Source organism: Dipodomys merriami, unplaced genomic scaffold (genome assembly GCF_024711535.1).
Source record: "Dipodomys merriami isolate MVZ:Mamm:240054 unplaced genomic scaffold, mDipMer1.0.p SCAF_137, whole genome shotgun sequence".
Taxonomy (NCBI): domain Eukaryota; kingdom Metazoa; phylum Chordata; class Mammalia; order Rodentia; family Heteromyidae; genus Dipodomys; species Dipodomys merriami.
In genome coordinates, this window is record NW_027202682.1 from 2,969,843 (window position 1) to 3,184,391 (window position 214,549).

At 47.5% G+C, this 214,549-nt stretch overlaps 3 protein-coding genes and 1 pseudogene across 3 annotated transcripts; 2 read left to right on the forward strand and 2 right to left on the reverse strand.

The window, feature by feature from the left end:
• The first annotated feature begins 5,147 nt into the window (after positions 1 to 5,147).
• On the forward strand, positions 5,148 to 10,138 carry LOC138825498 (deoxyribonuclease-1-like). Its single transcript, XM_070020142.1, has 10 exons — positions 5,148 to 7,165; positions 7,702 to 7,894; positions 8,087 to 8,234; positions 8,493 to 8,581; positions 8,669 to 8,752; positions 8,887 to 9,002; positions 9,075 to 9,187; positions 9,265 to 9,419; positions 9,813 to 9,909; positions 10,001 to 10,138. Exons 3-10 carry the CDS (start codon positions 8,088 to 8,090, stop codon positions 10,046 to 10,048), a joined length of 849 nt encoding a protein of 282 aa, XP_069876243.1. The 5' UTR covers positions 5,148 to 7,165; positions 7,702 to 7,894; position 8,087; the 3' UTR covers positions 10,049 to 10,138.
• Positions 10,084 to 34,260, reverse strand: LOC138825495 (heat shock protein 75 kDa, mitochondrial-like). The gene is made up of 18 exons (XM_070020137.1): positions 34,170 to 34,260; positions 29,129 to 29,293; positions 27,859 to 27,941; positions 26,155 to 26,295; positions 23,131 to 23,202; positions 21,517 to 21,677; positions 20,390 to 20,499; positions 19,798 to 19,871; positions 19,101 to 19,256; positions 17,352 to 17,472; positions 15,951 to 16,020; positions 14,253 to 14,400; positions 12,724 to 12,909; positions 12,329 to 12,467; positions 12,002 to 12,087; positions 10,958 to 11,103; positions 10,372 to 10,444; positions 10,084 to 10,289 (listed from the first exon to the last, which is right to left on the reverse strand). The coding sequence occupies exons 1-18, from the start codon at positions 34,243 to 34,245 to the stop codon at positions 10,188 to 10,190; spliced, it is 2,109 nt and encodes a 702-aa protein (XP_069876238.1). The 5' UTR covers positions 34,246 to 34,260; the 3' UTR covers positions 10,084 to 10,187.
• A 5,504-nt stretch (positions 34,261 to 39,764) lies between these two features.
• Positions 39,765 to 170,554, reverse strand: LOC138825499 (histone lysine acetyltransferase CREBBP-like). The gene is made up of 31 exons (XM_070020143.1): positions 170,269 to 170,554; positions 140,320 to 141,032; positions 114,333 to 114,509; positions 107,000 to 107,240; positions 105,640 to 105,753; positions 96,642 to 96,884; positions 91,967 to 92,069; positions 90,690 to 90,836; positions 89,331 to 89,448; positions 88,240 to 88,411; positions 87,873 to 87,917; positions 85,584 to 85,708; positions 84,135 to 84,323; positions 83,171 to 83,587; positions 80,547 to 80,726; positions 78,698 to 78,887; positions 76,050 to 76,168; positions 73,096 to 73,335; positions 72,578 to 72,666; positions 64,762 to 64,842; positions 61,562 to 61,618; positions 57,920 to 57,997; positions 57,081 to 57,148; positions 53,457 to 53,607; positions 53,058 to 53,204; positions 52,085 to 52,198; positions 50,255 to 50,420; positions 49,607 to 49,774; positions 46,275 to 46,436; positions 45,701 to 45,982; positions 39,765 to 44,460 (listed from the first exon to the last, which is right to left on the reverse strand). Exons 1-31 carry the CDS (start codon positions 170,351 to 170,353, stop codon positions 42,310 to 42,312), a joined length of 7,332 nt encoding a protein of 2,443 aa, XP_069876244.1. The 5' UTR covers positions 170,354 to 170,554; the 3' UTR covers positions 39,765 to 42,309.
• Positions 92,720 to 93,640, forward strand: LOC138825261 (ubiquitin-conjugating enzyme E2 D3 pseudogene; annotated as a pseudogene).
• Positions 170,555 to 214,549: the final 43,995 nt, after the last annotated feature.

Here is a 214,549-nt window from a genome sequence, read left to right on the forward strand (position 1 = left end):
TATGGAATCTGGTTAACTTTTTGTCCTGGCTAACCTTGAACTTAAATCCTTTGGATCTCCTCCTGGGCAGCTGGATTATAGATAATAGCCACCATGCCTGGCCTCTACTTGTACTATTACTTTATTTATTGGTAGGTATTGTTTTACAATGAATAATGCTGCACTGAAAATTCTTGATATACTTTAATCCATGATTGAGCATATTATAAGTCTTTAATTGTTTGAGGAATAGAAATTGGACTTGTAGCTTTGATTCACATTTTTTGAGGAAGTGATTCTCTTTATGACTGGTAATGTGACGTCTGCTTTATTTGTGGACCTTGTATCAGTGGGTTTATAGTTTTTATCATATTTGGTAAATTTTTATTTTTGATATATTTTGTTTCCTTTTTTGTTTTGTTCGTCGTGGGGCTTGAACTCTGGGCCTGGGCGCTGTCCCTCAGCTCTTCAGCTCAAGGCTAGCTCTCTACCACTTGAGCCACAGCGCCACTTCCGGCTTTTTCTGTTTATGTGGTGCTGAGGAATCGAACCCAGGGCTTCATGCATGCAAGGCAAGCGCTCTATCACTGAGCCACCTTCCCAGCCCCGTTTCCTTTTTTTGAGACTGCCAATTGTGTATAGCTTGCTGTTAGTGTGTGGCAATTGACATAGGTCAGTTACATTGGTCAGTTTGCAGAACTCTCTTACTGTTTATCTGATGTTAATGCCATTGATCTATTTTTCTTTTACTTCAGATATTTTTACTGTCTCTAGGAATTGCATTTGGATCTTTTTTTTTTTTTTTTTTTGCCTTGCATGTTCTCATGCAGGCTATATTGTTGTGGGCTAGTTGTTTTGTCTGTCGTTTCTAGGTCACATTGAGGTTTTGTGGTTTATGGTTCTCGGCCTGGACCCTCTGCACATCTCTGAGCCGATGATCCCTGTGTGTTGCTTCTGTACCCTGGATGCCCAGCATTGCCGTGTCTCCCCTGCTGCTCTGGAAGGCGCTGGAGGAGAAAGGCCTCGGGTGCGGTGTGCTGTGCTTAGGACACTGTGTGACTCAGTGGCACATGGGACATGGGCAGGTGTGGGACAGCTGGCCGTGTGCTGGTGAGATCAGCGGTATTTCAGAAGAACGCGGCTCCTCCGTGAGCACTGGCTGTGCAGGTGAAAGGGGCTGTGAGCAGAGAAAGAGGTGGCAGGTGCGGGGCACAGGCAGGCTGCCCCAGGGAGGACACCGACAGCACCCGCGCCCGGCTCACCGCTAAGCTAAGCACAGGTGGGCTCCAGCTAACCAGATGTATTTGGCTTTTCTCAAAAACAGCTGATATGTTTGAACTTGGTTTAAGAAGCAATCTGGCATTGCCGGGCGCTGGTGGCTCACGCCTGTCATCCTAGCTACTCAGGAGGCTGAGATCTGAGGATCACGATTCAAAGCCAGCCCGGGCAGGAAAGACTGTGAGACTTCTATCTCCAATAAACCACCAGAAAACCAGAAGTGGCGTTGTATCAAGTGGTAGAGCGCTCGCCTTGAGCTGAAGAGCTGAGGAATATCGTCCAGGCCCAGAGTTCAAGCCCCACAACCGACAAAAAAAAAAAAATCCATCTGGGCATCAGTGGCTAGAACAACATAGCTATCTGTTAATGATCTTGCTTATCTTGGGGGAGGGTATGGGTACAAAGGGGATTTGTCAAGATAGCTGTAGCCAGGCCAAGCTAGATCTCTAAGGTCAGAGAAAACCCTCTACTTGCACTAGTGTCTTCTCAGCACTGTTACAAATAGCCTTGGAGATCATTTTATTAGCATCCTCCCAGGTGGCACTGCGCCCCACCTCTAGCCCAGGACAGTCCATGAACCTCAGCGTCCATTGGACAGGTGTAAGGTCTGAATTATTCCATTGATATGTGTCCACCCTGAGATGTGCTAGGCCATTCTCTTTTGGTCCCCTCTTAGTAAATTGCCTGCATATAGTTAATAGTGCGCTGTTTCCTTTGCTTAAAACACTGTATAAGCCACAAATCGGTGGCTCATTCCTATAATCCTAGCTACTGTAGAGGCTGAGATCAGAGGATTGTATTTTGAAGCCTGTTTTGGGCAGGAAAGTCTGTGGGACTCTCCAGTTAACCACTAAAAAGCTACGAAACAGTGCCCAGGCCCTGGGTTCAAGCTGCAGAGCTGGCTTGCGCTTGCGTGCACATGTGTAAACACATGCACGCATGCCCGTGTGCACAGCAGCAACAACAGCATTGCTCATGTGACCCAGAGGGCAAAATCCCCAGCAGGGACCCTCCTGAGCTGCCCGGCCACGCCTCGGGAGTGCGGCGGCAGCCGAGGCAGGACAGGCCGCGCTTCAGGGGCTGACGAGCAGCGCTGCTGAAAGGCGCCCCATGCCGGTGCGCCGGCGCCTGCTTCCACCGTTACCTGGCTGATAACGCCCCCTGGCCGTGACCCTGAGGCCGCACAAGGCGGCCGAAGCCTCTGCCGAGTGCCCAAAGCTGTCCAGGCTGGCACTCCCTTATTGTTTGGCCCCCGGTGGCTGAATGTCCGTATGGCAGTGTGCATGGACGAGCCTGGCGTGGCACTAACTCACGTCCCCCACCTTCCTGTTTCAGTGATGTCGGTGACCAGGACTGCAAGCGGACCCAGCAGGAAGCCCTGCCCAAAGGCCTGGAGCCGGCCAGCTGCCATGATAGAGACGGAGCTGGCGGAGGTGGGCCCCTTCTGCCCTGTGTGGGGCCCGCCCCGGGGGCCCTGGCAACCCGGTAAGAAATCCAGAGGCTGCAGCACCCCTGTCCCAGAACAGGGGTCCTCAGATCAAAGTCCAGGAAAGAAGGGAGGCTAGAGAAAAGGGAGAGTTGGGCCAGTTTCTCTAATCATTCGTTGCTGGAGCGGGGAAGGGAAGCGAAGCGGGACATGGCAGTTTCCGGAAGAGGTCAGGGCCTGTCAGGAGGAAGGGCCCTACGTCATCACCCGAGCTTTCCACAGACTGTAGGGTCGGCTGGGTGCTGAGGAGCCGAGTGCTCTGCGTGGAGCGGGCGTGTGGCGATCCCACCGTATTTCGAAGTGTGCTTGAGGCAGCCAGGCTCACTGAGAAGCAGCAGCAGCAGAGGACGGGTGCAGGCAGAGCAAGACTGTTGTTTAGACACAGACCTTGAACTAGTTTGGCTAACATGGCCAAGAAAATCGGCATGATGGGGAGTTCCACAGGGAACGAATTCATGAAAAATGAAATGAGCCAATGCAGCGATTCGCACCTGTAATCCCAGCCGTGTGGGGGGTAGAGATTGGGAAGATCGTGGTTCCAAGTCCCCCATCTCATTTAACTGCTGAGCCCGGTGGTTTGCATCTGTGCGGCGCCAGGCAGGCAGCACTGGTGAGCGTGAGGTCGGGCGGGCCTGGGCATGCAGCCAGAAAGGCGAGACCCTGAAAGAAACCGGGCAATCGCGCTAGAGGGGCGATGCACCTGCGTGATGGAGCGCCCTGCGCTGAGCCCGAGATCATAGAGATGAGGCGGCTCGAGCCGGCGCCGTGGCTCACGCCTGCCCGCCGTCCCAGCTGCTCAGGAGGCTGAGATCTGGGGACTGCAGTTCAAAGCCAGCCTGGGCAGAAACATCTCCGAGACTCTTCCAAAGTCGGAAATGGCGCTGTGGTTCAAGTGGTTGAGCACTAGCCTTGAACACAGGCTCAGGGACAGTGCCCAGGCCCTGAGTTCAAGCCCCAGGACTGGCAAGAAAGAAAGATTAGGTAACTAAAATGCAAATAGAAAAATACATGAAGGCAGAAGTGTTGTAACTGAAATTTAAAATTCAGTCGGTAATGTCCCCGCTGAGCAGCGCCAGCCCGAAGCCTAGCGAACCCTAAGACCGGCGCTGGAAAGCCCCCCCATGCCTGCGGGCCCGCTCACCCCCTGCGCACCTTCACCCTGAGGCAGGTTAGGGCACTGCCAGAGGCTGTTCTGGAGGGGATAGAGGCGGCTTTGGAACTCGGGTTCTGGGGAACACTTCATTGTGGCCCCCGCTGGGAACATGGCTGCCCATGGCATGCCGCCATGGCTGGCCGCCACGGGGGTGCTGACCCCCCCATGCATTGCGTTCCGCTTGCATCTCCCCTAAAGCAGCGTGCAGAAAAGCGGGAGGTGGTGGTTGTGGGTGGCGGGGGCACGGTCGCTGGCAGGGCTGGCCTCCTGGCCTCGTGGTTCATGTCACTGGGTGCCAAGCGTTCTTCCGGCACGCCGGGCTTGGCATGACCGGCCAAGCGCAGCGGGCAGCGCATGCGTGCCGTCCCGAGGAATTTTCCATGCCCCTGAGGCCAGCCAGCCAGGCTGGGTCCCGGGCCAAAGGCAGCGGTGGCTCGGGATGCCCTTGTCCTGGCCGGGACGTGGCTCTTGCCTTCATTTCCCAAGATGCTGTGCCCAGGGGCAGCGCGCCGCATCCCATGTGGGCGGCGTGGCTGCAGCAGTGCGGTACAGGGGCTGCTTGAGCGCGTGGCGTGGTCTGCGGGTTGTGAGTTTCGGGCGGGGGAGAGGCGGCAGCTCTGGAGGAGCTTGTCCCGCCTGGCGGCCGCAGTGCAGTGCGCCCTGCGGTCCAGCCTGGGGGCGGGGCTTTGACAGACGGGCGACACGGCCTTTGCTTCCGCGGGCTGGGGTTCCGGGGAGAAGCTGGCGTGAGTGTGTATAAACAAGGAAGTAAGTGAGTACACGCATCAGAGCAACACGGGCCCGCTGTGGTAGGTCGGGATTGGGTGCGTGAGGTGTGGTTGGGAGTGGTGGTGTTGACCTTGGAGAAGGCGCTGCTCTCGGGGTGGAAGACAAGGTGCTCCGCTGGGGCTGCAGACGGGGGTCACTGGGTTTCATGTTCAGGGCAATGAGAAACTGCTGACAGGTCTTGAGCAGCGGAGACAGGTGATCTTATCACAGGTGTGACCTGTTCTGGGCACGTTTGCACATGGGGACGGTCTCAGAGGCCGCAGGCAGGGCAGTGGTGACTGGGCCGGTTCAGAGTCCGCCAGCTGCAGGGGCAGGCAGAGTGGAGCCTGGCTGAGGGCCAGCAGGGACCCTAGGGTGTCAGGAATGAAGGGATGGAAGACAGGGTTGCCGCCCGGGTTCAGAAGGACTTGGGGCCGTTGCTGTTGGAGTGGAAGCATCGCACCCCCGCAGCAGCGCGAGTCTGGACAGAGCCCCTGCCACAGAGCTCGCAGGAGCGCAGCCGGAACTGCAAAAGGCTGCCTGGAAGGCGGGCGCTGGGGGCTTGCGCCTGTCAGCTACTCAGGAAGCTGAGATCTGAGGATGGAGCTTCAAAGCCACCCTGGGCAGCAAAGTCCATGAGTTTGTTTTTTTGTTTTTGTTTTTTTTTTCAGTCGGTCATGGGGCTTCAACTCTGGGCCTGGGCGCTGTCCCTCAGCTCTTCAGCTCAAGGCGAGCACTCTTGAGCCACAGCACCACTTATTTTCTGGTGGTTCATTGGAGATAAGAGTCTCATGGACTTTCTTGCCTGGGCTGGCTTTGAACCGTGATCCTCAGATCTCAGCCTCCTGAGTAGCTAGGATGACAGGCGTGAGCCACCAGCACCCGGCTAGTCCATGAGTCTTATCTCCAAAGAGCCAGAAATAGAAATGTAGCTCAAGTGGCAGTGTACTAGCCTTGAGGGGAAAGAAAGCAGCTCAGGACAGCACCCAAGTTCCAGCCTAGGACCAGCGCACACACGCAAGAAGGCTCCACGAGCCCTGACCTGCGAGCTCATCTCTGCTGTGACACCGACTGCAGGAAACCTCTTCCTCACACTGCTCATCCAGCTTGCCTAGGACCGTCCCCTCCGCCTGGAGCCAGCCTCAGCCTGCTCCTCAGCCTCTCAAGCCGGCTTCCACCGCGCCACACTCCACAGCTTCCCACATGCAAATGTTGATGATTTTTTTGGGTAGTTTTCATGTGTTTGTGTGTGTGCGTACATGTGTGCACGTGTGTTGCATGCACGTGTGTGCCAGTCCTAGGGCTTGACCTCAGCCTAGTGCTGTCCTTGAGCTTTTGTGCACTCATAAGCAAAAGCCACGGTTCTACTCTAGTTTTTTGGTGTTTAATCAGATAAGAGTCACATAAACTTTCCTACCTGGGCTGGCTTTGAACTAAGATCCTCAGACCTGTCACCAGCAGCTCTATCCGTATAGCCAAGAGCTGCCTGGCACAGAGGAAAGAGTTGGAGGAGAGGTTCGAGCCTCGGGGATGGTGGCCTGAGTGGAAGTGTTGTTTGTTGACCGTTGCCCTTCAGGGTTAACGAAGGCCTTACCTACCTTCCAGTGAGGGTTCCACGGCAAGTCCTGACTCAGCCCTGCTCTGGGGGCCGCCCTGCGCCTAGGTAGACCGGGCTCAGCCATTTGCTCCAGGCCTGAGTCCTGACCTTCCTGCTGGATAGGGGGAAGAGGACAGGGGTGCCTGGCGGCTCCCAGGAGCGCAGAGGGGTGACAGCACTGGACAGCCTAGACCCCACACCACGAGCCACACAGTGCCAGCTGTGGTTGGTGTTGCTGTGTCTGGTGGGGTGTTGAACCAGGCCACCTCTGGATGGTGGCTGCTCACAGAGCGCCTCGTCACAGGACTGACAATGTCAGAATCAGGAGAGCCACCGGGTATAGATGTGCTTGAGCCTGTCCTGGCCTTAGATAACTGGAAAGGGCAAGGCTGGCGCCCACCTTAGCTGGAAAGGCAGCCCACCCCCCCGATGCTCCCTTCCTGCCTGCCCTTGGCTTCCAGGCCAAGCTGCTGACCTTGGCCTTGCTTTGCTTACTCCTGCCTTGAGCTGGCTACCCCATCCCCCACCCCGCAGCCTTCTGCAGCCCGCTCGCTCCAAGGCTCTCGAGCCTCAGTCCTGCCTCCACGCTGTCTGGCCCCCACCCCTTCCTTCGCACACGGCGCGCTGTCCTCCTAGAGCCGACACAGCCACTTGAAGTGGTGGAAAGACAGTTCCATAGTCCTGGAACTAGGTGTGAGTAAGAGTGCGACCCTCCATGCAGTCACGTTGATTTTGTAGAGAAAGGCAGACATCAAAGAGGCCACAAGACCATGGGGACAGAGACTGGACTGGAAGCAGCTGCGTGTCGGAGAGGCCACCGGAAGCTGGAAGGGACAAGAACCCGCCCAGAGCTTAGGGAGCTCAGTCCTGTTGGCATTTGGGCTTCCAGCTTCTCTCTGGAACGGTAAGAGGATCTTCAGCCTGAGTTAGTGGTAATGTGTTCTAGCACCGCAGGACATGAACGGGAACGGGAAGGTCGGGATTCTGCAGAAAAGTGACCGAGCCAAAGCCGGGCCCTGGGCTGCTGCAGTCCCCCTGGGGCTGGAATTCCAGCCTTCCATCAGCCCTGGTGTTATGTCCACACTTCCTGTCCAGAGCCTCCAAATTCTTGCCCAGTTGCCCACCTCACAGTTGGCAAATGAGGGGTTGGAGTGGTCACAGTCTCGGGCCCCCTTGCAGTAGTCAGCCTGGGTGTGGCTCAAGGTCAGACCAGAGACACGGATGAGCAGTCCAGCTCTCTGGCGCACACCTCCTGCCATCCCCGGTTGAGCGCACAGGCTGGGCAAAGGACACTTTGGCACTTGACAATAATGTTTGCATAGGGGTGTAAAGTGTTTTTACAACAGCAAGGAGCTGTGTCTGTTGAAGTTAAAACATGCCAGCGGCCCGCCCACGACCCAGGGGAAGCGCACAGGCAGCGCCTTTGTTCTGTGTTCTCAGGTGGAGGGTGCACACAAGGCCCGGGAGGTCAGATGCCTGAACCTTTAAAGCTGGCCAAGGGCACGCATGCCTGGCATTGCCTGTGTAGACACGGAGCCCTGCAGCTCTGCAAGCGCTCTGCTCGTCTTTAGACTCGGCTTTGTAAAGGACATCAAAGAGTATTCTAGACTCTTCTCTGTGGACATCACTTCAGGTGAGCGCCAGGTTTGTCCCTGGGGGCCAGGGAAGCAGGCCCCCTTCCCACAGACAGCACTGCTCCCAGGGCCGGACTGCTCTGGATCCCAGGCCTGAGCACCTGGGGCTCCCAGATCACTAGGCGAGCCTCGGGCAGAAGGCTGCAGGGGTGCCTCACTGCTTGTCTTCCCGTGGCTCACCCTCCACCCAGGATGAGGGGCACCGCGCTGTTGGGGACACTGGTTGCCCTGGCCAGCCTACAGCAGGTGGCTGTGTCTTTGAGGATCGCAGCCTTCAACATCCAGACTTTCGGGGAGACCAAGATGTCCAATGCCACCCTCTCCAGGTACATTGTAGAGGTAAGCACAGGAGGACCTGTCCTGGGGACAGCCAGCTGCATGCAGGGTTGAGTGCCTCCAGCCTTGTCAACTGGGGGAGACAGCAGACACCTGTCACATGCCATGTCACGTAACAGTGTAGCTGTGAAAATGCCCCAAGGAACAGAAGCTGTAACGCTAGTTGTAGCCTGTGTGTGTCCGGGAGTGGAGAGGGCCGTGACCTGGCTTGGAGAGAAGAAGGTCCCCACAACACCTGGCTGCCCTGGCCTTGCCCCTTAGATCCTGAGTCGCTATGACATCGCCCTTGTCCAGGAAGTCAGAGACACTTATCTGGTAGCCGTGGGGAAGCTGCTGGATGAACTCAACCGGTAGGTGACCATTCATCTGGGTGGCAGTGAGCAGGTCTCTTGTGTCAGTAGCCGGCCCCAATGAGACCCTTGGTTCATTCCATTCAGGGACGCACCGGACACCTATCGCTACGTGGTCAGTGAGCCACTGGGTCGCAGCAGCTACAAGGAGCAGTACCTCTTCTTGTACAGGTGAGGCCCAGGGCCACGGCTGTGCCCCAGCATGGACGGGGCTGAGGTGGTCTGGGTCTAGCAGAATGCAGGGTCCCTGTGGGCACGCTTGCAGGCATGGGGAGGGGCGGCTCTGAGCTCACCTTCTCCCACAGGCCTGACCAGGTGACCGTGCTGGACAGCTACCACTACGACGACGGCTGTGAGCCCTGTGGGAACGACACGTTTAGCCGAGAGCCAGCCATTGTCAAGTTCTACTCCCCGTTCACAAGTGAGTGCCTGTCACGCTCCGTCTCTGCTCTGCACAGAGGCAGTGCTTATTAGCGTGTCTGCTTTTTCTCAGGTGTCAGGGAGTTTGCCATCGTGCCCCTACACTCAGCCCCCGCTGACGCTGTAACCGAGATCGACGCCCTCTATGATGTCTACTTGGACATCCGGGAGAAGTGGGGCCTGGAGGTGAGGCGGGGGCCAGGGCCTGGCCTGGCCTGGGGAGATCCTGCGTCCCTGGGCCAACAGGTGCTGTCTCCTTTCAGGACGTCATGTTGATGGGTGATTTCAATGCGGGCTGCAGCTACGTGACGACCTCGCAGTGGTCCTCTATCCGCCTGCGCACAATCCCTGCCTTCCAGTGGCTGATTCCTGACACTGCGGACACCACAGTCTCGTCTACGCACTGTGCCTACGATAGGTGAGTGCGGCCCTCACCCTCACTGGTGCCTGGCGGCCACTGTCCCACCTCAGGCTGCTTCTGTATGTGGTACTGAGGAATCGAACCCAGGGCCTCATGCTTGCGAGGCAAGCGCTCTACCACTGAGCCACCTGCCCAGCCTGAACTCAAGGCCTGGGCACTCCCTGAGCTTCTTATTGGCTCAGGGCTAGCATTATACACCACTTGAGCCACACAGCGCCACTTCCGGCTCTTTCTGTGTATATGTGGTGCTGAGGAATCGAACCTAGGGCCTCATGCTTGCTAGGCAAGCGCTCTACCACTAGGCCATCTTCCCAGCACTGTAGTCTGGTGTTTTGTCAGTGGTCTTGGCTCAACCGCCTGAGGAAACCTTGTCTCCCGGCTTGACTGCAGGATTGTGGTTGTCGGGAAGCTGCTCCAGGAGGCCGTTGTTCCTGGCTCAGCTGCTCCCTTTGACTTCCAGACCGCGTACCACCTGAGCGTCCCACTTGTAAGTGCCCCACTTGTAAGTGCCCTTGACCGGCACACAGCGGGGGGAGGTGGGGGTGGCGGGTAATAGCGAGCATGGCTCCCTCCTACAGGCCAAAGCCATCAGTGACCACTACCCCGTGGAGGTGACGCTCCAGTGAGCAGCATCGTTCCTCAGCACATCTGGACAGACATGTGGATTAAGAAATAACTTTTTAATGGAGATAAATAAAGCGGTGGTGGTCTCACTACTTTCAGTGTCCAGGCCTCTTTTGTGCCTCTGAGACAGATGGACTCCTGTCAGTGTTTCTCCAGGGCCTTAACAAGAAGGTCATTCAGACGGCTAACCATGGGCCTGGGGTCATCCACGAGACCTGCGGCTATCATGGCGTTGTCATAGATCTGTAAGGCAGGGAGGAAAATGCATTAGAGGGAGGACAGGGACTTCCCCCCCTTCTAAGCCAAACCCAGTAGCTCCCCTTACCTGGTCCACAAGCAGCTGGGCCAGCTCTGGCTCGCCTTCTCTCAGCTGGTTGAGCTTCCTGATCAGCGTGTGCCTGCAATGATGGGAAACACCAGAAAAGTCAGCTCAGATTGAGCACTGGGTCCCATCCTCAGTACCACATGAACAGAACAGGCTGGAAGTCAGGTGCTATGGCTCAAGGAGTAGAGTGCTAACCTTGAGCTTCGGGATAGCAGTTCAAAGCCCCAGGATTGGGGGGGGGGGAGAATTTCAGGACAGAGGGGCCCAGGGCCAGTAATCTTGATGCCTGACCAGCTCAGGAGATAGTGACTGCATCTCTGGTGTCTACCTATATCTTTACAGAAGCAGACCCTGTACTAGAGGCAAACAGAAAATGGGTGTGCATGCTGTAAGGTGGATATGTACATTCACCTTGGGTTGTAGTGATGACGGAGGCTGCTAGGGGTTGGCAACAAGGTTCATTTTAAACTTCACATAGGTACAGTCTCAACTGTCCTCTAACTGCACACAGGTCTGTGCTCTTCCCTGGTCCATATGCTGCACAGTAGAACGCCCACACATGCAATTTGTAAGAGCAAAGTGGCACCTGGGGTTGATCTCCAGCGTGGGCTGCAGCAGCTGGGCGCGCTCCTCCTGGGTCTTGGCCAGCTGCTGCATGCGCAGGAAGTGCCGGGCAGCTCCCATCTCCAGCACTGTCACCATGGCAGGGTGGGTGTCCAGGCGGAAAGTGACCTGCAAACAAGGCAAAGGTGGGGTGGAAGGGTTGGCTGTCCAGCCAGGGAGAAGGCACTTCCGGAAGCTTACACAGAGTCCCGCCTCCTCCCCCCAAGACCAGAAGGTCGAAGATGTCCACATGGTACTGTTTTCACCTTAATCCTCCAGCTTACAAGCTAAGGCCGTCAGTACCTGGATCCTGTGGCACCTTGAGTCCCAACACAGGCCAGACTTTCTGTGTGTCAGCCTGGCCAATGGGGGGAGAATTTGGGCTTATTTGAGCCCCAACTCCCTGACATGTGCCGTGACCTTGTCTGCTAATCAGCCTGGGGACAAGCTACTCAAAGCCGACTGTGTGTGGGGGGGTGGGGGGGTACTGAGGCTTGAACTCAGGACATGGGCACTATCCATTAGCTCTTCCTCTCAAAGCTGAGCACTACCACTTCAAGCTTTATTGAGTCTCAGACTTTCCTGCGTAAGTTGGCTTCCAACCACAACCCTCAAATCCAAGCCTCCAGAGTAGCTAGCGGTTGTAAGGCAGGGGGGTCGTGTGATCCAGTCTGATGTGCCGTCTGTAGTTCCTTCTCAGTCTGAGGCCTGCCTGCGCCCAGCCGCTCCTGAGTGTGGCCATGAGCCCCTGCCCTGCACAGGACTGTCCCCTCTTGCTCTGAGCTCTCTGAAGGCCGGCAGCAGCCCGCACTGGGGCTACGATGGCCTGGCACTAGTTTGAATCCCTACTGTAGCCACTGCGGCTCCACAGGGTCTATACCAGGCTGGCCCCGGGGACCTCAGCTTGCTGCACCCGAGGCCTGAGCTCTCTACCGTGTGGGGAGGGCGGGCCCAGGCTTACTGCCATGGCGGGACCCCACATGGCGGCACTGTAGCCAGGGTGGCCGTCGGTCCCGGGCAGCCTCACCTTCACGTTGGCAACTCGAGGCCCCAGCGCGTTCCTCATCCAGGCCGTCAACTCCTCCGTCTCCTTCTCCGTCAGGCGCTCACTGGCTGCAAAAGAGCGGGAGTCACAGGCCTGGGGCCCTGTGCAGCCCTGCGCACCACTGCCCTCCCCAGCCACCCTGGAAACATCCCACCTCCGGTGGAAAGAAACCTCGGGGGGCTTTGGCGCCTGTGGGTGCTTAGTTCTGTTAAGGAGACATCCTGCTAGGATGCTTCCAAGCACCAGCCCAACCGCGGGTGGGCTGCCCACCTCATGCGCTGCCCAGCCCCGGAGAGGGGCAGAGCCAACCTGGGGATGTGTCCTCCAACTTCTCCTCCTTGTAGTGATCCACCACGATGTCCGTCTCCACCGAGATCAGCTTCTTCTTGTCGAACTCACGCAGGTGCAGCAGGGTGAGCTCGTCGAACTGCTCGTAGCAAAAGAGCACCTGCAGGCGCCCCAAGCTCCATCAGCCAGACAGCGAAGGGGAGCCCTGCTGGGGGCTTTGGGCCTCTAGGCCTATTTGCCAGAAGGTTCTGAGAGGGGCTCTGTTGGTGCGCGAGTCCCCTTCTGAAGGTGAAGGCTGGCTGGCAGACAGGCCTCCCCGGCACGGTCCGACCTCCTGGCGTGGGCACATCTGGTCACCCCTCCCCAGCACCGAGCGTGAGTTTGAGACCCTCCTTCCGCAGAAGTGGCTTGCTCACCTCTGTGTTCTTCTGCTTCATGGCCTCATAATAGGGCGAGTGCTCGGCCAGGTGGCGGCTGGGTGCACACAGGTAGTAGATGTTGCGGGTGCCGGGCTGCATGCGGCTGGCGTAGTCGGACAGGCTGGTGAGGCGGCCGGCCGGCAGTGCCGAGGACTCATAGCGCAGCAGCTTCGCGATGTCCTCCTGCGCACACAAGGCGCTCACAGAGGCCCGGCACCTTCCCCCCCAGGTGGCCCAGAGCCACCCAAGGCCAACCCCGCTCCCCAGGCCCTCTGCTGTCCTCAGTGACACAGCCATGGGGTGAAGCCCGCATGACCCAGATTCCCGTGCTGTAAGAGGTCCTGGAGCGGCCCTGCACGCCAACGCCGCGTGCAGCAAGCCGGTCCCTGCAGCTGCAGCCGGGGGCCGCCTGGTCTAAGCCACGGCCCCGACAGCAGAGCGCAGGAGACAGCACTGGAGCCTGGGGAGGTGCCGGTGACCGGGCTGTGCCGGGTGAAGGGGCTGGGGGAGCACGGCTGTGCCTGTGTGCGCACGCTGCGGGGACACGCGTGCAAGGCGTGTCTCGGGGAGAGCTCGGCACGTGTGAACTGCAGCGTGCTGGGACCACAGTGCGATAAAGCAGGGGCAGCAGGGCTGCAGCAGGTCTGGGTCCCCAGGGGTGCTCTCCCACGCCCGCCCCACCCACAATTCCTCAGCCGCCCCCCCTCCCTGCGGGCCCCTGACTCCCATCACCCACCAAGAAGGCCCACGGGGTCCCACTTCCTGCCAGCCTCCAACGCGCAGGGGCCAGGAGGGGAGGCCTGGCCCTTCGGCCCGTGCCGGGGGTAGGGCCGTGCGGTGTGAACCTGACCTGCCAGCGGGGCGCTAGGAGCACGGTAACGCTGGCCTCTGGCTGTCTGAGGGGGTTTCAGGGAGGATGAGCTGAGGAGGAACATGGGGGCACTGCTCCATAGGTTGGGGTTCAGGTGAGGTAAGAGCGGAGAACATGCTTGCGTCATGACAAACATTTGCAACTGGGAGAGGGAGTCCTGCCCACGCCGCACCGCACGCCAGACGCTGAGAGGCGCCGAGGCCCGCGCCGCACCGCGCCACCGAGGCCCACGCCGCACCGCGCCACCGAGGCCCACGCCGCACCGCGCCACCGAGGCCCGCGCCGCACCGCACGCCGGACGCTGAGAGGCGCCGAGGCCCGCGCCGCACCGCGCCACCGAGGCCCGCGCCGCACCGCACGCCGGACGCTGAGAGGCACCGAGGCCCGCGCCGCACCGCGCCACCGAGGCCCGCGCCGCACCGCACGCCGGACGCTGAGAGGCACCGAGGCCCGCGCCGCACCGCGCCACCGAGGCAAGCACCGCACAGCACGCCGGACACTGAGAGGCGCCGAGGCCCGCGCCGCACCGCACGCCGGACGCTGAGAGGCACCGAGGCCCGCCCCGCACCGCGCCACCGAGGCCCGCGCCACCGAGGCCCGCGCCGCACCGCGCCGCCGAGGCCCGCGCCGCACCGCGCCACCGAGGCCCGCTCACCTTGACCTCCTGCTCCGCAGAGGTCACGATGCCCTCCCGCATGAACAGGCCGTAGTCTTCAAAAAACTTGGCATATTTCTCGGCATCTTTTTTGCTCTGGTCAATGAAAAACTTTATCACCCTCTGCTGTAGAACATCTCGAAGTTTCCTGCAAAAGAGAAGTCGATGCGGGTGAGCAGGAGCTCTGAGTACCAGGACAGAGGAGACAGGACCAAGGGAGCCGGGCGGTGCCACACGAGGGACTGCACTGCCCCCTGCAGGCAGAGACGTGCATGGACGTCCCCTGGGGAGGACCGTCAGCCACACTCAAGCCCAAGTCTACTGCCTGAGGCTCCAGGAAACTGTCAAGATGAACTGCCAAACGCATGGACCAGAGCACCCACGGGGGCACATGATCTAACAAACTCGGCGTTCCGTGGGGGAGCGCGATGCCGGGTGATAAGCCACGCCACAGAAAATCACATCTGACAGTCCCAGAACAGCGCGGAAGGAAGCGCCTGTGCGGAGACGGACTTAGCCTGGATGCGTAGCGCGAAGGCTGGGCCGCAGCTTTCCAAAAACAAGATTGTGCGCGTCAGGCCCAACGAGGCCTGCGGCGCCACGTACGGCACCAGCTAACAGTGCGGCAGGCCACACTCCCGTCAGCCTTGACTTTCCTTTGCAAAAGTAAAGCTTCCGCTGGGCACTCGTGGCTCACGCCTGTCATCCTAGCTACTCAGGAGTCTGTGATCTGAGGATCATGGTTCAAAGCCAGCCTGGGCAGGAAAGTCTCTGATCTCCAATGAACCACCAGAAAACCAGAAGTGGCGCTGTGGCTCAAGTGGTAGAGCACTCGCCTTGAGCTGAAGAGCTGAGGGACAGCGCCCAGGCCCCGAGTTCAGGCCCCACGACAAAAAAAAAAAAAAAAAAAAGCCACAACCTATCCCCCACAGTCCAGAGCAGTGACAACAATTCTAAAACTCACGCTTTCCTTCCTCCTCCTCCCCCCCTCAGCCTCAGGTGAGAACGGGACTGGATCAGGACTGAGGAGGACCTGTGCAGGTTCACAGCTGGCCGAGGGGAGGGCACGGACAAGGGCCAAGAGGAAAGCGAGACGGAATGTCTGACCACGCAGGGTGACAAGGCCCCAACAGTGAGCAACGAAGCCAAGCTGGCTTTGGATCTGTCACGAAAAGGCTACCAAAGGGAGCCTCCTCACTGCCAACAGGGCATCTCCAAACACCAGAGGGGAGAAACTAGAATGTTGCAGAGTAACGTACTAGCATGTGCTGGGCAGATTTCTAATACCAGGCCCAGGGGCTCACCCTGTGATCCCACCTAATCAGGAGGCAGAGATCATGAGGTTCAAGATCTGAGGCTGGTCCCCTGGCAAGCACTTGAGACCACTTGCAAGGCTGAGACCTGAGGACCGTGTTTCAAAGCCAGCTCAGGTAAACAAATCCAAGACACTCACCTCCAACTAACGAGCAAAAAGCTAGAACTGGGATCACGGCTGACTCAAGCACAGGCAGGAAAGTCTGTAAGACTCTTTATCTCCAATTAACCCCCAAAAAGCAAAAGCAAAGCTGTGGCTCAAATGATAGAGCACTAGCCTTGAACAAAACTGACTGTGCCCAGCCCCCGAGTTCTAGCCCAGCACTGACACGATCTGAGCAGGGAGCCCGCTGTGGCCGCACCCCAGCCCCATGACGGACGCACCTGATGAGCGCGCTCTCCTGCAGGAGCTCGCGGCTGAGGTTCAGGGGGATGTCCTCGCTGTCCACCACACCTGAGGGGACGGCACCGTCACACGCCAGCTTCTCACAGCTTTCCTCCCACAGCCTGGCCTGGCATGGGCCACGTACGGCGAGGAGGAGCAGGGAGGAAGGGGCGCCCTCCTCCACCCCCCGCCCACTCCCCACAGAATGGGCACAGACAGCCTGGGGTCAGGTCAGGTTGAGGGTCAGGCCTACATGTACTTGGGGACTCAGGAGACTCGGGATACTTGGCAAACATGTTCTGGATTTTACTTTAAAAGTCCTAAGCCAATGCCAGGTGCTGGTGGCTCACGCCTGTAATCTTAGCTACTCAGGAGGCTGAGATCTAAGGATCATAGTTCAAAGCCAGCAAAGGCAAGAAAGTTTGAGGTTCCTTTTTTTTTTGGTCCGGTCGTGGGGCCTGAACTCTGGGCCTGGGCGCTGTCCCTCAGCTCTTCAGCTCAAGGCTAGTGCTCTACCACTTGAGCCACAATGCCACTTCCGGCTTTTTTCTTTTTGCTTATGTGGTGCTGAGGAATCGAACCCAGGGCCTCAGGCATGCAAGGCAAGCGCTCTACCACTGAGCCACCTTCCCAGCCCCTGAGGTTCTTGTTTCTAATTAGCCATCAAAAAAGCTGGAAGTAGAGTTGTGGCTCAACTGGTAGAGCACTAGCCTTCAGCATGAAAGCTCTGGGGTAGGGTCGAGGCCCTGAGTTCAGGCCCCAGCACTGGCCTGTGCACACATGTACACACAAAACCCTAAATAGACAGAAGTAGTAGGATACCTGTCTAATCCCAGCAACTAGGGAGGTTAAAAAGGACTGTGACTTCAAGGTCAACCTGACCGGGCTGGGAAGGTGGCTCAGTGGTAGAGCGCTTGCCTTGCATGCATGAGGTCCTGGGTTCGATTCCTCAGCACCACATAAGCAAAAAGAAAAAAGCTAGAAGTGGCGCTGTCGCTAAGCGGTAGAGAGCTAGCCTTGAGCTGAAGAGCTGAGGGACAGCGCCCAGGCCCAGAGTTCAGGCCCCACGACCGGACCAAAAAAAAAAAAAAAAGGTCAATCTGACCCACACGGCAAAATACTGTCACAGGCACCCCTCCTACACCAACAGTCTGTGCCTTTGTGCTGTTATAGAAAGGTCTAAACGTGAATTCTTTACTAAGCCATAATCTCAAAATCTTGGAACTTGTGTTGCTTTTTTACGCACTGAGCGAACTCAGCGCGCCCTCCCTCCCTCCCTCATCAGCAGCTCCTGCTGAGGCTGGCAAGCGCCATGCTGGCGTGCCAGGCCATGCTCCGCACCAGCAGCGCGCTTGCGCATACCGCCCACGGGCCCCCCAGGCGTGTGCCCGACCCCGTACCTCGAACGAAGCGCAGCCACTTGGGCAGGACGTCCGTGGCTTTGGTCTGGATGAGGACCTTGCGGCTGTACAGTGAGACGCTGGAGCCCAGCTCCCGGCTCACATCAAACATGGATGGTTTCTGGGGGCAAGAAAGGGCAAGGCTCGCTGGCATTGGCGGAAACCCACCCTAGCCACGGGAGGCGGGGTGATGGTGGCGCAGGGCTGGCCCATCCTAGGCCAGCCCCGGTGATTATGCTGCCCACCCTGTGTTCCAGGAGCCTCAGGCCCAGGATCTCCCCCGAAACCCACTGGCGGGGAAGGTGGACTGTCCGGCACCGCCGCCATCCTGACTCATTCTCTAAAGAGACACAAAGGTCCGGCAGATCCCCAAGAAGCAAGCCAAACCACGCGCCGGGGTCAGCCAGCAAATCCACAGGCCAAAGGATGAGTTTTACATTTTGAAAGGGATGGAGATAAATTCAAAATGAGTATTTCATGAAATGTAAAAAGGCAAAAAATTGGAGGCTAGGTGCAGTAATTCAGGTCTATTTACCCTTGCTACACGGGAGGTAAAGTTCATAAAGAGCCCAGCTCGAGCACAAAAACTGAGACCCTATTTTAACCAACAAACCAGACACAGTTTGTGGTCTAGCTGCAAGGGGAGCATGAATATGCAGATCAGGGCCAAGTAGACCCAGGCATAAATTAGATCCTGTTCAAAAGGCAAAAGCAGCTGGGCTCTGGGGCTCACGCTGTAATCCCAGCTGTAAAGGGAGCCAGTCCAGGTAGAGAAGATCCTGTGAGACTCCTATCTCCAATGAAGCACTCAAAAACCAGAAGTGGTGCTATGGCTCACAGGGGCAGAGCGCTCGCCTTGAAGAAGAGCTCAGGACAGCACCAGCCTCGAGCCCCACAACTGCCAAGACAAAGAAAGGAGCGCCTGACTGGCAAGCACAAACCCTAGTTGGAAATGAAACCAGAGCGAGGGAACCTGGGCGCCGAGTCGCAGCTCACTGTGCCCGCCTCGTGTGCAGGGACGCCGCCGGCAGCCCTCTGTCCCTCTGTCCCGGCACAGTGTCCACAGTTAGCGCAGGACTGTGACCAGAGAGCTACTCAGCCCACCAGAAGCACTCCGCCTCAGCGCTGGCTCTGGGGATGGTCTAGGCTGAGGGGGAGGCGCCGCTGGGCAGAGATCTGGCATTCTAAACAAGTCCTCAGGACACGGTGGCTCTGGCACACAGAAGCCACTTGAAAACAGGCAAGATCCCGCCTGGTTCTGTCCCAGATGGGTCACATGATGGAAGAGTGGGGGGGGGGGTCATAAGTGGAGGTGTGGTGAAGCGCAGGGGGAGGCAGGGGAGGGGGTCCTGAGCAGTGGGCGTGGTGAGGTGGAGGAAGGGGGGGTCCTGTGGTGTGCTGAGGTGCAGGGGTGAAGATGGGGGGGTCCTGAGCGGCGGGCGCAGCGAGGAGCAGGGGGAGGCCGGGGCTGCCCCATGCCAGGCTCCCGGGCACTTCTTGTGGCCCGAGCCAGGGCACAGAGCCCGTCCGCAGCCTCAGCCGGCCCTGCGCGCCCACAGCCCATCTCTGTCCCCAGGCATGGGCGCCAGGCCTGCACGGCCAGACGTCAGGGGAAACGTGCCCCGTGGGTGGCCCTGTGCGCCTCACCAGAAACATGGGCTTCCCCTCGGCTGGATGGTGGGCACTGAGCCGCCACCGTGGGGCGCCAGCCCCTAGCCCCCAGCACCCAGGGCTGAGCAGGGCGCTCACCGTCTCCGGCACGTAGAAGATGCTGCGGATGTTGAGGGGCGCATCCGTCTTGTAGTGCAGGGTGTAGCGGGGCTTGTCGTGGGCCTGGGCGATGTAGCGGTAGAACTCCTCGTGCTGTCCCTCACTGATGTCCTTGGGGTCCATCATCCAGACAGCCTAGATCCGGGGACCAGTGGGGAGCGTGTTTACAACACTTCCCAACAGCACAGCAGGGCCGGGGGTGCTGGGGTACAGACCGCGCCCCACACCGGCACCTCCACCCTCCAACACTGGGGCAAGGGACGGGAAAGACACAACCAACGCTCTGCAGCAGCACACCCCCTCGGCCCACGCAGGATAGAGTCGGGAAGGGTCCACAGGGCCACCCGCGAGGGTGGCTGTCCTGCCACAGGGGAGCCAGCGAGCAAGACCCCTTCCTCGTGAGAGGTGCCGTCGCCCGCCGTCACGGGGCAGAGCCGTGAAACGCCAGGCTCAGAGCAAGGAGCCGACGCGACAGGACAGGTCCACCAGCCCCTGCCGCGGGCAGTCCTCACGCAGCCACAGCCAGGCCCGGCCGCCAGGTTGCGAGAGGGTCACTCACTCTCCTGGAGCCTGCGGCCCAGGGGGCTGCGCCGGGGACCCCGCTATGCCCCTGGGACGTCATCCTGGAGCGCGTATCCCCCGCACTGGCCGAGCCCGAGGGCGCCTAGGACCGCACCTGCAGGGTGTTGATCCTCCGTCCGTTGAGGAACAGGGGGAAGCTGACGAAGTTGCTGTATTTCGTCACCACATCTGCAGGAGACAAAGATGAAGACGCGCGGCCGGGGCAGAGCAGGAGGCGCCAAGCGCACGAGGCTGCGGCGGCGCCCGTCCGTGCGGCCACCGCTTCACAGGGCAGGGGCAGGAGCAGGGCACAGGGGGGACGTGTGCTCCCCCCTGCACGGGAGGAGCATGCGCAGAGAGGGAGGCGGGCTGCTCAGGGTCTAAGGCCCCAAGACACCACAGAGGCTGGGCGTGACCCACGTGCTAACCGCCAGCCAAGCGGCCAGTCCCAGAGGGCGCAGGGCTCCCCATTGGCTTTCGGTGATAGAGAAGCGAATGGCTCGAGGCCTTCTGTGTATGAGCGTTGCGCATGCTCATAAATTCTGCTCATTTGCTTTCCTTTCAACACGCAAAGACCAACAAGCACTGCAGGCGCAGGCGCTGCACGCTGCGTCAGCTGGCCACCACCTGGCAGGGACTCGGACCACGCCCGCCCCACGGAGCCCCCCTCACCCGGGAGGGTCACATGGAGCACCCTGGCGCCTGACCTCGCACGCGGCCCTCTCCGGAGAACTCCCTGCAGTCGGGTTTGAGGTGGATGATTATTTTGGTCCCAGTTCGAACTCCGGACGCTTCGGCAATTTCGAACACTCCAGAGCTAAGACACGGGCAAAGGGAAGACAGTTGAGCGCTCACTCCCTACAAAGCCGAGTGCAGAAATGTGCACGCTGGGGTTTTTACAAGTAGAATCAAGCCAGCACGCAGAAAGGTGACCAAAAATAGCCTCTTCCTGTCTGGCTTTCTGAGGTGGGGAGCAGGGGTCTGGTTACGATTCCAGGCTGGCCTTGAACTTGATCCTCTTGCCTCGGCCTCCCAAGTGCTGGGCTTGTTATAAGCGCGCAGCCCACATCTGACTTCCTGCTCCAGGTAACGGACGCGGGGACAAGGATGCCTGCATGTGGCACGCGTCGGCCCCTCCCCCAGCCTCCCGGGCCCGAGTGACTCGGGGCACAAGGCCTCGCTCAGCTCCCACGCCACCGCGGGCTGCCAGCAGGGCAGAGCCGAGCAGAGCCGAGGCTGAGCCGGGGCCTGGGGAGCCTGTGCTCACTGAATGTTCAGGAATCTGTGGGCAGCCGGGCTCCCGCCAGCCCCACGCCCCACACAAGCCGCCATCGCACTAGCCAGAAATCACAGCTTCCAACCTACGCTTCAATAGCTGAGGTGCCATCCTCCCACCGACCTGCCGACAGCCGCCCGGGCGCAGGGGAGCGGCGGGCGGGCGGGCAGCCGTGAGGCACAGCCTGGCACGGCAGGGAGACGAGGCTGCGTGCACCGGGTGAGGCCCCGGCACTGGCCCACTGGCGACAGGACTTGGGGGCTGAGGCGGCCAAGGCGCGGCGGGGCGGAGGGGGCCCAAGGCGCAGGCAGAGAAGGGTGGGCAGATGCAGGCTCACAGCCCAGCCCAGCCACGGGGTCCAGTGCTGCACAAGTCACGGTGACCAGCCCCCACGGGCCACTTGTGCCCCAAAACAGCAGCTCAGACTTCAGGCCAGCAAGCCAGAAAATGCCAGAAAATGTAGAAAGCCTCGTCCTTGCCAAACTCAGCCGACCCGTGACTTGACACGTCCTCAGGGACCAGGACGCGCCCCACGCGACCGGTCGGCTCCTTGCTCACCCATCGGAAAGCCACTGGTAGCCTGGACTCCCCGGGGCTGCCGAGTGGGAGTAGACCTCAACTCTGTCGGCCACCATGAATGCCGAGTAGAAACCCACGCCGAACTGCCCGATGATCTTGCTGCTGGCCTCAGCCTGGCTCTGCAACGCTTCCAGAAAGGCCTGCGGTGACAAGAGGCAGGTTGGAGGAGGCTGCCGCCCCCTGCTGGCAGCGGACATCAGGCCAGGCATTAGAAGCCAGGCCTGGGAGCGGAGCAGAGCAAGCTCCCGGCTGGACCAACCAGGAACCAGGCTGCACCCCACGCCCAAAGCCACACTGCCTCCGCCAGCGCCTGCGGCCTGCCGTCCCGCACGAAGCAGGCCAGCGCCGCCCACGTAGGGGGGCCGCGCAGAGCACGCAGTCAGCCCCCAGCATCCCAGGGTGGGTGGCACCCTGGCCACTCAGGTCCTTTCTGTAAGACGGTGCAAGGTTCATCCCGCACGCTCTTCCCTGTACTTGGAATAATGTGGTGAAATAAGCACTTACACAGCTACTTACACTACCGCCCGGTGTAACACTGGCCCACTTACACAGCTACTTACACTACCGCCCAGTGTAACACTGGCCCACGCCACTGCCTTCTCTGGAGTCAGTGACAATCCGGGAACAGTAAGGCGGGACCGGAGCGAGCGGCGGCGGCAGGCTCTGCACTGCGCGCTGCGGCTCGGGCACCCAGGGCTGCTCAACACTGGAGGTGTGGCAGGGGATGAGGAGCCCACTTTTACTTATGCTCTGGTCTTTTCGCAGTCATGTGCACAGAGCAGATACTAGCCAGGCCAGGCAGACGATCCTTAAGGAAACTATCCAAGAGCTTCACGGGCACAAATCGGTCATGGGGCCTGATCTCCGGGCATGGCCACTGTCCCTGAGCTCTTCAGCTCAAGGCTAGAGCTCTACCACTTGTGCCACAGCGCCACTCCCCGTCTTCTGGTGGTTCATTGAAGGCTGGACTTTCCAGCCCAGGCTGGTTTTGAACCATGATCCTCAGCTCTCAGCCTCTGGAGTAGCTAGGATTACAGGCGTGAGCCACCAGCACCCAGCACACCGATTCTTAAAAACAGAATTTGAGAGTCACTTGGGAAAGGGTAAACTAACAAGATACAAGAGCTCTCAGGCTCCAAAAGAGGTGGTCGGGGCCTCCAGTGTCTGCCTTAGGTTGGAACAGAGCCTGAGCTGACAGCGAGCCTCCTGTCCCAACTGCGGCCCAATGGCCCACATAAACCGTGCACTGTAGAAGCCAGCGCCTAAGCTCCTCCTTGTGAACTGCTCTGCCTGGGCATAAAGGCCGCCTGACTCCGCAGGCTGACTGGGCCAGGCCCGCGCAGTGGATACAATGTCAGGAGGGGCTGGGGCGTGGCTGGAGTGGTGGAGCTCCAGCTGTGATCAAGAAAAGCGTCAGGAGGGGGAGCAGCGCATTCTGAACTCAGGATTTGAACCTGGCACACACCAGTTTGCAGCTCTGTACAAAGCACTCGCTCCAAACTCTTCATTCATCGAACAAGCGACTGCAGTGCTGCGACAGGCTGAGCGCCGCGGCGGTGTGCGGGGGGAAGGCGACACGCGAGGCACACTTACCTTTGACCCCGACCTGGCGATGGTGCCCAGGTTGGACACCAGCTCCGCCTGTGTCATCCCGATGCCCGTGTCCTGGGGAGAGAGGCGGAGTCCTTGGGGAGCGGAGGCAGGGTGAGGAGGGCGCAGGGGCCGCAGGGACACAGCACGCCAGCCCCGACCTCAGAGAGAAGTGGAGGCGACGACCTTCATTCAAACAACCCGCCGCCCGGCACAGGACCCACGCACGCGTGCCCCACACCCCTGTGCTCAGCAGCACTGCACCACATGGAGGCCTGGGCTCCCTCTCCAGCACCAAACCCAACCCAGAGGACAACCCTCCCCGCCCGGTCCCCCGCCCGGTCCCCCCCCCCCCCGTCCCTCCCCCCCCCCCCCCGCCCCCCAGCTCGGCTGCTTGGTGCTCCAGGGCCAGACAAGCGCCAGGAGGACTTTGACCCAACCTTGCAGGAGGAAGAGGGGTCGCGTCGCCGCCCCTTCCTGGCCCAGCTGCAGCTCCACCTAGGGCCACAGGCCAAACCCCCCACCCCCACCTACAGCAGGTGGCTGTGCCTGGAAGGCTAGTGACCTCAGCTCGATGCTGACCCCTAGCCTACAGAGTTGGTCAGGAGGAAGCCCCCCCCCCGCAGCCCGCCCCCCAAAACGGAATCCGAGAACTCACAGAAGGGGCCGGGAGCTCGTCCCTCTGCCACCCGAGGCCACCCCGCTGGCACCTTGCTCATAGGCTTCCTGCCTCAGAACTGTTTCTGAATGACCCAGCCTAGGGTATGCTGTGACGGCATCCCCAATAGACGCAGGCACAGGCCGCTTCTCAGGCTGCATCCGCGGTGGGCCGTGCCAGGCCCCATCACGGCAACACCTGCCGCAGATGGGCCGAGATACGGCCCCGTCCATCAAGCCTCACCAACTTACGAGATGGAAAAAGCACCCCAAAGTGGTCTCTGCTTCCTTCTAGAAAGTCACTGTACACATTTTACCCAATGACAGCCTGTAGAGAGCCCTGCTAGGCCCCTGATGGTAAAACAAGGCTGATCAGTGCCACGCATGAAGAACCACCGGTACCAGAGAAGACTGTGCAACACTTAATCCCGGATGAGACACTGTCAGACCTCTGGGCCAAAGCCCCAGGGCCGCAGTCACCGCATGGGGCCTGTGTTCCATAGGCTGGGGACAGACAAATCACACCACCTAGGAGATTCCAGTGAATTCTCTTTGAGGTTCTGGTGTTAGAGTCCAAAATCTGGCCTGATACTTTAATTGTGGAACGTGCAACAATTATAAATAAGAAATGTTTAGAATTAACTACTAGCCATTTAGTATAATTTACATTGACATGTTTACTTTCATACAATAGAACTTCCTACAGAACTCTTTGGGGGTCCAGTTGTGGAGCCTGAACTCTGGGCTTCAGCTCTTCAGCTCAAGGCCAGCGCTCTACCACTTGAGCCTCAGCGCCACTTCCGGCTTTTTTTTTCCCTGCTTATGTGGTGCTGAGGAATTGAACCCAGGGCCTCACGTATGCAAGGCAAGCGCTCTACCACTGAGCCACCTTCCCAGGCACGCTATAGAACTCTTCAGGAAAATGTTTCTGTTAAGATAATAAGTCAGGAGAAAATATATTTAACAGTTTGTTTTCAACTTTGTTTCCTCCCACATTGATCTACAGATCCATTATAGCTCAAAAAAAAAAAAATCTCCCTAAGTTTTGTAGAAGATTCTAAAATGTATACTGAAGTAAAAAATACCTAGAATATTTGAAAAGGAACAAGGCTGAAGAACTCACATTAGCCAATGTTAAGACTTGTTACAAATTTGCAATAATTCAGAAGAAAGCCAGTGTCCAGCGCAGATGCAGGCAATGCGCCTGACCTCTCCCCTCACAGACAGCCCTGAGATGACTGATGCCATGTATGATGGGCAAACCCCAGCCCTCACCTCATGCCACCCACCAAAATCTACTCCAGGAGGTTGGGGATTAGTTCAGTGAAAGAGCACTTGCCTGGCAAGTGTAAGGCCCTGAGTTCAGTCCTTAGCTCTGGGGGAGAAAAAATCCACTCCAGGGCTGGGGATGTAACCAGTGGCAGGTCTAGCATGTGCAAGGCCCTACATTCCATCCGTGGTACAGCAAAAGAAAAAAAAATTATTTGAAATAGATCACGGATGGAAATGTAAAAGCTAAAGCTATAAAACTTGTAGAAGAAAACATGAAAAAGAAATTTGACTTTGGAAGTCAAAAACTTCTCACACCTGGGGCTGGGAAGGTGGCTCAGTGGTAGAGTGCTTGCCTTGCATGCCTGAGGCCCTGGGTTCGATTCCCCAGTACCACAGAAGCAAAAAGAAAAAAGCCAGAAGTGGCGCTATGGCTCAAGTGGTAGAGCGCTAGCCTTGAGCTGAAGAGCTGAGGGACAGCGCCCAGGCCCAGAGTTCAGGCCCTATGACCGGACCCCCCCAAAAAACTTCTCACATCTGTCATCCTAGCTACTCAGGAGGCTGAGATCTGAGGATTGGGGTTCAAAGCCAGCCCGGGCAGAAAGTGTGTGAGACTCATATCTCCAATAAACCACCAGAAAACCAGAAGTGGCGCTGTGGCTCAAGCAGTAGAGTGTTCACCTTGAACTGAAGAGTGCAAGAACAGCGCCCAAGCCCAGAGCTCAAGCCGCATGACCCATAAAAAACAAACAAACCAACAAACAAAAAACCTTGATCCTCTTAAAATTAAAGCCTTGGGCTGTGGGTATAGCTCACAGGTAGAGCATTTGTTCTTGAAGAGGTACCACAAGATCACTAAGGCTAGCCATGGACTGGGAATAGCTTTAAATTTCCTTCTCCTCTGTCTCTCGTGTTTTCCAACTCCCTGTGCTGGCCAAGTGGTAGCTTAATGAGAGAATCAGGAAGGAGTTGGTATGTCACAGAGGGGCAAGCAATTGTGGTGCCCTGGGTGTGCACGCTGGCGAGGCTGCAGCGCACCACTCCAGCCTGGTCGACGGGGTGGGAAATTTCCCACATGCCTGGGCACAGAGATAGTCATACCTGGATCGTGATGGTGCCTTTCTCGGCATCGGTCTGCAGGTGAATCTCCATTTCAGGCAGCGGCTGGCCACCAGACACCAGCTTATGGCGCAGTTTTTCCAAGGCATCACTGGCATTGGAGATAAGCTCCCGAATGAACACCTACAGGAAGAGAGGGGAGGAGAATGAAGGCGCAGTCCAGACATCTTTCTGGTGAGCTAGGTGGCCACACCTGAAAATCAGAGCCTGCCAGAGGCCGCAGGCTCTGCACACGGCCCTCCTCTGGGAGCAGTCACCAAAGGTGGCCCCTCCCCCGCACAGTGCTCTGCTCCTGCCCCCTGGGGCTCTCAGTAAAGTCTGAATGACGGACGTGCCCTTCTGTCAACTTAGACGTTAAGAACCACCTGATGAGGGGCCTTTTCTTTTTTAAGTACCGGTACTGGGGATTGAACTCAGGGCCTGGGCACTGTCCCTGAGCTTTTTTTACTTACAGCTCTACCATTTCGAGCTACAGTGCCACTTCCTGTCTCTTAGCTTTTTCGCTCTAAGTAAACATTTTCCACTTCCAGCTTTGTGCTGGCTATTCAGAGTCTCATGAATTTTCTGGCCCGGGCTGGCTTTCAACGGCAATCCTCACATCGCAGCCTTCCAACAGCTAGGATTATAGGCATAAGCCATGAGTACCCAGCTTACCTGCCTCTTGCATAGGAGTAACAAACACCCAACGCCGGTCTCTCTACTCCATGAAAAGACCACCTCACTTCCTCTAGCAAACATGAGCTTCCACCTTTCAGAAAAGTCTTTACCTACAGAGCTCTCACAGAAACTGCACGGCAGCCACAGGGGAGGCTTACAGCCAGGGACATGACAGAACGCCTGGGAACCGAAGCCCCTGCTCCTGCAGCCTGGGGCTTCTCCCTGCCCCCGTCTCCATAGCAACCACATTACTTAACACGGGACCAACAGTGCGGTTTTCTCTTTCTCCAACTCCTATTTCCTCTACATGAAGTTTAATTACTGGGTTTTTTGAGCTAGGATCTTGCTGACCTTAATTTCATGATCCTGAGACTGGGAAGGTAGGTTAGTGGTAGAGAGCTTGCCTAGCATGCAGGAAGCCCTGGATTCGATTCCTCAGTACCACATACATAGAAAAAGCTGGAAGTGGTGCTGTGGCTCAAGTGGTACAGTGCTAGCCTTGAGCCAAAGAAGCTCAAGGACAGCGCCCAGGCCCGAGTTCAAGTCCCAGGACTGGAAAAAAGAAATCCATGCTCCTCTGGCCTCACGTGGGGTGGCGGGGCCACAGGCGGCACCACGCTCGGGAGCCCCACACCCAAGGAAATTTTACAAAGGAACTAAAAAGTTCTCTGCCCTACACCACACAGGGCCTTTGTCTTCCCGCTGCTGATGCCAAGGACCAGGCAAATAGACAGATGCCAGCACACAGCAGTGACAGAGAATCAGAGAGCAGGCAAGCATGCACAGAGACTGACCTCAGTACAGACCCACTTCCATGCTTGGGGTTCTTAAAATACCAGCAAAATTAAATTAGCTCCTAGAGTTGATCCAACGAACCACCTGGAATTCTTATCCATGAAACTGAAGCAGACTTTGGTAAAGATACTCTAAGGGGTAGATTAGGACTGGGGCCAGCCATAGTCTAAAGCAGTCTCATGGATGATGTAGCAGCAGTTTGGTTAGTACTGGTAATGACAAATGGACACCTACCTCTTTCTCTGAGTACAGGGAACGGGCTACAATATCCAAAAGCTTCTTTGTCTCTGCCTGGAACTCGTGTTTGGAGACAGAACCTAGTAATGAATCATAAACAAAAAAGCTTCATCTCCATTTTGGTAGAAAACATGCCATGTACCATTCAAAAGTGTTAAGGGGGCTGGGAATGCGGCTCAGTGGTAGAGTGCTTGCCTAGTATGGATAAAGCACTGGGTTCGATTCCTCAGCACCACATAAACAGAAAAAGCCAGAAGTGGCGCTGTGGCTCAAGTGGTAGAGCAAGCACTAGCCTTGAGCTGAAGAGCTGAGGGACAGCGTCCAGGCCCAGAGTTCAGGCCCCACGACCGGACCCCACCTCCCCCCCCAAAAAAGAGAAAAAGCTAGAAGTGGCGCTGTGGCTCAAGTGGTAGAATTCTAGCCTTGAACTAAAGAAGCTCAGGGAAAGTGCCCAGGCCCTGAGTTCAAGCCCCAGGACTGGCAAAAAAAGAAAAAAAAAGTGTTTAAGATTTCGAATTTTACGTTTTTAAATAGAGAGACGGGGTCTCTATGATCCCTGGTTGGCCCTGAACTCATAATTTTCCTGCCTCAGCCTCTAAGTGCTGGCACTACCATACCCAGCTTCTTGTAAGTATTTTTGCACAGTGACCAAGAAGACACAAGGAAAGCGGACACCATCGGCCTCGCAGCGAGGGCTCCTGCTGACAGGGAAAGAGGCACAGGGAGGGCGGCTCTCCCACCGCTGAGAGCACAGGCCTCGGATGGACCAGAGGCTGCTTCTCCACAGCACAGGGCCGTGAGAAGCCGGCCTGCCTCAAGCACCAGACCCCAGCAGATTCTCCAAAGGAGCTGTGCGCCAATAAATCATCTGACAAGCAAAGAAGTAAGACAGCCCCATTCTCTTCTGCACATCCACAGTTCTGTTCTTCTCATTTCACGTAAAAGCCAGAAATGGAAGCCCTGGGGCCTGCACTGGAGACAGCCTTTTTGTACTCAGAATTCAGTCCTTCACCAGCTGGGCCATTACTCAGTTTCCATCCAGCTTCCTTGATTACTAGCAGATGTGCTACTGCATTGCCACTCAGCAGATTCCTGGGTGGCCACCAGAGGGAGCAAGACCAGGACAAAGCCAAGAGTTCCTGGCCGGACAGAAATGGAGTCCATCCTCCGCTGGGGCCAGCAGCTCCATGCGTATCCACCTCTTCCTGGAAAACTGCTCTTCCCGAGCCAAGGCGAGCCTGTTGGCCCACAACGGCTGACCACTCACCCTGCACCGTCTCGGTGCTGCTGATGATCGAGTGCAGGGCCTCTTCCTTCTTGTCCTCAGCGGCCTGAGTGCTGTACGGCCGTCCCACACAGATGCTCGAAGCCAGAGTTCGCCTGGGACCCCTGAACTGCACTGCGGTCCTCTGAGGACACAGAACTGGCTTTCCTGAAAAGACAGCCGTGCACAGAGATTAAGAACTAGTGCTCAGAAGCTTCTAGAACATCCTTACTGTTCCCATCTCAACTGTCCAGCAGAAACCAACGCGGATCTCTGTAGCATGAGCTGTTGTTCGAGTGATGAACACTGTGCAGAAAAACACTGCTTCTGTTTCACCCCTTCACATGCGCCAAGACCAAGGGGTTCACTGAAAAACAGCTGGTGCCCTGTCTTGATGTTAGCCAGGAGGGCACAGGAGGACAGCGGCTCACCCACTGGATGCCGATACATCCTCATGCCCAGCCTCAGCATGGGCTGTACCGAAACCACTCAGCCTCTAAGCCCTCACCAGACCAGCAGAAGGAACCCAGTCCTGTCCTTCCAGCCCCAGGGGTTGTTTGGTAGACATTCATCATATGATGATTTCAAGAACATGGGATCGGTCAACAAGGCTATGTATACTGGATGGAAATGAACACATCTGGGCTGGGAATGTGGCTTAGTGATAGAATGTTGCCTAGCTCGCATGAAGCCCTGGGTTCGATTCCTTGGTACCACACAAACACAAGTAAATTGGGGCTGAGAAGGTGGCTCAGTGGTAGAGAGCTTGCCTTGCATGCATGAGGCCCTGGGTTCGATTCCTCAGCACCACATAAACAGAAAAGGCAGGAAGTGGCACTGTGGCTCAAGTGCCCAGGCCTAGAGTTCAAGCTCCATGACCAACAAAACACACACATACACAATAAAATTTAAAAAAGAAATGAACACATCTGCCTGTCAGATATACTCTCCCTATAAACGATTTGCCTTTTTTTTGCTTTTTCTTGGATGTATAACACAATCCTGAACTTAACTTCTGTGCAGAAGAGCTTGAGAACGAACACACCAATTCAGAAAACATTCCATTTCACACAGTGGGGAATGGGGCCGCAGGCTTCTCAGCCCAGGCAGGGCCGGGCCTGGGAGTTGGCAGGAGGGAAAGGCCTCAGCAATGCCCAGCAGCTCAGCTGTCCTGGGTGCCCTGTCCTCACTAAGCCCACAGCCCGCCTCATGCTGAGCAGCTGTGCCACACCTCCCTCCTCTACTTTGTCTAAAACCCAGGACCTGCTTGATAGAGACGGCAACATGCTGTCATACCATCTTAGCAACCTAAAATGCTCTTCACAGAGGAGGCAAAATCTGACTAGCGAAGCTGGGCAATGGGGCTTATGCCCATAATCCTAGCTACTCAAGAGGCTGAGATCTAGAATCTTGGTTCAAAGCCAGGTGGGACCGACTCTTATCTTCACTTAACCAGCAAATAGCTGGCTGTCTGGTTAAGAGTATCTGGTTAGCCGGGAGCTGGTGGCTCATGCCTGTAATCCTAGCTACTCCGGAGGCTGAGAGCTGAGGATCACGGTTTAAAGCCAGCCTGGGCAGAAAAGTCCATGAGACTCTCATCTCCAATAAACCACTAGAAAACCAGAAGTGGTGCTGTGGCTCAAGCGGAAGAGCATTGGCCTTGAGCTGAAGAGTGCAAGCACAATGCCCAAGCCCAGAGTTCAAGCCCCACGACCAACAACAACAACAATAACAACAACAAAAAAGAGTATCTGGGGGCTGGGAAGGTGGCTCAGTGGTAAAGCGCTTGCCTTGCATGCCTGAGGCCCTGGGTTCTATTCCCCAGCACCACATAAGCAAAAAGAAAAAAGCCGGAAGTGGCGCTATGGCTCAAGTGGTAGAGCGCTAGCCTTAAGCTGAAGAGCTGAGGGACAGCGCCCAGGCCCAGAATTCAGGCCCCACGACTGGACCCCCCCAAAAAAAAAAAGAGTATCTGGTTAGCTAGGAGCTGGTGGCTCACACCTGTAGTCCTAGCTACTCAGGAGGCTGAGATCTGAGGACTGAGGTTCAAAGCCACCCAGGCAGGAATGTCTATGAGACATGGGGCTTGAACTCAGGGTCTGGACACTGTCCCTGAGCTTTTCTGCTCAAGGCTACTGCTCTGTCACAGCTCCACTTCTGGTTTTCATGGTGGTTAATTGGAGATAAGAGTCTTACAAACTTTCCTGCTTGGGCTGGCTTCAAACCTTGATCCTTAGATCTCAGCCTCCAGAGTATCTAGGATTATAGACGTGAGCCACCAGCACCTGACTTGAGACTATCTCCAGTTAACCATCAGAAAACGGTGGTACTGTGGGGATCAAAATGGTAGAGCACTAGCCTCAAGCAAAAGGGTCAGGGATAACACCCAGGCCTGGAGTTCAAACCCCATGACTAACCAAAAAAGAAAAAAAACTCTGGCTAAAGCTGGATGCCGGTTCATGCCTGTAATCCAAGCTACACACAAACATATCTACCAATCTATATCTAAAGAGAGCTCTCTTTACTAACCAGTACAACTTCACTCCATCCTGAACAACACAAAGGCTGGGAATACCACAAATTCAAGTGGATTCTTGTGAAAGCACAACAGGTGTAGAAATTGCATTGTATGGACCCCTAACAGTAAACGGAGGGAAAAAGCAAGACAGATCAAGAAAGAGGAAAGGAAGATACAGCCCAGAGGTGCCACTTTAGGAATGGGGTCCAAGTGAGGTTCTTTTTGTAAGATGAAATCAGCTGGGCACAGGTAGGTCAAGCCTGTAATCTTAGCTACTTAGAAGGCTGAGATCCAAGATTACCTTTCAAAGCCAGCCTGGGCAGGAAAGTCCATGAGATTTTTTTTTTTTTGTCGGTCCTGGGATCTGAACTCTGGGCCTGGGCACTGTCCCTCAGCTCTTCAACTCAAGGCTAGTACTCTACCATTTGAGCCACAGAGCACCACTTCCAGGTTTTTCTGCTTATGTGGTGCTGAGGAATTGAACCCAGGGCCTCATGCATATGAAGCAATCACTCTACCACTGAGCCACCTTCCCAGCCCCTACTCACCCCTCCCCCCCCCCCCCCCCCCCGCACTGTCCCCCGGGCTCTTAACTCCAATTAACCACCAGAAAACTGGAAGTGGTGCTGTGGTTCAAGTGTACAGCGCTAGCCTTGAGCTGAGGGACAGCGCCCAGGCCCAGAGTTCAGGCCCCACGACCGGACCCCAAAAAAAAAAAGAAAAAAAGAAAAACCTGGAGTTAGCCACAAAAGAAACACTAATCAAACTGACAGGACTGAACCTAGAGTTAGCCACAAAAGAAACACTAATCAAACTGACAGGACTGTTAATCTACAACACTGGTGCTAGAAGACATCAGAGCAACTATCTCACATCCTGAAGGAAATCATTTTCACCTGGAATGCAGTAACCCGACAAACTAGTATACAAGTATGAAGATAAATGAGAAATCTTAAAGACACAGTGGAGCCTAGAAACTACACCCCACAGGCTATTTCTGTAAAGATAACACAAGGTACACTGTGGGTAAGTAGAAAATAAATCCCCAACAGCTGTAAAAATACTTATTCAAAGGTAATAGTGATCTGCAGACCAGTAAAGCCTACGGATGTCTTATCTATTAATACTGTTATTTTTAAAAGTTGACATGTTGAAGATTTTAAAAAAAATTAAAGTTTACGTAGGAAAGACTTAAGAGCTACCAAGAAGAAATTTGTACAGACACAGAAAAGGCCATGACACTAGTAAAAACATTTTTATTCGCACTCATATCCATGCAGGTGTAAATCAAACAAGGTGTCTTTTAAGTAAATGGCTGGGGCGGGGGGCTTACACTGGGGGATTGAATCCAGATCCTTGCACAAGCTATCTACTATGAAAATATAGCCCAACCCTTGCGGGACCAATATGCAGTGTGAGAGAAAATACTGTGAAATAAGCAGTTTCATTGCCTAACAACTTAAAAAGACTTAAAAAGAAGTTGGATCACAGCTTCAGCTAACATTTTAAAAGTGCCTAAGTTCTGAAACATTCATTCTAAGACGCTAAAGAAATACCACACGTGCGTTAAGCATTCACTCATTAACGCAGGAAGTAATCTGAACTATTCTCTACTGCTGAGAACAACGGTTTAATGAAGCATGATGGCCCACAGTGTGTAGCCACGGGGAAGCGGCTGGACCCACGGACACAGAAATGAGTAGTCGTGTGTGGAATGCTGGGAGCGTTAGAAATTCCAAGGCAACGTGGCACCCCGACCTGGGCTCTTAATAAAAACAACCCGGCCGCGAGGGCAGGCCGCGCCCCCGCGGGGACCCTCTCCAGGCGGGGTGAGGGCCGTTCTCTCTCCATTCCTTGTCGTACCTGGGTCCCGGGGGACGCAGGGGCCAACAACCGGGAGGGAGTCCACCCGGGGTCCGGGCAACTGTTGTTGGCTGGAGTCGGCATTTACCCACCAAACCCTGAGCCCGAACCGGGAGCACGCGGAGCCCGGGGCGCAGCGGCGCCCGCGGACCGAGGACCGACGCCGCCGTCACCCCCGACGAGCCGGGCGCCCGACGGACACCGCGTCCCCCAGAGCCCACGGGACGGACCGACCGACGAGAGGAGCCCAGCCCGGGACGCCCCACCAGCCCGGGACGCCCCACCAGCCCCGCCAGCCCGGGACGCCCCACCAGCCCGGGACGCCCCACCAGCCCGGGACGCCCCACCAGCCCCACCAGCCCGGGACGCCCGATCAGCCCCGCCAGCCCGGCCAGCCCCACCAGCCCGGCCAGCCCCACCAGCCCGGGACGCCCCGCCAGCCCGGGACGCCCCACCAGCCCGGGGCGCCCGGCCAGCCCCGCCAGCCCGGGACGCCCCGCCAGCCCGGGACGCCCCACCAGCCCCGCCAGCCCGGGGCGCCCGGCCAGCCCGGCGGGACGGAGCGAAAGGCCGTGCGGAGCCTGCGCCCGGCAGCAGGCGCCGCTGCCTCACGCCCGTCAGCCGAGTCTCGGCTCCGGAGCCCGCCCGCCTCAGCCGCCTCACCCGCCGTGGAGGCCGGCAGCGCCGGCAGCCGCAGACGGCGGCCCCACGCCAGCAGAGCCCGCAGCTCCCGCGCCATGTTGCCGCTCCCGAACGCCCCGCGCGCTGACTGGAGGGGCGGGGCGGGCCTTCCTGGGGGCGCGGCGCGGTGACGTCACGGCACGCGACGGGCTGCCCGAGGCGCTGCCTGAGCGAGCGGGCGGGCGGGCGGGCGGAGCCGGCTCCTCGCGCGCGCGGACCCTCGCGCTGGAGAGTTGGATGGAGCTCTGTGACCTTGAGTCTCGCCGTCAAGGACGATCGTGGCCTGGTGTTTGGTGCCCCCGGCGAGCTGCGCTGCGCGTCGGCGCGGGCATCTCCGGACGCGGCCGGCCCGGGCCGCTGCCCGCCCCTCCCGCCCCGGGCCGGCCGGAGCTGAGAGGAATGGGGCCCCGGACTTGAGTGCACCCCAAAGCGGGAGCGCGCGAACCAGACCCGCGGCACAGCGGCGCCTCGCCGTGAACCCCGACTCGCTCCCTCTTGGTTGGGGATTCTTTGCCGGGGCACGGGCGGACTGTGCAGCTCCAACCCAAATGTAGGCCAGGTCTTCCCTGCGGGCCCGGACGCGCCCCGTGCTTGCCGCTAAGGTCAAATAATTTCTACCAGAACGTTCTTTAAAGGCAGGAGGTGTAGAGCGCTCACCTATCCCGCCAAGCGCTCTTATACACCCCCCCGCCACACACACACAGTGAACACTCCAAAGGTGGATGCAGAGGAGTGCCATGCCACTTGGGTCCTTGGACAGAGTGTTAGTAAAGAGGGAGTCCTGAGGTGCTTCCAGATTAGCTTGGACCTATAATGCCAGTCATGTGAAAGGAAGAGCTGGTATAGCCTGTACCATTTGAAAGTATTTCGAAGAGTAGACCTTGGCTAGTATGAGGAGGCCCCAAGTTCAAGCCTTAGTTCTCCAGTACTACCAAAAAAAAAAAAAAAGTTTACAGATTAAAGTGTCAAAGATTGCCCCCAAGTTACTGATAGGAGATAGGAAAAGAATGAGCAGGTTTGGGTGGAAAAGCTGGCATTTGCCCCTTGATGACTCCAGGAGCCTCATAATCCCTTTCCCCAAGATACTTCTGTCAGCCCAACGTCCTGCAGAGGCCAGCCCTCTCCCTTCTCCCTGATATCTTCAATGGCTTCCCAGGAACTCTTACACTCAATTCTTCATTCCTTTTGCCTTTGATGGCAGTCCGTGCATCCCTCCACCTTGCCTGAGTCTCTCCTAGTCACCACACTACAGACTGCGCATCTGCAGGATGTCCCTGCAGCTACACCCAGCAGAACTGGGCTCACATTTCATTCTTTTTTTCACTCCACTTAGGAAATCCTCTTTTCTGTAAGAGTTTCCACATTTGTCTATGAGATACCAGCTCTGGCTTGGAGAGCACTTTTAGGAAAGAGAAGAGGTTATTTGGAAAGGACAGATAATGGGCTTCAGTTAAAGATGAGGGCAAGAAAGCCGGGTGCTGGTGGCTCACGCCTGTAATCCTAGCTACTCAGGAGGCTGAGATCTGAGGATCGCGGTTCAAAGCCAGCCCGGGCAGGAGAGACCGTGAGACTCCTATCTCCAATAAACCACCAGAAAACCGGAAGTGGCGCTGTAGCTCAAGTGGTAGAGCGCTTGCCTTGAGCTGAAGAGCTAAGGGACAACGCCCAGGCCCAGAGTTCAAGCCCCACAACCGACAAAAAAAAAAAAAAAAAAGAAAGATAGCTAGGTTCAGGGGAGCAAAATTCTCCCAGGTTCCAGGCAAACCAATCTGGGCCTGCCCACCTGTATCGGTTCATGGTTTATTGCTCTGAGAGCCACAAACAGGAAGAGACAACTTCCCACAAAAACTCCAAGGTCCAAAAAAAAAAAGAAAGCAATATTTTTAAAAAGAAAAAAGCCAGAAGTGGCGCTGTGGCTCAAGTGGTAGAGTGCTAGCCTTGAGCTGAAGAGCTGAGGGACAGTGCCCAGACCCAGAGTTCAGGCCCTTTCCTAACCGGACCCAAACAAACAACAAAAAAACTCCAAGGTCCCTGTGTGCTCCAACCTCAAGTGCACTTCAGCCCTTACCGGTGACTCCAGTTCTAACACTTGTCAAGTTCAAAGACTTCTTGCTAGACCTATGAAGTTCCATTTCCCTGTTTGGGGAACATGAGAACTACATTCTCAACTTCAAGACTAGGCATTTTTTTCCTAATCATCCTCCTCACCCTAGGAAGGTGCATAGAAAACCATCTTCATTTCAGGAGCCCTCACCTGTCCTTAGCAGTCCTGAGAACAGAGAAGTAACAAGGAAGGAGTACTAGTGGGCAGGAGAAATAGAAAAAGTACCTATGATGGTGGTGGTGCCCCCTCCCAGCCTCTTCTGCACTCTGGGTCTGGATTCCCACCTGATTGTCACCAAACATCACTGTCTTCCCTGAAGGATCCTCTGAATCTCATGGATATAACCAGTTTGGTTTAAATGTCTTTGTAAGAGGTCTCTGTGGGCAAAGAGCCACAGTATGGAAGATGAGAGAAATGCCATTTCAGTTTCACCCTCTTCTCAGCACTGTATGGGGGCAGACAATAGGATTAGGCAATACTAGGGTGTCAATATTTCTTTTTTTGTTGTTGGTGGTGGGGCTTGAACTCTGGGCCTGGGCGTTGTCCCTCAGCCCTTCAGCTCAAGACTAGCGCTCTACCACTTGAGCCACAGCGCCACTTCCGATTTTTCTTTTTTTTTTGCTGGTTGTGGGGCTTGAACTCTGGGCCTGAGCATTATCCCTCAGCTCTTCAGCTCAAGGCTAGCGCTCTACCACTTGAGCCACAGCGCCACTTCCGATTTTTTTTTTTTTGCTGGTTGTGGGGCTTGAACTCTGGGCCTGGGCGCTGTCCTTCAGCTCTTCAGCTCAAGCCTAGCGCTCTACCACTTGAGCCACAGTGCCACTTCCGGCTTTTTCTGCTTATGTGGTGCTGAGGAATCGAACCCAGGGCCTCATGCATGCAAGGCAAACATTCTACCACTGAGCCACCTTCCCAGCCCCATCTGTGGTTTTATTGGAGATGAGTGTTCCACAGACTTTCCTGCCAAGGCTGGCTTTGAACTTTGATCCTCAGATCTCAGCCTCCTGAGTAGCTAGGATTACAGGCGTGAGCCACAAGCGCCTGGCTTCAATATTTCTTTTCCCAGTCAAAGTTAGCCAGTACACACCAAACAGGCAGGCCTGATACTCCTGCTTTTCCAAGTGGGCGTGGTGAACTTGGCGGATGAGGATGGGCTAGAGAAGTTCCTAGGGGTTCTTCTTATGCTCTGCCCTTCTGCCCTTGATGGCCTCTGAACCTAAATCACTGGCTTATCTACTTTCCTACCTCACAGCTAGAGTAGAATGGATCTATGAAAAGTTATGGGTCACATACTATAATGCTTTGCTTCTCTCTTTCTTATTCACCTTGGTAGAAAACTGGGGGATTCACTCAAGATTAAGGCTGAGGACTGTGCTCCTTGCTAGGGTGTCAGGGGGCTGGCTGCTTCTCAGTTCCCTAAACTTCACAGAGGCCACAGGCCTTTTCCTTGTGGTGGTGGGGCTGGAACTCAGGGTCTGTGTGCACTGTTTCTGTGTTTGTTTGCTCACTAGTGCTCTACCACTTTGAGCCACAGTGGCAGTTCTAATTTTCTGGTAGTTAATTGGAGATAAATTTCGTGGACTTTGTTGACTGGATTGCCTTTGAACTGTGATCCTCAGATCTCAGCCTTCTGGGTAACTAGGATTACAGTCCTGAGCCACTAATTCCCCCCGCCCCCCGCCTTTTATACTAAATACTGGGCATAAACACAGAGCCATAAACTCTCATTTAAACTTTTTCCTGCTCTGTTGGTGCTTTACCACTTGAGCCACATCACCAGTACAGTCTACCATTTTGCTGTTTCTTGTGTGTATGTGCTGGTTCTGGGGTTTGAACTCAGGGATAGCATGGGTACTGTCCTTGAGTTGCTTTTGCTCAAGGCTGGCCTGCTACCACCTGAGCTACAGCTCTACTCCCAGCTTTATGGTGGTTAACTGGAGACGAGTCTCAAGAATTTTCTTGCTGGGTTTGGCTTCAAACCATGATCCTCAGCCTCTCGAGTAGCTAGGATTACAGGTGTGTGCTACCAGTGCCTGTTTCTTTTTTTTTTTGTTGTTGGTCGTGGGGCTTGAACTCTGGGCCTGGGCGCTGTCCCTCAGCTCTTCAGCTCAAGGCTTGAGCTACAGCGCCACTTCCGGTTTTCTGGTGGTTTATTGGAGATAGGAGTCTCACGGTCTCTCCTGCCCGGGCTGGCTTTGAACCGCGATCCTCAGATCTCAGCCTCCTGAGTAGCTAGGATTACAGGCGTGAGCCACCAGCGCCCGGCCAGTGCCTGTTTCTTCTTTTTTTTTTTTGGGTCCAGTCGTGGAGCCTGAACTCTGGGCCTGGGCTCTGTCCTTCAGCTCTTCAGCTCAAGGCTAGCGCTCTACCACTTGAGCTACAGCACCACTTCCGGCTTTTTTCTTTTTGCATATGTGGTGCTGAGGAATTGAACCCAGGGCCTCATGCATGCAAGGCAAGCGCTCTACCACTGAGCCACCTTCCCAGCCCCCAGTCCCTGTTTCTTAATAGTATATTCTTAAAAAAAAAAAAAAATCAGCCAGGCGCTAGTGGCTCATATCTGTAATCCTAGCTACTCAGGAGGCTGAGATCTGAGGATTGTGGTTCAAAGCCAGCCCAGGCAGGAAAGTCTGTGACTCTTATCTCCAATTAACCACCAGAAAACTGCAAGTGGCACTCACTGTAGCTGAAGTGGTAGAGTGCTAGCCTTAAGCACAGAGAAGCTCAGTGCCAAGAAGCCCGGACCTGAGTTCAAGTCCCAGGACTGGCAAAGAAAAAAAAGTCTGAACTTTTAAGTGAAGAAAAAAAATCATCGCCAGTAAATTGCTATCCTCTATGAACAGATGGGAGCATGTTAGTAGTTTTATGGACAATTAGGATCAGCTGCAGGGCTCCACCACTCTGTCAGTTTCAGTGCCACACTATCTGGCTTGTTTTTTACTCATCCTTGACTTATTACTATGTACAAGGATGTAGCTTTTGGCTAGTGCATGTGAAAGGAACAGTTCCTTTCTTCCTGAGATGTACCTTTGTGGTACCTGGGCCAACTTTATTCCCATTCCTACAAGTACCCATATAGGGTGGTTAGAGATTCACTTTGTACCCAGCATGCTGTCTTGTGTTAAGAACTTCCTGGTATCCCAAGGGCTATCAACACAATCACTATCTTCATGAGTATTTTTTCCCCCCAAGCTCATTATGCCATGCAGCACCAAACTTTTTTTTTTGATTAGAAAAACCTTTGGCTCCATTTTAGAGCAACCAAAAGAAATAGAACACTTCACCTCCAACTGAGAGTACAGAAGCAGAAGTTATCCACGGCCATCTCACTTGATTTCAGTTCTTAAATGTTAGGAATCTCAAAGACATTATCAAAAAGGCATGTTCAGTGGAGACAAATTCAACAGATCTTCGGCCTTTCAGTGACTAGCTGCTGAGCTAATGATAAGGGTCATTAGCCAATCGGAACCATCTTTGAATCCAAGCAGTTTTACCAGCTTTTATTATAAACACCAGCACATTTCAAGTTCCCTCTTTTTGATCACAAATATAGGACTTTTTCTCTTCTCCTCTCAAGTATACAGCATGAGACACAGCGTCTGGGCTCTCCAGCTCTTACAGAAATTTCCTTAGGACAGGTTTAAGGTTAGTATCCATAGCCCACACCCTCAGCCACATCCATTGACACCCGGATGGACAGTTGCATAGGATGCAGATTCCAACAAGGAAGAGGTTGGTACATAGAGTTTTGAATTCCAGGATAACCTGAAAAAGACGTCTCCACTGCCCACGTTAAAAGGCTGCACACTGGCGAGCACCCCCTCTGAGCGTGGGCTTGGAACAGCTTCTCCAGGGCTCCGGCTCCACTTCTGGTTTGAACACATGGCTCAGGAATCCCTCATCAGCAGGGAAGGGGACTCCAAAGAGGACCGCGAATGTGCAAGTTGAGCAGGATGGCAGGTTCTGGAGGCAAGAGGACGGGGCGGAGACGGGGGGTGGGTCAGGGATGCTCGATGCGGCCTTATCTTTACCTGGTTTAGCAAATCCACATAATTAAAAAACCAAGACTCAAAAACTCTGTGCTAATACTACATTGCACCCTTCCAAGTTCTCTGAAGGTTTCCTCAAATTTAGATTCCCAACTCAAGTATGATGTATCCTGAAAATACTTCTGTGAACATTAAGGGCCAAAAAGGAAGCTATTTGGGCCATGATTTCTACAGTTAACACCTCAGTCCCTACCCCTATCAGAAACCACCCCTTTGGCTGGAAGACAGGGATTACAAAAAAGTTCTGGGGGGTGGGGGGAGAGGGAGCAGCAGACCAGGGGTTCCCGCCAGTCCCCTGCTGACGTCCTCCTCTAAGCTGGCTTTGCAATCTTTCTGAGTCACCTTACTCAGTAAGGTCACCCACAGCTGGGCTGGGTGGCAGGATCTGTTCCAGGTGGCACACGGCCTATGGGGGCCTCACTGAGGCCCCACAACACAGGCGGATGGAGGTATCCTCCCTACTGGACAAAGGATTTCGGGGGAGAGGGGGCGTCGGGAGCCACCTGGAGTTCCATGAGCACCCTTTGCATCAGATCTGGGATTTGTGTATAGAAGGGGGAGGGACTGCCTGAAGAAAGGGCAGGAAGCCCTCCCCAAACAGAGAGCTGGCTGCAACAGGAGGAAGGGTGGGGAGACTGGGCCGGAGGCAAAGTGCTGCCTCAGAACCCTGGCGTGGCAGGGACGAAATTCACCTGTGAGCATCCGATCGGCGTGGCTACTGCCAAGCTGCCACCTCAGTCTGGGAAGGAAGGCGACCAGGCTGGGACGCACCCCAGACGCCACCCGCACGGCCACCATGACCGCAGCCCCGGCCTCTCCACTCTACGCGAACAATCAGAACCATGTCTTACAAAGAACAGACTCCAAAAATATATATAAATAAATAAAAACCTTAAACATTCTTACAGGGATCTTAAAGAACAGAATACATATTAAAAACTTCAGTAATTTATATCAATTTTAAGCGATACTTTATATACAATGGGAAAAAAAACACATGCATAGTCCAAATACAATGTTGAAAACAGCATTTTCATAACAAAAAAACCCCGAACACTAAGTGTTAATACCATGTACATGAATTCAAGAAGGACCACCCTTTTTGTCTGTTGCACACAGTTTATTTAACAATATGATATAAGAAATGAGTTGGTACTTTACCATTCTATACAGTGATTGAATCTTCTTCAATTTTCTTATAGTAATTATAGCGCTTGCATGATTTACACTAGAATTGCTTTTCCTCATTTCAAGTTTCACATAGAAGAAAGAAATGAATGCTTCTTCTCTATTAGCATTAGCATGGTCTAAGGAGACTGATCATCCCTATTTTTGTCTAAAACCAGTTTTATCAGAGAAACAAAGCAACAATTTCTACATCTGCAAGACAAGAGTTTGGCTTAAGCCAGCATGTATAGATAGATGTGTGTGGGTGTGTACGTGTGTGCACGCCGGAGTCAATTCCTATCGTCCAGGGTAATACTTGGAGATGCCCACAGAGTTCACTATAGAAAAAAATCTTCCCGCAACGTCAAGACGGTTACCGGGATACATTATAAGATGCATTAATTCAGGAACCAGTTTCCGAATATTATTTTTCTTCTCACTTTCAAACATAAATGTTTAAAGTCTTGAAAATACAAATAAAAAATATGAATATAATGAACTTGTTTTTCCCATTTAAAAAAAGGCATGAGTCACCAGCAATGTCGACAAAAAGAATCCAAACGACCCCTCCCCCCCCAAACAAAAACAAAACGGGGAAAAAAAGAGAGACCAGATATTTAAATCAACTGGTTTTTAACAAAAAAATATATTCTTTGTATTGTTTCTTTAAACATCAATCCACCCTTCCATAGCTTGGAAGTCGCAGTCCCATCTAGGGGTAAAAAGATTAGCCTAGATGCTTGGATTTTCAGTACAAAAGGTCCAAGAACGTGAAAGGGGAAAAAGTGATGCTCTCATAATGCTACAAACCCTCCACAAACTTTTCTAGAGTGTCTCCTGTGGTGTCACCGACCAGAGCCAGTTCACTGGACAGTGCACTCCTACTAGGCGTGTTCAGTTGAGGGAGCATTGCACTCTGTTCGGGGTTCCCCAGGTGTCCCTGATCCATGGAGCTGGCCATAGTGACCGAAAGTCCAGGATGAGGGGAACCAGTCTGGGGAGAGACGTGGTGTGGTGAAGGCTGGGGCTGTATCCGTGGTGACGGGCTGGAATGTGGAGGCTGGGACTGGGGCCGTGGAGACTGGACAGGGGCTGGAGATCGCACCTGGTTACTAAGGGATGTGGCGATCTGCTGGCCAGGGAGATGGGAGGCCTGCGGCTGTCCTGAGAGCATGTGCTGCTGGGGGCTCATGGGGTTAGGTTGGCCCGGGGACCCGATCTGCTGCTTCATCTGCTGCTGCTGCAGAATCCGCTGCTGCAGGGCCTGCTGGATGTTGGGGGTGCTGTCAGCCCCCAGCCCAGGCTGCCCCATCTGGCCAAGCTGTCCCATCTGAGCGGCCATCTGGCCCATGGAGCTGCCCTGGATGGGGAGATGCTGCTGCATGCGCTGCTGCTGCATGGCTGGGGCGTAGCCTCCAGGTCCTTGTGGCTGCTGAAACTGGCTATGCCCGGCCATGCCCCCGGCCATACTGGCGCTGTTTTGCTGCTGCTGCTGCTGCTGCTGCTGCTGTTGCTGCTGCTGCTGTTGCTGCTGCTGCTGTAAGAGCTGTCTCCTCAGCATCTCTCGGTACTGCGGATTCATACTTGCCATGTTGGGGTTGTGGCCTGGGTTCATGATGTTGAGGGCCTGGCCCTGGGGGTTCAGGCCTCCCATTGCCTGCTGCTGCGGAGGCACACCAGGCCGTGGCACGCCAGCTTGCATTGCATTCAGGTTCTGCAAGCCAGGCTGTTGGTGCATGCCGGGCTGGGGCTGCATGCCGGGCTGGGACTGGAGGCCGGGCTGGGGTTGCATGCCGGGCTGACTGGCCACATACTTGGCTGTGCGCTGTTTGATAAAAGCTGCCATGAGCTGTGGGTTGGATTTGAGGATGTTCAACACCTGCTGCTGCTGCTGAGGGGAGCTGGGAGACTTCAGGGTCCGTAGCAAGTCTTGCAGGGCGCTGGGTGAGATGCTCCTGGGCGGCTGTACATTGGGCATCCGCGGCCCAGCCACAGCTGGTTGGGCCTGCATAGACATCACAGGCCTTGGCATACCTGGCATTGGTTGCTGCTGGGGAATGGGTGCCTGCTGCCACTGCCCGGGTGGCATGTTGGGCATAACAGGCCCACTAACCTGGTTGGGCCGGGGCACATTCAGGGCCATCTGGCTTCCAGGGGTCCCCATACCTGTACGCCCTGGGGGCATGCCATTGTTGATATTCACTCGGTATAGGTGGTGCTGCTGCTGGGCCTCACGCTCGATCTGCCGGGCCGCTTCTACCGCTGCAGGTGGGGGCTGGGCAGGGGGAGGGGGGGCCGGCACCTGGTTGGCGGGCTTCCCTGTGGACACTGTTGTAGGAGGCTGAGTCCGGGCCACACTGGGGAAGCCAGCTGGTGACATGCTCACTGGCGAGGGCTGGGGCTGGGGAGGGGGCTGTGGCGTCTGGGGCGTGCTGGGCTGCTGTGTGGGGGTTCCAGGCGGTGCTGAGGTAGGAGAAGGCAAACTCTGCTGAGGCACATTGCGGGTGTTCATCGTGGCCATCCGCCGGCGCATGAGCTGGGCCTGCTGCAGACGGTGCTGAATCTGCTGCTGGCGGAGCTTGTGTTTGATGTTGAGGCAGAAGGGCACAGGGCATTTGTTTTCTTGGCAGTGTTTGGCGTGGTAGCAGCAGAGGGCGATGAGCTGCTTGCACACGGGGCAGCCCCCGTTGGTCTTGCGCTTGCAGCCCTTGGTGTGCTGCACCACCCGCTTCATCTTCTGGCAGGACGGCAGCGAGCAGTTGGCGTTGCGGCACTGGCAGGCGTGCACCAGGGACTGGATGCAGCGCTGGATGCTCAGGCGCCGGGATTCCTGGGGGCTCTTGGACTGTGGCTCGCCCTGGCTGCTGCCCTCATCGTCTAGGCCCAGGCCCCACTTCACCATCTTGTGGGTGTGACTCTTGGTGTTGTAGCAGTTGATACAAAGGTCATAGTCCTGCAGATAAGCAAAGGGAACGGTCAGCAGAAGCACAGGCCCAGCAAGAGTGGTCTGAACTCGGGCCCGAGCCTGCACATGCTTGAACGTAATGTCTGCTAAAGTTTCCAGGCAAAGGACACCGGGGCCTCTTCCTTCCTTGCTTTCTCTGCTATGAGAAAAGCATCAGGACTCTGCCTCATCTCTCCAACACTCACGACATCCAGTGTAGGAGGCCCAGTACATGAAGAGGGAGAGACGCTACAGCCATTCTTCCTAAGCACACCAGGGCATGTGGACTTCATTCCCAAAAGAAAGGGTACACAGTACGCATGGTCTATATTGCACAAGCTAGTTACATGAGCCCAAGCATCTAAGAAATGCTTGCACCTGGAAATTGAGAATGAGTTTGGAGCCCTAGAATTGGGTCTGAAAACCTTGCTCACAGAAAAAGAATCTAGCACCAGCAAATTAGAAAATGGAGAAGGCTGGGGGGAAAAAAGCATTTTAAAGTGGGTGAAGCTGGGTGCTGGTGGCTCCCGCCTGTAATCCTACTACTCAGGAGGCTGAGATCTGAGGATCGCGGTTCAAAGCCAACCCTGGCATGAGACTCTTACATCTCCAATTAACCACCAGAAAACCAGAAGTGGTACTGTGGCTCAAGTAGTGCTCGCCTTGAGCTGAAGAGCTCAGGGACAGCGCCCAGGCCCAGAATTCAAGCCTCACAAACAAGCCAAAAAAAAAAAAAAAAAAGGGAAAAAGAGAAGGCCACAGAGAAAGAGGAGCAGAATTTAGTCTGTCCAGAACAGAAAAGCCCAACACATATCAAAGCCAGTTAACCTCAGCAGAAGCTAGCAATCCAGCCCTTGGGACTCCATTGTGAGTGAATGAAAGGACTAAGACCTGGACCAAAGGTGTGTGACATGCCACTGGGATACAGGGCACCCTGACCCTGAGCTGGGTCACAGGAGAAGGTGAACAGGCAGAAATTCCCAAAGAAGCAGTATTTCAGCAACCCCCTCTGCACTTGCTCCATAGAGTGCGCCTGTTGGTCCCTATAGTCAGACTGCCTCAGCTCAGGGCAGCCAGACCAGATAAGAGCAGGGACACAGACAACAGATCTTTTGCCTCCTGCTTGGCTCCTTAACCTGAGAAGATCAGCACAAATTCTGCTGTGCAAAGATGCCAATTCTGCATCACGGTCATAGATGTTCTGTGGGAATCTGCACCGGTTGCAGATGTGGCAAGAAGGGAGGCCTACCTCACACACGGTACAGTGCCAGCGTGTTTCCACGTGGTGTTTGCACTCGTTGCACGTGTAGACGAAGCGGTCCTGACCCTGGGTGTGCAGCTCCACCAGCATGCACAACGTGGACCACTTGGAGCGGCGCAAGGAAGAGAACTCCCAGTGTTTGTCTCTGGCCAGGGTGAGGAAGGCATCACGTCCATCCATTAGGTCGCAGCTGAGCAGGGGGTCAGGGTCCACGATGGGGGGCAGGGTGTTGATGACAGGTCCAGCATGCAGGTGAATCACAAAGAAGACCTGTAGAGAGGAGGTGCATTAACTCCAAGGGGGCTAGTGCAGGACAGGGCCACTTCTGCCTGTGGAGCAGGAGGGTGGCTGAGCCTGACACCAGCCTGAGGCCCAGGCTCCCCTTGGCTGTATCCAAGTCACATGGTATTACCACACTGGCCAGTTCTGGCTTCTAGCTTCCCGGTGGTCCTCTCTCCACCACACACCCACACAAGGAGCCAAAGGAAAGCCATCTTTGTGCCTTCTGCCTCCTCCTGGGCCCAAAGGATCCCAGCACCTCCTACCCAGCCTGCATGGTTACCTCCTTGTGCTTCTCCATGGTGGCATAGAGCTTCTGGGACAGGTCATTTGACACATTGGGCATACTGGGCTTCTTCTTGTTTGCACGGCTAATGCTGCTTTTATTCTTGTTGGTCTTCTTGTTGTTCTTTTTCTTGGCATTCTTGCTGTCACCCTGACTTCCCTGCAATCACATGCAAGACTGTCAGACAAATGTGCAGATCCCATGCTGTGAGGTGCCAGTGAACCAGCCTAAGTCAAGGAACTTCCAGGTGGACTGCACCTGCACCCAGGCCAGACGTTACCTTCAGAAGGCGTTTAAGGAAAGGTGACAGGGTGGAAGCAGAGTCTATACTTGTATGTCATGTTGCCTTCCCTCTCAAGGGAAAGAATACCCAAGATGCTGGTATCTTAACAAATGGAAGGCAGCAAAATTCTTTTATTGCTCTGTTGTTCCACTGGATACTACACATGCTATGTCCTGTAGCTTTTTCTCTGCCTTGAAGAGGGACCTGAATATACACAGTGTGCGCATGTGTCCAACAGAAGGCATAGGAAAGATGTGCATAGAGAAAAGCTGTGCTGTGTACTCTCTAGGTTCCCCTCAAGAACTACCCCAGGCAGGACATCTTCAGGAACCTGTTTTCCTGCTAAGTCTGCAGGAAAGTCTGTTAGTGCTCCAATTACTGGGCTAAGTCTAAGAGGGCTCACATTTCAGGCCAAATACTCTGATGTTCCTAACTCTGCAAAGAGTTAGGAATTTGGGGGAGAAGAGCTAACCAGATCTATTTCAGCCCAGGCAGGAAAGTCGGTGAGACTCTTCAATGAACCACCAGAAAACTGGAAGTGGTGCTGTGGCTCAAAATGGTAGAGTGTTAGCCTCGAGCAAAAGAGCTCAGGGACAGCACCAAGGCCCTGAGTTCAAGCCCCATAACCACCCCCTTCCCCTAAAAAAAGTTTTTGTTTTTTTTTGGGTACAGAATGGGGGTGGGGGAAGAGGACAGCACTGGAAGTTGAACTCAGGATCTCACCTTTACATTGCTAGCTCTTTCTACATGGGTCACCATTTCGGCTCTGCCTTTGTTTTTTTTGCACTGGCTGGTTTCAAACCTTGGTTCTCAGACCTCAGCTTCCTGAACAGCTAGGATTACAAATGTGAGCCACCAATACCCAGCACCCTCAATATTTTTTGTTTTTCTCATTTGGAACAATAGCCTTTTTCCCTTGGAATTTTACCTTTGCATGTTTGTCTTTGTGATGCCCCCAACCCCTCAAAGTTAAAGTTACACACATGAAGTTACAGAATCTTCACACTTAAAAAAGACTACTATAAGCTTTCCCCATTTCTGTGAAATTGAGAATGACTTTTTTTTTTCCTTTTGGTGCTGGTCCTGGGGCTTGAACTCAGGGCCAGGGTGCTATCCCTCTAAGATTTTGTATTCAAGGCTAGCGGTTGAGCAACAGCTCTGATTCTGGCTTTTTGGTAGTTAATTAAGGCTGCCCAGGCTGGGTATCTGGGTATTCTGGCTGAATCACAATCCTCACATCTCAGTCCTCCTGAGTTATAGGTGTGAGCAACCAAGTATCTGATTTTTAATAGAACAGGAGCATTCCTTTTGTCCCAAAGTTAACCCTGAGTCCTAGGTGTCTCTGAGGAAAGCACATTTTTGCCCATATCTAATTGGACACACACACACACACACACACACACACACACACACACACACACACACACACACACACACACACACACACACACACACACACACACACACACACACACACACACACACACACACACACACACACACACACACACACGTGTCTCCCTGCCAACTTCTTTGTATCCTGCCTTCTGAACAACCACATATAACCAAGTTCCTGGTGCACAGCCAGGGCCGGCTGGGGCACCAGTCCCTTTCTTCCACTGGAGACCAAGTGTTGTCTCACCAGCAGTGTAACCTAGGTACACAGTGTGTGTGACATGAGGCTTCCGATGCTACACTACATTGCTACCAACTCCAGCCCAGCCAAGTCTCATCCAATCTCCTTTGGAGGTATTCCCAAGGATTTCAATGGTAGTATGTCCTCAGCCCATTCTTGTTTTTGGTCAGTCGTGAGGCTTGAACTTTGGGCTTGGCAATGTCCCTGCGCTCTTCAGCTCAAGGCAAGCGCTCTACCGCTTGAGCCACAGTGCCACTTCTGGTTTTCTAGTGGTTTATTAGAGATAAGAGTCTCATGGACTTTCCTGCCCAGGCTGGCTTTGAACTGTGATCCTCAGCTCTCAGCCTTCTGAGTAGCTAGGATTACAGATGTGAGCCACCAGTGCTGGCAGCCTCTCCAAGACTACAGTAGTGGCAGTAGCAACACAGTGATTTCAACCATATATGAGGCTGCTTTAGTTCATGGTTTTTCCTCATATGCTGCCACAAAGACTGCTTCCAAGTTTTGGGACTGCTACCCTCAAAAATTCACTGTAGACTTCCACTGCATTTATAGCTACAACCCAATCTCTACCACCATCCTCTCCTACTCAAGATGGCTTTATCATGCTTTGCAATCCCAACATAACAACAGGAAGGTTTCCCTATATTTTTGGTAGGGATGGGATGGTCCTGTCTCTGTCACTGGCACCTCTGACAGTGCCCTAGACCTCTCTGCTCCTCAGAACTAGCCCATCATCAGAAAAGCCCAGTGTGCAACTACCTATCCCTTCCAATTACTCTTCCTAGAACATAATCCCGGCAGGGGTTCAGTCTGCACTGTCTGGAATACATGGACACTTATCAGTGAACAAGCTGAGTATAAGGCACAAAAAACAGAGGCTGGGAAAGTAGCTCAGTGGTAGAGTGCTTGCTTTAGATGCATGAGCCCCTGGGTACTATTCCTCAGCACCACATAAGTAGAAAAAACCAGAAGTGGCGCTGTGGCTCAAGTGGTAGAGTTCTAGCCTTTAGCTGAAGAGCTGAGGGACAGCGCCCAGGCCCAGAGTTCAGGCCTCACGACCAACAACAACAACAACAACAACAACAACAACAACAAAAGAGGAGGAGGAGCTGCCACAAAAGCCAATAAAGCATGGCAACAGAGAGCCTCCTGCATAAATAACTTGTGCCTACCTCTGTGCCCAGATAGGATCCCTTCCCCTGGCTTTCCTTCCCTTTCCCCCACACTGTCCAGGGAAAATGCCCTTAACCAAGCCCCCAGGCCCTCTTTCTGCTGTGACAACCTGACTATGCGGAGAAAGAACCTAGTGACTTGCACTCTCTTCCCAGTCTGCTACCCCTGCATGGCCTGGGCTGTCCCCCACAGTGCTAGGAAGAAGAAGTAGGGAGACTTGGGGGGAGCTTGCACCTCAGGGGTCTCGCTAGCTGCAGTGCTCTCCTCTTTTTTCCTCTCTTCTTCTTCTTGTTCTAGCTCCTTGATGCTCTCTTCCAACACATTGGGCCAGAAATCTCCTTCAAAATATGGCAGTTCCTTGGCACTTGTAAGCCTGTCTTCATTTGCCTGCTTGAGTATGTCCTGTGAGAAAGCAAAGCACCGAGGTGAGATGAGTATCCACAAGTTCCTGGAGATCTTACCCATGGGCCACCAGCTCCAGTGCACGCACTGATGGTGCTGCTCCAATCGATGGCATAAATGCTTCTCCATTTTCTTTTTTTCTGCAGAGCTGAAGACCAAACTTAGGGCCTTGTACTGTCTGCACAAGTACTAAATCCCCAACCCTTCCATTTTCACTCTAGGTTTAGGCTTCTGCCTAAACTTAAGCCACTTTCAGCTTTTTGAGTCTCACAGACTTTTCTGCTGAGGCTGGCTTCAAACTGTGGTCCTCAGATCTCAGCCTTTTGAGTAGCTAGGATTACAGGTGTGAGCCACCAGCCCAGCAGTTTTTGATTTCTAATCCCTGTAGATGAATCCAATTATAAAGCATGTGACAGCAAGAGAAAAACACACAGATGTCTACTTAGCTGCAAAAAGCCATGTTCCTTTAGGATGGAGTACCTTGTAGTCATGAATGATCCGCTCTGCAAATGCTTTGTCCAGCATCTTCTTGTACCACTCCTGTAGTCGTTTTGGTTTTGGGATTTTTTGATCAGGGGGGTGACAGTGGAAGATGTAGTCGTCTCCTTCACTTGGGGGACAGGCCCATATGTGCCCTGTTACATACCTACAGGACAAACACACAAGCCAGAAGTATCAATGAATTGTGCTTTACTTTCAAGGAATTACAGCTGAAGAACAGGAGCCAAACACAGGACAGAAATATGAGGAAAAAAGAAAACAAGGGTTTCAAACCAGTAGAATTTGTGTGTGTGTGGGGGGGGGGGGGGGGGTTGGTCCTGGGGCTTGAACTCAGGGCCTGGGTGCTGTCCGTCAGCTCTTCAGCTCAAGGTGAGCACTCTACCACTTGAGCCACAGCACCACTTCCAGTTTTCTGGTGGGTTTTATTGGAGATCAGTCTCACAGACTTGCCTGCCCGGGCTGGCATTGAACCGTGATCCTCAGATCTCAGCCTCCTGAGTAGGTAGGATTACAGGTGTGAGCCACTGACACCCAGCTCAATATAATCTTTTATTGCTTTCAACTTTAACCCTGGCAACTAGCTGAAGTATTTTGCTCTCAAAAGTACACACACAACTGGAAAGTTGGCTCAGTGGTAGAGTGCTTGCTTTGCATGCACGAGGCCCTGGGTTTGATTCCTTAGCATCACATAAGCAGAAAAAAGCCGAAGTGGTGCTGTGGCTCAAGTGGTAGGGAGCCTTGAGCTGAAGAGCTGAGGGACAGGCCCCAGGCCTAGAGTTCAGGCCCCATGACTGAAAAAAAAAAAGTAAAAATTAGCCAGGCACTGGTGGCTCACGCCTGTAATCCTAGCTACTCAGGAGTCTGAGATCTGAGGATCACAGTTCAAAGCCCTGGGCAGGAAAGTCTGTATGACTCTTATCTCCAATAAACCACTAGAAAACTGAAGTGGCGCTGTGGCTCAAGTGGTAGAACATTCTCCTTGAGCTGAAGAGCACAGGGACAGTGCCCAAGCCCAGAGTTCAAGCCCCACAACTGACCCAAAAAAAAAAAAAAAAAAAAAAAAAAAGTACACACAGGTTGGGGTTGACATCAGAGATGACCCCTGACCTCATCAAAGAGCCTGTGAGCTAACTCACTGGCTCATCAAGGCAACACAAGGAAGTTCTGTCTAAGTGAAGCGCTGAATTTCTTCCTGATTTCCTCCTGTACACTGGAAAAACAGTTCCGTTGAATATCTCTCTTTTGAGGGTTAACAAGAAATCTCATTCACTCTGTTCAAGACACTTCGATCAAATATAACACATTTTCATGTTTGAGAAAGGAATGCAACTCATTTGCAGCTTATACTGTATCTTCCCAGGACTGGGCATAAGTTGGTCTGTATTTGGAGAGGGTCTCTCAGGGAACGTCTGATCTTTATGTTAGAAATAAAAATACATAAAACTTCAAATGAAGGGCTGGGAATGTGGCTTAGTGGTAGAGTGTTTGCCTAGCATGCATGAAGCCCAGGGTTTGATTTCTCAGTATCACATAAACAAAAAAAGCTGGAAGTAGCACTGTGGCTCAAGTGATAGAGTGCTAGGGGGACAGTGTCCAGGCTCTGAGTTCAAGCCCTAGGACTGGCAAAAACCAAAACCAAAACCAAAACCGAAACCGAAACCGAAACCAACCAACCAAGTTAAAACCAAAACCAAACCCAACAAAATCCTTTAAGTGAAAAGACTACCACACACAGACACACAGACACACACACACATACCACCCCTTATTCCATAAAATAAACAGAGAGAAAAAGATAGTATAACTTACCCCAATTTCTTCACATATTCCAGGTATCCAATAAGGATCTCATGGTAAACGGCTGTCCGGAGGCAACGTGGCCGGAAGAAATGAATACTGTCCAGATAAGATATGTACACACGCCTGTAGGTGGGGTGGAGGTATCACTTTTAATACACAGTTATCTTTTAAACTTGAAGCCAAATACCAGCATCCAAACAGCCACCAGAAATAAGTTTTGATAATGGTTATAGTGGCCACCCAACAGGAAGTGATAAAACCCCAATCACAGTCCCATCCACCGAACAAGTTAACAGCAATCATTTTGTTGGCCACAGAATGGCCCAACACACTCCCAAGAGAGCCAAAGGAAGGCTCAGGGAAAATGGGAGAAAAGTCACTTCCAGGAACCTTTCACCTCTATTTTGGATGGAACCTGAACAGGGCAGAAATATTACCTGAACAAGTACATCCAGCTGTCCCACCCCCATGTCTGTTCCCTATAGTAATCTGCTTTGATAACAAAAAGCAAGACTAAAGCCACATATACTCAGAGCAGAAACGTGTCATCAAGACCCTTCATCTAAGCTGGGTGCTGGTGGCTTACACCTGTAATCCTAGCAACTCAGGAGGCTGAGATCTGAGGATCGCAGTTCAAAGCCAACCCAGGCATGAGACTCTTACATCTCCAATTTACCACCAGAAAACTAGAAGTGGTGCTGTGGCTCAAGTGGTAGAGTGCTCTCCTTGAGCTGAAGAGCTGAGGGACAGGGCTCAAGTTCAGAGTTCAAGCCACACAACTGACCAAAAAAAAAAAAAAAAAGGACCATTTCCCATTCAGTCAATGGTAAACAAAGTTAAGTGGTTTGGTTAGTTAATTGTGGCTTACTTTAATCTAGTAATGAAGAATGAAGTATACAGTTCCTCTAAAATCCCTAAGCTTTGGTCTGTTCATTCCCAAGAAACTGAATGACATGCACTCAGAAGAGAGATAGACTACTACCTTGTATTTGGTGGGGGACAGTCAGAGCCATATTCCTGTACATGCATTCCAAAAAAGCACACATCCACTCCATCAATTTCCTCAAAAGCAAAAAGTGCTTTGGTTCGATATGGGAAAGATTCCGACATTTCCCCTGAATCCACAAACCTGAAATGAAATGCAGAGAAAGGGTTGAAATGTCATTGTTTAAAGGTATAGAATAACTACAGCTCAGTCACCTCTCGGGATGATGACCAGAGTGCAGACTCAGAGCTGTGCTCCAGTTCTTCCTCATTCTCAGACCTGGGAATCATACATTCAGGCTGGCTGCATGTGCTAACTGCCATGAAGCCTACTTAGCCCTGCAGAGATGGGTACGGGGATTGTTCCCCCTGCATTCTAGGAAGAGAGCACACAAACCGTGACTTCATCCCAGGCTTGACCTCCACAGTCTTGTCTGAGCTGGCGACTACTCTGACAAAAACTTCTCCGGCTTCAGGATGATTTTGACGTCGCAAAAACTTGTTCACTCGGTCTTCCAAGTGGTTTCCTAATCGTGTGGTCTGCAGTCCTAGGAAGTCCGGAAGTAGGGAGAAGGCTTAGAAAGGGATGCTGGAACTTGGGCCCCAATCTTTCTGCACAGTGCCTTTTTCAAGAACTATTCAAGAACTACTTATGAAAGAAAGTGGACTATGGGATCCCGGACACTTTGCCTCTGAGAAAAAAATGTCTGCCCAGATTTACCTTTCTTCTTATTTTTTATTTTGTTGTGTGTGTGGTCTTGAGGCTTGAACTCAGGGCCTTGTGCTCATGGCTGGCACTCACTCTACCACCTGACCCATGCCTCTAGTTCCTTTCTGTCTTTTTCCCAGATCTGACAATCTTGTAAGACTAGGCCAGAGGAAAGCAGGCTGTGCCCTCCTCCTCCTTGCCTTTTGCTTTTGACCCCAGGACCTGGGAGGCTGGGAAGCAGCCTCTAAAAGAAGAAGTCTTCTTTGTTCTATAGGGCTAGTAAGGTGGCTCGTTGGTAGAATGCTTGCTTCGCATGCATGAGGCCCTGGGTTTGATTCTTCAGCACCACATAAGCAGAAAAAGCCGGAAGTGGTACTGTGGCTTAAGTGGTAGAGCGCTAGCCTTGAGCTGAAGAGCTGAGGGGCAGTGCCCAGGCCCAGAGTTCAAGCCCCACCACTGGGGAAAAAAAAAAAAAAAGACTTGTTCTAGCTCTGCTTGGGTAAGTAAAAGCCTCTATGGGGCAGGCCAGTTTCCCAACTGTCTCCCACAAATGTCACTGGCTTCCCATTACAGAACTATACTTTAGAAGCTCTAACAGTAACAGGTCATGGTACACCCTCTGGGAGACAGCTTAAGTGCAATTCACAACAGAGTCACCTCCTAGCACTGACTAGCCTAAAACAGCAAAGAACATTCCAGGGCCAACAAATCAAGCACCAGCTTAAAAACTACTAGTGGCTTTTGTTTTTTTATTTTTTTGGTCATGGGACTTGAACTCTGGGCCTGGGTGATGTCCCTCAGCTCTTCAGCTCAGGGCATGTGCTCTATCACTTGAGCCACAGAGCCACTTCCGGTTTTCTGAGTAGTTTATTGGAGATAAGAGTCTCACAGCCTTTCCTGCCTGGGCTGGCTTTGAGCTACTATCCTCAGATCTCAGCCTCCTGAGTAGCTAGGATGACAGGCGTGAGCCCGGCTACTTGTGGCTTTATGAGCACACCAGTCACCTGGAGAGAGGCCGAAAAGACTAATAAGGATCAGTCTCAGCCAGTTTCAGATGGCTTGTCCTGGGCTGGCTGCTCAACTCTTCCTACCTATCTAGGGACAGCCCCAGGTAACCATGACAAGTGTTAACAGAGGGTTAACACGTTAGTCACAGCGCGGTGCAGGTGGCTCATGCCTGTCATCCTATCTACTCAGGAGGCTGAGATCTGAGGATAGCAGTTCAAAGCCAGCCAGGGCAGGAAAGCCCATGAGACTCTCATCTCCAATTAACTACCAGGTCAGAACCCAGGCCCAGAGTTTGAGCCCCACGAACAACAAAACACCCCTTACACCCCCCCAAAAAAAAGTTAGCCACAGTACAGAGAACTCCTATACAAGGGAAAGACTAGATGAATTTTTTTTGGGGTGGGGGAAGGGAAGAGATGTGTATGTGTATATGAGAGAGAGAGATAGGGGTTTGAACTCAGTGTCTCATGTTTGCTAGACTGTGGCTCTACCATTTGAGCCATGCCTCAAATCCTGTTTTTGCTGTTTATTTTTGAGATAGGGTCTCACTTCCCACTTCAGTGTGCATATCTGAGTCAGCATTTGCCTATTTTAGGCTTTCCGTCATTTCTTAGACGGATGTCATATGTCATGATGTACAGATTCTCTGGCTGTGGGAAGAAGTCTCACATGCTTTTCTGCCCAGGACAGCCTAGAACATCGATCCTCCCAATCCCAGACCCTCACATAGGTTTGAGATGACAAGATAAACTCTACTGAAACCAGCAACAGGTTTGAAGGGATCTCTTGAACTTTTCTGCCCAGGTTATCCTGGAACCATTCCCTGGATCTCAGCCTCCTAAGTAACTTAGATTACATATGTAAAGGCATCAGTGCTTGGAGTGAGATGGAATTTTTTTTGGCTGGTCATGGGGCTTGAATTCTGAGCCTGGGCGCTGTCCCTTAGCTTTTCAGCTCAAGGCTAGCGCTCTACCACTTGAATCACAGCACTACTTCCAGCTTTTTCTGCTTATGTGGTGCTGAGGAATCAAACCCAGGGCCTCATGCATGCAAGACAAGTGCTCTACCACTGAGCCACTTTCCCAGCCCGAGATGGAATTTTTTAATGGCCTCAAACACAGTAATGAAATTTTGAATAGACTTTAAAAGTAGTTTTCTTCTTTATTCACTTTAAATCTTTTTCTACCTTAATGAGGAATATAAGAAGTAAATTTGGCTGGGAATGTGGCTTAATGGAAGAGTACTTGCCTAGCATGCATAAAGCCCTGGGTTTGATTCCTCAACAACATATAAATAGAAAAAGCCAGAAGTGGCACTGTGGCTCAAGTGGTAGAGTGCCAGCCTTGAGCAAAAGCAGCTCAGGGACAGTGCCCAGGCCCTAAATTCAAGCCCCATGACTGGGGGGGGGGGGGGGGGGGGGAAGGTAAATTTATTTGGGATTTTAGAAGACTCCTAATTCCTTTAAACAAATCTAGATTTCATTTTTCTGTAAGAAACATACTAATCATGGTGCTTTCCTGGGGGTACGTATTCCATTAATAAAGGAGATTTTAAAAGAAAAAATATAAAAAACAACCTATAGAAAAATAATCTGTAAGCGTATCAAAATAAGGTGATGGACACCCACATGTCCCAGGCTAGGTAACCGTTCCGAGAAGCACAGATGTGGGTGCACAGGGTCTCATGGGGGCACACATCACCTCTGTGCTGAAACCCCTGAAGAAAATCTTCAAGTTCCCTTTAAGAAGTGGTTTCCAAGCCTGGCAGTGGTGGCTTACATCTGTAATCTTAGCTAAACAGGAGGCTGAGATCTGAAGATGACGGTTCCAAACCATCCTGGGCAAAAAAAATTTCATGTAGCTCTTATCTCCAATAAACTACTTAGAAAAAGCTGGAAGTGGTACTATGGCTCAACCTTGAGCAAAAGAAGCTTGGGGACAGTGCCTAGGTCCTGAGTTCAAGCCCCAGGACTAGCAAAAAAAAAATAAACAAATAAAAGTGGTTTCCAATTCAGATCCATGGCGGTCCTCCTGGGGCCCTGCAGCCACAGTATTTTCATCTGTGTGGGGCTTGACTTCCTTACAGTTTACCTTCAAAGCTTTCATTCAAAATACGGCATGATCATACAAGCTGGCTTTCATGTAAGGATCCAAATGATTTAACCCGAAAGAAAACAACTTATAGGTGAAAGCCTTTGATAACTAAGCTCAAACCACATGTTGAGAGGTACCAAAAGAAGACAGAAAAATCTATACAAGTTTTAAGATGCGCAGTCCAAGAAACAGAAAGCTTCTATAAACTTACTCTTAGCACTAAATTTGTTTTCTTTTCGAGGTCTGCCAGTTTTCTTCAAGCAGTTGTCACACACAAAGCTGCAAAACAAATAATGGGTGTGATCAGTTATGTACTCCACAGTGTCTGTTGCCACACCAATGCCACATTAAAATACTTCACTGGCAGTTAAATTACATTATTGTAAAAAGAATAAAAAGCCAGACAGCTTTGATCCTGCAATTTCTTTTTTCTTTTGTTTTTTTTTTGGGTCCGGTCATGGGGCCTGAACTCTGGGCCTGGGCGCTGTCCCTCAGTTCTTCAGCTCAAGGCTAGTGCTCTACCACTTGAGCCACAGTGCCACTTCCGGCTTTTTGCTTTTTGCTTATGTGGTGCTGAGGAATCGAACCCAGGGCCTCTGGCATGCAAGGCAAGTGCTCTACCACTGAGCCACCTTCCCAGCCCCAGATCCTGCAATTTCTAAAGCAAGCAAACACTTAAGATTTAAATTTAGAATCAACTGCCATCTTCCTTAATTGCTGAATTCATTTTTTTTTGGTCAGTCATGGGGCCTATACATTGGGCCTGGGCGCTGTCCCTCAGCTCTTCAGCTCAAGGCTATCACTCTAGAGCCACTAGAGCCACAGCGCCACTTCCAGCTTTTTTTTTTTCTGCTTATGTGGTGCTGAGAAATCAAACCCATGGCCTCATGCATGCAAGGCAAACACTCTACCACTGAGCCACTTTCCCAGTCCTAATTGCTGAATTCTTGCTGACAAGAATGAACAAGACCCAGCCACCATCGACACCTTGTCTGTGGTTCTGTGCTGAACAGCTCTCCTTTCCCCTGGGATCCCAGGAAAGTTACTCACCCTGAAGGCCAAATGATGTCATAGTGCAAAACACAAATCTGATGCATCTTCCGACCACACTCCTTACAATCGACAAAACTGGAAGACAAGAAAGTGCAGTCTTACACAGTGTCACACAGATGCAAGTCTATGCAAGAACTTGAATATTCTCTGGGTCACTTTTTCTTTGGGGGTTAGTTGGAGATAAGAGGCTCAGAGACTTTTCTGCCTGGGATGGCTTTGAATTGCAATCCTCAAATGTCAGCCTCCTGAGTAGGTATGGTTACAGGCTCGAGCCAGCAGCACCCAGCTCTGGGTCACTCTTGACTACCTCTGACATTTACTATTGCTCTACAAAAAGAGGTCAAGACAATTTCTATAGAAAGAAATATCGATTTTCCTTTCTGTTTTTTTGGAGACAGGGTCTTGTTATGTAGCCCAGGCTGGCCTTGAACTTGTTATCCTACTGCTACAGCTTCCCAAGTGCTGAGGTTACACGCATGTACCACCAAGCACAGCCAGTCTTTCTCTTTATTTGTACAATTGCTTAATCCTCCCCCACCCCCCAATCTCTCTCTTGCAACCAGTAGCAAAAGTTTACTTTTGGTGCCATTCCTAGGGCTGGTGTTGTCCCTAAGCCTTATCTATCTGCTCAAGGCTGGTGCTCTACCACTTGAACCACAGGTCCACTTCCGGCTTTCTGGAGATAAGAGTCCCATGGACTTTGCTGCCCAGACTGGCTTTGAACTATGATCCCCAGATCTCAGCTTCCTTAGTAGCTAGGATTACAGGCATAAGCCACCTGTACCCTGCTATAATAGCAATTTTTAAAGTTTCACAGCCAGGAACCAGAGGCTTAGTCCTGTAATTCTAGCTGCCCAGGAAGCTAAGATCTGAGAGGCTGTGAGACTCTTTTTGTCTGTTGTGGGGTTTGAACTCTGGGCTTGGGCACTATCCCTCAGCTCTTTAGCTCAAGGCAAGCATGCTACCTCTTGAGCCACAGTGCTACTTCCCGTTTTCTAGTGGTTTACTGGAGATAAGAGTCTCATGGACTTTCCTGCCTGGGCTGGTTTTGAACTGTGATCCTCAGATCTCAGCCTCCTGAGTAGCTAGGATTACAGGTGCGAGCCACTGGCACCCGGCCGTGAGACTCTTATCTCTAATAAACCACCAGAAAACTGGAAGTGGCGCTGTAGCTCAAGTGGTAGAGTGCTCGCCTTGAGCTGAAGAGCTGAGGGACAGCGCCCAGGCCCAGAGTTCAAGCCTCATGACTGACCAAAAAAAAAAAGGCTGGAAGTGGAGCTGTGGCTTGAGTAGTAGAACATCAGCCTTGAGCACAAAAGATAAAGGATAGCTCCTAGGCCTTAAATTCAAGCTCCAGGACACACACACACACACACACACACACACACACACACACACACACACACACACACACACACACACACACACACACACACACACACACACACACACACACACACACACACACACACACACACACACACACACACACACACACAATTTACTGATAGCTGGTGCTAGTGGCACACGCCTGTAATCCTAGCTACTCAGAAGGCTAAAATCTGAGGATCATGGTTCAGAGCCAGATTGGCCCTAAAAGACTCTTGTTCAGGGCAGTGCCCGGGCCATGAGTTCAAACCAGGACTGGCGCCCCCAAAAAAGCAAATACAAAATTACTATAATGAAGGTATATTTCACAGTCCAGGAATTCTGACCTTACTACACATTCTTTTTTTTTGGGTCCGGTCGTGGGGCCTGAACTCTGGGCCTGGGCGCTGTCCCTCAGCTCTTCAGCTCAAGGCTAGCCCTCTACCACTTGAGCCACAGTGCCACTTCCGGCTTTTTTCTTATGTGGTGCTGAGGAATTGAGCCCAGGGCCTCAAGCATGCAAGGCAAGCACTCTACCACTGAGCCACCTTCCCAGCCCCCTTACTACACATTCTTAAGTCCCATACTTTCTCTAGGTGATTTCACACAGAATGACTCAGGAGACACAGAACAATTCCTTCTGTGTTATAACCACGTGCTCTTATCTCTCAATTATTTTTAGGAAACAGACAAAAAGCTGACAGGTAATGACAGCCCCATCAGGCCTGAGGCACAGGAAACAAATGCCTGATCCAAGTCACAGAAGGTGGATGGCATATTTGAATACAGTGGTGCAGCAGGAAAGGGCCTGTATACTCCCACAGAACCATTCTCTATACTGCTCTGAAAAGCACACATGGAGCCCACAACTGGGCTCCATGCCCCCAGGAGCTGCCAGAGACCCCCACCATGTCAAGAAACTAAGGAAGTCAAACTTTCAACACATTTGGCTCACTGACTTACCCCCACTGTAACATCTTGGGGAGGCTTAGGGCACCAGAAAATATTGTGGCTCAAAGTCTTCTGTCATATGACCCAAGCTCTTGCTAGTAATTACTGTCTAGTGGGACTATACATGCTGTCCAAGCCTACAGTCACATGTTCCTTAACCCAACTGCTGTCTTTGTTCATGTGGAAGAGAAGACACCCAACACTGAATATCATGTGTTCTTTCATTCCTTTGTGTCTAGAATGTTGTCCTTCTCCCTAGTAACTGCTTCTAAAGGAGTGTCATCTTTTCCAGGAAGCCGAGTGGTGATACTATTGCCATGCTAGGGACCTTCATCTCTAGACCCTCATCTCTAGAAACACTCATGCTGTGCTTCCTGTTGTCTGCACTGACTCATCTGCCACGCCTATCAGACCAAAGGAACCTCTTTATTCTACTGCTTGGCATCCAATATGTATTCGAATATATTTGAAACTGAAAAGTGAACATAAGACACTAACAAGCCATGCAAGGGAAGAAGATAATGTAAAAAGAGGTGGAAGATCCAGAACAATCCTCAGGTTTATTAAAGGTGCAGGTGGGTGCTTGGGAACGTCTCCGTAAGGGCTAACATTTCACAAGTTGTTTAACATAATCATGCACCTGGACTCCAGCAGTAGTGAAGACAAAACTAGGCTTCCAAATATAGCCTGTGGGGATGCAGTCTTTTCTACAGCACTTGACCTCTGCAGAGCAAGGAAGCTGGATGTCAAGGGGGGGCAGGACCTCCTTCTAAGCCTTGGGCGTACCTCAAATGTCTCAATCCATATTTCCCAGACAGCCACTATAGCTGGAGCCTGTACTCACTAAGCAGCAGCCCCAGACAGATGTCTATTTTCAGAGCAGAAAACAGTGGGTATCACTAGGCCCTAGTCTTTCCAGAAGCTCAAACTTTAGAAATGTAACATTCTCATTACCAAAGAATGGTGGCAAGGACATGGACTCATATTTTGTGTTTTTAGGAAGTGTTTTCTTTCTGACACGTCCTGTGAAAGGACATCAGCTGTAGAGAAGCCTGTGGCTTCTCTACAGAAATTCTAGAGAGGTTCGATGAAACCAAGACACCCATTTAAGCTTTCCATTGTTAAAATAATTGGAGAATACGTAACAGAGATATCTATATTTGAATTTAAAAAAATCTATAAGACAACTTCACAAAAGAAATCCCTCAGGGTAATGTACTGTTACTGAATTCTCCTACAATCCCCGCATAAGGAGTAACTTTCCTGATCTGAAACCAAAATTAAAAGAATATATATAGATATATATATATATATACTCACGGTTCAGGGTCTAAGGTGTCATTTTTCTTCTTTTCAAATTGATCCTTGGAAATTGTCCTTTTTTTAATTAAAAAGAAAGGCAAATATAATCAGCTAAAATTTATTTGTTGAGTATAAATGGCTTGTTGGAATATTCTATAACTGGTTCTTTAGATAAATTATGATCAGCTGCAATCTAAAATATATGTAAATGACAATGAATATGTGTAATTCTACAGAAAGCACTACCAGTTATCACTCAATATATACTATTAGTTTATTACCCACATATTTTCTTTCTTAGAAAACATCCAACTGCTACCAGCTTTACCAGATTTAATTAAGACTAGTCTATGCTAGCAAACTTGTTGAGATTCAATCATGTTCATTTTCACTTAAGTCCATATATAATGACTGATGACAGATAATGGCAAAACCACAATTAAGTTACAATATTTCACAGTATAGCAAGGTTCAACATATGCTTAAGGATACTGTCCAAATGCTGAAAGGGCTGGGCTTTTAGGTTTAATGTACTGTCTTTTTGTTATGATAGGTGTACATATGAATTACTTCTGATTTATAGAATTACAGAATTTAAAAAATCTTAACTGATACACAAACACATTAAAAGTTATATAAATTAATGGGGCAGGGAAATCATGTAATATTCAATATATGTACATTTTGTATCATGCTTAAATCAGGTTAGTATTTTTATCTCATCAAACATTCACCATTTCCTTGGGGTAAAAACTTTTTTAAAAAGTTTCAGAATGTGGGCTTTTTTTAAGGAAATTTTTTTCTGGCCTTTTGAAGAATGTATGTAAATGCTAACTATAGCCACACCACAACTTTTGCTCCTGTCTAATCATAACCTAGTACCTACTGGTTAACCACTCCCCACTCCTTCCCCGTACAATCTAGTTATTAATCACTTTTTTCTTTGGGGCGGGGGGTGCCAGCCAGTCCTGGGGCTTGAACTCTGGGCCTAGGTGCTGTCCCTGAGCTTCTCTTGCTCAAGGTGAGCGCTCTACCACTTAAGCCACAGTGCCACTTTTGGCTTTTTTGAGTTTATTGGCAGTAAGAGTCCCAAAGACTTTCCAGCCTGGGTTGGCTTTGAACCATGATCCTCAAATCTCAGCCTCCTGAGTACCTAGGGTTACAGGTGTGAGCCACCAGTACCTGACTTTTATCGTATTATTAAACCAAGGAATAGAGACAACAAGAGAACTAAAAATAAATGGAATAAGCAGAATTTTAGTCTGTGGTCTGAATAATGGCAACCGAATGATAGCAGAAGTGCGCATAATGCTGACACCTCTGGGCCAGAGTCTTCTTCCTGCCTTTGGGGTACAGCAACTTGTGGCCAGAAGCAATGGAGACTGGAGAAAAGAGAACCACAAAACACTGGAAGGCTGAGGCAGATGTGGGCCGGTGGGCTTCTTGGGTGTTTTAAACATATAAATGAGTCAACCATTTGTGGTTTTCCAATTTCTTTCCATGCTTTCTGGGTATTCTACTGTCACAGGTAACTAACCGTAAGAGGCTAAGCATTGGGAAGAAAAGGTTAACTCAGTGCAGGATGAATTAAATCCATGCCTGTCCTACCTTGATTCAAGTAAGCAACAGTCCAACCACCAATAAAGAAATATTTGCACTTTAGGTCAGAAAACAGGGACAGTGAATCCCGGAATCATACTAACCTGCATTAGCTTAGCCACTTAAAGGGATGGAGGTTTGGGGGCTGGGAAGGTGGCTCAGTGGTAGAGCGCTCGCCTTGCATGCTCAAAGCCCTGGGCTCAATTCCTCAGCACCACATAAGAAAAAAGCCAGAAGTGGCACTGTGGCTCAAGTGGTAGAGAGCTAGCCTTGAGCTGAAGAGCTGAGGGACAGCGCCCAGGCCCAGAGTTCAGGCCCCACGACCGGACCCAAAACAAAAACAAAAACAAAAAAAAAGAGGTTTACAGTGGAGAAAAACTCCAAAATAAAGGATAGGGTATGAATACAAAACTCATTTTTAGCTACTGCCATTTCTGTGAGTAGTTGTCGGGTGTGAAGGGGAAAGTTTCGATTTCCTGCCGTGTGAGTGGAGGGCATCAGGAGAGAGCACTGTTTTATTCTATGGACGGGTTCGCATGCAGCAGCGCAGGCCCCCCTGAAACTCACCATCCTCTTGCCTCGCCTTCCTGAGATGGAAGGCGAAAGACATCTTTTTCTTACTTTTCTTTAAACATTTTTTTTCATTGTTAACATAAAGGTGCTGTACAAAGGAGTTACAGTTACGTAAGTCACACAGAGTCCATTTCTTTTTGGACAATGTCACTCCTTCCCTCACACTAATCTCTTTTGTTTGACGGTGCTGGTCGTTTGAACTCTGGACCATGTGCTTGCTAGACAGGTTCCCTAACAATTGAGCTATATCCCACCCCCTTCACTATTTTATTTATTTATATATATGTCTTTTCTTCTTTCATACTGGGGATCAAACCCAGGACACTTGCAAGGTAAGCACTTTGGGAACAAGGTGTTGCATTTATGCTCAGACCAGACTGAACCAAGACTTTTCTATTTATAATTTCCAATTCTCCAATGGGAGTGACCTGTGTTACTCTTCCCAATTTTTTTTTTTTTGGGGTCCGGTCGTGGGGCCTAAACTCTGGGCCTGGGCACTGTCCCTCAGCTCTTCTGCTCAAGGCTAGTGCTTTATCACTTGAGCCACAGCGCCACTTCCAGCTTTTTTTTTCTGCTCATGTGGTGCTGAGGAATGGAACCCAGGGCCTCATGCATGCAAGGCAAGAGCTCTACCACTGACTGAGCCACCTTCCCAGCCCACTCTTTCCAATTTTTTGATGGTTGAGATGAGGCCTTGTAAACTTTTTTCCTTTTGCCCAGGCGGGTCTAAAACCACTATCTTCCCAATATTAGCCTACCAAGTAGCTAAGAGACTACAGTGACTAGTTAAAATGCAATTTTTTAAAAAGACAGGAAATGTCGAGACAGAGCACTGAATCTAGTGGAGGTTATAGTACCTTTGCCTTGAATGGAGAAGAATGCAGAGGTGGCAGTGCTGTTTGGCTAAGGCACCTCTATCTTTGAGGATGTCTATACACATACCCACATTTATATTAAATGTGCATATAGTTAGTGTAAAAAACACTACACAAAAGTCACACCCTTTAGTCATGGACAATAGGGAAATATGACAAGATGGTACTTACGTCTGTGGTTGTGAAGGGTCGTCACCCAGGGTCACATTCTCGCCCTGGATCTCTGTGAAACACTTCTCACAGAAATGATACCTGTCAGCAAGAAGGCCATACTTGGGTGAACTGGTCCATCATAACACACAGCCACCCAAGCAACGAAGCCACCAATCAGAGCAGGGCAGAGCACCACGACGAAGGGGGGGCGTTGTTGGTTGATTGATGGGTCAGTGAGGACAATGAAAGGAACAGGAAGCAGGTGGGGAAGGGGAGGATTAGAGAACAGGGAGGGGAACAAATAGCACAGACATAGAGGTAAGACGCAAACACCAGACAACACAGAGCAGAAAGCCAAGGCAAAGCATTGATTAGCATTCGGTCTCACTGCACGCGTCACAGGCCATCATCACTAACAATGACAGGCTTGGTCCAACTCCAAGATGCGAATGTTCTCAAGGAGTTGTTAATACTACGATTGCATAGAGCCTAAATTTAGGAATCTCAATTTTGTTATAAAGTCAAATATAACGCCAGAGTTTGAGAAGGAAATTTTAACTTTGAACGAAACAGTCTGACAAAAAGCCTTTAAAAAGCAATTTAAACTGCAATAGCTTTATTTTTCAGAATGGAAATTTATGCTTCACAGCAATTCAGAGATTCTATTTCAGTATTAAGCCAGATCTTTAAATGTGGTAATGCTGAGTACTCAGAACTGGTTTTAATTTTTTCCTGTTATTTTTATCATGATAATCACTCAGTTAATTGTGTTATAATACAAATGAAACCAAATCCACATTCTAGACAAACACTTAACAGAAATGCAGTCAGGGTCAGAGACTTTCCAGCCATTTATTAATAAAAAAATTATAGAGAAAAATTGATATATTGTAAAAGCAATATTGTATAAACAATACAATATATGCAAATCCATGAAAATCTAAAGGAGTGTTAAAATTAACTTCTAAGCTTTGATTTGAATTTTGGTACTGGGACCAATCATTAATCTTGTTTTTTTGTTTTTGGCCAGTCCTGGTGCTTGAACTCAGGGTCTAGGCACTGTCCCTGAGCTTTTTTGCCCAAGGCTAGCACTCTGCCACATGAGCCACAGCACCACTTCTGGCTTTTTCTATTTATATGGGACTGAGGAATTGAACCCAGGGCTTCATGCATGTGAGGCAAGCACTCTACCACTAAGCCACATTCCAGCCCCATTCATCAATTTTGAGATACTTAGTGAATGACTTTTCTGATTTGGTGACAATCCAAGTTAAGTAAATTTAGAGCTGATTTTTAAATGGCACAATCTGCATTTGAGAAATTATCCATCACCCCAATTTCTTACATGATAATAAAATAGAGCCTGGGCTCATGCTGTTAAGTAAGAACAGTTAAAATAAAACTATTAAATGTTTGGAAAGGACATGAATGGAAAAAAATCAACAAAAAACGTAGGCAAATGCTGCATAAACAAGATGAGCACACAATACTGCAAACAAGCCGAATGAAGGTGAACTGCACAAGCAAGAAAGAGAAGCGCAAGGAAGCGACGGCAGCACAACAAAATGCGGTTTTAGTGCTCAAAACTATGGCTACAGGATGCTGAGAAGGATTAGTACTGCAGACACCAACAGGATGCAGAGCGCCACACTGAGCCCCGTGCCACCTCAGACCCCCTTGCATGGGCGGGACCCCCGCAGAGCGAGCCCCAGTACTACTCTGTACCCTGGCACAGGGTGAACTGCGCAGAAGGAATCCCTGGACAAAGGGTGAGCAGCAGCAGCTGCAGACTCGCTCGCTCGCTCATTCACTCACTTGCTCACTGGCTCACTCACTCGCTTATTCACTTGCTTGCTCGCTTGCTCACTCATTCACTTACTTACTTGCTTGCTTGCTCGCTCACGCACTCACTCAGCTACAGACTGAATCATGGGCTACTAAGTGAAAACCCCCACACATTTTAGTTTGAATCTTAACATATTGAGCATCTTGTCTGCTATGTTTCACTAACCAACACACATACAGTAACTTTAAAGCATCAAACTACAGATCATGTACAACATGTCCAGATTAACCAATTTTTCATCTTCAGTTGATAAAAACAGGGCATACTATGAATTCAATCAATAAATTCTACTGAAATTAAAAACTGACTAGGAACAGATTGACATGGTTTTAAAATATATGTGTATTTCTGAATGAACTATACAGCAATGTTCTGATCATTCGCTATTTTGTAGATATTCTCATGGAGGCTTAAATTCATAGACTTCAAAGAATTCCCACATGGAGGAGAGTATGGTCTTCACTGGCAAGAAAAAAAGTATCAAAAGTATAAAATAACTCAGTAGCAACCAGAACAGCATGCAAAAAATAGACATTCTCTCAAAGACAAATATTTCCCTTTTAAAAAGAAAGCTCAGAACTGAGAGCTACTTTATCAGTTATACAGCCAAATTCAGCACTATAGGTCAGCAAGAAGAGGACTGCTGGCCACAATCTGAAATTATATTACCATCACAATCAAAAGTGAGTCTAAATGGTTTTAAAATGCTGGGCAGATGTTTTGCTTTTATTCACACAAGGCATCTGAACATTACAGAAGTTAGAATCATAAACATCATTTTCCAATAGAGGAAAACAATATAGAACAAAGCATTGATGGCCTAAAAGGCAGCTTCACTCGTGACCAATTCTCCCCTGGAAATCCCAGGGTCAAAAAGTAGGAGGGGTAGAATATGCATAGACTTTAGTGTTTGTCCCAAAGCACTGCCAGAAAAACTAGAGAATCCAGCCTGTTTATTAAGAGGAGGAAAGGACATGGCCCAAGGCCTCATTTCATCATCTCTCAAATGAAGGCAGTATAGATGAAGGTGGTACCATTTATGATCAAAACTCTAGCCATGGGTAAAGGACCTTACTGCAACAAACTATTACCTTTGTTCTCCCTAGAAAGCTTAGAAATTCACTTTTCAGCTATAAGAACCTAGATGACATTCTGCCTTATTTGATGAATATGGAATTGCAAATAAGTACTTCACATTATTTGATGATAATGTGCATCTGAATTGCTCAAGCTAGCCCTACTTTACTGTACAGATTATCTGTAGGAGTAATTTAATAGATAAAGTTTTCAAATGCAGATTGTTTTCATTACTGTACCAGCTTACATAAACAACTGGGGTATCTACAGATAATCCCTGTTAGAAAAGATGCAGTTACTTCAAACTTTTCAGATTGGAAACAAGTGAATATGTAACACTATACACCACTTTATACTTTAAAATTTCACTTGTTAAAATGATTGAAATAGTCTGTAGAATTTTCTAATGTTTTAAATGCCCAAATAGTTAAAAAAAAAAACTATTCATAAGAATACCAGTGTGTGTATAAATAGCCAAAATTGAAAATAAAACTTTAAGCAATTATCATGTTCACACAAAATTGGGCCACTGTTTTCTTTGAATTACATCATGTTGATCTACTCAAGTACAGCATTCTAGAGAACTCAAAGGTATGCTGAATTTTGTGAAAAGAATCCTTTATAGGTTACAACTCCATTTTCATTTTCACTCAAGAAAAACATATTCCTCTGGTTTAGTAAAAAGTTCTACATAATAAAATTGGACATTTCAGAACTGTGAAGAGGTTCAGTGTTTGCACTCAATTGATGACTTCCTCTGAAATGGCAGTAATGTGCCTTTATCCTATCAATTCTATTTAGTTTTAATTGCTGTGAATGTACACAGCCCAGATCTATACAAATCAGCAAAGGCAGGATTCCAAACACCCAGAAATTGTGAGATCAACAGTGAATGGCCACAAATATTTAATAGAGACAGTGTAAATATGTTGTTTTGTGTGGATCAAAACTGTGCTGGAGGGGCTGGGAAGGTGGCTCAGTGGTAGAGTGCTTGCCTTGCATGCATGAGGCCCTGGGTTCGATTCCTCAGCACCACATAAAAGAAAAAAGCCGGAAGTGGCGCTGTGGCTCAAGTGGTAGAGCACTAGCCTTGAGCTGAAGAGCTAAGGGACAGCACCCAGGCCCAGAGTTCAGGCCCCACGACCGGACCCAAAAAAACCCCAAAAAACCCAAAAAACAAAACTGTGCTGGGGGGGCTGGCTCATGGGGCTGGGAAGGTGGCTCAGTGGCAGAGCACTTGCCTTGCATGCATGAGGCCCTGGGTTCGATTCCTCAGTACCACATAAGCAAAAAGCAAAAAGCCAGAAGTGGCACTGTGACTCAATTGGTAGAGCACTAGCCTTGAGCTGAAGAGCTGAGGGACAACGCCCAGGCCCAGAGTTCAGACCCCACAACCAGACACACAAAAAAAACAAAAACAACAACAAAAAACAAAAAACAAAAAAAACTGTGCTGGGTAACACAGTAGTAGAGGCAGCAAATACTATGGTTTATACATTACATAATGGTCTTCAAAATATATATGGTTATTCCAGTGGACACTGCACAATCTGAGGCTATCAGGGAAGAGGCTGTTGTTAATCTGGGTAAGATTAACTTTGATTCACTATGGGATATGCTGAAAGTCTCAGGGATAAAAAACCATAAAAGGTGGGCCCAGAACTTCTGGTAATGTGCCGCTGTCACCTACACTTGTAATGGGAGGGATCCCATTGTGAAGGGAATATAATTTTTTTTTTTTTTTTTTGGGTCCGGTCATGGGGCCTGAACTCTGGGCCTGGGCGCTGTCCCTCAGCTCTTCAGCTCAAGGCTAGCGCTCTACCACTTGAGCCACAGCACCACTTCCGGCTTTTTTCTTTTTGCTTATGTGGTGCTAAGGAATCGAATCCAGGGCCTCAGGCATGCAAGGCAAGCGCTCTACCACTGAGCCAACTTCCCAGCCCAAGGGAATATAATTTTAAACTTTATCATGATGGGTTAGGATGTTAACAGTGGCAAAGCACTTGCCTAGCAAGTGCGAAGTCTTGGGTTTGGTCCTTGGTACCAAAAAAGAAAGGACAAAAGAAAGAAAGAAACAAACAAAAAAATCCACTTGGGGCTAGGAAGGTGGCTCAGTGGTAGAATGCTTGCCTACCATTCATGAAGCCCTGGGTTCGATTTCTCGTACCAAAAGACAGGAAAAGCTGGAGTGGAGCTGTGGCTCAAGTGGAGTGCTAGTGTTGAGCAAAAGCAGCTCAGGGACAGTGTCTAGAACCTGAGGTCAAGCCCCAGGACTGGCCAAAAAAAAACAGAAAACCAAACAGCCCACTTGTTTTGAAAAAGGGGATGTTCAAACAGAAATTTAACTGCTTGTTTTCATCAAGGTCAGAGAGGCTATACCAGTAGAGATGCCTCTGAACTATGCTGGAAACTAGAGGACCAAGGCTTTATCATATTTTCTGGAAACATTTTTGTGTCTACAGTTTCTTTTCTTTTTTTTTTGGTCGGTTGTGGGGCTTGGGCACTATCCCTCAGCTCCACAGCACCACTTCTGGTTTTCTGGTGGTTTATTGTAGGTAAGAGTCTCATGGACTTTCCTTGCCTGGGCTGGCTTTGAACTGTGATCCTCTGACCTCAGCCTCCTGAGTAGCTAGGATTACAGGCGTGAGCCACCGGCATACGGCTCTTTTCTTTTCTTTTGGTCGGTCGTGGGGCTTGAACTCTGGGCCTGGGCACTGTCCTTCAGCTCTTCAGCTCAAGGCAAGCGCTCTTACCACTTGAGCTACAGCGCCACTTCCCGTTTTCTGGTGGTTTATTGGAGATAGGAGTCTCATGGTCTCTCCTACCCGGGCTGGCTTTGAACCGCGATCCTCAGATCTCAGCCTCCTGAGTAGCTAGGATTACAGACGTGAGCCACCAGCGCCCGGTTCTTTTCTTTTCTTAATATTTTTGGGAGTTATTATCAACAAAGATTTTCTTTAAAGATTACAAGAATTTAAAAATTGGAGGAAAAAGTGGCGCTGTAGCTCAAGTGGTAGAGCGCTCGCCTTGAGCTGAAGAGCTGAGGGACAGCGCCCAGGCCCAGAGTTCAAGCCCCACAACCGACCAAAAAAAAAAAAAAAGAAAGAAAAAAAAATTGGAGGAAAAATAATCTCACAACTCCAAACTTGTAAGGCCTGTGTATATACATTTGAGTGAATAACAAAGGCTCTTATTTTCTAAACTATTAGGATATATGCACCTACTATGACTCTGAACTATTAGCATATATACACTTACTATGACTCTGAACTATTAGGGTATATGCACTTACTGTGATTCTGGACCATAGGTATATGCACTTAATGTGACTCCGAACTATTAGATATATACACTTACTGTGAGTCTGAACTATTAGGTATATGCACTTATAGCCCAAACAAGAGCAGAACAGCCAAGCCATTAAACCTTGCTAGTGATATTTATTATTTGTAGCTTAAGACAAAGAACAGATGCAAACCCCCCTCTTTGTCACATAAAGATTCCAGCTGCCAGTTCCCAAAATAGTCTTGATGCTATTGAATTCAAATTCATTGCCTGGACTTCAGAGCATGAAGCCCTCGTGCTATGGTAAAGTGTGATCATAGCACAATGGATACAAATGACTTTAATTTTGAAAATAATCCCGAAAGTATAAAAAATGTAGTTTTTATATATTATTATTATATATATGGGGAATAGACAAGAACAAATTCAACTTTCACTCACCTAAGACAGGAAGATCTATTCTATTCTCTAGTCACCTTCACATTCCAAAAAGATGAGAACTGTTTTTCAAGCAGGCCTACTATTCTCAAAATCCTGAAATAGCCATCTTAAATGTATTTTTTTTTGGGGGGGGGTGAGGGAGGAGGTCTTACTATGTACCCTAGGTTGGCCTCATATCATAAGCCTCCTAAATATTTAGATTATAGGCATGAATCAATAGGAGGGCTATTCTTTTTTTTCAGCTTTGAAAAATTGCTGTTTTTATATGTATTTTAACTAATTTTATTGCTATTATTAAGTTATTATACAGAGGGGGTTACCATTTCATACATCAGGTAATGAGTACATTTCTTTTTTTTTTTTGGTCGGTCATAGGGCTTGAATTTAGGGCCTGGGTGCTGTCCCCTGAGCTCTTCAGTTCAAGGTGAGTGCTCTACCACTTGAACCACAGTGCCACTTCCAGTTTTCTGTTGGTCAATTAGAGATAAGAGTCTCACGGACTTTCCTGCCTGGGCTGGCTTTGAACTGTGATCCTCAGTTATGAGTATATTTCTTTTTGGAACATGTCACCCTTTTGCCAGGTTTTCCTTTCCTGTCCCTGCCCACAAGTTGAATAGCTCCTTTTCCACATAGTGTCTACTGAGTACCCTGCCTGCATTTGTTCATCCTTCAGGAGAGTTATTACTTCCTCTCCCCCCCCCCCCCCGTCAGTCACGGGGGCTTGAACTTGAGCACTGTTCCTGAGCTCTTTTGCCCAAGGCTAGCACTCTACCATACAGCTCCACTTATGGTTTTCTGATGCTTAATTAGAGATAAGAGTGTCATATACTTTGCTGCTTGGGCTGGCTTTGGACTATGATCCTCAGATCTCAGCCTCCTGAGTAGCTAGGATTACAGGCATGAGCCACTAGTTGCCTGGCTTGGGATAGCTCACAGAGTTCTATTTTAGAAAGACTGTGGTTTAGGAATGAGTATACCTAATCTAACAGTGCAGCAAGTGGTTCTGATATTAAAATTTTACACTATAAAAGTATCTGAGTGACCAAGAAGGACCGACACTGTGGCACTTTTCATTGCAACTTTTGCAAATAAATAATGTACTCAGTCTATAATTACAGGTCTACCTGTATCTTAATCTAACCTCTTCCTTGAACCTCTTAGTGCAAAAAATTGCTTTATGCTTACCTATTCTGATAGCTGTAGTAGGCTGCATCTCGAGGAATTGTACACAGCTGCTTCCCATAGCAGCACAAAGTCTGCGGGGAAAATTCATACTGCAAAAACAAAGGAGAAAAAAACATATTCCACTTGCTATCCTGAAATGTTCTGGTTCACTACAAGAGTGAAAATTCAGCTAGTAATTATTTGCTAGTTTATTATGTAATTTTCTTCATAACTATTTCAAGACAGTTTTGGATTAAATGTGACAAATTAGTGTAGCTTTGCCTCTAAGTGACAAGAGGTACAGAGACACAAAATGGGCCAGTGGCAGCCAGAAAGGCTTAACTCCAGGCCAGCCCAGTAAACACCTATAGCTTTGATCATGAGATTGCTTGAGATATGTCACAAGAGCCCAAAACAGCACCTGAGACTTTCCACCCATACTCTTGTAGTCAGAATATGAAGTATCCCATCTTAGTTTAACATTCTCTTGAGTAGATTAATCAGGAAATTTCAATTTCCAGAAGAAATGAAAACTGTACCTTGCGTCCACAGCAATATCCAAGGGACTGCATGACAGGGTCAATTTCTTGCTCAAAGACCTCTGCAAGTTTACTGCAAAACTTATAGACCCGGGACGTCTTACGATTATATAGCCAGGCATTGTTGAACATTAACCAGACATCATCCACATACTGCCAGGGCTCTTGGTACTGCCCTGTATCCAGCTTCCGTTTGATGGTAGAAAGGTCCATGGGGTTCTTCACAATGTCAAAATAATCCTTAAAAACAAAACAATCTCAGTCTAGTGCAAGGGTGGGGAAGCTTTGCTCTGCTAAGAGTCATTTGGATATTTCTAACATTGTCTGCGGATTATACAAAATTGTCAACATAGGCAGAGGGGCTGCAGGCAGCTGAAAAGCATACCGAACCTAGTCATCTATCGCATCCTGTATCAAATGACTTCATGGGCCTTATATGCATAACCCTACCTTTGTTCTAGTGGAGCCATTGTATTTCAAATGCCAGCCTTCTCTAATACTTTATCTTAAAAACATAATGAAAATAGAAAGTAACTGAACAATTTTCATTCTTAATAGTAAAAAATGGAATTGAAAAAAGTAACATGTAACATTCCTCTGATTTGACATATTAAAAATGGCAACTGATATGCTCAAGTATGATTAAAGTACTTCAAAGACAAAGTTAAGACAAAGTTAAAAAAAAATTGTTTATTTTAGGCTGGGAAGGTGGCTTAGTGGTGGAGTGCCTGCCTAGTATGCATGAAGCCCTGGGTTTGATTCCTCAGTACCACATAAACAGAAAAAGCCATAAATGGTGCCATGGCTCAAGTGGTAGAGCACTAGCCTTGAGCAAAAGCAGCTCAGGGACAGTGCCCAGGTTCTGAGTTCACGCCCCAGGACTGGCAAAAATTAAAAAATAAATAAAGGTTTAATAAAAACATTTTAGGGCTGGGAAGGTGGCTCAGTGGTAAAGCGCTTGCCTTGCATGCATGAAGCCCTGGGTTCGATCCCTCAGCACCACATAAGCAAAAAGCAAAAAGCCGGAAGTGGCGCTGTGGCTCAAGTGGTAGAGTGCTAGCCTTGAGCTGAAGAGCTGAGGGACAGCATCCAGGCCCAGAGTTCAGGCCCTACGACCAGACCCCCCCCAAACACAAAAAAATTAATGAATATTTTAATTCCTTGATTTAAAATAAATTTATCAGCATGTATTTCCACAGATTCACTTTGGTCCAAACAAAATAAATGCTATTTATTTATTTATTGCCAGTTCTGGGGCTTGAACTCAGGGCCTGGATGCTATTATCCCTGAGCTGCTTTCGTTTAAGGTTAGAACTCTTACCACCTGACCTATAGCACCACTTCTGGCTTTTTCTGAGCAGTTTATTGAAGATAGAGTGTCTCACAGACTTTCCTATCAGGCTGCCTTTGAACTCTCATCCTTAGATCTCAGCTTCCTGAGTAGCTAGGATTACAGGTGTGAGTAAACAATGCCTGGCTAATAAATGCAATTCAAAGATTAACACATAGTTGTGAAAACTTTAGCTCAACTGTAGAGCATTTTTCTGAGGCTTGGTTCCCAGCACAAAAACAAACCTAAGGAATACTACTGATCAGTAGAACCTATGGGATCTATATTGTTTTTCAAGATTTCCTAGCGTAGTAAACAGAAATTTACAAGTATCTCATAATTAAATTTCTGGAATTTTTTTTCTTTTTTGTACCAGTACTGGGGGGCATGAAGTCAGGGTCTAGGTGCTGTATCTTAGCTTTTTCCCTCAAGGCTAGCACTCTACCAATGAGCCACTCCTCTATTTCCAGCATTTGGGGGATCAAATGGAGATAAGAGTCTCATGAACTTTCCTGCCCTGGATGACTATGAACCATAATCCTCAGATTTCAGTCTCCTAAGAAGCTTGGATTATAGGCTTGAGACTGGCTTTTTTTTTTTTTTTTTTGGTCAGTTGTGGGGCCTGAACTGGCCCTGGGCGTTGTCCCTCAGCTCTTTAGCTCAAGGCTAGAGCTCTACCACTTGAGCCACAGTACTACTTCCAGCTTTTTCAACTTATGTGGTGCTGAGGAATCGAACCCAAGGCCCTCATGCATTGCAGGCAAACACTACCACTAAGTCACCTTCCCAGCACCATGGCCTTTTTTTTTGGGTGTGGGGGAGTGCATTATTTTTGGTATGGAACTGAGGCTTGAACTTAGGGCCTGGACACTCTTTTAAGTTTTTTTTGGTAGGTTGTGGGGCTTGAACTCTGGGCCTAGGTGCTTTCACTCAGCTCTTTAGCTCAAGGCGAGCGCTCTACCGCTTGAGCCACAGCGCCACTTCTGGTTTTCTGGTGGTTTATTAGAGATAAGAGCCTCACGGACTTTCCTGCCTAGGCAGGCCTTGAACCATGGTCCTCAGATCTCAGCCTACTGAGTAGCTAAGGTACAGGCCTGAGACACCAGCACCCGGCTCTTTTAAATTTTAACTCAAGGTTCTTCAGCTCCACTTCCAGCTTTTTGAGATTAGTGTCATGGATTTTCTTGCCTGGGCTGGTCTCCAACCACAAGCCTCAAATCTCATCCTCTTAAGAGGAGAGCCACCTAGCTCAGCTAAATCTCACAATTCTTTGCCTTACTCAAGATCCCAAATGTAAAACAAGACCTGAAAGTTATGGACTAGAGGGGAGGGTGCTGCACTTGAGCCATAGCTCCATCTATGTTTTTTGCTTGTTAATTAAAGATTTTTGCTTGTTAGTTAGAGATAAGAGTCTCATAGACTTTTCTGGCTGGGCTGGCTTCCAACTGTGATCCTCAGATCTCTGCCTCCTGAGTAACTAGGATTACAGGCATGAGCTACCAGCACCTGGCTATAGTTTTTATATTAGGAGAAAAATCTTCAAACCAAGATTATTTTAGCCAATTTTTAAAGATAAAACAATGGATGCTCAAAACTATACCAAACTTCTATTATATTAACTTACTGGAATTCCTAGGAGCTGGGGGTCTACAGGCTGCCGAAAAGGTAGGGACTCTGGGTCCTGTCGATAGAGCGCTTCTAGGGTTGGCATAAGTGCTTGGCGTAGCTCCTCAGGTTTAAAAACTGCAGAAAACAACAACAACAACAACAAACAGAAAAAGATATTATTAGGTAGTAAGTGCTCAAATCTTTACAGTATCACATTTAAAATGGAAGCCTGGGTTGAGGGTGGTGGCTCTCATCTCTAATCCCAACTACTCAGAAAACAGATAGGAGGACTGACTGCAACTCCAAGGGGTGGGGGAAAATTCAAGAGATTCCACCTAAACAGAGAAAGCTGGGAATGGCAGCAAGTGCCTAACAAGCCAGCTAAGGTGTGAAGAAAAGGAGGATAATCGTCTAGGTTTAGTTCACTTAACTCAAAAGTAAGGGCAAAAAGGGCTGGAGGTGTGACTGCAGAGAAGAGAACAGGCCCAGCAAGTCCTAAATCCTAAGATCAAACTCCAGCATAAACAAATAAATAAGCCATTTAAATGTAAATAAAAAAGGCCAAGTAGTCCATTCAGAATGATTCCAAAGCTCCCAGGCAGCTCTCACTCATTAGAATCTAAAGTGTTATTTAGGGATTCTGAAAATATAGTAATGGGTTTTTGTTGTTGTTGTTGTTGTTCCTGGGGTATGAACTCAGGGCCTAGGTGCTGTCCCTGATCTTCTTTTGCTCAAGGCTAGTGCTCTACCACTTGAGCCACAGCACCCCTTCTGAGTATTTTATTGGAGGAAAGAATTTGTGGGCCAGACACCGGTGGCTCATGCCAGTAATCCTAGCTACTCAGGAGGCTGAGATCTGAGGATCATGGTTCAAAGCCAGCCTGGGCAGGAAAGTACAAGAGACTCTTATCTCCAATAAACCACCAGAAAACCGGAAGTGGCGCAGTTGCTCAAGTGATAGAGCTTGCCTTGAACTGAATGAAGAGCTGAGGGACAGCGCCCAGGAGCAGAGTTCAAGCCCCATGACCAACCCCCAAAAGAGAGAAAGAAATAGAATCTGTTGGACTTTCTGGCTTCTAACCACAGTTCTCACATCTCATCCTTCTGAATAGCAAGGATTACAGGCTTGAACTACCAGCTCACAGTGTAATGGTTTTAAAAACTGCATTCAGGTTGGGTGCTGATAGCTCACACCTGGAATCGTAGCTATTCAGAGGCTGAGATCTAAGGATCGAGGTTCAAGGCCAGCCTGGGCAGACAAAACTGTGAGACTTTTTTAAAAATAATTTTTATTGTTATTATTAAGATGTTGAACTGTGTGGCTTTTATTTCCAATTAATCAGCAAAAATATGGGAATGGAAGTATGGCTCAACTGGCAGTGTCATCCTTGAATGAAAAAGTCAAGATTGAGGAAGTGGCCCTGAGTTCAAGCAAAACTCAACAAAGCAAAACAACTCCATTCACATCAAGGCTGGGGAACCAAAGATACAGTTCTCCAAGTGTGTATGGTTCAGAGAGCATTAGAAAATCTCTGTGCTGTCCAATGTGGTACTCACCAAGCCCTACTGGTAAAATTCCAATGAATCACAAAAGTTTTACACAAAATAAAGTTAATTCTGTCCATTACTTATTTTACTTCAAGGTACTTAGAAACTGTATCAGACCCTTTCTGGAGCACTGTGGTAAGATCAAAATTATTTCCCTAATGCTAAAATGTAGTATGTTAACATTTTGAACAGATAGAGCAAATGTAATGGCAAATAGTCACTAATATCTTCAAAAATGAAGAAAACCAAGGATACAAGCTAACACCACCAAATTCTACTTGAAAACTCTTACATTTTTTGTGGGCCCCTATACTCTGTACCCACAAGAAAAACAATGCTAGCCTGATAATTGAGAGCATCCTTAACGATCAGCAAATTTCAACCTCTGACAGGTACTTCTCACTCTGTAATGGGAAAACATGTGCACTGGTGCTGTGCACAAGCTGGCCTTTGAGCTGATACTTGTGCCAGCACTAGGGCTAACAGCTGAAGGACCTGCAAAATGTGCAAGAGCAACAGATACACAACTCTGATTATTCAATTATGGGGTATGCAGGTATTTCCTCAAAAAGGAAATAGACAAGGAAAAGTAAACCTGCATCTGCTACACAATCTATTTCTCAAAAATACTGTTTGGGATGGGAAGGTGGCTCAGTGGTAGAGCGCTTGCTTTGCATGCCTGAGGCCCTGGGTTCGATTCCCCAGCACCACATAAGCAAAAAGAAAAAAGCTGGAAGTGGTGCTGTGGCTCAAGTGGTAGAACACTAGCCTTGAGCTGAAGAGCTAAGGGACAGTGCCCAGGCCCAGAGTTCAGGCCCCACAACTGGACCCAAAAACAACAACAACAACAACAACAACAACAAAACTGCTTGTTTGAAGAGACTGAGGGTGATATTAAGGAATATGGAGGGCTTTTTTGACATCACAGGGTGTAAATGTTAACACATGGAAAAGAAGCCCACACTCTATAGTTTGCTCAGGGATTCCAGAGAGCCATTTTCAACTCTAGGAGAATGGAGGCAAGAAAGATAAAAAAGGGAAGTAGAATCAGTTTTGACTTTCAGTCTTTGGTGTGGAGGTGCAATACAGTTGTAAGTTACAGAAAACACCACCTACTTTTTTTGCGTGGCTGGGACGGGGATGTTGACTGAGAGGCTGCGCCGTTAGTGCTATTCTCCTCTTCTTCCTTAGCTTCCACTTTTACTTCAGGTTTCTTCTCCTCCACTTCCATTGGTTCTGATTTCTTCTCTGCATTGTCTGCTTCTTCTTTAACTTGGGAAGATCCTTGTAAATCCTCCTCCATCATCTTGAGAATCACAAATGACAGATGAGTATCACAAAGATCTATACCTAAATTAGCTTTTCTAGGCTCCTAAATCCGTATGGGCTTGATATGCCTTCCCCCAGTTAGGTTATTTATCATTTCTTTTCTCTTCCAGAGAATGGAATCAATTACTTGTTGTCCACTGAGTCACTTCAACACAGCACCAAGGCAATTACAGATCTAATTTAAAATGTCAAAATATTTTACATGTGCATTATAGTCACATATAGATATTGCTAGCTTACAATACGAATATTTTTGAAATTTATAGCAAGGATCAAAAGTCCCTCTTCAGAGGCAGGTGTGGTATAAACACAACAAGTAGTTTAGACTTTGGCTAACTGGCAAGCTTACATGCAGACGTCCCCACACTGGTTCATAAGCACAAGGCTGACAAAGCTGCTCAGTTTCCATAAAAGTCAAACATCTAGTTTAATTTGAAATCTCATGGTTTTTAGAATATTGTGGAGGCCAAACATATCCAGGCTGGATGCAGCAGCTCACAGTTTGCCAATGTTCAGCTTCTGCCAGAGGTTAACTAGCAAATGAATCCATCACTCTTTCTTTTTTTCTTTCCTTTTTTTCTTTCGGTCATGGGGATTAACTCTGGGCCTGGGCGCTGTCCCTCAGCTCTTCAGCTCAAGGCTAGCACTCTACCACTTGAGCCACAGCGACACTTCTGGTTTTCTGATGGTTTACTGGAGATAAGAATTCATGGAAGGGGCTGGTAAGGTAGCTCAGCGGTAGAGTGCATGCCTTGCAAGCATGAGGCCCTGGCTTCGATTCCTCAGCACCACATAAACAGAAAAGGCCGGAAGTGGCGCTGTGGCTCTAGTGGTAGAGCACTAGCCTTGAGCTAAAGAGCTGAGGGACAGCGCCCAGACCCAGAGTTCAGGCCCCATGACCGGCAAAAAAAAAAAAAAAAAAAAAAAAGAATTCATGGAAGCCAGGTGCTGGTGGCTCACACCTGTAATCCTAGCTACTCAGGAGGCTGAGATATGAGGATCATGGTTCAAAGCCAGCCTCAGCAGGAAACTCTGTGAGACTCTTATCTCCAATAAAAACCACTAGAAAACCCAAAATGGTGCTGTGGCTCAAGCAATAGAGCGCTCGCCTTGAGCTGAAGAGTACACAGACAGCACCCAAGCCCAGAGTTCAAGCCCCACAACTGACCAAAAAAAAAAAAAAAAGAGTTAATGGACTTTCCTGCCCGGGCTGGCTTTGAACCGTGATCTTCAGGTCTCAGCCTCCTCAGTAGCTAGGATTACAGGCGTGAGCTACCAGCACCTGGCCATCACCCTTTCTGTAGAATTAGAAATGAATGGAGGCCAGCAAGAAAAGATTGTAAAATAATTCAAACATCTACAATGAACAGCTGGAAGTGGAGGTGTAGCTCAAGTGGTAAAGCACCAGCCTTGAATGAAAAAAAAACAAACAAACAAGCAAGAGCACAAGGCTCTGAGTTCAAGCCCCAGTACTGGTAAGAACAACAACCACAACAAAAAGAATAGTCAATGTATTTTTGAACTCACATTGAAATAGACTATTACAACAAATCCAGGGACAACCATGAAAGGCTTGAGGACCTGTAGGTAAAGATTCCACATAACAATGTATTTACTGCTAGAGAATAACACCTACCTCAGGTCGAGACTCCCCCTTAGATTCACCAGGCTCGGGCTCCGTGTCTTCAGTCTTGACCTCTGCCTTCATTTCCAGTACTGGTACATCAGGTCCCGGCTGCTGGGAATTGGTTTCAGCACTGGTCACTGAAGGGGGACTGGGGACCCTGTTATCAATGCTGGCTGCTGCTTGAGAAAGCTGTGAAAACATTAAAATCAACCTCTTTGTAAATCAGACAATACAAATGGCCTTCAACCCTTTTGCTCATCCCATCTTCAACTTCTGGTTAACTTTCCTCAGTGCTATCCTAACAAGCCCCTATTGAGAACACTGAAGGACACAGTTACAAGGAGGGAGCTCTAGAGAAAGTCATCAATCAGAAACACAATTTACTCTTTGCCACAAATGCAGAGATAGGAAAACAGACCTTTCTAAATTATGATATAAAACCATTTCCTCCCAAGGTGTCTAGCTAAACTATTTTATCATTAATTCCCTTCAAAAAGGCTTACAATGTTTAAAACAAGACACTGAATTATAAACGTCCAGGTACTTATGAGGGGAGGGCGCCAGCTGCCTGTGTAGGAAGAATGTCTAATGGGCTTGTGTTAGCAGAGGATAGTGATGGTGGTATACTAAAGAAACCACTAAAAATATTACACATTTTCCAAGTCTTTTTTTTTTTTTTTTTTTGAGGGGAGGGTGGTCAGTCGTGGGGCTTCCACTCTGGGCCTGGGCACTGTCCCTGAGCTCTTCAGCTCAAGGCTAGTGCTCTACAACTTGAGCCAGAGCACCATTTCTGGCTTTTTCTGTGTATGTGGTGCTAAGGAATGGAACCCAGGGCCTCATGGCATGCAAGGCAAGCACTCTACCATGGAGCCACCTTCCTAGCCCCTCAAAGTCTTACAAGGAACGGCTCCCCGACTTTTTGTTCAACCTGCATGAAGTACAAGGAATTGAACACTACCATTTTAGGCATACTCTCAGAACCATAATGAACCCAAAGATACAAAAACAAAACAAACAACTAAAAAAAAGAAACTATCTGTATATATCTACATACATATCTTTATAGGTAAGTAGAAATAATATTGGGATTCACTTTGAATATGCTCAGTACCTACAAATAAAGTTAATATAATTATGAGAGTGGAGAGGTCTAAGACAGTCTTATAAGAAAATGATAGTAGATGGGTGAGGCAGTTTACACTTATAATCCTAGTTACTTGAGGGAGTGCAGGGTAAAGCTAGGCATGATGGTGAGCACCATTTTTTTTAGCTATGGCCAGGAGCTTAATTAGGAAGATAACACAGTCTGGGCTGGGCCCAGGCAAACAGTGAGAGCCTCTGTCAAAAATAATCCAAGTAAAAAGGACCAGAAGCAGGGGTGCTGGCGGCTCACGCCTGTCATCCTAGCTACTCAGGAGGCTGAGATCTGAGAATAGTGGTTCAAAGCCAGCCCAGGCAGGGAAGTCCATGAGACTCATCTCCAATAAACCACCAGAAAACCAGAAGTGGTGCTGTTGTAGAGTGCTAGCCTTGAGCTGAAGAGCTGAGGGAAAGCACCCAGGCCCAGAGTTCAAGCCCTATGACTGACAAAAAAAAAAAAAAAAGGACTAGAAGCATAGTTCAAGTGGTAGAGGTATGAGGTCCTTAGTTCTAAATCCAGAACTACCACAGAAAATGATACTATGATCTCAGCAAAAACTTGGGAAAAGAATACGGGCAGCATGGGTATAGTGTAAGACCCTGCATCAGTAAACACAACTCAGCCCAGACAACAGCTGTTTATCTCCAGCTGGCATGGAGCAGGAGGCTTGAAGGTATGATCCCGCCATCACCACTTCCAGCCAAGAACGGGAAGTCTGAGCCACAAAGGTACAAACCTAGCTCTGTTGTTTCATTATCAAATAGAAAAGCCTTCTGTAGTTTGGAAAGGCTGGATGGAGAGGGGGAAGGAGAGTGATAGAGGGCTAAAACTAACGAATATACTGTAAACATGTAGAAATGAGACAAGTTCTTACTTGTGTAACTCATACAAGGGAACAAGAGGAAAAAGAAAAAAAAAAGAGGAAGGCTGATCAGCCAGGTTAAAGGGCAACATATAGTTAGGAGTACAGCATGCTTATCAGACTCAAAAAACATCAGCAATAAAACAGAACATGATCTATTAAAACCCCCAATACATTAGTCTAGGATAGATAATGGTAAACACAATGTCTTGTGTAATATACCACGATAAATACCGACTTCTGTAAACTCTTCTCATCGTTAAGTCATGTCCTACACAGCCTTGGGGACAATGCTAAAAGTACAGCACAACTCAGTGCAATTCCATCAAAATTACAGACACTTGGGGCTGGAAATGTGGCTTAGTGGTAGAGTGCTTGCCTAGCATGCATGAAGTCCTGGATTTGAGTCCTCAGTACCACATAGACAGAAAAGGCCGGAAGTGGTTCTGGGACTTAAGTGGTAGAGTGCTAGCCTTGAACAAAAGAAACTCAGGGACAGTACCTTGAGTTCAAGCCCCAGAACTGGCAAAAAAAAAAAAAAAAAAAAGAAAAGAAAGAAAAAGAAAAAAAGAAAGAAAGAAAGAAAAGAATACGGACACTTTTGGTCTGAAGACAAACACAGAGGCTCACCGGTGTGCCAGGAGGCTGGGTGTGCACAGGCGTCGGCTGCTGCTGGGATGACTGAGGGGTAGCTACAGACGGGGGCTGAACTGGGGTTTGAGGTTGTGGGGTCACCTGGGCCTGCACTGCTGCCTGGACTGTAGGGGTGCTCTGGGTTTGGGCAGCACTGGGCACTGAGCCAGGAGTTGGGGTGGGAGTCTGCCCAGAAGACGATACAGGAGGAGATGGCTGAGCAGGAGCTGCTGGCTGGGGAGGTGTCATCCCAGGTGGGGTCGGGTGCTGGAGAGCGGGCATGCCAGCAGCTGTGGAAGCAGGAGGTGGTGTCGGATGCAAGGGTGACTGCGTCACTGGTGGGCAAGGCAGCTGGCTGGTCTGGGGCCCCAGCATGTTCAGAGGATTAGGAAGAGCAGCACCAGGCACTTGACCCTAAAAGAAATGGAGTATATTAAAACTATCTCCCCAAACTAAACATGTGACAAGATACTTGAAGAATTTATTAAAATCAAATCACAGTTCCTCAATGAAATCTGCTCATTTCATGGGGATGTGCAAGTTATAAAACTTCACAAGCTAGCCGAGCACCAGTACCCCTATAATCCTAGCTATTCAGGAGGTTGAAATTTGAGAATCATGGTTTGGAGCCTGTCTGGGCAGATAAACCCTGAGATTATCTCCAATTAACAAGCATAAAGCTGGAAGTGGAAGTATGGCTCAAATGGCAGAACATCATTCCTTGCGTGAAAAAGCAAATGGACAATGTGAGGCTCCGAGTACAAACCCTAGTATTGGCAGGTGCATAGGTGCACATGCACACGCACACGCACACACACATTATATTTGCATGAAGTTCCCCCAGAGAGAATTCTAAACAAGTTAATAGTTACAGAACAAAGCAGGGAAAGACAAAGAAATGCTGATACATTTAGGTTAACAGGCCACACAAATGTTGTCCCTGGTCCCAACGTGAACGTACCTGTGACACTCCTGCTTGGGCCCCTGGCTGCCCCATATTTACACTGTTCACACTCATTGCCCCACTGGATGATGAGAACTGGCTCTGTGGCAGAAACTGGTTCTGAGTGGGTGGCTGGGCCATCATGTTGTTGGCATGCGCGCTCATCATGTTCGGAGGCTGAGGCATCCGAGAAGGAGAAATGGCCATCTATGAGACAACAAACATCAGAGAGCTGCAGCGCAGACGTGGCACGGTGGATGAAAAGAACAAGGAGAGACACAAGCTTTACATCCTAGCCTGGCTCCAGCCCTGGAGACTAGCCTTCACTTAGCTCCACAGCTCCTACACTCTTTCCTATACATTCTTAAACCATCTCTCAAATAAACCAACTTTGAAAGTCCTTTAAACAGTAATCAATAGCATGCTCTAAATGTTAAGTTCAAGCATGCCTTTTAATCAGTTCTCTGAAGTGTTTAGAAAACAGCCATGGGAGGGCAGGCTCAGTCAACAGACACAAAACTGCTGTCTGGCCTGAGGTCAGCTGCCTTCTCCACCTCAGATTTTCATCCTTCTTACTCTGGGCTTGTCATTCCATTTAAAAAAAAAAAAAAAAAAAAAGCACGGGCTGGGAAGGTGGCTCAGTGGTAGAGCGCTTGCCTTGCATGCATGAGGCCCTGGGTTCCATTCCCCAGTACCACATAAGCAAAAAGAAAAAAAAAAGCCGGAAGTGGCGCTGTGGCTCAAGTGGTAGAGCAGTAGCCTTGAGCTGAAGAGCTGAGGGACAGCGCCTAGGCTCAGAGTTCAGCAGGCCCCACGACCGAACCCCCCCCCCAAAAAAGCACCAACCAAATTATTCTTTATTATTGCAATAACAGAGATATCTGGGCCAGGACAACAGTGGCTCACACCTGTAATCCTAGCTACTCAGGAGGCTGAGATCTGAGGATCATAGTTCAAAGCCAGCCCAGGCAGGAATGTCCATGAGATTCTTATCTCCAATAAACCACCAGAAAACTGGAAGTGGTATTGTGGCCCAAGTGGTAGAGGGCTAGCCTTGAACTGAAGAGCTCAGGACAGTGTCCAGGTCCAGAGTTCAAGCCCCACAACCGTCCAAAAAAGAAATGAGGCTGGGTGCCAGTGGCTCACACCTGTAATCCTAGCTACTGAGGAGGCTGAGAGCTGAGGATCGCAGTTCAAGGCCAGCTCAGGTAGGAAAGTTCATGAGACTCTTTATCTCCAATTAACCACTGAAAAATGGAAGTGGCGCTGTGACTCAAAGTGGTACAGTGCTAACCTTGAGCAAAAAAGCTCAGAACAGAGCCCAGGCTCTGAGTTCAAGCTTCATGACTGACAAAAAACAAAAACAAACTCAAAAGAACAAGTAGCACAGAACTCTCAGATGCCCACGGACATTCTCTGTGCGGATAATGTTCCTGATAAGACAAAAGCTGAGAGGCAAAGCCTTACCCCTGGGACTGAGGCCATGCTGCTCATCTGGACAGGGTGGCTCATGGGGGAGGCAGCACGTGGACCCATCGGTGCTTGTGGCAACTGGACATTTCCCAAAGACATTGGGTTAAATGAATTCATCCCTATAAACAGTGACATTTCATTAGGAAAAACCACTACAGAAAACAATTACAACTCATTAAATGCTAAGATGGAGCACAGTCAAGTATATGACAATCAAGTGAGGGGAACCCACTCAATTGAAAAAACAAAACAAAACAGCTAAGTAACAGACTTTTCCCTACCCAGGGGAAATGGCATTCCCGTGACAGGGGTTGCCTAGGAGGGCTGGGAGTAAGGCAGGAAAAGACACTAGAGCAGGTCAGGGTGAAGCCAGGTGACATGTTCAAGAAACCAAAGACACAAAGCAAGCAAGGATACTGTGAAGCAAAAAGAGGTTCTTCTCATCTATGAAGACAGCTCAGAAGGCCAGACTCTCAGTGAACCCCATCCTCAACAACCACTGGAGCATCAGGCTCCCAAGCTTCACAGCTGTATTACATTTATTGCTAGAACCTCTGATTCAAAACACAATTGGAGTATTTAGAAAGCATCCAGGAGCCAAGGGTTCTCCTCCTCAGCCTCTGGCAGCTCATAGGAACATCACATCATTGACAGAGACTTCACCAGCTAGAATCATCTCCACCACAGTGACTAGTTAGTTCAACTCCTGGGGCTTGAACTCAGGATCTGAGCACTGTCCCTGAGCTTCTTTTCTCAAGGCTAGAGCTCTACCACTTGAGCCATACTGTCACTTCCGGCTTTTTTCTGAGTAGTTTATTGGAGATAAATAAGAGTCTTATAGATTTTCTTGTCAGGCTGGCTTCAAACTGCAATCCTCAGATTTCTGCCTCCTGAGTAGCTAGGACTACAAGCTAGATATGGCATTCTCAAAGAACCAAGGGCTAACAAGACCCAAGAAGACTTCCCAGGAAGCCTGTAAGCTTTCCCTTCTTGAGAGTTATGTGCAAGTACTAAGAAAAAGCACCTGAAGAAATCCACATTCACAAAGAACTCCACTTACTAGAGAGGCTGGTAAATGCTTACCTAGAAATTCAATCTTCCAATCACCTACACCTAACCAGCTGTCTTGTCACATTCCAAACCAGCAGCCTATTCCTATCTAGACCAAAGTTCATGTCATGCTTATACACAGCATTCAGCCACTATCTTATGGTCCAATTTGTCTGACTTCTTGGTTTCTTTCATCTCTCAAATCCAGTCCATCTAAACAAGACGCTGGTGACTTTATTCTATGTCTATTTCAGTATGCAGTACCACTACCACAACTTTCAACAACTTACCTTCCCTGCCAAACTCTTGCACTAAAACAAGAATCTATATAACATCATGACCTCACCTCTCATCCTAGACAAATGTCCTAACTGTTCAGGTCTCAATCTATCAAGAGTTCAAAGGCTTCCAAATGTCCTTTGGCCCTGAACTCCCAAACAAAAGAGACTCTAGAATCTCAAACCGAGAGGGAACCTATGAAACATGCTCAGATAGCTGCCATCTACCCAGCTGGTTTGGGTCTCTGCACACAGGCTCCTGAAATGACGCCCACCAGCCTGACTTCAAGCCCATGCATTATCTGGAACCATAGGCATTTCTTCCTCATCCCCACCACAGGTACCCCACAACCACAGGATTGGGACTCCCATGTTTTTCTCTGAGCATTCAGACATGCCCTGACTCATGTATAATGCTGCTTTTTGGAACTTTCTCCTGTAAGGTCTACCTGTTCATTAAAAAATTCTCAACCCTACTTCTGATCTTTTTGGAGAGCTATCCTAAATTCTCTAAATTTCCAAACAGAAAAGATTCATACTACCTAAGGACTGAATTCTTCTTAGCAAAAAGGAATGGAAGGAAGCCAGGTGCTGGTGGCTCACACCCATCATCCTCGCTACTCAGGAGGCTGAGAGCTGAGAATCGCAGTTCAAAGCCAGCCTGGGTAGGAATGTCTGTGAGACTCTTATCTCCAATAAACTACTCAGAAAAGGCCAGAAGTGGTACTGTGGTTCAAGTGGTAGAGTGCTACCTTGAGCACAGAGAGGCTTAGGGCTAGAGTACAAGTTCTGAGTTCAAGTCCCAGGACCAGAAAAAAAAAAAAAAAAAAAGGAATGGAATGAGTGTATCCCTCCACCCAAAAGGATATACACAAGGAAAAGGGGGGGGAAAAAAAAGAGGTTCTGGCTGTTGAAAGTTAAAACTAAACATTTTTACAACAAATAGTTAAAATACCTTGAGAAACCTGCATCCGATTTACTGGCAGGGGTAGAGGTCCATCTATAGTGGAAAATAAAAAACACAAATACTGGTTATTTAAAATAACCCTTGATTTTACAACAAGGAATTTCCTATGAAGGACTTCAAACTTCCAAGGGAACCTAGTCAATGAGTCCAAAAGCACTGTGTTCTGATGCCAACACATACTTTTAAGACCCTTCCCATGACAGAAACTCAATGCCCCTGCAGGCTACTACTACAAAAACAGTTTTCAAGTGCTGATTTCTGGAGAATATAATTCTGTACTCTAAGGCATGCATCCCAAACAATGAAGAAAAAAGCAAACAGGCTAAGGGCAGGTAGAAGGAAAGGTAGTCCTTACTTGGAGGTCTCACAGACTGAGCTGGTGGGATTACAGGAGGCTGAGCCCCGGGGGCTGGTAAAGCTGGCTGGTTTCCCAAGATGCCTTGCTTATGTAAACGCGACCTCCGTTTTTCTTCTAGCTCTTTTTGTATTTTATAGATTTTCTCTGCTAATAGATGATAATATTCATCCTAAAACACAATAACATTCAAAATCAGGCAATTAAAACTATTCAAAACAAGTGATCTGTTTAGTACGTCCTACTTAGCAACTTAGGGCCGCTTGCAGGTGATATCACCACTTGAGTCATACCCCTAGCTTTCCCCACCCACTGCTGCTGAGATTCAAACTCAGGGCCTGGCATATGCTAAGCTGGTGGTCTATCACTGAACTATATCTGATCTCATTTTTTTTTAAGTATTAGAATCAAAAGTAAGCATTTAGCATAAGGATAAGGATCTTTTTTTTCTTTTTTCCCTTAATTCCTAATGATGCCTGTGTACCTTTTTTTTGTCGGTCATGGGGCTTGAACTCTGGGCCTGAGCGCTGTCCTTGCGCTCTTCAGCTCAAGGTAAGCTCTCTACAGCTTGAGCCATAGCACCACTCCAGTTTTCTAGTGGTTTATTGGAGATAAGAGTCTCATGGACTTTCGTGCCCGGGCTGGCTTTGAACTGTGATACTTAGCTCTCAGCCTCCTGAATAGCTAGAATTACAGTTGTGAGCCACTGTCGCCCGTCGCCCGACACCCGCCCCCCTTTTTTTTGGTCAGTTGTGGGGATTGAATTCTGGGCTTGGGTGCTGTCCCTGCGCTCTTCAGCTCAAGGCAAGCGCTCTACCGCTTGAGCCACAGTGCCACTTCCAGTTTTTCTGATGGTTTATTGGAGTCTCATGGCCTTTCCTGCCGGGGATGGCTTTGAACCACCCTCCTCAGATCTCAGTCTCCTGAATAGCTAGGATTACAGGAGTGAGCCACCAGTGCCTGGCATGTGTACCCTTTAATTGTGACTTTATTGGGTCCTTTAGATCATGGAGGTTCCCCACTTCTGGACAAACCAGACAGAAGTAGTGTTTTCACTTTATGACACATTCAACCACTTCCTGGTGACCTACCCTGCTGTTGGCAGACTCATACATGTCTCCTTCTACTTTCTTAGCGTAGGCAACCAGGTTCTCCATGCGACGGTCCTTCAGAGCTGCGGGGTCAGGGGTTGGGAAGATGGCTTGGACACTGAAAGGATAACACACTCTATCAACCTACTTTCAAGGTGGTCACATGAGAACCAGCAAAAACCAGGATCAGCAAATGGACTAACTGTGGTAACTGATGAGCAAAACCCCAAATCTCTCAATGTTGCTATAAGTCAAAAGTCTTTTTTCTGTTAACAACGTGTATGGGTCATTTTGAAAATATGACTTTAAATGCTTACTTTTTAAAGTATTCTTTTTTGGGGGGAGGTGGAGGGGAGTCGGTCATGGGGCCTGAACTCTGGGCCTGGGCGCTGTCCCTCAGCCTTTTTTTTTTTTCCCCACAGCTGAGGACGGAACTCAGAGGCTTGAGCTCATCAGGCAGGCGCTCCTCCGCTGAGCTGTTCAGCTCAAGGCTAGCACTCTATACAAAGAACTAGATTGCCCAGGGTAAAGCTTCAATTGCTGCTGTTCTAAGAGCAAAACCAGGCCTGGGGAAACCCACTTCAACTTTGGAGGCCACATCAGTCATCCTTCCAATAGGGAAGGGCTGGAAACAGAAGGCTGTGAGTCAGGATTATTTGTCTTGACAGTTGCAGTGGTTTGCAACTTTGTGTATTAGAATTACTGAACATTTTTTTGGTCGGTCGTGGGGCTTGAACTCTGCGCCTGGGCGCTGTCCCTCAGCTTTTCAGCTCAAGGCTAGCGCTCTACCACTTGAGCCACAGTACCACTTTCGGCTTTTTCTGCTTATGTGGTGCTGAAGAATCAAACCCAGGGCCTCATGCATACAAGGCAAGCATTCTACCACTGAGCCACCTTCCCAGCTCTATTCATTTTTAAGAAGATCAAAATAAGGACAAAAACCTCTAAGAAATCTATTTGACTAACATCACCTTCAATTGAGGTAGCTTATTTTGAAAAGCTAACTTTCTGTGTATTAACTAACTGTATGATGCTATTTATACTCATTCCAATTCCCCCAATCTTTAGCAGTCTCTACAACTATAGTTCTGAATTACAGAATAAGATAAAGCTCTTGTTTGAACCAGTCCCAGAGTTCAGAAGTTCAACTGCAGCTTCAGCTCATGCCCTTCTGTTCTCTGATACCTGTACCCATCCATGGAGGACCAAGGCTAGGAAACCCAATTTTCCCAGGCTCTAGCAGTGGTGTTGGCTTTCTAACAACTACTGATCCTCTGTGGAACAAATCACAACCCTATGAAACTGAAAAGTTACATCAATACTTTGTCACAAAATCTGTGTATAGAGGCGGGTACATACAGTTTATGCACTAGATGGCTCCGCAGGTCCTGAGTGACATGTTCGTGCCAGCCTTTCCGAACACCAGTGCTGGAAGGAGGTGCTGCTGTAGGTACCGTGCTGAGGCTTCCAATGTTACCAGAGTTTGAACCATCATTCATCAGTGGGCTGAGGGGGACAAGAACAAGGACACTTCACCTAGCTAGTCAAGTGTCTCAAACACACTTAGATAAAGCTATCTTCAAATACATGTAACTTAAAAAGATTAAGCTAACAGGTGCAAAAATCCAACAAAATTCAAACTATGTTTATTCTGTTGTTTATTTACTTACGATACTGAGGTTTAAACTTAAGGTCTCACTTTTTTTTTTTTTTTTTTGGGGGGTCCGGTCATGGGGCCTGAACTCTGGGCCTGGGCACTGTCCCTCAGCAATTCAGCTCTAGGCTAGCACTCTACCACTTGAGCCACAGCGCCACTTCCGGCTTTTTGCTTATGTGGTGCTGAGGAATCGAACCCAGGGCCTCATGCATGCAAGGCAAGCGCTCTACCACTGAGCCATCTTCTCAGCCCTGGCCTCACACTCTTACTTGGCCTTTTTACTCAAGCCTAGCACTACTTGAATCATACCTGCACTTCCTGCTTTTTACTGGTTAACTGGAGATAAAACTCTCAATTTTTCTGCCCAGGCAGGCTTTGAACCTTGATCCTCAGATCTCAGCTTCTGAAGTAGCCAGTATTAACAGGCATGGGCCCACCAGCATCCAGCATGTTCCATATTTATAATTTTTGGAGGAGGAGGCTTAAAACTAGGACTCAAACTTGGTAGCTGAAGCTTTTGCTCACTGGATGGTGTTCTACCAGCTGAGGCATGCCTCCAACCCCTACATTTATAATTTTATGTTATTTCTGTCAGTTGTGGGTATAAACTCTGGGCCTGGGTGCTATCTCTCTGCTCTTCAGCTGAAGGCTAGCGCTTTACCACTTGAGCCACAGCACCACTTTCAGTTTTCTGGTGGTTAACTGGAGATAAGAGTCTCACAGACTTTCCTGCCCAGGCTGGCTTTGCACTGTGATCCTCAGATCTCAGCCTTCTGAGTAGCTAGGATGACAGGTGTGAGCCACTGGTGCTCAGCTATATTTATAATTTTAAAGGAGAAAAATGCTTTAAAGGAGAAAAATTCTTTCCTGAAACCCTTTACTGCCACACAGTGATAAAAAACCTAAACTAATGTGATCCTTGTCCATTTTCATGTACACTAATCCCTCAGACAAGAACTGACTGAAACCTTGATCTTACTTGGAAGCACCCAACGAAGTTGGAAGAGCTGGTTCTGAAATCAAGTTTGGTGGCTGCTGATCTGTTGTTATTCCCCCTGCTGGAATGTTCATTGGGTTGTTTCCTTCGAAGACAAAGAAAAAAATCAATCAATCCCTAGATTATAATATATACTTCAAAGTTCTTATAGTAGATAAACAAATCACCATATAAATAAACAATTCATATGAGGTATAGTAATAAAATATACAAAAAAGCATGATGGAATTTTGAGCTACATTTTCAGTAATCTTGGCCAACTTACTCAAATTCCATTGTTGACTCTTTCCTACTGTACTTTGGAACAAAAAATAAAGCATGCTCTGGAGGCTACTGGTATCTTAAGTGTACTCTATTGCTATAGAGTGAATTATAACAGCTCATTTGCAATGCCCAAATTTGGTTCTGTTACATTAATGTCAAACCTAGCCAACGAGGCTGACCTGTCACATACATCTGTGTTGGGTTTTATTCTTTTAATGTATCATAAAAGAAAGTCACACACAAAAAATGAAGAATAAAAATGTAGATGGCCACCAGAGTGGTGGTGGTGGTGGTGGTGGCTGCCCGGCCATGGGCAGGAGCATGCTGGTAGGTGGAGTGTACCTATATCTCGCAGAACCAGCGAGAGATAAAGATGCAGTCTTTCCCCAGCCACCTGAATAATCTAGAGTTTTGTCTGGACTCTTTGAACACACACTAAGATAGTGAAGAGCCAGGTAAAAAGCAGAGACTATGAAACAGATTAATGAGGAACTCAGTGATCTGGTCTGAGACCCTCTAGCACTATGTTCTACAGGTGCAGGTGGGGATGACATGATTCACTGCCGAGCCACAATTATGGGACCTAATGACAGCCCATATCAGGGTGGTGTATTCTCGCTCTCTCTTTTTTTGGTAAGTCATGGGGCTTAAATTCTGGGCTTGGGCGCTGTCCCTCAGCTCTTCAGCTCAAGGCGAGTGCTCTACCACTTGAGCCACAGTGCCACTTACGATTTTCTGGTGGCTTATTAGAGATAAGTGTCTCACAGAGGGGTGAGGGGGGTTGGGAAGGTGGCTCAGTGGTAGAGCGCTTGCCTTGCATGCCTGAGGCCCTGGGTTCCATTCCTCAGCACTACATAAGCAAAAAGAAAAAAGCTGGAAGTGGCGCTGTGGCTCAAGTGGTAGAGCGCTAGCTTTGAGCTGAAGAGCTGAGGGACAGCGCCCAGGCCCAGAGTTCAGGCCCCACGACCGGACCCCACTCCCCCCCCCCAAAAAAAAAAAAGAGTCACGGACTTTTCCTGCTCAGGCTGACTTTAAACCTCAATCCTCAGATCTCAGCCTCTTGAGTAGCCAGGATTACAGGTGTGAGCCACCGACACCCAGCTGGTATATTCTTTTTGACAATTCATTTTCCTAAAGACTACTCCTTCAAACCACCTAAGGTTATATTTACAACAGAATTTATCATCCAAATTTTAACAGTAATAACAGGCTTTGTCTTGATATTCTGAGGTCACAGTGGCCTCCTGCTTTAACTATTTCCAAAGTTCTTTTATTCATTTGTTCACTGCTATGTGATCCAAACCCAGATGACCCCCTAGTGCCAGATATTGCACAGATCTATAAAACAGACAGAGAACATCTCGGGAATAGACTCAGAAGTATGCCAGGTGACGATACCTTAAATTCAGAATAATCTACACTATAGCTGGAATAAACCTTAAATTACTGTTCCTTTTTTAATTTCCTATCTGGCTACTCAACTATCAGACCTCATGTTTTTTTTTTTTGGTTGGTTGTGGGGCTTGAACTCTGGGCCTGAGCCCTGTCCCTGAGCTCTTCAGCTCAAGGCTAATGTGCTATCACTGTGAGCTACTACTGCACCACTTCCAGTTTCTTGGTGGTTAGTTGGAGATAAGAGCCTCATGGACTTTCCTGCCCTGGCTGGCTTTGAACTGTGATCCTCAGATCTCAGCATCCTGAGTAGCTAGGATTACAGGCGTTAGCCACCAGCGCCCAGCATCTTTTTTTTTACTTTAATATTTTGTTTACCTCCCTCCATGCAGTCACATGTTCATCTGAGAAAATTTAATATCTTCCAGCTTTGGACAGCTTTTAGAGACTGCAAAGTAGTTACAAGAAAACAGTTGTCCAAGATTGAGTAATTTTTTAAAAAATTGAGCATGTGTATTATGTGGCTAAAATCTTCACTCTTAACTTGGTTATGAGACATTTCTCCCTGCTCTAACATGCTGAAGAAACCATCTGAGGGGGAAGGAGATGGATACTCAGTTGTCACATCAAAGAAGCAACATCCTAGCAGGATCTATTCTTCCTTAAGCCTTCCACTGTTAAGAGATTTGAGGTTACATAGTATACTTTATGATCACAACTTACACGTGGTGGGAGAATTGGTACTGAATTTAGAGCATCAGCAGAACAAAAAAATGTTATATATTTTATTTATTTATTTTTTTGGGTCCAGTCGTGGGGCCTGAACTCTGGGCCTGGGCGCTGTCCCTCAGCTCTTCAGCCCAAGGCTAGCGCTCTACCACTTGAGCCACAGTGCCACTTCTGGCTTTTTTCTTTTTGCTTATGTGGTGCTGAGGAATCAAACCCAGGGCCTCAGGCATGCAAGGCAAGCGCTCTACCACTGAGCCACTTTCCCAGCCCTGTTATATATTTTATGCATGTCAATAAAGAAATGACCTGTTCTTGTTCTACAGAGAATGGAAATTGGAAGCCAAACACCCTTCGTATTCCAAAATAGGGTCTCAAACACTTTGTAATTTTCATGTAAATTGTTAGGATGCTTGCAGCTATTAGTTAAGCTATCTTCCAATACACTGTGTAATATAGCACTGAATAAATGATACAAGATGTTAATGGATGAGTGATCAACTAATAGCTCTGCTAGTAATTCATTTTTCTTCAATAAAGTTGCATAGATCAAATTAGTTAACTGCCTGGATTAACCAGTATGGGACACAATGTTTTGTAAATTGAAAACTTTTTTGTTTGTTTTTTCCCACCAGTCCTGGGGCTTGAACTCAGGGCCTGGACACCGTCCCTGAGCTTCTCTGGCTCAAGACTAGTACTCTACCATTTGACCCACAGCACCATTTCCAGCTTTTATCTGTTTATGTGGTATTAAGGAATTGAACCCAGGGCTTCATGCATGCTAGGCAAGCACTCTAACCACTAAGCCACATTCCCATCCCTGGTAAGCTGTTTTTTGTGTAAACTGTTGGGATTTGCTTCACTGTTTGACATCCAAGGATGATGTAAAGTTCAAAGAGTGAATATTTTGCCATGTTCAGTTAAAGTGCACAGTCTGTTACAGGTTGACACCTTGTTTAACCTGTATTTATGCAAACTTAGTAAGCTACTTAAATAGTGTAGCATTAATAAACTGCACATGACACTGGCAGCCCTAGAGTTCATAAATGGACACGAGACCAGGAGTTCTGGAACATGTGTGTGGAACTTACTTTCCAGGTGCATCATCCCCTACCTAAAACTTCTCTTCATCATGTACACTTGATAGCTGGGGGGACAAAATGGGAGTAATACTGGGTCACAATTTACAAAGTACTGTTGGTGTGGGAGTTGTCATAAGGTTGTGTGGTATTAAGTATGAGCTATTAGGCATCCATGGAAATAGGTTTATGTAGCTATTTGCATTAATGAACGTTTAAATGCATCATTTCAGGTGACTTAACATGAATAAAAGTCAATGGTATTGTAAAAAAATTATACATATCTGTATGTATATATGGCTAGATTCTATAATCTTCATATTAAAGTAAAAAGAAGTTGTAAATTAACAGTATTGTCTCAAGTGATTCCATCAGCAGGGGAAGAGTCAGACAGAACTTGACTAGTCTTAGGGCTCCAACCCATTCTCTTGGCCAGTATTCAGACAAGTCATTAGGCAGTTGTTTTCCAAAAAACAATACATGCATAGTATTAATTTTAATTTCAATGTGTTTTGTTGGCAGAGCTGGGGTCAGACTTGGGGCCTCGTGCATGCTAGGCAAGAGCATTATTCGCCCTGACTTTACAGACAGTACTGCTCAACATGGTGTAAACCTGAGAAATATGTTAAAACAACATGTAAGAATGTAAGGAATTGTGGAGAAATGTGAGCAAGTGGTCTGAGGCTGGCAAATGATGAGCCAGTGTGACGAAAAAAAATGCCAATCTGTACAGAAGATGTGACATTAGGAGGTTTCTGATTATCTTGTTGCTAACAAGCTTGAGTGAGACCTGCTACTTGCAATGGTGCGTGGACCACAATCAAGACGTGCCTGGAACCAGCAGATACCTACCAATTCCTCATCAAATAAACAAGTCTACTTAGAAGTCCACCCAATTACGGTACAGCCTAATGCTACCTTGTGGTATTTTGCATTCTAAGCCACTGGATATCCTTTATGAAAACTACCTAGACAGCAGCAGTATAGCACGCAGCCAAACACTGCTTCCCTTGAAAATCCTGTTCTTTCTACAAGCTTGGGCATCTTCCTTGCATTGGGCACTTGAGCTTTTCCTTAGGTTGTTATTTCAATTATTGACTCTGAAGTAAAAACAAGAACTGAAAACAGCCTTGGGTTCCTGTAAGAGTTGTCATTCTTCCAATGCAAAGGGAATTCTTGGGTGCTCGTCCACCTACCCAGGGGGTTGAGAGTCCTCATCTGCTGGTGGGCTGGAGGCTGTGCTGGTTGCTGGCCAGGAACCTGAGGCTGCAGCTGCGTCTGGGGCTGGTTCATGTAGGGGAGTCCAAGAGCAGCATAGGCCCGCTGCATGGAGCTGGGGTCTATAGGATTTGGGTTACTTAAAGAAGTGGCATTCTGTTGCCCTGTCCCAACAGAACCAATTGTATTTTGAATTCCACTAGCTGGAGACCCCAGGATGGCTAGAATAACAAACAGACAGGCAAAAATGGTTAAATAAAAGGAAGCAGCTCGCAAGTGATTTTTAAAACTAATAAGCAAATAAAATCTTATAAAAGACCTTGCATGTACATCATAAAACATTCAAACAAGACCATTAAAGGCTAGACTGAAAGAATATTATGCATTTACTCTTTTTGGAAGCACAAAAAACTGTTAAAAAAAGCAACAGAGATCACTAACTAAAAACCAGTATGTATTATAACCTAGACTTCTAAGTAGCCAGTTCTAGGGAGCGGTACATGAACAACAAAGCGAAGTATTTAATTCTTTGGGGTCAGCAGCCCTCTCTGAGATGAAAGAAGGAGGAGCCTTCCTATAGTCTCCTACCCTGACCCTTCTTTCCTGCCCACCTACGTATGTAATTTTGGGATTAGCAGAGATGACATCTAGTAAACTAGCTTTTATTAATAAAGCTACAATGTAATCCCCTAAGTAATTTTTTCTTGAGACAGCATCTCAATATATAACCCACACTATCCTGGATGACTCGAGATCTTGATTACTGGGATTACAGACATGTACATCTAGTACAGTTAAATACTTCCTACTCGGCATCACAGCAGGCTGGGCACTAGTGGCTCATGCTTTTAATCATAGTTCGAAGCCAGCCTGGGCACAAAATTCTAAGGAACACTATCTAATGAACAAAAACGCTGAGCTGGAGGCATGGCCCAAGTGGGAGAATATCACCTGTGAGCAACAAAGGCAAGCAGGAGTGTGAGGCCTTGAGTTCATGCCACAGTACAAGAACAAAATTTTTTTAAAAAGGAAAAGAAAAAGAAAGACAAAAGGCCTGCAATACTTGACTGACTACAGGTCTGCTAAAACTTAAGAGCTGGAGCAAGGGCTGAAGATTCTCCCTGGGTTTTCACTTCTTCAGGTATCATCTCAGAATCGCTGCTGTTCAGAACCTAGATCTGTCTGTCTTCTTCATGGAGCCATCATCAGCTACCTCTACTGAAGCCCACAAGTGGATTGAAGAGTGGCTGTCCCGCCCAGCTGGCCAACTCCAGGAGACTAAAGCAAAAAGCCATGGAGACATAAGGAAGTCCATTTCCTTTTTTTTTTTTTTTTTTCCTGCTTATGTGGTGTTGAGGAATCGAACCCAGGGCCTCATGCATGCAAGGCAAGCACTCTACCACTGAGCCACCTTCCCAGCCCCAGGAAGTCCATTTCAAATGGCTTTCAAATTACCGTCAGGTAACTAAAACTTTCTTGTCGAGTTATACACACACACACACACACACACACACACACACACACACACACACACACACACACACACACACACACACACACACACACACACACACACACACACACACACACACACACACACACACACACACACACACACACACACACACACACACACACACACACACACACACACACCCCACCCCCCCTCTAAGCACAGTAGCTTTCTGTCACACTCTGTGTATGCTGGTATATTAGGGCATGAACCCAGTGCCTGGAAACTGCCCTGAGCTTTTGAACTGAAAAGTAATGCTCTACCACTTGAACTACAGCTCCACTTCTGGCATTTTAGTAGTTTGCTGGAGATAAGAATCTCACACCAGGCACTAGTGGCTCCAGTATATAATCCTAGCCAATCTGGAGGCTGAGATCTAAAGGTCATGGTTGGGGCTGGGAAGGTGGCTCAGTGGTAGAGCTCTTGCCTTGGCTCGAGTGGTAGAGCGCCAGCCTTGAGCTGAAGAGCTGAGGGACAGCGCCCAGGCCCAGAGTTCAGGCCCCATGACTGGACCCCCCCCCCCCCGAAAATAAAATAAAATAAAGGTCATGGTTTGAAGCCAGCCCAGGTAGAAAAGTCCCCCTGACACTCTTATCTCCAATTACCCACTCAAAAACTGGAAGTGGAGCTGTGCCTCAGAGTGGTAAGAGCGCTAGCCTTGAGCAAAAGAGCTCAGGGACAGTGCCCAGGCCCTTAGTTCAAGCTCCATGACTGACCCTACCCCCACACCAAAAAACAAAAATAAAAATAAAAATAAATAAATAAAGGGTTCTCACGGACTTTCCTGTCCTATTTGGCTTTGATTCATGATGCTCAGATCTCAGCCTCCTGATGTTATTATGAAGGTGTTATACAGAGGGGTTTCCATTTTGTAAATCAGGTAATGAGTACATTTCTTTTTCGGACAATGTCACCCCTTTCTTCTCCTTTCCCCAGTTTACCTCTCCCATCCCATCCCACAAATTACATGGTTCATTTTTCACACAGTATATACTGAATAGCATGATTGCACTTGTTCATCCTTCTTCCCTCCCTTTCTGAGACCTCCCTCCACTGCTCCCTCCTAAAAAGAAAACAAAAACAAAAGCCAAATATCATCACTATCACCAAAACAAACCCATGTTTCCACTTCCTGGAATTTGTTTCGATAAATAGTATTTTAAATGTTCAGGAGTTACACCTTTGAGTTCTTCCACTAAGGGTATCTTCCTTTAGTCTGTGTGTAAATGCCTAAAGTCCTGTATAGGTTATCATGTCCAACTGTATTTTTAGATATGGTTATAACATATAATTTTTGACATGGGAAATACTATCACTAAGAGTCTTTCTTTAAAATTCAAGCCATCATGTGTAACAATAATGTTCTTACATTAAACTATCAATCCAACTATAATAAATTACTTGATTTTTTTAGAGCAACTCAATTAAACTGCAATGTGTAAAAATTTTTTTCAGTACTCATTCCATAGCTTTTCTGATAATGATATTCAGAACTCAAGCATATTAATGCTAATTAGATATAATTACATACACCAAATACCATATTTATTATAAACGAAAAGCAATTCCCAAGGTAAACCTTATAATATGTAGATAAGATAGTCTTGCATATTTTTAAAGTGTTTCATCTAATAGTTAATATTCCCTGAAACTTTAAACATATCCCATCATACTTCTGAAACCAATACATTTTTTTAAGGAGGTACTAAAGACACTTTTTAAAGAGTGCCGGGTACAGAATGCAGGGCCTCATACTTGCTAAGAACTACACTCCTGTTCCAGAATAATTTACTTTTCTATCACCTTGTGGTATAAAAAAAGAACACTATAATTGATAGTCATACTGATCAATTATGGCCAGGACTTTAAAAAAAAGGAAGAGAATGTGGCCTCCCTCTCTGAGTAATAGATGTGCTTTCCTGACTTTGTTCTATATTCTTTCATCACACTTCCCCAAGTGATACTGATTTAGTCAACACCTCTACCTTAGGATGAATGTCATTCTTAAGCCAAGGCCACTGACGGGGTAGCCAGTATCTCACTCTCAAGACACCTCACTGTCAACGCTGACTGACTATGTATACATTATTTTTATACCATCATAATGCTCAGAGCTTGGCATTTCTAACAATTCAGAAGTAAGGAAAATAAATTACAAACAGCAGATTGACATTGAAGCACAGCCTACTGTGAGATCCATATGATTGTTACAAGATGAAACAGCATGAACACCTAGAAGAGCACACGGGCTTACTGTGGGAGTCATGGTTATTGACAGGTGGGATACATAACATATTGTAAACTCTTGTAGAGATATAACAGTGAAACTCCCCTCCGTATAACTAATGTAAGCTGATTTTAAAAAAAATCAACAGGAATCCACATGAGACTCATTTGCCACATGGACCCAAGTCCAGGAGATTTGCAGCCATTGTGTGTAGTCCCCATCCCGCTCCGAACTGACTGAAAAAGTGCCTTGGGGCTAAACAAGAACAGAGCACTTAAGACAGCAATGTCTTACTATCTAAATCCCAAGAAAGAGTTCTCTAGTCACTAGTTCTTCAGCAGTTACTGAGGTAGATCTTCTTAGTCCTTTTACCATTCATGTACCTCTTTTCCTTTCTGTGGCTTACAGCTGATTAATGTGTCACCAGGCTACAGGATGTAATACCTCACTCTGAGGTGTCCTAATATGCCAGGTTTGGGTTCTCCTTGGTGTTGTACCTGAACCCAGATATTTGCTTGCCTTTTTGAGTTTTAGATTTCCTTTTTTTCTTTTGTACAAGTTCTGGGGGCTTAAGCTGTCTCTTAGCTTTTTGGTTCAAGGCTGATGCTCTACGAGTTGAGCTACACTATTACTTCTGGCTTTTTGGTGGCTAAATGGAGGTAAGAATCTCACAGACTTTCTTATCTGGGCTAGCTTTGATCTGTGGTCCTCAGTCTCCTGAGAAGCTAGGATCATAGGCATAAGCCACGGGTGCTTGGCTTACTTGCCTCTTTAAAGCAATCCAGTACCCTCTCTACCTCACCATTCCCACTCTATTGGAGGAAAAGCAGGAGACCATGGTTTATGAAATAAAAGGCCAAGTTTATTGTGTGTTCTTTCTAGGATTCACCTGCCATTCCTTGTTTCATTTTCTTTTCTCCTTTTGGTGGTACTTGAGTTGAAGTCAGGGCTTTCTACTTGTCATGTAGGAACGTGTTGTACTGCTTGAGCCAGGCCTCGTGGTGGGCCTGGAAACACAGTTCTCATCTCCACCTCCTGATAGCAAGGATTAGAAATGTGAACAAGCCTACCCAGCCTCACCTGCCATTCTTTATGCAGGGCAAGGCAATCCTTCCCTCATGAATATGAAGAGTGGTCTACTGAGAGTGTCTATATAGTACATGTTGCTAACAATCAATGAACCAGCAACATCGGTCTCTCATCATTCTCACTGAAAATGGACACAAATTGTAATTTCAAGGCTTTGTCGGGGCTGCAGGAGACATACTGCAGAGTGGACGAGGAGGCTAATCTACCCATTCCTTAGATTTCTTCAAACAAGAAGGCAAGATTACAGCAACATGTTAGAAGGGGACCACTGAACAGTTGTGAGGACTCACACTGTGCCCAAGCTCTAGTCTACACTGGAGATGACCCTGAAGCACTGATGTGTGTCCTTGAGGGATTCAGAGCTGGGAAACCTATGATCTCCTTTGGAGATTACCGCCACCTCTCTATAGAGCTTGGCCCTTGCAGGCATCCTGAGCAGACCATTTCAAATCTTAATGTGTACCCTAGAATTTGCTAAAAATGTAAATTATAATACAGAAGGACAGGTCCAAATGTCTACATTTCTAACAAACAACCTAGAATCACCTTTGTGGCCTGAATACTCCATTCTGAGTTAGCAAGAACCTCACCGGGTCTGGTTGAGGAACTTGGACACATGCCACACAGGTATCAGGACTGATGGCAAAAAAGTTCTAAGATTTCAACAACTGAGTATTTCTATAAAAGATGCTTAACTTAGGATCAGTCATCACAGAGCTTGTAGAAAACAGTTTGAAGAAAATTTAAAATGTCAACATAAGCCAAAAAGAAACCATTTTTGAGTTTTATTTTAGCAATAAAGGTGATTTGGAAGATTGTCTCAATAGTACTTTAACTTCAATTATAGGAGTTAAAAATAATATAGGATGTGTGCCAACCAATGAGTTGTACACGAGACAGTCATGCCAAAAAGCTGAGCTGTGTGCTGGCCCAGTGCCGAGTGCCAACAGCAGGTGCGGGTGGCCTTCAGCAGTACACTGTGGTCTTTAGAAGCTCACTCCAGCCTACCTCATTTGCACAGGTACCTCTGAGTCCAATCAGATCCGCTTCTCACAGACTATGTGTTATGCCAACATTGTTACTGCTGCCTAAAATGTTCTTCCATAGCTATTAGGTTTCAATTGAGCTCCATCCAGCCCTACCTTTCTCTATGAAGTAGTCCAGGCACATGTTTGTTCTCCTCCCAAGGATTGCCAAAAGCACTGACCTCATTAGATCCTTTCAGTGAGCCATCACCTCAGTGTCTTGTTAAGTTTCTGAGACAGGATCTCACCGTGGTATAAGCTAGGCACTAGGATCGCAGGGACATGCATCACATTTCACCACATTATTTGGATGCATATGTCATTTGCCTCTAGAATCTAACCTTAAGTTATAGAGGATCAGATCACATTTGTCTCTCAGTTCATAAACCAAAGTGCACACATTATAAGCACAATTTGGTTTAGGAGAAAAAAAAATTACAGAAAGACTATTGCTAAAAATGCCCTCACTTATTACTCCATACTCAGAAAAGTACAGGTCTAGAGTCAAATATCACACGCAAGGCTTAAATGTAATTTAAGAAGCACTTAAGCTAGGTGTTTGTGGCTCATATTAGTAATCCTAGCTACTCAGGATGCTGAGATTTGAGGATTGCAGTTAACAGTCCAGGCAGGAAAGTCCAATTAACTAGTTGATAACTGATAATTATCGTTAATTAAGTAGTGGAAAGAAAAGCTGGACTAGGAGCATGGCTCAAGTAGCAGAGTGCCAGCTGTGAATAGGAAAAGTCAAGTGGAACACAAGGACCTAGATCAATCAAGCCTCCAGTATCAGCATTAAAAAAGAGGGGGGAAAACAGTTGCAACATTTAAAAAGAGCTGTCGGACCTGTTGGCTCTTGTCATTAACTTTATATGCCCAGGAGGCTGAAATTCAAGGATCACAGTTTGAACCCAAACTGGGCAAAAAAGCTTGTGAAACTTTTATTTCCAAGTAACAAGCAAAAAGTTAGAGGTGAAGGTGTGGCAAAACAAACAAACAAAAAAACCCTTGAGCAAAAAAGCCAAGTAAGAGCACAAGCCCAGAGTTTAAGAATTGACATAAATAAATAAATAAATCTTCAATTTTTCTCATTAAAAAACTACCAAAACCTTTTGCAGAGTACATATGAGCCTCCGCTGTAACATTTGCTATCGAATCACCCTGGAAACACTTCACAATATGACTAGTAGAGAGACTGTGGTTTACCACTTGAGAGGGCATGCATCAAATCAGTTTTCCTAATACTCAGGCAGTTACAAAGATGTTAAGAAAAACAAACCACACACATTTCTTTCTTTTTAAAAACAAAACCACGTAAGTATTTCTTCTTCCCTTTTTTCTTTTTTTTTCTTCTGGTGCCCCTGAGCTTCAGTTTGCTCAAGGCTAACAATCTACCATGTGAGCTACAGTCCCACTTCCAGCATTTTTTGTAGTTTATTTGGAGATAAAAAGTCTCAGGAACCTTTCTTTCTGCCCAGGCTGGCTTCAAACTGCAATTCTCAGATCTCATTTTCCTGAGTAGCTAGGATTATAGGTGTGAGCAACTAGTGCCCAGCTTAGAGAAATATATTTTTAAAAGGAGAAATCACAGAAGTTTAGAACTTTCCTAGCAATATATACCAATCACAAAAGAACTCAAAATCTTCGTGCACTCAAATTAAAAAACTAACATCCTAGCTTATTATTTAAGAAATTAATATTGTACAAGTACAAACTTGACAATGAAATCACAATAAATTAAACCACCGCCATACATTTTTTAGAAGTTTTACAGTAATTTGGAGAAAAGTAGTCAGTATGCCACCAGAACTATTACCATCCCAAATAAACTGGCTCCAGAAGACTTAGTCTTCTAGAACTTTATTTATATAAAAGATGTCTGGGAAAATTTATGTACTAAAGTACAATTTTTGGTCAAAGAATAATATAACTGATTCAGGAAACTAAGTTTTAAAAGAAACTTACTGTGATGGGGGGAGTATGGCTCATATGGTAGAATGCCTGCCTTGCAAACACGAGGCTGTGAGTACTGCCAAAAAGAAACTTACTGGGACTCCTGTGTAGGGAGGAAGAGTAAAAGACCCCCGCGCCCTAGATTTCTCTCAATACAGACAAGGACAGCTCCCAGTGACAGCTTCAAGGGAGGGGAGCTGGACATGTAAGAGGAGACCGTGGAGCCAGCACCGGCTCCACTCCATGACCTTCTCAGATCAGGGTTCCCATCTCTCCCTGTGCCACTCACAGCCAGCCAGGAAAAAAAGCAGCATGTGTTCCCAAGGCTGCAGGTGGAGACCCTGAGGATGATGATGAAGAAGTACGAGGAATGTAAACTCAGAACACAACTGTGGAGGAGAAAAGCTGGCATAGATGAGATGGAGGAAGATGAGGAAGACCGTGCCATGAGCCCGAAGGGCTCCTCCTAGCTATCCAAACGAGGAACACTCCCAGAGACCACTGACATGATAGAAAACGGCCTTAAAAAGAAGAGATACTCAGTTTTCTTATTGCTTTGATGCCTACAAACGGTAAGGATTCATGGGGGCCTCCCAAATGAACAGACATTGGTGTAGAACCGATCATTCTAAGGGTTACACAGACGACTCAGAAGACAACAAAACAATGGGAATGAGCAGATGTGCCAGTCCTCGAGCAGAGACTCTCAACGGAAGTGGAACAGGTCTGGGAACTGCATCTCTGAGTAGGAGGAAGAAAGTTCATAAATGTCTCTCCATGTGGGAATCTTATACTGACCAACCTAACCGACAGAGCCTTCACTATTTGTTTGGAGGGATATCTAATGCAAAAGAAGTACTGTTTCACCTTCCCGTATCACTGCCACTGTAAGTGACACAGCATTCAACTCCTCATACTTGGTAACTGTGAGAAAAAAAACCCATCTTCATATCTGCTATTTGATGCACTGCACTCCAAGTGCATGCATACAAGGTAGGGCCAGGGAGGAGGGTAAATTAGAGCTCAACATGGATGTGGCCATCAGCTTCACTAACGGGTGGGTTATCTACAGGTTGAGCTTGGCTGTACCTGGATCTCTGCCTGCACTGCCTTACTACTGCCCTTTGCAGCTGGTAACCCCAAGCTTCTCTGCCCCCGTGCTCACTTACTTTGTTGGTTTCGCTTGTCACTGGCATTTTTCAAAGGGAGGCAAACAGGACAGTCATGTCGTGTGCAGTTCTTCCAATGAGAGATGATTTGTCGTGAAGATGCACAATGGGCAACTATGACCAGAAAAACAACGAGATGTTATTTTTCTATCCAAATCGTCACACTTTCAATTACACCTAAATTATAATGCCAGATTCCATAAGAAAATGGTAACAAGTGTAACCATAACACAATACAGGCATCTTCAACTTACAGATTGCTTTCCAAAAAGTTTGTAAGTTGACTGTCAAAAACTCCAAACAGAAAACTTCCCATAGAGGCAATGTTATGAATGATGGGTGATTAAGATTTAGCCCACAAACAAAATAAAACTATTCAACCTGAAATACAGAACTGAAAAGTAAAACAAATATAGTTCTGCAATGTCAGTATTTAAAATAAAAACATTGAGTTGTATTTAAAGATGAAAGCATCTAAATACTTCAGTTGAAGAAATGTGGATAGAGAAGCAAATGAGAAGTCTGTGGAAATTTGGAAGGAGACCCTTAAGTGTTTATGATAAAGTGCTGGAGAGGATAATCAAGGCTCCAGCTATTCCCAGTCTTCATCTTCGAAGTCTAACCTTACCTGTTCCAACCTACTCATGATCAGGATTACTCTTGGGACTCACAAGTGACACAATGGGAGAAAGACAAGGTAGAGTTTACCCCAAGGTTTAGGAAACAAGAAAGAAGAGAAGGCAAGAAGATAAAGATGACAGAAAAGGCACAGCTGTTCATGTGAACAGTTCACCTCATTCAGTGTAACTGAGGCGTCTGGGAAAAGGGGTAAAGGGAACACATGATGTGCCTTGGGATGAAACGGTGCACACAGTCTCCCATGTCACTGCCAGTCACCCAGGACAACTTGCTGTCATTGGAGTAGCCTCAAGATGTAGGGCAGAGAAGCAGAGCAGTGGGCAGCAGCAGGTCTGAGTCCATGAACAAGACAGATGCTAGGTTCAGAGAAGGGCATGTGCCTGTCTGTACATGTGCTAGTCACTGCCCCAAAGGAAATCACAATCTAGATATTTACAACCAGGAGTGTTCAAGAAGAGATAGTCTTCCATGACAGGAAAAGAACACAGGCCCTAGCCTTATTCAGAAGAAATCTAAGTTATTAGAAAACCAAACTGCCTTTCTCGTTAGCAGGTGAGCCTTCCACAGGCAACTGAGTGTCAGGTGGTGGGTGCAAGAGCAACATGTTCTAGGCCACACCAGAAAGGGGTCAGTACAGAAGGGTGCACAGCCTGTGACCACAACAAGAACAAAGGCACATTCTACCCTGACCATGGCCACTAGTTCAGAAAAGAGCACTTACCTTGGCAGGCTTTCCCAGCCTGACAATGTGTCATATGATTCAAAACATTTTTCATGGTTCGACAATGTGGGAGAGAGCAGGCCCGAACCTCTCCATTTGCTTGTTCTCGTCTCTGACATTTATGAGCATGAAGCAGTAGAACCAGCTGCTGCTGTATCAGTTTGCGTTTTTCAGGATCTGCAGTAGGACCTGTTGCAATTGCTTGTGTGGGTACAATTCCCACTGATGTTTGCATCTGTGACTAAAAAGAAAAAAAACAACAAAAAAACCTTAGTAAGCTTTTAAAACTTGAATTTACCAGAGCTCCTTCAGCTTAGTTTCTTCAGTGGTGCCTAGAACACATACACAGTAATTTCACTGTGGTCACTGCCTCTCCTAAGAGAGTACAACACTGTCCTCAACACATCCACCTAGTGCAATTTTAAGATTATCATGTCTTAAGAAAGGTCAAGCGCCAGGACTGGCAAAATAAATAAATAAATAAACAAGTAAGAGGGCTAGGAAGGTGGCTCAGTGGTAGAATGCCTGCCTAGCATGCATGAAGCCCTGGGTTCCATTCCTCAGTACTGCATACACAGACAAAGCCAGAAGTGGCTCTGTGGTTCAAGTGGTGGAGCGCTAGCCTTGAGCACAGAGAGGCTCAGGAACAGTGCCCAGGCCCCAAATTCAAGCCCCAGAACTGGCAAAAAAAAAAAAAAAAAAAAAAATCCTCCTCTGATAACAGCTAATACCTATCATATTCTGAATTGGTTTGTTTTTGTCTTTATGAGAACTCAGGACATGTACGTGTATGTGTAGAAAAGCCAGGTGACTTTGCTTAGAAGCACATTAGAAGCCTGAGTATAACTCTAAGTACAACCCAATTTCTAGCTGAAGTACGTCTGAGGTTTCACAGTTGACAAAAAAAAAAAAAAAAAGATTGCCCACCTATAAACCTGAGATTCTGAACTGGGCAGACTAGATGAGGCCCAGGAGAAACAAATTGCTGGGGTACATACTGAGATACACCACAGCATGAGCCCTGCAACTCACATGCCACCCTGAGAGGACTAGCACGCACGGCTCACCATTCGAATGCCATCAGTCACTGCCCATTGTGGCAGGACACAGAAGACAACCCCAGACAACCCTCTCCAGTCAGAACAGCCCTGTACCATCCATACTCTCTTCCCTTATAAAAACACTGATCAGCTGCTGATGGGGTTGGTCCAAAACATCAACTTCAGAATTCTGATACATGATCAAAACAAGTGATAACATTGCTCTCATAAGGCCTTTTAAATAAATAACACACCTGGTAAACCTCCTGCATTATAGCTTTAGGAGTGGTCAAGTTTTCAGCACAGTTAATTTTTCTTTAAAAAAAAAAAAAGCCCACATGAGCTGCGTATCTGAAATAATCTTGAAAGAGAACCTAGAGACGAAGCCTGTGTGATGGAGAAACGTTCTCAAAGACTCCCCACTTCCAAGCAGCAATCTGTTCCAGTGGCTCAGCAAGACGATGCCGCCGGTTACCAGGTTGTCTGTCTTTGGAAGGAACCGCCAATACACAGCCATTCCCTGCCACTCTCTTGACTTCTTTTTCCCTCTGGTAGCAGTGCTTCAACTGAGAGAACTCATACTTGGTTGGCTTGCTTGCTCACAGCTGGTACTCCACCACTTCAGCCATGTCTCCAGTATTTTGCTGGCTAATTTGAGAGGGAATCTCATGGATTTTTCTGCTCAGGCTGGCTTCAAACTGTGATCCTCCAGGTTTCAGCTTCCTGAGTAGTGTGTATTATGGGCACAAGGCACCAGCATGCAGCTTCTACTCTCCTAACTATGCATTCCTGCACACACACATCCCTCCTCAAAGATACCTATGTATCTCATATCTAATCTACACAAAGGCAATTCAATTTCTGCTTCCCTAAAAATCTGCTCCTCCTTCATCAATAAAAATAATTTTAAAATTCTTGCTCCCACATTAAGCTGTCCTAGAAACTGTATAGAGAACTCATATTTATTAAAGTACTCAACAGAGACAAGTAAATCAGCATACATACTATATATATGTCATTAAATCTAGGATTTGACTGAGAAGTGAGACGCTCATGAAAAAGTGCATCTGAGAATCATGAAAAATTATATGATGACAATTCTTTTTTAAAAGTATTTTTATTTAATGACTTTGTTGTTGTTGTTGTTTATATGGTACTGAGTAATCGAACTCAGGGCCTCATGCACGCTAAGCAAGTACTCCTAAGCCACTTTCCCAGCCCATATGACAATTCTAACAAACCTCAAAGTCTGTATAAAGTAAAAGAGGACAAATAAAATGGTCAAAGGTAAAGTGTAACAAGATACACCTGAAAATTTAAGAAAATGTATATTTGCTTTTGGATATATCCTCAGGAATAATTCTATTTCCAAAGAAGCTTAGCCCTCTCAGAGCCCCACCAGCATAACCTAGGAATAATGGCATCAATACTGGACGTGACCGTGGAGACATAATCCAAAGGTCTCCACACATGCCTCAGTGGAAGACAGTTCTTCCAAGGCTAACCTGCACGTTCTGACGTTCTGATATCCTCTTGGTCTTGGCACTCTAATTCCTCTGATCCCAAGGTTCCCTCTCCAGTGTTTTACTCTTCTGCTGTCCTCCTTGCCAGCTCCTCCTCTTCCTTTTTTCCCTACTCACCCTAGCTGGCTTGTCTGTCTAGTGTTCTGCCTAGAATTAATACCCCACAGCTCTCACTACACTGTCTCATAAGCTGCTGATTTCCAAATGGCCAATGCCTACTCATATACCCATTCACGTGTCTACCATGTCTCCTTGGGCATCCATAAGCATCTAAGCACTGTCCTAGAGTGCAGTCTATCATACCCTTTCCTTTGTTCCCTCCCCTAAGGCTTCTCTCTCCTCCACAGCTCAGTAAGGGTTTTTTTCATTAGATTATCCCCTCACCATACACATTTGCTTTGGTGAGCCACATCCAGGCCACTAGTGCGTCTCCATAATACTGCAGTGCACATTCCTTTCTCAATCCTCTCTCTACACATGAGCCAGAAGAACAAGCTTTGATGTAAAGACTGCAGCTCAAGGCTGGCAGAGTGGCTCAAATGATAGACTACCTGCCTAGCAAGTATTCAAACCCCAACACTGAAGACAAAAAAAAAAAAAAATCAGGCTCTGATGCTGGCAGAATTGTTTGAGTATAGAGTACATGCTTAGTAGTAAAAAGCCTTCGGTTCAACCCCTAATACTAGAGATAGCCAGCCAGCTAGCTTAATTTCTAGCAAGCCAATGGCCCTCTTTCCATCCAAGTTGCATACCTGCTTAAGATAATCCCTGCTTGGCCTCTGTCTTCTCTCAAGAGTCACATTCAAAGCCAAGAACTGGTGGCTTAGACCTGTAATCCTAGCCACTCAGGAGGCTGAGACCTGAGGATCACATTTTGAAGTCATCCAGGATAGAAAAGTTCGTAAGACTCATCTACAATTAGCTAGTAAAAAGCTGGAAGTGGAGTTGCAACTTTAGTGGTAGAGCTTTTTCCGCCTTGAGCAAAAAGTCAATTTAGAGTTAGAGGCCTGAGTTCAAGCGCCATTACTGTGATTTGTTTTCTTGGGGGGGGGGGGGGAGGGAGTCAGTGGTAGGCCTGAACTCTGGGCCTGGGCACTGTCCCTCACCTCTTCAGCTCAAGGCTAGTGCTCTACCACTTGAGCCACAGGGCCACTTCTGGTTTTCTGGTGGTTAACTAGAGACAAGAGTCTCATAGACATTCCTGTCTGGGCTGGCTTCGTACCATGATCCTCAGATCTTAGCCCCCTGAGTAGCTAGAGTTATGGGTATGAGCCACTGGCCTGGCTTATACAGACCTTCTTGAGCAGTTTTCTAATTATTCATCATTGCTGCACATCTCCAATTTCATAAAAAGGGACAAGCTCACCATTACTCACACCTACGTTCTAGGCTCTTCTCCAAATCCTGGGCACATGGAAGGGTCCCACAAGTATGACAAATTAATTAATTAAGTGGGCAACTGCAACCCTTCCCTTTTTCAATGCTACCTGACAATGTTAGACTCATACAGAAACCAGGTGGAGCTCATAGTCCATCGCCACACAGATTCAGTCTATGAAGAGCTAAACCTAGGTACCAGATAATTCAGCATCCGTCATGACTTGAATTGTTTGGTACCAAATCCAGTTGACTTCCAAAGATTACCCTCAGAAGCATGAAAGAAAATGTTAAGTCCAAGCCATTCTATATTCCTTGATCCATGAAATAGACCTAGTTTTTCAGTAGCTTCTTCTCATCATGCAAAAATCTGCAGATTTCAAGAGGCCAAATATAATAGAGAAAATTCAAGGAAGATCACAAAACACAATCAAGGAATTGCAAACAAGCTGTGTAAACACAGGCTAGGGGGACATTCCCAGCAGACTCAGGGCTGCTAAAGCATGACATCCAGATGTAATTAAAAAGCAATTTGCAGGAAAGATGTTACAAACCAGACCTCAATTTCCTCATCTCTGAAATGGGAGCTGTAATGATGGCTCTCAAGAGAATGCTACAGAAATACAGTACAATGCAGGATTTCGATGTGCTTTGGAAGAAGCCTGGCACCCTGGGAGTTGGTCAGTCTGGCCTCCAGTGGGTCACTGAAGTATGTTCTCAGACCACGCTGGCTCACAGACAACATTCACACACATACAAGCCCACCTACTCTGTGCCCTACAGAGCAAACAATGGATGCAAAAGACCCAGTTTTCCTTCTAAAAGCATTGTGGACTTCCCCCAAGCCCCAAGCAGAGCAGTGCAGCTCCTGTTGACAAGTACACTCTTCAGTTTTCCGTGATCCTAAGAAAACACAGAATACTAATTTGATTTCCCTGTGAGATTCCAGAAGACCAAAGGATGAGCCACTATTGATACTGCTTCCCTGAACTTTCTCTGGAGCAGTAGTTCCCATGAGGGGGTGGGGGAGAGAAGGGGAGAGACTATTATGTCCCAGGGGACATATGTCAAAATCTAAAAACATTTTGGATTGTAACAAGGATAGGAAGATGTTTCTGTCCAGTTTGGGCATATTATGCCCAGTAAGTTCAAGCCACTGGAACAGCACTCAAGACTGGCAAGAGGTACCTCGAACAGAGGAATTCTTTCACTCGGATGAGAATGTGAACCAAAGAGGCACTTAAAAGACAATAGGGGCATCATGATTCAAAGCCAGCCTGGGCAGGAAAGTCCATGAGACTCATCTCCAATTAACCACCAAAAAACCGGAAGTGGAGCTGTGGCTCAAGTGGTAGAGTACTTGACTTGAGCTGAAGAGCTCAGGGATGGTGCCCAGGCCAAGAGTTCAAGCCTCATGACAAGGGGGGAGGGTGTGTGTGTGAAAGGGGAGGGAAGGAGGGAGGGAGGGAGAGAGAGAAAGAGAGAGGGAGAGAGAGGGGGGAAGAAGGGAGAGAGAGAGAGAGAGAGAGAGAGAGAGAGAGACAGAGAGAGAGAGAGAGAGAGAGAGAGAGAGAGAGAGAGAGAGAGAGAGAGAGAGAGAGAGAGAGAGAGAGAAGGGCAGAAAACACTGAGAGATTCTCTGAGTATAAAGCATGGGACATCTTCAAAAAACTCAAATGCTGTCACCTAAAGCCTAAATGTACTCTTGGGTTGCTGAGCAGGCACAGGTAATAAATATTGTCCAGCTCTGGTGTCCACAACACTATCCTCTCAAGTGAGGACTGGAAAAGCAAGAAATACCAACCATGTAGGTACCAGGTCCTAATTCCCTGAAGGCCAACACCATTCCCAGAACCCAGGCCTGAGCTGTGAGGGAAAGGATAATCATGGCAACCAAAAGCTAGCAGAAAAGGGAATGGAGCCTGGGGTGTAGGGGGTCATCATTAGAAATAAACAACAGTAAAATCTTCAGTGGCTTTGATACTCCTGGAGGATGAGGGTAAAGACACCTTCTGATTCTATCCTATTAGAGAGAAAAAAAAAAAATTCATCTCTACTTCCCAACAGCTTCAGAACATTGGAGATTGTAAACATGCATCTCTTAGTTTTGATGTAGTAAGTGCAAAGGCCAGAGAAGATGTAGACAGAGGAAGCAGAATGAAGAACACAGAAGAATCCTCTGAACACTTCAAAATGAAAAGTTTTAAAACAACAAAAGGAAAACAAGACAAAAAAAATCCTGCTGGGTGCTGGTGGTTCACACCTGTAATCCTAACCACTCAGGAGGCTGAGCTCTGAGGATCACAGTTCAAAGTCAGTCATGGCAGGAAAGTCAGTGAGACTCTTTATCTCCAACGAACCACCAGAAAAAATGGAAGTGGTGCTGTGGTTCAAGTGGTAGAGGATAAGCCTTAAGCTGAAGAGCTGAGGGACAGCATCCAGGCCTAGAGTTCAAGTCCCATGACCGACTTCTTAAATTACTACTGCAGAAGTATGTGCATGGCAAACAAAGTCTAGCTGCTAGCAACAGCACAGGGAAAAGGAGTAGATTTTTAGAGACTGACCAATCACCACATGCACATCATACATTCAGTAGATGGGGTTGTAGTGAGGATGGACAGAAAAGGCAATAACCCTCAATATTCTAAATTAACAGAGTTCTACTTCGTGGCATAAAAGATCCTTTGTCACATTAACATCTCAGATGGGTCCACAGACTTCTTGTTTCACAGGTCAGAACTCTTAGTGAGAGAATGAAGGCATAATCATCTCTCAACTCTGATGACACTCGTCTCATCAGCTCAACACAGTCCTTGCAAGACAAAGGTCTTTCTTTTGACTGTAACGTTGACAGCTTCAACACACTAACAGTAAGGATAAGAAAAGTCAGCACCACTGGTTTTAAAGGTGTGGAAAGATGAAACAACTCATCCATTCTCTCCTTCAAGGAGAGTTAAGTTAGCCTTCTGTTGTAAAGCTTATTTAGAGAGGTGCTGGTAAGAAATATGGATTATCTTCCTATCACCCAATGACATACTTTCAGTCAAGAATGTCACTGAAGCCGGGCGCTGGTGGCTCACGCCTGTAATCCTAGCTACTCAGGAGGCTGAGATCTGAGGATCGCGGTTCAAAGCCAGCCCGGGCAAGAGAGACCGTGAGACTCCTATCTCCAATAAACCACCAGAAAACCGGAAGTGGCGCTGTAGCTCAAGTGGTAGAGCGCTCGCCTTGAGCTGAAGAGCTGAGGGACAGCGCCCAGGCCCAGAGTTCAGGCCCCATGACCGCCAAAAAAAAAAAAAAAAAAAAAAAAAGAATGTCACTGAAAGCACAATTAAAGCGGTGTGTCAAAGCCCCCACCAGGAGCTTCAGCACTGAGAGCCAAGGATAACTTACCATATTTGGCACATTGGTGACTGAAGTATTCTTGATATCTGTAGGGAAGGCAGGCAAACTATTAACCAGGCTTTGTTTGCTGGGTAACTGAGGGTTCACTCCAGTGGCTCCCATTTGCTGCCCTCCAGTTTGACTAAAGGGTTGTCCAAATGGACTTGTGTTACCAGTCATTCCCATCTGAAAGAAAAACAGCAAAGATTAGCTGACATGACACCATCTTATTACATAAAAGGGCCTCAGAAATGCTCACATGATCCACTGACATAAAACAATGATGTTTTGTGGACCCATCTTCAGTGATAAAGCTTACAAGCAGTTCACAGTCAGAACTGTGAGAAGGCAAGGTGGGCAGCAGGCTAGTAACTGTTCTACATGCTAGACGCCATCCCAGAAGCCGCAGCCACGTTCCCTGCCCCAGGCCCTCATACCCAAAAAGGTCCTTCCAGAAACACTGACCACGGGGAACTCCTTCAACTTAATCCTCAATAACTGCAGAAATGCTTTGTTTCTTTCAAGTTCTCCATCAGATCTGAACAAGTTTCCATTAGTTCCAAACATACAGTAAGAATACTGGCATTGAATAACTTTTCTCTCTGGGATTTGCTTTGAATAGCTTAGCAAGGCAGGTAGTTGTGGTGAGAGGTGAAATGAAGGGGGACTGTTAGCATGCTGGTAATTACCAACCACACAACAGTTAAGTATTCAGTGAATGTACAACCTTTAATATTACACATACCATATTAATATTACACTATTAGAATATTAGAAATTCCCTTTAATAAAGCTTGTCTTTATTAAAGTGGAGGACTGGGATAGTGGTTCATGCCTGTAATCTTAGCTATACAGGAGGCTGAGATTTGAGATCACAGTTCAAAGCCAGCCCAGGCAGGAAAGTCTATGAGACTCTTATCTCCAATTAGCCACCAAAGAGCCAGAATTGGAGATGTGGCTCAAGTGATAGAGCACTAACTTACGCAGAAAAGCTCAGAGTGAGTGCCTAGGCCCTGAGTTCAAGGCCCAGGACACACACACACACAGACACATCCCCCCTCCCCCAAATTAAAGTGAAATAAAATATACGGTAAAGAGAAATTTCGGAAAGCGAAACCCTAGGCTCTACCTCCACAAGGGCAGCCACAGAGCCCTCCCAGTTTCCTTAGATCCTCTCAGTTACAACCTCAAGTACATGTGTGAGAATCCCTAATACGATGTCCTGATGTTTATCTGTCTCCTTTGGGGAGGAAAAAAGAGAAACTAAAGGTCTGAGTGCCTACCTGTATTTTTCCCCCCAAAGTTGAAATACTCAACTGGTTGCCTTTACATTTCTGGGATCTTGTTCAATTTGATGTTTATCTGGAAGAAGAACTCTGGCTAGGGAAAACCTCCAGAGCTGAGTTTCCATTCCAGGTATCACCATGGACCAAGAATACAGCTCAGTGTGAGAATGTTTACCTAGCTTGCATAAGGCCCTGGGTTCAATTTCCAGCACTGCATGTATGTGCATGCACACACCAAGTTCTACATAAGTAAGCAGGACCTCCGTTAGCAACTGCCACACCAGGGTGCCTACTCTGAGTAACTTACATCCTTGCCATAGACTCAATCATCTCTTCTGAAAGGTGAATGTATTCAGTGAGATAGATCAAATGATTCTGTCAGCTCTAAAAGTCTAGGCTGTAAAGAAATCAATGTGTAATGAACTAAACTCCATTTCTGCTGAAATGCCAGTATAAAAACAAAACTAAAGTAGCATGATCAGAAAGGTCTTCCCCGCTGCATTCTCATACACGTGGCATCTTCACAGATAAGGCCTTCCACTTTTCTAAAAGTAAGCCCATTCTAGCCATCACTATTACCCTATGTGCTCTGCATGAGCTTAAACTGACCACAAGCCTTCATTAAACCCATGAATGAGATTCAATTTTTGTGGTTAGGAGATTTTTAATCAAGGCAAAAGGTAACTGAGTAAATATGATTGCATTTCTGATTCCCAACTTAGTTCCTTGAATTGTAATTTAAAAACCAACAACTCAAAAGGGGTTAGGATATAGCTCAAATGGTAGAGTACCTGCTTAAAAAGTACAGGATCCAGGGCTGGGAATATGGCTTAGTGGTAGAGTGCTTGCCTAGCATGCATGAAATCCTGAGTTTGATTCCTCAGTACCACATACACAGAAAAAACCATAAGTGGTGCTGCGGCTCAAGTGGTAGAGTGCTAGCCTTAAGCACAAGAAGCTCAGGGACAGTGCCCAGGCCCTGACTTCAAGCCCCAGAATGACCACCCCCTCCCCTCCAAAAAAGAGCCAGGTACCTGTGGCTCAAACCTATTATCCCACCTACTCAGAAGACAGAGATCAGGATCATTGTTTGAGTCTAGGCCAGGCAAAAAGGTCCCAAGACCCCATCTCAAATACCAGCTGAGGGCTGGGAAGGTGGCTCAGTGGTAGAGCGCTTGCCTTGCATGCTCGAGGCCCTGGGTTCGATTCCTCAGCACCACATAAGCAAAAAGAAAAAAGCCGGAAGTGGCGCTGTGGCTCAAGTGGTAGAGCGCTAGCCTTGAGCTGAAGAGCTGAGGGACAGTGCCCAGGCCCAGAGTTCAGGACCCACGACCGGACCCAAAAAAAAAAAAAAAAAAAATACCAGCTGAGTATGGGAGCATATATCTGTCACCCCAGATGCTTAGAAATATACATAGGAGGACTGTAGCATAAACATGAAACACAATCTCAAAAGTAACTAAAGCAAAATGGGAAGCTGGGGATGTGGCTAGTTAAAATGAGGCCAAAGAGGCCCACACAGGCCATCAAAGGACCACCATCACCCATATCCAGGGAGGCCAAACTGTCTCTGGGAGACTGGGTAGAACTCACGGGCCACACTCTAGCCCTCAGCTATAGTTTTTATGTTAAGCTATTTGTTTCCATAATTTACCTTTCTCCCCACCCCCACCCCCCAGGTCCCAGTACTAGGACTCAGCTTGGGTGATGTCCCTGAGATCTGTTTGCTCAAAGCTAGTGCTCTACCACTTAAGCCACAGTGGTACTTCCTGCTTAATTAGACATAAGAGTTTCACGGACTTTACTGCCTGGGTTGGCTTTGAACCACAGTCCTCAGATCTCAGCATCCTGAGTAGCTAGGATTACAGGTGTGAGCCCTAGTTCTCCACTATTAGTTTACATTTCTGAGCGCTAATTCTTTATTCTCCATGGATCAAATTCAGCACCTGCAGTCTGTAAGTCTATGTGAATACACATATTTTATAGCACCATGCTCAAAATGAAACAGTGAAATCAAGATTTCTATAATGCATAAAAACCTACTTTGGGGGCTGGGAAGGTGGCTCAGTGGTAGAGTGATTTGCCTAGCATGCATGAAGACCTGGGTTTGATTCTTCAGCACCACATACACAGAAAAAGACAGAAGTGGTGTTGTGGATCAAGTGGTAGAATGCTAACCTTGAGCAAAAGCAGCTCAGGGACAGTAACTAGGCCCTGAGTTCAAGCCCCAGAACTGGCAAAAACAAAAAACAAAAAACAAAAAAACCCCAACAAACCTACTTAGTTCTTTCAATTTCCCACGTTTCTTGATAGTAATCTAGTAAATGTGGATATCAGGATTTTTGAAGGATGCTAGAAAATGAACCTCCAAGTAATCTTCTCAGTAAAATTCTAAAAGCAGAACAGATATGAAATAGGAACTGTTTAGTGATGATCAAATTTATTTAGGAGCAAATTAAAATCTATGGAATTGCTGATAATCTACCTCATTCACTAACAGTCCATATGTTAAAATGTGCTCTTATTCTGTCCTTATTAGCTACTCTTTTAAGCATTTAAGTCAAGTTCAATCTCAGAAAATAGAAGTTACTACATCAAAAACCAAAAAAGAGCTAGGTGCTGGTGGCTCTCACCTGTAATCCCAGCTACTCAGGAGGCTGAGATCTGGGGGATCACATTCAAAGCCAGGCAAGCAGAAAAGGTTGAGACTCCATCTCCAATGAACCAGCAAAATGGCAGAATGGAGACATGGCTATATTGGCAGGGCGCCAACCATGAGCAACAAAACCCAGCAAGAGTAGAAATCTCTGCATACAAGCCCCAGTACTATGCAACACACAGTATAAAGGAGAATCAAAAAAGGAGACACATGGGCTGGGAAAGTGGCTCAGTGGTAGAGTGTTTGCCTTGCATGCATGAGGCCCTGGGTTCTATTTCTCAGCACCACATAAGCAGAAAAAAAAAAAAGCCGGAAGTGGTGCTGTGGCTCAAGTGTTAGAATGCTAGCCTTGAGCTGAAGAGCTGAGGGACAGCCCCCAGACCCAGAGTTCAGGCCCCACGACTGAAAAAAAGGAGACTCAGCGAGCACTGGTGGCTCACACCTGTAATCCTAGCTACTTTGGAGGCTGAGAACTGAGGATCACAGTTCAAAGCCAGCCCCAGTGGCTCACGCCATTAAGCCTAGTTATTAAGGAGGCTGAGATCTGAAGATCTCGGTTCAAAGCCAGCCCGGGCAGGAAAGTCCATGAGCCTCTTATCTCCAATTAACCACCAGAAAATCAGAAGTGCATTGTGGCTTAAGTGGTAGAGTGCTAGTCTTGAACAGAAGAGCTGAGAGACAGTGCCTAGGTGCAGAGTTCAAGTACCATGACTGACAAGATGGGCGGGGGAGGGGGAGAACTCTCCCCAAATTAAATGCATTAAATAATGCCTTAAAGTTCTACTAGGTTTTCCTATGAAAAAGCATTGTAATCAAGTTTGTCAATCAGTCTTTCAAGAACCTTCCTCCCAAATGTACGCATTATCCTGCCCATGTAATTGTAACTCCTCTGTACAGTATGTTCACAAATAAAATAAAATTAAGTTAAAAAAAAAAAAAAGAACCTTCCTCCCTCTTTTGTCCTCTCCCTTTCTGTGTCTGCTGTGTCTCTCTTCATTGGGAGAATGAAGAAAGTTCCTATGATTAAAGAAGGAACACAGTAGATAAGGACACACTACATAAGGAGAGAAATTCAAGCTCTAGACTTGAGTCTAGCCACCCTCAGGGACAGAGGTTCAGTATCGCTCTTAGGAAGGCCTAAGTATTAACCTTGTAGGCTGAGGGAGGTCCATACCAGCACCCCTGATAGGAAGTACCTGCCACAAACTCTGGTGGTTTGCTCAGCCGTCAGTTAAAGCCACTCGGGCCCTGAGCTGTCTGGCACATGGACGACAGCCACCAAAAGAGCGGAAGAGTATGGTGCTTCTATTTTGACAGCCACCGTTACCGATAATGAAAAGTACAAGGCACTCCACAACCCACAGCACTGTCTGCCAGAGCATATTTCTATGACATATCCAGAATCTATGCTGGAAACAAAACCAGGAAAAAGATCTTGCCTTTTGTCAACATTCATCTACTCTGGGGGCTGGGAAGGTGGTTCAGTGGTAGAGCGCTTGCCTTGCATGCCTGAGGCCCTGGGTTCTATTCCTCAGCACCACATAAGCCAAAAAAAAAAAAAAAAAAAAATTCGTCTACTCTGTATCCTCAGCACAGAGCAGGAGTTTAGTATTAAGAAGGAACTAAATAAATGAGTACTCCAAGAAATCACCACCCTACACAGACCTTAGAAACAAGAGTCACCCATATACTAGCCCTGAGGTAAAAGACCATCAAAGAATGTAGTGACAAGTCACCGAGGCCAAGAGAAAATGCTACAGAGGGCCAGTGGCCTGCAGGGCACCAGGGGAAACAGCACCTTTCTATCTGTTAAACTTCCAAGTATCTGGGGCTGGGAAGGTGGCTCAGTGGTAGAGCGCTTGCCTTACATGCATGAGGCCCTGGGTTCAATTCCTCAGCACCACATAAGCAAAAAGAAAAAAGCGGGAAGTGGCGCTGTGGCTCAAGTGGTAGAGCCCTAGCCTTGAGCTGAAGAGCTGAGGGACAGCGCCCAGGCCCAGAGTTCAGGCCCCATGACTGGACCCCCCCCCAAAAAAAAAAAAAAGAAAAAAGAAAAAACTTCCAAGTATCTAAGTTACTATGCAGAATATACAGGCAGTCCAAATGTCCATGCAGAAAGGCTGAGCAGAACAAGATTATATTATCTTAGAGTTGATTTTTTTCCTTTTCTTTCTTTACTTTTTTGGTGCTAGACCTAGGGCTTGAACAAGGCCTATGTATTGTACCTGAGCTTTTGTGCTTAAGGCTTAGTGCTCTACCGCTTGTGCCACAGCTCCACTTCTGGCTTTTTGGTGGCTGACTGGAAATAAGAGTCTCATGGACTTTCCTGCCCATGCTGGCTTTGAACCTCAGATTTCAGCTTCCTGATTACCTAAGATCACAGGCGAGAGCCACTGGCACCTGGCTTTAGAGACAGTTTCACTTTTGATTATAGCATAGATAGAAGTGCAGCTTGACTCTGAGCCTTTGGCTTTAGTGCAAGGCCTCAACCATGTCCTAACCTAAAGCCTCTCAACTAGGCTTTGAAAAATTCTGGTTCAAATGGACCGCCATGATGACTCTCATTCACTAGCAATGAGCCACATATTCTTGCATGTCAGTAAGATGCAGGCTAAGAAGTGAGGCCCCACAGGGGCAGACAGGATGCCAATGGGGCAAAACGCTGAGCAGGATTGCCTGGGTAGTTAGTAGGGACAGGAGAGGTTGACGCTGACACCTGTGGAAAATGCTGTATGATAGACATTTTTGAGGGGAAAACGCATTATCTGATTGTCAAAGAAAGTCCAAAGGGGGACCTAAGACTTGTAAAGATAAAGAACACCTTCCACTGGGGAAGGAAATGCTGTTGGGGAAGAATACGCTTGTCTCTGAACCCACTCAACCTCACAACAACAACAAAAAGACCTTGTACAGTCTGCTTTCAGAGATTCCAATAACAAGTGAAAACTACAACACAAATGGATTCCTCTGATTTTCATTTCCAGATGACTACTTAAAATGAGTATTTATGGGAAGGATTGGACCCAGCCAACACTCAATGGAACATACCACGAGACCAGCAGGAGGAAGAGGAAGACAAGTAGATGTATATGCTGCCACCTAGGAGTAGGAGGGTCTTAGAAAATGCTTCCAATAGCAGCAAACACTGAGTGTGATGTGGTTTTGATGAGCCCACTAAGAGCATAATTTTTTCAAAAGCTGACTTCTTCCGTTTTTTTCACACTCTGACGTAACTCTTAAAACCACATATACAGGGCTGGGAAGGTGGCTCAGTGGTAGAGCGCTTGCCTTGCATGCTCGAGGCCCTGGGTTCGATTCCTCAGCACCACATAAGCAAAAAGAAAAAAGCCGGAAGTGGCGCTGTGGCTCATAGTGGTAGAGCGCTAGCCTTGAGCTGAAGAGCTGAGGGACAGCGCCCAGGCCCAGAGTTCAGGCCCCACGACCGGACCCAAAAAAAAAAAAAAAAAAAACCACATATACAGAAGCCGGGCGCTGGTGGCTCACACCTGTAATCCTAGCTACTCAGGAGGCTGAGATCTGAGGATCGCAGTTCAAAGCCAGCCCGGGCAGGAGAGACCGTGAGACTCCTATCTCCAATAAACCACCAGAAAACTGGAAGTGGCGCTGTGGCTCAAGTGGTAGAGCACTAGCCTTGAGCTGAAGGGCTGAAGGACAGCGCCCAGGCCCAGAGTTCAAGCCCCAGGACTGACCAAAAAAAAAAAAAAAACCACATATACATCTGAGTGTTCAGAAGAAACAGGGTCAGAAAACATACAGAAAAGAAAATCTTCAACAATCATCTTGGTACTTAGGCTTGGCACACGTGCAAGTCCAGAGTATTAGTTAAAGCTTATCATTTCATGGAGGAGGAAACAATCACCCAGAATCCTCAGGCAAGTAACAGATCAGCTAGGAACTCATTCTAAGCTGGGTTCTAGTGGCCCTAGCATATAATCCTAGCTACTCAAGAGGCTGAGACTTGGAGGAGTGCAGTGTGAAGCCAGCCAAGACAGACACATCTTGGAGATTCTTATCTGTAATTAAACAGCAAAAGCAGAACTGGAAGTTTGGCTCAAGTGTTAGGAGTAGCAGTCTGAGTGAAAAAGCCAAGTCCCATTATTAAAAACAAAAACAAAAAACAAAGCAAAGTAAAACAAAACAAAAACTATCCAACTCCAGGAAAAGGAAAAGGCACGCCTATAAACAGATATAGAAGGATGACAGACTGGTACAAGGCCAAAAACACAAAGCCTTACCTGAAACATTCTGGAGCAGTAAGGGCTGGAGGACATGGTTCAAGTGTTGGAGCGCTTGCCTAGCCAGGATGAGGCCCTGAGCTCAGAACCCCAGTAACCCTCCTCCCACACACACCTGTCTTTGAAGCGCTATATAACAGGTACAGGGAACGTTCCCTGAACAAGACTCATTACCTCCTTGTTGAGCCTTCAAGCATACTTGATTCAAATAAGTACCACTGGACAGATACATGCTCTGTGCACAAAAGTAGCCAGTCCACCTAGTGCGTGACTTTGGAAAAACAAAACAAAACAAAAAGTCCTACTAGAGAGGCAGTACAACTTCGTGGCCAGGTGTGGGTATATATTTAACTCATAATGGTGGCTCTGTTACTTGCTAGCTGTATGATCTTGAAAAAATTTATACCTCTCTGTCTTGATCTTACCATCTATAAAATGGGAATAATAGCTTCTCCTCTTAGAGCTGTATGAGAACCAGCCAAACTCACATACACGAAGCATCATGAAGAGCAGGCACGTAAGACCATGCTATGAGTGTCCTCTACTTCATTATTACAATTATTCTCAGGCTTTACACTGTTTTCTTCCTAAGTATGCTTGGGCAACAATGAGGTGGAGCGGCTAACAGACACAGGCTGGCAGCAAGAGGACAACAGAACCACTGCCTGGGATATGAGGCCGATTCAAAGACATAAAGAACCCTGACAGAGATCAGCTCAGGGTCTGGTCTGTTACTTGTAAAAATTCTCTGAATAGACAATAATTTTAAAACTGTCAGATAATCACAAACATTCCAGTTTTCATCCGAATTTGTTTTTATCTTTAAAAACAAATAAGCTCAGACAGGTATGTAAGAGTCTTAGAGGGGAGAGGGCTAAGAGGTAAAAACGGAGACAAACATATGGTCATTAAATACAGCCTATATACATGGAAAAAATAGAAGAATAAAACTTGTTGAAATTGTTTTAAGAAAGGGAAGTAGGAGAGTGGAGAGTGACAGGAGGAGTAAGGTTGGTCAGGATGATACTTGATGATGCACACAGACCTGTGTGGAAATGTCACAAGGAAGCCCCTTTTGTACAACTCATATATGCTAATGAAAGAGAAGCTCAGAATGTTCATTTCAGATTTACAGTGCATCGTAAGCACTTGGGAGCGGTGGTTCACACCTGAGAGTCCAATACTGGGAATGTGAGGTGGAAAGAGAACAGGTTTAAGGCCAACCTAGGTTTCACAGTGACATCCTGTCTTTTTTAAACAAAACAAAAAACTCGATATGGTGATGCAGGCCTGTAATCTCATCTTCTCAGGAATGGGAGCCAGAAGAATAGTGAGTCCATGGAGAGCCAAGGCAAAAGTATTAAAACAGTTATACTCCTATAACCCTAGCTATGTAAGAGACTGATCTTAGGAAGACTGCAGTTCCAAGACCAGAATAGCAGACAGAAACGTTCACGAGACCCCTTCTCAAGGGAAGATGCTGAGTGTGGTGGTACATTCCTGTCATCCTAACTACTATGGAAAGCAGAAATAGGCAAACTGTGCTGGAAGCAAGGCTTTATCTCAAAAATAACCAGCTCAGGGCTGGGAAGGTGGCTCAGTGGCAGAGCGCTTGCCTTGCATGCCTGAGGCCCTGGGTTCGATTCCTCAGCACCACATAAGCAAAAAGAAAAAAGCCGGAAGTGGCACTGTGGCTCAAGTGGTAGAGAGCTAGCCTTGAGCTGAAGAGCTGAGGGACAGCGCCCAGGCCCAGAGTTCAGGCCCCACGACCGGATCCAAAAATAATAATAATAATAACCAGCTCAGAAAAGTGTTGGAGGCATGGCTCAGTCGTAGAGCCATGCAAGTAAGAAGCCCTGAGTTAACACTCTAGTATTGTCTAACTTTAATCTAAATCTAAAGCTGGGCCGATGCCAGTAGCTCATGCCTATAATCCTAGCTACTCAAGAGGCTGAGATCTGAGGATCACAGTTCAAAGCCAGCCCAGGCAAGAAAGTCCATGAGGTTCTTATCTCCAATTAACCACCAGAAAGCCGGAAGTGGCACTGTGGCTCAAGTGGTGGAGCGCTTACCTTGAGATGAAGAGCTCAGGGACAGGGCCCACGTCCAGAGTTCAAGATCCATGACAGACAGACAGACAGACAGACAGACAGACAGACACATAACACACACACACACACACACACACACACACACACACACACACACACACACACACACACACACAGCTGGGAGTGTGGTTCAAGTGTACAGTGCTTGTTCAACATGTTCAAGGTCCTAGGTTCAATCCCCAGTGCAACACACAAAATCGTGGCCTAACAAAAACACACACCAGGCCTGGGCACAGTAGTTCACACCTGAAATCCCAGCTACTCAAAAGAAAAACAATCAAGATAACTACTGTCTGAGCTCAGCCCCGGACCCAAACAACAACAACAAAAGTTAAACAAGACCCCCACTGTCAACAAGGTGGGTGTTGTGATGGTTCACACCTATACTCCCAGCTAGACAGGAGGTGTTCAAGGCAGGCCCTGAGCAAAAATACAAGACCTTATCCAAAAAATAACTAAAACAAAAAAGGACTTGGGGTCTGTGGCTCAAGTGTTCAGAGTACCTTCCAAATTAAAACCCCAGTACTACAAGGGGTGGGTGAAGACCAATATACCTCCTGCTCCTAAATGGGCCACATCACCACAGTGACCATTCACTGACATGGCGTAAACCTAAGCTGACATGTTTATTAAGCTGGAGTTTCCATTATCTCTCTGTACATGCTGGAATACAGTTAAAACTACAAATTCAGGGGCTGGGAAGGTGGCTCAGTGGTAGAGTGCTTGCTTTGCATGCATGAGGTCCTGGGTTCGATTCCTCAGCACCACATAAGAAAAAAGCCAGAAGTGGCGCTGTGGCTCAAGTGGTAGAACACTCGCCTTGAGCTGAAGAGCTGAAGAACAGCGCCCAGGCCCAGAGTTCAGACCCCATGACTGGACCCCAAAAAAAAATTGTTTTAAAAATTTAAGGACCAGAAATAACTCTTTTCAATGGTATAAACAACCAGAACTAGCCCAGACTATGGCCAGATCATTTGCAAAGTCAAAAGCATTTTCTGTTGGCAACCTACCACTGCTGGAAAAAAGCCAAGGAAAGCAGTTTTCATGGAAAGGCATGGCTGTATTCAGTTGTCTGCTATCACCCACTTGCTCCTGGAATTCTTCCAGGACCTCAACTTGGTGACTGCAGAGTAAGGGAAATAGGCTACTGATTACAATGCCACAACCAGCAGTCACTGGCACAGCACCCCTGCTGAGGCGCACAACTGGACAAGAGCACTTCTCAGGCCCCTGACTCAGCCCGTACCGCCCCACTTCAGAAGCACAGCTATCACCGACTCACCAACGAAAATGATGGAAAGGGCATGCAGAAGAGGTCACAAAGGACTAGGTAGTAGGAGTGCAGGTGACACAAGAATTCAGAGCAAGGAACAGATGGGACTGAGTCTGAAAGAACGCTTGAAGAAAGAGGCAAAGGAAAAAGCTAGCAATACCTTCAGGAGCTGTGCCTCCACTACACCGGGGCAGGAAACCAGACAAGTTCTTCAATCAGGCTGTTAGTTTTACAAGACGAGAATAACAGTATGCAGGGATGAGCCCCAAGATGAGTCCACTTGGTCCTGTGCCCTAACACACTAAGTGCATCCCCTGAAGTGCAAATCACACTGAACCATGATTGTCATGTTGCAATGCAGCTCTATGGCTTACCAAATAATGGAGGTGTGAAAAGTCCTATTAAACATACAGTTGCCAGAGAAAAATGTTCTTAATCGAGTCCTTTGATTGATGGTACCAATCAGGAGACTCCGAGAAAGCCTAGAGTTCCCTTAGCAAGCAGCAGGTGAGTAGGAGATGAAGGCATGTCCGGGACGGCGGGCTGGTGAGGCAGCTCTGTTACTCTAACATGTCACTGACACCACAAGAGAAAAGCGCTCTTTTAAGTTTAAAAAAAAAAGGGGGGGGGCTGGGAACTAGTGGCTCACACCATAAATCCTAGCTACTCTGGAGTCTGAGACCTGAGGATCATGGTTCAAAGCCAGCCTGGGCAGAAGAAGTCCATGAGACTCTTATCTCCAATTAACCAAAAATGAAAGAAAGAAGACTCTTTTTTTTTTTTTTCCTTCAGTTGTAGGGCCTGAACTCTGGGCCTGGGCACTGTCCCTAAGCTCTTCAGCTCAAGGTTAGCATTCTACTTGAGCCAAAGCAACACTTCCAGCTTTTTCTGTGTATGTGGTGCTGAGGAATCGAACCCAGAGCCTCATGCATGCAAAGCAAGCGCTCTACCACTGAGCCACCTTCCCAGCCCCGTGAGACTCTTATCTACAAAAAACTACCAGAAAACCATAGCTGGCACTGTGGCTCAAAGTGGTAGAATGCTAGCGTTCAGCAACAGACCTCATGGATGGCACCCAGCCCCTGAGTTCAAGCCCCATAACTGACCAAAAGAAAAAAAGAAAAGCAGTTATGGGCCAGGTATCAGTGGCACATTACAGATCCTAACTACTCCAGAGGCGGAGATCTAAGGATTGCAGTTTGGAGTCAGCCCCAGGCAAGAAGATCCACCAAACTCTTATCTCCAATGAACTAAAGCCAGAAGTGGAGCTGTGGCTGAAATAGTAGAGCGCCAGCCTTGAGTAGAAAAAATATATAAACAAGTATATATACATATGCATAGAGCATTATCAAAGTACTTAATAGTAATGAGGGTTTCTTTTTTTAAAACATGTTATTGTATCACAGGGAAAACAAATTTTTTTACAGACATTCTCAATTCAAACATTCTGCCCATACATGACAACCCACTGTTTGGCTGCACAGCTTTTCTTAAAATATTAACCGAAGCTGCCATCAGATACGGAATACAACTAGATTCAACTAGGCAAACCAAACTGATGACTGTCAGGGATGACACCCGCTGGTCATTTATATCCAATTCACTTAAATTGTCATACTTGGCTCTACAGTATTATATGTGACCAGAACAAAGTGTGAGTGAACAAGGCTCAGTCACTGCTATCAGATATCTACTACTAGTCTTTGCAAAGGCAGGGAAGACACAAAAAGCAGGATGAAGCTCTATCCAACAGCTTATGTTTACTGCTTCAGCAGTCACACAGTTGCCCTTGGTACAAAGAAGGTACAATTATCCCCACTATCTGAACTCTGGTTCAAATTCAGGCAGCAAGAGATGCCACTGCATTAAAATCTATTTGATACCTGAGCTTTGGAGAATAATAAACAAGAGACTAGATCAGAGATTTGCCTGAATATGCTTAGTTCCCAAGTACAGACAGCAAGACCCTGTTGTAACTGTAAAGAGCCTATAAAGGAGCAAACCTTCCCCTTAAGAGATCATCTGGCAGCTAACACATCGCCCACCTGCCTCAGGCTCAGCACTGTCTTCAGAATGGTAGAACTTAAAAGGCTGTGGCAATACACATATAACCAAGAAAGTGATGTCTGTCAGACATCTTCCCGGAGGAAGGTACTACGAGGTGATGGAGGAGGGCAACCCACAGAGGCCAAGTTCACCCAAGCACACGTCAGAAAATACAGAACACAAGGAAATCAGATATGTGCTGTTAACAAAACTGTCAAGAAGGGGTGTGGCTCAAGAGGCCACAAGTGAACTGTGTTGGGAAAGGCACAAACAAAACAACAGTAATAGCCGGGTGTCAGTGGTTCACACGTGTCATCCTAGCTACTCAGGAGGCTGAGATCTGAGGATCACGGTTCAAAGCCAGCCCGGGCAGGGAGGTCCATGGGACTCTTATCTCCAATAAACCATCAGAAAACCGGAAGTGGCGTTGGGGCTCAAGTGGTAGAGCGTTAGCCTTGAGCTCAAGAGCTGAGGGACAGCGCCCAGGCCCAGAGTTCAAGCCCCATGACCAAAAAAACAAAAACAAAATAAACAACAGTAATGTTCCACTACTACTCTTGCAGTTTATCTTCCTCTACTCCAAAAACATAAATGTCCATAACATCACAAGATGAGCAGCCATCTGGCTAAGGGATAAATGACAGACCTAGTCTTAATGAACTCCAGAAGGCACAGAAGTGAGCTGACTATTAATGCTGATTACGAGTTTAAAAGGTGAGCACTGCTCAGAGCAAGGCGAAAGCTGCTTCAATTTCTCAAAATTCTTAGGACTTGATCCAGTAGTTAACACCTCCCACCACTAAACCTACTATGGAGGTAGCATCTTGACCACCTGCTCAACAGGCCGCTCCTCCCACTCTGGGACCCTCTATGGGAACAACCTTCTCCTGGTTTGTCCTATCTCTCTGTCCCTAGCTTACCTCCCCCCACGACTGATCAGGATGTCTGCTCACCACCATTCACTCTTTGATGGAGTGTAGGAAACTGCAAATCTTTTTTTTTTTTTTTTTGGGTCCGGTCGTGGGGCCTGAACTCTGGGCCTGGGCGCTGTCCCTCAGCTCTTCAGCTCAAGGCTAGCGCTCTACCACTTGAGCCACAGTGCCACTTCCGGCTTTTTTCTTTTTGCTTATGTGGTGCTGAGGAATCGAACCCAGGGCCTTGAGCATGCAAGGCAAGCGCTCTACCACTGAGCCACCTTCCCAGCCCGGAAACTGCAAATCTTAAGGCAGGTTTAAGATCTCTTTCCAAAATAGAGAACAAAAACATCTACAACAGCCAGGTGTGGTGGCTCACACCTGTAATCCTAGCTCCTCAAGAGGCTGAGATCTGAGGATCACAGTTCAAAGCCAGCTCCAGCAGAAAGTCCGTGAGACCTCTTATCTCTAATTAACTATCCCAAAGCCAGACATGGTGCTGTGGCTCACGTGGTAGAGTGCTAGCCTTGAGAAAGAGCTCAGGGACAGTGTACAGGATTAGTTTTCAAGCCCAGGACTGGCACCAAAATAAATAAATAATTTTAAAAAATATGTACCTACAATATCAGGCAGAACTCTCTGAAAAGACTTTTCTATAGTATGAAATCGGAAAGGAAACAAACTGGCAGGGTAATCTAACTAACACAATTACAAAGTCAGTAACTTTTTGTGGATGATGTCTAAAGACATATTACCTATCTCTCTTGACTTGTCTTGGGAAGAACAAGTTCTGGCCTGTTTTCCAGTATATTTTTTATTTGGGCAGAAAATGCAAATTGAATAATATGGGTCATCATAAGCACATGAAGTTTCCACTTAGAAAAGGCAATTGTTGTGATCACATTTTTCAAAAGCCATGAACTAAAGTTTACATTCTTAAGTATGTAATAATATACCCATGTGCATACACAGTAGTAGGTTCTTGAAAACACCATCCACTGATAATTATTTGCACTTCTTGACAATAAAGTCACTAGCATTCAATTCTTAGTTCTAATAGGCACTGTTAAGAGTACTCTAGATGCTTGTCTCTGCTCACAATAAAAAAGAAAGCATCTTTTACCCACATACAAGTTGAATACCATTCATTATAACAAGTAAATCTAAGAGTCTGAATCAAAGATGCTTGAGGGAGGCCAGGCAGTAGATCATTCCTGTAATCCCAGCTATTGAAGAAGCTGAGAACTGAGGATCTCAGAAAGCTGGAAGTGGAGGTATGGACTTAAGTGTTAGAGTGCCAGCCTTGAGTTACAAAACCTAAGCAAAAGCATGAAGCCCTGAGTTCAAGCTCCAACACCAGCAATAAGTAAATAATCAAATAAAACTTCAAAGAAATCCAATTTGTGAGCAATATAGTGTCCTTGTCTTTTAAGACAGTGTCTTATTATGTATGTAGTCCAGCTCTGCCTCAATTTATATAATCCTCCTGCCTCAGCCTCTCAAGTGCTAATGAGTATGCATATATTTTAATTACTAAGAAAAATCATTTGTTGTGATACTCATCCATACCAGCTTCTCAAATCTCTTCAAAGAATTTTTTTATTCCTTTTCTTGCACAACTCAGTATCATACATAATATATTAAGAAGCATTCTACCACTATAACTATGTCCTTAGCTCTTTTATTTGTAAGTATGCACGTATGTGTATACATGTATATACGCATGCATGCAAGCATACATGTATGTATATATTTGAGATGGACTAAGTGCTACTTCTGCCAGGACTGGCTTCAAACTCTAAACTCTCTTGCCTCAAGCAATTCTCCTAAGTAGCTGTGTTTATAGGCACAGGTCAACCAACACTCCCAGTTCATTTTAGAATGTCATGGTATACCTTCAAAAGCATGAGGAAAACTGTAATCAAATAAAAAATACCAAGAATTCTTCACAGAGTCATGAACAGGCCAAGTACAAAAGTCAGAGGTGTTCTTCCAGGAAGATGTAAGCTGTAACTCTTCATACAATAAAAAATACTCCTAAGAGTTGAGGCTTACTCTCCTAGCAATCTGTTCTATAAATTTTGTGTATGGGGAAACTGCATTCTACTCATAGAAGATAAAGTGTTATATATTCCCCTGTTACTTTATAGACAAAATGCTGTAGTTAAAAAAATGTACAAGGGCCGGGCGCTGGTGGCTCACGCCTGTAATCCTAGCTACTCAGGAGGCTGAGATCTGAGGATCGCAGTTCAAAGCCAGCCCAGGCAGGAGAGACCTTGAGATTCCTATCTCCAATAAACCACCAGAAAACCGGAAGTGGCGCTACATGTAGCTCAAGTGGTAGAGCGCTTGCCTTGAGCTGAAGAGCTGAGGGACAGCGCCCAGGCTGAGTTCAAGCCCCACGACCAACAAAAAAAAAAAAAAAAAAAAAAAAATGTACAAGGGGCTAGGAAGGTGGCTCAGTGGTAGAGCGCTTGCCTTGCATGCATGAGGCCCTGGTTTCAATTCCTCAGCACCACATATGCAGAAAAAGCCAGAAGTGATGCTGTGGCTCAAGTGGTAGAGCGCTAGCCTTGAGCTGAAGAGCTGAGGGACAGCACCCAGGCCCAGAGTTCAGGCCCACGACCGACAAAAATAAAAATAAAAATAAATGTACAAGCTGGGAATGTGGCTTACTGGTAGATGCTTGCCTAACATACATGAAGCACTGGGTTCAATTCCTCAGCACCACATAAATAGAAAAAGCCAGAAGTGGCACTGTGACTCAAGTGGTAGAGCGCTAGCCTTGAGCAAAAGAAGCTCAGGGACAGTGCCCAGGCCCTGAGTTCAAGCCCCAGGACTGGCACCAAAAAAAGAAAAGCAGCAGTCCTGGAAGTTAGTAATGGTGGGACGTCAGTGAATGTCTGCACTTTCTAGTAGTTTTGAATGATCTTCCATCCAGGGAGGAAAGTGACGCAAAAAATTTTATTCCTCGTGCAAAATAGATTTGGTACCCATTTTATAGGGTTTATTAGCCATGATACGACAAGAGATCACATTTGCAAAGCACACCCGGCACAGGGCCCAGCACAACTGGCACGTCCTTTCCTGCTCTCTATCATAATTCAAAAAATATAAGCATAATAATTGCTTCTTTTGTTCAAGGCTAGCACTCTACCACTTGAGCCACAGAGCCTGAGGAATTGAACTCAGAGTTTCATGCATGCTAGGCAAGCATTCTATCTATCACTAAGCCACATTCCCAGCTCTAGTAACTGTTATTCTTATTCACAAGATCATGCTAAAATTTCATGTTATAGGCATGTATTACTTTTGAAAAATGTCAAAAATATTACACAGTGATGAACATACAAAAAAAACCCGTGTTATAATTTGGTGACAGATGGATAGCAAATTACTGTCTACAGTAAGTATAACTCTTTCCAAAATACAGCAAGAATATTTTGGAAGAGCCAGTCCTTGCAGTTATGCTTAGGATCTGCTTACATTAAGAGAAGCACAGTGTCTCAAAGATTTCTACACTGAACTTATTCTGTGGACAATTCAACAAACTACAGAGATAATCTGTAAAGTGGAAATATACAATCACCATGGGCCAACCACTGCACAGCATTATGGATGTCCACCCTCACCATCAAAACAGAGCATACCCCAGTGGTACCACATCACCAGCACCACCGACACTGCACCTGCTCCAGATGAACGGATTCTGGAGGTAGCACAGTGCCAGGAGCCGAGTCTGATCAGCCAGTTTCAAGTTCTGTTGGCTACCCCAGGGATTAAACTGTGACTCCCAAAAGACCCTATCTAAGGAGAATGAAGCCACAAAACCTGCTCTAAGAAAGTTTAAAAACAGGGGCGAGGAAGGTGGCTCAGTGGTAGAGCGCTTGCCTCGCATGCATGAGTCCCTGGGTTCAATTCCTCAGCACTACATAAGAAAAAAGCCAGAAGTGGCACTGTGGCTCAAGTGGTAGAGCGCTAGCCTTGAGCTGAAGAACTGAGGAACAGCGCCCAGGCCCAGAGTTCAGGCCCCACGACGGGACCCCCAAAAAAAAAAAATCACACAGCCGGGCGCCAGTAGCTCATACCTATAATTCTAGCTACTCAGGAGGTTGAGATCTGAGGTTCGTAGTTCAAAAAACCAGCCCAGGCAGAAGAGTCTGTGAAGCTTTCATCTCCAGTAAACCACCAGAAAAAAACAGAAGTGGCGCTGTAGCTCAAGTGGTAGAGCACTAGCCTTCAGCTTAAAAGTTGAGGGAGAGGGAGGTGATGCTGTAGCTCAAGTGGTAGAGCGCTCGCCTTGAGCTGAAGAGCTGAGGGACAGCGCCCAGGCCCAGAGTTCAAGCCCCACGGCCGACCAAAAAAAAAAAAAAGAAAGAAAAGTTGAGGGAGAGCACTCAGGCCCAGAGCCCCACGACTACCACCACCACCAACAACAACAACAACAAAGAGTCTCACAGACCTTCCTGCCAGGGCTGGCTTTGAATTGCAATCCCCAGATCCTAGCCTCCTGAGTAGCTAGGATTGTAAGCCACTAGCATTTGGCTTTCCATCCCATTTTTCAATAGCCATGAAAGAGCTAGATTAAGTCCAAAAATTATGGTCTCCTGGCCTCTGAGAGTCCAGAAGTAGACACTCCTTATCTATTAAATTTCATTCCCAGTTAGTTATCCAAAGGAAATGAAAGCCTGCATGTGCCACACAAAAATGTGTAATAAGCCAGGCACAAATGGGTCATACCTGTAATCCTAGCTACTCAAGAGGCTAAAATCTGAGAATCATGATTTGAAGCCAGCTAGAAAAGTCCATCACTCTCATCTCCAAAAAACCACCAAAAAAACCCCCAGAAAGTAGAGCTCTGGCTTAAGTGGTAGAGTGCTAGCCTTGACTGAAAAGGCCCCAAGACAGTACTCAAGCCTGTTCAAACTCCAGGACCCATAATAAACAAACAAGCTAATACACACTTGTAAAAATGTTAACAGAAGGGCTGGGAAGTTGGCTCAGTGGTAGAGCGCTTGCCTTGCATGCCTGAGGCCCTGGGTTCGATTCCTCAGCACCACATAAGCAAAAAGAAAAAAGCCGGAAGTGGCGCTGTGGCTCAAGTGGTAGAGCGCTAGCCTTGAGCTGAAGAGCTGAGGGACAGCACCCAGGCCCAGAGTTCAGGCCCCACGACTGGACCAAAAAAAAAAAAAAAAAAAAAAAAAAAAATGTTAACAGAAGCTTATTCATAATAGTTCCAAAACATAATGTCCCATTAAAAGAAGAACAAATAAGCAAAAGAATGAACAGCAGGGCTGGGAAGTTGAGCCAACTTCCAGAGCCTGAGGCCCTGGGTTCGATTCCTCAGCACCACATAAGCAAAAAGAAAAAAAGCCGGAAGTGGTGCTGTGGCTCAAGTGGTAGAGCGCTAGCCTTGAGCTGAGGAGCTGAGGGACAGTGCCCAGGCCCAGAGTTCAGGCCCCAAGACCGGACCCCCCCCAAAAAAAAGAATGAACAGTAATAATAATAATAATACAACCCTACTGATTCATATATTAACACTCATGAAGCTCATAAAAAAATAACTAAATTGAACTCTACAGAAAAATAACAACAAAAAAAAAAGAAAAGCAAAATCTAATACACATATCCCCACAAAGTGCTGAATATTAGCCCAGCTAGAGAGGGGCCCAGCACTTGGGAGAACCTGCCATCAAGTGGGGAAAAACTCAAGTCTAAGCTTAAAGCATCCAACCAAAATGATGGCAAATTAGAGACAGGGGTCCAAATCTCCAGGATGAAGTACTACAGGTAAAAATAAAAGTAGTATTATTAATATCCCTAGTACTTTACTTGGAAAAAAATGAAAGGGGAAAAAAAGCCCTACTCTAGCCTCACTGTGAACAAACATTCATTACACATGCCTGTTTTGGTCCCTTTTTGGATATGTTAGAACTAAAAGGACCTCTAAGGCCACATAGGCCAAAGCAAGCAGTGGGAAGGTGGGCTTAACAGGGTTTAGGATTTGGTAGGCAAGTGTCCACATCACTTTTTCTTCCATTCATTCTTCAAGGAGGGTCCTGGGCTTCTGCCCGGGGCCAGCCCCTACTTCTGTTTCTGTGTAGCTAGGCTCACAGGCATGCATCATCTCTTTCAGCTTAGTTGACATAAGAGTTCTCCTAAACTTTTTACCCAAATTGGCCCTGAATGGCAAACCTATCTCTGCCTCTTGAATGGATTACAAGTGTGCGCCATTAAACCAAAGTTTAATCAGCCTTTAAATCAGAAAGATTTTGGATCACCTGGCCAAATAACCTCACAATACTTTCTTCTTTCTACCAGACACCTTACCCGTGCAGTGCAGTATCTCTCAGCAAAAGAAAGCTAATTTAAGTGTGTATAGCTTCTAAATCCCGGTTACGCTGATCTTTTTTCTTTCAAACTACAAGACAAGTGTTTGGGTTATTTTCAGTAGAAAACTAGAACATACTCCTAAAAAATTACATCTAATTTTGTTGAAATGGCTTGTATTTTTTCTATTCTGAATGTCTTCTCATCTGGTATAATAATGCACACTGATAATGCCAGCACTCAGGAGGCTGAAACAGGAGGATCACAAAGAATATAAGCAATTAGCAAAACCAACTACTGATAAATTTATGAAAAGACATTGTGTGTGTGTGCTGGTCCTAGGGCTTGACCTTAGGGCCTAGGTGCCTCCCTGAGTTGTTTTTTTTTTTCTTCAAGGACAGCACTCTACCACTTGAGCCACAGTTCCACTCCCAGATTTTTTGTGGTTAACTGGAGAGGAGTCTCCTAGATTTCCCCTCTGGGCTGGCTTAGGACCGATATTCTCAGATCTCAAGCCCTTAAGTAGCTAGGATGACAAACATAAGCCACAGGTGCCTGGCTGCAATTTGTCTTTATTAAGACTATCTTTAGGGGGCTGGGAAGGTGGCTCAGTGGTAGAGTGCTTGCCTTGCATGCATGAGGCCCTGGGTTCGATTCCTCAGTACCACAAAAGAAAAAAGAAAAAAGCACTGTGGCTCAAGTGGTAGAGTGCTAGCCTTGAGCTGAAGAGCTGAGGGACAGCACCCAGGCCCAGAGTTCAGGCCCCGAGACCGGACCCAAAAAAAAAAAAAAAAAAAAAAGAATATCTTTGGGCTGGGAATGTGGCTTAGTGGTAGAGTGCTTGTCTTTCATTCATGAAGGCCTGGGTTCAATTCCTCAGCACCACATAAATACAAAAAGCCAGAAATGGTGCTGTGGCTCAAGTGGTAGAGCCCAAAGAATAGCTTTGAGCACAGAGAGGCTCAAGGACAGTTGCCCAGGCCCTGAGTTCAAGCTCTAGGACTAACAACAACAACAAAAAAAAGCACTATGGAAAAAAAACAAAAAGATGTATTTTTGCCAGGTGCCAGTGACTCACACCTGTAATCCTAGCTATTCAGGAGGCTGAGATCTGAGGATCGCGGTTCAAAGCCAGCCCAGGCAGGAAAGACGATGAGATTCCTATCTCCAATAAACCACTAGAAAACCGGAAGTGGCGCTGTAGCTCAAGTGGTAGAGTGCTTGCCTTGAGCTGAAGAGCTGAGGGACAGCGCCCAGGCCCAGAGTTCAAGCCCCATGACCGACAAAAAAAAAAAAAAAGAGTATCTTTTTCGGGGCTGGCAAGGTAGCTCAGTGGTAGAGTGCCTGCCCTGAATGCATGAGGCCCTGGATACGATTCCTCACACCACATAAGGAAAAGCCAAAAGCGGCACTATGACTAAAGTAGTAGAATGATAACCTTAAGCTGAAGAGCTCAGGGACAAAGCCAAAGCCCAGGCCCAGGCCCAGAGTTCAGGCCCCACAACCAAAAAAAACAACAACAAAAAAAAAGAATGTCTTTTCACTGGGCACTGGTGGCTTATGTCTGTCATCCTAGCTATTCAGGAGACTGAGATCTGAGGATATCAGTTCAAAGCCAGCCCTGGCAGGAAAGTCCATGAGACGATCTCCAATAAACCACCAGAAAACTGGAAGTGGTGTTGTGGCTCAAGAGGCAGAGCACTAGCCTTGAGCTGAAGAGCTGAGGGTCAGTGCCTAGGCCCTAAGTTCAAGCCCTATTACAAGGAAGGAAGGAAGGAAGGAAGGGAGGGAGGGAGGGAGGGAGGGAGGGAGGGAGGGAGGGAGGGAGGGAGGGAGAAAAAAGAGAGAAAGAGGGGAGAGAGAAAGAAAGGGGAGAGAGAGAGAGAGAAAGAAGAGAAAGAAAGAAGAGAGAGGAAGGAAGGAAGGAAGGAAGGAAGGAAGGAAGGAAGGAAGGAAGGAAGGAAGGAAGGAAGGAGAGAAAGAAAAGGAAGGAAAGAAAGAAAAGGAAGAAGGAGAAAGAAAGAGAAAGCGAGAAAGAAAAGCAAGCAAGGACAGATTGCCTAAAAGAATGACAAGTATAAGAAAACCTCTATCTAACAGTATCTAATATTGTTAAAAATTTAGGCAGGGGCTATTCACTCTTGGTAAGGGTGAAATTTGCACAATATTTTTGTGAAGTGTTTGGTAAGATCTATTTCAATTTAAAATGTCAAAATCCTTTAATACAAAAATTCCAATTTCAAGAATTTTTCAGCATTCACTCAATTGTACAAAGAAGTGTGTTTAAGAAGGTGTGAAACAAAACTGTGACAATACCAAAATACTGAAAATAGTCCGTTTAGCCTAAAGGGCTCATGTCCTATAAATTACAACAGACACAAATTAGGTTACTACTGCAACAGGTTACTACTGCGACACTATAAAGAATAACATGACATGATTTCCAACTAGCAGTGGAGTTCTTCAGACCCTGTGTGATATGTCAATGCCAGTGAGCCTGACAGCTAATGTGTTTTAAAATGCTGTATAAATACTGATTTTAAAGAAATCTCCTTGAGCTGGGTGGCAGGGGCTCACACCTATAATCCTAGCTACTCAGGAGGCTGAGATCTGAGGATCATGTTTCAGAGCCAGCCTAAGCAGGAAAGTCTGTGAGACTCTTATCTCCAAACAGTCACCAGATAACTGGAAGTGGTGCTGTGGCTCAAGTGGTAGAGCACTAGCCTTGAACAATAGAAGCTCAGAGACAGAATCCACACCCAGAGTTCAAGCCCTAGGACCAGCCCCAAAAAAATAAAATTAAAGAAAGAAAGAAAGAAATCTCCTTCAGGTATCCAAGATTATTCAAGAACCTGAGAGCACGGCTGGGAAGGTGGCTCAGTGGTACAGTGCTTGCCTTGCATGCATGAGGCCCTGGGTTCGATTCCTCAGCACCGCATAAACAGAAAAAGCTGAAGTGGCGCTGTGGCTCCAGTGGGAGAGCGCTAGCCTTGAGCTGAAGAGCTGAGGGACAGCGCCCAGGCCCAGAGTTCAGGCCCCATGACTGGCAAAAAAAAAAAAAAAGAAAAACCTGAGAGCAAAAAGTTTGAAAACTAGGGGCTGGGAAGTTGGCTCAGTGGTAGAGCACTTGCCTTGCATGCTCGAGGCCCTGGGTTCGATTCCTCAGCACCACATAAGAAAAAGCTGGAAGTGGCGCTGTGGCTCAAGTGGTAGAGCACTAGCCTTGAGCTGAAGAGCCGAGGGACAGCGCCCAGGCCCAGAGTTCAGGCCCCACGACCAGACCCAAAACAATCAAAAAAAAAAAAAACCAACAACAAAAAGTTTGAAAACTACTGGATTATGCTAGTTATGTCTCCTTTTATGTATGATTTAAGTTCTCCAAATAGAACGATTCCTTAAACTGGACAGTGTGGAGTAGAGTGATGACTTAAGAGTGTAGAAATGTCCATATACCCAGGAGGCATAAACCCTTTTCCATCATACTCTAAAATGATCAGTGCCACCCACTCACCCCAGACTCTTCCTCCAGCAACAGGTAACATTAAAACTTATGTTTGCAGCCGGGCGCTGGTGGCTCACGCCTGTAATCCTAGCTACTCAGGAGGCTGAGATCTGAAGATCGCGGTTCAAAGCCAGCCCGGGCAGGAGAGACCGTGAGACTCCTATCTCCAATAAACCACCAGAAAACCGGAAGTGGCGCTGTAGCTCAAGTGGTAGAGCGCTCGCCTTGAGCTGAAGAGCTGAGGGACAGCACCCAGGCCCAGAGTTCAAGCCCCACGACCGACAAAAAAAAAAAAACAACAACAACAACTTATGTTTGCATTCCCCACTACTTCCATTTCAAAAGATAAACTCAATTACAATGTGGGACTACTTCTCTCGTACTTAAGTAAAAAAGAAAGTCATGGGGCTTCGTACCAGTCACCCATGTTCTCAAGCCCCCTGAAGGAGAAACTGTGTTCTACTCTTACCTCTCCCTTCTTCTTGAGAATAATCAAATTCAAAGAACAGTCCTAACAGTCTGGAATTGGCTAAATTGCACTGAAAAAGGTCCACCGTGGCTATCACTCGTAAGCCTTGGGTTGCAGAATCTCTGCAGGGTTTTTTACTTTACTGGCAAAACAGCCTGTGTTTCTTTTTCCTCACTCTTCTCCTATGTCAGGTTCCATTTTCTTCAGTTTCTCCTATCTGTCTTGGCATTTGTCTTTCCTTAGTGGATGTAAATCCCAGCCCAGGCTATTCCCCAGAGTATAGCTCCCTCCAGGCCTTGCAGGGTTGTACAATCACCCAGAGGTTTCTTAAAGCTCAGAGTTCCAGACTGCACCCCAAGATTCTAAGTTAGGAGGTCTGCCTTCCCAACAAGCTCCCAGGTGACTAAACTGCTAGCCTAAGGGTACTTTGAGAACCACTGCTGTGGTCTTTCTAATGAGACCCAAGGACCCACATATCCATGGCTCTGCCCAACCTTTCTCCTGTGTTAAAGGAGCAGATAACTAACCATCTTGAGTAAAATGGACAGAAACAGTAAACAATATTGCCAGGTAAATGAAAAAAAAAGACACACACAAGAAAGTACTCTATCAAATGCATAAAGTGAAGTATAAAGCATTCATTACCAGATCTACAAACTAATGCACTAAAAGGCATATTTTTGGCAGAAGTTGCCTCTTTCAAGTTCCCTATTTTTACACATGCTCTTTGGGTTAAAAATTGAAGGTCAGTGGTACCTGCCTATAATCCTAGCATTTGGAAGTCTGAGGCAGGAAACTACAAGTTTGAGGCCAGGCTGTGTCACACAGTTTCCAGTCGCCAAGAGCAACAACAAAGCACTATCATTTTAAAGATATGGGCAGAAATCTTTATCATGAAAAGAGCTCTTCCACATATGCATGTCATGTACAAAGACCAACAAGAGGGACAACAGAGCATGTTACTTAGAGAATAATGCCTCTAAGGGGCTGGGAATGTGGCTTAGTGGTAGAGTGCTGGCCTAGCATGCATGAATACCTGGGGTCAAGTCCTCAGTAACATACACAACACAACAAAACAAAACAAACAAACAAAAAGCCAGGATAAAACCTCTGCTTGACAAGTAATGTTCAATCACTTCAGTTTACATACCTTAGTCATGCCTCCTGCTTGCGCTGTGTTCAGTCCCGTGTGGCCGGCCATTTGCGGGGAAACCTGTGTTAAGGTTTCAGCCAACACACTGCTAGTGGCTCCCTGCATAGTTGGAGCAGGGTAAGGCATTCCAGCTCCCCTTCCTCTGCCAGCAGCCCCAAGAGATCCATTCATGACTTGGGCCTGGCCTTGTTGGGCCTGATTCATTAAGCTATGGCCAGAGTTACTATTGAGAAGGCCCGGGTGGGTCTGGTTAAAGTTAGCATTCATACAGATCCCAGGTCCAGTCTGCGACGTAGCAGGGCTACTAGTCACCAGCCCTACTTGCTTTTGTGCTTGCGGATTCAGTGCCTGGGAAGCAGGGGTGGTGGGCCCCGAGGTGCTGGCTGCCTGTTTGGGCAAGTTAGGGGTCGATGAATCACCCTGGTTCAGAGGGCTCTTGCCCATGGCACCCAAGCTGGCCATGTTTGTACTATTCGGCTGCCCTTGAGCCTGGCCACCAAGGCCCTGATGCACAGGGCTGCTGGCGCTCACATTTCCTATTCCTGGGTTGATACTAGAGCCGCTGCCACCACGAAGAAGCTCCGACAGTTGTTTATGTTTGGAAGCAGCATCTGGAACCAGGTTCCCACTGTTTAAAAGGCTTAACTCTCCTCCATTGGGGATCAGCTCATCAGGAAGATCATTTTCCAAGTCAAACAATGATCCAAAATCTAGAAATTAAAACAGAAATGGAAATGAGAAACTACACAATCATAATAGCTCTCCAACTGTGATATATTACTACGATCTTAACCTAATGGGACATTTAACACAAAATACTAGCAGATCTTTTTTGCTTTGTTTTGTTTTGGCCAGTCATGGGGCCTGAACTCTGGGCCTGGGCACTGTCCCTCACCTCTTCAGCTCAGGGCTAGTGCTCTACCACTTGAGCCATAACGCCACTTCTGGCTTTTTCTGCTTATGTGGTGCTGAAGAATCGAACCCAGGGCCTCATGCATGCAAGGCAAGTACTCCACCACTGAGCCACCTTCCCAGCCCAATACTAGCATATCTTAAGAGCAATGTCAAAATGTTTCAAAACTTTAATAAAAATATTTTTAAGCTCAAAAAAATGGAAATAGTTATACAAAGATGAGAAGGGGGTCAGCCCTACTATACTTTATCATTTCCTAAAATAATAAATGTGGTGTGAGGAAAAGCTCAGGTATACAAATAGGTCTGGAGAAGGTCAAAAATTCATTAAATTAAATGCTAAGATACTTTTAAGAGGAGCTGGGAAGGTGGCTCAGTGGTAGAGTGCTTGCCTTGCATGCATGAGGCCCTGGGTTCGATTCCTCAGCACCACATAAGCAGAAAAGGCTGTAAGTGGTGCCGTGGCTCAAGTGGTAGAGTGCTAGCCTTGAGCTGAAGAGCTGAGGGACAGCATCCAGGCCCAGAGTTCAGGCACCATGACTAGCAAAAAAAAAAAAAAAAGATACTTTTAAGAATAGTTGTGGGGCCGGGCGCTGGTGGCTCACGCCTGTAATCCTAGCTACTCAGGAGGCTGAGATCTGAGGATCGCGGTTCAAAGCCAGCCTGGGCAGGAGAGACCGTGAGACTCCTATCTCCAATAAAACCACCAGAAAACCGGAAGTGGTGCTGTAGCTCAAGTGGTAGAGCGCTCGCCTTGAGCTGATGAGCTGAGGGCCAACGCCCAGGCCCAGAGTTCAAGCCCCAGGACCGACAAAAAAAAAAAAAAAAAAAAGAATAGTTGTGGGGGCTAGGAAGGTGGCTTAGTGGTAGACGCTTGCCTTGCATGCATGCGGCCTTGGGTTTGATTCCTCAGCACCACATAAGCAGAAAAAGCCGGAAGTGGCACTGTGGTTCAAATGGTAGAACACTAGCCTTGAGCTGAAGAGCTCAGGGATAAAGCCAAGGCCCAGGCCCAGAGTTCAGGCCCTACCACCGACAGAAAACACAAAAAAAAAGAATGGATGTGTGGGGCTGGGAAGGTGGCTTAGTGGTAGAGTGCTTGCCTAGCATGCATGAAGCCCTGGGTTCGATTTCTCAGTACCACATAAACAGAAAAACCCAGTAGTGGAGTTGTGGCTCAAGTGGCAGAGCGTTAGCCTTGAGCAAAAGAAGCTCAGAGACAGTGTCCAGGCCCTGAGTTCAAGCCCTAGGATGGGCACAAAAAAATATGTGTGTAGCCGGGTATCAGTGGCTCACGCCTGTAATCCTAGGTACTCAGGAGGCCGAGATCTGAGGATCCCCGTTCCAAGCCAGCCCAGGAAGGAAACCACCAGAAAATCAGAAGTGATGCTTTGGCTCAAGTGGTAGAGCCCTAGTCTTGAGCTGTAGATCTGAGGGACAGCACCCAGGCCCAGAGTTCAAGCCCCACGACACACACACACACACACACACACACACACACACACAACTCATACACGCGCGCGCGCGCGCGCACACACGCACACACACACACACACACACACACACGGTGTGTAAAAGAAGTAACTGAACAGGTTACATGACTAGCAATTTGGAAAAAACCTTAAATGATTGCACATTTACAAGTTTCTGGCCATAACAGAAAATGAGATTAGTGATTTCTTAAAATGTTAAGGCTGCTGATAATAATTATACACATAGAAATAAAAATAGTGGGGCTAGGATGGTGGCTCAGTGGTAGAGCGCTTGCCTTGCATGCATGAGGCCCTGGGTTCCATTCCTCAGCACCACATAAGCAAAAAGAAAAAAGCCGGAAGTGGCGCTGTGGCTCAAGTGGTAGAGCGCTAGCCTTGAGCTGAAGAGCTGAGGGACATCGCCCAGGCCCAGAGTTCAGGCCCCATGACCTGACCCCCCCCAAAAAAACAAAGGTGTGTATGTTATAGAAAAATATGCAAATGGAATATGTATGCAAATAGAGAGTAAGATTAGAGCAATAGAGGGAATATAACATGTTAAAAATAAAATTAGGGGCTGGGAAGGTGGCTCAGTGGTAGAGTGCTTGCCTAGCATGCATGAGGCCCTGGGTTGATTCCTCAGTTCCACATACACAGAAAAGGCTGGAAGTGGCACTGTGGCTCAAGTGGTAGAGTAGCTATCCTGGAGCAGAAAGAAGCTCAGGGACAGTGCCAGGCCTTGAGTTCAAGCCACAGGACTGGCCAAAAAAATAAAAATAAATTAATGCAATTGGTCATATTAGTGTAATAGTAGGACAGTGGGCACGTGTGGCTTTTTAAATTTTAATATATCCATCTACTCTATCACTTCCCCCCTTTAGAAATGTAAAAGCTTTCAGGGGAACAGACCATGTAGTGTCTGCTATCTAACATCTCTCTTTCACTGCTGACAAACCTGTGTGGTGTAAAGGTAGCTGCCTCAGAAGTTTCCTGAGAAAGAGCAGAGCCTTTCCTGGCCACTGGACAGCATGATCAAGTAAGCCAGACACCATGACTACCTTCCCTGTGCAGAAGACGCAGGAGGCTGAGGGGAACTGAACATCTGTCAGCCAAAATCATTCGGGAAAAGGTTTTTTCTGATAGTACGTTATGCTCAGAAAGAAATCTCCTTTTCATCACCAGGTTTTATTATGGGCCTGGAGCACCCCCACCTTGTAGCCATGAGAGGATCTTCAACCATTTTCACACTAAGGATGGCCACAGAAAAAGAGGGGGAAAGCCCAAAACCCAACACAAGGTAGTAAAGCTGCTGCACTGTTTTTTGGGGGGTTTTTTTGGGTCGGTCATGGGGCTTGAACTCTAGGCTTGGGTGCTGTCCCTGCGCTCTTCAGCTCAAGGCGCTCTTCAGCTCAAGGCAAGCGCTCTACCACTTGAGCCACAGCGCCACTTCCGGTTTTCTAGTGGTTTATTGGAGATCAGAGTCTCATGGGCTTTCCTGTCCAGGCTGGCTTTGAACTGTGATCCTCAGATCTCAGCCCCCTGAGTAGCTAGGATTACAGGCGTGAGCCACCAGCACCTGGCATCTGCTGCCCTGTTTAATCATTGGACCTTTCTACTTTCCTCCAGCTTCTTGTTATGCGAGAAAATACACTGACTGGGGCTTAAGCCACTTTAGCTGGAGTTTACCCTAATTGCAGCTGAAAGCATCCTAGCATATCCATCATGTCTGTGAAGTTCAAGCTCCTGAGCTTACACAGCATACAAGACCAAAAGAAAGAGACCTCGGCATTCAAAGGTCTTAGCCTTCTTTACTCTGCACCTCTGGATGCACTCTACTCTCTAGCCATTAACATAGTGAGCTGCTACATACATCAGTAATCTTCCTTCTGGATGCTCTCTTGGTTGAAAACCAATTCCATTCCCACTAGATCAAACACAACGGCTACACAGACTTGCAGATTTCTCTAGGCTAGTCTTGCAGAGCAGCCCCTCTCACACACAAGTTATCTGAACTTCCTTGCCTAGCAAACTTGCTCTGACACACTTTTCAGCTGACTATAAAGAATGAAGTACTATTTGCTGAGTGTACTCTCTCTCTCTCTCTCTCTCTCTCTCTCTCTCTCTCTCTCTCTCTCACATAGAGCAGTAGGATCCTTTCCTCCTAAGTACTTCAGTGTGTATCTCCCAAGAACATCTTTTACATAATCACCACACACATATCCAACGCACAAAGTAAACTGGGTGTCCTCACACCTGCAATACTAACTACTTAGAAGGCTAAGATCTGAGGGGCATGGTTTGAAGCCACTGGGCAGAAGTGGCGCTGTGGCTCAAGTGGTAGAGCACTAGACTTGAACTGAGTAAGTAGCTCAGGGATAGCACCCAGGCCTAGAGTTCAAGCCCCATGACCAAAAAAAAAAAAAAAAGGTCACAAACTTTCGTGCCCCAGTTGGCTTTGAACCACAATCCTCAGATCTCATCCTTCTGCGTAGCTAGGATTATAGTCCTGAGTCACCAGCATCTGGCTCCCAATGAGCTTTTTAAAGCATCCAGAAGTGTTTTTCCCAGGAGAGGAAGAAAAAAAAAACAAAGAAAAGTAGATAAGCCTAGACAAAAAAAGTTGATAAACCCATATAAAGCCACAATTTATTTAAATTCAGAGTTATGTCAGAGCCCTAACTTGGTACAGAAAAACAGAAAAGCTGAACTCAGAGTTCAGATCCTGACTTAACTCCTGGCCACGTGTCTGAACTAATTAATTACCTAATCTTGTCATCTAAGATCCTTATTTACAAAACAAAGACAATATCCCAGGTCACATAGCAAAAGCTGGACTTGGATACTTGGTGCCACCACATGTTGTGGTTTGTAATATCCTACAGAACTTTTTTTTTCCCCCTTTGGTCAGTCATGGGGCTTGAACTCTGGGCCTGGGCACTGTCCCTCAGCTCTTCAGTTCAAGGCTACTGCTCTACCACTTGAGCCGTGGCACCACTTCCAGTTTTCTGGTGGTTTATTTGGAGATAAGAGTCTCACTGACAGGCTGAGAATGTGGCTCAGTGGTAGAGTGCTTGCCTAGTATGCATAAAACTCTGGGTTCAATTCCTCAGTATCATACACACAGAAAAAGCCGGAAGTGGCACTGTGGCTGAATTGGTAGAGTGCTAGCCTTGAGCAAAAGAAGCTCAAGGATAGCGCCCAGGCCCTGAGTTCAAGCCCCAGGACTGGCCAAAAAAAAAAGTCTCACGGACTTTCTTGCTTGGGCTGGCTTTGAACTGTGATCCTCAGATCTCAACCTCCTTAGTAGCTAGGATTACAGGCTTGAGCCACCAGCACTAGGCTACATAACTATTTTCTTACCAAGTACAGAGGCTTTTTACTTTGCCTGATGTTTAGTTTAAATTCCTCTGTCACATCTTGTCCACCTTGAAGACTCTTTTCATCCTATTTCAGTCCAAACACATCCGAAGCTATTTGGATACAGTGAGTGTCAACTAATTTCTCTCAGCTTTATCTAAACATGTTTATAACCATAACCATGAGTACTAGGTGTGGCTTTTTAAGAAGACAAGATAGGCTGCCTACATATTTATCATGTTTTTCTTACTTTTCCCTATACTCTATTTTTGAAAATACACAAAGAGTAAAAAAAGGCACGCCAGGATATTGTGACATGGCATAGCTACACTTTCTACATGCCAGTGTCCCAACAAAGGGGTTGAGCAATAGCAATCTGAATCATCATCGGAAGTTCCTAAGATTCAAGACTGAGAACTGCCAGGCACCAGTGGCTCAGCCTGTAATCCTAGCTACTCAGAAGGCTGTGAACTGAGGATCACAGTTCAAAGCCAGCCCAGGCAGGAAACTCCATAAGAATCTTCTCTCCAATAAACCATCCAGAAAACCAGAAGTGGTGCTGTGGCTAAAGTGGTAGAGCGCTCGCCTTGAGCTGAAGAGCTGAGCGACAGCGCCCAGGCCCAGAGTTCAAGCCCCATGACCGGCCAAAAAAAAGACTAAGAACTACAATTTCAATCCCAGGTAAATTCTCTCTGTGTGCAAATCACCAGAGTCTTAGAAACTGTACCATCCTGTTGCAGTACAAGACTGCCAGTACCCTGTTTTCAGGTCCATCAGCCTTAGCAGGAGTCTTCCCGATCATATAACAAATACCATACACTATCAGTCACTCTAAAACTGCTAGGCAGAGAACCTTTTCTCTTCTGGGGCTTCTTGGCCACCAATCTGAAGCCCACCATAAAAAGAAACCCAAAGACCAAAAAAAGAAACCCAAATCAGTACACACAGATTCTGCTTAGGTGATGACCTTCTGAACACTCAAAGACAAATAGTATTATTCCACATGAGCTATAAGACTTAGTCTTATTTATTATGATCACAGGTAGCAGTGCAACTTTTATCTCAGTACTTGGGAAGCAGGAGGATCACAGTCCTGGCTGGTCTGACTATTACATAGGAAGACCCTGTCTGGAAAGAAATAAATCTATTGAGTACTCATGGGGGGAAAAATCCTGTTATTTTTTGGAGGGGGAATGCTAATAGGGTTAGAACTCAGGTCCTTGCTAGCAGGTGTCTTACAACTGAACCTCATCTCCAACCTCTACAACTTGGCATTCTACAGAACCAAATACGAAGATGACCAAGGCAGAATGGCACGTGGTATAGATCCAGCTCCTCAGAAAACAAGCTGGAGGCTCATTTGAGGCCAGGAATAAGAGACTAGCCTGAGCTCCCTCCTCCTCTCACAAAGCAAAAATGCAGGTATGGGAGGCACGGCTGGGGCAGCAACACAAGCTAGCAGCCAGTTGAAGCAACTCAACAAGACCCATCTGAAAGAAAAAAAAAAAAAAAAGTAAAATAAAAAGGGTTGGGAATGCTGCACACCAAAGGTGAGGCTCTATGCTCAGTCCTCAGAGCAAAAGGGAGACAGCTGGGCGTCGGTGGCTCACACCTGTAATTGTAGCTACAAGAGACTGAGATTTGAGGATCACAGTTCAAAGCTAGCCTAGGGAAGAAAGTCTATGAGACTCCTCTCCAATGAACCACCAAAAAACTGGAAGTGATGCGATGGCTCAAAGTGGTAGAGCACTAGCCTTGAGAAAAAAAGCTCAAGGACAGTGCCCAGACCATGAGTTCAAGCCCCATGACCCTCCCCCCATAAAAAAGGGGGGGCTCAGGGAGAGCAGCAGTAAATGGCTGAATCAATTTGCCCAGCCAATAACATCTTAAAAGTTGAGTAGGTACAATAGCTCAAGAATGTAATCCTAGGGTCTGGGGAAGAGTGGTAGAGTGCTCACCTTGCATGCATAAGACCCTGGGTTCGGTTCCTCAGTATCATATAAGCAGAAAAAGCCAGAAGTGGCGCTGTGGCTCAAGGGGAGCACTAGCCTTGAGCTGAAGAGCTGAGGGACAGTACTCAGGCCCAGAGTTCAGGCCCCATGACCGACCAAAAAAAAAAAAAAAAAGTAAACCTAGTTAACTTGGGAGGCAGAGTTCAAAGGGTGGCAACTCTAGGCTAGCCTGAGCAAAAAAAAAAGTTGTTCAGGGGACTCCCATCTCAATCAATGGTAAAGTAATGCATGCCTACTATCGCAGCTACAGAAGCACAATTGTTGGGTGCAATGGCACCTGCCTGATATGAAAAACGAGAAGGCACAAATAAAAGATGTAGGCCAGGCCAGTCTAGACAGAAACCAAGACACTACCTGAAAAAGAAAATGACTGGCTGGAGTCATGGCTCAACTAGTAAAGTGTCAGCCTAGCAAGAGCAAGATTGAGTACAATCCCCAGTACTGTCCCCCCTTGGAGGGAAAAAAAAAGTTCTTTTGCTTAAAAACAATGTCAAATACATCAGCTAAACAAATCATCCACAAAACATCTTTCTTCAGATTTAAGGTCTCATTTGTCTTTTATTTTTTTACTGGTCCTGGAGCTTTAACTCTGGGCCTGGGTGCATCCTGAGCTTCTTTGGCTTACGGCTAGTGCTCTACCACTTGAGCCACAGTGCCACTTCTGGCTTTTTCTGATCAGTTTATTGGTGGTAAGAGTCTCACAGACTTTCCTACCTAGGCTGGCCTGGAACCATGGTCCTCAGATCTCAGCCTCCTCCTCCTGAGTTTCTAGGATTACAGGTGTGAGCCACTGGCACCCAGATTCTCTTCTGTCTTAAGACCTTATTTTTTTCAGCAGCACTTGGGAGGATGAGGCAGGAGGATTTCAAGTCCTGGGCCAGCCTGGAATTGAATTTTGTGTCCCAGACTCTCTTTATTGACATAATTGATTATCAAAACATAGACAAACCATTTTACCATACTTTATTAGCCAGAAGAATGAACTGCTGTACTCCACAGACAGATGAAATAAGCTGAACTTACACTATCCACTTCAAGTGGGTACCTTGCAAGGTCATAAGCTCCATGAAATCAGCAATGTCACATCTAACTCAGAATCTGGCCTGTATTGAAAGAGACTATATGGACCACAAAGAACATGTAATTACAAATTACAATGCGGATATGGATCATGAAGATTATTACAAAGTAGTCATCTTAACATTTACATTTATCGCTACATACTGAAAATAGAAACAAAAAGAACAAAAATTAGAAAGTGAAATCTGTTGGAATGTTACATTGTTTGACTTGTCTTTTTTTTTTTTTTTTTTTTGGGTCGGTCGTGGGGATTAAACTCTGGGCCTGGGCACTGCGCCTCAGCTCCTCAGCTCAAGACGAGCGCTCTACCACTTGAGCTACAGCGCCACTTCCAGTTTTCTAGTGGTTTATTGGAGATAGGAGTCTCACGGTCTTTCCTGCCCAGGCTGGCTTTCAACCGCGATCCTCAGATCTCAGCCTCCTGAGTAGCTAGGATTACAGGCGTGAGCCACTGGCACCCGGCTCTTGTCTTTCTTTTTATATACCTCTTTATTATCTTACAGAGAGCCATTCCCATATTCTGGAGTCCAGAACCTGGATCCTTACACTTGGCTGCTATAGCCCTGAATCAACGAACCTCAATTCTGAGACTGAAGCAAAGACTAAATGTAGAGGAAGAAATGGAAATGTGAGAAATAAGCAACAAAGGCGTTCAGATACTGTTAAATATATTCACATTTCTGTACTCCCTTCCCACAAATATTTCCTCTTCCCACCCACTCCTTATTTCTCTTTAGCATCCTTACTTCCTGTGAAAAATATTCAGGTCTGCACTCCCTAATTTTTCAGAGTTCTTTTGACATTACTTGTATCTCTGACTACTCGAATGCTTCTCTTAAATCTGTCCAAATCTGCACACTTCTATTCAACCCTCTAGATAATCTTACAAAAAGAACACAAATTCTAGTTACTCCTGGATACACTGTGAGGTAATACATATGTTCATTAGCTGGATTTAGCCAATTCACAAGGTAAATGTAAAATATCATGCTGTACAAGACAAATACACTATTTGTCAATTGAAAAGGATACAAAAAACTTGAGCAATAACAAAACATGCTAAAAAAATGTCTTAAGGCAGAAGGGTAGACACATTCATAAGGCAACTATTCTTAGATGTGGAAACCACTTTACTTTCTCAATGTATAACAAACTATTACTAATTAGATACAACACAGGAAGCAAGTTACCTAAAGAATCAGGCTGGGCTGAGTTCACATCACTACTACTAGTGTCACCACTACTACTGTCACCAGCCTCCCTGCCCCAAGCCATGCTTCCTCAAAACGAAACAATACTGCTCACACACAGCAGCACCTGCCCCCAGGACAATGGATGAAGGAACTCAACCATGCAATTGTGGATATGGCACTCAGCACTGGGCCTGGCTTGCAATAACAGCTCAATGAGTGAATATTTGTCATTATTATCACTGTCAAAAGGCAACTGAAGGCTGAACAAGACAATAACTGTCAATGACCTGGTACCTACCCTTAGGACAACACAGGCATTAAGGGATAGCCCTGAATATCCTCAGCCTAGATGATCTGTAGCAATTCTGGTAGGACTGAAGCTGACCTGGTATTGTGAGTGCTTAAGAATAAATATATAATGGAATAGCTCTCCAACAGTGAAGAATGAAAAATACAAAAAAAAAAAAAAAAAAAAAGAGAAAGACCTATTTTATTAGCATTTACACAGTAATTTTAATCTAGGCAATTAAACAAGTTCCCAAAGGACTTTTTCTTTTTTACAATGACTGCTAGGAAATAATTAAATTCCCTCTAAAATTTTCTGTAATTCAGGTTTCTTTTACACAGATACAATACCTCCTAATTAGCAGGATAATAAGGGTTTACCTCACCCTGAGCATGAATGATCTGAAAGGAGTATCCTCAGCATCACTCATCTGGGGATGGGCTACTTGGTCCCAGTGAGGCTACTGGGCTAAGGTGGCCTCCCCTTTATACCCCTCCCTGCAGTGGGGAACAAGTCACTGCCCTGGGTCTTCCTCTGTACAGGACTAACTCATTGGGTCTATTTAAGATGCAAACAGACAGCTGGCCGCTGGTGGCTCATGCCTGTAATCCCAGCTACTCGGGAGACTGAGATCTGAGGATCGCGGTTCAAAGCCAGCCCAGGGAAGGAAAGACAATGAGACTCCTATCTCCAATAAACCACCAGAAAACCGGAAGTGGCGCTGTAGCTCAAGTGGTAGAGCACTCATCTTGAGCTGAAGAATTGAAGGACAGCGCCCAGGCCCAGAGTTCAAGCCCCACGACCGACAAAAAAAAAAAAAAAAAAAAAAAAGAGTCTCACAGCCTTTTCTGCCCAGGCTGGCTTTGAACCAGGATCCTCAGATCTCAGCCTCCTGAGTAGATAGGATTACAGGCATGAGCCACCAGCTCCAGGCTGAAGGTTTTTTTGACAGGAATTAATCAAACCCATATTTGTCCTCACTTAGCAGACTCTCCTGAGAATACAAAAATGTGTGCATGATATTGAGCTAGGGTTACAGCTCAGTGGCAGAAATGCTTGCCTAGCACTAGGTCCTGGGTTCAAGTGTGGCCCTGCACACGACAGACAAGCACTTTACCACTAAGTTACATGCTCAGCCGTGGTTTTGGTTGTTTACAAAAAAGAAAAAAACATTCAGAAGGATACAAAATAAAAAGGAGAAAGGCCCCAAGATCCCCAGTTCCTCAATTCCTAAAAGACTCCTCAGGAATTCCTTCTAAAAACCTGGGCCACAAAGCTCTTTACGCTTCCTCATAGCTGGGATGACAGGCACACACAACCATGTCCAATTGTTATGGGTTGAGACAGGGTCTCCTGAACATTCACCTTCTGACTGGGCCAGCCTTGGATCTTGGTCCACCCAAACTCTGCCTCCTGTGTAGCGAGGACCACAGACTTGAACCACTGTGCCTGCTCCTTCTAGGAAGGAGCTTCTATTTCTAAAAAGGGTCTAATATTACCTTTTTATTCCATGCTTTGTATTACCCATTTCCACTGCAGTATTCACCTACACAGAGTCGGGGTGGCAGTGGCAGTGAAGGGTAGGAGTGGTGCTTAACTACTGTTCTTCATCCCTAAGATGACTTCATCATTTTTTGTCTAATAAGACTTTTGGGGTCATATTCAGGATTTTACAATCTCAAAATTAATTAACGAAAATAATGAAAAGGTCTGTGATTGGAATGGTCTGGGTTAATGTAAATGTTCTCAGCAGGCCTACCAAGCAAAAGGATGTTTAGTGTAGGTTGTTCAACTAGATATTTGTACACCAACAATGATGGTGTGAACTGGCTGCTGACATATTTTATTGTTTTTTTTTTAAGGCCTGAGACTGGAACTGGAACTCGATACCTGGTGCATTTGTTCATTGGTTAGCACTCTACCAACTGAGTCATGCCTCCAACAGCAAAACCTCTGATATTTGAGATAATATAAAATTAATTTTTAAACATTAATTCTGTTATATAATGTAATGAACACACTAAAATCATTTTGCTATTTAGCTAAATATTGCACCAAAATACTCTTACCATTAAAAGATAGGATCAAGTCACTTCTTCTAATATTGCTATTTCCAATAGCTCTGAGCTATTTATTAGTGCAAAATACACCTGAAAGTGGTAGTACAAATTCAAAGAGCTACTCTGAGTAAAGAGTATACAGAAAACAAACTCACTCTTGTAATCCTAGACACTCAAGAGAATGAGATCTGGAAGACTGAGGTTCAAAGCTAGTATGGGTAGAAAAGTTCAAGGGGCTCTATCTCCAAAATAACTAGCAAAAAGCTGGTAGGAGGCATGGCTTAAGTGGTAGAGGTCGAAACAAGCAAGCCAAACCAAATGAGCCCTGAGTTTCAACCCCAGCACTAGCAAAAAAAAAAAAAAAAAAAAAAAAAAAGGTATGCAAAACTTTTATTAGCTTAATGATGCAAAGTCCATCTCTAAAATGAGACAGAAAAAACTACTATGGGCCGGGCACTGGTGGCTCACGCCTGTCATCCTAGCTACTCAGGAGGCTGAGATCTGAGGATCATGGATCAAAGCCAGCCCAGGCAGGAAAGTCCATGAGACTCATCTCCAATAAACCACCAGAAAACCGGAAGTGGCGCCATGGCTCAAGTGGTAGAGTGTTCGCCTTGAGCTGAAGAGCTGAGGGATAGTGCCCAAGCCCAGAATTCAAGATCCATGACCGACAAAAAAAAAAAAGAAAAAGAAAAAGAAAGAAACAGTTATGGGTAGCTGCCTGTGGGCGTGAGAACAGGTGACTCCAGAAACAAACAGGAGGAAGACTGTGAAAACTGGTTTTTCACTTTTGGGGATTTTTCAACCATATGAATGTATTACCTGTTTAATTTGTTTTAACCTTTTGAGTTCTGTTTATACAAAAATTTCCCAACATCTTAAATAAGACCTCTAGTCCTAATTCTTACACTTTTCACAGGACCCTTCTCCTTCCAGGAATGAGGGTGAAGGAAAAAGAGGGCAAGTGCCAACTGCAGGTACAGCCTAAGAAGAAACATACAACGTGGAAAAAGCCAATCCAGGCTTGTGGAATACAAATCTCAGTAGCTGCTCCTAAATGTTCTGGGTATGCTCAGTTTTTCAAAACTTTGCATTGTTCTTTAATCCCTAACAAAAGAAGACCTGGGCTCCCTAAGCTCCCGTTCAAGGCTGTTAGTGACTGTACCTGGAGCTGCAGGTGCTCCACCTGCCTTCCCTGCTCACCACACAGGCTCTCACAGGCCCTTCCTTTGACAGGCTCATTGACTACCCAACCAACACCTTCAGTCAGAAGCTGTCCTCAGGCCAGGTGCCACTGGCTCAAGCCTGTCATCCTAGCTACTCAAGAGGCTGAGATCTTAGGATCTCAGTTCAAAGCCAGCCTGGACAGGAAAGTCTATGAGTGGTGCTAGGGCTCAAGAGTAGAGCGCTTGCCTTGAGCTGAAGAGTGCAGGGACAGCGCCCAAGCCCAGAGTTCAGGCCCCACAACCAACAAAAAAGGGAAGGGAAAAGGGAAAGGGGAAGGGAAAGGGGAAGGGGAAGGGGAAGGGGAAGGGGAAGGGGAAGGGCAAGGGCAAGGGCAAGGGCAAGGGGAAGGGGAAGGGGAAGGGCAAGGGCAAGGGCAAGGGGAAGGGGAAGGGGAAGGGGAAGGGGAAGGGGAAGGGGAAGGGGAAGGGGAAGGGGAAGAGGAGGAACTGTCCTCAATCTGAATGGCAGCATCACTGGTGTAAATTAGCTCATTCCTCATTACCATCACCACCAGATAGAGTGCACCTCACACAAAACACAGTGAAGGCCAGTAGCAGTGAATGAACCAGTAGCAGAAGCCTGCGCTGGTGGCTCACCCTGTCATCCTAGCCACTCAGGAGGATGGGATCTGAGGATCGCAGTTCAAAGTCAGCCCCAGCAGGAAACTCCATGAAACTCTGTTTCTCCAATAAACCACTCAGAAAACCAGAAGTGGCATTGTGGCTTAAGTGGTAGAGTGCTAGCCTTGAGCTGAAGAGCTGATCGACAGCAACCAGGCCCAGAGTTCAAGCCCCACAACTGGAGGGGAGAAAAAACAGTGCCTGAGTTGAGACTGGAGCTCAGGCCCAACCAGCTCCCCTTGGGCAGGACCACATCATTAGTCTTTATCTCTCAGAAATAATAGGAATCAGGCCTAAATTGAGGTAGACTGGTAAACATAAACCAAAATAAAACTAATTTTTATAAAAACTGTCAAAGAAAACAACTTTTGTAAAAACTTAAAACAAAACAAACAAAAAAACCCTTCTGTATCTGTTGCTTCCCATGCTTAGCAAAGTACCACCTGCCAGGTCCTGAGGACAGGAATGATAATTGCCCTCAGTTAAGTCCTCAGGGCCTCCAGAGACCCTTCAGAGTGGCTGGAAGCTAGCATCTCCTCCAAGAGGTCACACCTTGACTGCTGTTGCACTGTCTTCCCCCTACCCCATGAAGGCAATCTGTGGCCAGCCAAGGACACACCAGTATGACAAATATTTGAATAACTAATCCTCAATGGTCACCCTAAGCCACGAATATTTCTGAAAGTTCCACCCATCTTCAAAAGACAGCCTTTTCTGTGCTGGTCCTGGGGCTTAAACTCTGGGCCTGGGCACTGTCCCTAAGGTTTTTTTGCTCAGGGCTAACAACCTGCTACTTGAGTCACAGCTCCACTTCCAGCTTTTTGGTAGTTAATTGAAGATAAGAGTCTCATGGGGGAGGGGGTAAACAGGGGGAGGGGCAGGGAGTGATGGCTCATCCTATAATCTTAGCCACTCAGGAAGCTGAGATCTGAGGACTGAGGTTCAAAGCCAGCCAGGGCAAGAAAGTTCATGAGACTCTTACCTCCAATTAAACACACACAAAAAAATAGAAGTAGAGCTGTGGGTCAACTGGTAGAACACTAGCCTTGAGCAAAATAGCTCAGAACAGTGCTCAGGCCCTGAGTTCAAGCAAGATCAGCCAAAAAAAAAAAAAAAAGTCTCATGGACTCTCCTGCCCAGGCTAGCATGAACAGTGACCCTCAAATCTCAACCTTTTGGATTATAGGCAAGAGCTACCTGCCTCTCCCTTTTCTTATGCCAGTATAGGGCTTGAATTCAAGGCCTATGTTGTCCCTGAGACTTTTGTCAGCCGTAGGGCTTGAACTCTGGGTCTGGGTGCTGTCCCTCAGCAATTCAGCTCAAGGTGAGCACTCTACCACTTGAGCCACAGCACCACTTCCAGTTTCCTGAGTGGTTTATTGGAGGTAAAAGTCTCATGGAGTTTCCTGCCCGGGCTGGCTTTGAACTTCCATCCACAGATCTCAGCCTCCTGAGCAGCTAGGATTACAGGCATGAGCCACCAATTCCTGGCTGTCCCTTAGATTTTTTTTGCTCAAGGCATGTGCTCTACCACTTGAGCCACAGCTCTACTTCTGGCTTTTTGGTGGTTTAATTGGAGATTTTAAAAAATGCCTCACAGAGGGCTGTGAAGGTAACTCAGTGGTAGAGCGCTTGCCTTGCATGCCTGAGGCCCTGTGTTCGATTCCTCAGCACCACATAAGCAAAAAGAAAAAAGCCAGAAGTGGCGCTGTGGCTCAAGTGGTAGAGTGCTAGCCTTGAGCTGAGGAGCTGAGGGACAGCGCCCAGGCCCAGAGTTCAAGCCCCACGACCGGACCAAAAAAAAAAAAACCAAAGCCTCACAGACTCTCCTGCCCAGGTTGGCATGACACAATGATCCTCAGATGTTGGCCTCCTAAATAGCCAGAACTATAGGCGTGAGCTTACCAGTGCCTCACAAAAGATGGCCCTTTTATAAAGGAAATTTGTCGGGGCTGGGAAGGTGGCTCAGTGGTAGAGCGCTTGCCTTGCATGCTCAAAGCCCTGGGTTCGATTCCTCAGCACCACATAAGCCAAAAGAAAAAAGCCGGAAGTGGCGCTGTGGCTCAAGTGGTAGAGCGCTAGCCTTGAGCTGAAGAGCTGAGGGACAGCCCCCAGGCCCAGAGTTCAGGCCCCATGACCGGACCCAAAAAAACAAAAAAAAAAAAAAAAGGAAATTTGTCCTTCAGATTCTAAATACCTTCCAAGAAAACTTGAGAAGCAAATACTCCTAGAGATATGCTGTTCAATACAGTGGCTACTAGCCACATGGAGCCATGTTAGTATTTTTACATTTAACATTTGCATCACACCAATCACATTTCAATGTTTCAATGTCATATGTGGCTCACACTTCCAGCCTGAGCAGTGCAGACACAGAATGCATCCACTACCACAGAGAGTACTACTGGACAGTGCAGGCCTACAAACCAACATCATCTCTAACAAGGGAATGTGCAATTACTTTCTCTAACTGTTAAGAAGAAATCTTTTTTTTCCTCACATGTTGGGGACCATGAGAGCTAGACTTTTCTTTCCTTCATTTGAATGAGTCCCTGAAGATTTTTCACAAGAAGTTCTACTGTAAGTAGATCTTGCAAAACAAAACCTGATTCACACAGAAGCAGAGGAACAATCAAAATGACACTGAAAAACCTATCAATATTTTAAACCTTTTTTCGTGTGTGTGTGTGTGTCTGTCTGTCTGTCTGTCTGTCTGTCTGTCTGTCTGTCTGTCTGTCTGTCTGTCTGTCTGTCTGTCTGTCTGTGTGTCTGTCTGTGTGTCAGTCATGGGCCTTGAACTCTGGGCCTGGGTGCTGACCCTCAGCTCTTCAGCTCAAGGCTAGCTAGGAGCGCTCTAACACTTGAGCCACAGTGCCACTTCAGTTTTCTGAGTGGTTTATTGGAGATAAGAGTCTCACTGACTTTCCTGTCTAGGCTGTCTTTGAAGCTCGATCCTCATTATTTCAGCCTCCAGAGTAGCTAGGATTACAGGTGTGAGCCACTAGCACCAGACATTTTAAATCTTTTAAGGTTTTTACTGAAGCTATAAGATTTGATGTAAATATAATCACAAATTGGGGGGGGGGATTCTCCATAGTCCCAAGGGATAATTTTTACAGATTAAAAAAAAAAACAGTCACCACACCTAAAATAGTGAAGATAATGCAATCTCCATTGAAAGGTTTCCCATAGTGAAACTGGCAGGAAGAGAACTTCTCAACATGAATCTGTTTCCCTCAACGCCCACAAGAGCTGCTTTCAGGAGGAATAAAGTCTGATGTACCTGTCTTTCAACCAGCCAACCTACAAAGTTCAACAGGGAGCCAAGGCCATTCTCTCCTCTAATTCTGCTTTCTAAACAACAAAAGCAAGTTTTTATCATTTCCCTGTATGCTTTTTTTTTTTTTAACTAAGTGTTAGCCTAAATCAAGCCCTTGAAACAATAATAATCTAAACAAACAATATTCAGGAACAAAGAAAAAGTTACATTCAATTACAGTTCCATTTTCCAATAAACAAGAGTGGAAATGCAAACAGATCCAGTACAGTAAGTCATAGTATTGCCCATTTTGTAGGATTTCTACATCTTAGCTCTCGATTCATTCAAAATGTAAACTACACGAGCTAGACATGGTACTGAAGTGAAACGGCAGGGATGGCAGCTTCCCACACTGGCACCTTGAGTAGCGTCTGTAGGTCTGGATCTGAGACAGGCCTTACTCCTATCATCCCAATCCTTACTGGCTGAAAGGCAGGTAGCACTGCTCGTCTCCCACACAATTAAAACAACCTGAGCTGCCTCAACCTGTTAGAGATCAGGCAGCACAGTAGCTAACACACAAAACTAACCAAGTAACAAAGTGTGTGGGGAATCCTCCCCTCCCCTTCTTTGTCTCTGATTCACTTCCCTGCTCCTTTGATTCACACATGTAGACAGACACTTAACCCCCAAAGCTCTAGCATGAAGCCCCAGCCACCGAGCTGCTGGGCTGGGAACTAGACTCCTAGTCCACTGTGATCCTAAGCCAGGGATCCCTCCCCTTGTACCACACTGATGGCTCTCAGTATAAAAAGCACTGACATTTCCTTCAACTCTGAGTCATGCTTAGAAGGTTCTACTTTTAATCAGGTGACAAATACTCAAAATATTTTAATCCAAAGGAATTGGGTCAAGCTCTTATAGTCCATAATTGTAAAAGCAAACCCTAATTACTAATAGATCTCAATAGCTCCTTAGTGCATCATTCAGTTCATAATCAAATACCAAAATCTGCTGCTCAGTTTAAATGTTGTATAAGCCTTCTCCATAAGCTAGAATAAAGAGAAGTTTTTTTTCCTACCCACTTCATCAGATATTCTAACCCATAAAGTTGAAATATTTATCAGTAGTGTCATTTTCAAAAGGATAATCCATACTATTTGGGTAGGGAAAGAGAAGCTTTTGTATTATAAAAATAATATACACTGCAACAGAATTATACAACCCCATTAACAGTTCACTTTGTGTTTTATTATGGATGATTTGAACTCAAAAATTAGATTTAGGAACAGCCATAAGAAATATCAACTGTACACAGTAAGGTACAGGTATATTAGAGAGAGGACAGATTATAGGATTTCCAGACAGTAGCTGATAGAACATCTTGAGAAGGGAGAGAAATTCAGATGTACTCAGGAGTGAGGATTTTCACCATTAGGTTTTAATCATTCTTAGTGATAGCTCAACTAAGCATTCCTTTGATTAATGAAAACAAAACCCCAAGGAAAATGTCACATGGGATGATATCCAATTCTTTCTTAAGTAAGCTTTAAAAGAAATACTCTTAGAAACAGAAACCAACAAAAGCCTTGCCTCCTAATAAAACATCCTAATGGTAGTTTTTCAATCATTGTCATTCTCTACATTGTCTAAAAACTTTAAAAGGGGAGGAGCTGTGTGTACTTCTAATCTTCCATGCATCTTTCTATGTGTGTGCGGTACCCTAGCTCAGATCCCTTCAGGAATGTCCAGGCTCAATGGCAAGGTCCACCTACTCCAAGGAGCTCTTCACATAACTCCACTGACAAAGTGGAAAATGCAAAAGCTCCAAAAGGTACTGGTGCCATGGCTTACATTTCTGCCTCAATGTGAGCATTTTCTTGAAAGCTAAGTTGAAGATTGAATATGAAAGGGTGTATCCCTTCCCCAGTTAAAGCAGATTTGGCCATTCCACGCCAGATCCAACAGATATATTCCCAGAAGGATGCACGCAGAAAAAGACCTCAGCATAGGCCAAAGGACTTAGGACACATACTGTAATCAGAAAGCCTATCTAGGAGCATTAGGGTTTCTGGGAGGCCATCTCAGAACAAGCAGAAGACTTATGAGTGCAGTGACATCCAAGGAAATAACACGGTTACGGCCAAGGTACTATTCCAGCCCAGAAGGCCAGAGAGGGTAGCAGAGCTTCGAGGGCCACCACACTACTAATGGCATGTATGTTTCCATCAGCCCCAATTCCCCTCACCCAACTCTCAGGGTCCACCTTAGGTGCCCCTTCTCCAGTCCCTAGCTCTAGGCTTCTGAACTGTGAATAAGTGCTGCCCTCTTTGGATGACCCTTTCTGAGTCAGGCACTTTCACACTCATTGCATTTTGTATTTTTTTCTCAAGGTTTGTCCTAAATCTTATTATCACAGTTCTAAGCTACTGAAAGACATCTATCAGAATCCCCTCTATACATACATATCTACATACTCTCTCTATAGCTCTATATCTATATATCTATATATGTATGTACCTAGAGAGGGAGAGACAGATAGACAGACAGACAGAAATACAGACAGAAATCCTATATATATTGCTATTGCCTACTGAATATCTCAAATTAAATTATACACTGTAAGGAATAGAATCAAATATTAATTTGCTGCTTAACAGTCCATGAAACACTTAAAAATTATAAAGTGTGTTTAGAACACAGCAGATAACTTTGGTTTTTATCTTCCTCATGTTCTTATTCTTAAAAATACAAGTGAAGGGCTGGGAAGGTGGCTCAGTGGTAGAGTGCTTGCCTTGCATGCATGAGGCCCTGGGTTCTATTCCTCAGCACCACTTAAGCAGAAAAAGCTGGAAGTGGCACTGTGGCTCAAGTGGTAGAGCGCTTGCCTTGAGATGAAGAACTAAGGGACAGCGCCCAGGCCCAGAGTTCAGGCCCCACGACCACCCCCCCCCAAAAAAAAACAAGTGAAAATGGCGGCAAAATCAATAGTGTTAATTACAGAATTCCTGGCTATGTATCCAGTAAGAGGCTGTACAACAGACGTGCCTGCCCATGGGCCTCTGTGGACTCATGCACATAGTTATTGTTGTTTCCACAATTCCAACAAGTAGGGGCTGGGAAGGTGGCTCAGTGGTAGAGTGCTTGCCTTGCATGCCTGAGGCCCTGGGTTCAATTCCTCAGCACCACATAAGCAAAAAGAAAAAAAGCCGGAAGTGGCGCTGTGGCTCAAATTATAGAGGCTAGCCTTGAGCTGAAGAGCTGAGGGACAGCGCCCAGGCCCAGAGTTCAAGCACCACGGACCGCCCCCCCCCCAAAAAAAAAATTGATCCTCTTTTGGGCTGGGAAGATGGCTCAGTGGTAAAGCGCTTGCCTTGCATGCATGAGACCCTGGGTTTGATTCTCAGCACCACATAAGCAAAAAGAAAAAAGCCGGAAGTGGCGCTGTGGCTCAAGTGGTAGAGCGCTAGCCTTCAGCTGAGCTGAAGAGCTGAGGGACAGCGCCCAGGCCCAGAGTTCAGGCCCCACGACCAGACTCCCCCCCCCCCAAAAAAAAAAAAAATTCCAACAAGTAGGTCTTAGTCCAATCACACAAGACTCCCAGGAAGTCTTTTAAGGACAAGACACATTCTCATTCCCTGATGGTTCCAGTGCCAGCTCCTCAGTCTCTGAGTATATGCTTCAGAACAGACCCTTACTCTGCCTTTCCATTGGGAATCACTAACATGAGAATCATTATCTTCATCTGCTGATGAAGAAAGGGAAGTTCTGATAGCTGGCATAAACTATCCCAAACATGTTCTGGCCTAAACTCACCTAGGTCAGGTGGGTTGATCACTGCATGGCAGCACCTAGGTGGGGAACTCAGGATTAAAAGGGAACAGATTCAGAGAAGTCAAAAGTAACTTTAAAATGCAGTCTTAGGAGAAAGCTATGAGAACGCTGAAGGACAAAAACTTTACATTCTTTTATCCCTTGCCTCAAAGCTCCCCAAGAGCCTCCTGTGTCAGGTGCGGTGTGTGCACCTGAGAGCTGCTGGGGGAAAGTGAAGCAGAGCAGGAAAGGGAGGCGGCGACTGACCTGAGGTGACAAACTGTGATGAGAATGTGTGGGGGCTACCCCACGGGCCAAAGCTGAAGCGGCCAGCGAACAACCAAAGAACCTCTTTGTGAAACTACCTGGTTGGCTTTTTGCTAAACTTACCTGATTTTAAATAAAACACATAAACTGCTACAGAAGGGGAAAAAAAAAAAGGAAGAGACTCCTAATAAAGGAAGAGACTCCACTAGGACTTACCTCCCCTAATCAGTGTCCAGGCTAACAAACAGGAGAAGGCAGCAGAGGCTCAAAAGACTTGTGACGCTGCTGTAGCAGGGCCAAGGGAGGTGAGAGCAGGGGCAAGCTCCGCAGCCCAGTGCGCCCAGCGGAGTGCTCAAAGCCCAAGTCCAAAATCACATTAGGATCATCAAGCAGCAGCTTGTGGACCAAATTCCATGGAAGCCAGTATTTATATCAAAGTTTTCTGGGAGTAAGCCATAACCATCAGATTCCACACTGTCTACGGTCTTTCCAAAATGGCAGTGCACAACAGTTGAAACAAGAAACCAGATTCCCCAACAAGCTGAAAGAAAACATGGATTCTCCAGCTCTTTACAGAAGTTTGCTGATCCATGGATCACATTAAAAAGAAAGTACTACTGCTTGCAAGACTGGGGAACAATGCAAACACTAGCCCCTTTCTCAAAGGCTCTAAGAAGCCTGCACTGAAAGGTCTTTAGTTAAAGCTGGTTGCTGGTGGCTCACACTTGTAATCCTAGCTACTCGGGAGGATGAGATCTAAGACTCCTGATCATAGTTCAAAGCCAGACTGGGCAGAAAGACCCTTGAGACATTTTTTTTTTTAGTCAGTAATGGATCTTGAACTGAGGGTCTGGGCGCTGTCTCTGAGCTTTCACTCAAGGCTCTAGTGCTCTACCACTTTGAGCCACAGTATTATGGGGCTGAGTATATGGCTTAGAGCGCTTGCTTAGCATGCATGAAAGCCCTGGGTTCGATCCCTCAGTACCACATAAACAGAAAAGGACAGAAGCAGCATTGTGGCTCAAATGGTAGAGCACTAGCCTTCAGCAAAAGAAGCTCAGGGACAGAGCCCAGGCTCTGAATTCAAGCCCCAGGACTGGCAAAAAAAAAAAAAAGTTTCATGGACTTTCCTGCCCCAGTTGACTTTGAACCATAATCAGATCTAAGCCTCCTGAGAGGCTAGGATTTCAGATGTCCATGGGACTCTTACCTCCACTTAACCACCAGAAAACTGGAAGTGGAACTGTGGCTCAAAGTGTAGCCTTGAGTAAAAGAGCTCAGGGACAGCAACCAGGTCATGAGTTCAAGCCCCATAAACCGTCAAAAAAAAAAAAAAAAAAAAAAAAGACCTTAGTTAGAACCAGCTGCATTGGAACACAAAGCCTTTTTGGAGAAATCCCTCTCAGCATGCCCTCTTGTTTCCTGGAATACATTCCAAGTGCTAGTTTGAGTAAGATACAAAGGTGTTCCCTCACCAATATGACCCTGTGCCGCACATGCACACACACGCACGCACACACATACATCCTCTCCAGCTAAACTGGTAAGTTTTCCTCTCCTTTATTAACTCACAATAATGTACAGGCTCATCTTCAAAAAAGACATACTTCAGCCAATCCATTTTTAACTAACTTAAAACATATGAATTTCAAATATATGATGTAAAAATATAAAGTAAGCACTTACACAGCCCCAAATTAGGAGTACACTTAGAGATGGAAAAAGATAAAGGCATAAGAACACACGCTAATAATCTAAGCATCAACTTCCACCTGTAGGATTAAGCCTCAGTCCCATTATAAAACATTCTCAATTATGTTTAAGAATTACAAAATCACTGGGCTCTAGGGGCTCATTCCTGCAATATTAGCTGCTGAGGAGACTGAGATCTAAGGACTGCTGTACAAAGCCAGCCTAGGCAAGAAAGTCCATAAGCCTCTCTTCTCTAATTAACCGGGGTGGGGATAGGGGGAGCCAAAAATGGAGTTGTGGCTCAAGTGGTAAAGAGCTAGCCTTCAATGAAAAATGAAAACTCAAGGACAGTACCCAGGCTCTGAGTTCAAGCCTCAGGATCAACACACACACATATGAAAAAAAAAAAAGGGGGGGGAGGTGCTTGGAATGCAGCTTAGTGGCAGAGCGCTTGCCTAGCATGCATGAAGCCCTGGGTTCGATTCCTCAGCACCACATACACAGAAAAGGCTGTAAGTAGACGCTGTGGCTCAAGTAGTAGAGCGTTAGCCTTGAGCACAGAGAGGCTCAGGGACAGAGCCCAGGCTGAGTTTAAGCCCCAGGAAGGGAAAAAAAAATTAAGAATTAAGCCAGCAGCTCATACCTATAATCCTAACTACTCAGGAGACTAAGATCTGGAGGAGGGGCTGGGAAAATGGCTAAGTGGTAGAGTGCTTGCCTTGCATTCATGAGGCTCTGGGTTCCATTCCTCAGTACCACATAAACAGAAAAAGCCAGAAGTGGCACTGTAGCTCAAGTGATAGAACACTAGCCTTGAGCTGAAAAGCTGAGGGACAGCGCCCAGGCCCTGAGTTCAAATCCCAGGACTGGCAAAAAAAAAAAAAAAAAAAAAAAAGAAGCAATTCTGACTTTGCCAGTTTGTGAAAAAGAGAAAAAGACTTGGGATCAGAAAGGTACAATGTCACCTAACGTAACTCAAAGCAGGTAACCTAGCATGACCCACAGGGAGAGCCAGGGGTTGGGCAGAGCTCTGGCCCTCTCACTCACACATGCCATCATCCTAATCACTCTGACCATTGGTCTCATCCGTAAAGCATGAATAAGCATGTTGCACGTATCATTTTTTCCCACCAGCCCTGGGGCTTGAACTCAGGGCCTGGGCACAATCCTTGAGCTTCTTTTAGCTCAAGGCTAGCACTCTACTACTTGAGCCGGAGCACCACTTGGGGCTTTTTCTGTTGATGTGGTACTGAGGAATTGAACGCAGGACTTTACAGATGTTAGGCAAGGACTCTACCACTAAGCCACATTCCCAGCCTCTCTACTTTTTTTTTTTTTTTTGGACCGGTCATGGGGCCTGAACTCGGCCTGGGCGCTGTCCCTCAGCTCTTCAGCTCAAGGCGAGCACTCTACTGCTTGAGCCACAGTGCCACTTCCGGCTTTTTCTATTTATGCGGTGCTGAAGTATTAAACCCAGCGCCTCATCCATGCAAACAAGCACTCTACCACTGAGCCACCTTCCCAGCCCTCAAGTCTACTTTTTTTTTTTTTTTTTTGGTCCAGTCATGGGGCCTGAACTCTGGGCCTGGGCACTGTCCCTCAGCTCTTCAGCTCAAGGCTAGCGCTCTACCACTTGAGCCACAGCCCCACTTCTGGCTTTTTTCTTCTTGCTTATGTGGTGCTGAGGAATCGAACCCAGGGCCTCATGCACGCAAGGCAAGCGCTCTACCACTGAGCCACCTTCCCAGCCCCTCAAGTCTACTTTTTATAGCAAAGGTAACTAGAAACTTAGGTGAAAAGCCTTCCTTCCTTTTTAGCGAGGACTTAGTGATGAGGTAAATTAACTTGACTATTTCTCAATTATCCCCAGCAGTAATCAGGAACATGAACCAGTTTTGACTGAGGGTAACACCAGAACCAAAGGGAAAAGAGAGTCCTGCTCCATCATGCCAGGAAGAACAGTCTGCTTTCCTCATCTAACTGGCTATAAACTTTCTGCATAGAGCTTTATTTAATTCACTGGTTGTAGTAGTGCTCCTGAAATTTCCTAAGTATCATAGTCTCCTATGTCTACTAAACTCAAGTAAATTCAATGTTTTTGTTGTAGATTTACAAAATAAATATAGTCTGCTACTTTTACCATCTAGATTTAGTTCTGGTTTTGACTCTTTTTGCTGCTGTGGGCAGATCAACTCTCTCAAATCTAGGTGCTCACCTAAAAAACAGCAGTAATGGTGTCCTCTTGGCCCCCTGAAGACAGTGCGAAGATCAAATTGAGATGATGCAGAGAAAAGCACTCTGATCTGCACTAAAGTATTGTACATACAACAAGATTACTTGTATTTGCCTCAAGCTTTCTTTATAAACACACATCTCAATTGCATTCAAAGAGAGTCATGGGTGGAGCCAGTGTAGTTCTAGCTTCTAGAGGCTGACACAGGAGGCTCACAGGAGCCCAGGAACTGGAGGCCAGTCTGGACAATAGTAAGACTGAGTCTCTTGAAAAAATGAAGACAGGTACCAGTGCCTCATGCCTATAATCCTAGCTACTCAGGAGGCTGAGATCTTAGGATCAGGGTTCAAAAGCCAGCTGGGGCAGAAAAGTCTCTTGAGACTCTTTATCTCCAATTAACCACTCAAAAACCAGATGTGGAGCTGTGGCTCAAAGTGTAGTAGCGTTGAGGAGAGCTTTAGGGACAGCTCTTAGGGCCTGAGTTCAAGCCCCATGAAGGACAAAAAACAAACCAACTAAGTTAACTTCTTTAAAAACAAAGCATCAGGGCTGGAAAGGTGGTTTAGTGGTAGAGTGCTTGTCTAGCATGCAGGAAGCCCTGGGTTCAATTCCTCAGTACCACATAAAAGAGAAAAAAGCCCGAAGTGTCACTACGGCTCCAATGGTAGAATGCTACCATTGAGCAAAAAGAAGCTCAGGGACAGTGTTCAGGTACTGATTTCAAGCCCCAGGACTGGCAAAAAACAAAAAACAAAAATGCAAGCATCTACATTCATTATAAAATGTAATCACAACTGCTTGGGGCCATCTATATGTAATATATGATGAAATATACCTATGATCAAATTTCAAAAAGAAATTTGGAGGGCTGGAAATGTGGCTTAGTGGTAGAATGCTTGCCTAGCATGCACGAGGCCCTAGGTTCGATTCCTCAGTACCACATAAACAGAAAAAGCCAGAAATGGCACTGTGGCTCAAGCAGTAGAGCACTAGCCTTGAGCACAAAGAGGCTCTGAGACAGAGCCCAGGCCCTGAGACAGAGCCCAGGCCCTGAGTTCAAGCTCTAGCACCGCAACAAAAAAAAGAAAGAAATTTGAAAAGTTTTTTTTTTTTTTTTAGGTCGTGGGGGCTTGAGCTCTGGACCTGGGCGCTGTCCCTCAGCTCTTCAGCTCAAGGCTAGCTAGGAGGGCTCTACCACTTGAGCCACAGCGCCTCTTCCGGTTTTCTGGTGGTTTATTGGCAATAAGAGTCTCATGGACTTTCTTGCCAAGACTGGCTTTGAACCATACTCCTCGGATCTCAGCCTCCTGAGTAACTAGGTTTATAGGCGTGAGCCACTGGCACCTGGCTTTGGAAACTTTTTTACTCTACTCCTTGTGCACAAATTTTGCTGTAACAAAGTTGACCAAAAAAAAAAAAGTCTACCATTTGCCTGGATAGTAATTACTTATTTCTTCTACACTGTGCTATGATAATTTCCTGCTACTGAAAGACACTAGTATGCTGTTTTAATTTAGACATATTAAAGAAGTTTCCCAAACACACAATTATATATTAGTAACAAAAAGTCCCCACTTCTTATAAAGGGTGCCAAGAAAAGGAAGAGTACATCTGTGAGCAAGTGTTTAAGGCTTCAAAGTAAAACAAGAAAACGCCACTTCACTACCGTCTGGTACAGTCAGACTCTGTGCCACTTCAGAGCTGCTTTATTAGTGGGATGAAAGTACTGCTTCTCCTTCTTCCTTGTACTCTCTTCCTGTCACTGGTGACAATGACATTTATCACTCAGATACTGCCTGGCCCTACTTCAGTGGCTTATTCATATGAGGACGTCCCCTAGGTGGACTTCTATAGCCTACAGGCAATACTCTGGCTAATAAGCTCCCCAACATGAGGACATTCCCTTCTCAGTCCACAGCTACCTCAACAGACACATCTAAGACACTGAGGGCTTCCACCAGCCTCCTCAGCTGGGCTCAGCATCCCCGCAGTCCAAACTGCTCGTTTTCCAGGCTCCAAGGCCACCTCCGCCACCTCCTCCTTCTCCTTCCACCCTTCAGTTCTTCCCAGACAGAGCTCCCTCCCTCAAAGCTGACACTCAAGGCAAAAATGGTGCTTTATCTGACCCAATATTCTCCTGGAAGGCTGAGCTCCATCCTCACACTAAAAAATGAAAAAAGACTGAGTCTTTCAAGAATATTATTCTTAAGTCTCTACCATCTAACCTAATGCCTTTACTCCTTTGAATGTACTTGATGTAAACACTTTAGCCTCTTATTTGCTTAATACATATCCTTAAGATCTCTCTGTGTCCATTCTCATTTACTGGCTATCTTAAACTACTAGTTACTCCAGACAAGGTTTCACCTTGTTTAATGTGCTCAATAATGATCCCTTCCTCAGTGGCCCATGCTAACACACCCTTTCATGATAATGGGATAGTAGTGACCAGTAACTGAGGACTGGAATATCACTGTCCTTTTTTTATTTGGACTAAATTACTTTATATTCCACATTTGGGAAAGTAAAAGTGCTCCTGTGCCTGTCAAGGGTCAAAACTGGAAAAGGATTGGGGAAAAGTGGTTAGAGACAATCGTTTTTTGATAAGCTCTATTGTGATCAGTGGCACAATAATATCTGACCACCAACTAACAGAAACTACTCTGAAGAAGGCCATCCTTTGGGCTCCATCTTGGAAACACCTGAATAGATACAATAGTACAAGCTTTCTTCAGTCTTATTAATTTGTCCATGCTTTTAAGAAAAAAAAAATCTACAATAACTTCAACAATAGCAAGGCTGCAAAGCCATTCAAGTTACCAGTGTTAGGAACAAAGCTTCAAAGCTGACTGCTTGGTGTGACTTATATTTTATGATTAAAGACTTTTCACTCCAACATGGCAAGATTAACAAAGCAAAGGAGATCTGTTCAATGGAAGGGTATTCAAACTGTTGTCACATTCACATTTCTCAATTCAGTAACTTGACTCTATAAAATGAATGTCAAACTTAAATTTTAATTAGTGATTTCTTTATCCCCAAGAATCATTACTCTTTCCTACTAATGAACACATTTCACCTCAACAAGACAAAAAAAAAAATCTCCTTAAAACTGTTTTAAAAAAAAAAAATTATCTCTCCTTTCTACATTAGCAATATTACATGCTGCCTTTCATGACTGGTTTCCAGGAACTATATTCAAATTGAATCCACGAAATTCAAGTTTTATTTCAACAGCAGAAGAAAGATTTTAAAAAAAAATACATCACTGGTCAGTGGAAGAAATAGCTCCATAAGTTAAAGGACTGTTTCTGGAGCAAATCTGAAGGCAGCAATGTAATTCAATTTGGACACACTCATCAAAAACTGATTTTCAGATGCCACTACTACGAGACTACAGGAGAAATGCTAGCTGCGCTGAGACTGCATTGTTCCCAGCAGAGATCAAGTTTTTACTGCAAAGGTGAGCTTAAAAGAAAAATACAAATAGTTGGTAATGTTACCATGAAGCAATCTAGAAGACCCCAGAGTTACTGAATGAGCGGCCGTATCTCCTGGACACCTGATATGATAACCTACGAAAATGTCCAGCGAAGTTGTTTAATTGGGGGGGGGGGAGAGGTAGGAGAGAGAGATGATTTAGTCAATATCAGGTTCAATTTCTGGAAAAATTCTAATCCCTACATTACTTGACACGGTTTTTGTTGTTGTTGGTCTCAAGAAAAAAATCAACGCGAACTCAAAAGGGCAGCAAGGATGCCCAAGATGGGCTGAAAAATCTCCCAACTTTCTTTGGAAGTTACCTAGGTAAGTTCAAACGCGCCACAGCAACTCGGGTGATGACATCTGGTTAATGAAGTTTGGGTATTTAAAGAAAAGAGAGAGGAGAGAGAGAGAGAGAGAGAGAGAGAGAGAGAGAGAGAGAGAGAGAGAGAGAGAGAGAGAGAGAGGAGTAACGAGATGGCCAGAAGAAGAGAAAGGAGAGAGAAGAGAAGGAGAAGCGAGTTTCCCGACACTGCTCGGCGCCCCCCCCCCCCCCCCCCCAGGAACACATTCCAAGAAAACTTCGCAGTCGCAACTCGGCAGCCTCTGGCGGCTGGGTCCGCGGACTGCGGCGCGGGAGCGGCGGCCGGGGCCGGAGCCCGCCCGGGCCCCGCCGCTGTCAGCGCGGCGGGCCACGCGTGCGGACGCCCGGCCGCACCCCCGCGCCCCGCCACACACACACACACACACACGCACACACACACACACACACACACCCCGCTTCACTTTTCCTCCCCGGAGCGCCCGGGCCTGCCCGCGAGCAGGGCCGGTCCCGGCCGGGGAGGCCCGGCGTCGGATCGCGGGCGAGCCCCGGCCGGCCGGCCCCCGGGGCCTCCCGCCACGACCCCCCCACACACACACCCCACGACGGGCTCCCTCCCCGCGGCGGGGCGCTGACAGCGCGCCGGGCTCCGTCTCACCTGTGCTGTCATTCGCTGAGAAGCCGGGCGAGCTGAGTTTGGCTCGTTTCGGGTTGGGCGGTCCGTCCAGCAAGTTCTCGGCCATCTTCACCTGCTTCGCGGGATGCGCCCCGAGCGCGGGCGGCCGGCCGGCGGGCAGCAGAGGCCGAGGGGGTCCGGCCGGCGACTGCGAGCGAGCGAGCGAGCGAGCTCCGGAGCGCAGGAGCGCGGGCCGGGCCGGGCCGGGCCGCGGAGGGCGCAGGCCGGGTGGGGGAGGCGGCGGCCAAATCTCAGCCTCAGCAACAGCGCCCCGCAGCGCTCACCGCCCGCCCCCGGCCGCCGCCGCCGCCGCCGGCCGCGGCCCCCTCATCCCCTGCCCGCCTTCCGAGCGCGACACTCCGCGGCGGGGGCGCCCCGGCGGCCCGGCCGCCCCCCCGGGCCCGGCTGGCAGCGACGGCGCCCGGCCCGGCGGCTCAGGCGGCGCCCGGGAACATGGTGCCGCCGCCGCCGCCGCCGCCTCGTTCCCCCCCCCCCCGCGCCCCACTTAATGAATTCGCCCGCGGCCCGACGACCGGGGGGCTCCGGGCTCCGACGCCCGCCCGCGGCCCGCCGCCGCCGTGAGGAAAAACAATGCGCCGAGCGGGGCCGCCGCCGCGCCGCGGCCCCCCCACCCCGTGCCGCCGCCGCCGCCGCCGCCGCTGCCGCCGCCGCCGCCGCCGGGCTCCGGGAGGCCGAGCCGAGAGGCGAGCGGGGCCGCCGGGGCGGGCGCCGAGGGCCGGGCGGAGCGGGCCGGCCGGGCGGAGCGGGGTGCGCGGGCGGTTGTGGGGCCCGGGACCGGCGGGGCCGAGTAGATCGCGCTCGAAGCCCCGGTCGGGTCCGCGACAAGATGGCGGCTGTTGATTCCTCAATTAAAAAAAAAAGAAAGTTTTTTTTCTTCTCTTTCCAGAGCCTGAACGGGGAGGGGGAGGGGGCGGGGCACGCCGGTGCGTCACCCCCCCGCGGCGTCACCACGCACGGCCCCCGCCCCGCCCCCTCCACCTGCGCCGGCCGCGGCGGAAAGAGCCGAGCGCGCTCGGGCGGCGGAGCCGAGGGCGCGGCGGCGGCGGCCGTGCGTGGGGCGCCGGCCGGCGGCGCCGGGGCCCGGCCTGAGGGAGACGCGGCCGGATCACGGACCGAGCCGCCGCCGCGGCTGCTGTTCCGGGGGCGGCCCGGGCCGGGCGTGCGCGGGGAGGCGGCCTGGCCGCGGGCCGCGCCCCGAGGCGCGAGCGGAGCCGGCGCCGGCCGGCCGGCTTGGGGCTGCTCCGCCGGCCCCCGGCTCCTCGCCTCCCCGCCCGCGACCCTCCCCGGCGACTTCGGGCGACGACGACCGGGAAGAGCGCAGCCGGGGCCCCTCGCCCCTGTGCCGGCGACTGTGCGACTCCGCAGGTTACCGACCGCCCTCGGGGAAACTCGGGAGGCGTGCGTGCGTGCGTGCGGGGAAACTGAGGCTGGCGGGGAGCGCACCTTCCCCAAGGTCACCGGGGGAGGACGCGACCGAGCGAGATTCGAGCTCGAGCCCTCCCCTAGCGAAGCGAGGGGGGCATCCGGGTCCGACCCGGTCACCTGCAGGAAGGCGGGAGCGGGGGGGGGGGGCGGCGGAGAAGACGCCGCCATCGGGGCTGAGGACCCCGGCGTCCCGGGGCGCCCCCGCCGCGGACAGCCAGGCGGGGGGTTGCGGGGAGCTCGTCGCTGCCCACGGGACACCCCTCCCCGTTCCCTCTCGGCCTCTCCAAACTTGCCGGTGATTCCTGAACCGGACGCCTGTGAGGTGAGGGCGCCCCCTCCCCCCCCTCCCCCCCCCCGTGCCCCCAGCCTTTACCTGGGAAGCACTTCCTCCCCTACCCCACGCTGCTGCCCCGCTGTCGTCTCGCAGCCCCAGTCCCAGTCCCGCGGCTAAGGGGTGATTGCTCACTTGAAGAGTTCCTTGGCACCACGTGGCCATGGAGTTAATGTCCTGAAATAAAAGAGAGGGGGAAAAGAAAAGGAAGAAAAATGTCCAGAACAAATAGCTTCTCTACATAGTCTAAGAACACACATGTTGTCTGCCAGTGATCGGCATACATGTTTCCATTTATATGTGTTCCCACCCCTCTTGCCTCTTGTCTCTCTCGGTCACTGCCAGCACCCCCACACCCACTCGGCTACTAGGTGGTTCTCGTCAGTCATGCCATTCTATACTTTTGTAGATTCCAGCAAATGTTACTAACACATGACTCTGGCAAACCATTCATCCTCCAAGACCCAGTTCAGATGACACCTCTAGGAGGAAACCCTTCCAGTCCAAGGCAAACTCTTAAGAGAAGACCTATAACACAACCCCTTCCCTCCCACCCCCATCCATTCACATTTTCATTTATTCATCAGCTATCTTGAGACTCTCCCTAAGGCATTGCCACTGTGCTAAATCCCTGGGCAAAGTATAAAGAAATCCCAATGCACTCTATTTGAAGAGTTAAAGTAACAAGCCCTGGGAATCACACTGAAATATTACAAAAGAAGTCCATCTGAGCTAGGCTGAACTGCTGCAGTCCTGTAATTACTCACTATACAGGAGGAAAAGCAGGAGAGGAGGATGAGTTTGAGGCCAGCCCAGGCAAGAGATAAAGGAGATCCTGTCTCAAAAACAAAAGGCTGTTGGGCACCAGTGGCTCCTCACCTGTAATCTACTCTGGAGGCTGCAATCTGAGGATCATATAGTTCACTAAGTCAGTCAGGGGACTGGGAAGGTGGCTCAGTGGTAGAGTGTTTGCCTTGCATGCATAAGGCCCTGAGTTCATTCCTCAGCACGGCATAAACCAAAAAGGCCGTAAGTGGCACTGTGGCTCAAGAGCTGAGGGACAGGAAGTGGAGCTGTGGCTCAAGTGGTAGAGAGCTAGCCTTGAGCTGAAAAGCTGAGGGACAGCACCCAGGCCCAGAGTTCAAGCCCCACAACCAAAAAAAAAAAAAGAGCTGAGGGACAGAGCCCAGGCCCAGAGTTTAAGCCCCATAACCAACAACAACAAAAAAAGTCAGGGGAAGAAAGTTGATGAGGGCTGGGAAGGTGGCTCAGTGGTAGAATGCTTGCCTCGCATGCATGAGGCCCTGCATTCAATTCCTCAGTACCATATACACAGAAAAAGCCAGGCGCTGTGGCTCAAATGGTAGAGCGCTCACCTTGAGCTGAAGAGCTCAGGGACAGTGCCCAAACCCAGAGTTCAAGCTCCACGACTGACAAAAAAAAAAAAAAGAAAGTCCATGAGACTCTCATCTCTAATAAACTACTCAGAAAAAGCTGGAAGTGGAGCTCAGTGTTGGAACCATAGCCTTGAGCAAAAAGAAGCTCAGGGACATCACCCAGGCTGAGTTCAAGCCCTAGGACTTATATAAAAAAGGGGGAGGGGGACTGGAATTGTGCCTCAAATGGTAAAATGCTGGCCTAACAAGTAGAATGGCTGCTCAGGAAAGGCAGGAAGTACAAGGAGTCACAGAGTGACGCAGAACAAGCTGCACAGTTGCACGTGAAGTACCCTAGCTGGCTGTCTAACCAGGGGGCTTTGAGCCCCTTGAGAGCAAGGGCTATGTCTGGGTCACAGTACAGTGCGCAGCCAGAAGTAGATATGTAAATATAATAAATGAGGAGCTGTGGCTAAGAGGTAGTATGCAAATATACCTCAGGGGCATGCCCAGGCCCGGAATTCTAGCCCCAGACTGGCATGGGGGGGGTGGGGGGGAGAACAAAAACTCTCAAAGAATGAATGAGTGAGTGAACAGTGTCAGATCCCCTGAGTCCTAGAGGTCACTGAGATTGAGTGGGTCTACCGTAAGCAGTGCCAGGCTATTGCCCCACAGAGTGGACAGGTGCCCAGCCACAACAGAAGAAGCCTTCGCTAAGACCTAACCCAAGGGCAACAGGGACGCCGCGGAGCTCCCCCTCCCCCTGGAGCTCCTTGATAAATAGTTCACGCAGCAGTGTGTGCAGGACCCCTAACTCTGGTCTTGCTAGTGAGCAGCTTTGAGTCACACTTGATTTCACAGTGGAGAAAGCTGGGGGACCCAGTCCACACAATGCAGAATGGATATGTCAAGGGCCAAGCCTGGATCATAAGTTTTCCGGCTCCAAACCTCCCATTCTTCTGCCTGCCCAGGCCCAAACCTAAAACACTTCTACTGGGAAGAATCCATTCCTATCTCCATCAGTTCCCCTGGTACTTCCTGGCACTTACCTGCCTTTTCTCTTTCTCCATTCAGTCCCCTGCACTCTGGCACAGCTGTGGGGACAGCATGGGGGAGATGTGGGTGCTGCCCAGGGGTCACAGCTAACCACAGAGGGCCTTGAGTGGGCTGGGCCACTGCCACCACAGGTGAGTAGCACTTCCCACAGGCCTGGGGGGAAGAGGGAAGGAGTGTTACCATTTCTCAGAGGAAAAGAGCAGAGGACACTAGGGGCGTCAGCGTGGTACACGGCTAAGACTGCCTCCTCTTCCCACAAGCCATAGTGGCTTGAGGATCCCAGACTGCACTAAATGACCAAGGAATGCCTTGGTCATGTCTCCAGGGTCAAGAGAAGAAGGTGGGTACATAAAAGAATGAGGTGTGGGATGGGCTGGGAAGGTGGCTCAGCGATAGAGTGCTTGCCTTGCATGCATGAGACCCTGGGTTTGATTCCTCAGCACCACATAAAGCAAAAAAAGCCAGAATTGGCGCTGTGGCTCCAGTGGTAGGGCATTTGCCTTAAACTGAATAGCTGAGGGACAGCGCCCAGGCCTAGAGTTCAAGTTCCACAACCAACCAAAAAAAAAAAAAAAAAGAATGAGGGGTGGGAATAAATCAGTAAATCAGGAAAAGTTTCTGAGAAAAGTTCATTGGAGGCTGGGAAGGTAGCTCAGTGGTAGAGTGCTTGCCTAGCATGCATGAAACCCTGGGTTTGATTCCTCAGTATCACATAAACAGAAAAAGCCTGAAATGGCTCTATGGTTTTTTGAGCACAGAGATGCTCAGGGACAGAGCCCAGGCCCTGAGATCAGCCAAAAAAAAAAAAAAAAAAGGAAAGGAAAGGAAGAGAAGAAAGAAAGGAAGGAAGGAAAGAAAGAAAGAAAGAAGAAGAGAAAGAGGGGGAGGTAGAGAGGGAGGAAAGGAAAGGGAAGGGAAGGGAACAGAGGGGAGGGGAAGGGAAGTCAGTTGAACCCATCAGCTGATGAACAGTGAACACAGTGGAATAGGATTTGGCCATGGAAATAAGACATACTGCCGGGCGCTGGTGGCTCACACCTGTAATCCTAGCTACTCAGGAGGCTGAGATCTGAGGATCACAGTTCAAAGCCAGCGCAGGCAGGAGAGACCGTGAGACTCCTATCTCCAATAAACCATCAGAAAACCGGAAGTGGCGCTGTGGCTCAAGTGGTAGAGCGCTCGCCTTGAGCTGAAGAGCTGAGGGAAAGCACCCAGGCCCAGAGTTCAAACCCCACGACCGACCAAAAAAAAAAAAAAAAGAAAATAAGACATACTAACACCTACTACAACATGGATGAATCCCCAAATCACATGCTCAGAGACAAAATAAAAATTTTGTTTTGAATACTCAGACATTTGACATAAATGGCACATTGCATGATTCTGGAAATTGCTTTTTGGCAATCAACATTATGAATTTTTCTTACGGTATGGGGGTTGAGTTGGCTAAGTAGGCACTCTACCACTTAAGCCATAATATCAGCCTTTTTTGTTTTTGTTTTTTTTATTTTTTGGTCATGGGGCTTGAACTCTGGGCTGGGTGCTGTCCCTCAGCTCTTCAGCTCAAGGTTAGTGCTCTACCACTTGAGCCACAAGTGCCACTTCCAGCTTTTTCTGCTTATGTGGTGCTGAGGAATGGAACCCAGGGCCTCATGCATGCAAGGCAAGCACTCTACCACTGAGCACCTGTGTGTGTGTGTGTGTGTGTGTGTGTGTGTGTGTGTGTGTGTGTGTGTGTGTGTGTGTGTGTGTGTGTGTGTGTGTGTGTGTGTGTGTGTGTGTGTGTGTGTGTGTGTGTGTGTGTGTGTGGCTGGGTGCTGTCCCTCAGCTCTTCAGCTCAAGGCTAGTGCTCTACCACTTGAGCCACAACGCCACTTCCAGCTTTTTCTGCTTATGTGGTGCTGAGGAATGGAACCCAGGGCCTCATGCATGCAAGGCAAGCACTCTGCCACTGAGCACCTGTGTGTGTGTGTGTGTGTGTGTGTATGTGTGTGTGTGTGTGTGTGTGTGTGTGTGTGTGTGTGTGTGTGTTGGTCGTGTGGCTTCAACTCGTGGGGCTTAGGCACTGTCCCTGTGCTCTTCAGCTCAAGGTGAGGGCTCTACCACTTGAGCCACAGCACCACTTCCAGTTTTCTGGTGGTTTATTGGAGATGAGTCCCATGGAGTTTCCTGCCCGGGCTGGCTTTGAACTGCGTTCCTCTCATCTCAGCCTCCTGAGTAGCTAGGATTACAGACATGAGCCACCAGTGCCTGGCTTGCCTTAGTTATTTTTGAGTTAGAGTTTCACTTTCTGGCTGAGCTGGCTTGGACTGTGATCTATTACTACTTCCCTTTGTCACTGGGAAGACACACAGTGACACCTGCCACTGTGACCAGCCATTGGATAAGATGGAGTCTCATGAATTTTTATCTCAGCCTGGCCTTGAACCACAAAGCCTCAACCTCTGGCCTCCCAAGTAGCTAAGATTACAGGCATGAGCCACTATGCCTGACCAATTTTGTTATGTGGCTGTTTTTTGTTCTTGATAGGTATTTTGGGCACAAGATAGCCTTCTCTACTTTGATTTCATAAAGATAGATTCCCTGATTTCCTTCTAGAAAAGCATTTTTTCTTTTCTCATTCAGATGTTTGATGATTCGAGGGGGCCTGTGTGCATGTGTGGGTGGGGTTTGGGGTAGATATAACTTCCTTAGAGCCACTTCCTTATCGAATACACTATCCTTTTCTCTGTGACTCTTAATATAACTTTTAGACCCCAGTCCTCTTAATTCTGTTGGATTAGCCAATTTGTATTTCTGCACCAATATAATGTTTCAATGTTTCCAATTTAGAGTAACTACTGAGTAACTTCTTCCATCACTCTTTCTTTTCAGAATTGGCTTTTTTTTTTTTTTTTTTCTCTTGTCGGACATGGGGCTTAAACTCTGGGGCTTGGGCACTGTCTCTGTGCTCTTCAGCTCAAGGCGAACACTTTACTGCTTGAGCCACTTCCAGTTTTCTAGTGGTTTATTGGAGATAAGAGTTTCACGGACTTTTCTGCCTGGGCTGGCTTTGAACCATGATTCTCAGATCTCAGCCTCCTGAATATAGGATTACAGGCGTGAGCCACCGGCACCCAGCTTGGAATTGGCTATTTTTTGCCTCTTTACTTTTCCATAGGAATTTAAGGTCAGTTTGACAAGGGCCCATTTCTGTGGGATTGTATTGAATTTGTACATTCATTTCAGAGAAAGTTGCTCTCTAAAGAAACAGTGCCTCTTCTTAACAGTTATTAGGCAAATAGGGCAAACGAACACAGCATTCAATGCTACAAAATGTCACCAGATAAATCCAAACTGTGGGATACTGCAAGAAAAATACTTGGCTTCTTTAACAAATAAATGTCAAAGCAGAAAACATAATGAAAATGAAGGGAGAAACTATAGATTAAGAGATTTAAGGGGCTGGGAAGGTGGCTCAGTGGTAGGATGCTTGCCTTGCATGCATGAGGCCCTAGGTTCGATTCCTCAGCACCACATAAGCAGAAAAAGCTGGAAGTGGTGCTGTGGCTCAAGTGGTAGAGCACTAGCCTTCACTAGCTGAAGAGCTGAGGGACAGCACCCAGGCCCAGAGTTCAGGCTCCATGACAGACAAAAAAAAAAAAAGAGAGAGAGAGAGATTTAAGCAATACTGCAAGAATGCAGTTGCATTCTGAACCTTGCATGAATCCTGATCCAAATAAATTCAGATAACAATAATGAGACAATTCACCGGAAATGGAAACACAGACTGGCTAGGATTGATACTGGGAAGCTACTGTTAATGTGGGTGTATACATCACAGGTTCATGCCTGTAGTTCTAGCTATTTGGGAGGCTGAAATCTGAGGACTATGGTTCAAAGCCAGCCTGCGTAGATAGTCTGAGAGGAGACTCATCTCCAATTAACCAGAAAAAAGCTGATCTGGAGGCCTGGCCCAAGTGGTAGAGTGCTAGCCATGGTCAAAAAGGCCAACTGAACATGAGTTCTGGAGCTCAAGTCCTAGTACCAGCAAGTGTGCGCATGAACACACACACACACACACACACACACACACACACACATGTTTTACTGTTGGTTTTTTAACTGTGATATTGTGATTATGTGTTTTAAGTAGCTATCATGTCTTAGAAGCATAAGTTAAAATATGATCAAAATCTAATTTGATAATATGCAAATACATATGATAAAGTATAAAGGTTGGAGTGACAGATGAGGCAAGATAAGCCAGGAATTAACTAGTAATTGAAGCTGAGTGATGAGCATGAGAAGGTTCTTTACATGGCTCTCTGTACTTTTGTGTATTTTGACAATTTCCATAATAAAAGGTTTAAACATTGAAATTTGAATCTTCTCAATCACAGATATGTTATAACTGTTCATTTAAGTTTTTTTTCTGTCTTGCAATAAGACTATCTAATTTTTTCCATCAGGTCCTTTTTACATCTTTAGCCAATCCAAAAAAATTGCTAAACTATTTTTAGTTCTAATTTTACTTTATTGTTTTGAGTGGGGTGTGGATGTATATGCACTTACTAAGGCTTGAACTCAGGACCTACAGACTGTCATTTATTTATTTTTTTTTATTTTTTATTGTGAACATACTGTACAGAGGGGTTACAATTACATGGGCTCATTTATTTATTTTTTGGGGGGAGGGGGTCCAGTTGTGGGGCCTGAACTCTGGGCCTGGGCGCTGTCCCTCAGCTCTTCAGCTCAAGGCTAGCACTCTACCACTTGAGCCACAGCGCCACTCCCGGCTTTTTTCTTTTTGCTTATGTGGTGCTGAGGAATTGAACTCATGGCCTAAAGCATGCAAGGCAAGCGCTCTACCACTGAGCCACCTTCCCAGCCCCAGACTGTCACTTAGTTTTCTTGCTCAAGACTAGCATTGTGCCATTTGAGCCCACAGCTCCAGTTCGAGCTTTTCTGGTGTTTAATTGGAAATAAGAGTCTCACGGACTTTCCTGCCCAGGCTGGCTTGGAACTGAGATCCTCAGATCTCAGCCTCCTGAGAAGCTAAGATTACAGGCATGAACACTGGCACCCAGCTTTGTACTAATTATTTTTCTCTAGAATCTCTTGGGAGTTTCTATATAGACTATTGTTTTTTGTTTTGTTTTGTTTTGTTTTCCTTTCTTTTCTTTTCTTTTCTTTTGCCAGTCCTGGGGCTTGAACTCAGGGTCTGGGCACTGTCCTTGAGCTTCTTTGGCTCAAAGTTAGCACTCTACACTTGAGCCACAATACCACTTCCAGCTTTTTCTGTGTATGTGGTACTGAGGAATGATATCAGGGCTTCATGAATGTTAGGCAAGCATTCTACCACTAAGCCACATTCCTAGCCCTATATAGACTATTGAAACACATGTTTAAAAAGAAAACAATGGCTGGGAATGTCAGGGACAGTGACCAGGCCCTGAGTTCAAGCCCCAGGACTGGCAAAAAGAAAAAAGAAAAGAAAAGAAAATTGTTTCTCCTCTCCCATAGATATAGCTTCCACTTCATTGCCTTGGGATTCATTGCTGGCCAGACAGAGCCTCTAGAACAACACTGAATACAGTGTATAGACATTGCACATGTACACAGTGTGTATTCAACATTATACAGTACTAATGTTTACAGAAGCTTTAGTGTTTTGTTCCTGGCTTGAGTAAGGCTAGTCATTTTATAAGCTTCTTCATTTATTTGCCAACAGTTATGGAAGACGTTTGATGTACCAAGTGCTGGGAAAGTACTCTAGTGAACTTTATGTTGCTGTGACAAACTACCTCAGAGAATTGTATTGGCCCTGACTCCATTGCTTCTGGGCCTGTGGCAAGGCAGAAATGTCATGGTAGAAGGGCGTGGCCGGGGAGACCCGCTCAGGTCATAGCATCCAGGAAGCAGAGAGTGAACAAGGAAGAGGCCCAAAACAGGCAATGTCCTTCCAGTCACTGCTTCCTACCTACGAAGTTTCCGACCCCTCAACAATGCCATGGAGTCAGAGCCTCAACAGTCCAATCAATTCCTCAGAGTCTCACCTCTGTTTTTCTTTGGGGGGGGGGGGACACTTTATACCCAAGCCATATAACAGACTCCTCATACAGTAAGCAAAACAGAGATCACTGCTCTCACAGACCTTACATGCTAATGGGCACTGGTGGCTCATGCCTGGATCTTAGCTACTCAGGAGGCTGAGGTCTGAGGATCATGGTTCAAATCCAGCTTGGGCAGGAAAGTCTGTGAGATTCTTATCTCCAATTAACCACCAGAAAACCAGAAGTGGTGCTGTGGGTAGGCTGGCAGAATGCTTACCTTAAGCTGAAAAGCTCAGGAACAGTGCCCAGGCCCAGAGTTCAAGCCCAATGACTGACCAAAAAAAAAAAAAAAGAGGGAGAAGATAATGAGTAAAGTATACAATATATGTCAGAATAATAAATACTACACATTAAAAATGGAGTGTTAGGGCTGGGAAGGTGGCTTAGTGGTAGAGTGCTTGCCTTGCGTGCATGAAGCCCTGGGTTCCATTCCTCAGTACCACATACACAGAAAAAGCTGGGAGTGGTACTGTGGCTCAAGTGGTAGAGTTCTAGCCTTGAGCAAAAGAAGCTCAGGGGCAGTACCAAGGCCTTGAGTTCAAGCCCCAGGACTGGCAAAAAATAAGAATAAAAAATAAAAATAAATGGAGTGCTAGCCTGCCCGGTGCTGGTGGCTGGCGCCTGTAATCCTAGCTACTCAGGAAGCCAAGATCTGAGAATCACAGTTTGAAGCCAACCCCTGAGCAGGAAAGACTGAAAGATTCTCTTCTCCAGTTAACCACCAAAAAGCTAGAAATGCAGGTATGGCTCAAGTGGTGGAATACCAAGCCTTGAGCAAAAAAGCCAGATGAGAGTGGGAGGCATGGAAATGCTGCAGCGAACTCTCTCTTGAACAACTGATGTATAGGAATAAAACAGTGAGGATGGAATGGGCCAAAGGGACCTGCAGTGTTAGTGTGGGGACGGGGAAAATGTAACTGAGGTGAGGGAGCTGGCCTCACTGGGATGACTGTGGAGCACAGACTTGAATGGGAGGAAGAGAGGGATGAGCGCGTGAGGGCAGGCAGGGCTCAGCCCAGGTGCAGTCTGCTGAGGCAGAGCAGGGGAGGCCACAAACCCGCCCACTCCGACAGTGCGGCCTCCATCTTGGACCTCTTCTGTTCTTTCCTTTCTGTTTTTGTCTTTGTTTTTGTAGCGCATTGTCAGGTGGCATTCTGACAGTACTTGAGCTCTGGGGAACCTTCAAAATACCAGTTCCAACCTTCTTTTTGCTTCTTACTGACAGCTGTTGTAAGTGCTGTCTGCATGGACACCCACCCCCCTTTCCCTCAGCCACGTGCCTGCAGGTGCTTGGTCAATCCAACTAGGTCTCTGCTTCATCTTTTTGTTGTTGTTGTTGTTGTTGGTCATGGGGCTTGAACTCTGGGCCTGGACCCTGTCCCTGAGCTGGCTCAAGGCTAGTGCTCTACCACTTGAGCCACAGCACCACTTCTGGTTTTCTGGTTAACTGGAGATAAGAGTTTCATGGAATTTCCTGCCCGGGCTGGCTTTGAACCATGATCCTCATATCTCAGCCTCCTGAGTAGCTATGATGACAGGCGTGAGCCACGGGCACCTGGCTAAGAAACAAATTCTATTTGCTCACTACCTCCCTCCAGGGGGACTGTTATATCTCTTACTTCATTGTAAACCTTACCCTTCATTTACAAAACCTCATGATAAAGTGTTGTTTGGGCCTCAAATCTGATGTTTTCAGTCATTTTCTCAAACCACTCTGCTTCCACTTAGCCTTCTTCTCTCGCAGGGACTCCAATTTTATGATGACACACATTGTTCTTGAAACTTGGTTCACTTTTTTTCCATCTTCTCACTTTTCTTCAGGATTAATATCTTTTATTTTTTGAGGCAGGATTTTGCTGTTTATCACAGGCTGGATTCTGATTCTCAATCCTCTTATCTCAGCACCCCAAAATCTGGAATGACAAATACATTTGTCAGCATACCTGACTCAAAGTGAGTAATAATCTTTTCCCCTCCTCCTTCTCTTTTCCTCCTCTTCCTCCTCATCCTCCTCCTCCTCGTCATCCTCCTTCTCCTCCTCCTCCTCTTACTCCTCCTCCTCCTCTTCTTTTCTGTTTTTGGCAGTACTAGGAATTGAACTCAAGACTTTATTTACAAAGCAGGCACTCTACCACTTGAGCCATGTCTCCAGCCTCTTTTTAAATTGTTTACTTTCAGGGTAAGCTATTGTTTTATGCCTAGATTGGCCATGATCCTCCATCTTTGCCTCTCAAAATAGCTAGGATTACAGTCTGAGCCACTGTCCACGAAAAGATCATTAGCTGAACATGTTTTCCTTTAAGAATATATTCATAACCGGGCACCGGTGACTCACGCCTGTAATCCTAGCTACTCAGGAGGCTGAGATCTGAGGATCGAGGTTCAAAGTCAGCCCAGCCAGGAAAGTCCTTGAGACTCTTTTTTTTTTTTTTTTTGTCGGTCGTGGGGCCTGAACTCTGGGCCTGGGCGCTGTCCCTCAGCTCTTCAGCTCAAGGCGAGCGCTCTACCACTTGAGCTACAGCGCCACTTCCGGTTTTCTGGTGGTTTATTGGAGATAGGAGTCTCACGGTCTCTCCTGCCCGGGCTGGCTTTGAACCGCGATTCTCAGATCTCAGCCTCCTGAGTAGCTAGGATTACAGGCGTGAGCCACCAGCGCCCGGCTATCCTTGAGACTCTTATCCCCAATAAAAACCACTAAACCAGAAGTGGCACTGTGGCTCAAGCAGTAGAGTGTTTGCCTTGAGCTGAAGAGCGCAGGGACAGAGCTCAAGCCCAGTGTTCAAGCCCCACAACCGACAAAAAAAATATATTTATAATGTCTGCTTTTAATATCTGTCCATTCAGTTAAACTTCCAGTGCATCTTCTATCCACTTTGACTAATATTTTTTTCTTCATTTCAGACCATATTTTCCTCTGTATTTGTGTGTCTAGTCATTTTTTTTCAGTACACATTGTGATTAACACAAGATTGAGACAATGGATTCTGTCGTCCAATGAAAAGTAGTATCCTTTCTCATTCTAGCTTATAATCCCTTCTGGACAATCACCTTGAATTTCCCCAGGATTAGATTCACGGACAGCAGAGTGGCTTTGTAGAGACCACTGTTGTCTCTTGTTCCTCTATATTGGACCTTCATACTGCTGGGAATCAGGATGTTTGCTTAGGCCTTGGGGAGGGTAACTCCAGAAGACATCTTATCCTAGGGCAGGGATTTGACAGATTACTATACCTGGGCCTGATTCATCTATCACAGGTTGTTTGATTGTTTGTTTGCATGAGGCCTGAACTCTGAGTCTGGGCTACATCCCTGAGCTCTTCAGCTAAAGGCTAGAACTCTACCACTTGAGCCACAGTGCCACTTCTGGTTTTTTCTGCTTATGTGGTGCTGAGGAATTGAACCCAGGGCCTCATGCATGCGAGGCAAACGCTCTACCACTGAGCCACCTTCCCAGCCCCTAATTGTTGTTGTTGTTTTAAATAAAATTACAGTTTGATTGGAACAGAACCATGTCCATTCACTGCAGATGTCAATGGATTCTTTGACACCATAGCTCTAGAGCTGAGTGACTATGGAATCTTCCAGATTACCCACAAAGCTTAAAAGTTTCATATCTGCCCCTTTGTAGAAAAAGCTTGCTGGCATCATGCCTCGGTCATGGATGCCAAATGTCATGGTATCCACAACGTGTCATGGAGATAGTAACTCTCTCTATACCAGCACAGGGCCACCACGCCCAAGATTTTTTTCATGTGTGTGCTGGTACAGGAGCTTGAACTCAGAACTTAGGTGCTGTCCCTTAGCTTTTTAGCTCAAGGCTTTTTAGTGGCTAAACTGGAGATAGAAAGTCTCTCAGAAGCCAGGTGCTCAGGGGCTCACACCTGTAATCCTAGCTCAGGAGGCTTAGATCTGAGGACCACGGTTCAAAGCTAGCTCAGGCAGGAAAGTCCATGAGACTCTTATCTCCAATAAGCCACAAGAAAACTAGAAGTGGCGTTGTAGCTCAAGTGGTAGAGCGCTTACCTTGAGCTGAAGAACATTGGGACAGCGCCCAGGCCGAGTTCAAGCCCCATGACTGACCAAAAAAAAAAAAAAAAGCTTCTCAGATTTATCTGGCTGGGTACACCTTTAACTGTGATCCATAGATCTCAGCTCCTGAGGATCTGGGATTCAAGGCCAGCTTAGGATGGGAAAATAAAGTTAGCAAAATTCCAATTAGACCAATGGCTAGATATAGTGAGTCACATCTGTCATTCCAGTGAGATCTGAAAATCATGGTTCAAAGCCAGCTCAGGCATGAAAGTCCATGAGACTCTTACCTCCAGTTAACCACAAAAACTTGGAAGTGGAGCTGTGGCTTTAGTGTACTGCATTAGCCTTGAGCTAAAAGCTAAGAGCCAGGCAGGTGCTGGTGGCTCAAGCCTATAATCCTAGTTACTCTAGAGGATGAGATCTGAGGATCATGGTTTAAAAGTAGCCCCAGCTGGAAAGTCTGTAAGACTTTTTTTTTTTTTTTCCAGTCGTGGGGCCTGAACTCTGGGCCTGGGCACTGTCCCTCAGCTTTTCAGCTCAAGGCTAGCGCTCTACCACTTGAGCCACAAGTGCCACTTCCAGCTTTTTCTGCTTATGTGGTGCTGAGGAATCAAACCCAGGGCCTCATGCATGCGAGGCAAGCACTCCACCACCTTCCCAGCCAAGACCCTTATCTCTAATTAACCAGGGAGAAAACTGGAACTGGAGCTGAGCACAAGCCTTGAGCAAAACTGCTCAGGGCCATTACCACGCCCAGAACCAACAACAACAGTAACAAAAAGCTAAAGGACAGTGCTCAAGTCATGAGTTCCAGCTCCAGTAATGGCATACACACACAAAAGAAATTGTAGCACTAGGAACACTGCCCTGTGAATTCATTAAAGGCCATTGAATATTTATTTACTTGTTTTTATTCTGGTACTGGACCTTGAACTCTAGGCCTTGTATTCTTACCTGGCTTTTTTTTTTTTTTTTTTGCTCAAGGCTTTTCTTAAAGTAGGATGCTGAGATCCTCAGTAGCTAGGATTACAGGTATGAACCACTGCACTTGGTCACTGAATATTTAATTAATTAATTTATTTATTTTTGGGTCCGGTCGTGGGGCCTGAACTCTGGACCTGGGTGCTGTCCCTCAGCTCTTCAGCTCAAGGCTAGCGCTCTACCACTTGAGCCACAGCGCCACTTCCGGCTTTTTTGCTTATGTGGTGCTGAGGAATTGAACACAGGGCCTCAGGCATGCAAGGCAAGCGCTCTACCACTGAGCCACCTTCCCAGCCCCAAGTTTTTTGTTTTGTTTTTGTCAGTTGTGGGGCTTGAACTCTGGGCTTGGGCGCTGTCCCTGCACTCTTCAGCTCAAGGCAAGCGTTCTACCACTTGAGCTACGGTGCCACTTCATGTTTTCTAGTGGTTTATTGGAGATAAGAGTCTCATGGACTTTCCTGCCTGGGCTGGCTTTGAACGGTGATCCTCAGATCTCAGCCTCCTGAGTAGCTAGGATTACAGGCATGAGCTACCAGCACCTGGCTATTTTTGTTGTTGTTGTTGTTTTTTAATTGGCAAAACCTATGTCTTTATTATTATTTTTATTGTGAAAATACTGTACAGAGGGGTTACAATGAAAGATCACTTTGGGGCCAGGGAGTGGCTCTCAATTGGGATAGTGTTTGCCTAGCAAGTGCAAAACTTTGGTTTTCCAGTACTAAAAAACTAAAACGATTCCTAGCAAAAGCTAAGTGGCTAGGCTCCTGGCGTGTAAGAGGAGAGGGGCAGGAAGGGAAGGCTTTGGGGACTGCACCGAGAATCGGTTCAGGGTTGGAGGCATGTTTCCGTTGGGAGAGCTCTGGCCAATGAGCAAAAGCATTGGGTGCCAAGTTCAAGTCCTGGTCTCAGACCAAAAGAGAGAAAGTGAAAAAGAAAGAAGGAAGGAAGGAAGAGAGAAAGAAAGGGAGAAAGAAATAGAGAAAGACAAAGAAGGAAGGAGGGAGGGAAAGAAGGAAAGAAAAAAAGATAACAGATACAGACAGGAGATTCACACCCTAACTAGGTGTAGCAACTTGGGCCAGAGATGACAGCACAGAGGGGAAACATGGCTGGATTCTGAACACATTGTGAAGGTAGAAACAGTCAGATTTCCCAATGAACCAAAAGTTAAGCAAGAACCCGGCGTGGGACAAGTGAAATGGAAAGCAACAGGAGGATCCCAAATTTTAGTCAAAGCTGCTAGAAAACTGGAGTGACAGTTCTCGGAGCTGGAGTAGAGAGCAGAAGGGTTGGGAGGGAAGATTAGGAGTCAGCGTGCGCAGCGTGAGCAGCGTTGGCCTCACTCAGTTCTAATCTAGATACTCTTCACAGATAAGGTACTCTCACTTCTAATCTTTGTTTACTGAGAATTGTCACAAAGAGCTCCGGATTTTAATCAAATAGTTTTCCTGAACTTGAGATAGTCCCTGCATTTTCTAGTTGAACCTGTCAGTGCCTTCACACACACACACACACACACACACACACACACACACAAACCACATACACACACCACACACACATACACACACACGCGCGCGCACACACACATGCACACACACGCATGCGCGCACACACACATAGATTTTTCTAGTGTTAAACCTTCATTTTATTCCTGCACTAAACCTTACATGATCTTAATTTGATAGTGAGTTTGTTTGCTTTTCTGTTATCATTTTTAATATATTACTGGATTTAGGTTGGTTAATATTTATTTAGGATTTATGCCTCGAGTTTCATAAATGAGGTTGGCTTGTAATTTCCTCTGTTCAAATTGTCCTTGTCTCATAAAATTATAGGGAGTTGCTTTCCCTCGTATTTTTCTTTTCTGAAATAGTTTGCATAAGATAAGTTATAATTGCCTTTTAAATATTCAGCAGAACTCACCTATGCCACAAACATGCTATGTGTGGTTTAGGACTGCTACTTTTTTTTCTCTTCTGGAATAGAAATGTTAAGTAAAGAATCAAATGGGGTTTTTTGTGATTATAAGTTAATGCACGTATTAGATGATTTTCTTGGGTTTCTTGGGTTCAAACCCAGGGCCTCACACATAACTAGACAAGTGTGAAGACATCCTGGAGAACTTAGTGATATCCTATCTCAAAATAAGTTTTTTTTTGTTGGTTCAGGGGCTTGAAGCCAGGGTCTGGGCACTGTCCCTGAGCTCCTTTTGCTCAAGGATAGCACTCTACCACTTGAGCCACAGCACCACTTCCAGCCTTTTCTGTGGTATTTGGAGATCTGCCTGGGCTGGTTTTTAACTGCAATCCTCAGATCTCAGCCTCCTGAGTAGCTAGGATTATTACAGGCCTGGGAACAAAAAATAAAAGATTAAAAAAAAATTAAAGCTGAAGATGTAGCTCACTGGGTAGAGCATTGCCTAGTCTCAAAACCCTGGGTTATAGCCAGGCGCTGGTGGCTCATGCCTATAATCCTAGCCACTCAGGAGGCTGAGATCTGAGGATTGAAGTTCAAAGCCAGCCGGGGCAGGAAAGTCCGTGGGACTCTTATCTCCAATAAACCACTAGAAAACCGGAAGTGGCGTTGTGACTCAAGCAGTAGAGCACTGGCCTTGAGCTGAAGAGCGCAGGGACAGTACCCAGGCCCAGAGTTCAAGCCCCACAACTGACAAAAAAAAAAACAAAACGAACCCAAACCAAACCAACCAACAAACAAAAAAAAAACCTGGATTAAATCCCCAGTAAAGGAAGGAAGGAAAGAGGGAGGGAGGGAGGGAGGGAGGGAAAAGAGAGAAAAGAAAGGAAGGGAGGAAGGGAGAAAAAGAGAAAGAGAGAAAGAAACAGAAAAGAAAGAAAGAAGACAAAGGGAAAAGGAAGAAGCAAGCAAGCAAGTAGGCAAATAAAAAAATAACTAAGGGAACACAAATGATGTAGGAAGCCAATAAAGTAGCTTGTTAAATAAAGAGAAGAGACTGTATTTTCAAAAGGGACAGTCAAAGAACATGAAACTGTTTTTAGAAATTAAAAATACTGTAGTCGAAACAAATAATTTTAAGTAGACAAGTCAGAGGTGGGGAAAAGCCCCAGAATGACAGTATATCCAAGGCCTTCATCCCTAACACCAGAAGAAAAAAATAGCAAGAAAGAAAGGGGAGGAAAAATAAGAGAGAAAAGCTAAGCAAATCTGTGGGTTCAGCATACAACCTGAAACTAACTAATTACAGCTCCAAGAGGACAGAGAGAGAGTGGAAGAGGAGACCTGGCATCTAAGATGTGACAATACTTCCTAGGAGGAACAGACATGTATTTCCAGATAACACCCAGTCCCAAGCCCACCCCTAAATGTCCTAGGCAGGTATATCAATGTTGACCAATATGCCATATGCCTGACAAGCTCTCAGACAGAATATGTTCTGTCTTCCTACCTTGACAAATACACCTTCATGATGCCCCCCAGAGAGCCTGGCTCACATAGAGAACGCTCAGACTCCGTGGAGTTCTACTCCAGAATGTAGAGGGGGGTGAGGAGGAGGGGGGAGGGGGCAGTGCCACACCCATTCCCTCTCCAACTCCTAGGTCTGTCCCACATCCCGAGGGCATCCGACACTCCAGCCTCACACAGTCGCACTCCAGCCTTGATACCCACTCCCCTCCAAACAGCCATTCCTTAGAACCCCATAGGCTAGGAACCCCATAAATTAGTGGCTTGATTTCTGCCCAGGACAACAGGGAAAATGCTGGCACCAGTCCTAGATGTGAATTCGGGGCTGTTTGGGCAGGAATTCCAGGCTCCACCAGGTACCTTATTTTCCCAACACCTAGATCACTGTCCCAGCCGAGGCTCTGGCTGTCCCAGATGTTCCTTGTCCTGTGAGGACCCGGCTGGTCTGGAAGATGGGTAGGGGCTTCCTAAAGTGGAGGGCTCAGGGCAGAAGACATTCTTGCCCCTGTCTCAGGGAATCCTTCCTCATTTTGCGAATGAACCCAATCCATACCAAGGGGTCTGATTCATCACTGTGAAATTTTAGAACACTGGGACAAAGAGAAGATTCTAAAAACTTTCAGGAGAGAAAGGAAAGGGAGAGAGAGGGGAAGAAGGAAGGAAGAAGGAGAGGAGGGAGGGAGGGAGAGAAGAGAGAGAGCAAGATTGAAAAAAAAGGCTTCATCCAATGAGCCGCTGTGGGAATGACGATGCACTGCTAACAGGGATGGAAGCAGAGGACAGGAGGGGAAAGCGTCAGGGTTCTGAGTACAGAGCTGAGCTGTAGTGATTTCAGATTAACCTAGAATTCTACCTGCAGGCAAACATTCATTTCTGGCTGGACAGAGAATGAAGGCAAATTCAGATGTGTAAATGTGGCCACGGCCGTCCGTCCCTTCCTTCCTTCCTTCCTTCCTTCCTTCCTTCCTTCCTTCCTTCCTTCCTTCCTTCCTTCCTTCCTTCCTTCCTTTTTCTTATTTTGGTCACACTCTTCTGAGGATGTGCCACCCCATGGAGGATCAGCCAAGAGGAAGCTGTCCTAGGCTGGTGTTGGTGGCTCATGCCTGTAACCCTAGCTACTCAGGGGGCTGAGCTCCGAGGATGGAGGTTTTAAAGCTATCCCTGTCAGAAAAGTCCAAGAGATTTCTCATCTCCACTGAAATTACCAAGAAGCCAGAAAGTGGAGCTAGAGTGTTAGGGCTGGATAAGCCCTGACTTCAAACCCCAGTACTAGCCTAGAAAAAAAACGAGCAAAAATGTAAAAAGAGGGGCTATCCTGGGACTGCCCTCGGGATGCGTGTGTTTGGCTCTTGGTTGTTGTGTGACAGTCACCACAAACTACAGCCAAAACACTGCCTGGCTCTCATTTCTAGACGTTGGGGGTGGGATGGCTGGGTGGGTTCCTTGTGTGGTCTTTGGAGGCTCAAATCCAGGCTCTGGTGGGGCTGCTTTGTCACCCGTGGAGCATCCGTCTGCCCCCTGGGTTGCTACCTGTGTTTACAGGACAGCATCACAGCTCCTGGGACGGTTCCCCTAGTCTGACCTCCATGCTAGTCAGGGCCACTGTCTCATATATCCTCTAGTGTCATCTACCATTGGCCAGAGAAAAACTCTGCCGGGGAAGAGCACCTGTACTTGAGTCAGGCCACCCAGGGAAATCTTAGCTAAAGGCCAAGCGATCAGCGACTGCGATCACATCTCCACTTCCCTTCAGCGGTGAGACAGCGGCAAAGCACAGGACTCCTCCAACTCACCCATCACAGCTTCTGCTGACACTAGGGCTCCTGGGGGTCACCGGAAATGGTTGGCAGCCCTGTTGAGAACGATAGGAAGACTAAGGAAAGGTCACTTGGAAAAGCTGAGGACTCTTGGGGAGGCTCTTTAAGATGAAAGCAACTTGCAGGATGAGCCAGGTATACACCAAGGCAAAGCAAAGCAAAGCAAACCAAAATTCCCCAGATTTTTGACAGCTTCCTGGTGTTGGGGGTGGGGGGCATAGGACAGAGAGGCCATGTTCTGAAAGTTGAATTTGGGAGTCTTTTTTGGAGAGTGGGACACTGCAGCAAACACTCGTCTCAAAGATCTGCAGCCTAGAATCCAGTTTGAAAAAAGCTTTTTTTCTTTTTCTCTCGCCAGTCCTGGGGCTTGAACTAAGGCCTGGGCACTGTCCCTGAGCTTCTTTTGCTCAAGGCTAGCACTCTACCACTTGAACCATAGCTCTACTTTTTCTGTTTATGTGGTACTGAGGAGTTGAACCCAGGACTTCATATAGGCTAAGCAAGTACTCTACCACTAAGCCACATTCCCAGTCCAAACAAACCTTTTAAAGACAGAAATCACATGTTTGGGGTGGAGATCCAAATCCAACAGAAAGCTGGGCACTGGTGGCTCATGCCTGTAATCCTAACTACTCAGGAGGCTGAGATCTGAGAATCACAGTTCAAAGCCAGCCCAGGCAGGAAAGTCCATGAGACTCTTATCTCTAATAAACCACCAGAAAACCAAAAGTGGCGCTGTGGCTCAAGTGGTAGAATGCTAGCCTTGAGCTGAAGAGCTGAGGGACAGCGCCCAGGCCCAGAGTTCAAGCCCCACGACTGACAAAACAAAACAAAAACCAAATTCAACAGAAACAGACCATATTGGGAAGTAGCTCAAGGATCAGCTAAACTTTAGGGAAACAGTGTAGGCTGAGCAGATTAAACCATTTGGGGAGATAATAAACAGGACCTCTGCAATTCGATGAAAGGCCTCTGGCATCTCCAGGCTTTTCAGAGTTGGGATGAAACCCCCTCTACCCAGCAAGGTACCAGGATGGCTAGGAGGACAAGGCAATGTTACTTAGACCAGCCTCCTTATTTCACCGGGAAAACAAAAGTTGCTCAGGAAAATAAAAACAAAACAAACCAAACAAAACCCTCCAGCCAGGCACCCGTGGCATATACCTACAATACTAGCTACTCAGGAGGCTGAGATCTGAGAATCAAGTTTTGAAGCCAGGCCAGGCAGAAAAGTCCTGGTGAAACTCTTATCTCCAATTAACCACTCAAAACACAGAAGTAGGGCAGTGGCTCCAAGGGGTAGAGTGCTAGCCTTGAGCAAAAGGAGTTCAGGGACAGAGACTAGGCCCCGAGTCCACGCTTCACAACTGACCAAAAGAAGGGGGAAAAAAGCTGTCTGCAATATGCATGTGGCTTCAAGAATGGAATAGTGCTAAAGCCAAATACTGATGTAATATATTTTTGAAAGATGAAAGGAAAGGAAATGTGTTTGAGATTGTGTGCTAGAGGAAGTGGATAAAAGAGCAATATTCTCATCTTCCAGGACAGAAAATGTCTCTAAATTAGAAATTAAGAAAAAATTAACAAAAAAAAAGAAAGAAAAAGAAAAAAGGAACCTAATAATTTAGAGACAGAAAGGTTAAAAACACAACAGGAGGTTGGAAGCCTGGCTCAGTTGATAGAGTGCTAGTCAATGAACAAAAGCAGCATTTCTTTTTCTTTACTTTTTTTTTTTTTTTGTCAGTAGTAGGGCTTGAACTCTGGGTCTGGGCGCTGTCCCTCAGCTCTTCAGCTCAAGGCTAGCACTCTACCTCTTGAGCCACAGCACCATTTCCAGTTTTCTGGTGGTTTATTGGAGATAAGAGTCTCACGGACTTTCCTGCCTGGGCTGGCTTTGAACTGAGATCCTCAGATCCCAGCTGCTTGAGTAGCTAAGATTACAGGTGTGAGCAAAAACCAGCATTTTTAAGGGCCTACTGGGCCTACCCACCGCTCTAGACACTCCTTCGTCATGGGGGCCCATGGCACATCACAAGCCTGGAATCCCAGGACACCTTGACAGATGAGTTCACGGAGACTCTAGCCCAGGATGAGGTACCATCTCCGGCTGAGATGCTGACATGCTCCCCAGGGACCACACCTTTCCTATGAACCGGAACTTGCTTCATGACCAGAAAGAAGGTGATGATGATCCAAGAAACAGACCCGCTAAGGATTCTGTTCTAGATCTCTCTCTCTCGTGCACTGTATGACCATGCATTGGGTGCCCTATCACAATGAAGACAGCCCCGAGGGGAGAGACAGCCAGAGGTCCTTTGTCCTTTGTGATTCCCTGGCATGCTGAAGGTCAAGAGTGACTTTAGGACAAATTCTTTCTAATCCAAAGAGAAGAAAATCGTACTGGTAGTTCACCCCTGTAATCCCAGTGCACCGGGGGCCTGTGGCCGGAGGACTGTGAGTCTGAGGTGAGCATGCGCACTTGCTTACTCTTGGAGGGGGGAAAATTGGCAAAGTAAAAATAGTTGCTAGTTTGTTGCAACATTTCCATTGTTGTAGCCAAAACCAAATACAGATGGGTGTACTGTTCCATTCTGTCACTTGGCCGATTTCATGTACGGGTTAAATATCCTCATATTTGCATTTGAAACTGCCTGTTGTGTAACAGAAGCTGGAGTAAGTAAAACCCATGCTAATAATTCCCAGTCGTCATTTTCCTGCATTTAGAAAGACAGTGGTAAATAAAAAGTTCATTGCAGAGCTGGTGGCTTGTGCCTGTCATCCTAGCTACTCAGGAGGATAAGATGAGGATCGAGGTTCAAAGCCAGCCCAGGCAGGAAAGTCTGTGAAGCTCTTATCTCTAACGAACCACCAGAAAATCGGAAGTGGTGCTGTGGCTCAAGTGGTAGAGCAAAAGAAGCTCAAGGAAGTGCTCAAGCCCTGAATTCAAGCCCAAGGTCCGGTGCACACGCATGTATACATAAAGTCAAGGGAATGGCCATGGAAGGAAGTGCCGGGTGTTTCCCCTCACGGTCTCGGGGCTGAGCGGAACTCGCATGTGCTGCTTGCACATTTTGAGCCAAGGCTGACTTGTGCACACCCACCCGGTGTTGGATGTAAGGCCCCCGAACGGCTCCCGTGCCAAAGCCTCCACGGACAGCTGAGGACACAGCTGTGCCTTTGGGCAGTGACTAGCTCCCCAGGGTCCGGCCTCCATCAGCGGATTGATCCACGGTGGCTACGAATGTAGCGGCATCATTGGAGGCGAGGCCTACTTGGAGAAAGTCGCCAGGGTCACCGAGTCACACATTGGAGGTACGTTCTTGGGGTTGGTCTTGTCCAGGGCCTCTTTCTCACTGTCTCTGCAGTAGCTTCTTGACCCTGGACCAAAGGTTGCCTCCAGAGAGACTCATAGGGACAATGACAAACACTGGTTTGGGTGAGGGCACACTTTCAAGGGGGAGGCAGAGGGCTGTTGGGAGAATCCTTGCAACATGCAGATTTTTTTTTTTTAGGGAGGGGGAGGACTTGAACTCAGGGCCTGGGAGCTGTCTGAGAGCTTTTTCACTCAGGGCTAGTGCTTTACCACTTTGAGCCACAGAGCACTACCAGTTTTCTGGTGGTTTACCAGCGATAAAGAGTCCCGTGGACTTTCCTACCTGCTTTGGACTTCGATCCTCAGATCTCATCCTCCTGAGTAGCTAGGATTACAGTACGGAGCCACCAGTGCCCAGCAGCATGGAGATCTTTGTCCTTAGAAGTAACCAGGATGTGTTTTGCATGGCTCTGTCTCTCTCTCTGCTGCCTCTCTCCCTCTTTGGTGCCATCGGCACCGGGAGTCCTTGAAGAACTCTGGAGTGAGGCCAATCTTGCCCCTTCCTGCCAGGCTGCCATGAGGTCCAAGAGAAGGGATGAGGAGATGGAGGGATGGAGAAAGATAGAGCAGACTGAGCTTTGGACTCAGACAAGGCTGAGGGATTCCTCTGCAGCCCTGCACCCCTAAGCAGGGAACTCTGGGCGAGCTGGGTTCTCGGAACTTCCATTTCCTCACAGTAAAACGATGAGGACACACAGAACAGAGTGATGCTCACAAAACTGTGGCCCACAGTACCACTCGGTGCCTGGGCTGTGGCACCAGCCACTGACATCTTGGTTCTTGGTGACCCATAAGGGCATGGGGCATGGGGACACGGCTGTCCTCAACTTCCCTATGGTGGCGCAGAGTGGGCTGCAGACAGCCCAGGTGCAGACGGGCATCGGGAGAGGTGTCCTGACCATCCACGCGCTGCATATTTAGTTTTTATTTGCTTTGAGGCTCAAGGATGTTTAATGGTTTGTCCAGGGCCAGCCCCAGCTAAAACCACGAGTCCTGGGTAAATAAGGGGTAATAATCACGCTTGGACTCATGACTCACGACACTTAGAAGCCCTTAAATTGCAGCATGCATGGTTTGCGCCTCTGTCCTCACAGCCCAACAGTCCTCTCTTTTGAGATCAACATTAAATGCTTCTTGCCAAACAGAGGATGGGGAGAGCGTTGGTGCCGGTGGGGGTTTGCTCCATTAAGTGGTGTCACACGCCTCGACCCCCAGACACAAGCAGGAGGGTTGTTTGTGGCGAGGACCAGGAAACAAAACAAAACAGAGCAGAGGAGAGCTGCACTGCACAGTCCGGCTCAGCGGAGCTGGCACAAAAGCGGCAGAGAATTCCACTCTGCCAGGGGGCGGGGGCGTGGATCCCGCCATGAGCCGTGGCCATGGGATCCAGGCATCAGTCACAGAATGGCTGCTCCCGGGGCCTCCTGTGTTCCTCCCCGCCGCTCTCCCTGTTCCTGCAGCAGGTGTCTGACTATGAACTCTGACGGGAGCTTTCGTGCCCCTTCTCTATTCTCAACTCTGCAAGGCTGACCCACTCCTGCCGTCCTGGATCATGGAGGCAGAGACACTCCTCGAGGCACAGAAATGTTCCAGAGCAACACGGACGCCCTGGCGAGGCTGGCAGCGAGCGGCCCCTGCGCTCTGCTGACCCTTAAAGGTCTTCTCGTGCGCGGTGACACTTTGGACCTTAAATCCGAAGGCCCATGTGTTGGCTCCTGCATGGCACTTCTAGAAAGTAGTGGGGCCTGAAGAAGGCAGGGCCCAGAGGAGGTCTTTAGGTCACTGGGTGGGTGCCCTTGTGGATGATAATGGGATCGCAGCCCCTTCCTCTCTTACTCCCTGGCCAGGCCATGAGGTAGTGATTTTCTCTGTCACATCCCCCCCCCCCCCCCATGATGGGCTGCCCTGCCATAGGCCCAAAACAACAGGACAACAGACCTCCATGTTGTGAGCCCAAATAATCTCTCCCTCTCCTTCCCCCCATCTCCCTTTCTCCCCGTCCCTCTCATTGTAGTACTGGAGTTTGAATTCTAGGACCTCTTGGGTAAGGCGGTTACTCTACCATTTAAGCCACACCCCTAGCCAGTCCTTTTGTGTGTGTGTGTGTGTGTGTGTTGTTTTGTTTTGGATAGGGTCTTACCTTTTTGGACAGGGGATTACAGTCCTCCTACCTATTACCTTCTGGATTACAGGGATAAGCATCAGTCAATGCTTGTTACTATGCCTAGCTTGTTGGTTAAGCTGGGGTCTTTGGGTGGGGGGGGGACTGGGGTTGGAACTCGTCCCATGTGTTTGCTAGACGTACACCAGCCCTCCTTTTTGCTTTATTATTTTTCAAACAGGATCTTGCTTCCCCCTCCCCCGCCCCAGGCCGGCCTCAAACTACAATCCTCCCATCTCAGCCTCCCAAGTAGCTGGGATTACAGGTATGAACCACCACACTCATACACTCACACCTCTTTTTCCCACCATAAGTTGATATCTCAGACAGATGAAAGGCTGACAAACACATGCCCCATCCAGGGCTCTGACCCCATCTCTCCATTGTGTCCAGATCATCTTAGGAGTCTAACTAGAGCACAAAGAAGAGCAGCTGAGAGTCCAAGCTGGTGCTGAAGGTGTCGGAGTATCCCTGAGGGTGATGCAGAAGAGCCCAGATACATAAAAACGCCCCTGTGGCCAGCGCGGTGGTAGAGAGTTTTGAGATGGGGACAATGACCTTAGACAGTGGGAACTCATTGGGCATCTCCTCTGCGCTGTGAACTGAGTCACAAACTGTCTCGTGGGATCCTCACACGAGCCCTGGATGGGAGGCAGATGCTGTTATTGTTATTATTAATTTCCATTTCACAGTGGGTCATCCTAAGCTCAGAAACTGCCCAAGGTCAGGAAGCTGCATAGGAAGACTGCAGGGCCCAGCTGGGCACTGGTGGCTCACACCTGTCATCCTAGCTACTCAGAAGGCTGAGATCTGAGGATCATGGTTCAAAGCCAGCCTAGGCAGGAAAGTCTGTGAGACTCTTACTAGATAAACCGGAAGTGGCTCTGTGGCTCAAGTGGTAGAGCGCTCGCCTTGAGCTGAAGAGCTGAGGGACAGCGCCCAGGCCCAGAGTTCAAGCCCCATGACTGACCAAAAAAAAAAAGACTGTAGGCCCCGGCTACCAGCCTGGTGGTCAGAGCCTTGGCTCCCAGGGCAGAGAAGTGCTTGGACTCTCCAAAGCCAGCATGGGGAATCTGCCCTTAATTGCCCAGCTAGGAGTGATCAAACAAGTTCTATCACATGCCAACGCCCAGGCCCCTGTGGTTCTTTGAAGATGCCGCAGCACTTGCTGGCATGGTCTGAGGGCAGAGAGGAGAGAAGAGGCCGCTGGACCTGCTCCCTGAGCGCCTGGGGTCCACACGGTGGCGGGGCCCCTCCGACCTGGCAGCATCCGCACCCATGTGTGGGCCTGACATCCACCAGTGCCAGGGCATGCACGCCTCCACAGGCACTTTCTCTGTGTCCCAGTGGGGAACACTAGTGTAGGGTCTATAGTTGAACCCAGCCTAAGCTGGACTCAGACATCTTGGAGGTAAATGCTGTGCTAGTAGGTCTTCCCCATCCCGATAGGCTAGCTCCAGAGGCCAAGGAAGGAAGGGGCGGGGCTTGGCGGCTGGCTCTGTAGTGGGCGGCTTGGTTGAACGACCCAGCACCAAGGAGATGCACGTGGCATGCTCAGAGAGCTGGAGGAAAGTGAGGGTGGTAGATGTGCCACAAGGGAAAATATAACAGTGCTGAGTTGTATACTCTGGGCAACATGCCTGCAACCACCTGCTCATGCTCACTTGCCACACACCAAACAAATGGGATGCCCAAGACACAAATCAGTTCCTTTCACTCCTTGCTGAAAACCTTCAACAGGCTGGTGCCAGTGGTTCACGCCTGTAATCCCAGCTACTGAGATCTGAGATCCAAGGACCACGGTTCTAAGGCAACCCAGACAGGAAAGTCCATGAGACTCCTATTTCCAGTCAATCACCAGAAAGCCAGAAGTTGGAGCAGTGGCTCAAGTGGCTAAGTACTAGCCTTGAGGAAAAAAAAAAAAAAAAGCTTTGGGACAGTGTCCAGGCCCTGAGTTCAAGCCTCAGGACCGAGGCACAGGGGTGTATGTGTATGTGCACATGCACACGCACACACACATACACTCACTGGACTCACTGGATTTCCTTTACCTTTAGAGCAAGAAATATATAAAAAGAAAAATCACAACCTGTTACCATGGCTATAAGAGCCATAGGCATAGCCCCTCCCCTGACTGCACAAACATTTATCAAACCTGCCACAGCTCACTTTCCCACACGGAACATTCTTCCACCAGATGTTCCCATGGTTCCGCCTCCTCTCAGTGTCCCCCTCCTCCTGGTTCTCTACTGCCTTATCTTCTTCGGTGGTTTTTATCACCAGCTAAAATACCCTATCTGTGTGTTGTAGTCTGACGCCCACACCAGCACAGTCTCCCCAAGCCTCACTCTGTGTCCTTGCTCCGGGGACTGGAAGGGGGCCAGGCACACGCAGGCACTCAGTGAATGTTTGGGGCTGAAGAGCCTTTTGGACATCACTCAAGTTCCTTGTTGCAAGGGCTAAAGGCAGTTTTCTTCACAGGGAACTCTTTGGAAAGTCTTTGCACGGAGGAAACCTGCAGATTTTGATGCAGAATGTGGGGTGGGAGGATGGGGATATAGACAGGACTGTGCTGGGGGAGTCTGGGAAGGAGGCTGAGCATGGAGGCCTGCGGTGGTGGTGGGGGGGGGTTACAGCACAGGAGGGGTCCACTCTCAGCACCTGGGCTGCCTCATGCTAGAGAGGGCAGCCTGGTGCCCAGGAGCTCCAGCCCTACCTCCTCTGCCCCCCCTTCTGTGAGTACGGCTGCTGGCCCACACTCTTTCATGACTAGACACCTGTGCTATTCTCCCTGCGACCCCAAAACACCTCCCTAGCATTCTGAGGCCAGCCCTCACCCCAGTCCATGCGCCCCACTCCCCTCTCAACTCCCCTCCTCCTTCCCGGGGCCAGGATACCTGCCACATAATTCCTAGCTCCTAATTCCATAAGGAGGAGTGTTTTCTACCCGTCTGAATCCAGAGGCTTAAGCCCTAACTGAGTTTTGCTCACTATTATTCATTTTTTTTTAAGACAGTGGCTAACTATGCAGCCCAGACTGGCCTTAAACAGATGATCCTCCTGACTTACCCTCCGACATGCTGGGATTACAGGTGTGCGCTACCATGTTCAACATCTCATTAAAACAGTTACTGAGAGGACAGGCAACCTGCTCAGTGCTTTGTCCCTCCATTCTGTTTGGCTGGGCTGTTGGGGCTTTTCTCCTGGGAATGTTTCACCTTTCCCAACTGTCTGGAAAGTGGCAAAGGGATTTAATTACCAAGTAGGTTAAATAAAAACCACACTGCTATTCTATCCTTTCTTTAGTACCATACTAAACATGGAGGAAAGGAAGAAGATGAACTTTTTTTGGGGGGGGCAGTGCTGAGGGTCTTATGTGTGCCCTATGGCTTCCCAGTAAGCCCTTCTGTTTTTAGTGATGTTGGGGTTTGAAATCAGGGCCTTGTGCTTGAAAAACAAATCACCTGTCGCTTTGAGCCATTATTTTTCCAGGCAGGTTATTGAATTTTTGCCCAGTGTTAGCACAGACCTCAATCTTCTTACTTATACCTTCTGTAACTGGGATTACAAACATATACCACCATTCCCAGTTTATTTCTTGAGATGAGTCTATCTTTTTACCCAGTCTGACTTTGAACCTCAATCCTTTTGATCTCCACCTCCTCAGAAGCTGGGCTTACAGGCCAGAGGTACCAAAGCCCAGATTTTCCATTCACAGCTGGCACTCTACTACTTGAGTCACACCTCTACCTCCAGCTTTTTGCTGGATAAATGGAGATGAGTCTCAAAGATTTGTCTGCCTGAGGTGGTTTCAAAAGATTCTCAGATCTCATCCTCCTGAGTAGCTGTGATTACAGGTGTGTGTCCCAGTGCCCCTACTCTTCCATTGCTAACACGGACAAGGTTTGGGCCAAACCATTCCCAGAACAGACTTTCCTGAAGTGCTAGGTGGAGTGCGTACAGGGCCCAGCATTATTGCCCTGACTCGGGGTAACACAGCAATGCCTCAGGCTGGGCAGCCGTGGCTCAGCTGGTCCAAGAGCTGCCTGTCATCACAGAATCACACAGGAAATGAAGTTGCTGGCCAGACTCCCTGCACAGATGCCCTGAGGAGCAGCCACCAGAGCCCGGACTTAGGACTCAGAGAGTCAGAGAGGAAGCCGGGTTCTCAGAACTCGGCAAACCTGTTCTGTGGTGAGAGAGGCGGCGGCGCTGGGGCTCGCGCTTGGGCCGCAGACTCCTGTTGGGGTTTGTAAAGAGACTTTTTTCCCCCTTCTGACAATAATATGATTTGAACTCAGGGCCTTATGATTGCTAGACAGGAACTTTACTGCTGAGCCATACCTTGTGCCTTGTTTGCACTGGTTAGAGGAGGTCTTGTTTTGTTTCTCCCCGAGGTCCACACCTGGACCACAATCCTATTTTACACTCCCTGCTTGAGTTGGGATGGCAGTCCTCACCACCACGCTCAGTTTCTTTCTATTGAGACAGAGTGTTAGCGAAGTGAGCGCCCTTCCCATAGCTCAGCGCACTATTTACCCTATCGCAGACTCTGAAATTCATAGGAAGATAAAATGGACACAGAATCACCAGTACAGCAGTGGGACTAATACTGTGCCTTTCACAACCTACCACAGAGTGCGGTCATCAACACCACGGGCGCTCACGGGAGAAGGTGGTGGACAGATAGATGCATGGGCCAGAGCAGAGCCCAGAAACGCAACTGACCTGAGGCAAGGGAGCAAGGGCAGCTCCTGGAAGGGCGTCCATCCGTCGTCTCTTCACGGGGAGTTGCTGGAGTGCTGGAGTCCACATGCAAAGAAACCAGTGCAGTCACACGAGCTGTGCCCCTTACAAACACTACCTCTGAGCCACTCATGGGCCGAGTGCCCGTGGCTACGCCTGTAATCCTGGCTACTCAGGAGGCTGAGATCCCAGGGAAGGGCTAGGTGACAGCCTTGGGTTAGCACCAAGTGTCGGGCAGTGCCGACAGGGGGAGAGCCTGATCAAACACAGGACGCCTAGTTACACTTCATTCTCATCCAGAGCCAGCGTGTTTTATACGTCCCTCCCCTCCCAGGGGACATGAAAAATATACAAAAAAAAAAAAGTTCTTCGTGCTCGCTGCAAGTCACACGGAGCGAGCGGGCTGCAGCTTTCACCGCGAGACCTGGCAGCCCCAGCTGGGCAGGATGTTCAAGGATGCAGAATCTAGTTCGGGGTCTGCTGACTCACTGTTTCTCAGGCCAAAGACCGATTCCATCACCCCCCACCCCCACCCCCGCCCTAAACCAAATCAGGGGTGAAGGAAGTTTAGACATACTGGAGCTGGACCGCAGAACTATGCTTTCTTAGGACATGTTATTCAAAGAAAGGGACTCAAGACCCATGTGGTGACTCGTACCTGTAATCCTAGCTACTCAGGAGGCTCCGATCTGAGGACTGGGGTTCAAAGACAGTCCAGGCAGGAAAATTCATGAGACTCTTAGCTCCAATTAACCACCAAACAGCCAGAAGTGGAGCTGGCCTTGAGCTCAAACCCTAGTACCAGCATGAAGGAGAGGTAGGAAGGAAGGAAGGAAGGAAGGAGGGAAGGAAGGAAGGAAGGAAGGAAGGAAGGAAGGAAGGAAGAAAGAAAGAAAGAAAGAAAGAAAGAAAGAAAGAAAGAAGAAAGAAAGAAAGAAAGAAAGGAAGGAAGGAGAGAGAGAAAGGGAAGGAGGGAGGGAGGGAGGGAGGAAGGAAGGAAAAAAGGAAGGAAGGAGAGAGAGAGAAAGGGAGGGAGGGAGGGAGGGAAGGAGGGAGGGAGGGAGGGAGAAAGGGAGGGAGGGAGGGAGGGAAGAGACCCCATGTACGAAGCAGGGAGGGTACAGAGAGGAATTGAAGGGAGGCTCAGGCTTCCCTACACGTGTAAGGTGGCTTTGAAACCGTTCACAGGCCCCGCTCTCCTCCTGTAAGCTAGCCAGCCTGGGGCGAGGCCCAGACACTTGTCTTTTTAAAAGTTCCCTTGAGGTCCCAGTGACCTGCTAGGTTAACAAACTGCAGAGGTTTGGAGGGGTTCCAGGACAGGGCTGGGGCTCCCCGGGGCGGGGCGGGGCGGGGCTGGAGGCTGTGGTCGGCCCAGCACCCAGGGGGACCCTAGGCAGGGGTCCTGTCCTGAGGGTGCCCCCTCTCCAGGCCACACCCCCACCTCATGCCCAGCCTGGGGTTCCCAGCTGCAGGCTGCTCTTGGCTAGGCAGTAGCCGCAGGCCCCCAAGCAGGGATGGGGCGGCCGGGTGTGGGGGGGCTCAGGACGAGGGCCCCAGGGACGCCGCATGGAGGGCCGGGTCTGCCTTGCAGATCTGGGAGGCGCCTGAAAGCCCCCGGCTCGGGGCCTGTTGGTTGTGGACTGCTTCCATCACCTTTAGATATTTTTATTGTGCTGTCCTAGGCCTTGAACTCAGCGCCTGGGTGCTGTCCCTGAATTTTTTTTTTTGGTCCGGTCGTGGGGTCTGAACTCTGGGCCTGGGCGCTGTCCCTCAGCTCTTCAGCTCAAGGCTAGCGCTCTACCACTTGAGCCACAGCGCCACTTCTGGCTTTTTTCTTATGTGGTGCTGAGGAATCGAACCCAGGGCCTCAGGCATGCAAGGCAAGCGCTCTACCACTGAGCCACCTTCCCAGCCCTGAATTTTTTTTTTTTTAAACTCAAGGCTGTTGCTCTACTATTCGAGCCACAGCTCCCTTTCTGGCTTTTTTGCTGGTTTAATTGGAGATAAAGAGTCTGACAAATTTTCTTTCCCTGGGCTAGCTTCAAACATATCTTAGCCTCCTTGATAGTTTGGATTACAGGGGTGAGCCACTGGTACCGGAAAGAATGTAACTTTAAATTAGTAAGTAGTAGTTATTGCAGGAGATACAATGTATCCCCACCAACAATGTATCCTCCTCCATATTCTCCCTGAACCCCTTCCTGCTCCCCTTGGAAAGAGATTTCAACAGGTTTCATTGTTCTATTTTCTATAATGCATGAAACTACCTGAGCCATATTCATCCTCATTCATCCTCTATGTTTTGCCAGGGTTGGCCACCTCCACTCCCAACAGATATTGTTTTGCTTTCCTAGAAAATGACATTTTAAAACAACACACGGGCCAGGCACTGGTGGCTCAAGCCTGTCATCCTAACTAGTCAGGAGGCTGAGATCTGAGAATCATGGTTCAAAGCCAACCCGGGCAGGAAAGTCTGTGAGCCTCTTATCTCCAATAAACCACAGAAAACTGGAAGTGGCGCTGTGGCTCAAGTGGCAGAGCGAGAGTCTTGAGCAAAAGTGCTCAGGGACAGCGCCCAGGCCTCAGTTCAAGCCTCACAACCAGCCCCAGCCCCACCCTCCAAAAAAAGAAAGAAAGAAAAGAAAAAGCGAAATATAGAATTTGATTACAAATTTACAACCAGGTACTGATAATGGTGGCATCCTCCCTAAAGCAAAACACCACAAAATAAGCAAACACAAAACTGTCCACACCCACACGCCCCCCCACACACATCACACACCCACACCCACACCACACACACACACACACACACACACACACACACACACCACACACACCACACACACCACACACACACACACACACACACACACACACACACCACACACACACACACACACACACACACACACACACACACACACACACGTCTCAAAACTACTTTGAAGTGCCATGTTCTGTCAGGTCTCCGCGTCCTATCTGAGTGATTTCCTTTTGAGAAACTTGAGTTCACTTTTGGGAAATGTTCTTCCCCATGTTACCAGATATTTCTCTCTCATTTTTTTCTCTCTCTCCATTTTATTTTAAAAAGTTATTCCACTAACAATTATTTGCCAGCCTGTGACTCAGATACTGGAAATAGACACAGCAGCTACTAGGAAACAGTTTGGGACTCTAGGAAACTCACCTCTAACTCTCAGGGAGGAGGGCAGCTGGCGAGAACACAGCGGGCTGCTGGAGGGCAACAGAAGCATGCGGAGCAAATCGTGGACTTAAACAAATACAAACACGTGTATTATGAGAAACTTTTAAACAGAAAAGAGTAAGCCAGGTACCGTCACGAATACTCATTACCTCATGTACAAAATCAGTAACACTCTATCACTCTTGTTTAATCTGTTCCTTTAACCTTCTGACTTGGTTTCCCCACCCCCTCAGGTTCAATGCAGAGCCTCATGCTTGCTAAGCTGGCTCTCTACAACCTAAGTCACATCCCTAGTCCTTTTTGCTTTTTTTTTTTTTTTCCTCCTTCAGGGCGGGTCTTATGGTTTTGCCCAAGCCAATAGGATCATTCTATTTAGACTTCCCAATTAGTTGAGGGCATGCCTGGCTTACTGGCTGAGTTGAGCTATCACTAACTTTCTACCCAGGTTGTCCTTGAACTTTGATCCTCCTGCCTCTCAAGTAGCGGATATTATATACATGTACCATCTGCTATGCTACCTCATTATTCCTCCAAAAAACCCTATAATTTTATGACTTTATTATTACATTTATAAAGCAGAAAATGCAACATCCTAAACAGAATCTCCAAAATTTACTATGATTTACCAGATTTGCTGTGTTATCAGACACAAAAAAAATTAAGGAAACCAGCAAATATTTAGTAAACTACAACATCAAAAGCTTTAACGTCTAAATGTATGGAGCTACTATGTACATTTAACAGTTAGTAGCTCCTGGGAAGGCTACAACCTGCAGCTTATAAATAAGTATTCTCTCTACAAGGAATCTTATCAACTATATATAACTCTGAAGCTTAATTCTACAGCTAATGTAGAGCTACACTTGAATTCATATTCTTAAGAAACAACTGCCTGAGCACTTTCCCCACCAATTATCCCAGCCAACCATTTTTCCCATCTTCTTCCTCTACCTCCACCTCCTTCTACATGAAGAAGGCATGCAGGAAGGCAGAAGGGTGACTCCCCACTGTGGGCTTTTCCTAAGAGTTCCACAGAGTTGGAGCTGGACCTCACAGAGCTTCATTCCCAGAGTGCTGGTGTGAGTGCTCTCTCTCTCTCTCTCTCTCTCTCTCTCTCTCTCTCTCTCTCTCTCTCTCTCTCTCTCTCTCTCTCTCTCATCTCTCTTTCTCATTCTCTCTCCCTCCCCCCCCCCCACCAGATTCACCCACTCTGTATTACATGACAATGCTTTCCAGCAAAATTTAGTAAACTTGGGGCTGGGAAGGTGGCTCCGTGGTAGAGCGCTTGCCTTGCATGCATGAGGCCCTGGGTTCCATTCCTCAGCACCACGTAAGGAGAAAAAGCTGGAAGTGGTGCTGTGGCTCAAGTGCTAGCCTTGAGCTGAAGAGCTGAGGGACAGCGCCCAGGCCCAGAGTTCAGGCCCTACGACTGACAAAAAAAAAAAAAAAAAGTAAACTTATGGTCATACAACCATCACTTTGGTCCAATTTTATAACATCTCCAACACTCCAACCATGTCACTTCTCCTCAAAGCAGTCACTTATCTGTGTCTTCTGTGGATTTTCCTTTTCCAGACATTGCATATCAATGGAAATAATGATGTATGCTGGTATTTCTCTTAGAACAATGCTTCTGGGGTAGCAGGAACTGGTGTGCTATCCCTCTTTGTTGATGAATAGTATTCCACTGTGTGAATACATCACATTTTATTTATCCCCTTACCTGATGACACATTCAGCTTACAGTATTTCTATTTTCTGATTATTATGAACATTCTAGTTTCAGTGTGGACATATTTTCATTTCTCTTTGATAGACACCTAACAGTGGTGTTAAGTTTATGTTAACTACATGAAACTACCAGGTGGGTTTTCCTAGATGGCCATACCATTTCAAATTCCACCCAGGACACACATGACATTTAGTAGTTATGTTAGGCTCTTTATAAGACTGTGACAAGATCTTGGATTTTTTGTATCTGTGTGTGTGTGTGTGTGTGTGTGTGTGTGTGTGCACGTGTGTTGGTATTGGGGCTTGAACTCAGGGCCTGAAAAAAATCTCAGAATATTCTGCTCAGACTGGAGTTTCAGTACTTGAGCCAACCATATATACTTGAATATTAAGGAATGTGCTTGAACACATGAGGAATTTAAGCCACAGGCTTATTCTTGGCTTTCTTCTAAGGAGCCACCACAGTTGGGAATATCTGCTTCCAGAGTCAGCAAGGCCTGGGCCCTCTGTGGGAAGTAGGGTCTGGCCTCAGGCTCTGGGGCACAGGTAGGAAAAAAAACCTTGGTCTGATCCCAGGTTGGCTTTCCTGCCCATGTATCTCACACATGTCCGAGCCTTTCTTTGCTATAGGATGGAATGCTTTGCATTTGATTGAAGTTTAAGTCATTTTTATTATGTTGGCTTTTGGGAATGGAACTACTGGGAGACCAGAAGTCCAGACGTTGTAGGACATTTTGATTTACTGGCTTTTCACTGGTGCTGGATTCCAAGCATGAACTGGAATTACAGGGTGCTTTGTGCTCTGCAAGAGGCAGCAGGGCTCGACTATGACTTATGTTCTAGAAGCTTGTTCCTGGCTTTCTCTCCACTTCCTAGCCACCATGATGTGCATGGCTCTGCTCTGTCACACCCTCATCAGTGCATGAGCCCACACCTCTGAAACCCAAAGTGGAAACATTCTTCCTTCCACCATGCTATTTCTGCTAGGTATTTTGCCACAGCAGTAAGAAAAACAATACAAGCCGGACGCCAGTGGCTCACGCCTGTAATCCTAGCTGCTCAGGAGGCTGAGATCTGAGGACCGCAGTTCAAAGCCAGCCCGGGCAGAAAAATCCATGAGACTCTTATCTCCAATAAACCACTAGAAAACCAGAAGTGGCGCTGTGGCTCAAGCAGTAGAGCACTCGCCTTGAGCTGAAGAGCGCAGGGGCAGCGCCCAGGCCCAGAGTTCAAGCCTGATGACCGACAAAAGAAAGAAAGAAAGAAAGAAAGAAAGAAAGAAAGAAAGAAAGAAAGAAAGAAAGAAAGAAAGAAAGAAAGAAAGAAAGAAAGAAAGAAAGAAAGAAAGAAAGAAAGAAAAAAGAAAGAAAGAAAGACAATACAAAATAATTAGTACCAGTGGCTCACACCTGTAATCCTAGCTACTCAAGAGGCTGAGATGTGAGGATCACAGTTTGAAGACAGCCCAGGCAGAAAACTCCCAGGAGATTCTTATTTCCAATTAACCACTTAAAAACTAGAAGTAAAAAAGTAAAAAAAAAAAAAAAAGTAAAAACAACAACAACTAGAAGTGGCACTGTGGCTCAAGTGGTAGAGTGCTAGCCTTGACTACAAAGAGGCTGGGGGACAGCACCTAGACTATGAGTTCAAGCCCCCAATCACCACTACCACCCTAGTACCAGAGTGGTGGTGGGGCTGCTGCTATGATTCCTGACTTTGTGGCTGTTGAGTCTTTGGAAATGGTTTGTGGAGGAATGTGGGAAAGTTTTAGAGAAATGGGTGAGAAAATGCCTAGATCTCCTGCAGAACTGGACAGCAGGATACCTGATGCTGGAGATGTATTTGTGATCTAGTATATTAGGAATAAAAGCATCTTTCTGTCGATCCTTCCTTCCTTCCTTCCTTCCTTCCTTCCTTGCTTCCTTCCTTGCTTCCTTCCTTCCTTCCTTCCTTCTTCTCTCCTTTCCTCTTTCCTTCTTTCCCTGCCTCCCTCCTTCTCCCTTCCTTCTCCCTCCCTTCTCCTCCCCTCCTTGGTGAAGGGTCTGTATTTGGGAGAAGGCTCGGGGTGACTGAAGTGGTCTTCACTGGGCTGGTGGAAGGCAAAGGTCTCCCTATCTCTTTGTGAGAACCCAAGAGTGAGTTTACTACCTCCAGGATGTCCAGGGCTGAGACGGGCTGTAAGGAGAGACAACTCAGTGCAGAGCAGAGGAAGTTCATTTCGCCATGAATCATCGCCTCCTGTGCCCAGGGTTTTCAGCGCGATCCGAATGGTCTTCAGGCCGTGCTTGTGCGGAGTGTGTGGGGGCCAAGGAGTTATTGGCAGGAAAACAAGAGCAAAATTAGCTTGCGTACTTTAAGTCTGTGGCTGTCTGCCAACATTTCCTTTAAACACAAACGTTCTTATTTTCATTCTGGAAGTTTTTGTCAGGTTTATTGCAAAGGAAAGGCTGGTGAGCAGACAGAAAGAAACTGAGATTTGCAGAGCTGGGAAGAAGGCTTTCTAAGGTCTGCTCTCAAGGGCTCACGAGAGTATTGTGTTTCTGGGGAAATACTAACTTTCTGTCACGGAAACTTTAGTCCCAGTTAGATACAACCTTATTTTACTGCCTACCAGGGTCTCCATGCATGGGTGTTTAGGTGTGAGTTCGTAAGTACACACATGTCCAGTGAAGGCAAGAGCCACTAAGCCACTGCTGAAGACACACACCAGATGGGCACTGAATTCACCTCACAGTGGGCATCTTCATGAACTGGTGTCAAACTCTCATGATCCTGGAAACTTTTGAAAGCTACAAAGTTAAAATAGTTCAAAGCCAGTCTGGATGGACAAATCCATGAGTCTCTTTCTTTCCCTCAATTAACCAGTTAAAAACCTAGAAATGGAGCTGTGGCTCAAGTAATAAAGTGACTATTTTGTTTTGGTTTTTTTTTGTTGGTCACGGTGCTTCAACTCTAGGCCTGGGCACTGTCCCTGAGCTCTTCAGCTCAAGGTGAGCGCTCTACCACTTGAGCCACAGCACCACTTCTGGTTTTCTGGTGGATAATTAGAGATATGAGTCTCACAGAAGTTCCTTCATGGGCTGGCTTTGGGCCGTGATCCTCAGATCTCAGCCTCCTGAGTAGCTAGGATTACAGGTCTGAGTCACAGGCACCTGGCTAGTATGCCAGTTTTGAGCAGCAAAAGCTAAAGAAAGAGGGTAAGGCCCAAGTTCCAGTAAAGAAAAAAGAAAAAGAAAAAAGTTTCTCAGCAAAAGTAGTTCATAAATCAAAACTAAATCTAACACCTTTTGAGAATGGAGAGCAAGACCCATGGATTTTTTTTTCATTTGCTCATAAATCTGTTATACAAGGTACATTTTTATTCCAAAAGGACCTTCTGAAGTTAAGTGTGGGGGCACACACTTGTACCCCTAACTCCTTGGGAGATGGATGATGTGCACCCATCATACTCAGGGGGCAGAAGCACAATGTTGGGTGTGGTAGAGCAAGCCTGTCATCCCAGCAACAAAGGGAAGCACAGATGAAGGCCTACGGCCCAGGCCAGCCCAAGTATAAAGTGAGATCTCAAAAACAATTAATATAAAAAGGGACTGGCAGAAAGGCTCAGTGGTAGAGCACCCACATAACAAGCACAGGCTCTGTTAAAAGGACATTCTGGTATGCTGGCTGCCAAGAAGGATCTTTCCTGGTGATAGAGGGCCAAAGAGCACTGGGGAAGAAGGGGCTCTGTGAGATGATTGCTTAAATCTCAGGACGGCCACCTGACCAGAAAGCAGTCCCCTTTGTAACCCAATGGTACTTAAATATACATTGGATAAGAGAAGGACAAGCAAGTGTGTGGTTGGCTATAAGAGCATCTATTTCTTCTATTAATATGCACATCTTCCTACCTGTCTGGCACAGTGCTGAGCGGAGAATAGAGAGAGGGTTTTCTTTCTCTCTTGCAATGCTGGAAATTGACCCTGCATGCTCACCAAGGGCTCCATCACAGATCTAGACCCCAGCAGGAAGTTTCTCTTTCTAAAGAGTAGGGCTGAATTAAAACAGAAAACAAACAGATAAACCAAACTGCTAACGCCCTCCCGAATGAGAGCCCAGCCTTTCTTTGTATTTGTGGTTGTCAATCAGCCGTACACACTCGTTTCCACAGTAAAGAAGCCAAATTCCTGACCTAACTGTCCATGCTGGAAATCTAACCCACTACACACAGGAAACTTTCTTTTTTTTTTTGGTTGGTCATGGGGCTTGAACTCTGGGCTTGGGCGCTGTCCCTCAGCTCTTCAGGTCAAGGTGAGCCCTCTACCATTTGAGCCACAGCGCCACTTCCGGTTTTCTAGTGGTTTATTGGAGATAGGAGTCTCACGGTTTTTCCTGCCTGGGCTAGCTCTGAACCATGATCCTCAGATCTCAGCCTCCTGAGTAGCTAGGATGACAGGCGTGAGCCGCCGGTGCCCGGCTAACACACAGGAAACTTTCTGTGATTCCTGGGCACCAAAGCTTGGCGGCTTGTTTTCACCAGATACTTAAACAACCTAGGAAATTGACGGTCATGCTTCTAAATTAAGAGACTGGGAAATTAGGCCAGTGAATACTTACTTTGGATCTGTACTTGATGAAAAAAATATATATATCACTGGAAAATGTAAGTCCTTTTCTTCTATTTTTTGCTCAAAGCAGTCCAAAGGAAATAAGCTTTGGTTCACTCCTGACCATGAGCTCAGTGTTGAACAAACTCCAGCAAAGTCTCACAGAAGTGAGGGGCAGCTATGCAGCGATGCTTCTCCTTTACGGCTAGAGAGAGAACAAAGAAGTTCCTCTCCCACGTGCCAGGAAGGACGGTGTTGGGAGTCCTAGAGGAGACAGGATGTTGCTGGCTCTCAAATGATCTCTAGCACTGCAGCACATCTAACCACCTGAGCCAAAAGAGCATGGGGCCGTAGCTGGTACAGAGTAGACACTCAACAAACACTGGCTGAATTTTACCCAGCTGTCAGAAGCAGTTGGACTAACTTTAAAGTTATCTGTTGAAAAGTCCTTTGGTTTCTCCAATATAAGTAACAGATAGGAAATTTTGATAAGCAAAGTATACATACATAAACTCAACAGCAGTGGCATGTTGTGGAGTTTCCAGTGGAAGATGGTTTGAAACATTATGTACAGAGTCATGATTAAAAGTTCTCATTCCCCAATTGGGGGGACCTATGCATTTGAAATCATATGTAACATAACTAGTCAATTGGTGTTTTCTTTTTTCCTTTTATTTTTCCTTTATGTGGTGCTGAGGAATCGAACCCAGGGCCTCAGGCATGCAAGGCAAGCGCTCTACCACTGAGCCAACTTCCCAGCCCCGAGTGCTGCGTCAATTGAGCCACACCTTCAGCTAGGCTTTTTGCTGTTTCGTGTGTCTTTTGGTCGTGGGGCTTGAACTCTGGGCCTGGGCGCTGTTCCTGTGCTCTTCAGCTCAAGGCAAGTGCTCTACCTCTACCTCTTGAGCACCGCTTCTGGTTTTCCAGTGGAGATCAGAGTCTCATAGACTTTTTTGCTTGGGCTGGCTTTGAATAGTGATCCTCAGACCTCAGCCTCCTGAGTAGCTAGGATGACAGGCGTGAGCCACCGGTGCCTGGCTGCTGGTTATTTTTGAGATAGGACTGTCTCAGACTTTTCTGCCTAGGTTGGCTTTGAACCTTGATCCTCCTGATCACAGCCTCCTGAACAGCTGGGATCACAGGTGCCTCCATAAGAGAGTTGACTTTTCATATTCATTTCCCAAAGAACCACAACTTTCATCAAGTTATTAAAGTCTCTACAAGCCAAAAAAAAAAAAAATTAAGAACCACTGTTGATGAATGAGATTCCAATAGTTGCACAGATTGCTTAATTTACTTTTCCTCCAGTCTTTGAAAGCCAGCTGGAAAAGGAGCATTCCCCAAGCTTAAATCCTTCTAATACTCACTAACAGCTCTTTGGAGCCATGCTATTTCATTAGTTAAAGGAACTATATAAATACAGACACTTGGGAAGGTGGTGGCTGTGCAAGTACATTGCCTCTCAGGGGCTCTTCCTCCTGTGAGCTTCCTTTTCCTGGTCCTTGGGATCCATTGCAGGTGGCCATAACGGTAGAGTCCCACAGCAGGGAGAGGAACCACATGCAGAGAAGACGAATGTTAAGTTCTGGGGCTTATTGCAGAGGCCGAGGCTGGCTTGACTGAGAAATCCTCTAAGTCCCTGGGTGCCTTTGGTAGCAGAAAGCCTGCCTCCTGACATATCAGGACTTCAGTGCAGTGGGAAGGTGCTTATTCCCTGGCCTGCCATCCTCGGAATGCCCACGACACAGCTGGAGGCAGAGTCCTGCCTAGCAGTGTTCACTCTGTCCCGGGGCCCGCAGATATTAGATCTCTGCAAGCTGATGAGCAACGGCTGCAAGTGGAGGCTTCATCTTCTTTCCTGGAGTCTGAAAGAATTTTTATGCTCTGATGTTGCTCATAAATTCTTGACTCCCCAGGAGAAGCCTTCATAGAAGATTCTAAATCCCAGGCAATCCACAGCTTAGCCTCAGATTCAAAGATGCCATGAACCCCTACTATATATACAAAATGGCATTTTTTTTTCTTCTGGGAAGGGACTCTTGACTTTCAGCATTCTGCAATGGGCTATGACTTCTCCAAAAGGTTCAGGAACTACTGTACCTTTAGGAGTATATATCACTTTGAGGTAGACTGCATTTAAGAAGGTGAAGGAAAAATATTTAAAGGAAGTCCTAGTGACATAGGTATATTGTCCTGAAACCTGATTTTTTCTTATTTTCTTTTTTCTTTCTTTTCTTTTTTTCAATCGCGGGACTTGAACTTGGCCTGGGCACTGTCCCTCAGCTCTTCAGCTTAAGGCGAGTGCTCTACCACTTGAGCCACAGAGCCACTTCCGGTTTTGAGTGATTTATTGGAGGTCAGAGTCTCACAGACTTTCCTGCCCGGGCGGCTTTGAACCTGATCCTCAGATCTCAGCCTCCTGAGTAGCTAGGATAACAGGTATGAGCCACCAGTGCCCGGCTTTATTATTTTTTTGACAGTACTGGGAATTGAATTCACTGGCCTCATGCTTGCTAAGTATGTGCTCTACTGCTCGAGTCATGTCTCCAGACCCTTTTGCCTTGTTTTTAAGAATCTTGCTTTACGCATGGGACAGCCTGGACTGTTACCCTCCTACTCAGGCTTACGTGCCATTGAGGACAAAGGAATGGGCTACCCTGCCCAGACACTGGTTGAGATAGAGTTTTGTCAACATTTTTGCCAGGCTAGTCGCCAACCACCATCCCCTGATCTCCATTACCTGAGTAGCTAGGGTTACAGGCTTGAGCAATCATGCCTGGCCAAATCCCTGTTGAAAATAAAACAAAACTTCTCAGCCAAAGTTAACTAGTCAATGTACCCATTAGACAGACATGTATGTGTGCATATACGCGCACACATGTGCATGCTTACGCATGTGTGCGCTCTCTCTCTCTCTCTCACACACACACACACACACCAACACCATACAGAGCTTTTTCATTTGTCTTTGTTTTGAAAGAAAAGCAAATTATTCTGAAGAGGAGTCCTGGGGTAGAACTGACACTGATTTTTTTTTTTCCAATAAGAAAATGCCAGGCAACAAAGTTAGGTTTTAGAGTATTTTAATATCCATTTCTTCAGTGGATGCATTTTGAAATTCTTAGAATTAACAATTTAAAAAGAGCAGAGCAAAAGAAACATGGAAAATGCAAATAGTTGGCTCTTACTAATTTCAGATTGTAGGCATTATGTAATTTTCAAAACAACCAATCAAAACAAAATGCTTACCTCAGAAAAAAATCTAGAAATTCAAATGCAGACGTATCTTTGGAAACTACAATTGATTACAGCCCAGGTAATGGCCGCGCACTGCCTTTGGCTTTCTGTGTCATGTGCAAATGTGCAGGTGTAGTCCCCACGAGAGACGTCAGCGTCGAAGGAGCCATGCGCAGGTGTGGCACAATCTGTGGGACTCGCCAAGCGACTTAAGGGTTTGGAACTGATGCTCTACATTTGTGGGCGTTCGGTGAATCGATTGATGTGTGCTTGTTGATCATTACAGATGTATAAAATTTGATCTGAGCTGGGGCCAAGAGAAAAGAGCAATTGCAAAGCAACTATTTACACACATTCAATTCTGAAGTATTGCTTCCTGCCCTAGGCTGCTAATAAGTATTGCCACCTGCAGGGTGCCTCCCTCCCAAAGACAAACGCTTGAGCCCACTGTTATGTCACGGTCAGCAGGCTGAGATGCCCGGCAGGTGTGCCATGGAGATTCTGTGGTTCTGTGTTGAGGTATGCTTCGGAGCAGGGAGCTGGGAAAGCCCCGAGGGAACAAGAGAACGTCTGTACTGGTTCTTTAGGAAGGCTCAGGGTGTTCTGAAAGACCATATACACTCTGTGTGAGCTGCCCTTTTTT

What these genes read in the sequence shown, in the direction of transcription:
- LOC138825499 (XM_070020143.1), bottom strand. Translation starts at nt 170,353, where the DNA reads ATGGCCGAGAACTTGCTGGACGGACCGCCCAACCCGAAACGAGCCAAA. An exon ending in GTCCCAGCCACGCAAAAAAA is followed by an intron (nt 76,169 to 78,697) that starts GTAGGTGGTGTT and finishes TGTTTTCTGCAG; the next exon opens with TTTTTAAACCTGAGGAGCTA. An exon ending in GGCACTGTACCGTGTGTGAG is followed by an intron (nt 44,461 to 45,700) that starts GTAGGCCTCCCT and finishes GCTTATCTGCAG; the next exon opens with GACTATGACCTTTGTATCAA.
- LOC138825498 (XM_070020142.1), top strand. Translation starts at nt 8,088, where the DNA reads ATGAGGGGCACCGCGCTGTTGGGGACACTGGTTGCCCTGGCCAGCCTA. An exon ending in CAGTACCTCTTCTTGTACAG is followed by an intron (nt 8,753 to 8,886) that starts GTGAGGCCCAGG and finishes CTTCTCCCACAG; the next exon opens with GCCTGACCAGGTGACCGTGC. An exon ending in GGGAGAAGTGGGGCCTGGAG is followed by an intron (nt 9,188 to 9,264) that starts GTGAGGCGGGGG and finishes GTCTCCTTTCAG; the next exon opens with GACGTCATGTTGATGGGTGA.
- LOC138825495 (XM_070020137.1), bottom strand. Translation starts at nt 34,245, where the DNA reads ATGGCGCGGGAGCTGCGGGCTCTGCTGGCGTGGGGCCGCCGTCTGCGG. An exon ending in AAGGCACCATCACGATCCAG is followed by an intron (nt 23,203 to 26,154) that starts GTATGACTATCT and finishes CTCTCTCCCCAG; the next exon opens with GACACGGGCATCGGGATGAC. An exon ending in CTCGAGTTGCCAACGTGAAG is followed by an intron (nt 11,104 to 12,001) that starts GTGAGGCTGCCC and finishes CCTTGTTTGCAG; the next exon opens with GTCACTTTCCGCCTGGACAC.